The sequence below is a fragment of the Arvicola amphibius genome, chromosome 3 (assembly GCF_903992535.2).
Source record: "Arvicola amphibius chromosome 3, mArvAmp1.2, whole genome shotgun sequence".
Taxonomy (NCBI): Eukaryota; Metazoa; Chordata; class Mammalia; order Rodentia; family Cricetidae; genus Arvicola; species Arvicola amphibius.
The window spans coordinates 145,458,635-145,698,311 of record NC_052049.1 but is presented as its reverse complement, the minus strand read 5'-3'; the positions used below and the strand labels follow the sequence as shown (position 1 = coordinate 145,698,311).

Genomic DNA, 239,677 nt, shown 5'->3' with positions numbered 1-239,677 from the left:
GCTTGCATTACAACATGAGCTCTCAGACCTTTCTGTTCAGATTCAGGATTTACAGTTTACTATGGGAAAGGGCACGACTTTAGACAAACGGGCAAACTCTAAACTTAATCGTAAAATGGCTTATCCAGTCCTGACCCGGTCACGAGCCAGGCAAGTGGAAGAGGCTGCTGAGTCTCAGCCTGATACCACAGAAACCCCCCCAGGGCTAGAGCCAAGGCAAGAGGGCAATTATGAGCAAGATCAGATGGCCTCTGATTCGGAGTAAGAGCCTAAACAAAATAAATATAAAACTTTCCGGCCCATATATAAAAAATTAAAAATTAAACATATTAAAGATCTTCACTCTGCTGTTAAAAATTATGGGATGAATGCACCTTTTACTTTTTCTATATTGGAGGGATTGGCAGGAGAAGGATTTATGCTGCCCATAGAATGGAGCAGGGTGGTCCAATCAGTATTAAATAGAGGACAATACCTGACTTAAAAGTCTGAGTTTCTCGATAGGGCTAAAGCCCTTGCAAATAAAAATAAAAGAAACCCATTAAGTCAGACTGCCTCCTGGACAGCTGATAAAATTGCTGGTAAAGACAAGTTTACAGATAAAGACAAGCAAAAAGGACTGTCCACTGGGATACTTTCCCAGACGGCACAGGCTGCTTTGGCAGCTTGGAGGGCAGTTCCCTCCACTGGCGCCACTACCACCCCGCTCACTAAAATCATCCAGGGACCTCAGAAACCATATGCTCAGTTTATGGGTCGGCTCCAAGAAACAACAGAAAGAATCTTGGGGCCAGAGAAAATAAAAGAGACCTTGGTCAAACAGCTGGCCTTTGAGAATGCCAATACTGCATGTAAAGCTGCATTAAGGGGAAAAATGAGAAACATTGATGTTTCTGGTATGATTAAGGTGTGCAATGAGGTAGACAATTTTGGTCACCAGCTATCAAAGTCAATCAGCCTGGCCATCGACACAGTATTTCAGGGACAAAGGGGACACTCTCGCCCCGGAGGGAAGACATGTTTCACCTGTGGTCAACTGGGACACTTTGCGAGAGAATGCCCCTCTCGATCGATAGTTAAAAATAACCAAAATTGTCCTGAGGATAGAGGGGGTGGCCCTCCAGGACCCTGCCCCCGATGTAGGCGGGGCAAACATTGGGCAAGGGAATACAAATCCAAGACTGATAATATGGACAACTCCCTAACCCCTGTCTCAGCTACTGCGGTTCAGGGAAACGGGAGAGGGGCCCCGATCGGGGGCCCTTACTCACCAATTCTGTACCAGCCAGCTCATGCAAGGGGAACGACTCCAACGTCAAAACCCCTTTACAGGGCCACCCCAGGGAGCACAGGATTGGACTTGTGCCCCTCCTCCACCCGGATTATAACCCCTGAGGATGGGACCATGATTGTAGAGACTGGGCTGTATGGCCCTCCTCCTCCTGGCATGTTCTATCTCATTATAGGGCGAGCTTCATGCTCCCTAAAGGGGCTTTCTGTTACTCCCTCTGTGGTTGATGCTGATTATAAAGGAGAAATTAAATTGCTTGCCACTGCTACTAAAGGCCCCTTAACTCTTAGAGCTGGACATCGCATAGCACAAGCCCTGCCATTACCTATGATGGGACAATTCCCCTGCCAAGGAAACAAACGTGGTGCCTCGAGCCCCGGCTCTTCTGACATATATTGGGTACAACAGCTTTCTGATACCCGACCTATGATGACTTTATGGCTAGATAATAAACAATTCCAGGGTCTTTTAGACACAGGTGCGGATGCCACTGTACTATCATCCAGGTACTGGCCTAAAGCATGGCCTGTAGATTCCACTGCCACCCACTTACAAGGTATAGGACAAACCCAAAATACTTTAAAAAGTTCTAAGTTATTAACCTAAAAAGACAAAGAGGGTAATTCAGACACCATTCAGCCTTTTATAGTCCCAGGCCTCCCAGTTAACCTCTGGGAAAGGGACATCTTAAAACAAATGGGAGTTATTATGCTTAGTCCTAATAAAATTGTCACTAAACAGATGCTTAAAATGGGATTCCTCCCTGGTAAAGGATTAGAAAAGAAAAAACAAGGACTTACAGACCCTATTGCTACTGGCCAACACCAAGGTAGGTTAGGCTTAGGCGTGGACCTTTTTTCCTAAGGGCCACTGATCCTCCTGCACTCCAGGCTGATAAGATATCTTGGAGGTCTAATGACCCAGTCTGGATAGACCAGTGGTCCATGCTTCAAAAAAAGGTTCAGGCTGCCCTGCAGTTGGTGCAGGAACAATTAGAACAGGGACATCTTGAGCCCTCCACATCCCCATGGAACACCCCTATATTTGTCATTAAAAAAAAAATGGGGACTAGAGACTGTTACAGGACTTAAGAAAAGTTAATAAGACCATGCTACCCATGGGAGCTTTACAGCCTGGCCTGCCATCACCAGTTGCTATTCCCAAAGATTTTCACAAGATTGTTATCGACATAAAAAACTGCTTTTTTTCTATACCCCTTCACCCGGCAGATTGTAAGCGATTTGCGTTTTCCATCCCAATTACTAATCATGTTGGCCCAAACCCTTGGTTTCAGTGGCGAGTCTTACCACAGGGCATGGCCAACTCGCCCACCCTATGCCAGCGTTTTGTGGCACAATCTGTGGATCCCATAAGGTTACTTTACCCCTCTGTACCTCATCCACTACATGGATGACTTGTTAATAGCTACAGACAAGGCTGATATGACACAAAAAATAGCTCAGGATTTAATCTTGGCTTTACAATATAGGGGCTTTATTATATCCCCAAAAAAAATTCAGACTTGCTATCCCTTTTTATTTTGGGGGTTTCAATTGAAACCAACCTTAATTCGCACCTCAAAAATCCATATAAAAAAAACGAGTTTACGTTGCCTAAATGATTTTCAAAAACTTTTAGGTGATATTAATTGGTTACGCCCTTATTTGCGACTCACAACAGGAGATTTAAAACCTTTATTTAATATATTACAAGGAGATCCTGACCCTAGTTCCCCTAGGAGCCTTACATTAGAGGCAGAAGCCACACTTATAAGGGTAAAAAAAGCTATCTCCCAGCAAGGCTCAGGATATTTTGATCCTAAAAAAATCCTTTATCTATTGACATTTGCCACTGATTATATGCCATCAGGGCTCCTGTGGCAAGAGGAGCAGCCGCTTCTTTGGATACATGCGCCTGCTACCTCATCCAAGGTTTTGCCCTCCTATCCTTTTTTAGTAAATCAGGTTCTGTTCTCAGGTATCAAGACTGCGGTTCGATACTTTGGCCGTGACCCAGATGTTATTGTTACCCCATATTCGGGAGATCAGATAGCCTGGCTACAACAAAGACATGATAAATGGGCTGTGCTACTTGCTGGGTTTCGGGAAAAGTTTGATACCCACATGCCAGAAAACAGGCTTATCCAATTTCTTAATATTACACCTTTTACATTTTTAAAGAATACACGCTTGCAGCCCATTCCAAATGCCTTACTTGTGTTTATAGATGGCTCAAAAAATGAAAAAGCTTCATATGTTATTAATGATAAGGCCTACTCTATTGATACCCCATACAGATCTGCCCAGATGGTAAAATTATATACAGCTTTCACCATATTCCAATTGATCCGCCACCAAGAATTTAATTTGTTCTCTGATAGCCAATATGTTGTGAGGGCTATTCAGGTTCTCAAAATGGTTCCTACCATTCAGCCTTCAACACCTACGTTTCAATTGTTCTCCAAAATTCAAAGATTAATTAGAGACCGTTCATATTTGTTTTTTGTGGGCCATATTCGAGCACATTCTGGTTTGCCTGGACCTTTGACACGAGAAAATAAATTGGCGGACAAGAGCACTCGTTTAGTTGCCTCAGTCTCTGTACAGGATCCTGTACAGGAGGCTCAGGCTGCTCACTTACTCCATCATCTTAATGCCTCAACCTTGCGTCTTAGATTTGGTATAACTAAAAAACAAGCCAGACAAATTGTTAAAAATTACAAAAATTGTGTGACCTTTTTACCTAAACCTCATCTGGGAGTCAACCCTCGGGGCCTGATCCCAGGGAAACTATGGCAAATAGATGTTACTCATGTCCCCTCCTTTGGTAAACTTAAATATGTTCATGTTACTATTGATACTTATAGTGGCTTCCTGTATACATCTGCTCAGACGGGAAAAGCAACTAAACAGGTCATTGCTCACTTATTTCTTACATTTTCTGCTATGGGACATCCCCAAATGCTTAAGACTAACAATGGACCTGGCTATACTAGCCAAAAATTTAAACAATTCTGTGCCCAGTTAAATATAAAACATCGTACTGGTATTCCCTACAATCCACAAGGCCAGGACATTGTTAAACGTGCCAATCAGACTCTTAAGCATACCATCTCTAAGTTAATGACACAAGAGACTCTTTACCCCATAAAAGGCAATGCCAAGACAATATTGGCTCATGCTCTCTTTGTGCTCAATTTTCTAACTTTGGACAATCAAGGACAGTCCGCTGCGGACAGATTGTGACACCCTTCTATCCAATCTACTTATGCACAAGCCCTATGGAAGGACCCCCTATTGAGAGTCTGGGCTGGCCCTGACCCTGTGCTTATTTGGAAAAAAGGCATGTATTTATGATACCAAGGCTCAAAATGCCAGGTGGCTCCCTGAGCGTTTGATAAAATTGTATAATCCAACCAGGGAAAGTAAACCCTGAGAAAATTTCCTCTTGCTGGCAGAAATCTTGAAACCACCTTGTCTATGGCTCCTTCTAATTTGGACCAACCATATCGGAGTGACGACACCCCTATATCAACTTTTCAATTTTACCTGGCAGGTCATAAATTAAGCAGGTGACACTGCTAACTCCTCTTCCACCATAGCCGCAACTCCTGATTGGGGCCCTCTAGAGGTAGATCTCTGCAAACTGGCTCTGGGAGGCCATACAGATTGGGGAGTGGCCGATAAGTTTCTCCCTTTAACTCAGGCTCCAAAAGATTCATGTCATACCACGGAGCTTGGCTGTGCCAACAAACTTAGTAGGGCCTCCCTTGCCCTTACACCAATATATGTTTGCCCTGGGGCCTCCCACAGAAATCGCTCCCTGGCCTCCAAATGTGGATATAGCTCTGATTATTTCTGTGCCTCATGGGGCTGTGAAACTACTGGGGATACATATTGGAATCCCTCTTCTTCCTGGGATTATATTCAAGTAAAGAAAAAAGATCCAGCCCAAAAACTATCTGCTCAATGTGTATCTGACAGCCAATCTAGGGGCTGGTGTAACCCCTTGGTAATTTCCTTTACAGAAGCAGGAAAAAAATTTGACTGGGCCAGCTCTAGAGGGGTAGAATGGGGGCTCCGTCTCTATAAGGCCGAAAGGGATTTTGGGGTGACTTAAAGTTACTAAGAACGGTCCCCCAATCCTCCGTTACCGCAGTAGGCCCCTATAAGGCATTACATTCTCTGGCTAGTGGGCAACCTAGTCGTCCATCTCACAAACAACCCCCAACCAATGGTTCCTCTGTAACAGCCCCTCCTTTTCAACCCACCTTACCCCAAGGACTTCCCTCTTCTGCTGATCTTATTCTATCTATGGTCAATGCTTCTATAACTGCTTTACATGCCATTAATAATTCCCTATATGAGGAATGCTGGGTTTGCTTTTCACCAAAGCCCCCCTTTTATGAAGGTGTGGCTGCCTTTGGCTCCCCCATCTAACTAATGATACAGAGCATTTAAGGTGACATCCTGTCGACGGAAAAGGTATTACGATAGGCCAGGTCTCTGACATAGGACTATGCCTTAGCGGACCAGCTTTACGCTTTCCCCAACCATTACAGTATACCTGCAATCAGACATTTATTGTTAATATCTCTTTTTCTTATATTTCTGCACCTGAAGAATTTTATTTTGCTTGTGCCTCGGGCCTCACCACTTATATAATTACCAATAACTTTTTGATCAATAGAGATTATTGTGTGCTTGTGCGGCTGGTGCCTCGTCTGACGATACATGAGTCAGAGGATCTCCTCCACTTTTGGGAACAGGGCACTACTATGCCCCGAAACAAGAGAGAACCTATTACAGCCATCACTTTAGCTATCATTTTGGGATTAGGAGCCACAGGTACAGGAACAGGGATAGCCTCTCTTATCACCTCCCAACAGCGATATGCCCAACTCAGTTTGGCGGTAGACAGAGACATCCAGGAATTACAAAAGGGCCTGGAGAACCTAAAGGACTCATTAGTCTCTCTGTCAGAGGTGGTTCTACAGAATAGACGAGGCCTTGATCTTGTTTTTCTTAAAGAAGGGGGACTTTGTGTCGCCCTTAAAGAAGAATGTTGCTTTTATTCAGATAAAACAGGCCTAGTACAGGATAGCATACAAAAGATAAAAAACAGTTTAGAAGAAAAAAAAAAACAAAAAAAAACAGGAATCTTGGTATCAAAACTGGTTTTCTACCTCCCCCTGGTTATCCACACTCTTGCCCAGTTTGTTGGGCCCTCTTTTGGGACTATTATTGCTTTTATCCTTTGGCCCATGGGCCTTTTCAAAACTAACCCGCTTTATTAAGACCCAGGTTGACGAAATAACAAAAGATTCCGTTGCTGTTCATTATCATCGCCTAAATACTCGTGGCTCCACGGAGGACCTCAGAACTTCGGAGACAGAACGACCTGCAGCTGCTCTTCAATTTTCTACCCTTGTTACAGACCCCAAACCCGTTAGACCTTGGAATCCCTGGAAAAAAATTTTTGCCAAGCAGCACTCGTAATCTTATATTGGAGTAGGCACTTAGGAAGGAGTTTATACCATAGGTCAGACTAAAAGGTAAATACTGGGTTTGGAAGGTGCCCTTTCTTCTTGTCCAGAGATGGAGTCATTGGTGTCCAAATTACATCTTTTATACCTTTTGTTTTAGAAGCTCCTCGCAGTCTTTTCATTAATACCCACACAGAGGCCCAATGATGGAAATATTGTGGAGCCCTCCCCTGAACAGCACATCATACAGAGGCCGTACAGGCCGGCTCAACATGGCATGATGTCAGGGGATGAGGATTGCCCTCCACATAGCCTAAGACAGGGACCCTGCAGTCAAAGAGCTGCTTACTTTGGTCTTGCTAGATACCTTTTTGAGGAGTTTCAAGGACGGGCAACTGATGGCGGGACCGCCCCCAAACTAAGACAGGGCCCTGGGAACCCTATGACGGGTAATGGGGAGAAAAACCTGGTCCCCACTCGACCTAAGACAAGAGCCCTCATCACAGGCCATCATTAAGGGCCAAAAAATAATTAATACTACCCATAAGATACCCCTCTGTTCCCAGGAGAGGATAGGAGACTCGACTCGAGAAAAGGGTCCTCCTTGCCCCAGTCCCTTCTCCTATAGGTCTGACTATGTGGTTAGATTCTGACCAGTGCTCTCCACTTATTAGCTGCCTTCCTTAATAAAAGGAAGGGGGATTTGTCAGGGACCATTTTCCTAAGGATAGATTTGTCAGGGAACATCGTCCTGACAGGGATAGCAGAGGTCATTGTCCTAAGGATGTTTACAGAGAACCCACCCCTCATCCCACTATCTTGAGAGCTATCCATTAACGGAACCCACCCTTTACTCCAATGCTAATGGATCACATCTGTTAAGGGAACCCACCCCTTACTCCAATGTTAATGAATCACATGCTTCGGCTTACTCCAGGTGCTGGCTGATGACCTTCAGTTACCCCGACAGAGTCCCTGCCTACCCCTACCTCCACCCCATTCAAGGGTATATAAGCTGTAACTTTCACCCCAATAAACGGAGACCTTGACAATAGAATCTTGCTTGGTCTCCTTCCTCTTTTACAGCTCATGTCTTGCAGGTTAGCGCCCCTTCAGAGGACCCTAAATAGCTGACCCTGCCAAGCGGGGGTTACAGAAGGAGTTGGATAGGACAGAAGGCAAAAACGATAAAGACTCGAGATCTACACCTGAGCCAAAGAAACCCGAGGAGAGCCCAGCCTCTAAGTTCAGCTCTGCAAGCAAGTATGCTGCTCTCTCTGTGGATGGTGACGATGAGACTGAGGGAGACGACCACACTGAGTAGACCTCCACACGCTGTGCTTTCTTCTAGTCTCCATCCCGGAACACTCAAGGGCAAATCAAACCTCTATCCAGACAAGAAAAAAAAAAAAAACTCACCATCTCCTGGAGACCTTTCTTAACTTTTTTTAATGAAATGAAATTGTTTTGCATGCTGCTGCAGCCTTTTAAAGTATTGAAGTAACTGGAGAACCAATCACCATCGTAGCCTGAGAGATATGGCTACTGCTTTTGAATGGGGAAGTTGTAATGTGTTCTGAGGATACCAAGTGTGTGAGGATACTACCTGTGTGGCTAGTGCCTGGGGCTCCGTTCAGCAGGAATGTAGTGACAGACTCAGTCGCATAAGTTAGGCAGTAGAGAAAGGCACAAGGAAGCGTGCGATTTCTACCTTTTAATTCGTACCCTGTGATGGCACCTATGAATTCCCCAAACATCATCTGAATAAATTTTCCATCCTTGGAAAGGTAGATTTAGTCTCTCAAGTTATTTTAGTCTCCAGGAGGCTGCCAGCCCTTCTACTTTAATTCTGACTTAACTGGGGCCAGCCTAGAGGGAATTGTTTTTTGTTTGTTTGTTTGTTTACCCCCCAAGGGGGTAGTTGGGAATGAGTCTACAGGCCACTAACAAGTAGTATTGCTTGGGGACCAAAATAAATGGGAAGCTCAATCGTGGTTTGAAAAGCTTTGGTTGGGGGAGTGATCAGTTATTTTATACCAGGTAGTGCGGGAAATGGTGTGACCTCCAATAGACGCATGAATAGAACGGATCATTTCCTGGATGAGGAAGCACTTAGCGGTTGTGGGAAATTCCAGTCTTCTAAGATCTGTCCTTTCTAGAGGTTCAAATATATCCACATTCTTTTAAAACCTTATCACTCTGGTCATCTTGTGTTCTTGATGACACTTAGCTTTCCAAAAGCAATCTGTGTAAGTCGCACACCTGTTCCTACAGGCATTTTGTTGGCCACCGGGAGCTGTGGCCTGAGGACTCACTGCTTTTCTGAAGCAAACCAGTTCCGTGCCCGTCTGCCTGCTCCTGCTGCTGTCAGTGTTTCAGTTGATGGATGTGGTGGCATGGGGAGAGTTGAGTTAAAGGTCTTTAGCCTTGATGGGGTGTGAGGTTTCTGTACATTTCCTTCACTGGAACCCCATACTGGTGCTTGGGTTTCTAATGTGACCTAGACTGTGGCTTTCTGTTTATGGGGGTTGGTTTCTTGGCTTCCCTCAAGAATAAAGGATGATGCAAAGAACTGTTGAATAGGTTCTTGCTTCTCTTGCAACACAGTGGCTTGATGTCTGCTTTGTTCTGCACCTTTATGTAAGGATCAGCTCCAAAGAGGCCAAGCTTCCCTGTTGTAGGATGTCAGGATGCCTGTAAACAATGAGAACCTGGTCCTGCTGTGCAAGCCCTAGGCCTGCTGTGCGGGAGCTTTGGTTCAGTGTGCTGCAGCAGTGGCATAGCAGCTCACTTGATTGGCTAGTAGAGAGGAAGTGGGCTTTAGAGAGACCCACCGCTGAGTGGGTTTTCAACAGTTGGCTGTGGACAATGAGAAGGTTGTTTGCCCTCTTCACATCTGTTTCCCTTCCAGGTCCCACACTCTGCTCCTGTTAAAATAAAAACAGGGGTTGACTTATGTCCCGCTCCTGAATACATGTAAAATTTGTACAAAAATATCTTCTATGAAAATGATTTGTAATCTGTAGACATTATTACTTGGGAGATGTCTTGAGATGTAAAATCCCATCCTTTGGGTTGAGGGTTTTTTGTTTTTCTCCAATAAATCCAGTCTTTAAAGTTGAAAAAATAAAAATAAAAATAAAACCTCTTTAAACATAGTTACCATAAAAACATGTGGAATTGGATTTAAAAAAGGATCTAACAAGAAAGTAAGAGAAAGAGAAGGACACATCTGCTGTGTAGATGTTTCTTCCGGATGCACGTGACCATCGCCACCTTCAAAAGTCAAAGCAGCAGTATCAACTTGCTCAAGAGAGGGGCAGGGTCAGCAGAATCACCTAGCTCTAGAGTCCCCTTTGCTTCCTAAGATTAAAAATTGCTGTGCAGCGAGGAGCCTTCCTCTATAGTGTGGTTATGGCAAATGTCCCTGAATTTTGAAATAATCCCAATTAAACCCATTGGTTCAGTTAGCTCGGCTTGGGCAGAAGTGTTTCTTTCATCTTTCATTGCCCTCTCTGTGGTGGAGGAACAGAAGTAGGCTGTCAAGGAGCCTTCTTGTAACATGGTGCAGTAGACTAAGCACAGGTCCATCTAGCGGCGGTCTGGCAATACCATCTCCATAATCAGAGAATACATGTTCTGATTGTGAAGAATAAAGTAAGCTAATGTTTTAACTCTTAAAATGTAAAGCATGGAGTAGGCAAAGAGACTACACAGCAGAAGATAAGTTCTCCCCCACTGGGAAACATCCCGTCTAATTGGAAGGCTCCAATAATTACCATGATGAGTTGCTGTTCTTCCGTCAGGGGGATGATGGAATACTGTCAGAGCCCTTAGACGGGCATGTGTGTTACCCTAAGCGTTTAGCAAGTTTTTTTTTTTTTTTTAAGTCAAAACACTATTCTTTGTCAAGGAAAAAAAGATTTAAAGCCAAGGAAGCACTTGTTCGTGTCAATTCATCTATGGAAATCTATTAATCTTTTCATCTGTAACTTTGTAAGGTGTGGTTACTGTGAAACCTTTAGTATAAGAACATTCTAAGCTTTACATTCAACCGTCCGGCCCCTGTAGTTATGTTTGTGACAGAAAGGGCTAAATGTGCTGAAGATGTCATTTTCCTTAGACCTCTGAGGTCCTAGTGGACTGACATATTTTTCTTTGCCCGTTATTGGATGAGATGACCACTGGGAGAATTTCACGTGATCACGGGTAGGCTTTCACGTGATCCCGGGTGGGCTGTCACGTGATCAGGGGTGGTCTTTCACGTGATCAGGGGTGGTCTTTCACTTGATCAAGGCTAGTCTTTCACGTGATCAGGGGTGGGCTTTCACGTGATCACGGGTGGGCTTTCACGTGATCAGGGGTGGGCTTTCACGTGATCACGGGTAGGCTTTCCTGTGATCAGGGGTGGGCTGTCACGTGATCAGGGGTGGGCTTTCCCAATTCAGTCACCATAATTATTATCATTTTCTTCTTTGAAAAGCAACCGATGTGTCCTAGTTAACATTGTCTGTGACTTAATACCACCTGAGTCATCTGAGAATGGAGTCTCTATTCAGCAATTTCAGAGGTCAGGTTGGCCTGTGGCTACTTCTGCTGGGGATTGTCTTTTTGTTAACTGGTGTAGGGTGGCCAAACCCACTGTGGGTGGCACTCTTCCCCGGACAGATAGATGATGTCCTGTGCCATGTAAGAAAGGCAGCTAAGCATGAACCTGTGTGGAAGCCAGCTACCGAGCAGTTTCATCTATGGTCTCTGCTGCTTGCTCTTCCTTGGCTGTGAATGAGTTCTTTGATTAGGAATAGTGCTGTGCGGGATAGCAAAGAGATGTGGCTCCAAGCTCCTGCTTGAGTTCCTGTCCTGACTTCCTTAGGTGCTAAGCTATAATCTGTGGGGTCAAATAGACCCTCCCTCCCCTGAGCTGCGTCTGATCATGGTGTTTGTCACGACAGCAGAATGAGTATGTTTTTCCTTATGTTTGTGATCCAGTGAATCCACGTTGTCCTCCGTGCTCATTAGTTTCCATGGAGGACTGCAGAGAAGTGTTGGTGGTTTAGAGCACACACTGGTTTGGCCAGGGACTGAATGACTACAGGTGTGGGAGTGCCCAAGATTGCCTGTTAACGCCTGGGGATCTGATGCCCCCTTCTGGCTTCTTCAGGCACTACATTCACATGCATGCCTCCCTGCCCTTGCCCACACACCTATGTACACTTTAAAGTGGAATGAATACATTTAAAACCTCTTCCAGCTGGATTTGGTGAGCTCCCATTAGAACAGGCACACTGTCTCAGGAGGTGGACCAACCCCTCACGGTCCAGACTTCCTTGCTCCTCTTTTCCCTCCTTCTGCTCTTCAACTGGACCTTGGGGGCTCAGTCTGTTGCTCTGTTGAGGGACTTTGCCTCTATCTCCATCCGTCGCTAGACGAACATTCTATGGTGATATTTGAGAGAATCATCAGTGTGATAGTGGGGCAAGGCCAGTTCAGGCACCCTCTACTCTGCTGCCTAAGGACCTAGCTGGGGGCACTCCTGTGGACTCCTGGGATCCACTCTAGAGCCAAGTCTCTGGCCAGCCCTAAAATAGCTCCCTGAATGTAGATATCTTCCTCCCTGCTCCTATATCTGCCCTTCCTCCATCTCCACCCTCCCACTCCCCCAAGCTCTCTCCAGCCTTTCCTCTCCCTTCTCTCTCCCCGTCTCCCCTTACCCCACTCCCACCGTCTCTACACCCACCCCCATGCTCCAAAATTTTGCCCAGCCATTTTGTTTGCTTCCAATTGCCAAGAGCATCTATCTATCTATCTATCTATCTATCTATCTATCTATCTATCTATCATCTATCTCTATATATACACATATGTTTCTTTGGGTTCACCTTGTTGTTTGGCTTCTCTATATAGGCTTAAGGTCCTTTGTTTATGGCTAGAGTCCACTAAGGAGTGAGAACATACCATATTCCTCCTTTTGGATCTGGATTATCTCACTCAGGATAGTGTTTCTATTTCCATCCATTTGCATGCAAAATTCAAAACGTCATCATTTTTTTTTCTGCTGAGTAGTACTCTAATGTGTATATATTCCACACGTTCTTTATCTATTCTTCCATTGATAGGCATCTAGGTTGTTTCCAGGATCTGGCCATTACATATAATGCTGCCATGAGCATAGTTGAAGAAATGCTTTGGTAGTATGATTGGGCATCTCTTGGGTATATTCCCAAGAGTGTTATTCCTGGATCCTGAGGTCGATTGATTCCCAATTTCCTGAGAAGCCGCCACAGCTGATTTCCAAAGTGGGTGCACAAGTTTGCATTTCCACCAGCAACTGGATGAGTGTTCCCGTTACTCAACATCCTCTCCAGCATAGGCTATCATTGGTGTTTATAATTTAATTTAGGCATTCTGACAGGTGTAAGGTAATATCTCAAAGTTGTTTTGATTTGCATTTCCCTGATGAACCGAAGGAGGTTGAACATGACCTCAAGTGTCTTTTGGCCATTTGGCCCGGGACTGAATGAGTATGCGATCAAACTGGACTCTCTGAATGTGGCTGAAAATGGGGGCTGACTGAGAAGCCATTGATAAAGGCCCTGGGACTTGTTTCTACTGCATGTCCTGGCCTTTTGGGACTCTAGTCTATTTGCATGCAAAGCTTCCTAGGCCTGGATGTAGGGGCGGGGCTTGGACTTCTGACAGGGCAGGGTTCCCCGCCCTCTCTTAGGGAGGGAGGGGGAGGACGGAGGGTGATTAGGGCAAGGAATGGGAAGGGAATGGGAGGAGGGGAGGAAGTGTAAATTTTTGAATGGGAAAATAAAGAAAAAAATTACAAAAAATTAAAACCTCTTTAAACATAGTTACCATAAAAACATGTGGAATTGGATTTAAAAAAGAATCTAACAAGAAAGTAAGAGAGAGAGAAGGACACATCTGCTGTGTAGATGATTCTTCCGGATGCACGTGACCATCGCCACCTTCAAAAGTCAAAGCAGCAGTAACAACTTGCTCAAGAGAGGGGCAGGGTCAGCAGAATCACCTAGCTCTAGAGTCCCCTCTGCTTCCTAAGATTAAAAATTGCTGTGCAGCGAGGAGCCTTCCTCTAGAGTGTGGTTATGGCAAATGTCCCTGTATTTTGAAATAATCCCAATTAAACCCATTGGTTCAGTTAGCTCGGCTTGGGCAGAAGTGTTTCTTTCATCTTTCATTGCCCTCTCTGTGGTGGAGGAACAGAAGTAGAAGTAGGCTGTCAAGGAGCCTTCTTGTAACATGGTGCAGTAGACTAAGCACAGGTCCATCTAGCGGCGGTCTGGCAATACCATCTCCATAATCAGAGAATACATGTTCTGATTGTGAAGAATAAAGTAAGCTAATGTTTTAACTCTTAAAATGTAAAGCATGTAGTAGGCAAAGAGACTACAAAGCAGAAGATAAGTTCTCTCCCACCCGGAAACATCCCGTCTAATTGGAAGGCTCCAATAATTACCATGATGAGTTGCTGTTCTTCCTTCAGGGGGATGATGGAATACTGTCAGAGCCCTTAGAGGGGCATGTGTGTTACCCTAAGCGTTTGGCAATTTTTTTTAAAGTCAAAACACTATTCTTTGTCAAGGAAAAAAAGATTTAAAGCCAAGGAAGCACTTGTTCGTGTCAATTCATCTATGGAAATCTATTAATCTTTTCATCTGTAACTTTGTAAGGTGTGGTTACTGTGAAATCTTTAGTATAAGAACATTCTAAGCTTTACATTCAACCGTCCGGCCCCTGTAGTTATGTTTGTGACAGAAAGGGCTAAATGTGGTAGAAGATGTCATTTTCCTTAGACCTCTGAGGTCCTAGTGGACTGACATATTTTTCTTTGCCCGTTATTGGATGAGGTGACCACTGGGGGATTTTCACGTGATCACGGGTAGGCTTTCACGTGATCCCGGGTGGGCTGTCACGTGATCAGGGGTGGTCTTTCACGTGATCAGGGGTGGTCTTTCACGTGATCACGGGTGGGCTTTCACGTGATCAGGGGTGGTCTTTCACGTGATCAGGGGTGGGCTTTCACGTGATCACGGGTAGGCTTTCACGTGATCACACGTGGGCTTTCCCGTGATCATGGGAGGGCTTTCACGTGATCACGGGTGGGCTTTCACGTGATCACGGGTGGGACTTTCCCAATTCAGTTACCATAATTATTATCATTTTCTTCTTTAAAAAGCAACCGATGTGTCCTAGTTAACATTGTCTGTGACTTAATACCACCTGAGTCATCTGAGAATGGGAGTCTCTATTCAGGAATTTCAGAGGTCAGGTTGGCCTGTGGCTACTGTCTGCTGGGGATTGTCTTTTTGTTAACTGGTGTAGGATGGCCAAACCCACTGTGGGTGGCACTCTTCCCCGGACAGATAGATGTGTCTGTGCCATGTAAGAAAGGCAGCTAAGCATGAACCTGTGTGGAAGCCAGCTACCGAGCAGTTTCATCTATGGTCTCTGCTGCTTGCTCTTCCTTGGCTGTGAATGAGTCCTTTGATTAGGAATAGTGCTGTGCGGGATAGCAAAGAGATGTGGCTCCAAGCTCCTGCTTGAGTTCCTGTCCTGACTTCCTTCGGTGCTAAACAATAATCTGTGGGGTCAAATAGACCCTCCCTCCCCTGAGCTGCATCTGATCATGGTGTTTGTCACGACAGCAGAATGAGTATGTTTTTCCTTATGTATGTGATCCAGCGAATCCACGTTGTCCTCCGTGCTCATTCGTTTCCATGGAGGACTGCAGAGAAGTGTTGGTGGTTTAGAGCACACACTGGTTTGGCCAGGGACTGAATGACTACAGGTGTGGGAGGGCCCACGATTGCCTGTTAACGCCTGGGGATCTGATGCCCCCTTCTGGCTTCCTCAGGCACTACATTCACATGCATGCCTCCCTGCCCTTGCCCACATACCTATGTACACTTTAAAGTGGAATGAATACATTTAAAACCTCTTCCAGCTGGATTTGGAAAGCTCCCATTAGAACAGGCACACTGTCTCAGGAGGTGGACCAACCCCTCACGGTCCAGACTTCCTTGCTCCTCTTTTCCCTCCTTCTGCTCTTCAACTGGACCTTGGGGGCTCAGTCTGTTGCTCTGTTGAGGCACTTTGCCTCTATCTCCATTCGTCGCTGGACGAACATTCTATGGTGATATTTGAGATAATCATCAGTGTGATAGTGGGGCAAGGCCAGTTCAGGCACCCTCTACTCTGCTGCCTAAGGACCTAGCTGGGGGCACTCCTGTGGACTCCTGGGATCCACTCTAGAGCCAAGTCTCTGGCCAGCCCTAAAATAGCTCCCTGAATGTAGATATCTTCTTCCCTGCTCCTATATCTGCCCTTCCTCCATCTCCAACCTCCCACTCCTTCAAGCTCTCTCCAGCCATTCGTCTCCCTTCTCTCTCTCCCTGTCCCCTTCCCCAATCCCACCCTACCTACACCCACGCCCATGCTCGCAAATTTTGCCCAGCCACTTTGTTTGCTTCCAATTTCCAAGAGCATCTATCTATCTACCTACCTACCTATCTATCTATCTATCTATCTATCTATCTATCTATCTATCTATCTATCTATCTCTATATATACACATATATTTCTTTTGGTTCACCTTGTTGTTTGGCTTCTCTATATAGGCTTAAGGTCCTTTGTTTATGGCTAGAGTCCACTAATGAGTGAGAACATACCATATTCATCTTTTCTGGATCTGGATTATCTCACTCAGGATAGTATTTCTATTTCCATCCATTTGCATGCATAATTCAAAACGTCATTATTATTTTTTCTGCTGAGTAGTACTCTAATGTGTATATATTCCACACGTTCTTTATCTATTCTTCCATTGAGAGGCATCTAGGTTGTTTCCAGGATCTGGCCATTACATATAATGCTGCCATGAGCATAGTTGAAGAAATGCTTTGGTAGTATGATTGGGCATCTCTTGGGTATATTCCCAAGAGTGTTATTCCTGGATCCTGAGGTCGATTGATTTCCAATTTCCTGAGAAGCCGCCACGCTGATTTCCAAAGTGGGTGCACAAGTTTGCATTTCCACCAGCAATGGATGAGTGTTCCCGTTACTCAACATCCTCTCCAGCATAGGCTATCATTGGTGTTTATAATTTAATTTAGGCATTCTGACAGGTGTAAGGTAATATCTCAAAGTTGTTTTGATTTGCATTTCCCTGATGAACCGAAGGAGGTTGAACATGACCTCAAGTGTCTTTTGGCCATTTGGCCCGGGACTGAATGAGTATGCGATCAAACTGGACTCTCTGAATGTGGCTGAAAATGGGGGCTGACTGAGAAGCCATTGATAAAGGCCCTGGGACTTGTTTCTACTGCATGTCCTGGCCTTTTGGGACTCTAGTCTATTTGCATGCAAAGCTTCCTAGGCCTGGATGTAGGGGCGGGGCTTGGACTTCTGACAGGGCAGGGTTCCCCGCCCTCTCTTAGGGAGGGAGGGGGAGGCAGGAGGGTGATTAGGGCAAGGAATGGGAAGGGAATGGGAGGAGGGGAGGAAGTGTAAATTTTTGAATGGGAAAATAAAGAAAAAAATTACAAAAAATTAAAACCTCTTTAAACATAGTTACCATAAAAACATGTGGAATTGGATTTAAAAAAGAATCTAACAAGAAAGTAAGAGAAAGAGAAGGACACATCTGCTGTGTAGATGTTTCTTCCGGATGCACGTGACCATCGCCACCTTCAAAAGTCAAAGCAGCAGTAACAACTTGCTCAAGAGAGGGGCAGGGTCAGCAGAATCACCTAGCTCTAGAGTCCCCTCTGCTTCCTAAGATTAAAAATTGCTGTGCAGCGAGGAGCCTTCCTCTAGAGTGTGGTTATGGCAAATGTCCCTGTATTTTGAAATAATCCCAATTAAACCCATTGGTTCAGTTAGCTCGGCTTGGGCAGAAGTGTTTCTTTCATCTTTCATTGCCCTCTCTGTGGTGGAGGAACAGAAGTAGAAGTAGGCTGTCAAGGAGCCTTCTTGTAACATGGTGCAGTAGACTAAGCACAGGTCCATCTAGCGGCGGTCTATCAATACCATCTCCATAATCAGAGAATACATGTTCTGATTGCGAAGAATAAAGTAAGCTAATGTTTTAACTCTTAAAATGTAAAGCATGTAGTAGGCAAAGAGACTACAAAGCAGAAGATAAGTTCTCTCCCACCCGGAAACATCCCGTCTAATTGGAAGGCTCCAATAATTACCATGATGAGTTGCTGTTCTTCCTTCAGGGGGATGATGGAATACTGTCAGAGCCCTTAGAGGGGCATGTGTGTTACCCTAAGCGTTTGGCAATTTTTTTAAAGTCAAAACACTATTCTTTGTCAAGGAAAAAAAGATTTAAAGCCAAGGAAGCACTTGTTCGTGTCAATTCATCTATGGAAATCTATTAATCTTTTCATCTGTAACTTTGTAAGGTGTGGTTACTGTGAAATCTTTAGTATAAGAACATTCTAAGCTTTACATTCAACCGTCCGGCCCCTGTAGTTATGTTTGTGACAGAAAGGGCTAAATGTGTAGAAGATGTCATTTTCCTTAGACCTCTGAGGTCCTAGTGGACTGACATATTTTTCTTTGCCCGTTATTGGATGAGGTGACGACTGGGGGATTTTCACGTGATCACGGGTAGGCTTTCACGTGATCAGGGGTGGTCTTTCACGTGATCAGGGGTGGCCTTTCACGTGATCAGGGGTGGTCTTTCACGTGATCAGGGGTGGCCTTTCACGTGATCAGGGGTGGTCTTTCACGTGATCAGGGGTGGCCTTTCACGTGATCAGGGGTGGTCTTTCACGTGATCACGGGTAGGCTTTCACGTGATCACGGGTGGGCTTTCACGTGATCACGGGTGGGCTTTCACGTGATCACGGGTGGGCTTTCACGTGATCACGGGTGGACTTTCCCAATTCAGTTACCATAATTATTATCATTTTCTTCTTTAAAAAGCAACCGATGTGTCCTAGTTAACATTGTCTGTGACTTAATACCACCTGAGTCATCTGAGAATGGGGTCTCTATTCAGGAATTTCAGAGGTCAGGTTGGCCTGTGGCTACGTCTGCTGGGGATTGTCTTTTTGTTAAATTGTGTAGGATGGCCAAACCCACTGTGGGTGGCACTCTTCCCCGGACAGATAGATGTGTCTGTGCCATGTAAGAAAGGCAGCTAAGCATGAACCTGTGTGGAAGCCAGCTACCGAGCAGTTTCATCTATGGTCTCTGCTGCTTGCTCTTCCTTGGCTGTGAATGAGTCCTTTGATTAGGAATAGTGCTGTGCGGGATAGCAAAGAGATGTGGCTCCAAGCTCCTGCTTGAGTTCCTGTCCTGACTTCCTTCGGTGCTAAACAATAATCTGTGGGGTCAAATAGACCCTCCCTCCCCTGAGCTGCATCTGATCATGGTGTTTGTCACGACAGCAGAATGAGTATGTTTTTCCTTATGTATGTGATCCAGCGAATCCACGTTGTCCTCCGTGCTCATTCGTTTCCATGGAGGACTGCAGAGAAGTGTTGGTGGTTTAGAGCACACACTGGTTTGGCCAGGGACTGAATGACTACAGGTGTGGGAGGGCCCACAATTGCCTGTTAACGCCTGGGGATCTGATGCCCCCTTCTGGCTTCCTCAGGCACTACATTCACATGCATGCCTCCCTGCCCTTGCCCACACACCTATGTACACTTTAAAGTGGAATGAATACATTTAAAACCTCTTCCAGCTGGATTTGGTGAGCTCCCATTAGAACAGGCACACTGTCTCAGGAGGTGGACCAACCCCTCACGGTCCAGACTTCCTTGCTCCTCTTTTCCCTCCTTCTGCTCTTCAACTGGACCTTGGGGGCTCAGTCTGTTGCTCTGTTGAGGCACTTTGCCTCTATCTCCATTCGTCGCTGGACGAACATTCTATGGTGATATTTGAGATAATCATCAGTGTGATAGTGGGGCAAGGCCAGTTCAGGCACCCTCTACTCTGCTGCCTAAGGACCTAGCTGGGGGCACTCCTGTGGACTCCTGGGATCCACTCTAGAGCCAAGTCTCTGGCCAGCCCTAAAATAGCTCCCTGAATGTAGATATCTTCTTCCCTGCTCCTATATCTGCCCTTCCTCCATCTCCACCCTCCCACTCCCCCAAGCTCTCTCCAGCCATTCGTCTCCCTTCTCTCTCTCCCTGTCCCCTTCCCCAACCCCACCCTACCTACACCCACGCCCATGCTCGCAAATTTTGCCCAGCCACTTTGTTTGCTTCCAATTTCCAAGAGCATCTATCTATCTACCTACCTACCTGTCTATCTATCTATCTATCTATCTATCTATCTATCTATCTATCTATCTATCTATCTATCTCTATATATACACATATATTTCCTTGGGTTCACCTTGTTGTTTGGCTTCTCTATATAGGCTTAAGGTTTTTTGTTTATGGCTAGAGTCCACTAATGAGTGAGAACATACCATATTCATCTTTTCTGGATCTGGATTATCTCACTCAGGATAGTATTTCTATTTCCATCCATTTGCATGCATTCAAAACGTCATTATTTTTTTTCTGCTGAGTAGTACTCTAATGTGTATATATTCCACACGTTCTTTATCTATTCTTCCATTGAGAGGCATCTAGGTTGTTTCCAGGATCTGGCCATTACATATAATGCTGCCATGAGCATAGTTGAAGAAATGCTTTGGTAGTATGATTGCGCATCTCTTGGGTATATTCCCAAGAGTGTTATTCCTGGATCCTGAGGTCGATTGATTTCCAATTTCCTGAGAAGCCGCCACGCTGATTTCCAAAGTGGGTGCACAAGTTTGCATTTCCACCAGCAATGGATGAGTGTTCCCGTTACTCAACATCCTCTCCAGCATAGGCTATCATTGGTGTTTATAATTTAATTTAGGCATTCTGACAGGTGTAAGGTAATATCTCAAAGTTGTTTTGATTTGCATTTCCCTGATGAACCGAAGGAGGTTGAACATGACCTCAAGTGTCTTTTGGCCATTTGGCCCGGGACTGAATGAGTATGCGATCAAACTGGACTCTCTGAATGTGGCTGAAAATGGGGGCTGACTGAGAAGCCATTGATAAAGGCCCTGGGACTTGTTTCTACTGCATGTCCTGGCCTTTTGGGACTCTAGTCTATTTGCATGCAAAGCTTCCTAGGCCTGGATGTAGGGGCGGGGCTTGGACTTCTGACAGGGCAGGGTTCCCCGCCCTCTCTTAGGGAGGGAGGGGGAGGCAGGAGGGTGATTAGGGCAAGGAATGGGAAGGGAATGGGAGGAGGGGAGGAAGTGTAAATTTTTGAATGGGAAAATAAAGAAAAAAATTACAAAAAATTAAAACCTCTTTAAACATAGTTACCATAAAAACATGTGGAATTGGATTTAAAAAAGAATCTAACAAGAAAGTAAGAGAGAGAGAAGGACACATCTGCTGTGTAGATGATTCTTCCGGATGCACGTGACCATCGCCACCTTCAAAAGTCAAAGCAGCAGTAACAACTTGCTCAAGAGAGGGGCAGGGTCAGCAGAATCACCTAGCTCTAGAGTCCCCTCTGCTTCCTAAGATTAAAAATTGCTGTGCAGCGAGGAGCCTTCCTCTAGAGTGTGGTTATGGCAAATGTCCCTGTATTTTGAAATAATCCCAATTAAACCCATTGGTTCAGTTAGCTCGGCTTGGGCAGAAGTGTTTCTTTCATCTTTCATTGCCCTCTCTGTGGTGGAGGAACAGAAGTAGAAGTAGGCTGTCAAGGAGCCTTCTTGTAACATGGTGCAGTAGACTAAGCACAGGTCCATCTAGCGGCGGTCTGGCAATACCATCTCCATAATCAGAGAATACATGTTCTGATTGTGAAGAATAAAGTAAGCTAATGTTTTAACTCTTAAAATGTAAAGCATGTAGTAGGCAAAGAGACTACAAAGCAGAAGATAAGTTCTCTCCCAACCGGAAACATCCCGTCTAATTGGAAGGCTCCAATAATTACCATGATGAGTTGCTGTTCTTCCTTCAGGGGGATGATGGAATACTGTCAGAGCCCTTAGAGGGGCATGTGTGTTACCCTAAGCGTTTGGCAATTTTTTTAAAGTCAAAACACTATTCTTTGTCAAGGAAAAAAAGATTTAAAGCCAAGGAAGCACTTGTTCGTGTCAATTCATCTATGGAAATCTATTAATCTTTTCATCTGTAACTTTGTAAGGTGTGGTTACTGTGAAATCTTTAGTATAAGAACATTCTAAGCTTTACATTCAACCGTCCGGCCCCTGTAGTTATGTTTGTGACAGAAAGGGCTAAATGTGTAGAAGATGTCATTTTCCTTAGACCTCTGAGGTCCTAGTGGACTGACATATTTTTCTTTGCCCGTTATTGGATGAGGTGACGACTGGGGGATTTTCACGTGATCACGGGTAGGCTTTCACGTGATCAGGGGTGGTCTTTCACGTGATCAGGGGTGGCCTTTCAGGTGATCAGGGGTGGCCTTTCACGTGATCAGGGGTGGTCTTTCACGTGATCAGGGGTGGCCTTTCACGTGATCAGGGGTGGTCTTTCACGTGATCACGGGTGGGCTTTCACGTGATCACGGGTGGGCTTTCACGTGATCACGGGTGGGCTTTCACGTGATCACGGGTGTGCTTTCACGTGATCACGGGTGGACTTTCCCAATTCAGTTACCAGAATTATTATCATTTTCTTCTTTAAAAAGCAACCGATGTGTCCTAGTTAACATTGTCTGTGACTTAATACCACCTGAGTCATCTGAGAATGGGGTCTCTATTCAGGAATTTCAGAGGTCAGGTTGGCCTGTGGCTATGTCTGCTGGGGATTGTCTTTTTGTTAACTGGTGTAGGATGGCCAAACCCACTGTGGGTGGCACTCTTCCCCGGACAGATAGATGTGTCTGTGCCATGTAAGAAAGGCAGCTAAGCATGAACCTGTGTGGAAGCCAGCTACCGAGCAGTTTCATCTATGGTCTCTGCTGCTTGCTCTTCCTTGGCTGTGAATGAGTCCTTTGATTAGGAATAGTGCTGTGCGGGATAGCAAAGAGATGTGGCTCCAAGCTCCTGCTTGAGTTCCTGTCCTGACTTCCTTCGGTGCTAAACAATAATCTGTGGGGTCAAATAGACCCTCCCTCCCCTGAGCTGCATCTGATCATGGTGTTTGTCACGACAGCAGAATGAGTATGTTTTTCCTTATGTATGTGATCCAGCGAATCCACGTTGTCCTCCGTGCTCATTCGTTTCCATGGAGGACTGCAGAGAAGTGTTGGTGGTTTAGAGCACACACTGGTTTGGCCAGGGACTGAATGACTACAGGTGTGGGAGGGCCCACGATTGCCTGTTAACGCCTGGGGATCTGATGCCCCCTTCTGGCTTCCTCAGGCACTACATTCACATGCATGCCTCCCTGCCCTTGCCCACACACCTATGTACACTTTAAAGTGGAATGAATACATTTAAAACCTCTTCCAGCTGGATTTGGTGAGCTCCCATTAGAACAGGCACACTGTCTCAGGAGGTGGACCAAGCCCTCACGGTCCAGACTTCCTTGCTCCTCTTTTCCCTCCTTCTGCTCTTCAACTGGACCTTGGGGGCTCAGTCTGTTGCTCTGTTGAGGCACTTTGCCTCTATCTCCATTCGTCGCTGGACGAACATTCTATGGTGATATTTGAGATAATCATCAGTGTGATAGTGGGGCAAGGCCAGTTCAGGCACCCTCTACTCTGCTGCCTAAGGACCTAGCTGGGGGCACTCCTGTGGACTCCTGGGATCCACTCTAGAGCCAAGTCTCTGGCCAGCCCTAAAATAGCTCCCTGAATGTAGATATCTTCTTCCCTGCTCCTATATCTGCCCTTCCTCCATCTCCACCCTCCCACTCCCCCAAGCTCTCTCCAGCCATTCCTCTCCCTTCTCTCTCTCCCGGTCCCCTTCCCCAACCCCACCCTACCTACACCCACGCCCATGCTCGCAAATTTTGCCCAGCCACTTTGTTTGCTTCCAATTTCCAAGAGCATCTATCTATCTACCTACCTACCTATCTATCTATCTATCTATCTATCTATCTATCTATCTATCTCTATATATACACATATATTTCTTTGGGTTCACCTTGTTGTTTGGCTTCTCTATATAGGCTTAAGGTCCTTTGTTTATGGCTAGAGTCCACTAATGAGTGAGAACATACCATATTCATCTTTTCTGGATCTGGATTATCTCACTCAGGATAGTATTTCTATTTCCATCCATTTGCATGCATAATTCAAAACGTCATTATTTTTTTTCTGCTGAGTAGTACTCTAATGTGTATATATTCCACACGTTCTTTATCTATTCTTCCATTGAGAGGCATCTAGGTTGTTTCCAGGATCTGGCCATTACATATAATGCTGCCATGAGCATAGTTGAAGAAATGCTTTGGTAGTATGATTGCGCATCTCTTGGGTATATTCCCAAGAGTGTTATTCCTGGATCCTGAGGTCGATTGATTTCCAATTTCCTGAGAAGCCGCCACACTGATTTCCAAAGTGGGTGCACAAGTTTGCATTTCCACCAGCAATGGATGAGTGTTCCCGTTACTCAACATCCTCTCCAGCATAGGCTATCATTGGTGTTTATAATTTAATTTAGGCATTCTGACAGGTGTAAGGTAATATCTCAAAGTTGTTTTGATTTGCATTTCCCTGATGAACCGAAGGAGGTTGAACATGACCTCAAGTGTCTTTTGGCCATTTGGCCCGGGACTGAATGAGTATGCGATCAAACTGGACTCTCTGAATGTGGCTGAAAATGGGGGCTGACTGAGAAGCCATTGATAAAGGCCCTGGGACTTGTTTCTACTGCATGTCCTGGCCTTTTGGGACTCTAGTCTATTTGCATGCAAAGCTTCCTAGGCCTGGATGTAGGGGCGGGGCTTGGACTTCTGACAGGGCAGGGTTCCCCGCCCTCTCTTAGGGAGGGAGGGGGAGGCAGGAGGGTGATTAGGGCAAGGAATGGGAAGGGAATGGGAGGAGGGGAGGAAGTGTAAATTTTTGAATGGGAAAATACAGAAAAAAATTACAAAAAATTAAAACCTCTTTAAACATAGTTACCATAAAAACATGTGGAATTGGACTTAAAAAAGAATCTAACAAGAAAGTAAGAGAGAGAGAAGGACACATCTGCTGTGTGGATGATTCTTCCGGATGCACGTGACCATCGCCACCTTCAAAAGTCAAAGCAGCAGTAACAACTTGCTCAAGAGAGGGGCAGGGTCAGCAGAATCACCTAGCTCTAGAGTCCCCTCTGCTTCCTAAGATTAAAAATTGCTGTGCAGCGAGGAGCCTTCCTCTAGAGTGTGGTTATGGCAAATGTCCCTGTATTTTGAAATAATCCCAATTAAACCCATTGGTTCAGTTAGCTCGGCTTGGGCAGAAGTGTTTCTTTCATCTTTCATTGCCCTCTCTGTGGTGGAGGAACAGAAGTAGAAGTAGGCTGTCAAGGAGCCTTCTTGTAACATGGTGCAGTAGACTAAGCACAGGTCCATCTAGCGGCGGTCTGGCAATACCATCTCCATAATCAGAGAATACATGTTCTGATTGTGAAGAATAAAGTAAGCTAATGTTTTAACTCTTAAAATGTAAAGCATGTAGTAGGCAAAGAGACTACAAAGCAGAAGATAAGTTCTCTCCCACCCGGAAACATCCCGTCTAATTGGAAGGCTTCAATAATTACCATGATGAGTTGCTGTTCTTCCTTCAGGGGGATGATGGAATACTGTCAGAGCCCTTAGAGGGGCATGTGTGTTACCCTAAGCGTTTGGCAATTTTTTTAAAGTCAAAACACTATTCTTTGTCAAGGAAAACAAGATTTAAAGCCAAGGAAGCACTTGTTCGTGTCAATTCATCTATGGAAATCTATTAATCTTTTCATCTGTAACTTTGTAAGGTGTGGTTACTGTGAAATCTTTAGTATAAGAACATTCTAAGCTTTACATTCAACCGTCCGGCCCCTGTAGTTATGTTTGTGACAGAAAGGGCTAAATGTGTTGAAGATGTCATTTTCCTTAGACCTCTGAGGTCCTAGTGGACTGACATATTTTTCTTTGCCCGTTATTGGATGAGGTGACCACTGGGGGATTTTCAGGTGATCACGGGTAGGCTTTCACGTGATCCCGGGTGGGCTGTCACGTGATCAGGGGTGGTCTTTCACGTGATCAGGGGTGGTCTTTCACGTGATCAGGGGTGGTCTTTCACGTGATCATGGGTGGCCTTTCACGTGATCAGGAGTGGTCCTTCACGTGACCACGGGTAGGCTTTCACGTGATCACGGGTGGGCTTTCACGTGATCACGGGTGGGCTTTCACGTGATCATGGGTGGACTTTCCCAATTCAGTTACCAGAATTATTATCATTTTCTTCTTTAAAAAGCAACCGATGTGTCCTAGTTAACATTGTCTGTGACTTAATACCACCTGAGTCATCTGAGAATGGGGTCTCTATTCAGGAATTTCAGAAGTCAGATTGGCCTGTGGCTGCTGGGGATTGTCTTTTTGTTAACTGGTGTAGGATGGCCAAACCCACTGTGGGTGGCACTCTTCCCCGGACAGATAGATGTGTCTGTGCCATGTAAGAAAGGCAGCTAAGCATGAACCTGTGTGGAAGCCAGCTACCGAGCAGTTTCATCTATGGTCTCTGCTGCTTGCTCTTCCTTGGCTGTGAATGAGTCCTTTGATTAGGAATAGTGCTGTGCGGGATAGCAAAGAGATGTGGCTCCAAGCTCCTGCTTGAGTTCCTGTCCTGACTTCCTTCGGTGCTAAACAATAATCTGTGGGGTCAAATAGACCCTCCCTCCCCTGAGCTGCATCTGATCATGGTGTTTGTCACGACAGCAGAATGAGTATGTTTTTCCTTATGTATGTGATCCAGCGAATCCATGTTGTCCTCCGTGCTCATTCGTTTCCATGGAGGACTGCAGAGAAGTGTTGGTGGTTTAGAGCACACACTGGTTTGGCCAGGGACTGAATGACTACAGGTGTGGGAGGGCCCACGATTGCCTGTTAACGCCTGGGGATCTGATGCCCCCTTCTGGCTTCCTCAGGCACTACATTCACATGCATGCCTCCCTGCCCTTGCCCACACACCTATGTACACTTTAAAGTGGAATGAATACATTTAAAACCTCTTCCAGCTGGATTTGGTGAGCTCCCATTAGAACAGGCACACTGTCTCAGGAGGTGGACCAACCCCTCACGGTCCAGACTTCCTTGCTCCTCTTTTCCCTCCTTCTGCTCTTCAACTGGACCTTGGGGGCTCAGTCTGTTGCTCTGTTGAGGCACTTTGCCTCTATCTCCATTCGTCGCTGGACGAACTTTCTATGGTGATATTTGAGAGAATCATCAGTGTGATAGTGGGGCAAGGCCAGTTCAGGCACCCTCTACTCTGCTGCCTAAGGACCTAGCTGGGGGCACTCCTGTGGACTCCTGGGATCCACTCTAGAGCCAAGTCTCTGGCCAGCCCTAAAATAGCTCCCTGAATGTAGATATCTTCTTCCCTGCTCCTATATCTGCCCTTCCTCCATCTCCACCCTCCCACTCCTTCAAGCTCTCTCCAGCCATTCCTCTCCCTTCTCTCTCTCCCTGTCCCCTGCCCCAACCCCACCCTACCTACACCCACGCCCATGCTCGCAAATTTTGCCCAGCCACTTTGTTTGCTTCCAATTTCCAAGAGCATCTATCTATCTATCTATCTATCTATCTATCTATCTATCTATCTATCTATCTATCTATCTCTATATATACACATATATTTCTTTGGGTTCACCTTGTTGTTTGGCTTCTCTATATAGGCTTAAGGTCCTTTGTTTATGGCTAGAGTCCACTAATGAGTGAGAACATACCATATTCATCTTTTTTGGATCTGGATTATCTCACTCAGGATAGTATTTCTATTTCCATCCATTTGCATGCATAATTCAAAACGTCATTATTTTTTTTTCTGCTGAGTAGTACTCTAATGTGTATATATTCCACACGTTCTTTATCTATTCTTCCATTGAGAGGCATCTAGGTTGTTTCCAGGATCTGGCCATTACATATAATGCTGCCATGAGCATAGTTGAAGAAATGCTTTGGTAGTATGATTGGGCATCTCTTGGGTATATTCCCAAGAGTGTTATTCCTGGATCCTGAGGTCGATTGATTTCCAATTTCCTGAGAAGCCGCCACACTGATTTCCAAAGTGGGTGCACAAGTTTGCATTTCCACCAGCAATGGATGAGTGTTCCCGTTACTCAACATCCTCTCCAGCATAGGCTATCATTGGTGTTTATAATTTAATTTAGGCATTCTGACAGGTGTAAGGTAATATCTCAAAGTTGTTTTGATTTGCATTTCCCTGATGAACCGAAGGAGGTTGAACATGACCTCAAGTGTCTTTTGGCCATTTGGCCCGGGACTGAATGAGTATGCGATCAAACTGGACTCTCTGAATGTGGCTGAAAATGGGGGCTGACTGAGAAGCCATTGATAAAGGCCCTGGGACTTGTTTCTACTGCATGTCCTGGCCTTTTGGGACCCTAGTCTATTTGCATGCAAAGCTTCCTAGGCCTGGATGTAGGGGCGGGGCTTGGACTTCTGACAGGGCAGGGTTCCCCGCCCTCTCTTAGGGAGGGAGGGGGAGGCAGGAGGGTGATTAGGGCAAGGAATGGGAAGGGAATGGGAGGAGGGGAGGAAGTGTAAATTTTTGAATGGGATAATACAGAAAAAAATTACAAAATATTAAAACCTCTTTAAACATAGTTACCATAAAAACATGTGGAATTGGACTTAAAAAAGAATCTAACAAGAAAGTAAGAGAGAGAGAAGGACACATCTGCTGTGTGGATGATTCTTCCGGATGCACGTGACCATCGCCACCTTCAAAAGTCAAAGCAGCAGTAACAACTTGCTCAAGAGAGGGGCAGGGTCAGCAGAATCACCTAGCTCTAGAGTCCCCTCTGCTTCCTAAGATTAAAAATTGCTGTGCAGCGAGGAGCCTTCCTCTATAGTGTGATTATGGCAAATGTCCCTGTATTTTGAAATAATCCCAATTAAACCCATTGGTTCATTTAGCTCGGCTTGGGCAGAAGTGTTTCTTTCATCTTTCATTGCCCTCTCTGTGGTGGAGGAACAGAAGTAGAAGTAGGCTGTCAAGGAGCCTTCTTGTAACATGGTGCAGTAGACTAAGCACAGGTCCATCTAGGGGCGGTCTGGCAATACCATCTCCATAATCAGAGAATACATGTTCTGATTGTGAAGAATAAAGTAAGCTAATGTTTTAACTCTTAAAATGTAAAGCATGTAGTAGGCAAAGAGACTACAAAGCAGAAGATAAGTTCTCTCCCACCCGGAAACATCCCGTCTAATTGGAAGGCTCCAATAATTACCATGATGAGTTGCTGTTCTTCCTTCAGGGGGATGATGGAATACTGTCAGAGCCCTTAGAGGGGCATGTGTGTTACCCTAAGCGTTTGGCAATTTTTTTAAAGTCAAAACACTATTCTTTGTCAAGGAAAACAAGATTTAAAGCCAAGGAAGCACTTGTTCGTGTCAATTCATCTATGGAAATCTATTAAACTTTTCATCTGTAACTTTGTAAGGTGTGGTTACTGTGAAATCTTTAGTATAAGAACATTCTAAGCTTTACATTCAACCGTCCGGCCCCTGTAGTTATGTTTGTGACAGAAAGGGCTAAATGTGTTGAAGATGTCATTTTCCTTAGACCTCTGAGGTCCTAGTGGACTGACATATTTTTCTTTGCCCGTTATTGGATGAGGTGACGACTGGGGGATTTTCAGGTGATCACGGGTAGGCTTTCACGTGATCCCGGGTGGGCTGTCACGTGATCAGGGGTGGTCTTTCACGTGATCAGGGGTGGACTTTCACGTGATCAGGGGTGGCCTTTCACGTGATCAGGGGTGGTCTTTCACGTGATTAGGGGTGGCCTTTCACGTGATCAGGGGTGGTCTTTCACGTGATCACGGGTAGGCTTTCACGTGATCACTGGTGGGCTTTCACGTGATCACGGGTGGGTATGCACGTGATCATGGGTGGACTTTCCCAATTCAGTTACCATAATTATCATCGTTTTCTTCTTTAAAAAGCAACCGATGTGTCCTAGTTAACATTGTCTGTGACTTAATACCACCTGAGTCATCTGAGAATGGAGTCTCTATTCAGGAATTTCAGAGGTCAGGTTGGCCTGTGGCTACGTCTGCTGGTGATTGTCTTTTTGTTAACTGGTGTAGGATGGCCAAACCCACTGTGGGTGGCACTCTTCCCCGGACAGATATATGATCCTGTGCCATGCAAAAAAGCCAGCTAAGCATGAGCCTGTGTGGAAGCCAGCTACCGAGCAGTTTCATCTATGGTCTCTGCTGCTTGCTCTTCCTTGGCTGTGAATGAGTTCTTTGATTAGGAATAGTGCTGTGCGGGATAGCAAAGAGATGTGGCTCCAAGCTCCTGCTTGAGTCCTGTCCTGACTTCCTTCGGTGCTAAACAATAATCTGTGGGGTCAAATAGACCCTCCCTCCCCTGAGCTGCATCTGATCATGGTGTTTGTCACGACAGCAGAATGAGTATGTTTTTCCTTATGTATGTGATCCAGCGAATCCACATTGTCCTCCGTGCTCATTAGTTTCCATGGAGGACTGCAGAGAACTGTTGGTGGTTTAGAGCACACACTGGTTTGGCCAGGGACTGAATGACTACAGGTGTGGGAGGGCCCACAATTGCCTTTTAACGCCTGGGGATCTGATGCCCTCTTCTGGCTTCTTTAAGCACTACATTCACATGCATGCCTCCCTGCCCTTGTCCACACACCTATGTACACATTAAAGTGGAATGAGTACATTTAAAACCTCTTCCAGCTGGATTTGGTGAGCTCCCATTAGAACAGGCACACTGTCTCAGGAGGTGGACCAACCCCTCACGGTCCAGACTTCCTTGCTCCTCTTTTCCCTCCTTCTGCTTTTCAACTGGACGTTAGGGTCTCAGTGTTTTGCTCTGATGAGGGACTTTACGTCTATCTCCATCAGTTGGTGGATGAACATTCTATTGTGAAATTTGAGATAATCACCAGTGTGATAGTGGGGCCAGGCCAGTTCAGTTATCTTCAACTCTCCTGCCCAATGACATAGCTGTGGGCACCCCTGTCGACCCCTGTAATCCCTTCTAGAGCGAAGTCTCTTGTTATTGCACAAGTCCAGTGTATGCATTAGGGTCAAATCCCAGTGCCATTGTCCTTGGCTTCTTTTTCAGCCCTTCTTGTCAGCCACTTTCAGAGAGTCTGTTCATCACATGCTCCATCAGTTCCAGTCCAGCTGTCATTGGTGAGCTCTCATTAGATCAGCCCCACTGTCTCAGTGGGTAAATGCACCTCCTTCGGTCCTGCCTTCCTTGCTCATGTTCTCTCTCTTTCTACTCCTCCTTTGGACCTTGGGAGCTCAGTCCAGTGCTCTAATGTGGGTTTCTGTCTCTATCTCCATTCATCGTCAGATGAAGGTTCTATGGTGATATGCAAGGTATTTATCAGTGTGGGTAGGACTATTTTAGGTGCCCTCTCCTCAGCTGTCCAAGGAACAATCTGGGGACATCTTCTTGGACACCTGGGAACCCCTCTAGTGTCAAGTCTCTTGCCAACCCTAAAATGGCTCCCTTAATTAAGATATATACTTCGCTGGGGAGTAGAGCCAATTTAACAAGGCTGTTCTCTCATTTTCTATTACTGAGGATGGTTCTGTACTATGTTTCCATCCTCGTGTGTACCCTGGTTTAGCTAGTGAGTGGGCAGCTCTGCCTCTGCTTTCTATCTTGCCATAGGAGTACAGGGATTATACACGTGAGCCAGCACATTTAGTTTTCTGTCGGTTCTAAGAATCACACTCAGGTCATCAACCTTTCATGGCAAATGTTTTTGTCCACCGAGCCATCTTGCCCTACTTTTATTAACTTTCACACTATAACTCTCTAGTCTAGTTAGAGTTCCTCTCAGAAGGTTACTGAGGCTGAGGAGGTTAATAGATTCAGGTGGGATTGAAATAGCAGATTTTTTGTTCAGAGTTGTGTCAAGGCAAGTGGAAACTGGGCGTGATTTGTACATTGCTTTGCCATCTCTGCAGCTCATCAGCATCTGACACAATTAGGTGTCCATCAATGAGCCCTACTGCCCGACACTGACCTTGTCATTGAAACCACTGTGTTCTTAATGTCTCCTAGTTTGACACGACTGGACTCTGTAGAGTTGGTAAGTTGGACCGTGAGTTCCCTGATATTGGTGCATTAAACTGTCACTGTGCCAGTTCCTCTGACATCAGTGATAGCTGCGTTGTTTGTATCTTGTTTCATGTCACCTTAGTCATATTTCAGGTAACAGTTGCTGTTTATAATGAACGGCAGCAGAGAACAGATGGTAATGTAGCCATGGATCAGCGTGCCTTCATCTGGAAATTGTTCCCTTTTACTGTCAGATGAGAAATAAAAAAGAATTTCTGTAAGTAAGTTGTGGGTAGGAGTGAGCATGAAGAATTTGAGAAGTTCTTTTGTATTTAATCTGTAACTTTTCAAGATTAAAGTAAGATTATACATCTAAAATTTTCTTTTATATTTTAGGTCAAAAGAGTTTAGAACTTAAAAATGTAGTATGATTTAATCACGAGATATTGAAATGTTTCAAAATGTAAGTTTAGCTTCTTAAGATAGTCTTAGTTGTGAATTCAGATGCTAAAATACAGAAGCCAGAGTTTCTGCTTTCCCCCTTTGTCTTTCCTTAAACCAGTCTCTCTCTCTCCCTCCGTCTTTTCTTCCTCTTCCTCCTTCTTTCCCTATCGTGGTAACTGAATTCCTGGTATTCCAGATACTTCTCCCTTCTTAGGCAAAGCTAAGAACTTGACCTAGGAAGTTTCATCATTTATTTTGTCCTGGTTGCTTCCCTTTAAGAATCTGCCCAGCACTGAGAGGAGCAGTGCTGTTCTGGCTGTGGAGCAGAACTGAATTTGCTATTGGAATAATAAATGGTACTGAATGTTCTTGCAGCTTTTATGGGAGGCATTGCTCCGTCATCAGGGTCACATTACCTAGATGGAAGCAAAATGTGATGGGCAGAGGAGGATTTATCTAATCCCCTGCGAATGCATCCCTGAGTGATTTGATTGTTCTCAGTGTCTTTGAGCAGGAGGACATGGGCATGTATAAATAGCGGGGAATCTCTTTTATATTTGTATAAGTAAGAAATGAAAAATATTCTTTGCTTTGCAAATTTAGGCTTTTCCCCCCTTGAGTTATTCAGATAAGAGAAAGCAGTGTATTTTCAGAGATCCTTAACTCTCCCTCCCGCCCAGGGGACATTTGGATAGTGAACAAAAGCTCCAAATATCCAAGCACTGTGCCTTTCTGTAAATTCTTCTATGCATCATTTATTTTCTGTCTTAAAGTTATATATGTCAAGACTTGAAGTCTACTTGTGGGGAATCTTCAGAGATTTCCCTCAAATGAATTCCCATTTTGTCATAAATACAAGTTTTTTAAGAGACCCAATAATATATATATATATATATATATATATATATATATATATATATATATGTTTTCAAATGCATTGTATCTGGGCTGCAGAGAACTTCTCACTAGAATCACTAGAAGTGAGACTCATGGCATACTGTTCTTTTTGGGTTCTTTAGATGAACAACTGAGGCCCAGAGCAGATGAGTGACAGTCACATCTCAACCTTTCTTGTAACTGTACTTTTTAGCTGAGACCAGCAACCTGCAAATAATGACTCAGAGACTTATTATTAAATAGAAAAGCTTGGCCTTAGCTTAGGCTTTTCCCCAACTAGCTATTACAACTTCAACTAGCCTGTTTCTATTAATCTGTATTCTGCTGGATGTCTCAGTTACCTCTAGTCTGTACTGCATGTCCGTCTTCTTCAGTTTCTCCATGGCATCTCTTGCATGACCAGATTCCTTCCTCTGACTTCATCTCTCTCTGCCCCAAAGTCCCATCTAAGCCTCCTGCCTAGCTATTGGCTGTTCAGCTTTTCGACACACCAATTGCAACAATGCATCTTCACCCAGAGTACAAATATCCCACAATACTTACTTATGACACTGACCCACTAGCACCCGTCAGAGGAGTATCACTGAGAAACACTGCACTGTAGTGGTTAATATCACAGTACTACATAGCCTGAAAGACCTGAACTGTGCCAAGCCTATAATTGGCCTAGGGCATGACTTTGGGGGAAGCTGAATTTACTATTATTGAGCATTAGAATTTCCACTTTAAAATGTAGATAATGCTAGTGTTCAGCTCATGGTTTCTATGAAGACTGACTGAGAAGGCACTCAGAAATACTTTTCATACAGTAAGCAGTAGGTGCATGTTAGCTTGATTTTCATGTTCAGTATGATATCGTGATCACCATTGCTATTTCCAATGAAATCAGAATTCAGTGGGGGGATATTTCGAGGTAGCAGGTTTCTCATTTATAGCTAGGATACAGGTAAACAAAAGCAGTCCATGAGATTAAGCTGTGCATACCAGCAGGGCGAGTCCGAACAGTGTTGAAAGCGCAGCTGCAGCATTGTGTGAGAAGCCTTCACATTGCCAAGTGTTGATCTGTTCTTTGGAAAAGGTCATTGTGTAAGGAACTGCCTACCAGCGTTTTCCCTCACACAAGCGTCTATTCATGTCCATTTTCTTATTCTTACATCTGGAGTGCCAGCCTCTGATCAAAGCCCTCAGTTTCTTATCTCCCCAAGAGGCACTGGAGAAGTGAACCAAGCCTCACCTTGTTTTATGTAGATGTTTGCAAGTCCACAATGCCCCGGAATTCTAAAAAAGAAATTTTTAGGCTGCATTCCACGTCCCCTGGGTTCTCTCCAAGATATCTCACCCCAGCCTGAAGTTCTACAGCTCAGCTTCCTGAACTGCATCCTAAAAGCTGAGCTTTGAAAGTGTTCTGGCTGATATACTCTCCTGATGATTGTTTGCTAACAACTTTTTCCTTGGTTATGCAATATAACTTAATCTCAAGGCTATAAACTCTTCTTATATCTTGATATGATCTTGTCCACATCATTTATATTTTCCTACTTTGTATTTTAATACTAGACTTATGTTCAACTGCTCATTTAGCATTTTTTTTTCTTGGACATCTGAAAGATCTTGCTAACCTAACACATCGGAAATTAAACTCCAACATGCTCTTTCCTTAATTCACTTGTCGTGAGTTGTATATATAAAATTTTACTTCACCTTTGTCTTTATAACCTTTTGTATTGATGGGACAAAATGTTTGACAAAAGAACTTACGGAAGGCAGGCTTTCCTATAGCTCATCATGTGAGGATACAGTCCGTCATGGAGGGGAAGGCATGGCAGCAGGTACCTTGAGGCAGATGACCACATGCCATCTGTTGTCAGGAAGCAAAGAGAGAGAGAGAGAGAGAGAGAGAGAGAGAGAGAGAGAGAGAGAGAGAGAGAGAGAGAGATGGAGGGAGGGATGGAGGGAGGGAGGGACAGAGGGAGGGAGGGACAGAGGGAGGGAGGGAGGAGTGCTGATGCTCAGCTTCCTTTCCATTTTGATTCAGTCCAGGACCCACCCCAGCCCATGAGTTGGTGGTGCTGCCCACATTTTGGGTCTGTCATTTCACATCAATTAACTTGATATAGAAACTTCCCCTAACTACCCATTACTCTTAACACAGGTATCTAGCGTGGCATCTGGGATCGGGCTAGTGCTCAATCAATATTTATTGAACTAGCTGCATGCAACGACGGCAACTGAGAAGGCAGAAGGCAGGGGTGGTTTTCAGCAGGTCCTTCCTAATATGCGCAACCTCCTTACAGCCTAGAACTTTATCACTTCTGCGCCTGTGAAGAAAGAGCACGAAGAGGCGTTAAAGAATTGCCCTACGTTTTGAAACTGCAGAGGAGGTAGAAGTTTTGAATTTCTTGCACCTAGGGTTTGGCTTCAGACGATTAATGAGTCCTTTCTGCTGATTCAGTGATGCAGCAGAGGTGGATGCTCTGTAGACGGTATGAAGAAAGGATAAAGGCAAAGACGAAAACAATAGCAAGGACCAAGAAACTTCAGATCACCAAAGCTGTTGAGGCCTCCTGATTCTTCACCGCGGGGCAGCTGCTGATAAAACTTATGCAGAGAGGGGGAAGAAAATCCAGGTTTCGGGTCCCCATGCTTAATCTGTGGTGGGGACACCAATACTAGTAGTATAAATAAAAATACGTCACATTTCAACAGGCTGATACTACTAGATAGTGGATCAGTTAAGACAAAAAACTTATAAGAAAATGATATTTTCAGATACTTTTCTTCAATTTTTTAAAAAAATTTCTCTATTGTGTGAAACCCTGACCCTGTGTCAGGAAATCTGTTTCCCGTGGGAAGTGGTCTGTCTGTATGTCCTGAAGTTTGCTTGGGAAGCATGTGGAAAGGAGAACACAGGAATGGGCTGAGCTTGTTAGTCACCTCTGCTTAGGCACTATGTTTCCACTGGGAGCCTCCAGAAAAGATCACGGGGTTATTTTCACGTTGCTTTACTTCCAAGACAAGAGGCAACATTTTTAGGATAATATATTTTCTGCACTTTGCATATTTAGTTTAAGGAAGATGGCTTAAGAATTGAGGTGAAATAATTTTTTTCTCTGAAGAAAATATAAGGGAGTAAAATATGTGTGTATGTGTGTGTATGTGCATGTGCATGCACATGCAGTGTGTACAGTGTATGTACATGTGTGTATGTTTTCTCTATATGCTATGATTATATATCTCTTCCAAAACTGCCATTGAAATTTAATTGCTGTCTTAGCAGTGATGGAAGGTCGGGGACTTTAAGACGTGGTTGGCTTATAAGTACTGCCCTGTCACAAATGGGCTAACTCATCCCAGTGGAAGTGGGTTGAAGTGGTTTGAAGAGGTTTGACCTTCATGCCTTTCTTGTGCATGTCTCCTTCTGGTGTGTTATGGTATAGTAAGAAGGCTCTCACTAGATTTGGTATTTCCAGCCTTTTCCATCTGTGTCAGATAAGCATTTGTTGTTAGTAACATACCTAAGTCTGTGGCATTTTATTATAGCAGCAACAAATAGACTAAGACACTGAGATTCTGTGATAGATGAGACAGTTCTGCTTCCAGAGTTGACAGATATCACAATGCGATGGACCCTAAATAGATGTCACTTGTTGCCTCTCTTCCTAGCTCATTTTTTTAAATTATGGGGAGCATCAGAGAACGAGTCCTCCAAAGCATGCCTGCTCCCAGGTATTGGAATAGACTGGGTCTCAGCGTTATTGGGCATTGTTGTTGAGGTATTATTAACCCCAAACATTTATATAAGAAGAATTAGCCACTCTTCTTGAACAGATTAAATTACAGTGATTGTAGTGGGCTTATAGCTTGTAAGTATATTCACACTTTTATTCCAACATTATAATTTTTCACTTATGTACCTATTTTACATACACATTCATGAAGAAGTATGTGTATATTGAAAAAAGACATTTATGCAGTGGAAGAATGAGATCATTTTATTTTATTGGTATGTACATAGGGCTGGGAGACAATTCTCTGTGTATGCTGTACACCAATTACAACTTAAACATCCTCTGTACTCAGACTCAGGCAGAAACTCAGTTTTCAGTGTTTAATAGATACTTAGGTGCCGTGTAAGTCCTTGGTATCATAGAGGACACTGATTTACAACAAGGAATTTTCTCCATCTTTTCAAATGAGCACACTTATTCTTATGGATTACAACTCAATATTTTAAAGTATTCTTTGTATTAAAAAGACATATGGATAAATTGAACTACATGGGGCTGGACAACCTGCAAAAACATAAAATTAAAATTTTAGAGCTAATTATAGTTGGTTTTACAGGCATAAATTGTGTTGCCATAGCAAAAATATAAACATCTTTACTCTCAAAGAAGTCATTTTTTTTCCTAATGGGCATTCATTCAGTGAATACAGGAGCAAGAAATTAAAAATATAAGTGAATCTGTAGAGACTTTCCATATAGAGACATGTTGAATCATGCAACTTAATTTTAAAAGCTAAAGGTCCCTTAAACATAGTAATTAGTCAACAAGGCTGAAAATCTATGTTCAGGATATGAATACCACTGGGACCTGTGAAACACAGTTTTTATTAGTCTTAACAATAAAAGCCCCGAGTTAGATATCGAGGGTGAAAGCTGAAAGATCAGAGAAGCAGAGCAACCAGCTACGAGATGTCTTACTTCTATAAAATCTCAGACTGAATGGCAGGGATCCTGTCTCTATGAATCCTCAGACTGAATGGGGGAGATCCTGTCTTTATGCATCTTCAGACTGAAAGTTTCTGTCTCCACCCACCTTGTATTCTTGTCTCCACTTCCCCATCTTACTTCTACAAAATCTCAGACTGAATGGCAGGGATCCTGTCTCTATGAATCCTCAGACTGAATGGGGGAGATCCTGTTTTTATGCATCTTCAGACTGAAAGTTTCTGTCTCCACCCACCTTGTATTCTTGTCTCCACTTCCCATGTGCTGGGAACAAAGGCTTGAGTCACCACTGCAGGGCTCTGTTTCTTTTTTTAGACTGGTTCAATCTCCTGTAGCCCAGGGTTGCCTTGAATGTCTTATCTTCCTGCTTCCTCCTCCCAAGTGCTAGGATTAGAGGGGTGTGCCACCACTGCCTAGCCTCTATTTAGTTAATTAGTGGCTAGCTCCATTCTCTGATCTCCAGATAAACTTTATTTTGCTGTGGGATAATGCTCTTATACACTGTAAAGTTTTGTCACTTGTATTAGTTTAATAAAATGCTGATTGATCAGTAGCCAGGCAGGAAGTATAGATGGGGTGACCAGATTAAGAGAATTCTGGGAAGAGGAAAGGCAGAGAGTCAGTCACCAGCCAGACATAGAGGAAGTAAGATGAGGAAGACTTACTGAGAAATGGTACCAAGCCACATGATTAAACAAAGACAAGAATTATGGGTTAACTTTAAAGTTGTAAAAGCTAGTTAATAGTTGTGCAGTGGTGGCACATACCTTTAATCCCAGCAGTTGGGGGGCAGAGACAGGTGGATCTGTGTGAGTTTGAGGTCAGCCTGGTCTACAGAACAAGATCCAGGACAACCAGGACAGTTTCACAGAGAAACCCTGTCTTTAAAAAGAGCTAGTTAGTTATAAGCCTGAGCTAATAGGCCAAACAGGTTATAATTAATATAAGCCTCTGTGTGTTTCCTTGGGACTGAATGTCTGTAGGACTGGGCAGGTAGTGCAGGACAATTTTCTATATTCTGTCAATTATATTTTAAATAAACGCTGATTGGCCAGTAGCCAGGCAGGAGATATAGACGGGACAACCAGACAAGAAGTAGAGGCGGGTCAATGAGAACAGGAGAATTCCTCAGCAGTCCTGCCCAGACACCAAAGAAGGAAGATGTGACTATGCCACTAAAAACGGTACTGAGCCATGTGGCTAACACAGATAAGAATAATGGGTTAATATATGTTATGAGTTAATAAGAAGTCTGAGATAATGGGCCAATCAGTTTATAACTAATATAGACCTCTGTGTGATTCTTTGGGACCTAATGACTGTGGGAACCGGGCAGGACAGAAGCCTCAGACAACAGGTGGGACAGAAACTTCCATTTACCTTATTTGTTGGAACACAAGCAAAATATCATACAGCAGATCTGTATTCACTGACCTTGAATTTTGAACCATCTGTTATTGCATTTTACCTTATTGTTGTGTCCCAAGGCCACAGTATAATTTTTTTTTTGGTAAGATGGAAGTCTACATCTTTTTCATTTAACAAGTGCAAATGTGTTGATTTTGATCAATGCCAGGAGAGTGGAGTGACCTGGGCTTTAGGGTAGGCTTGAATCTGTAGATGGTTCACATAGTACAGCTCTGACTCTGAGACTATTCCTCCAACAAAATGCTTCTGCCTGGTCTTTCGAGTCTTCCTGAAATAAGCCTTAAACTATATCCCAAAAATAAACTACAATTTCCTATAATATCAAACATACTTGAAGAATTTGATGACGTCTGAATAAGCCCAATATTGAGTTTATTTTCTTAAAATTTGCACTGAGCATACTTTATTATATTCTTAACTTATCTTGTTTGAACTGCTATGGAACTTAAATATTCTCAAAATGATGATGTTATCCTAACAAGACTAGGATGACAGTTTAGTCTTTGAAAGACTTGGCTTAATCTGGTCCCTTGTCTTCAGTCCTTAACTGAACCTGCGCACATCAGAAAGATTATCCAGTGCCCACATGCACCACCACATACAATTTTCCTGCTCGTATTTGCCAGTGGTACCTTCCTTCTTTCAGAGAACCTTGGGAGTTTTGTCCTGAGAGAAAGTAAAATGAATAGAATGACCCATTAGTTTAATATTTTTTCCTTCACTATTTCTTGGGCTCTTGTGTTTGAAGAAACACAAGCAAATGTTCTCAAACTCCATTCATCATCAGAGGAAATCCATTCTTATGTGTGTTCAGCTTTTGCCTCAGCTTTTCCATTGGCGGTAGTCTCCCTTAGCGTTTAAAGCAGAAAATGATCAAAGCAGCATGGTATAGAGCATCAGTGTTTCATGAGGATGTATTAGATATTTGTGTTGTGTTCTACACAATAGCTATATTACTGATAGTGACTTTGAAAGTCTACTACATTAAAAAGGACTCCAATGATGGCGTCTCACACTTCTCCCCAGCTTCCAGCTCTTTCATTCTTTTTAAAATTATTTATTTATTTATTTATTTATTTATTTATTTATCATGTATACAATATTCTGTCTGTGTGTATGTCTGCAGGCCAGAAGAGGGCACCAGACCTCATTACAGATGGTTGTGAGCCAACATGTGGTTGCCGGGAATTGAACTCAGGACCTTTGGAAGAGCAGGCAATGCTCTTAACCACTGAGCCATCTCTCCAGCCCCCAGCTCTTTCATTCTTTCTGCCTCAGTTTTGATGGTCCCTGAACTTTGGCGGGGTGTAAGGGATAATGGGGAAGGGTATCTGGGGTAGAAAGGTGGGAAGATAGAAAACTGGGGCATAAGGAGGTAAAGGACTGTGGGTGAGGAGATTGGCTTCTAAGAAAACATAAGAAAAGGACATGAGGTTTCGAGGAGACATGTTGGGGCAAGTTGGAGGTGGGGAAAGGGGTGGATATACACTTATATGAAATTCTCAAGAATAAGGAAAATTGCATTCATACACACATGCACACATATATGCATGCATAAGCATATACAACCCATCCCAAATTGTGTAATAAAAGAAAACTAAAAACAGAATAAACCAAACAACAAAATACTTAGTCCTTTTGTCTTCATAACAGGGTAATCATCAATGTTGGTCTTGATTTCCTGTTTAAAATATTTCACTTATTTTGGGTGTTTTAAGACAGAGTTTCCCTGTAGCTTTGGAGCCTGTCCTAGAACTAGCTTTTATATACCAGGCTAGCCTCAAACTTACAGAGATCAGACTGTCTCTGCCTCCAGAGTGCTGGGCTTAAAGGTGTGTGCCACCACCACCCGGATAAATATTTCACTTTTAATTTTGAGTCAGAACAGCTTCTTTTGCTCATTAAAATAATGCAGTTTAGATCGAAAATTTCTCCTATAGATTCATGGTTTGAATTTGCTCCCCTCCTGGTGGCACTCTCCTGGAGACAGTAGGCCAGGTTCAGCTTTCAATAGTGATATTCCCTGCTGGTTCAAGGCTGTCATCCTGAAGCCGTGAGCCAAAGTAAACATTCTGTCCCTTCTGCTGCTTGTTTGTTATTTTGTCACCACAGCACAAAAGTAAGTCATTACAGACATTAGTCTTCTCAACATCAGGACAGCCCTCCCTTTCCAGCTGTCCCACAGTGCTTCACAGCTGCTGGAACAGCCCTATACTGCATCACCATGCCTCTGACATGGCAGCTGTATGAGAAGCAGTTGTCCTGGAATACTGAGCACCACTGGGTGCAGAGTACTTTCTGTGTATGTGTTTATGTGTGTTTGCTACAGAGGGACTCCCATACATACTTCCATAAACCTAATGTAGAAGCTCCTGGCATGCATGCCTTTGAAACGCATAAGCAGTCCTCATATTCCAAGTTAAATATTCAGGGGATGATGTATAATTTTTCTCAGCATAAATTTGAATTTTATGCATTTGTGCAAATTGCAGCAATTGTCCCAATCACTTTTAAATAATAGTGTTCTATACTATTTCAAAATCACAGCATTATTGAAATTTTAGGTTAGTTAAATGCTTGTTTTGGGGGTGCTATCCTGTGTGTCACTGAGTGTCAAAATATTCCTATTTTCTACCCACTGAATTCCAGGTATATAACTTTTCCTTTTTTGGTGACAAATCAAAATGTTTCCTGGTATTGCTAAATGTCCCATGATTAGAAGACTCTTGGATAATGAGTTGAGCCATCATAATTCATCCTATAGAAAATTCAATAGATATTCTGTTATACTTGGTGATTTATTCCTAAGAACCTATTCCATTCACAGAAGTACAAAATTGATTTATATTATTTTGCTTTCTAAAGTACTTATTGATAAGGAAATTGAAGTAGTAAAAATTCCCATTGCTTTTAAGCAATCTGATCACTAAGGTCCCTTTATTCTTTGAATTGAACACCGTCAAATTTTTCTGTTGAATATCAGTGTTCTTAACTTTTTCTATTGAATATCAGTGCACTTGCTTGATGCAAGCATTCCTCTTTATTGACAAGAATTAGTCAACATTTGAATGAGTGGTAAAATGGTGAGTGGGAACAGATTTTCTTATGGAATATGGACAGAAGTCTGTTAGGATTAATCTTACTTGTAAGAGTCATTTCTTTTGCATCATGATTGGCAGCTTGCGGTTTTGATTGCTAATCCACCAAGATAGTTTTCAGAAGAGAAACTGCAGCTAAGTGAAACATTGATAACGTGTCAGCCTGAAACTTCTTCTTTTTTTTTTTTGGTTTTTCGAGACAGGGTTTCTCTGTGGCTTTGGTGCCTGTCCTGGAACTAGCTCTTGTAGACCAGGCTGGCCTCGAACTCACAGAGATCCGCCTGCCTCTGCCTCCCGAGTGCTGGGATTAAAGGCGTGCGCCACCACCGCCCGGCCTGCCTGAAACTTCTTTACATGACTTTATCAGGATCTAGACCCAAAAGCTCAAGAGAGGAGTAAGAACAGAGCAGGGTCCACCTTCAGAGAGGACTTCGCTAGCCATCTTTCTTGACCTTTGCATTCCATTTATTATCCACGCTGGCACTATCCTTTCTGCAGAACTGGCAGTGTTTCCTTTAGGGCTTCTAGACTGAAGTGGAATAAAGAAAAGGGACTAGTTCTTTTGGCTGGATAGTTTTGCATGATTTTTGAGTGTAATTTTAAGGCAAATCATAATTATTGGTCTACTAATAGCATAGAGTATACTCTTTAAATGGAGGTAAGAAAAGGTGGATTTTTTGGGCTCTTTATACATGCTGCTGTGTTGAATTATCTCGGGTCAAGAAAAAAACCAGGCTAGCTAAAAGACCAAGTATATTTTTCTTTATTATAAGGGGCAAACTTATGGCATAGGAACAAGAAGTCCAAGCTCAACTGTGTAGCACAGGAATCACATACACACACACACACACACAGAGAGAGAGAGAGAGAGAGAGAGAGAGAGAGAGAGAGAGAGAGAGAGAGAGAGAGAGAGAGAGAGAGAGAGAGAGAGAGGGAGAGGGGGAGAGGGAGAGAGAGGGAGGGAGGGAGAGGGAGGGAGGGAGAGAGAGAGAGAGAGAGAGAGAGAGAGAGAGAGAGAGAGAGAGAGAGGGAGGGAGGGAGAGAGAACACCTTGGGCCCAAAAGTTATGCCTTAACCTGATCCCACCCCTTAAAGATTGTTGGCTGACAAAGATTCTTCATCATCTCCCCCTTTTGTCAAAATAAGAGTAATCTAAACCCAATACAAAACTATATACAATAGGAGCAGATATCAAGTATAAAATTACAACCAATATAAATAATATTAAGCAAGGAACACATGCTAGATGTTTAATAATCTGAACACACTGTGACTCATTTAGAGTTCTTTTATATCTGAATTTGTCCTTATTGTGTATCTGTAATCCTTTTTTTGGGATCAGGATGGCTTCTTAAAATGCTAAGCTGTGGCCTGAAAGGCTGTTTTGCCTTTTGGCTCTGCCTAGTCCAACATGGCGGGGTGGAGGCCTGTTTAGCATGAGCATTGCTCATAACCCTATTTTTAGGGACACAGCAAGTTCATGTTGCCATTAAGCAAGTTGTAGCGCTCTGCTCACACCATTTAAATGCTTGGTCTCCTGAAAGAGCAGAATTTGTGCCGGCAGTATGGCCCAGGAAGTCTGTTTTAAAACCGCATGGGTTTTTTTTTTTTTGTTTTGTTTTTTTGTGCTACCACTGAATCAGAAAGGCCTTTAGCAAGCAGAGCCCATCCGGAAAAAAAAAAGTGTGACTAGACTTTGCTTTTTAGTGTCTAGAATTCCTTTCCTAGCCCCACGTTGAGCACCAATTTGTTGTAGGAGGCCACTTGTGTATTCCCTGCTGCCCAGACTCCTGAAATAACCACATAGAAACTGTATTAATTAAATCACTGCTTGGCCCATTAGCTCTAGCTTCTTATTGGCTAACTCTTACATCTTAATTTAACCCATTTTTTTTATTAATCTGTGTATTGCCATGAGGGTGTGGCTTACTGGATAAAGCTTGGGCATCTGTCTCTGGTGGAGCTACATGGCTTTTTTTACTCCACCTTCTTTCTCCTAACATTTAGTTTAGTTTTTCCCACTTACCTGTATTCTGCTCTGCGCAGGCCTAAGGCAGTTTCTTTGTTAACCAATGGTATTCACAGCACACAGAGGAGAATCCCACATCAATGTTGTACTGTGGTTCTCTGAAATAGAGCTGGTAGAGTGAGTATATATGCTGTCTCAGCAGTTTCAATATGTCACTGGAATCTGGGGGGATTCAGAGAGCTATTGGTCTTCTCTCCACATTGGAATCTTGAAAATGTAGGTTCTAGTCCCAGCAAAGGAATGTCTCAGCAGAGGATAGATGAATTTGCCAGAGTGAGGACAAGCAGACAAAAAGCCAAAGCTTCCTTCTTCCATATCCTTTTATGTAGGGTGCCATTGAAGGTGTGGCCTAGATTTAGAGTCTGTCCACTTAAAAAAGCTTGCCTGAAGATCAGAGTGTAGAGCTAAGTCACTAGTAAGCCATAGAGGCCAGGCAGTGGTGGCACACACCTTTAATCCCAGTGCTCGGCAGGCAGACGCAGAGGCAGACAGATCTCTGTGAGTTCAAGTCCACCCTGGGTTACAGGAAACTGATCAAGTCTAAACAGATCCAGGTGGTGGTGGCTCACACCTTTAATCCCAGTACTTGGATGCCACATGCCTTAATTCGAGCACTAGGAAGGTGGAGACAGGAAAGGATGTGGCTGGGGCGAGAGGAATATAAGGCAGGAGGAGACAGGAGAACATTGCATTCAGTTGAGGATTCGTAGAGACAAGATCTTGCCACTTTGGTCTGAGCATTTGGAGAGGTAAGAATTCTCTAGTGACTCGCTGCTCTGCTTTTCTGATCTTTCACCCACCCCTCAATATCTGACTTCAGGTTTTTATTTAATAAGGCTAATTAGGATTGCATTGCAACTATGCCTGGTTTCTTGGGTTTTAGTTGATTTCTGTGGTTAAGATGAGTAACCAGGATGATTGATATTGAATAATTTCAAAATAATCCAATATTGATGTTATAAACATTTTATTTACTTTTACTAGTAGTTAAGAAAGTGATACCATAAAAATCAGGAGGGTTTTGTAGAACATTTTTAAATAGTATTTTTCCAACCCAAATATATTTAAATATATGCATATGAAATTACACATACCTTCAATCTATCAAAAGTAGTATTATAACAGTACATTAATAGAAATACAAACACCATTGCATTAGAATTACTGTAGTAACAGAATGGTGGATATGGTTTTCCAAGCAATTCACAACATGGTGTTATGGAGGAGGTGTGCAGGCAGTATGTTCCTTGGACCTCTGTCACTCCAGTGTATGGACTGAGTAGTTTCATTACAGTGAAGGGGAGCTATAGAGATACTGAACCACAAAGAGTTCTCTATTCATCTGCTCCAGTAGTTTTCAAACTTATGGCCCACAAGCAAAGAATGTGTGTTTTAACAGAACTGGGGACTAGCCTCCAAAACAGAACTTATTCAAATATTTTCTAATGAATTTGCTTCTATTCTGCTTTCTATTTGAAATAAATTTATTGGAATACTTTTCTTTCTTTCTTCCTTCCTTCCTTCCTTCTTTCCTTCCTTCCTTCCTTCCTTCCTTCCTTCCTTCCTTCCTTTTTTCTTTCCTTCCTTCTTTCCTTCCTTCTTTCTACCTTTAAAGCCTATTTATTTATTTCATTTTTTTCCATTCATCTTTTTTTAAAAATTTTACAAACTAATCCCAGTTCCCTCTCTCTCCCTCCTTCTGCTCCCCCCACCTTCTTATTGTGATGTTTTCTATGACAATGTTTTACTTACAATGAGATGAATCACTGTGATAGAGATGGTGTGGTTCATAGAATGCTTAGTATTTAACCCTTCACAGAAACAGGTGCCAGCCCCTGAGAATCATTTAATGAGATATTTGTAAATCCTAGCACACAAAGACATAAAAAAAGGAATTGCTGTTATGCACTGACAATGGTGACTTAGACGACAAGATGATAATGGTGCTATCGGTCAAGCTCCTAATACGTTATGATGGTGTTAATAATGACATGTTGGCAGTAGTAACAAAAATATAAACAAAAGCAGTTTATTTCTTAAACTACAAGCTTTGGATTATTTTCTCTTTTTGTAGAAGCTACTTCCTATTTTGCCTAGATAATATACACTTGATATTTCCCTTTGGCTTGTTATCGAAATTCCTTCTGAGGGTCTGAAAACTGCCGTGAGATAGACAAGATCGTGATGTTTAAGGTCTAGTCACTGTGTGTTGGGGCTACTTCGGAGGATACTCTGGCCTGTTTCTTTGAACATCTGCATAATGAAGCCTCTAATCTCGTCGTCTCTATATATTTTCATGCTGTAACATTTTCACTTTTGCAGTTCCTTCAGATACAATTATTAGCAGTGTCCATTGGAGCCTTCACCTATGTGAGTTCTGGACATTTTCTTCATCCCTGATAGCCTTCCAGGAAATATGTTTGTCTTGTTTCTGGAATTAAAAAAAACCCCACATTTCCAAAGATCAAACAAAGAAAGAATTCTTGGCCTACACCAATAAGGGGTCTTATTAACTGATAATTTTTCTATGTCTATAGCCTAAAAATATTTCCTTCATTTCTGCCACTCCCGAATTCCGAATGTGCCTTAAAGTAAATTGGATTCACTTGGAAACTTAGCATCCATTTCTTCTCTCAGTTATGAATTCACAAAGAGATCTGTCTCTCCTTTTAAAGTGGTTTCCCTGGCAACAGAACCACCCTGAAATGATCAGAGCGGTTTGTCATTTTTGAAGTTTGACTTTCTGACAAAGCTGCCTGACTCAGTGGGATGAGGAAAACATCACCTAAACACAAACACTTCCGAAACATGCCAGTGGTGAACCACACTGAGGTGAAAGTCCACTGAGGTGACGTCTCTGTAGATCACATGCCAGCCCCCATTGGCACCACCCTCCTCCACCAACTGGCAAAGGGAAATATCTCTTGAAGTAGCTATCTTTGTAGCAGAGAACAGATGGGGGTGATTCTTAAAGTGGATCGATTACCATAAAGATATATTCTGGGCAACTGTGGGTAGACAGAGAGTGGGAAGACAGCAGCAGGCACATGAAATGAACTCACCTTGTGATTGCTCAACCTTGCTTATCTGCAGGCTAAAATAAACACATGGGCCATCAAAGACAGATAATAGGAACACAAACACTTGTCTTCCAGCCACTCAGGGAAGAATGAGAACCACACGGGTCTTATTGAGTTCCTAGACTTTTAAATATGTTTTACTACCTTTACAATAGGATGAATAAGAGTATTTATTTAGTATATATCCCTGGCATCCCCCAACACTATGTTGATGTGTTATTTTCCAGTGATCAGCATTCATTTTTGGGTTTCCTTGTTTTCTTCAATCCTATTCCAGCTATTGCAACTAAAATACAATGGAGAGGATAAAAGAGTAACTGGCATGGAAAAAGGGGTACATTAACCCCTCTGATTTTTAATATAGTTCTCTTATATCCTTTAACAAAAGTGAGAAAAAGATTTATAGACCTTATTGAAAACTCTGAGATCCACAGTGACTCTCAAATGCACATATAGAATAACAGACGGATGCCCCAAGTAGGGGCTCATCGAAATTCTAAAGAGTTCACACTGTTGTTGCAAGATGAATGACAGACAAATGAGCAGTATTGTCCTGCTTGCTGACCTTCAGATGGAGCATGTCGGGAGGCCCTAGCAACATCTAGCATGGTAGTAGGCATCATACAGATTTACTTGACAAAACCAAAACAAAACATGTCCTAACAACAGGGTCTCTTAATTCTTATGCTCTGAGTGCCCATCGTCTGGAGTAGAAGAGAAGTATTTGAAAGAGGTTGTTGTTGTTGTTGTTTTGGTTTTTCTTATACAGGAACATTTACTTTTGTTAAAGTACAAGGGGATTATTTTCCTGTACTCGATACAGATAATATTTCTTTTTTATTGATTTTATTGAGATATACATTTTCTTTGCTCCCTTTTTCCTCTCCCTTCCCCCTTTCTCCCCTCCCCTTCAACCCTCTCCCATGGTTCTCATGCTCGCAATTTACTCAGGAGATCTTGTCTTTTTCTATTTCCCATGTAGATTGGATCCATGTATGTCTCTTTTAGGACTTCATTGTTGTCTAGGTTTTCTGGGATTGTGAATTGTAGGCTGGTTTTCTTTATTTTATGTCTAAAAACCACTTATGAGTGAGTACATATGATATTTGTCTTTCTGGGTCTGGGTTACCTCACTCAATATGATGTTTTATAGATCTATCCATTTACCTTCAAATTTTAAGATGTCATTATTTTTTAAAGCTGTGTAGTATTCCATTGTATAAATATACCACATTTTCCTTATTCATTCTTCAGTTGAGGGACATTTAGATTGTTTCCAGGTTCTGGTTACGACAAACAATGCTGCTATGAACATAGTTGAGCATGTCCTTGTAGTACAATTGAGCATTCTTTGGGTATATACACAAAAGTGGTATTGCTGGGTATTGAGGAAGGTTGTTTCCTAATTTTCTGAGATATTGCCACATTGATATCCAAAGGCACTGTACCAGTTTGTACTCCCACCAGCAATGCAGGAGTATTTCTTTTACCCCACATCCTCTCCAGCAGAAGTTGCCATCAGTGTTTTTGATCTTGGCCATTCTGACAGGTGTAAGATGGAATCTCAGAGTTGTTTTGATTTGCACTTCTCTGATGGCTAAGGATGTTGGGCATTTTATTAAGTGTCTTTCAGCCATTTTAGATTCCTCTGTTGAGAGTTCTCTGTTTAGGTCTGTACTCCATTTTTTGTTGGATTATTTGTTCTTTTGATGTCCAATTTTTGAGTTCTTTGTATATTTTGGAGATCAGACCTCTGTCTTATGTGGTGCTGGTGAAGGTCTTTGTCCATTCTGTAGGCTGCCATTTTGTCTTGGTGACCACGCCTTTGCTTTACAGAAGCTTTTCAGTTTCAGGAAGTTCCATTTATTAGTTGTTTCTCTCAGTGTCTGTGCCGCTGGGGTTATATTTAGGAAGTGGTCTCCTGTGCCAATGCATTCAGGTGTACTTCCCAATTTCTCTTCTGTGAGGTTCAGTATGGTTGGCTTTATGTTGAAGTCTTTGATGTACTTGGACTTGAGTTTTGTGCATGACAATAGATATGAATCTATTTTCATTCTTCTACACGTTGATATCCAGTTATGCCAGCACCATTTGTTAAATATGCTTTTTTCCATTTTATATTTTTTGCTTTGTTTTCAAAAATCAGGTATTTGTAGTTATGTGGATTAATATATGGGTCTTCGATTCAGTTCCATTGATCCTGCTGTCTGTTTTTATGTCAATACCAGGCTGTTTTCAATATTGTAGCTCTGTAGTAGAGTTTGAAGTGAGAAATTGTGATGCCTCCAGAAGTTCCTTTATTGTACAGGATTATTTTGCTATCCTGTTTTTTTTTGTTTCGTTTTTTTTTTTGCTTTTCCATATGAAGTTGAGAACTGTTCTTTTGAGTTCTGTGAAGCAGATCATATTTCTTAAGTTAGTTATAGAAATAACTAAAATGAAAAAGAGTTCTTTAAATATTTAACAAGAATAGATTATATAAGGCTTAACATTAAAACTATTATTTTGGAAAGTGAGTATAGTGACTATAGTGGTCACAAAGACATGAAATGCAGTTCCTCTTTGAGAAAGATCTTGCTGTTAAACCAATTCAATACAGGATATAGTTTGCAGTTTCTACCTAATGCTTCTTTTTTGCAGCCCGTACCAGGTAAATCATTGGCTATTTTGGCTAGGTACAATATACTTTTATTTGGCAGTGCTTCAAACTGACACATATTAGGAAATGTATCCATTGGGAGGATCTCAAGTTACCTGCTCAGTTAGTGCAGGTTGTGGTGGATCTGTCTTCCGATCATTTTTTTCTTTGGTCCACTCTGTTTCTGTCTCCTTGTGATCGTTAATCTTAACTGTCTAATTGATTGGATTAAAACCCCTTAGGATATTAGTGAAATACACCTTTGGGGTCCTGGAAATAGGCCTATAAAGGTATTTGAAGAAAGGATTAGATCATTAGGGCTATTGCCTAATGAATAGATTAATCCATTGGTTTGTTCTGTATATGATGGCATTATTAGAGATGGTGAAAAGTAGGGAATTCAGGGACTAGAACTTGCTCAGGTTAATTCCTTTGTGTTTCCTTTTTCCCATGAAATGGACAACTGTCTGCCATAACTTCTATCATCACAATGTTCTGTTGTGCCTGTGGGGGGCATGGACCAGAGGCTATGTTCTCTGAAATTTGGCACTAAGTCCATCCCTTAACTCTGCTGCTTAGGCCTTTGGGTTATAGTAATGCAAAAGTAAGTTATGTACCTCATCCTCTCACCTGTATCTATTGACTCCTCAAAAATAGCTGGCATCCTGAACATGTCTTGGGTTTGTTTCTTGCACACCTTTTTCTTGGGTAGTTCAAGAGATTAAGTGGTCCTCTGTGGGTTATTGGTGGGGTGGGTCAGAAGATTCATGCTACAGTGCATTCACATGAGAGGAAGATGTTTAATCAGTTCATAAACTGAGTGACTGCCCCACATACATGATTTTTAATAGTAGAATAAGTTATGAAAGTGTTAGAAGTGCCAAGATAATAAAGCAGAGACAGGCAAAGAACGCGCTGATGTTATGAGAAGACCGTCTTGGTAGGATACAAGGCCGCACAGTAGACAGCAGTTAGGAATCAAACCATTGTTGACCCATTTAAGATTAACTGTGGCTATAGAATTTATTTCTCTTTCACATTAAATGATTACGGTTCTGAGGTTTCTCGTGGTTTCTTCCTGCTCATCTATCCATCACCATTCTATTATCTATAGAGTGAAGCCCTGTCCTTAGGATCTAAAAAAAGCTGCTGGACTTCTAGTCAACACGGCCAAATTCAAGATGGTAGGATGCAGGGCGAGATAAAGTCAGGCATACCATGTCATTTTAAAGAAGTTTGCTTTTAATCATGTGTCAGTGGTTATAAATAGACCACAGGGCCCTACAAAACTCATCAGGGTGGTTGCAAGATATAACCTTTAAATGAGGCAGTGACATTCACATCTTAAAATAATTGTTTTCAAATTGCACTTGAAATCTAATCTACTGTTTTGTATGATGAATATATAAAAGTTAAAACATGATGTTTTAAATCAGAAAGTGGCAACAAGACATTCCTTGAAATTACAGAGAAATTATATGTGTGTTGAATGTCAAAGGACTGTAGTTCTGTCCCATGGGAGATCATTACTAATCATCTAAGATGTATGAAATGTTTTCCATGTACCAGGCACTATGGAACACTTTGTCTCAGCCATTGTATTTGACGGAGCTTATGACATCATTTTAATGAATGACCTATTACAGCACATAAAGAAGGTTTTGCAAAGTGAAAAAAATTGATCAGAGTCCCAAAACCCATGCCCTTCTAGACAACTTATGCCCTTCTGCCTTCCACTTACATTGAAGTGTTCATCGAGGGTCCACAGGTGAAATCTCACACAGGGAAACCTGGAGGTCAGGGCAGATGTGGAAGTCAGGGTGGACTGTGCGACTCAGCCAGCTCTTTTAACCATGAGAGAAAAATATACAAAGTCAAGGAGCAAAGAATTCTAAAGACGGAAGCAGACAGGTGGCATGTAAACATTGTCTCTAGGAGGAAGGGACCTAGCAGAGTCACTGGAGGAAAACCACAGAGGAAAATGTCAGTCAGGTTCAGGAGAAAGATTTCTGAAGAGGAAAAGGGTTAAAATCATCCACAGCACAGAGTTTTACAAAAGCAGGAAAAAGCCAATGGTTTGAGTAGTAGAAGGTTCTGTATTAATTATAGTTAGAGAGTGAAACATGCATGGCTACTATAATGCTGATAGCAGTTGGCAAGGGAGAGAATAAGAAGGGACCACTATGGACCAGGTGCATCTCCCAGGGCTTGCTTGCATCAGGACGCAGCCCCGTGGCGCCACTACCCTGCCCATCTATGTTATGGGTGGGAACAGTGAGCAGTGAGACCACTGCCCCGGGTCACACTGTTCTTCAGTGGCAGAGCTGACTGCTGAATTCCTGCTTATGACTCTAGGAAAATGAATGCATTTTTTTTTATTGTGATTGTCATTTCTCTGCTTGTCTTTCTTTTTTGATGTAGGATGTTGACCTCAGGGTCTAGTGAAGCATATAGACTATCACTCAGCTGTGCTCCAACTAAAGGGTTCTTTTTATTTTTTTGTAAAAGGATGGAAAAAGCCCATAGATTCCCCCCCCAAGATATCTTAATATTGGGTGCATTTTCATTGGAAATATTAAATGTATTTAACAATCACTTATCCTTCCCTTAAATAAAATGTCTTGAAGATAAATATATTTTGATCCATTTTCGTGTATCAGTCTTTCAAGGCCATGTAAGTATTTTTTTTAAAATAATTTAGGTGAAATTCTAAATTCTTTTGGAAAATATTACATTTTTATGAGTAAGCTTGTCTTAATAAAGACAATTCAAATGATACATTCTGGATCACAGTAAATGTCTCTGGAAATAAAGAAGGTATTCTATCTTTAGCACAAAACATTTCACCAACTCTCTACCACAACAGTGCTCTTTTGTGTTTTGAATTCCTTCATGCCTACAGAGTGCTTAACTGAATGTCATTGGAACATCTAGCACTTATTTACGCATATTTGAAAGTCCCCCCCCATCTCCTACACAGTCATGCTGATAGGAGAAACCCACCACGTGTATATAGCGGGCATGATACAGCAAGGGTAGCTATTGGAATCTGAGGTTCATAGATTGCTACTCTGCATCCCGAGCCCTTCTTGGACAACCAGATTAACACCATAATATACTTTCAAAAAACTGGTAAGAGCTTCTAAAAATCTTTGCACCATGAACATTGCAGATATATTTTTTAAATAAAATAATATGATCGAGTTAAAAGCAAGAAGCTAAGGTTTCTTTTTAAACTGTATTTATTAAATTTGGTAGTATTTAAAATCAGAGGATTTGAAGACAATTGGTTTTTCTTGTTGCCTTGCTAATTACTGGAATCATAAGTAAGGATAAAGTGTCTTTATACACAGACCTAAAAAGGCAAAGATATCAAAGCAAGAAAAATCAATAAAGATTGATTGGGAAATAAAGTGATATCAAAACAGTGATTTTTAAAGGAAAGTACTTTGGAATAACTTCAGTACCAATATTTTGAGTATGTCATGGACCTGTGCTGGCTTTTACTATGCTCTCAATGTTAAATTGCTAGCTGATTGGGAAGCTGTATTATATTGTATGGCAACAGTAACACTGGTATCCAAAGAGGAGCACTTACTGGATGAGGCTCACGTTAGGAGCTCCCTGTGTCTATTTCTGCTTAATTCTTACAGAAGTCCTAAGAATTAACTTACCTGGTTTGTTTTTGGATGAAGAAGCCATTTTCATCATGTTTTAATAATGACTTCGTTGTAACCCATGGGCCAGTGTAATGTGTAGAGGCTACCTTTTCTTCTCCCCTGGTGAGGTGGTTGCTCTTTCAGTCCTTTTGTATTTACAAAATACCTTTAAGCAGTGTTATTCTTTTAGCTTGGAAGTTGCATTTTTTATATGCTTCTTTTAGTACTTCATTATATACCTTGAAAACTACAAGTAAAACAATTTCTCATGTCATCTTGTTTTATGTCTTGCTATTTCACCTTTGAAATCTCATCTGTTTCTGATGTAGTTCACTTTCTGTCCCCTAACGTGACTGACTGAGAGACAAGGGAGTGCCAGAGGGGTGTTCAGTTACATCTTCAGCTCCTGATTTACACTAAAACCCATGTTTTCTGGTCCTTAACTGCTAACACACAACACTTGTGCTTCTTACTTTTCCTTCGGGAAAATACACACTATACAGTCACTCAGCAGCAAAGAACATCCACTAAGCACGGGTACCAGGCTGATAACCCAAAGTGTCAATCTCTTATTAACTACTGACCTTCCATGGGTCAGTTAAGTTCCATGAACTTTAGCACCTTTACTTATAAAATGATCATTAAAAAGTCTCAGACCTCATAGGATATCTGTGAGCATTTTGTGAGATAGCATTTAAGTGCCTAGCAAATACTCTACACACAGTGGCAATCTAATCAATACTATGTTCTCCATCTTTTTGGAATAAACAAATGAAGTTTAGCAAAAACCTCTAATTGATTCAAACAGCACATTTGTATGTTTGTCATTTATATAATTTCCTTTTTCCTGTCATTATTTTTTATACTCTGGAGTAGAAAAGCAAATTCTAATAATCACCATTTCCACTGGAATTTTGTTTTGCATGAAGACACGTGCATCTGTAAACAATTAGGCTGGTACATGTGAACTTGCTGGTGAATCAAGTCACACTAGGATGATTTTTGATTTTTGTTTTACTTAAACACAGTACTTCCCAAGGATCTTAAAGCCATGATTAGCCAGCATGTTCTCGAAGCCTCAGAAGCATTCTAGGAAACAAAAGTCAGGCAATCTTCTAGAAAATTTAAGTCCAACTCTGAACATCATTATTTCCAGTAGCACAGTTAATAAATTGGTGAAATCAGACATCAATATAGAGATTACATATTACCTTTGATTTATTCTTTATTTTTATTTATGTGCATGTGTGTTTTGCCTGTATATATGCCTGTGTATCATGTGTGTGCCTGGTACCTTCTGAGGCCAGAGAAGGGGGTCAGAGTCATAGGAACTGGTGTTACAGACATTTGTTAGCCACTATATGGGTGGTGGGAATTGAACCTGGCCTTCTGGGAGAGCAACTGGTGTGCCCTTAACCTCTTAGCCATCTCTCCAGCCCTACCTTAGATATTTTATTAAGATAAATATTATTTGCTAAGAACTTTGGTAATTGACCATGTTGCAATCCCTACACTGAAAGCTGTGTGTGATGACTTTGGAAATCTTACCAATGCCAATGAAATTTTATCCTTGGCTGAGCTCTTCTCAACTTTAAAGCTGTTCTTCAAAACAACATGCATTACCTTCATAGCTAGGACTAAACATGAAGCTACTAAGTGTAACATCTATGAATAGCCTATATAATTCTATGGGCCGATAGTTAAACTTTGACTAGCAGCAGTTTAAGAAAACTATTCATTTGAGTTTAATTCTCCTGGGTAGGAACCATGTTACAGACAAAATCTTCACTGACCCTGGTGCTGTAATTCATGTGTTGAGTGAGCATGTCTAAGATAAGCTTCAGAAATGGGGAACAAAAGAAAGACAGCCTGACCCCGGCTTTTGGCAGGCAGGTGCAAGTGCAAATCCTTGCACGTGTGCTGGTCAGCAAGGCCTTTAATCTTCCCTGCACTCACTTTTCTTTGTTGTCTCATTAACATAATTTTCTGGATGCCGCATGAGAAACACAGCAGATGAAACACTGAATACCAAGAGCAGCCTCATAAGGCTCACTAAGTGGCATGTCTATGTTTTATATGTAGAGTGAAATCTAGTCTCTGGTTGAGTGTTTGAGTTGGCCAGCATGTCAGAGCGCAGCTGCCATGAAGCTCTGATCTTGAGTAGGGAAGCTTTCCCTATCTTTCTTCATGGCTGGGCCCCTCACACACAACACTTTGGTGACAACTTCTCTCCTGTGTTCCTAAGACAGGTTATATTTTGTGTTGTGCCTTCAAAGTGAAAATAAGAGGGAAGACTACAGTGCTTAACACCTGTTACTGTGCAGACACTGAGGTTCTTGACACAGAAAGCTCTGAATCTACATGAGTGCACCACTACACACTTAACAAACGTGTTGGCTTTTGGAAGTGAGAAGCACTATTTTAGGTGCTAGGAACACACAGGGAACAAAACTGAGAAGTTTCCATTGTTCGTGTGATGATGTCCCAAGTGGGGAGCCAGATGCTAAAGGATTTGCTGTCTGCTATCGATGTAGGGTAACAAGCACTACCCAGAAGTCCAAGGTGAGAAGGGAGTATACAGCGGGAGGTTCCTCAGGACCTGTCATGTCAGGAAGAGTCACCCGTGTTGGACACTGATACTCTCATGACGTGACATAAAAATACCTGCTGTACAATCTGAGTTGCTGAAAGCTTAGAGAAAGGAGAACATCTGGGGGAAACTTGTGGAAAGAATTCCAGACTGAGCATGTAGGACCATAGGCACTCATCCTATTCCAATTACAAATCTCTTCTCTCCCTCCCCTATGTGTGTGTGTGTGTGTGTGTGTGTGTGTGTGTGTGTGTGCTTGTGTGTATGTGTGTGTGTGTGTATGTGTGTGTGCTTGTGTGTATGTGTGTGTGTGTGTGTGTGTGTGTGTAGGCTTCTGTGTGTATGTAGAACCTTAGGCACTCAGTCTACTCCAATTAAAAATCTCTCTTCTCTGTCCCCACACCTGTGTGTGTGTGTGTGTGTGTGTGTGTGTGGTGTGTAGGCTCCTGTGTGTAAGTGTGTTTATAAACATAATGGTACATATATGGACGTCAGAGGACAATATTGGTTGCCAGGAACAATACTGAGAAATTGATTTGGCAGGGAGACAGCTCATCACATCTTCCCTGTGGAGAAATGGTTCTGACCTTTGGGTGCCTCTTTTAAATTTGTCTGTGCATATGCCATATTTGTTTCATCTGAATATGTAATTACATCAAAACTTAGATCTTGGATTCTGATCAGTGCCTTGAAATTTCCTATACACTTTAGTTAAGGAAGGGCAGTATTAATTTTTTTATGTAGAGGAGACAGCAAAAGAGAAAGAGAAGCCATTGCAGTAATGATGAATGCAGACACAACCTAATTGCTCAATGTATGCAAAGTCAAAATTGTGTGTTATTGAGTTCTCCCAGGCTGTTGAGAAGACATTGGACTCTTCTTGAACCATTGCGTACCTGTAGATTGGGATAATACTTTTTGGGTCATTATAATCAACTGTCACCCCAGAAGGGAATAATCCATACTCTTGGCATTCTCATCACCAAAAAGGCAAATTCATCCAGGTTGGAATCAGAATAGCTGTGTCCTAATGTTGGTCTCCAGAAAGAAGACCAGAAAATGCAAAACCTAAGAGTGATTCTTCACCAGGTGTGATCTGAGAGCAGTTTCACATGCTCAGCTCAGCGCCTCACTCCTTCCTATCCTTTCCTTTACACACCTTGATGTCATGCGTGAAAGTGTCATCTTCCTGAGTCTATGCCTTTGTTTGTGATGCCACTTGTGAAGGCAGTTCCTCCCTAAGATGACACACCAGGTTGACAGTAGGGAGGTGTCTCTCACTGCATAGAACAGTGCATACCATAAATCAGATGTTTAAGAAGGTAAATAAATGGGAGTGCTCCTGTGGGCATGGGAGCAAGCACAGAGCCCGAGAACAGATAGATGGAGCCAGAATGGCTTTGGCAGGTGAATTTGTTCAGTTGTAGATGCCTTGGCAAACTTTCAGTGGGATAATCTGGTATTTTTCTCCAATTCAATTCATATATCAGGAAGAGAGATTACTAATTCTACATTATTTATTTTAAAAACAGTATCTCAAGAGTCTTTCATCTCAGAGGAAATGCAATAATATTTTCCTGGTGAGAAAGGGAAAGGATGTCTGCTTCAGCCATAAGCTGAAGAGAGTTTAGAATTGAGGGTGTCTGTTGTGAGCGTCAATACATCCCACTTTCTTTTGGAGAAAGATTGTCCAACGGAGTAGGTTTGGTCCTTGGTGGTAGAGAGATCTTAGAAGTTTAGATTCATAAAATAGTCCATGGAAAGAACCTAGATGCTTCTCCTTGACCAGAGGGAAAGTAACTATAATTGTAGGTGACCTTCTACTATCCTCCTCCCTCAAGTCAATTACAATATTAGGATCTAGAGTTTTCTTTCCCTTTGATCAGGGGCCAGCAAATGCTGGCCAAGTGAGAATGGTTTCTATAGAAAGTCTTCTAAATTCGTGTGCCCTTTGGAGCTATCTGTGTGACGAAGCAGACGGCTGACAAATGCTGCTGCAAGGCGTGGCTTTTAAGTTTTTATTTTGGGTAAAAATGATGACTCCTGGCACTGAAATAGTCTTAACAGCAGCAATTATTTTTAATAAGACAATAAAAGAAAATTATTAGAGAAGATTTGCTAAAGGTTGAAAATAACAAATTCACAGATTAACTGATCTCCTGTTAGCAAGTGCAAACGGAAGGCTTTGGATAGAGCTAAGGACTAAAACATTACCTTTTCAAAATTTGTGCCTTATTGCCTGCCTTGTCCTATGCTTGGGGGAAGACAATGGGGACAAGAAAGATCAAAGTGGGAAGAGCAGAGTGACATATAAGACAAGAGCATTGGTGACAAGTTCATTTAGAATAAATGGAAGTATTGACAAAGAATTAGACATTACTGACCCAGGGTCCATAGATGAGAATCAGAGATGAGTGTGTCTAAGACTTGGTGGTAGGCACTCTTTGAGCTTTTGTTTAATACATAAAACTATACATATGTGTTTCTTCATTCTTATTCCATGATTCATAAAGTTAAAATATCTTGATTCAAAGTCTTCGGTGATCTAGATTTGACCTGCTTTTCTTGTCTTTTGAGCCTCTATTTTCATGTTACTTATAAGATTAAAAAATCCCACAGTGCCAAGAGGAGTAATATACATGAAGTATTGCACGGCACAAATCTGTGAGCTTCCCAAGCTGAATCTAACTGTAATCCTCTATGGGGCAATTCTATACTTACCTACATTTCACAGGTGAGAGGTTCAGAACTGCTCTGAGGTCCCCTGGCCAGTAATGACTTGTGTGTCATGCTTGGTGACCATTCCTGGCACTCCCTTCTCTTGCTCCTCCAACAAGGGCTTCCCTAAAGCTCTTTTACCTGCTAAGTAAGTTCTCATAGATCTAAAAGAACACCGTTTCCTCGTTCTTAGTGTAGCCAAATCATTGTAATTCTTTCACTGCAAATATCTGTGATTTTGTGACATATGAGCTGTCAGTAGAATGTCACTGTGCTGGTTAGTTTTCGTCAACTTGGCAAAAACAAGAATCACCTGGGAAGTAACAAACTTCAGTTGGGGAAATGCCTCTATTATATTGTCCTGTAGTTAAGTCTGCACGGCATTTCCTTGATTGGGTATCGATATCACAGGGCTTAGTCCACTATGAGCAGTACCTGCCCTGAAAATGTGATCCTGGGAGGTTTGAGAAAGTTAGTTGAACATGAGCCTGAAAGCAAGCTGGTTATCAGTGTTTTCCTGTGGTGATGACCTTGAGTTCCCTCCGTGGTGGACTGTAATCAGGATGTGTGAGCCAAATAGACAGTTTCCTCCTCAAGTTGCTTTTGGTCATGGTGTTTATCAGAGCAACAGAGAGTGAAGTAGGACAGCAACCCACCAGCAAGAGGGCACGGCCAGACCATGAGGCTGGTTAAATATTCAGGTGTAGAGACTCCATTACGGAGCCCCTCGAACAGAAAGTACAGTTCAACATGTGCCCCCAGACAGGGTGGTGTGCAGCTATAGGTTACAAGAGCTATATGTTAGAAGTCCCTTTTAGAACCTTCTCCACTTTGCATCTTTGTGATTTATATACCAGATTTATACTCTCAGGAAGAATGGAAGGTTTTTGGCATCAGATACACATCACCTTTTGTGTATCCATAGGTGTAAAGGCCAGAAGATGTGTGTCTTTAGTGATGTAACTGCATATATATTCAGAATGTTAGCCCATTCTAGGTCAAAATATACTAATGTTATTTGCAATAGTCTTCCCGCTTCTTAGTAGAATCATTTTGAGTATAATTGTATTTGTACTCACAATTTTCATAAATTCAGCTTATGACAATGTTGAAAATGTTAACTGTACATGAAACAAATCCTTTATCTTTTTGCATAGCTTTCGGTGTATTCCCCGCTCCTTCCACACTACGTCTTTCACCCACCGCCTGTGCACAAACATAGTAAAGGTTTGTAGGAAAAAAATCCATGCTTAGAAAGTAGAAATACTCAAAGCTGATGACGATAGTCAATCGCATGGAAAACACTTGTGATTTGTTTATCAGTAATCAGGACAGTCACCGTCTTCCAGAAACAGTGGAAGGGAATTCTGTTTTGACAACTATTTAGTAACAAGCTCTATCTCAGAGCTACTTTTGTTTAACAGCAAAAATTGAGTCACTCAGATGCTCCTGTGTCTGACTGCTGACCACACACCGAGGACTCGTCACTGAGATGACTGACTTTCCGAAATGATCACTGTGTTTTCCAGTTCTTTATTTAGACACTGTGTTTGCATGTGTTTGTACCTCTGAATGTTCTCTGCAAGTGTGGCCAACTGATCCCTGAGACTGGCAGATGCCAGGTCCCTCCAACCAGCTTCTCATTGCTGTACAATCTGGCTTTTCCCTTCCTTCCACAGAATATATGATTGGACTGCATGCATGAAAGGAAAAGAGGGCAAACACATATAGGTGGCAATTTTTCACTTCCTCTGATCCCGTTTTAGCTGTCAGTGTGACCTCTTGTGAAGTTCCAAATGTAAAAATTGTCAAAACAAATTTTTTTGGAGATGAAAAATACCCAACTCAGTGAAGAATCTGCTTCATCTCTTTTTAGATTCCCCCTCCCAACCTGCGTCTGTGTGTGTGCGTGTGTGTGTGTGTGTGTGTGTGTTCGCATATGCATGTGGGTGTATGCGTGTGTGTGCATATGCATGTGCATGCATGTGTGTGTGTGTGAGGGAATGCGCGCGTGCGTATGCCTGTGTTGTTTTAGTAACAGACTCTCTTCCCACCTCAGTCTTTGATTTGCTCACTCCCTTATGTGATGAATCAATGCTTCCAGAACAGGGGCTTCTGAGTGACTGCGGGAACAATTACTTCCAAATGACCTCCTGTATCTTAGCGGGGAACATTGAGACCACACCCAAGGTAAAAGGAAACCTTTGCTTAATGCTTTCGGAAACTTTTAAAGGCACCGTGTTCCTGGTATATGCCAGAGGGTGTGAGGGTAAAGCTACCCGGGTGCCGATAAATTTGTCTGTGTATCGAGATGAGATGCTATCTCCAGTTAGAGAAACGGGCAACCGATAAAGACAAAACTGTTCATCGGGCAAAGAAAATGCTTGGCATAGAGTTAATGGTAGAATTCTTGTGATGCCTTTGCTTAGTAAGAGGCCAGTGGCCCTCTGTGCTGCCGGGGTCAATTTGGGGGTGGGAACCGGCAGAGAACTTTTAGAGAAATAGGAGAAACAAAAGCCCCCAGCCTGAAGCTGAGCAAAGGCGCACACAGCCTGTAAGGCAGTGGCGAGAGCCATTTCTCACGCGACAAGCCTGTGTGTGGTGAGATGGGGTCAGTCTTACCGATTTCGGGTATTTCAAGCCAAATTTAGGATACTATTTTAATCCATTTAGTTCTTATTTCTATTATTAAAATAGGTTCCCAGTGATCAGATGTTTAAATGGCATTGGCAGCTGAAAGTGTTAATTGGCAATTAAGAAGTGAATGCCATTAACTCGCATCTGCTTCTGCTTTGTTGGAAAATGATTTTTTTGTCACCATAGCGATTCATTTTGGGGCTCTGTTGGATCTGCCACGCAGTATGTAGTAAATGGTAAATGGCTTTTTTCCCCACCTGAACAAGGGATTCAGCAGTGTCTTTTCAAGTGAACCTTAGATTTCTGGTAAGATAGATACAGAAAATAGGCAAAGACGGTGAAAAGAGCCCCGTGCTAATTTTGCTGTACTTTCCTGACAGAGAATAACAAAGGGTCGCCCTTTCCTGCTGTTCTGGGCATGTGTATATGGACAGGAATTAATACCTGAATTAGTTCTATTCAGTAGCAACCCAGGGAGATAAGCCCATATACATACACATACACATACACATATACATCATATACATATACATCATATACATATACACACATACATACATACATATATGAGATTTATATATGTGATATATATGATTCAAATATATATATTTGAAACATCATGTATTTGTTCAACTAAATTAAGGAAGTGGAATTGTTTTCCTACATTGGTGAAAAAAATTGACTTAGGGTTCAGAGGTTCGTGTGGGGAGATAGAGTTGAAGGCAACTATCTAGCTTCTGTTTGGTTGCCTCCTTTCTCATTTCCTATAGTCTTGTTTAGAAACCTCTCTGTGGTTTATGTGATAAGAGCCCATCTTGTTCATTTGTACACCGGCTTCTTTTTTACTTGGTTCTTGTTTTATTCGCTAAAATTACAGCTCCAACTTTTAAGAAGTCTATAGGTTGTGAAGTAGCATTTGTAGAATTCTGCACTTTAGAGAACTAAGACAAGTTGAGCTGGACAGCTGTGTAAGGCAGTTAGAGAAGTAAGTTTTAATCACTAAATATGCTTTAGAAGCTATGGCTACTTGCTGTTTATTGTCTATGAATTTTGTGACCCTGGGATATTTATACTAAAATCTTTCATATAGAATGGTTTTTTTTCCTTTGGATAGACTTCAGGTAGACCAAGTTATTTCATGGGAAAATCAGCGTAGGTATAAACAACTGGAAGTCAGGCCACCATTTCTTGATTCTTATCAAATTACTGTTTCTCTAAATGAGAAGGTAGGATGATTGTTTGAATAAATATAGCTACTTAAGAAGCAATGTAAGAGAGGAAAAGTTTGTTCTGGCTTGTGGTTCACATGTGTCGTTCAGCACGGTCACAGAGGCATGACCGACAGGCATGCGAGGCAGCCTGCCAAAGAGTACTCTCATTCAGGAAGCAGAAAGAGATGGATGCTGCTGCTGGTCTGGCTTCTTTTAGCTTTCCTTTTGTTTGGAACCTGGTCCATTGGATGCTGCTGCCCACATTCAGGTGCATTCTTCCCCTACCAGCTAAGCCTTCCAGGAGGCACTCTCATTGCCCCACGAGCAGTGTCTTCTAAGAGATTTCAAAATGCTATCCAACTGATACCTCAGCTCAGCCACTGAATTTCCTCAGTGATACTCCCTACCAACCACTCTCCGTTCCGGGAGGTCACTGACAAGACATGGAAGCAGAGAAAGTCCATGGCATTGTGTGTTGTTGATTAGCTTAAGACATTTTCCTGGCCTTATAAGGAATCTATCCTTTCTTCCCGTTCAGGAAAACAGTGACTTATGGCTTTCTGAGGAAGAGCTACTGCCTGGGAACTCTGACCCAACTATGTTAGCGGCTAATGACAAATAATCCTTGGTTTTAATTTTATATTTTGTTCATATTATTTCCCCTCCCCAACTCCTTCCAGATAATTCCCCTTCCAACACACACACCTTTATATATTTTCTCTCCGAAAAAAGAAAAGGAAGGAAGGAGAAAAGAAAGAATAAAAACCCGCTTATTAGTGAGAAGAGGGCATAAAGTCACCCAGTAGCACTGTGCTCTTCCTTTCAGATCACCTTCTCAAGGGCAATGCCCAGACTTCCTAGTCATCCAGAATTCCTATACTATTATTTTTTTTGTGAGAACATGTCTTACTTTTTTAGAGTAAAATATAGAGTTTAAAAATGACCAAATCGAGCACATGCATGATTAAGACTGAAGAGTCAGATACTTGGGTAGTTCTTCTTTTAACCCATGTGTTTATCAAACAAGTGTCAGGAAGGATGCATGGCAGGAATTCAGATGGAGCTTGGCTTTCTACTGAAAATTAGAACATCCAGTTCACACAAATCATGGTTTCACATAAGGCAAGGTAGGGGTAGTTTTTCTCTAGGATGGTTAGATTGCCAACCTCCGCAAGTTATGATTGAATGGCTCTTTCCAGTCTTCCTCAAATGTCTTTAAATTTTCCCACTAAATTCTGATTTTTTTTAAAAAAATGTTGTATATATGTCTGTATGCCCATGTGGTTTGTACAAATGTGAGCATGGGTGCCTTGGAGTCTAAATGAGGGTGTTGGTTGCCCTGGAGCAGGAGTTCCAGGTGGTTATGAGCTGGGAATCCTAACTCAGATCCTCTCTGAAGTTAAACTCTGTCTTCAAACTACTTAAAACTATTTGATCCCTTAATTTAGTGAATGGATTCTCATTTATTGTAATTTTTAGGTAAAAAGTTTTATGCTCACTTCAAATCTTGCCAAGCTCTCATCGTTCACCTCCAATTATATATTTTCCTAAAAAAGATAACTCTAGAACTCAATACTTCCTATCATTATCACTATCATCCTGAACCCAAGTTTGGCCCACCATTTTCTTGTTCATGGGCTTCTACAAAGCCTGAAAGGAAGTCTTCATATCACTGAAGGAAATACTATATATTCTGTACATTTATTTATTATTGCTTGTCTCTCTCCACTGGTTAAATTCATGACAGTAATTATAATCGTTCATTGTGAAATTGCCAGTCCCTGAAGTTGCTTAGACTTTGTTGAATAAGCAAAAGATAAGGCAGTGTGCCCAAGTAAGGGCCAACTGTAGTAGAAGCATCACAGAAGGATCCAAGAGCATGAAGGAGAACAGATATGTGAGGTGGGGAGGGTACAAGGTGTGGTCTAGGTGTGGGACTCAGGGATCTGAAAACACAGGTCCATTAGCACCATGTGCATACCCTTTCCTATTTGTGAGTAGTCTGCTGACTGTTTCCTATTGACTATCATAGCCTTTCCTCCTGGGGCCACAGAGCAAGCCCTTTACTTTTAAGTAAATTCTGTATAAATGAATGAGAAGGCACATCCTTTAAGCAGGAGCTGATATTCTGATAGGCATCTTTCACTTTTCAGCATGAATATGGTGCCTTTTGGAATTTTCTTGCGTGTTTGTTGGTTGTGAGTCAGTAATCTGAGCCTATTATTTTAGGGCTAAGTGGATAGATGATACATTTGAAACGGAGCAGGTTCTGTGTTTAGAATGGCCTCTTTGTACACAGTAGGGACTCAGCGAGCTTGTGCTGAATAGCTTTCCAGGTTGCTGCTTTCTGCTGTTCCCCTCACCCAGGGCAGACTGCTTTTCTTACTATGGGAGTTTAAAAGGGGGTTCTCATGCACTATGAATCGTTTCATGTGGATTTTATTGGCATCAATTCAGAATGGCAGACAGCTTATCAAAGTGAATGAGATAAATATGGAACATGAAGAATAAAGCCAAGAACCCTTGACAAGGCTGAAAGTCTAATTTCTTACATATCTCATAGGTCTCTCCTGGAGATTCTGAAGCCAAACCTCTGATCTTCACATTTGTCCCCACTGTCAGAAGACTACCAACCCACATTCAGGTGGCTGACACTTCCAAATTCCTTGTTAAAATTCCTGAGGAATCACGTGATAAGAGTCCAGAAAGTGTAAATAGGGTAGGATTATTTTTCTTATTTTGAAAATTTGAATGACAATCTAAAATTTTCTATGATAATGACTTGGAAATTTCATCAATGTGTATTTTCTCTGTTTAAAATAAAATAATTATAAAATCTAAGGATGATTAAAAATATGTTTTGAGGGCTGATGGTTTAGCTCTACAGTGGAACATGAACTTAGCTTGAGCTACATGGGTTCCATCTCCAGGATTCCCATATGTATGCATATATATATATATATATATATCCAAACAAATGTATAAAACCTATGTCTCTTATAATGTGTCCCCAAGCATGTTGCCATGCCAGCCCCCCTAAATAAAGTCATGTGTCAAGAACTTACCATAGACAGAACCCTTTCCAGTTTCATGGTTCCAAGTTCTCTCTCTCTCTCTCTCTCTCTCTCTCTCTCTCTCTCTCTCTTCTTTCTCCCTCCCTCTCTTTGTATGTGGTGTGTGTGTGTGTGTGTGTGTGTATGTGAATGAGTATATCATCTCATTTAACCACATTCTAGAAACTTGATATTATCTTGTTTTGATTGTGGGCCTAACCTTTAAAGGCTGAACCATTTCTCTGTCTCAAAAGTTGATATACTCACCTCATTTTATAAATGAAGAAAATAATAATGACTTCAACCAGCAGAGAATCAGGCTAGGAATATATCCCAAAGGGATAATAATAGCTCACAGGACTAACTAGTTGTTGAGAAGACAATGAATGTAAAGGCAGGAAGTGTATGGCGAGTAGTCCTGAGGTAGTGGTAAATGCCATAAAAGAAGGTACATTAGAGTAAAAAAAATATGAAGAAAGCCACAGGAAGCCACATCAGACAAGTTTTACCCATGTCATTTAGACTACATCAGTGTCCAGAGCAGCCAAACAGTGTGGGCTGGGAATATACATTACCTCTTCAATTCCGCTGTACTTGGTCATTTTTGACTTCTGTCTCTATAGATGTAACACATACAAGTTAGCGTATGTTAAATTGACCACCATAGTTAAACTTATTAGTATCTAGTGACTTACCTTTTGTCTTTTGAACTAGTTTGAGCTTTATAGAAAAGTAGTGCTCAAAAGAACAATCATAAAACAGTTATTAAAATAAGAAAACTGGCATTGGGTCTTTTAAGCACCTTCTGGCCATGATTGTTATTTTAGAAAAAGAAATTTGATAGCTTGATAGAACTGTATTAATTTGGGTCTTGTAAATATATTTTGAATAGTCTTAGAAAAATGTATGGAAAATTGAAAATTCCCAGTTCTAAATGACAGTTCAAAATGAAATAATGTACCGAAAAAACCCACTTTATATTAAATTTGTCTACATTTTTGTGCATGGACATACACATCTTGTCAATGCTGGCATTGATCTAGGCCAGAGGTGGCCTAGACTGGGTGTCTTCCTCAACTGCTTTTCTGCCATATCTTTTGAGACAGGCTCTCTCACTGGTGTGGCTAGAGAGGCCGACTGACTGTTTAGCAAGCCCCTAAGCTGAAGTGGTGGTGTTATAGAACTGTGTACGCCACTTAGCATTTCCCTTGTGGGTGCTAAGGTCTGAAATCGAAGTCTTTCCACTCCTGTAGTTCTCGTATAACCCACTCACACAGCTCTCCAGCCCCTGAACCTTAAAAGCAGCCCCATTCACGAGCACCTTCCGATTAGCTTAGATTGTTTATACTGATAATTGATATACTTTGTGTTAATGTTACCTTTCCTTTCAAAGTTTAAAAATTTATTTTATTTTGGCATTTTTAAATGGGATTCTCCCCCAACGCATCACCATTGTTAGTAAAGGATATGCTGGTTTCCTGACAATTAACTAAAACCTTGTTCAATCGATGCAACAGCCACTTGGTGAATATCTTCACTGATCATCTTTCTTGGTCTGTCCATCCTGGTTCCATTCCTCTCTCCCTTCCTCATGATTTACTGGGAAGCAGTAAACTTTACTTGTTGATGTTAAGTTTGAACTCGAAGTCTTTTGAACTTGAGGCAGTACAAAGAGATGAGCTAGTCAAAGGAAGAATGTGTTTCAGGCCCTTTCTCTCAGGCAAGCTTGGTATTTTAATGTATTAAAAAAAACCTTTCAATGAGTGGGTTAAACTTTTTAGCATATTTTAGCAAAATGATGCATTTGTCACCCCCATGTCAACATTTTTATCTTCCTGTATTTGTTGCAGTTTGAGTACAGTGATCATATGACCTTCAGCTGTGAGAGCAAGCAGGAGAAAGACCAGAGGCTACTGGCTTCTGCCTCAGAGGGAAGTGGAAGGAATTTACAAGGAAAGAAACTGGATATGAACGACCCACTAGGAATGCAGAAAGGTGACCTCTTCAAAGCAGAATATGTTTTTATTGTGGATTCTGATGGGGAAGATGAAGCTACAAGCAGACAAAGTGAACAAGGCCCTCCAGGGGGAGTAGGCAACATAGCTACCCGGCCCAAGTCCTTGGCTATTTCTTCTAGTCTGGCCTCTGATGTGGTACGTCCCAAAGTGCGTGAGGCTGATCTCAAGACCTCATCACATCCCGAAATTCCTCATGCGATGGCCCCTCAGCAAAAGCATGGGCAGGTAGGTTTCATCTGAGTGCCATTTTCATTGTCTTTTGTTGTGAGTGACTGCAAACATATTCCTGTTTAAAAAAATATATGACTCTCAAAACTATATTAAAACCTCCAAATCCTAAGATCACAAATAATCACAGTGTAAATAAGCATTGAGAAGTTGATGAGACTGAAAATTATACTGCGAATCAGTTGGACAGAAATTATAACACATTTAGCAAGAGTACATTTGGGAAAATATCTTTTCCTTTTGAGCAGTTCTTGGAGAAAGCTGCCATTATAAAGAGTGTGTGGAGGATTGGGTACATGAAGAAGCACATTTCAAACATAAAATATCCAAGAATCTTTAAATATATCTTAGAAGTAAACATGATATTTTTAAGCAGATAAAAGAGTAATTAAAGGATAGGCCAGGAAACAGGTGTATGTAAAGGAACGTAATTTCACCGTGTGTGTCTTATGGAATGTATCTATCTGTATGATTATGGAGTATGCAAAAACAGAAGTGACTTTAATGAAGCTGAGGAGAATATCCTATTTTGAAATTTATCTAAGTGAAGAGCCATTAGTGTGGTAGGAGAAGCCCCTTCTGTGATGGGAAGAGAGTTTGAAGGAAGACATGGGAAGCTTCTGATGTTGACTGGCTACCGAGTGTAACTGAAAAGTCAGGCACCTTTGAAATGCAAGGTGTTGTTAGAAGGCCAGGGACACAGAGGCTGACTTTGAAGGAGCTGCAGAGAGAGGTCTCATTGCTTGGCAGTGGATAGTGAGCTGGTTCTGAGACCTCCTGTTTAGGTTCTATCAAACCAAACCCTTATAAGCATTATAAAGTGTCTGGAAAGACTTTTGTTGTTGTTGTTGGTCTTTTGTGATATTAGGATTTAGCAAGATGGTAGAGTAGGTCTTCCATGTTTGTGGTCACTCGTGTCTAGGCCTGCAGCCGTCCCTGATGCCTGATGCTGTAATTTTTATTACTTTCAAGCATCCAATCTTGTAGGATGTTGCTTGTTTGTTTCTGGCTGCTCAGTACCGAAATAATGTCACAGAAACCATGTTATTATTTTATTATCTTTACTCTGTCTCTTTAAAGACTTTGTTTTCTTTAAAACCATTTATTTCTTTTTATAACTCTCTATACTCTTTTTCTTTTCTCTTCCAAGCCTATGTATATTTATCCAGCACTGTGACTCATTTAGAGTTATTTTATATGTCTGACTCTGCCCTTATTGAGTATCTGTAATCCTTTTCTGACCAGGGCATAAAATGCTAAGTGCTTCTTAAAATCCTAAGCGGCATTACTAGGACTAAGGCTGCTTTACCTTTTGGCTCCACACAGTTCAACATGTTGGAGGAGGTCTGTTCATTGCCTCTGAGAGCCATTTTCTCCACTCCAGATCCAGGGTCGGGTTGCAGCAGGTCACAAACCCCATTTAAATGTTCCACAGCTGGAACTCCAGAAAGAGTCAGAGTTCGTGCTGAAGCAGGGCCCAGGAAGCCCACTGTACAGCTTCTTTTTTGCTACTGCTTAATCAGGAAAACCTCTCTTAAAGGAGCTGCAGCATGTCTCTAGCAAGCAAAACCCGTCCAGGAAAAAAAAATGCAGCTAAACTTTGTTTTTTAGTGTCTAGAATTCCTTTCAAAGCCCACTCAGGTTTTATGTGGATTTAGCTAGCACATGTTTGGAGTGCCAATTTGTTGTAAGAGGTTGCTTGTTTGTTTCCCAGCCACCTGGCAGCTCAAACCTGAAATAATCACACAGAAACTATATTATTTAAATCACTGCTTGATCCATTAGCTCTAGCTTCTTATTGGCTAACACTTATATCTTAATTTAATCCATTTCTAGTAATTTGTGTATCATCACACAGGTGTGGCTTACCGGGTAAAGTTCTGGCATCTGTCTCTGTTGGGGCTACATGACTTCTCCCTGACTCTGCCTCCTTTCTTCCAGCATTCAGTTTAGTTTTTCCCACCTAGCTCTACTCTAGCGTATCAGGCCAAGCCAGTTTCTTTATTAACCAAGGGTATTCACAGCATACAGAGTGGAATCCCACATCAATCCAGTATATTTCACTGCCTGTCAGTAGTGAAAAATGCTCATTGGGGTGTGGGAGGAGGGCCCACTTGTTTGTCCCAGTCACCCGGCTAGCTTACACCTGAAATAACCACACAGAAACTGTATTAATTAAATCACTGATTGGCCCATTAGCTCTAACTTCTTATTGGCTAACTCTTACATCTTAATTTAACCCATTTCTATTAATCTGTGTATCACCATGAGGTCATGGTCTACCAGCAAAGTTTTGATATGTTTGACTCTGATGGCAGCAGCTCCATGGTGTCTCCCTCTCCACCTTTCTTCTTTTAGCATTCTGTTCTGTCTTCTCCACCTACTTAAGTTCTGCCCTATTAATAGGTAAAGGCAGTTTCTTTATTCATTAATGAAGAAATGCAACACAGATGGAAGGACCTCCCACACCACTGGGATATTGCTATTTTGGATCTATGTCTAAAACATCACACACACACACACACACACACACACACACACACACATACACACACACACACACACACACACACACCTTTTATCCTCTTAAAATTTATAAGGTTATGTTTTGTTTCTTCTGATTGTATGTTTGTTTGTGTACTGTTGGTAGAGGTTTCTCTTTTGCCTGGTCCTGTAGCCATTCAGGCCCAAAGAATCACACTGAGGCCTACATAAATTATAAACTGGTTGGCTTATTAGCTCAGGCTTTCTCATTAACTAACTTTTACATCTTACATTAACCAATAATCCTTGATGTGTTACCCTGGTACCTTTTATCAGTGAGACATTCTCATCTTGCTTCCTCTGTGCCTGGGTGATGACTGCAGACTGAGCCTTTACTCTTTCCAGAATTCTCCTGTTCTGGTCACCCTAGCTATAATTCCTGCTTGGCTACTGGCCAATCAGCATTTCATTAAAGTGGCAAATCTTTACAGGGTATAAGATCATTGTCCCACAGCAGTGTACTATGCCTTTTGTCCATGGAAGCTAAGAGAGCTCTAGATCTTCTGAAACTGGGGTTATAGATGATTGTAAGCTGCCATGTGAATGTTGGAAATTGAACTCTTACCTTCTGCAGGAGCAGCCAATGCTATTAACCACTGAGCCTTCTCTTTAGCTCTAACATATTACTTTTCAAAAATTTATTCTCAGCGAGGTACTGTATTAAAGTACTGTAGTAATATACCTCAGGGTGTTCTCATAAGGCAGTAGACTTGGACATTGCTTTCTGGCCTCAGGAAAATTGATAGATAAACAAAAGGAGTGTCATGGATTTCTATTGTCATGGAAGACAGTTGAATGTGGCCACTTTGATAAGAATATGTAGCATGATAAAAATAAATTCTTTTTCTGTTAATAGATCTGTTTCCTTGAACTGATTATTTATTTTGCTTTTGTGTAATCAAATACAGAGAGGTCAAAGTACTGGGTGAATTTATACTTTGGAATACTTTTTATTCCTAGAAGATAGATGAAGTTACCTAAGTATAAAACCAAACTGTAGAAACCAGTTCATTAGTAGCTAAAGGTTATGGTTACAAACTATAGGGAGGTGCTGGATCCTGATGTCATGAAACTGATATCTATTTTTCTGTTTTGTTTCTTATGATGACACGAATCATGAAGTAAGTTAGCTGTTACTCACAGGTGTAAACGAACAAGAAAGGACCAGAGCAATAATTAAGACAGTAGAGGGAATTTGTAAATTTGACAACAAACCCATTACTGGGTTGCTAGATACTAAGATCATTAAGTTTATTTCAGTTAGAAATACAATCAATGAAGTAAATCTTTGATCTTTCTTATAAAGAAAGATGAATCCTTTTATAGCACTGCCTTTAAGTTAGCATTACTGGTGAGTCAGAAACAAGGTATCTCTAAATGGCTTCAACTCTTTACCCTGTCTTTACCTTTCCATAGCTTATCTCTTAATCTAGCCACATGTTACACTGTTTTTCTTCATCTCTTGTGAGCTACGACTCAGTACAAACAGCCCACTCATTCTTCACCAATCTCCTTGTTTCTCTACTGAATGATGTCTTCTGAGAACCCACATCTTTTTTTCCCTTTTGGATACTGCTTAGCTTTAGCTAGACCTCTTCCTGGAGTTGAGTTAATGATCTTTTGCTTTTGTGCTTTTCTTTGATGGTGGATTTAAGAAAAATCTCTACCATTATTCCTTTCTACTTTTAAAAATTATTTTTTTTTTGATTTTCTTTTTTCTTAGTTAGATTGTAAATAACACAAAATAAAGGCTTATCTCTTGTTAATCCCTTTAGAGGAGTACTTTGTATAAAAGTGGGCTTCACTACAGTATGGAAAAAACTAAATATTGTTTTAAGTTCACATTGTGTTTATCTCCGAAGTCCCTGTTCAGATACTAACCCCATGAAATTTTCCCAGTGCCCTCAGTGAGAGCAACTCTCCCCCTGTGCAAGTCTGATAGTTCTTTAACACACGATTTTAAAATAGACACAGTATAGCATGTTTGGTTATTATTTGGCACATGTATTACCCCCCTTAACAGTTTGTAAAGTCCTTAAAGCTGTAGCTCATGTTGATTTCATTTGTAGTAAACATTTTGTTCCATATTGACTTAATGTATTCTGAAAATACTAATATAAACTTTGTGGTTTAACATATACCAAATATGTTCTTTGAAGTGTGTCTTAGGGTTTCTATTGCTGTAAAGAGACACCATGACCATGATAACTCTTATAAAGGCAAATATCTAATTAGAGTGACTTACAGTTTCAGAGGTTAATTCATTATCCTTGTGGTGGATCATGGCAGCATGCAGGCAGACATGATCCCAGAGATGGAGCTGAGAATTCTATATCTTGATTCACAGGCAACAGGAAGTGAATCGAGTGCCACACTGTGAGTAGTTTGAGCATAAGGGTACTCAAATCCCACCCCTACAGTGACACAGTTTTTCCAATCAAACTAAACCATTTCTGACTCCAACAAAACCATTCCCTTTGGAAGTCATTTTCTTTCAAATCACCATATTCCACTGCCTGCCCCTCAAAGGTTTGTAACACATTATAATGCAAAAATGCATTCAGTCCAATTTCAAAAGCCCTCGTAGTCTATAGCAATCTTTAACTTATTTAAAACTCTAAAGTTATAAATCTCTTCTGAGATTCATGTAATCTCTTAACTGTAATCCCCTGTAAAATTAAAGTCAGAAAGCCGATCATATAGTTCCAACATTTAATGGCAGAGAATATACATTACCATTTCAAAATGTAGGGACGGGAGCATACTGATGAAATACTGGACCAAAGCAAGACTGAAAACCAGCAGGGTAAACTCCAGTCTGTATTTCCATGTCTGATGTTAAAATGTTCTTCAAATCTTCAACTCCTTTTATCTTTGTTGACTGAAGCACACTTCTCTTTCTTGGGCTAGTTCCACTGCCTGTTAGCAGCTATCCTTGGCAGGTATCCCAGGGCTTTGGAGTCTCCATCATCTTGGGGTCTCCAAGGCAATCTTGGCTGCACCTTCACAGTTTCACGCAATGACCTCTGTTGGCCTCCATTCACCCCTGACACATTCCTGGCCTCAGTGGCTTTCCTTAGTCATTAAGGGAAATTCTGTTACTCTTTTCTTATGTCCTTGACTCTAAAGCCAAACCAGGTGGCCAGCGGAAGCCAAGTTCTGCTGCTTCCTGGGACTAGAACATGTTTCCCTTGTTCAATTACATCTTCACCAGCATTCTGTTTTCCATGGTTTCCTTCAATGCCTAAGCTTGGCTCTCCTGAAACTGGAATTGTCGACCAGGTGTGCCTCAGACTCAGAGATCTGCCTGCCTCTTTTTCTGCGATTAAAGGTGTGCATCACCACACCCAGTTTGAAGCTTTTCTTTAATTCCTTTTTGCAAGTTGGAAACTTAGCTGGGTGGGATCTTTCCCTGATATAACTAATCCCTTTATTCCATTTCTTAATCTGTTTAGCTTATTGAAGGTAGGACTTCGCTCCTAGTGCTCCTCTTTTCAAATTGTACATTTTGTACTTTTACATTCTTAGCTTACTTCTTTTCACTACAAATCTTCATAAGAATGACCACTCAAAACCATGTTATAGAGTCAATACTAGGCTGTTTTAAGATTACCTCTGCCAATGGAATTAATCCAAAAGTGTTCACTTTAGTCTCAGGCAGACTTTTTTGAAAAGGTCAAAAACCAGCCACATTATTCACCAAAGTTTTACAAGAATAATCTCAAGACAACATACTAAAATAATTCTCCTCTGAAACTTCTTGAATCAGCCCCTCACAGTTCAAATCATTATCAGCACCATTGTCTTCCATGCTCCTACTAGGATGACCCATTAAGCAATGTTTAAAGCATTCCATGGCTTTCCTAACCCAAAGTACTAAAGTCCAAACTCCTAAACAAAAACATATTCAGGCCTGTAGCAAGGAGGCTGTTTGTTCATTCCCAGCTGTTCAGCCCTGAAATAATTACACAGAAGCTGTATTAATTAAATCACTGCTTGGCCGATTAGCTCTAGCTTCTTATTGGATAACTCTTACATATGAATTTAACCAATTTCTATTAATCTGTATATTGCCACATGCCTCTGGCTTACTAGCTAAAGTTCCAGCATCTGTCTCTGGCAGGGCTACATGGTATCTCTCTGTCTCTGCCCTTCTTTCTCCCAGCAGTCAGTTTAGTTTTCTCTGCCTAGCTAAGTTCTGCCCTGCTATAGATCTGAAGCAGTTTCTTCATTAATCAATGATATTAACAGCATATAGAGGGGGTTCTCACATCATAGGCCTATTACAGCAATACCCCAGTTCCTGACACCAACTGTCTTAGTTAGGGTATCTATTGCTGTGACGAGACACCATGACCATGGTAACTCTTATAAAGGAAAACATTTAATTGGGGTGGTAACTGACAGCTTCAGAGCTCCAGTTCATTATCATCATGGTGGAGCATGGGGGTATAGAGACAGGCAGTGCTGGAGAAGGGCCTGAGAGTTCTACATCTTGAACTGTAGGCAACAGGAAGGAAATTTAAGAGTCACACTGTGAGCAGTGTAAGCATAGCAGATCTCAAAGCCCACTTTTGCAGTCACACACTTCTAACAAGGCCACACCTTCATCAACAAATCCATACTTCCTAATAGTACCATTCCCTTTAGGGGTCATTTTCCTTTAAAACCCCAGAAATTGGAATGTTTAAGTGAATATATGTTTGCAAAAAATCAATAAATAAGTGTGAATAAAAAGCTATTGGAAATAAAATGAATAATTGAATAAAAAATCTTAACTAAAACTTACATAGGAGAGACATATATTCATGAAAAGTCTAAAAGAGCACGAGGCTTTATATGTTTGTTCAGATACAGCTTGGATATGAGAACTGTGGAGAGGATGTAGACAATAAGACCAAAAATTCTGGACAAAGTAAAACATTAAAGGTTATAATACAGAATTCTAGTTAATTTGGACATTATTGCATGCATTTGTTAGATCCAATAATGTGAAATATAACAATACTTTGGTCAGTGATAGGTGCACATGCACTTGTGGTCCTAACAAAATTATAGTGCAGGATGCTGTTGTGGAAGTCTAGATTCCAGTTGTGCTCCCTGTAATGACTGCACAATGATACGTGTGGAGGTCTGAGCTCTATTTGTACTTTTTATAATGTTTGCACAATGATGAAATCAGGTAATGACACATTTCTTAGAATGTATTCCTATCATAAGTGACAGCAAGTACTTGCATTTGATAAATCTTAATATTCCCAGGCTTCAGTTTTTATAAAGAACACCTTATTCATGAACACATTGTATCACAGTCATTTTTGTATGTTTTATTTCATTAGAACAGTTTGTTGTCAATGCTTTTTCTCCCTTCTGAGCCCCTAACACAATACCCAAACTAGTGAGAATATTTAGGAAATATCATCTAAATGATTAATTAAATGATCCTGGGAAATAATACATACTTACCTACATACCTATATACCTACATATCTACATACATACATACATACATACATACATACATATTCCATATAGATATATGGAAAAGACATTATCATATTAAAACTCCTGAGGAGTATTCACAGCTGAGTGAGAGCTACAATAGGACATGGCAGATAGCCCTGGGTCACTGTCTCATAATTACTGATGTTGCTGTTATTTTACTTCCTAAAACAAATCATTGGTAGCTTAGAGCCTGAGGAATTTGGATGCTGAAGACTAAAATAAGTTAGAGTGTTAAACTTCTTATTGGATTCTGCTAACTTTTGGAAGGATTAGCTTTGACCCCACCAACAAGTTTCTGCAATATGGTGTGTTTACATAAAGAAAGCTAGGAAGCAGTATGTACGTGATCACACCTAAGAGACTGCATGCAAAACAGAAAGCACAAAAGTAGTCTAACTATGCACAAGTAGATGACAGGTGATTAAAATCTTAACCCTGTAGGTGGCCTTTCATGGTGGGTGATAACACTTACCTATGTTCATTTTAGACCTCTGTTCTCCAGTGATCTTTCCTCTCCCACCTCACCATTTCTCTTTCTGCTTGAGTTTGCTCCTTTAGTATTCTCTCTCTCCTTCCGTGGCAAGGACGAGTGGGTACAATGAAGGGGAATTTTTCTGAGTTAGTGAGAGACCCCAGGCTCTGTCAAATGCTGGCAAAATCCCTATTACTCACAAATAGTGGTTATTTCCATCACATAGCTTGGTTTGTACTAGTGGGCATACACAAAGGAATTACTTATGTGAAAATCAGGTTGAGTTGGAAATTCCTCAGGAAATGCTGTAGGCATTGAGGATGGTCTTCTGCCTTGCTGATGTCAGAACTCAATTTTGTCCGTGTCTGGGGAGGCAAGGACTACATCAGACATTAGTGTCCTGAGCCTAGCGCAGAATAATCATAGTGTGGTATGAGTTGAGATTCCACAGAGGAGCACAAGCAGGCCCTGGAACAGCAGCGTTCCAAATAATTGCTTGCGGTAGATTTGCTATTATAGCACTGATTAGGTTCTCAGACAAGGGACTCAGTAAAACCCAGAAGATTGTTGTCATTTTCACCACCCACTACAGTGACACTTACTGTTCAAATCTGAAGAGATCAAGAGAATTTCTTTATGATTCTGTTAGGATGGGAGAGTTAGTAAAGCTACAAAAAGATATATACTTAAAGAGAATGCCAGTGCCCCTGTGATTTAGAGTATACATAAAGAATTCAACTTCTAAAATGTGTTAGGTTAAGGGTTGGTGGAGAATATTAACTTTGAAAGTTGCAGTGTGGAAGTGGAGAGAAGTCTAGCTGAGATGACTGAGCCTGAAAGAAATCCACAGTGCCTTATCTTACCCAGATGTTTTTTCAGAAAGGTGCAGGGTGTCGTCTCCACTTTCATGTGGTGCTACTGTACTTGGGCATTTTTGCAAATCAAATGCAGTGGTCCTATTATCTGAGAGGGTGGAGCCAAGTTTTCTTTTACAGTAGTTTTGCATAGACAATGGCCAGGACTGTAATGACAGTGGGATTAAGAAGGAAGATTTTCCAGAGCTTTGACTGTTGACAGAGGTTTGTGTCCCACCCTGTCCCACAACCATTTGTCCCAAAGAAATACACAGAGGTCTACTACATTAATTATAAACTGGTTGACCTATTAGCTCAGGCTTTCTTATTAACTAATTTTTACATCTTAACCATGTATTGTCTGTATTAACCATGTGGCTTGGTACTTTTATCAGTGAGGCCTTCTCCTTTTGCTTCCTCTGCGTCTGGGTAATGACTGCAGACTGAGTCTTTTCTCTTTTTAAATTCTTTTGTTCTCATGGTCCTGCCTATACTTCCTGCCTGGCTACTGGCCAATTAGTGTTTTATTAAAACAATACAATATAAGCGACGGTACAAGACCATTGTCCCACAGCAGTTGACAAGAGACCAAGCTTACTAGATTGTTAACAGGCCCACAAAAATATTCAGAGTGAGAAAAGTATTGTCAAAACAAAAAATGGAAAATAGCAGGAGTTAGGGAGATGAGACTGACTAGCAAGAGAAGGGCTATGTCCTGAAGAAAACACTTTTGGTTCACAGTAGCACTGATAAGGTCTTGAGCATAGATGTCCATTAATTAGATTTTAAAAGTTAAAACTGGTGCTGAGTTATATGAATTAAAGCTAGAATTAGGAATATCAGACAATATTATTTCATTGGTTCAGACAAGAAAGGCCAAGAATCATCCTGGTAACATTATATGTGTTCCTTAAAGAGAAACAAAGCAAAGCAAAACAAAACAAAACAAAACAAAACAACAGTTATTAGGTAGGAGGCCACCTTTCTATGATATAGTGATTGATGTGTTAGGGCAATGGGGTATTGTCTACAAGGTTGTGATGATTCTGGGGGAGGTTGTGGAGGACCAGCATCTGGCAGTGTCCACGTCTCAGAAAACAGAGCAGTCACTTTAGCTTTGATGTAGACACTCTCAGCTCTCTTTGATACTTTAGAGAAAGTGAATGGGTAAAGCCACAGTTAACTTTAGATTTGCTAAAATGAATCATAAGGCAGCTTTCTAATAACATGGTTGTTTAAAGAACTTAGGGCCTCAATGATACATGATAAAGTCATTAACTTCATCTATCTTATGATAATAGCACATTGCAAGCATCTTCTCCCACTTAGAGTTATGATACTACATCCAAAAGTAAGGACAGCCTTTTGAGAAGATTGTCCTGAGAATGAGTTTGGGAGAAGCATGTGGTCAAGGACTCAAGGAAATGAGAGCATTGGGAATAAGCCCAGTCAGCACTAGAGGAATGTTCAAATAATGTGGGAGAGAGAAGGAAATGGCTGAAAACACAGAGTGATTATTAATGGGGAATAAAGAAAGCAAATATCTTGTATATTTCAATGAAGATGTTTACTATTGCTGGTGTTAGCAAAGGGTTTAGAGGTGAAATGAATGGCTCATTCCAAGTTACTAAGAATTTGATGAGCAATTCTCCCTTCTTTCTTCATGATATTATTCATTTATGTCTTGGACTACTTTTTTTAGAAAAAGAATAAAAGTAATATGGACTCAGGAATTTAATCTTTTTAAAAAATTAATGATTAATCCTTTGTATCTGGAAAGTAAGTAAAATTATAGTGCTACACTTACATTCTAGTGTAAATTAGAATAATATTATAGTGCATTTGGAAATTACTGGTAGATATATTGTAAATATAGTGATAGGCCAACTAGAAAATAGAAGGAAAATTACATGTAGACCAACATAGTAAATATAATTAAGCATCAGTGTTTTAGAATTTTTTCACTAATTAACTCTTAAAACGTGTGACAAAATTCTGAATTATTATTAGGAAAAATATCCCATTGTGCGGTAGGCTGTTAGGGCCTTAGAAGACCTCACCTGGAGAAAGTCGCAGGGAGGCCTTTTTGCTTTTAATAGCATGTAAAAGAAAATTGAGCCTTTGTTCTTAACATGCTGGTAATTTGGTAAATAATTAAGATAAACTGATAGTTTGTTGCATATGTTGAAGCTCTTAGAGAACAGCATTACTAGAAAGATAGCTGGATTCTCAGGGCAGTCAGGAATAATTTACCCAAAATATCTAGCAAGTTCTAACAGCGTTTCCAAATAGGGTACAGTGTGCAGGGACATCCTGGAGACTTGAAATGTCCCCATTCTTCTTGTGAGGAAGAATCAGTCATGGAGATGGTTAGAGAAGACGCCACATAGTTAAAACACATACACATGTGCATTAACCCATGCATGCGAGCACATGCATGCATGCGCACACACACTCACACACCTTGGAAGAACAGGAACTTTGACAGAAAGATTTTTTAACATTAAATGCGACTCGAACTACAAATTACTGAAGAACTCAAAATAAAATGTTGTCATCTTTTAGTAACATAAGCATTGTGTTGCCCATTCAGTGATGCTTGCGTTTAAATATCCTCCCAACCATATGAATCAGTTGCATAAACACCAGCTAAGCAGTGTGCCAAGATAAACTGCCTGGGATGATTAAGCTTTCTCAGTTTGATTGAGTTCTGTTTGGTGTTCTTTTTTTGTTGATATTTTGATACTCTGGACTCTGTCAATGATTTCAAATATTTATGTGACAAAATAACTTGCTGATCTTCATACTTATAAAAGGAGTAGATGGGGTGTGTTTGCACAGAGGCTAACAAGTTTGGAATGAAATGTTTGAATTTGTTAGATTTAAGTGTTCTTAGGGCTCAATACTACATGTCATGAAGTTCATTATAGTGTGTATGTTAGAAATTTTATTCACATGGATCTGAAACAAAATTCTTATCTACAAACCAAAATGTGCCAATTTAAGTTTATAGGCATTTTCCTGCTATTTACTTAGTGCAATATATATGTATATATTAATATTCATTAATATTTTGGATGACTAATTTCTCAAGCTCACTAGTCATGCATACTTAATTTTATAGTCTGTTAAAATCAAATTAATAAATTTAAAGTCTCTGTTTATAAACTTTGGCGTGATTTTATCATTTGCCTTAAATTCTGAACTACTTAAGTGGTATAAGAATACATACAGGCTATTCCACAGGCTAGCTCTCCTTCTTAAGAAAAATTGTGTTTTAAAAATTTCCCCATTTTTTTGGTGTAGAATTGGAAGTTGCCTAGTTACAAATAGATTGTAAAATACTCTGGCTTCTTTTCATAAGAAAGAGAGACTATTGGTTCCAGAAAAGCCCAAAACATTGGCTAAGTGTTCACTAAATTACTGTTTTATGTTCATCCTGGCAAGTGATTGGGGGGAAATAAGCAAAGTGTCCTCTCTATTTTGGATATGGACTTCTCTCTCTCAATTTATTATTGTGTGTTTGTGTTGGGTGCTTCATCCTTTGAATTCTGGGCACCTTTTCAGATTCATAACATATAGTCCAAGTCTTTAGAATGTTAAGCAATTGAAATATATCACCATTTAGGATTCTAGTCATCATCAAGCTGTGGTTTATACTCTTTCAATGGCAGAAAATCTATTTGATTATCCAAAATAAAATTTGAAATTTGTAATGAAGGCAACTTCAGTCCTTTCAGATTGTACAACTCCAAATTTGCCCAATTATTTTAAATAACTTGGGTAAATTATTTTTTTACAACAGAATAATGAAAAAATTTATATTGATTTTTATTTGGAGGAATAAATGGGCTATAGGATGTACTACTTCATGATTTATTTCTTATTTGAAATTCAAAGCCATGTCTCATTAATAACCATAGACTCCTTCATTATTGATAAAAGCCTATAATGTCTCATCTCATGTAAACTAGTACAAGGGCTGTTGGCACAAGCACACAGTGAAAAGAGTATTTTGATAATTTCATAAGTAATGTCCTATTTCAATCTATTTTTCTCTCCTCTAGCTAACTTCTCCCACTACCTCTGAGCAGCTTGCTCATAAACCACCTGCTTTCTCCTTTGTTTCTCCAACTAATCAGAAAACGCCACCTGTCCCAGCTAACGTCAGCGGAGCCTGTGTGCTAGAGGAGTTTCACACTCGCAGGCTGGATGCCACAGGGGCCTCGGTTGAAGAAACAGCTACGTATTTTCACACTACTGCTCGCGATTCCCCCCTTTCTGCATGGAGAGATGCTTCCTCACTAGTATTTTCCCCTCCCACTCAACTGCCAGGTTCTAGTTTATGTGGCTCAAATGTTGCTGATCACACACGTGGGCTGGAATCTGAAGCACAGAAGAAAGCATCAACGTCGCATGTTCTTAATCCCAGGGAAGATCTGAGAACCTCCCCTTCAACTGCCTCGGGTGCTTCTCTGAAGTCACCTTCAGCTTCCTACATACCTGTCCGAATTGTCATGCATTCACTGTCTCCAAGTCCCAAACCATTTACCTCATCTCCCCATGGCTCTTTATCCACTGTCTCTAGCCGAATGTCATCCACTGGAAATCTCTCAAAGTCAGGGCTGAAGTCCTCAGTACCTTCTCGGCTCTCTCTCCTCACTGCTATCCTCAAATCAAACCCTTCTCACCAAAGGCCTTTATCCCCTGCGTCATGCCCAACCTTCTCCCGCAACTCCCTGGCCTCTTCCACACTCACACTTGATCAGAAAGTAAAACAATCTTCATCCACACCTAAGAAATCTCTCTCAAGTTGTTCCTTGATAGCTGGTTCAACAGAACAAGGAGAACACCAGGCGTCTGCAGAGAACCACCAATCCTACCACCTCCCTTGCTTTTCCAAATCTCCCCCACTTTCTCAGTCGTACCCCCTCTCTCCACCAACACCTGACAGTAGCATCTATGCTTCTAGGAATGTAGAGAAAGCACAAGGCATACTGAGGAGCAGCACAACACTACCCCAGTTACAGAGCGACACATTCGGTTTTGCTGATGTTCCCTCTATCACATCCAGCTTATCCCCGCTTTCTTCTTTGGAGGGCAGACAGGATGGTGACCTCAGGGGTCCAGAAAGGAGCGGAAATATTTGCAAATACCCTTCTACCTTCTTATCCTCTGCATCTCCTGCTAATGAAAGCACTGCACTTTCCTCTCTAGAGAAATGTTTCCACCCCTCCCCAGTCCTCTCGGAGCTGATAGACAGATCCCAAAGAGCCTGCTCTCAGCAACTAGCAGGTCAGGAACTGCGCCCTTCAGTTCTGCCCGCTCCTCCTATCTCCCGTGCTGGCTCTATGCCTCCCGCCAACTTGGGACTCTCCATTCTCCCTCCCGAGAGTTCACTCACCCAGGGACTCCAGCCTAGTTCTTCAGTACTGCACCCGAGTTGTGGCAGTGGCGCAAGAACTGGAACACCTGAAAGCACAGTGTCCAACCACAGCTCACTTGTTCCAACCTCATCACTTCCTGTCTCACTAACAAGAACCAAGGAGCTGAGCACACCTTGCGCGCTGTCCATGTCAACAGGCCCTGAGAATAAGAAGCCCAAGGTATTTTCTTTTTGCATGTTGCATGTTTATTTTGAAATATGGAAGAAACTTCTTTTTAAGGAAAAAAATCAATATTTGTTATATTCATCCTATGACTTTGACTTCAGGGAGACACACGCACACACATGCACACAATTATATATATATATATATATATATATATATATATATATATATATATATTATATTTTTTTCTGGGTATGGGTTACAGCTTTGGTTCCAATTAAAAACAGATAGCGTTGTACAATATGCTATGTTTCTGGTAACTCAATAAGAAGGCTCTCATTATCTACTGAAATACTTTGGACTGAGAGCATAGACATAATTAATATAATGTATATAGTATAGATCTAGGATCATGATAAGATCATTACCAGTTTGAAATTGTTCTATTTCCTCTGCCTTTGTTTATTCATTCAAAGAAAGGCTCCCCCCCCCCCCCCCCCCCCCCGCCTATCTTTCCCTCCTGCAAGGCTGATTTTCTTTTCATTGCTCCCCGTGCTTCAAGTTAAATAAAATTGGATCTTACTCTATACATTGAAGGCAAAAGGGAATAGAAACATTTTTATATGGAAAAGTATTTAATTTACTGCAAGTACTTAACATCTAACATTATCCAGCATAGAAAGAATGAACGAACTGAGCATGAAGAAACAGAAATAGAAGTAAAGTTCGTTTTGAAATGTTGGAAGTAGTCTGCTGGGTGAGGGTGTGAGATGGCATTTATTAGTACGAGAGAAGGAACATTTGAGGAGCGACTCCATGATTCAGGCCTGCTGGAGCATGCAGTTCTAGTCTAGGCCATGGCAGCTTCCCATCTAGCCTCAAAGGACACAGGAATGGATCCTGTTGCCCTCAGGATCTGATAGTTGTTGGGCAAGTAAGGTAAAACCGTGAAAGTACCTGTATTAGTAGTACATGGGACCTTTCAGTTCCATATACTTGAAGAATACAGTTTCTAGGTTTTTGAGTATCACAGAAAATGACTTCATTTCTTTTATTACTGGATAATGAACGCGAGGTTAAGGAAACAGATAAACTCACAAGATGTTGTTTCAACTGAAAAAGTACACATTAGACACGGTGTGCCTACCACTGTACTAGCTTTAAGAGTCTGTGATAATTTTAAAAAGAATTAATAGATAATTATCTTGAAAAAGTTGTTAACATTTGAATATAAATGCATGGTTGTGAAATTTGTATATCATGTACTAAAATTTGTCCATCTAATCATTTACTGAATTGGGTGACTTGCTGTTTTTTAAATTTAAGTTAAGGTCTCCCTACATAGACCACGAGCCCTTGAATTTGTAATTCCTGCTTCAGCCTCCCCAATGCAGACATCCACCCCCATGCTCTGCTGCTGAGAATCATTCTTCAGTGCTTTCTTGATGTTCTAGTTTGCTTTGTAATTGCTGTGATAAAATGCCATCACCAAAATCAGTGTGAAGAGGAAAAGGTTGACTTCACATTACAGCCTATAGTTCATCATGAAGGGAATCCAGGTAGGCACTGGGACAGGGAGCAAGGAGGAATGTGGCTTGCTGGCCTGATCCCTATAGTTGCTCAGTTTGATTTTTTTTTTGTTTTATTTTTTGAGACAGGTTTTGTCTGTGTTACAGTCTTGACTGTGTTGTAACTCACTCTGTAGGTCAGGTGGGCCTCAAACACAGAGTTCCTCTGCCTCTGTCTCCCTAGGTCTGGGATTAGAGGCATGTGCCACCATGCCCAGCTGCTCAGTTTTTTTAATATACAATCTAAGACTCCCTTTCTAGAAATGGTGCCACTCACAGTCATTAATAAAATAAAGTGCCACGCAGACTTACCCATGGGCCAGTGCGATGGAGGCATCTTCTCAGTTAAGATTTCTTCTTCTCAGATGACCCCAGCTTGTGTTGAGTTGACAAAAACTAACCAGGATACTTTCCATATACTTAAATTACTCATCCTTTCTGAAAGTTATTCCACTATAGAAACTTGTTCAAAGTGTTTCTATGTGCTCTAGTGTTCTTTGCTCACATTTTATCCTATAGTGGCTATAGACAGCATTTGATGAGGATAAGCCTGGAAAACTTTTGATAAATTAAAGGCCCATTTATCAAAGATCTACTTTTCCATGGTTTGCTTCCTTCTCTCAATCTTGGAGCATTTCAGTACTAGGTTTAGTTGTTGGACCTTCCTTAAATTAAGGAAATTGTAGTCATAGATGTGCTTATTGAAGTTGGTGACCATGAAAATGGCAAGAACTATTTACTTGTCAGTCAAAAATAGTAATTTATACCTTTGTTTGCAAAACATTTTAACACACAAATTTATAACTTCTGCCAGGAAGATGTTTCTGAGACATGCTCTTACGTTTCGTCTTAGTTTTTATTTCCTTCTTACTACTGCATTTCTCTAGTTTAAAGTTAGAAAGACAACTCACTTTTTATTAATAACTACCCTTCTTGGGAGTTATCGAATATAGAAATTCATCCAAACTGACACCAGTGAAGAAGAACTGCATTTAAATTTTGGTTTTGCATCTGACTGTTTTGTTTAAGCTGGTGAAATTACTTTACAGAAGGCAAGGGGAAATGAGGAAATGCTCTGACATAGCAAAGAATTTATTCTCTTTTACAAGTTATTTCTTGCCTCACTCCTCTAGGTTGGTACCAATCCAAGCAAAATGTTCTCTTTTGAAGTAAAAAAAAAAAATCTTCAAATTTATTTAAGCTTTATGCACCAAACCGATAGGGGTCCTCAAACACAGGTAGACAACAGACCGAAACAGAAATGCTTGAAGACTATCAGTTCAAAGTCTGGGCTGTACCTATTGCCCTTTGATATTAAAAGAAAATGTAATGGCTAGAGAATGCCGAGCTGAATTCAGATAGAAAACTTGTTTGAAGCTCCTTGTCATTGTCATACTTGTACTGCATTAATGTGGTGTAATTGACATGCTAATTTCAGATATAGTTTTAAAATAGTCTTTTTTATGTTCATTGCCCTGGACAGGTTGGACAACTCCCTGAAAGTTACCGAGACTATTCCCTGATCAACCGCTATATTTTTTGAGACACTTTTTCTCTTTGGGCAGAGGGGGGTACAATATTCACCCAAGATTGTGTTTGAGTGCCAAATATAATTGGTCGTCATTTTAAAAATACTTTGATTTTTCCCTCCTAGTGAGCGGCCATGGTATTTCACATAGAGTTAGAGAGACTATTGTATCAAAATGTCACATAATCTAGTACTCACTGAAAATGGTTACAGATTTCTTCCAAATGAGTGTTTCCAATGGTCTGGCTTAAAGCTATTTGGACTTAGCTTGTTTACAGGATCAGTCGGGAGCTTTTACTGCTTCATGAGACTTCATAGCCAGTGTCCTATTTATTAAACTCTCATTCCTTTAAGGCATACAAACATTTCCAATTTTGTTATACTGGAAACTTGGTGCAGCAGGCAGGATGTGATTTTCCCCATTTTTGTAGAACCAAATAAGATTTTAAATGTGAGTGATAGGAAACATGAGTAAAAAAACTCATCTGGGTGACCCATTCAATAAACATGTACTGTCCATTTAATATGCTTCCCTAAGCCATAAACATTATATTAAATTAAAGGAAATGCAGAATTATCTCCTCCAAGAAGGTATATATTCTGTGATAGAAAGCAAACAATCCATTTCCGAAATTGAAAGTCAAGTATCGTCTTAGAGGGTCAGGACTAAGGAAGAATATAGACTAGAAAGGGTCAGTACAAAAAGGGGCATTGTCTTGAATTTGTGTCAGGTGGTTGAAATTGTTTCTTTGAGAAGTTATCATGCAGGAAGTATGTAATGAGGAAAATCCCTGAGGCCAAAGAGTATGTGATTGATAGGTAGAAGGGACAGATTCAGATCAGATACTGGGATGTGTAGTGAGCAAGAGGATACTGATGTAAGAGGAAGAGGGACCGAAAGTGAGAGTCTATCTACTCTCAGGTCTCTCTGGTTTTTACTTTGAGGAAGATAAGAAGTTGTGGGAAGTTTTCTTTTTATTGAAGTTACTGAAGTTTTTTTTTTTGGGGGGGGGAATTCATAAAAGTATATTATTTACATTATTTTTACATCTTCTGTCCCCATTAAAGCTCTTTCTAAATTTTCTCCCACTCCCTGTCAAATTAATGACATTGTATTAAGTATCATATGTATGCTTGTATGTAGATGGGTTTAGGCCTGAATACTTGGTCTTAAATACCTATCAGAGAACTTATTCCTCAAGAAAACTGATTATTCCTCTCTCAATAACCATTGATTGGCCATAGTTCTTCATCTAGAGGTATAAGCTCTTGAAATTTCCTCCATCTATGTTGTCATACTTAATGGTGTTTAGACAACCATATTGCTGAGATTTCATGGGGATGACTTCCATGCCAAGACACTGTTTAACAGCAAGCATCCTCGTTCTTTGGCTCTTAACAATCTTTCCTCTCCCTCATCATCAATGTTCTCTGAACCTTAAGATGTAGGGGTTGCATTGCAGATGTAGCAATTGTGGTTGAGCACCCCCCTGGCCACTTATATTTTGTATTTCAACTAGTAGATCTCTGTAATCTTCCATCTGTTACAAAAAGAACCTTTTTGATGACTGGTGAGAGCTACAGTTATCTGTGGGTATAAGGATACATAGTTGAACACATTTAGAAATTATGTTGATTTAAGAAATGGCATTAGTAGGTTCTCTTCTAGGGTCTGTGACCCTAGGGTAGTTGGCAAGGTTTACAGTAGCAGGCATGGATTCTCTCTTTTGAATGAAGGCCTTGTGTCTGTAGATAGCAGCTGTTCATCCCCTAGATGAAAATGCCACTATTGCACCATTGGGAATATCTCCCTTGGCTGGTCAGTCATTAGCGGATTTGCAGTCCATAAAGCTGGGTGGGACTACTGATGGCTTTCCTCCATTCGCAGCTTCCATAGCATTTTCAGATGCTTTGAGAGTCAGTTCTCAAAGAGGAAGCTTCTGGTTACATGTTATCCTTTCAATCACTGAGTCTGTAGTGTCTTCACTACAGGTTTTTACTTTCAAGTTCTGGGAAGGTTTTGAATAGCTAAGTGGCACAATTCTGACTGGTGTATAAAGAATGGAATATACAGGATAAGCGATGAAGTAAAAAGGTCTTTGAAGATGATGGGAGCTGTCTAGGTAAGTCATTGGTCAAGCCCTAGAAGTCAAGGTGAATAGATTTTCTAAGTTGTGTAACTTTCACCAAACATCAGAACCCCCTATATGAAATGTTAAACTACTAGATTTTTGTAACCACTTGTTTTTTCTCATTTTCTGTAACTATTTTTTATTTAACATCCCCTAAAAACACAGGAAACTTATTGAGGATGTTCCTCTCACTTGTATAGCAAGCGCTTTACCCAATAAACCACCTCCCCCGCCCAGAAAAAAACTTTTTGAATGAAAATAAAATTAAAAATGAAAAAAGAAAACAAGGATTCAGGTTCAAGACTTCAAATATTACAGTTTGACATCAAGAGGAAAGACAAGGCTGAGCAGAGTGGCATACACTGTTAATTCCACTAATCACTTTGAAGGCAGAGGCAGGCAGACCTCAGATCTCTGTAACTTCCAGGCCTGGTCCATACAGAAATTTCTAGGCCAGTTGGTACTGCAGAATAAGACTATATCTCAAACAAAGAAACAAACAACAACAACATAAAACAAAGAGGAAGATGACTTCAGAACTTTAGCAAGTTAGAAGTGCCAGGGATACGTTTAGTTGGGCAAAAAGGGATTTTTCAATAACTGTTTGTCTAGGGCTGGAAAAACAGGTGAACTTGTGCTTTTCATGTCCTTTGAATTGTTTTGTAATCTTCAGTTAAAATTTTAATTTTATATAAAATTAAAATGGGTCCATCTCTCATGCCCAAAACTCACCTACACATAGACCTAGGACCTCAACATACAACCTGATACCTTGAATCCAATGGAGCAGAAAGCAGAGACTATACTTGAACTCATTAACACAAGAAAGGATTTTCTAAACAGGATTCTCACCATGTAAGCACTAAGGATAATAATTAATAAATGATACCTCATGAAACTAAAAATGTTTCTATACAGAAATGAAGGTCATCATCTTAGTGAAAGACGTAGCTTACAACATGGAAAAAATAATTATCAGCTACACATCTGCCAGAGGCTTAGTATCTGGAATATACAAAGAACTAAAAATAAAATGAAAAATCAATCAGCACAATAAAAAAGGCATGGAACAGAACAAAGCTTTCTTAAATGATGAAACACAATCTACTGAATCCTCAGACTGAAGGGGTTAAGATTCTTTCTCCACAAAACCTCAGTCTGAATGATTTGAGCTCCTGACTCCTCCTGCCTTATATTCCTCCATCTACCCATCCATATCCCTTTTTGGCTCCACCTCCCTAGTGCTGTGATTAAAGGTCTGTGATTCCAAAGTACTGGGATTAAAGTTTAGCACTCGTGAGGCAGAGGCAGGTGGATCTCTGTGAGTTTGAGGCCAGCCTGATTTATAAGAGCTAGTTCCAGTATAGGCTCCTGAAGAAACCCTGTCTTGAAAAACCAAAAAATTTTTTTCTTTAGTCTGAAATGCATACCAGCAAATACATATTGCACATTTGTTCTACACTAAGATGATACTAGGTATAAGATAAAATAAAAGGGGAAATAATATAAAACTCTCTCCTAAAAGACCTAGAAGACAAATAGGGATAGAGCAATATTTTAATGAAGTAAGTTTTATATATTTGGGATGTCCAAAACACAAAGGATAAATCAGATATGGGTAGACTTCCTGTGAAGAGAGGTCTCCAGACAAATCTTGTTAGTGACTACTTCTCTCAGTGCTCTGTTAGGCACAGGTCTTTATTGGTCTAGACACTTGTGACCCTGCATTTGGCAATCAGACTATTGAAACAAGGGATCCTAAAAAAATGGAATTTTCCCAGGAATAACATTCTGAGGGTAAGAAAAAACCAAAGCCTGGTGTCAAACAGAGGAATAATTTGTTTCTGGGAAAACTTGCAGGAGACATTAGAGCTCAAGCAATGAGGGGCAGGCTGCATGCATCTAGGCCAGGACTACTTATGTATATACTGCTTCTCTTTTACTTAAGTCTCAACCTTATGTCAAGGTGGACTCAGTACCCCTGGATGTCTTTGTTCCCTTCCTAATATGGCAGCATTGAATAAATCTTTCTCTGTTTTCACTATTAATTGTTTATTTAATTGGCTTATTGAGGATATGAAGCAAAGCCCACCATGCCAGGTCTGCCATGGTCCAGGGTTTGCACTTAACAGACCCAATAATACCATTTCTGCCTATTTGGCTATCAGAATCATTATAGATTGTGTTTCCCAGCACTCCAGAAGTAAGGGGGTGTGTAAATGGGTAAACTTCTGTGAGCTGGCTCTGAGATGGGGTTGATTTTTCATCTCAGATATTACATTACCAAGATAATAACTGTAGCAATTTTGGTGTGGCTCTGGAAAATCAAGAAGTGAGGATTTCATTTAGGCTCCCTTCAAGCTCATAGATCTAAAGAAGCTGGTCACTGTTGCAATTTACATTTACTCTAAGGGCCTCATGTTGCTGTTTGGTGGTTCTACTTCTAAAGGTAATTTTCATAAACTCCATCCTCAAGACATTTAACCTAGTATATCTTGAGATCTTGTGGGATTTAATGATTAGGATGATTAGCTTTTGTGGTAGAAGTATAGGCACTGGCCATGGAAAGTACAGTATTGGTTGGGAAATGGTTCTTGGGGATAATATGTGTCCTTGTTACCATTAAATTCACAACCAGCATGAGCAAGAAAAGATCTGCAAACAAGTATAAAATCCATTTTCCTTTCTAAACCTAATATTGCTTTACACAATGTGGTATATATTTAAGAACGATTTCTTTATGCTTAATTGAAAGTGAACTACAAATGGCAGATCTACAGTGGATATCATTGCTCTGTGGGAAAGATTTAGAAAGCTACTTAGAGCTGGCTTTTCATTTCTACCGTGAATCTGAAGGCAAATTATTTCCGTTAATGTTTGCTATAATTGTGTAGGCAGGCTTTATATTTGTGAGTGTGAGTATGTATGTATATAGTGAGTGTGTCAGAGTGAAAGTGGGTGGAGCTTGGGGTACAGCTTTGTGGAGTTAATTCTCTCCTTCAAACTTCACCTGGGTCTGGGGGATCAAACTCAGATCCTGTGAGGCTCGCCGTCACTTTAGCCACTAAACCACATCTCCGACCCTACTGATGATGATTCCTGTAATATAATTTAACTTATCTCAAATGATATTCTCTAGAATATTTATATCAAAGAAGGAAATCAGTGAGTTTTAAATAGCACCTGAAAGCCTTGGAATGCTGGGAAGAATTATGTTCCAAATTAGAATAAAACTCCATGTTTAAATCCAAAAATATCAAGGAAACTCAGAGAAAAATGCTGAGTATGAAAGCATCTTTTATGGCAACAATTACTTAGGTAGGATTTCTATTGTGAAGTGACACCGTGACCATGGCGACTCTTTTATTTTATTTTTTTATTGATTTTTATTGAGCTGTACTTTAAAAAAAGATTTATTTATTATGTATACAACATTCTGCCTCCATGTACGCCTGCATGCCAGAAGAGGGCGCCAGATCTCATTACAGACGGTTGCGAGCCACCATGTGGTTGCTGGGAATTGAACTCATGACCTCTGGAAGAGCAGTCAGTGCTCTTAACCACTGAGCCATCCCTCCAGCCCCTGAGCTGTACATTTTTCTCTGCTCCCCATGACAACTCTTATAAAAGAAAACATTTAATTTGGGTGGCTTTCAGAGGTTTAGTCCATTATCATCATGGTGAGAAGCAAGGCAGCACACAGGCACACATGGGGCTGGATAAGGAACTTAGAATTCTTACATCTTGACCCAAAGGTAACAGGAAACATTCTGTCTCACTGGGTATGACTTGAGCATATATAGGACCTCAAAGTCTGCCTCCACAGTGACACACTTCCTCCAACAAAGCCACACCTCCTAATAATTCCATTCCCTTCAGGGGCCATTTTCTTTCAAACCACCACAAGCATGATTTTTTCAGACTGAAAATCTGGGAAAGGCACATGGCTAAAAGGAGCACTGAATGCTGCAGAGTAGATACTCAATAGGCAATTGTTGAATGAATTCATTAATTGAACTCTATATCTAATAATATTGACAAGATGTTCTAGAGTCTACCACATTGGAAGAACTCAGTACTTAGAGATTTCCATCTTTGATGTATGTCTTGCATAACGATAAAGATAATACATCTAGCAAAAATGACTCATGAAAGAATATAAAAATTCATCTCCACAGTTTAAAATGAGAACACAATTCTCTAAGATGAAATTGAATAGAAATAATACTCAAGTCTTGGATGCATCATTTGACTGCAAATTTTCTTGATGAGTCTTCAGTTGCTGGGTTCTATAAATTTATGTAAATATTCATACAGAAATTGCATTTCATTTTAAGTCCTTACCCAGACACATTGCTGTCTAGAGGTGACAGCATTGCAGGATCAATGAAGATGCTAGGACGGTAAGTGACCTCAGATATCCTCTAGAAATTGTTTCGCATGCGTGGAGGGGGTGAAAGTACAGGGCGCAGGAGAGCTGGGAGGCTTACAGAAGATTGAAATGCAGTTGCTTCTTATAGCAAAGAGGTATCTGGAGAAGAGACAGTAGTAGCAGGTAAACAAGCAGAGTCTATTCCCTAATGAGAGAAGTGCTCAGATGCAGAGGTCTCTCTGTGTGTGTTGTTGAGTTTGGTTTTCTGTTTGTAGGAGAGGATGGATGTATGCATGAATAGACAGGAATCTGTGTGTGCATCTAAATAAGTGCATTTGTTTGCATGTGAGTGTGTGTAAGTGAGAGCTGTGATAGACAGGCTACAGTAGCTTCCTGACATCCTGGCCTCGGGTTGCTAATTTCACTATATCTAATATAACAGACAGAAAGAAAAAGAAGAAAACAAGAGAACAGGGAAAAGAGAGTGTTTCTGACTTTCAACTGTGCACTGCTGTTCTTCCTCTATGTCACTAAAGCATTTATTCTCCCCAGTCCCTTCTTAGGAAAATGGATGTGCTAGATTCAGCTCCGTCATACAAGTTTAACCAAGTTTATTATAATTACATCCATAAAATTCAAGTTCTTAATTGAAAAAATTTTTCATACGGTATGTTCTGATCACACTTTTCCCCATCTTCAACTCCTTGTAAATCCTCTTTACCTCCCTACCTACACAGCTCTACAGACCCTTTCTCTCTTTATTTTAAAAAAAACATATAGGCAAACAAGAAACCAACTAACAACCAACAAACCAAAAAACCCACAAGAAACAAAATCACAAAATTGGAAACCACAATATACAAGCAAAAGACCGATAAAACAAAAAATTTGCCTAAACAAAGAAATTTGAGACAAGCTACAAAAGTACCATTGGCATTGTTTTGTGTTGGTCATCTACTGATGGGCATGGGTCATTCTCTAAAGTTTGTTAAATATGCCTAGTGAGAGTCCATTGGAGAAAACACTCTTTAAAAGCAGATCTCAATTGCAGATAGCTTTTTGGTTAGGGTTGGGAGCCTGTGTTCCTTTCCCCATCTCAGCCCTGTAACCCTGTCTAGCTTGAACCTGTAAAGGCCCTGTACCTTCTTCCACAGGCTTTTGAGTTCCTATGTGTAGCAGTTCTGTTGTGTCTGGAATATGCTGTTTCCTTGGAGTCATCCACCCAATCTAACTCTTAGAATCTTTTCACTTGTTCCGTATAGTTTCCTGAACCTTAAGAGGAAGGATTTGATGAAAGTCTCCCACTTAGCACTGAGTATTCCAAAATCTCTGTTTCTGTATGTTGCCCAGTTATGGGTGTCTGTATTGGTTCCTATCTACCGCAAGAGACAGCATCTCTGACAATGACAGACCGAACCACTGAGCAGAATGTCACTAGAAGTCATTTTATTGCTGTTTCTTTAGCAAAGCAGTAGGTATTTGGTGTCCCTCTAGGACCATGGCTTATAGTCCAAAGTTTGTGGCCACCTGCGAAGTGTCAGACGTGGGCTCCATTTCTTGGCAATGGCCTTAAATCTAATCAGACAGTCATCGATTGTTCCCTCAATGTTTGTGCTATGATTGCCGGTCTTGTAGGCTGGTCACCATTTTAACTCACAGGGTTGGTAGTTGGGTTGTGATGGTTACTATTCTCCCTTAGTGGTGTGCTGAGTACTTTCTAGTACTATGAACACTTTTTAGTAAAGGTGAAGGCTCTAGTTAGGCATCAGATCCAATTTTCTGTATTCAAGGAGATGTGTAAGTGCTGTCATCAGCAATAGGATGTCATAAATCATCAATTTGAGGAGAGCAACCAATGGCTGTGGCATTAGCCTGGGATGTTTGGGGTTTCCCATAGGGTCCTTTTGGTCAATGACTCAACAAGATGTAACTCATTCCTGGCACTGGAGGTTTATCTTTGTGGTAAAGATATCTAGTTGGGGCAATGTCTCCATGTTATTTACTTACTCTACTTAGGTTTCTTTTTCATATAGATATATGCAGACGCCTTTCCCATAGTAGGTTTGCAGATGGCCTCTCAAATAGCCCTTAGTTGTAGATGGAAGTGGGGTACCAGTTAGTGCTAATTGCTCCTCCCATATTCCCTCACTCACTCCTTTCCTCCATTCCCCTTCCCAATTAATCCTCACACTATAGTCTTTTACCTCTCTTTATTTATATGCTCTATTTCCCATTAGATTTTTTTTGACTACCTCAGTTTTCATTGGTTAGCACTTTCTTTTGCTTTTCAAGGAGCTAAGACTTGGAGTGCTGTGCCATTTCCTTGATGGCTGTGAGCCACTGAAGAAGCTGCCTTGGGCAGGGAATTTGGTATAATAGGAGTCTTGAAATTAGCTAATCATCTCAAGACCCAGAATAATACCAAGCCAGGGCTTTTAATATTGGATTTTATCTTATCCAAATTTCTACAGCTTCATTGATCTTTAGCTCTCCCAAGCAACTCACATAGCTCTGTTTGACTTAAAACTCAGGATGGTTTTAATTTCCTTTGTTAATGTCGCTGCAATAGAAACCAGAAGTATTGATAGTATGAAAAATGAGATTAGGACCATGAGATTTGGTCTTATTTCAACTATGGTGTCAAATTTCTGATATTGCATAGTTATTGGCCAAACTGCTATGTTAAATACTGTTGTTAGTCAGGTATAGAGCTCTATCCAACAATTCCACCAATTGGGAGGGGGAAGCAGGATGATTGTGAATTTCGGGCCAGCTTGGGCTATATATGGAGGTCAAGCCTATCTTAGGCTATGTAGAGAGATCTTGCCTAAAAAATTCAACCTAAACCAACCTAAAACTGTTACTAAGTTTTGTGTAGTATAATCTTCATTTTAATGAGTGATGCAAATATGTATCAAGGGTGCAATTAAATTTATAGGCATATTTACCAATAATGGTTATATATTTGTCTAAGAATCCTACTCCTAAATTATTATAGAATTATAATTCTCTGATATAAGGCAGTTACTGGGAAATTTATATATACATTTGTAGGAATGGATAGTTTAAGTTATAACACTGAATAATATGTAATTGTTCAGGATCTGTAAGCTAACATGTTGTCGTGTGTTTCTTATCAATCTAACAAAATATTAATGTGATGGACTAATTTCTTTTAAAAAATGAGTTGTGGACAATAACCCCCCTTTCACTTGCTAATGTGTCGTTTAACTTGATAGAAGTACCTACAGTTATGCCATATTCTTCTTCCTTTTCATCTCCACTCTTGCTTTCTGGTTACCCATTCTAGCAATACAAGACCAAGTCAAGCTACAAGGCTTTTGCAGCAATCCCTACAAACACATTGCTCTTGGAACAGAAGGTCAGTGTTGGCTTTGAAACAGGGTGATTTTATGTTTCTAGTGTCTAGTATAGTTTTGTTATATGTATAAAATTTCTAATGGGAAAATGCATGTTTTACAAAAATAAAAGCTGGTCCTAGATTAAGATACTGGGACAAAAGCATCTTGGTCATGATGACTGACATCCTTTTCATCACGAGGGTTGAATATGATCTCAGTTGTCTTGTCCACTGTCAAGAAGACTTGGAGTTTTGATTCAGACTTCATTAGATCCTCCTTCTTTGGAAATTTCAAATCTGCTATGTTTGAGCATTTCTTCCTCTGTTTGCATAAATCAAAGTCAAGGTGAAATGAGATTAGGTGCACAACTACCTACCACAGTCATTGATTGGTCAAGATTTGATTAATATTAGCTTCCTTTATTATGTTATATACTTACCCAGATATAATATTCAAGTGTCTACTGTAGCAATATAGACTCTACCACCAGCTAAAGCTCTTCATCCATTCCTGTTAACCACTGGTTCTATCCCTACACCCTACTGAGTAACAGGGAGATTGGAGATCACCCCTAGTGACTTAAAAAAACCCATAGCTTCCGTATGAATCTAGGTAGCTTTGCTTTTAAACATCACCAATTATAAAATGACATAATGATATACATTTTAATACATTAACACATATCACATAGTGCCAACAAAACTACATGAAGGATTCACATCAGAATCAAAATGAAATTGTTTACCAAGTGTGGAAAATTATTGATGTCATATGTTATTTTTTGGTGGTTAGTTAGGATATTTAGCAGTTATTACATTAAGTCTATTTTCTTTTACATGGTTAATGATAGTGTTTCAAATACTGTTGCTGTAATTTGTCAAATGTTACTTGTTTGTCAGCCAGGTGGAATTCTGATATGCAGGTTTATGAATCTGCATTCTTAGTCTCTTAGCATGATCCAGAAAATGAAACATTTGTAAGATGTCTAAAAAATAGGAGCTATGAGCCAGATGGTGGTGTTGCACACCTTTAATTCCAGCACTTGGGAGGCAGAGGCAGGTAGATCTCTATGAGTTTGAAGCCAGACTGGTCCACAAAGTGAGTTCCAGTTCAGCCAGAGCTGTAATACAGAGAAACCCTGTCTTGAACCTCCTCAGCCCCCCCAAAACCCAAAATCCAAATAAAACACAACAACAACAACAACAACAACAACAAAACAACAGAAAACATCCCAAACCAAACCATACCAAAGCAACAACAACAACAACCACAGTAGGAACTATGTGGGAAATGCTTAGCATCATAAGGTCAATATTAAGTGGGTGACATTTCCTATAGCTTGTGTCTCTGTTAACAACTCCAAACCATCCACATGTGCTCGAAAGTCTGTGTTCTGTATGTACAAATGCATAGATCTGCATGGTCATTGCTGGAGAAACATCTGAGAGTTGGTCTCTAGCTCCTTTCCTGACTTTCTACCTTTTATAGCTTAACAAAAGTTAAAATAAGATTAAAGCCTTAGAAGTGCACGGGAAGCAGTTTTTCTCAGTTGCATCTTATGTCACTGTCTGGGGCTGTCATGGTGAGTCATGGGCAATGTTTATAGGGATATGGAACCTCTGGCAGTTTCAGATTTTAAAGAAATCTGAACACAAGTGTCTACCATCAAAGATCTGGGAGACATTGTCTCTTGTAGTGAAGCAAAGAAGACATGCGGCCTGCTGTTTCCTCTAACTGAGACACACTCCCTTGGAGAAGGAGGGGCTGTCTGCTCCTATGTTAGTAGCATTCTGTGCAGAAAACTGATAGTGAATGCTTCCTGGAACTCTGTGAGACACGGCTCCAAGTCATGCTTATTTTAGAACCTCTGACTTTCTAGCTTTCTTATCTCTGAATGAACTATTTTATAGAGGATATAATATCTGTTGGATATTAAAGAAAAAAATTCATTAACTTCCAGTTTTATCACAAACCTATATCACAAGGGCATGTGGGGATATTGATACATATTCAATCAGTGCAGTTCATATGAGACAGATCTTGTGATTTTTATTTTGAATATAAAATTATATAAGAAAATTAGTATTTTTACCTTGGTACAATAGGATGTACACGTTGTGATACATGATTTAAAATAATGCTTCTCGCCAGGCGGTGGTGGCGCACGCCTTTAATCCCAGCACTCGGGAGGCAGAGGCAGGCGGATCTCTGTGAGTTCGAGACCAGCCTGGTCTACAAGAGCTAGTTCCAGGACAGGCTCCAAAGCCACAGAGAAACCCTGTCTCGAAAAACCAAAAAAAAAAAAATAATGCTTCTCTAAGGAGGAGTACATTATTGTATAAACAGTAACGTAGTCATTGGGTCATGGTGAATTGTTCCAGACTATAGATACTTGGGCTTCTCAAAAGCCATAAATTAAATGAGAATGATTTTTTCTTTCCTTTCCTTTTTCCTTCTTTCTTTTTCTTTCCTTCCTTCCTTTCTTTCTTCCCTTCCTTCCTTCCTTCCTTCCTTCCTTCCTTCCTTCCTTCCTTCCTTCCTTCCTTCCTTCCTTTCTTTCTTTCTTTCTTTCTTTCTTTCTTTCTTTTCAAGACAGTGATTCTCTGTAGCTTGGAACCTGTCCTAGAACTAGCTCTTGTATACCAGGCTGGCCTTGAACTCACAGAGATCTGCCTGCCTCTGCCTCTCGAGTGCTGTGATTAAAGGCATGTGCCCAGACAATTATTTTTTATTTTCAGATCATTTTGAAAAATTGACACCAGTGATCACTAGGATTTATTTATACAATACCACCAATCATCCTCCCTTTAAACAAAAGGGTCTCCCGTGAACAACAACAAAACCTCCAGAATATACCCTCTACTATAGTGGTCACTGGTCCCTTCTGATTTTCATGTGCAAGGGATCTAATATCTTAACAAAGAATAAATAGAATGAGATAGTTTTCTCTGAGCCTTTCTCCAATATTGTCACGTTCAGAGATAGAGCCCACCAGATCATATACAAGCACCAAATAATTGCATCGCTGGAACAGGAGAAAAATGGAGCAGGAAAATTGTAATTTTACATATTTTTTAAATTAATTTTTCTTATTGTGTATTTTAAACCAGACAATTATTTTTAAATAATTAAAAAATCATTTTATTCATTTCCCCTTCCTTTTCTTTTCTTTTTTTTTCTTCTCCTTTGTGACTTTCCTTCTCATCAATGGAGACTTAACTCAGGGTCTCATGATTGTTAGACAGTGTCCCATCAAGGGACATCTTCCGTACAACAAACATTTCCTGTGAAGTTATGTTCATTTCCAACATCTAAGATGATAGTGCATTGCTTTTTTTAGTGTTGTAGTTAAGAAATAATTCTGATAATTTAGTTCTTTGAACTCAACTATTTATACAGCCTAACTTATTACGACATTGAAGTCAAAGAATTTAGTTCTGAATTGAGCAAGAAAATTAAAAATATAACATTTAAAAACTCATTTATCTTGGTTGGGGTGAAGCTTATAAGCCTCTTTTCCTCTCTGTGTTAGAACATTGACTGCCTTGAGCACACGCAGGTCTTGTGCATGAAATCGCAGATGCTGTGAGTTCATGAGAGTAACAGCTCTGTCACGTCCAGAAGACACTGTTCGCCATGGTCCTTTCTGACCTCTGGCTCTCACAATATTGCCTCTCCCTCCTCTGCAATCATCCCTGATCCCCAGAGACAGGGTGATATTATAGTTGTCCCTCCTTGGCTAAGCACTTTGAAGATATTTATTCTATTTGACCAGTTGTAAGTTTTTGTGTAAACTTCTATTCACTGCACAGCAAAATTTCGACAATGAGGGCAATTAGGCACTATGTACATTTAGCAGAATAATAATAGTAGGTGTCCCAGGGCCATGACTTCCCAAACATTGAGTTCTTGGCAAAATTTACAGCACCATGTATCAGTTTCTTCCCATTGAGTGGGGCTTAAATCCAATCAGAAAGTCATTGGTTACCCTCATAACAGTCATGCCAATATTGCTCCCTTGGGGGTATCCTCTCATATCAGAAGTTATGTTCTTATAGCTTTCAGAGTTTATAGCCACGCAAGACTGTTGATGATCTGCCCCTCTTGTAGCCTAGACACTACTGTCTAGTATTTTGAAAGCTATCTAACAGGGAAGAAACTTTCTTTTTAGTATCAACTTGATTTCATAATGTCCTGTGACCAGCAGGGTAGTATCTTCAGCAACAGGGTCTTACCTTCAAGTTCTGGAGGACGGCCAAGAGCAATTGACATTGCCTGAATTGTTTGCGTGGTCTCTGGCACTCCTCTGACTAAGAACCTTAGGGAATATCCTATACCCTGGCACCTTTTGATTTAAACCTATAACGTCTGGGGTGAATATTATTCTCTGTCCAGGATAATTTCAATTAAAGAATTTTCAAATATACATAGATATATATGCAACTTACAGAATGGAATATTTTCAATCATGGAAGTTTGTCTCAATTTCTTGTCATCACATAGAACACAACTGGAAGGCTGATCTGGGAGAATCATTACAACATTTGTTTGGGAGCTACACTGTGAGTTGCCTTGACAACAGAACACACATATATAACTCAAGTCTTACATGCTTCAGTAGCTAACCCTCTCTCAAGATAATTACAAGCACAGTAGATTTTTATGCCTAGCATATTGTGTAATTAGCAAATAGAATTATTTTTGGAAAATAAAGTTATTTTAAAAACAAGATTTTCAGCAAATTAGAACTCAGCCATTTTTTGTAGTGAGATGCTAAGCTATCAGTAAATTATGAGATTAGTTTCAGCTCCATTACTTCTGGATGAATCCCATTTTCATTCAGTTTTGAAAGGACACATTTTGTTGGCAGGCAACATAAGGTTTCTTAACTTGTCTCATCAAAACTTAAATTTATACCTGATTTCATTTCTAGCATTGTCCCCATAAGCATTTATGAAAGAAGTGTTTTTTAGCTCAATCTTCTACCATGGTTAAATAGAAAAAGATAAATGTGAGATACTATATTTTAATGAGGTAACTCCAACCTCTTTGGCTTAAGCAACTGTCAGTAATCATTTTCTCTCTGACAGACATGATCATGGGATACCATGCTCTATAGTCCTGGTTAAGAATGACATCTCTAGACAAGTGACTTTGTTATAGATATTAACTTTAGTCACAGTGTGTGCTATTGTCTATTTCAGAAAGTTTTTGAGATATTTCCAGTTTTTTAATCACTTAAGTCTGAGTACAATAAGGACAACTTTAAGGTAAAATTGTTTTAACATACTAATAGTCAAAATTAATAAATAATTTTTACTATGAAATTGCTTTAAGGAAACAAAAAGGATAGACTTATCTATATGATGTAAAATTATATGCAGTTTATTGTGTTATAAGAAAATAATGTTTTCTACAGAAAGATACTTTTTTTCTTTGAAGGAAGCTCATATTATCTATTCCTGACTTGCTAAGTATCCATAAGGATAGTGTCTTTGTCTAGTGTTAGATACAATTTTCTCAATAAATGCTATTACTATGTTCCATTTTCAAGATATTTAATTTATAAAAAATTGTGTCTTTGCCAGATTCCACAACAGTTCAATTTTATATAAATGAAGTAAAATTATAGAAGTAGTTGTTCAAATGTAAAGTTAAAAGATTTTACCATAGCAGAAGGGTACAAAATAGTTATTCTGAAGATCACAATGGATAAAAATAGAAAGGCAGAGATTTAGTTTATCCCATTTTCAAATCAATTTACCTTACATTGTTTAATATTTTAAAGGATGGGTTACTAATTGCAATGCGATTAATATAATTCTTTAGTCAATGTTTTTAAGAAGTCTGTGGTTCAAAAAATAATCTGATTGTTAATTTAGGATATGACCTGTACTACAGAGACATCTGTTGGTGGAGACCCAAAATAACCACAGAGAAACTGTATTATTTGCAATATTGCTTGGTCAATGACTCTAGTGTATTCCTAGCTATCTCTTACATCTTGAATTAACCCATTTCTATTAATCTGTGTGTTGCCATGTGGTTGTGGCCTACCAGTAAGGTTCTGTCCAGGATCTGGCAAATGTCTCCTGCCACAGCTACATGACTTCTCTTTTTCTCTGCCTACTTTCTCCTCTATCTGCTTGGAATTTTCACTTTGCCCTATTCTGCTAAACCACTGGCTGAAGCAGCTTTATTCATTAACCAATATAAGCAGCACATAGACAAAAGGACTTCCCACACCAGGCATCATTTGTTTTCCTGTTTTTGTTTTTCACACTGACGTGCATGACTTTAGTTTTTTATTTTTAATCAATTAATTTATTTTAAAATACTATCTTTTCTCATTTTATACACCAATACTAGATCCCACTCCCTCCCCTCTTCCTGTTCCCTCCACCTTCCTCTCCACCCCCTCCCATTTACTCCTCAGAGAAGGTAAGACATCCTATGGAGTCAGCAAAGTCTAGCACATTGCTTTGAGGCAGGACCAAGGTTTGTTTTTAAACCAATGAAAAGATGCCCAGGATTCAAATTTGTATTAACTGATTGTATTAAGTGGTTGTCATATATGTACACATTCCCTTTAGAGAACTTGTGAATCCCACTTATTTGTCTGTTGGTTTCATTTTTTAAGAAAATACATAATAATTATAAAATGTTCCCCCTTCTACCTATTTCCTCCCTCTAATCTCTCCCATGTGCTCTCCATTTCTCATTCAAATTTATGGTCTCTTCCTAAAATATTGTTTTACACACACAGACACTCACACAGACACACACACACACCCTGTTTAGTTCATATAATATGTTTATGAATACAATACAATATCTGTATGTTTTGACCTATAGCTCTTTCTCTAAGGTTGAGATCTTATGAGCTTTCCCTCTTCCATGTTTGGTACCATGCCTATTGGTACCGTCGTTTTTCAGACATTGTTTAGACAGCCATGTTGGTGAAATGTCACAGGTGTAGCTTCCTTGACATTTATAGAAGACGCACTCCCACAGAGAACTCCGGCTCTTACAATCCTACCCCTCTCTTCTACAAAGATCCTTGAGTCTTAGGTGCAGGAGCTGTGTTATAGATGTATCACTTGGGACTGGTTTCCACAACTCTGGGTTTTGATTGGTTGTGGGTTCTGTAGTGCTGTTTCTGTTGTCCTTAATGAGGGCCAAGAGCTACACTCATCTGTGGATATAAAGATAAATATTTAGAATGTAGATAGGGATTAAGCTAGTTTAATTAAGTGACAATCAGTCATAGATTCTCTTCCAATATCCGTAAGTTTACTAGCCATGGGTAGATGACTAGATTTCTAGTACCAGGCATTATTTTCCTCTTATTCAATTGGCCTTAAGTCAAATTAGAGAGCTGTTTGTTGCTACTAAGGTAGTAGTGCCACTGCTTTACCCTTAAGTTCATCACGCCATACTGGACAGTGTTGTGGTTTATAGATGCCACACTAGGTAGGACTATTGCTTGCTTCCCTTCTTTGGAAATTTGTATGGAGCTAAACCCTAGAGAAGAATATGCAGGATCTTTCTGAGTGGAAAGGTGGATGTAGTGTGGGAGGATCCTGTCTGTAGGAGGCAGGCTGGGAAGTCCAGGAGGAAGCTTAGAGATTGGTTGTTGTATAGGCAGTGTTTATAGGATTTGACTAAGGCACTTGGTGTAGCACAAGGGCTGGATCTTGGAAGCTGGGGAAGGTGCACAGAGGGAAGGATCAGGAGGATTCATCTGGCTAAACCTTGGGAAAGGATCTGTAGAGTTTGACTGGGGGGTAGGACAGAATAAGTCCCACATATTGTACTTTCACTCAATAGTTACAAAAGAACTTCTGCTGGAAGGGATTATTTTAGATTTGGTGACACTTATCAACTGGACAAGACAGTTGTGATAGTTTCTGTATTATAAACTTGAGGATGTGATGCTATCTTTATCACCTTCATAACTCAACAAAGAATTTGGTAATCAGGGAAGCCTCATAAAGTCCCCCAAAGCAGCACAATTAGGGTGTGTGATTGACCTGCAGCTTAGATTCTATCCAGTGTTTCTCAGGCTTGTTCTGATCCCTTCCCAGAAATAAGAGCAAGGATGTTCACTGAAATACTGAGTGAGAGGTAATGAGTTTGGATTCTTTTCTGTAATACTTTTTTGTTAGTCACTAGAATATATTTATATTCTCATAAAATGAGAATGACATAATATTTTCATTTTATGAGAAAATATTAAAGGGAATTGGAAGCAATTTAACTTTGAGAAGAATAAGCCAGGGCTCACAAACAGCCCTATTCCTTGTGATGCTGAGAGAGAGGAGGGGTATTATAGGGAGGGAAGCACTGGTTGGAGGGAAGGACCATTCTTTAGATGCTCTTACTGAAAGGAAAGTCAGGTGTGAATCCTCCTGCAAGGAAGCTTTAAGTTTGAGACTAGTGGCAAGTTTGTAAAACCTAAAAATGTGAACAAGACAATAAAAAAGAAAGCACAGCTACCTTCTGTGTGGGCGGAACAGATCAAATCTACTAAATCATACAGAACTAAAGACACCAAGAGAGAACTCCTCAGATTTTATCGTTCATAAACATGTCGCATGGCAAGAATATACTTTTATAGGGGGAGGTTCATTTTTCGAGACAGGGTTTCTTTATAGTTTTTGGAGCTTGTCCTAGAACTAGCTCTTGTAGACCAGGCTGGCCTGAACACACAGAGATCCACCTGCCTCTGCCTCTTGAGTGCTGAGATTAAAGGCGTCTGTCACCACTGCCAGGCTGGGAATATACTTTTAATTGTTCCAGTTCTTTAAACTGTGGTTGTATATTTCCCATGCTCTTTTGGCTTTTGCTAATGGAGGCTTAAATATATTTAATAAAATATTGTATCATGGAATAAAAGCAATATTTTATGGCTATTAGGAGTGAGTCAAGATGATACATTTGACAAACTACTCATTATAGTCAATTAACAAATAAATTTTAGTAAAATTTTAGAACATTTTGCCCCCCCCCCAAACTCTTCTATTTAACATAGAGTGGGCAATGAGACCATTCAGAGTCATAGGCTTTCTTGCCAATGCTCATTATCTTTTATAGCTTTAGGAGATCATTTTGACATTCATTGGGTATAGTTCAATATTTCAAGTAGCATAAGAATTATGTTAGCCTGTAGTAATTTTCCATATACCAAACTATTGACTTCATTTGGTTTTGGCTGAAAAAAAGTTATTTCATGAGTATTGATCACATGCTACAATCTTTGATGGCAAAGGAGTTGAATAGTAATATTTAACATACTTTTTTTTTATTAAAACACTCAGTTTAAATATCGTCTTCACAGTATTTTACTAAGGAAAACTACAATAATATTATTCTGATGCATTTATCTATTAATTATGTTTATTACTCAGTTTGTTTTTTAATCTAATCTAAATATCTTTATTGATCCCCTGACCCTAATGGAACAAAAGGCCTAGTAGACTAGAGATATAATTGAACAAAACTCTCATGATAGAATAGCCTCTTTTGGTGCGTGTGTGTGTTCTTTGTCTCCACCTTCTATAACTGGAAATACAGGGGATCACTCTGCTCACCCTGCATTTATGTGGGTTTTAGGGGTCTAAATCTGGTTCTCATGCATGAGTGGCAAGCACTTAACTGCTGAGCCATCATCTCATGATTCAGTTTTCTCTCTTTTTTTTTTAACTTGTGTCAATTTTATTGAAACCAATCAGACATTTTATACCTATATCATAAGTAGAATATTATGGAAATTGCCGGGATCAATACAGATGTAGTTGCTAGGACACAATAAAGTTTGCAAGCTACACAGGGTACACAAGATTAATTTCTAAGACCATCAGTATTCTTTTTTTGTTGTTTTTTTCGAGACGGGGTTTCCTTGTAGTTTCTAGAACCTGTCCTGGAACTAGCTCTTGTAGACCAGGCTGGCCTCGAACTCAGAGATCCGCCTGCCTCTGCCTCCTGAGTGCTGGGATTAAAGGCGTGCGCCACCACTGCCCGGCCCATCAGTATTCTTAAGATATGCAAAATGTATTCCTAACCAGCGAGTGAATAAATTTTGGACTGCAGTGATGTCAAAAAAAGACATTTGGATCTTCACAATGAAGAAAATTTTCTATGTGAACTGAGATTTAGAGCAAGTGAATACCACAAAATACAAAAGAGACAAAGATCAAGGAGCACAAGTGATTCTTTGTGGCTAAAGAGTGACAGGAAAAAGTGCTTGGAAAAACATTGCTGGGAAGGGGAACAGTGCCATAAAACAGCTTTCCTGCTGTGCTTAGCCTTCTATACAGAGTCTGGATAGAATTTCTTGTATCTCTTCTCTCTATAACTACTACAATAATGGTCATGTGTAGTCTAATACTCCAAATATATTCTATATTGTATGTGACTTGTCATCTGGTAAGTTGAGAGAACCTCCAGTGTCTAACTATAACCTTTCCTTTACATTGGCGTAGATGTGGTCCATTAGCCAGACAACCCCTCTTCTCAAAAGACCAGGTGCTGTTCCTACTTATGCCTTAGAAGAAGCTTTCAGTCCCAGTGGGATTATTTCAATAATTGAATCACATGCCTTTGTGGAATCAGGTGACACAGCATCCTCTTGATACTGCCTCCTTTACAGTCCTTCAGCAATGAAGGACTTCAGTGTAACTCTTCATTTTATTTTATGGCATCCTTCGCTGGACTGTGGCTATCTGTGATCATGTACATTATATGTAAAGCACTCTGGCCATATCTGTCCAGTAAGACATTGTGTACTCTTCTATTTTCTTAACGTAAAAGGGAGTTCTCTCTTACCTACAGAGTGAATAGCTGATGGGAAACACCATGTTGGGGAAATTAAACTGAGTTAAGTTTTTATAAAAATCTCTGTTCCCTCCTCACTATTTCTCATGACTAATCATAATTTTAGGAAAAAAGAAAAAGAATAATTACTGTAAAGGCGACTCTTGCCATAATTAGTTTTCCAAATTTTGCTCTGTGATACAGAGAAGCAAAGTTGGAAAACAAAAGTTTTCAGACAATAATTCCTATGGAAGGACTGCTGAGAGTGGGAGGAACAATCTTCTCCAAGGAAGAGCAAGCAACTAGTTATCCAGTACCAAATGGTCAGCCCTGAAAACACACAGACAAGTAACATGAGAAGACTGGGCAGGTTGAATTTAGAAGCAAATATATATATACATATATGCATGTAACAATAGTTAATGAAAAAAATGAGGCCTTGAGTTTGAAACAGAACAAGGGTGGGTGCTGGGAGGGTTTAAAGGGAGCACAGGGAAGATTCTAATTATACTAGGATCTCAAAATTTAAAAGTAACTTTTTAAATTAAGAAATGATGAAATTTATTTTTCATGACTATTTGTCTGAACTCAGTATGTTCCATGCTCAAATCTTAATTCTACCAGATGTGGTACCTACTAATGAAGATTGATAGTTTTAGATCTGTGTAATCCCTTAATCTTTTAAAACAAACAAACAAACAAACAAACAAACAAACAAACAAACAAGGTTCTTATGAACAGTGAGTCCTGTGGTTCCACGACTGATGAGAAACTTTGGAGTCAGGATATGAGAGCATCAGAATAACAGTGAAGATATAAGGACTGGGAATGCAGATGAGGAGACAGGGTAGCTTGCTATCTAAATGCTCTACAATCCATTCCAGTAGTGAACTGTCTTTTTTGTCTGTTTACAAACCTAATATGACACATATAGGTGCAAGTGATCATTTTTCTTTTGAAAGATACTGCCTAAAGAGATCAGACATTTGTTCTAATTACTTTGCTAATTATATTTTATAACCTTTTATAATTGCCTTCAAACTCATTCCACATATTTTTGAATGACTTTAATGATGATAAATTGTCAAACTTTGAAAGTGGATTAGGACCAGATATCTTGAAAAATTCCCTGTAGCAAAACACGTAGAGTTAGTGATAAAAATTTGCAAGATGAATAGGTATAAAGGGTTAAAGGAGATTATGAAGTAGGAAATGTTAAAGGAGAAGGGCAAAGTAGAGGAGAGAATTCTGAGAGACAGAAATAACACTAATGACTTTTTGAAAAAGTCATTTGAAAACTTCCTGCAGAGGCTTCTGTATGCATCCATAAAAGAATTGAAATGGAATCAAATCTTTTTATCAGGGCAACAGTACTGCTACAGACAGCAGAGGCTAACAAAATAAAAAACAATAGAAGTCTTGGTCATTGAGGTTCCAAAGACCTCCAAACCTTAAAGGCTATTGCCAGGGCTGTTGATTACTCTCCAGTGCTTGAAGATATGAAGATATGATCTTGTTGCTGAAGGCACCACACACTTGAGCATAAAGAAATTAAATTTTTACTAATATAGAAGCTTCATTTCTGCTGGACAACTTTCATAGTTCTGAAAGGTGCTATGCATATCAATGGAAGTGAAAAGTAATCATCAGTCTTATCCACCTGTGGACCTTGTGAGATACAATGATGACTGGCCAGATAAATTATGCTCATAGTGCAATAGGGGCACAAATGTCATAGGAGTAACCAACCACTTTCCAGTTGGATTTAAGACTTGCTCCACAACATGAGACCCATATCTGATACTATTACTGGGTCAAGAATTTTAGGCTAGAGAAATCATAGACCATAGAATAGAACTTATTACTATTATTGGGCTAGATAGACATAGTATTAAGTCAATTCCTAGTGATTTATCAGTATACCCATAAATTAATGGATCTCTCAACCCTCATCAGAGAAATTTCTATTTTCAATAGATGGCCAAGGTTTAGAGAATAAGAGGATTCAGAATGCACAGTCTTAAAAGGGACATATGCCCCTTCCTTCCTCCCTCTATGTCTTCTGCCTCCCTCCCTCCCTTCTGTTCTCCAAACCTCCCTCCCTCCCTCTCTTTCTCCCTCCTCCCTCCCTCCCTCCCTCCCTCCCTCCCTCCCTCCCTCCCTCCCCCCTTCCTTCTTTCCTTCTTTCCTTATAAGACTCAGACATCATTGTGAAAGAGGGTATGGAAGAACGTAGGAGCCAGAAGTTGTAGATGAATACAAAGAAGCAATATCTTTTGGAAATAGCAGTATAGATTGTACATATGACCTCATAGCAGTAGTGACAGCTTGAGCAAAACCTGCACAATCGTAAGGAGACCAATTCCCCGCATAGAAAGGGGAGCTGTGCACAGAGTCCCACTGCTAGCTGATGAGCTGTTGATAATTATCAACTGCTTTGAGGGAAAGGATAAATATTTTTTTCTGATGGTGTAGCCCCTAATAAATTGATTATGACATGCTCTAGTGGAAGGTCACACATCCAAGGATATTTGGGCAGAGTTAATTGACATTGATAGGACAAAATGACACAAAGGTGGTTGAGTAGAGAAGGGGGATATTCGTTGGAGGAGGTAGGGTGAACATGATAAAAAATCATTATTTAAAAATTTTAAAGAAGCAATCAATTATATAGAAACAGGTTCACCTGTGTGAAATTGTCATCTTCCTAGGCAATTTTCAACTGAACGCTGATATTTCCATGTGCTTCAACCCAGGAAAAAGTTTTATAACAAAAATGTAAGAGGCATCTTCAAGCTGTCAAACACTGTTTATTTGGATTCTGATGTTGTGTTGAAGGTGTTGAACTGACTGACTCACCATAACAATTGTCAAGCAGGCAAGAGCAGGGAAAGACCGGGCTGGGAAAGGCAGAAACAGAAAGTGAAGCACTGTTACAAAGCTAAGAATTTTTAAATACTATATTCTCTAGTACAAGATGATGGATGATGTACTGATATTTTGTTTAAATTTTAACATATAAAGTTTGCCTGAAGATCAGAGTGTAGAGCTAAGCCACCAGAGGCCAGGGAGCAGTGAGTGGCACACACCTTTAATCCCAAGACTCGGGTGAAAGAGGCAGAGGGATCTCTGTTAGTTCAAAACCATCCTGGGCTACACAAGATCGAATTTGTCTAAAAGAGAAACAGATCTCATAAAAAGTGATCCCAGCACTTGGGATCCCATGCCTTTAATCCCAGTACTAGGGAGGTGGAGACAGGAGCAATATGGCTGGGTAGAGAGAGGAATATAAAGCAGAAGGAGACAGGAGCTCAGTGCAGTCTGAGGTTTGGTGGAGACAGTTGTAGTCTGAGGATGAAGTCTGAAGTACAGTCTGAGGAGACAGTTTGAGGACAGGATTATGTCCTTTGGTCTGAACACCAATAGAAGTAAAAGGTCTCTCTAGTGACTGGCTGCTCTGCTTCTCTGATCTCTTAGCTTTTACCTGGAGCTGATTCTGGGTTTTTATTAGTAAGAATAATTAGAATTCGTGCTACAGGATGAGAAAAATTATTTGTAAAGAGAAATGACAATGATATTTGCTTAGGGCAGGAAAAATAGCTTTTAAATGTGATTTTAAAGGGGTTTGAAATTTGAATTCACAATATCTCCATGTTAAGAAATCAGTGAGCTCAAAATATAAAATTCATTGTATCACTGCTTCTGAAAATATAAGGGTTAGCCTACATTGGCACGGATGTCTTATAGATCACAAATAAACTCAGGATAAAATATTAAAATGATGCTTCTTGCTATAGATATAGCTCAATTGATATAGTACTTGCCTAGCTTGCACAAAGCCCTGGCTTCAATCTCTAGTGGCAGATAAACTAGGCAACATGGTGGCCCATGTCTCTAATCCTAGCACTTAGGGAGTAAAAGCAGGATGATCAGGAGTTCAAAATTATATTTGGCTACACAGCGAATCTGAAGTCATTCTAAAATACAGAGGCCCCATGCATCACAAAAAACCCAAAGACGATGGTGTGACGATATAGAATAGTAGGTAGGACTTGCAGTGGAGCCAATACTCAGGAGAAGAAAATTGTGTTTGGTTGGCTTCTAGGTTTTATTTATTTTCTTTCAAGTCTGACCACTTTTTACTCACTATGAAGTAGTTAAAATTTAGTCAAAATCTAAAACCTTGTTAATTAAAAAAAATCAGAGAAAAGCACATGAGGTCACACAGAAACTGGAATTGAAGGGGAGGGGGCAGTACTGGGAGCCTTCACAAAGGAGAGCCCCAAGTGCTGTTCCATAAACTCTGGGTACCACTTACACCAAACATAGTATACAATAGCTAAGTAGAGGCTTTGGCTGCTACTCAGTATCAGGGAGCAGAGTTTAAAGCCACTGACTAAAGGAACGGCTAATAGATGACTCAGGAAGCAAAAGTGCCTGCTACTAAGACTATCACCTCGTGTGAGAGTTCTCATCGGAACATCCATAGTAGGAGAGAATTAGTCCTCTGACTGCCACATATGCATCATGGCATACACTAAATAAACAAATACAATGTTAAAACATTTAAAACTAAAAGAAAATAGTATTTATAGAATCAAAGCAGAATTGTGAGTCCCTTTTACATATAACATTGCCACTAGCTCATAATTTTTAGGCATTCAAAGACCCAGAATAATGCCATCCATATTCAAAAGGAAAATATAAATTCATAGCAAAAACTCCAAGGCTTTGCAGATGTTGCAATTAACTTACATGGATTCAAGCTGTTGTTAAGATGAATAAAAGCCACATTCAATCAGTTAAAATTTAAAAATTGAGTAAATGTGAAATAGAAATATAGAACAAATGTAAAAAAAATAAAAGAGCCTCCAGACTTTATCATTACTACACCTTATATTAGAGACACTGATTTCAGGGGAGGAACTGGATGATGTAAAATGTATATTCATGTTCAAGAATAGTTTACCAAATGATTTTATTAGTTTTTTACTTAGAAATAGGAGACTTATATACAGGGCTTCTTTGTGAGGACATCACCACTGCATGGTATTCAATGAGAAACTTCATATGAGAACTGTTTTATTTATCACTAGGCACTAGATGAACCAGCCAGGACTGAAAGCAACTCCAAAGCCAGCGTGTTAGACCTTCCAGTGGAGGTAATGACTTCAGCTTGCCCTGCTTTGGTGTGCAATGCCCGAACTCAATGCTAACCCCGTTCCTGGTTTCAATTCTTCCAGTTGTATTTCCCTGCACAGCTCAGGCAGCAAACTGAAGAGGTCTGTGCTACCATTGATAAGGTCTTGAAGGACTCCTTGTCTATGGTAATGCTGTAGAGTAGAATGTGCTATTCAAACCTTTGCTTTGCTTTTCTTCATTTCCTTCTGTCTTGCCATGATGCCTCATAGGCTTGTTCTTTCCTTTCCTTTTCTTCTTTTCTTTTCCAGCATTCTTCTGACTCTCCTTCACGGCTCCCACAGAAAGTGTTGGGTTCCGAAACAATCAAAGTATGTATCTATTCATTACAGTTTGCTGCGCCATTCGATTTCCTGCATAGATGATTTCAAACTGCCATTCAAGGCTCAGTAGTGAGTTGAGAAACCAACACACTAGTTAGTAACCAGGCTACACACAGCAAAGTATAGCACTGACTTTTGCTTCTGTTTGTTTACATATATCAGTCTGCATAGAATTGACACGTAAAGTTATCTTTAGCTGTGGATCAATTTCAGATGGTGTGAATACCAATATTCCAGGATGCTGAAAGCTGGCATTTTGTGGATTTACATGTCAAGTTTGTAACTTATGCTGATCTTGGACTATAGCTTCAGTATTAATGTAATTTACATACACTTAAAAGTGTAGAATTGGGATATGAAGTTGATCAAAGTAATGTTTTATTAGCTTTCATATGGGTATTAGTTTTTCAGTTTTTTCCTTATTAGTGATTGAATTGATTTCAGTGTTCTGTGGTTAAAGAAGCAGAACTTTGGAGGCTTTAGTCTGTCAGAGTAGTTCTGTATATTTGTTTTCTTCTCATAATGTAGCGATTTTCATTTGCTAGGACTAAGTATATAGTTCCTTAGTTTTATTACCTTCCAATGCTTAATGTAGCTCTATTCATCCCAATTTCAAAATTCATTTTGTTTTTTATGGGTACCAATATTTCTTTTATCATTTTCAACTTTGTTTTTTTCTTTCAATGAGTACAAATGCTTTCTGCATGAACTGTGTGCCATGGGACATCTGAAACAAGTTTTGAGTGTATAGATGTTCATGACTTAAAAGAGTGGTCCTAACTTTTACTTGAAACATTATAGACAAATATCATGAATAACTAATGGAATTACTTATTGTTCTTGCTGTTATGATAATTAGAATTTCATAAGTAACCTGGACACCACTCCTTGTTGGATATTTTGGAAATAATTTCTGCTATTTGGTGTGTGTGTGTGTGTGTGTGTGTGTGTGTGTGTGTAGTATTGGAAGTTTCCCTTTCTTCAAGTATTTATTATGTGCCCAAAGACAAGCCAAGTGGAAATTCTAAGGAGCTCACTACAGTGGTAGAAGAAGAGATGGAATTTTACTGAGATCTGCACGTAGAATGGAGTTAGGAAGATCAGTGATAATATCTCCAGGCAAAGGCATAGTAATGTATGAATTTCCTGAGGCAACATGACTTGTTTCTGTGAAGACATTGAAAAAAATAATGTATTTGAAGTTTAGTGAACCAGCGATGCACAGTATAAAATTAGAGAATATGTTTGTCATGGTATGACATTTGGGTCTCAAGAAAAATAGAAGGGCATAAAAATGATCATTCTGGCTGTGGGGAAGAGTCGAGTCTTCTGAAGAGGTCAGGAGTACAGTTACTGATGGTAAACTGGAAAGGTGGGTTCAAAGGAGCTATAAATAAGCAAATGGGTTTGGGGCTTGAAACAATTCAGATATGAGCATTAAAGGAGAAGAGCCATAAAGGAGTCCTGCATCACTACCCAGGGCAGATGGCAGTGAAACAGATACAGCATAGTGTCAGGTAGAGTGGTAATTTAGATAGTGTTTGATTTTGAATTGTTTGGAGTCATTGAGTCTGCAACTAGTGGGAGAGTTGGCCACATGTACTGTGAGGCTGTACAGAATTTCAAGGAGCAACACATTTCAAACTGGTAGAGATAGAACCAGTCAAACATAGTGAAAAGGTTCTGTTAAGAGAAGAATCAGAATTCCACAGGAGTGGAACTGAACCAGTGACCTGGGCCAGAGCAGGCCTCAGGCAGTGAACTCCATGAGAGTAGGAGCAGATTCAGACCAGGGTCATTGGCAGAAACAGGACTGTGCCAGCAACCTAGGACAGAGCAGGCCTGAGGCAGTGAGCAAAACAGGAGCAAGACTGAACCAGCTACTTAGGTTACAGTGGGCTTGAGAGAGCCAGCTCCACAGAATCAGAGCAGATCCAGTAGAGAGACATTGGCAGACCAGGATTGAACCAGGAATCTGGGCCAGAGCAGACCTGAGACAGCAAACTCCACAGTAACAGGAACAGGGGAGCAACCACTGAGTGAGTGAGCCAGAGCCAGAGTCAGCTGTGGTTCTGGACATGAATCTGGGACCTCCAAGGAAGTAGACCTAAGCCAGGATCCCTGTGAGTCTGGGCGTGAGTCTAGGAGCTTCAAGGAACTAGGCCTGATCCAGGAGCTTTTCAGGTCTGGGTGTGAATCTGGGACCTCTGAGGGATTAGGCAGAAACCAGAGATCTCTGCTGGCCCAGGTGTGAGTTTGGGACCTCAGATGTGTAGGCCTGAGCCAGGACCTCTGTGGGTCCAGGCATTGGTCTGGGATGTCAAAGGGAATAGGCAGGAACCAGAAACCTCTGTGGGTCTGAGCATGAGTCTGGGACCTCTGAGGGAGTAAGCCTGAGCCAGGTCCTCTGTGGGTCTGGGCACACCTGAGCCTGGGAACTCTGAGGGAAAAGTTTGGAGCCAGAGTCCTTTACAGGACCAACCCCAAGCCAAGAACCTCTGAGGAATGAATCCAGACCAGGGACCTTTACAGAAACAAGTATAAGCTGACAAGCTAGGCTAGAGAGGCGTGAGACAGCAAACTCCAAGGGAGTGGAGCAAAGCTCAGGGGCACTGAGTGACCTCTAGGAACACAGAGTGACCAGTGGGGAAACTAGTACCATGGCATTAACTGTGCCACGAGGAACAACCATCTGAGCCTTGGATTCACTGGCACCTAGAAGATTAATCAATAGAATTGCAGACAACCCCAACCACACCTATTAGAGGAAAAGATGAGTAGAAAGGGTAAGAACACATGCAACACCACAAAGAACATCAGTAAAACCTAAAGACCCTACAACAGCAAGAGTTGAACCACCAAATATAGATGAAGCAGAAGAAAATGACCTAAAAATAACTTCAGAAGAATGTTTGAAACTCTTAATGAGGAAGTGAGAAATTCCCTCAAGGAAATGGAAGAAAAGACAAACAAAAAATTGGAAGACATCAACAAATCTCTAAAAGAGGAACCAACAAAAAACAATCAAACATATGAAAGAAACTCTTCAAGACATGAAAACTGAAAGAGCGACAATAAAGAAAACACAAGCTGAAGGAATTATAGAAAATGATCAAGAACAACAAACATAAGCATATACAACAGAATACATGAACTGGAGAAGAAAATCTCAAGCACTGAAGATACAGTAGAGGAAATAGACTCATCAGTCAAAGAAAACATTAAATCCAACAAACACTTAACCTGAAATGTCCAGGAAATATGGGACACCATGTAAAGGCCAAACCTAAGAATAATAGGTATAGAAGAAGGAAAAGTTCAATTCAAAAGCACAGAAAATATCAAAATTAACAAAGTCATAGAAGAAAACTTTCCCAACCTGATGAAAGATATGCCTATAAAGATACAAGAAGTTTGCAGAGCACCAAACAGACTGGATCAAAAAAAAAGTCCCCTCACCACATAATAATCAAAACACTAAACATACAGAATAAAGAAAGAATATTAAGATCTGCAAAGACAAAAGGCCAAGTAACATATAAAGGCAGACCTATCAAAATTACACCTGACTTTTCATTGAAGACAATGAAAGTCAGAAAGTTGTGGTCAAGCATTATGCAGACATTAAGAGACCAAGGATGCCAACCCAGATTGCTATACCAAGGAAAACTTTCAATCATCATAGAAGGACAAAAGAAGATATTCCATGACAAAACCAGTTTTAACCAATACCTAGCCACAAACCCAGCCCTACACAAAATACTAAAAGAAAAACTCCAACCCAAGGAAGTTGACTACATCAACAAAAACACATACAATTGATGGCCTCTTAGCAGCAAATTCCAAAGAAGGGAAAACACACAAATTAACATCACTAATAATGGAAACTAAATTAACAGGAATAGCAATCACTTGTCATTAATATCCCTTAATATAAATGGATTCAAATTACCTATAAAAAGGCACAGCCTAACAGATTGGATACAAAACCAGAATCCATCCTTTTTCTGCATACAAGAAACATACCTCAACCTCAAAGACAGACATTGTCTCAGAGTAAAGCATTGGAAAAAAATATTCCAATCAAATGGACCTAAGAAACAAGCGGTTATAGCTATCCTAATATCTAATGAAATAGACTTCAAACTAAAATCAATCAAAAGAGACAAAAAAGGACATTTCATATTAGTCACAGGAAAAATCCATCAAGAGGAAATCTAAATACTGAACATCTATGCCCCAAATACAAGGGCACCCTCATATGTAAAACAAACACTTCTAAAGCTTAAGTCATACATAAAACTCCATACACCAATAGTGGGAGACTTCAGCACTCCCTTTCACCACTGGTCAGGTCAGTTAGACAAAAAATAAAGAGAGAATTAAGGGAACTAACAGATGTTATGACTTAAATGGACTTAACAGACATCTATAGACTATTCCATTCAAACAAAAAGAATATACATTCTTCTCACCACCTCATGGAACCTTTTCAAAAATTGACCACATACTCAGTAACAAAACAAACCTCAACAAATACAAAAAATTTTGGAATAACCCCATGTATCTTATCAGATCACCATGGTTTAAAACTAGAAGTCAACAGCAATACTAATTCCAGAAATCCCACAAACACATGGAAATTAAACAGTGTTCACCTAAATCATCAATGGGTCAAGGAAGAAATAAAGAGAAATGAAAGACTTCCTAAAATTCAATGAAAATGACCACACAACATACCCAAATTTATGGGACACAATGAAAGCTGTGCTAAGAGGAAAGTTCATAACACTAAATGCCTACATAAAGAAGCTGGGAAAATCCCACACTAGTGAATTAACAGAACATTTGAAAACTTTAGAATAAAAAGAAACAACCCACCCAAGAGAACTAGATGGCATGAAATAATCAAATAGCTGAAATCAACAAAATAGAAACAAAGAAAACAATACAAAGAATCAATGAGACAAAGAGTTGGTTCTTTGAGAAAATCAACAAAACAGACAAACATTTATCCAAACTAACCAAAATGCAGAGAGAGAATATCCAAATTAACAAAATCAGAAATGAAAATGGGGACATAACAACAGACATGGAGGAAATACAGAGAATCATCAGGTCATATTTCGAAAACCTATACTCCACAAAACTGGAAAACTTAAAGGATATGGAAAACTTTTTGGATAAATATCACTTACCAAAATTAAATCAAGACCAGATAAGCAAATTAAACAGACCTGTAACTGCTGAAGAAATAGAAACAGTCATCAAAAGTCTCCCAACCAAAAAAAGCTCAGGCCAGATGGTTTCAGCTCATAATTCTACAAGATTTTCAAAGAAGAACTAATATCAATACTCCTCAAATTATTCCACACAATAGAAACAGAAGGAACACAGCCAAGCTCTTTTTATGAGACTACAATTACCATGATGCCCAAGAAAGAGAATTACAGACCAATCTCACTCATGAACATTGATCAAAAATACTAAATAAAATACTGGCAAATCTAATACAAGAACATATCAAAACCACCATCCACCATGATCAAGTCGGCTTCATCTCAGAGATGCAGGGATGGTTCAACATATGAAAATCTGTCAATGTAATCCACCATATAAACAAACTGAAATACAAAAACCACATGATCATCTCATTAGATGCCTAAAAACTTTAGACAAAATACAACATCCCTTCAAGATAAAGGTCTTGGAGAGAGCAGAGATACAATGACCTTACCTAAACTTAATAAAGTCAATATACAGCAAGCCGACAGCCAACATCAAACTAAATGGTGAGAAACTCCCAGTGATCCCACTGAAATCAGGAACAAGACAAGATTGTCCACTCTCTCTATATTTAATCAATACAGTTCTTAAGGTTCTAGCTAGACAATATTGTCTTAGAGCAATAAGACAACAAAAGGAGATCGAGGGGATACAAATTGGAAAAAGAAGTCAAACTCTCACTATTTGCTGATGATATGATAGTTTATTACATAAGTGACCCTAAAAATTCTATCAAGGAACTTCTACAACTCATAAACATTTTCAGTAATGTAGCAGGATATAAGATTAACTCAAAAAATCAGTAGCCCTCCAGTACACAGATGATAAAAGGGCTGAGAAAGAATTCAGAGAAACATCACCCTTCACAATAGCCAGAAATAGCATAAAATATCTCGGAGTAATTCTAGCCAAACAAGTGAAAGATTTGTATGACAAGAACTTTAAATCTTTGAAGAAAGAAATTGAAGAAGACACCAAAAAATGAAAAGATCTACCATGCTCCTAGGTAGGTAGAATCAACATAGTAAAAATGGCAATTCTACCAAAAGCATTCTACAGATTCAATTCAATGCCCATCAAAATCCCAGCAAAATTTTTCAGAGACCTTGAAAGAATGGTACTCAAATTCATATGACAAAGCAAAAACCCAGGATAGCTGAAACAATAAAAGAACTTTGGAGGCATCACAATCCCTGACTTCAAACTTTACTACAGAGCGACAGTACTGAAAACAGCCTGGTATTGGCATAAAAACAGACAGGAGGATTAATGGAACTGAATCGAAGACTCGGATATTAATCCATACACTTTTGAACACCTGATTTTTGACAAAGAAGCAAAAAATCCCAAATGGAAAAAAAAGCATATTTAACAAATAGTGGTGGCATAACTGGATATCAACATGTAGAAGAATGAAAATAGATCCATATCTATCACCATGCACAAAAATCAGGTCCAAATGTGTCAAAGACCTCAACATAAAGCCAGCCACACTGAACCTTATAGAAGAGAAATTGGGAAGTACACTTGAATGCACTGGCACAGGGAACCACTTCCTAAATATAACCCCAGCAGCAGAGATACTAAGAGAAACAATTAATAAATGGGACCTCTTGAAACTGAAAAGTTTCAGTAAAGCAAAGTACATGGTCAACAAGACAAAATGACAGCCTATAGAATGGGAAAATATCTTCACTAACCCCACATCAGACAGAGGTCTGATCTCCAAAATATACAAAGAACTCAAGAAATTGATCATCAAAAGAACAAATAATCCAATAAAAAATGTGGTACAGACCTAAACAGAGAACTCTCAACAGAGGAATCTAAAATGGCTGAAAGACACTTAAGGGAATGTTCAAGATCCTTAGTCATCAGAAAAATGCAAATCAAAACAAGTCTGAGATTCCATCTTACACCTGTACGAATGGCCAAGATCAAAAACAGTGATGGCAACTTATACTGGAGAGTTTGTTGGGTAAAGAGAACACTTCTGCATTGCTGGTGGGAATGCAAGCTGGTACAGCCACTTTGGATGTCAATGTGGTGATTTCTCAGAAAATTAGGCAACAACCTTCCTCAAGACCCAGTAATAAGGGAAGGGGAGGGAAGGGGGAGAAGGAGGGGCGGGAAGGGGGAGGAGGAGCGGAGGGAGGGGGAGGAGGAGGGAAGGAGATGGAAATTTTTAAATATAAAAAAAATAAACCATGAGAAAGAAAAAAACAACAACAACAACAAAAAAAGACCCAGTAATACCACTTTTGGGTATATATCCAAAGGATGCACAATCATGCCACAAAGACATGTGCTCAACTATATTCATAGCAGCATCGTTTGTCATAGCCAGAGCCTGGAAACAACCTAAATGCTCCTCATCTGAAGAATGGATAAGGAAAATGTGGTACATTTATACAATGGAGTACTACACAGCAGAAAAATAACAACATCTTGAATTTTGCAGGCAAATGGATGGAGCTAGAAAACATCATTTTGAGTGAGGTAACCCAGAGCCAGAAAGACAATTATCATATACTCATTCATAAGTGGTTTTTAAATATAAAGCAAAGAAAACAAGTCCACAAATCACAATCCCAGAGAACCTAGACAACAATGAGGACCACAAGAGTGACATACATAGTTCTAATCTACATGAGTAGTAGAAAAAGAGATCTCCTGAGTAAATTGGGAGCATGGGGACCTTGGAAGAGGCTTAAAAGGGAGGGGAGAGGCAGGTAGGGGAGCAGAGAAAATGCAGAACTCAATAAGTATCTATAAAACAATGAGGAGAATCAGAAAAGTGTGCTGTCATGAAAGCTGAGTGTTTAATAGACTAGAATTGTTTAATAGAACAAAAGTCAGGAAAAAATAAGTGTTTAATAGACTAGGATTGTTTAATAGACCAATAGGCAGGAAAAAATAAGTCTAGAAGATATTCTATAAGATTTGATTTATATATTTTGAAACTATATTGCTGATGAATTATTGGTAAATTATTCTCAAATCTAAAATTTTATGACTTTGTTAGAATGTAATTTTTTTGAACATAGAGATTTTCTTATGAAATAAAGTAACCTTATATTTATGTTTTTAAAATGTGGTTTCATATATATATATTTCTATTCTTTTATCTTTCATCTTTTCTGATACCTTTACCTAATTTTCTTCAGGCTCTCATAATTTTATATATTGCTTTCTATTCCATGCATGATTCTGTTTATTTGGGAATTTAAACCACATACAGTTATTGTAATATTTGTTGTATCAGTACTGACTTCCGTTAGTAGTAATTAATATTTTCAACGTACAGCTTTTTATCTTTATGGTATTTTGATTAATTTCTATTTTTGTTTTGGTAACTAGAAATTTATTCATTTAAAATTGAAAATCTTAGTTTGAAAATTTGTATTACATTTTCTTACTTTTGTGGTTGGATGCACACATTGAGGAGAGTGATTGTTGGGTTTATGTAAAGCTCATAAATGCCTTTTTCAACATTATATAACATAGTATTTTTCACTTTTTACTAGTTTTTAATCAAGCCAAGTACACAGATTCATACTATTTGTTCATAGATTTTGTTACTGTGTCTGAAATTTTATGTATATACCTTTGGATTTCTTTATTGAGATTTTTCATTTTCATATATTTAAATTCTCATTTTTATTGTTTTTTATAATTGTGTTTAAAATTGTTTCAGCCTAATCTATTTGTCCATATTTTGTGAACTTCATCTATGATTTAAAAAAAATCTTCATTTTGTTCTTTGAGCATAGTTCCTGGGCTGATAAAATGGCTCGGTGAGTAAAGACATTGTCCCCCAAGGCCGATAGCCCAAGTTCTACCTGCTGGGCTCATATGACAAGAGAGAACTGGCTCCTGCAAGTTGTCCTGTGACTTCCATGTGCATGTTAAGCACCCCCTACTCAATCAATATTGTAATTATAATTATAGTTGCACTAAATATAGGATGATGAGTCTTTTCTTTGATCTCTGTCTATCCAGATTTTCGTTCTCATAAAGTATTTTGTCATCATGAGATCTGTAACTCCTAGAGAGTGACTATTTTTAACTTGGCTCTGTCAACACTTTGAATATTGACTCTGTATATGACATCACATTTTCCTCTAGATGTCTAGGGTTGCCTTTCATCTTATGTATCTCTACTGCTGCTATCTCTGGCCTTTTATCTAGAGTTCTTAAACTTCTCCCCTTAATTCTGTAGATAATTTTTCTTTAGGCATGTCTGATACCTAGAATAGCAATAATAGCTCCCAGTATTAGGATTTGTCAATATTGTCAAGCTTTCCTTTTTATTTTCGGAGTAAGAGGAATGCAGATGCTCCCCATTTAAATGCTCTGCACAGTGGGGACCCTGAACCTCATCCTGCTTCCCTGCACCTCTGCTTCCAGCTCATTTCTAGTCATTGTTTTGGTTGTCATCACCAAGGAAGCACTCAGCAGAGGAATAGAGCTGTTAGGCGGTGTGACCATGTAATAAGCTGCTTCCTCCTCTGCAACCAGCACAAAGGAACATGGGGACACAGTTTACTCCCTAACTCTGCTCCTTTGCTTGCCTGATCCCTGATGTTGCAAACAAATTGTAAGACAACAGAGATAAAATATCTAAATGCCAATAGTCAAAAACTATAGAATAAAATAATACCTGCCATCATTTTGAAAAGGATAAAGAAATTGGTTAATAATGGGATAAAGAAAAACATTTGTTTGTTTTTGAGGATTGGAATGGCAAAAATCACGCTTTTTTTTGCTAGTGTTTTGCTGTGCTTGTGTTAGATGAATGTGAGGTGCTGGTTATACAAAAGAATAGAGATGCTGCAGGAAAAAAATCCATCTAGAATCAGATCTTGATTCAGAAAGGAATGTGTTATGGTCTAACTCCCTCCTCCAGAATTAATAAGTAGAAGTAATCATATTGTAATGTAGGGCTTTTTAAGTGTTACTAGATCATGGGGATTAAGTCTTAATTGACAGGATTATGAAAAAGACCAGAGAGAAGTTTCTTACCCCTTTCCCATGTGAGGAAACAAGAATTTTCAATCTGTGAGTGAGAAAACAGGACCTCACCACACAATGAGCTGATTTAAACCTGTTCATCCTCTAGAACTAAGAAATACCCGTTGTTTACAAGCTACCCAGTGCCTTGCGTTTTGTCGAAGACAGTCAGACGTTATTCATTGATAAGTAAAAGGGAATGGCTTGCAATGTAGTAGGACAGAAAATAGAAGACACAAGTTCAGATGTAGGATAGTTATGCTGAGGCTGAGAAAATAGAATTTCCTGAATGATATTCTTATTTCACAACTCACACCTTTCAGTGGAGTAAATTTAAGATCTTAAATGAACACCATATTCTTCCAGTTCCTTCTCTTAATTATTATTTCTTGCTCTCCTCTGCTTTTGTATCTACCTTTCTTAACTGACCAATGTGGGGGATACACAGAGATCAGTTCCTAGGTTTCTCATTCCTTTAGCACTGTCACCCAGCCTTTTCAGGTTCAAATCTGTGCCTGGAAAACCTTGCTCTAACCTCAGAAAGTAGACCTAAGAGAACAAATATTGGGGATCACCAACGCATATGGAGTGGGCACAGGTGACGTTGATGGGCCCTTATTTAACATGAAATCAAGTTCTGGTTGAGAGTTTCCACAAGAAACATTTTACGTTTCAAATGCAAATGTGGAGGTAAGCAAATCCGAGTGACTAGGTAGGGCTTCTGTTCCTGTGTTGCAAGTGAATTTGTCACATAAAGAGAGGGAGGCAGGAGAAATGGAAATATTAAACATAAGACTATAAAATAGATGTAAGCTAGGAGGTATTAGAACTAGCATACAATTAGTGAGGGTAAATCATTTAGAAATCCCACTGTAGTTTAACTGACAGAAGAGGTATTAGACATGAAGGTAAGGGTGAAGAGGTAAAGTTTTGGGGGAGGGGCATTTGAAGCTGTAGTTTCTGAGAGCTTTCATGTTATTCTTGGCAGTAAAATTGGGTTTGGTCTTCAAAGTAAACGAATGAAATGGGTGAATGTCTTTGAGTGTAAGGGGCTCAAAGAACAGACAGAACCTAAATTTCTAGTGACTTCTGAGACAGCCAAAAAACTCTAGAAGAAATGTGACGAGGAACTAACTATAGGACTCATTGTTAACATTATCAATAAATAAGAGGAAATTGACAAGAGTTTTGACAAGTGGTTTCTGTTAAGAGAATAATGAAGGGCTATTAATTTAATAAAGTAAATTTCAAAGATAAATGGAATTTTGAATAGATCTTTATGATTCATGGTTAGAAAGTCTCAGTAGAGAAAAAGATGCATCACTTTCTTAAATTTTGACCTCTTCATTATTCACTAATTATGGAGATGCTTAATTATTTTTATTTTCATGCAGACTCCTACAACTCATCCAAGAGCAGCTGGTCGAGAAACCAAATATGTAAGTATCTTTCTTATTATTCTTGCTACTTGTTCAATAGAGGCCTGTACATATTTTAAAGGGAAGTCAGCTCTATAGTAATTATAATGGAATTTATTCATTTTTCCATAAATGGGAAGGGGTAAGCTTCAATGATTGGTCCAGACATAGGAAATTAGATTGTGTCAGGTGTACAGCATCCAGTAACCTTATCAACCGAATTCCTTCTTAAATGAATTCTTGTTTAATCTGCTTAAGCTACACAAAACAGAACTGTACCACCTGCCTTTTGTACCTCCAGTTACTAAAGCTTAGATGACATTTTTTTTATACGTACTTCTTGAGTTTAAGAAATAGTCAACCCATGTGCTTGACACATTGAGGTTAGTCCATAGCCAAAGGAATCACCAGATTAAATGAATGATTAGTTTGTTGCTCCTCTGTGTTTAAATTATCAAGTCATTCAGTGTCTGTTTATGAGAAAAACTAAATCAGAGAGCTGGAGAGATGAAATCGCTTAGGGGATGAGCGTGCTGGCTGCTCTTACAGAGGATCCAGGTGTGTTTTCCAGCACCCACATGGTAAGTCACAACTTGGCTGTGACTCCAGGTCCAAAGGATTGGCTGCTTTTTTTTTTGCCTCTGTCAGGCTACAAGCACTCATGTGGGGCACATACATGCACCCAAACATAATATATAAATAAGTCTTAAAGAAGAACACTACACCAACAAATATGTAGGTATGTATTCACATGCTCAGCACTCGATGCGCACAGAGCCTTACCCACGTCCCTCAATCATGTCATAATTGTGGTTCACATCTGCTTCTGCACAAACATATTCTGGTATAAGTGAGACAGTTTCCCAGCAAGTATTGAACATTTAATCTGAAATAACCTATTACACTACTCCTTCTCTAGGACACGCTGTTTTTTTTCTAATCTGTATTTTCATCATTATCAAGGACAAATAGCTATTAAATGTGTGTTGTGTGCCACGCCATCACCACACTTCACACCTTTCTGCCTTCATTTGGATCTCTCTAAGGCAAACAATAAGCCCAGAGGAATTATCAAATTTTATCATGCTCAGGAAATGATGGTTATGGGATGTGTCAGGAACATGGTTCAGAGCATTTCCTGGAAGCGATTTCTGTCAGTTTCCATTACTATTGGAAGTCCTTTGGAGGAATGTCTGAAAGACTGGACACATTGGTAGGCTAGACCCTGGTGGCTAGACCCTGGTGGCAACTGCTGCTGCTTGGGTCACTTACTTTGTTTTATGATGCCTTCGTTTTCACCCATAATATAGGGGGTGGTGATAGCTTTCTCATGTGATGAATTGAAAGTTTAGATAGTCCTTATGTGAAAAACCCTTAAAGCAATATCAACACTACATCATAGGCCCTCTCTTAGTTTGTCCTCCGTTTTTGCTTTTATCCACACCTCCTCCCTTCTCTTGCACCTGTTTGCTGTTAGAAGACTGGAAGCCTCATGATTTGGATGCCTTGATTCTTTAGTGGGCAAAAAGAGAAAGCACTCTTTAGAAGTGTGTGTGTGTGTGTGTGTTAATTTGTATATATTCTTACCTGTGTATGTGTTTATACTACCTGCATTTGTGCGGGTATGGAGACCAGAGGTTGACATCATGAGTTTTCTCAATCACTTTCCATTTTATTTACCAAAGCAGAGCCTCCCACTTTCTTGAACTGGGAGTTTGACACTCTAGCTAATGTAGGTATCTGGCTGGGTCTAGGATTGCTAGTCTCTGTCTCCTGAGTTATCAGTAACTTGCCATGTCTAGTGAAGGTACAGGTAAGGCCTGGGGTCTCTGTCTCCCGAGTACTGAGGTTATAAGGGGCTCACCATGCCTGGTAAAGGTACGGATAAGGCCTAGGGTCTTAAGGTTTTCACAACGACTATTTTACCCAGGCTCTTAGAAAGTTCTTTATTTTTAAACCTCATCAAAGGAGGTTATTTTTCCACCCCCATAGCTTATAAGAACAGTTGAGTTATTTTAAGTTAACTGTGAATCATTTAGCAAATTCAGGAGTAGATTAGAACAAACATAACTTTGATTCTGCTAAGATTATTGACCTTAATTAAAGTTTTGTTTCTTGAGCAAGAAGCTCTGCTTTTGAGTTTCTCTTACAACATAAATTTAAATTGTGTGTGTCATCTCAAATGTGTCCGTGTCTTAGGAAGATATGTCTTTTGGAAGAGGACATTTTATAATGTCAGATATAACCAGGTGTTTGGTGTCAACTTAAAGATATCTCACACTTACCAACACACAACGATGGTTACTATAATTACTAGGAGACAGTTAATACATTTACTCTAAGAAGAAAATAATGATTTTTGGCCGGAAGTTCTGTTTAGCTTTAGGCTGTCCTCTTATGTCAACTATCTGTCTTAAATACAATATATTCTGACTTCTAAAAAATTAATGAGGTAATAATTCATTTTTGAAATTCTAATATAATGGATAAAACACGTGATATTTTATCTAAGTACAAATTGAATACTTTTAAGCTATTAATTTCTCATTTTAATTTTTTCCCATGTCCTATCAGAGGAACTATGAGAAGTCTCTAGACTAACATTTTAGTACTTCACTCTGTTTGTGAAATTAGGCATTTTCACAGAAATATATGTGCCAAGACTCCAGGTTTTATTAACCCGAGGAGAGTTTTAGATTTGGTTCAAAAGCAGGGGCCATAAAAGGCACCAGTCCGTGTACCACAGAGTGGGCAGGATAAGGGAAAGATTAAAGTCAAGAAGAGAACTGTGTTGTACTGAAGCTATCCTGAGCAAGTTAGCACCCAACACACCAAATCCCCAGTTTCAAATATAACCCAAGGATCTTTAGTAGTGGAAAACCTAGTTAGTGTTTCCAAACTCTGTTGTCTACTTTCCCACTTTTCTTCAGTGATTTGACAAATATTTATTGAATACCTACTATGTACAAGTCAATGAAGGGTTACTGGGGTAATCGGAGTGGATGTAATGGCAAGGTCCTCACTTCTGAGATGTAAACACCAACAAAGGACACTGACATAACCAAGATAGCAAGTGAGCTGTCTACTTTCTTACGGAGATGGGAGAAATGGCCAGAGACTTGAATGATCTTGAAAGAGACAGACAGAGTAGGGACTTCCTACTGTATCAGCATGTTAGTATTCTCATGGGTTTTCAATTGTCCTGGGATGATTATAATAGGTTAATTAAATAATAAGTGCCTCCTTCTTAAAAAGAGAAAAAGAAAATTGGTGGAGAACAAGAGGAGAAGAATTGAAAAAGAAAGAGAGGGGAGGGAAGAAGAAAAAAGGAAATAAGATAAAGGAATGGAGGGAGGGAAGGAAGGAGACCAGTAGACAATAATGTTCTTTCGGTCTTTATTAAACATCTTACTCTCGTTTACAGTCTGGATCAATGACACTTTCATTTGTTTGGACTAATTAAACTTTTAATATTGCTTCTCCCAAGGTATGCTTCAATTAAAGGCTATTTTTAAAGTAATTTAGCTGAGATAGTCTTAAGCACAAGAGAAATAAAATAGGGTTGACAACATTTTAAAATGTAGTGTTAGGTCTTTTGTATGGTCCATAGAACAGTTTATCAACAATATTTCATTAAACTTTTAAACAGATGCTAAATTCAGCAATAATAGCTAGCAGCAAATAAACTTTCATTCATTTAAATCATCCATGAGTCCCATGAGGTGAGTTTTGTTATTATAAAATTTCCGGTACCGCCCACTCTTCGTTTAGTGCTGGGAATTGAACTCGGGCACTTGCATATGGTAGACCACTCTCCACCACTGAGCTGCATCCCAGCCTTCATTCTGAGACAGTTGCTTTCCTCTGTGTGAAATACTAAATTTTATTTTAAAACACAATCTCAGTATTCATTAGTCTCTTGGATTTGGAAGAAAAACTTTCTCAGCATTTGCCTTTATTATTCTAATGAACTGTCACCTGCATAAATCTATTTCATTTGCGTAATTTAAAAATTACAGCATGCTGCTGGGTGGTGGTGGCACAAGCCTTTAATCCCGGCGGGGGGGGGGGGGGGGGGAGGGGGAGGGCAGAACCAGGTGGATTTCTGTGAGTTCAAGGCCAGCCCGATCTACAAGAGCTAGTTCCAGGACAGGATCCAAAGCTATAGAAAACCCTGTCTGGAAAAACCAAAATAAAAAACCAAGAAAAAGCCCCAGCATACATTCTTAGTAAAATTTATTATTAGAAAATGGAATATTTGTGCTTCTAATGAATTTTTCAGAAACCCTTGGTTTTGGAGTAACATTCTGTTTGATAGTAACTTATTTAATGAACTTTTCAAATTTCATGAATTACTTTTAAGTTCCATAAAAATGGTACAACCTTATTCAATATATGATAGTTTATAGGTAAAAATCTCATTTTAATGAGCTCAAGGAACAGAAAATGTCATTACAGTGGAAGACTATTGATTCCTAAATATCACAATATATTGAAAAATGTGTCAAACCTTACTAAGAATATTATACACAGATATTCAAATAAAGGTCATCTTCTCTCATTTATGCAGCTCACATATTTTTGTTGCTATGCTTGGAGGTGTTGCTATGCTTGGAGTGACTCAGGTGCTGCTTAGGACCAGGCATAGATTTTCGGGGAAAGAGACTCAAATCCCCCTCGAGATCCAGATCTGCTTCAAGCGATGAGGCCAGAGGTTGATGAGTTATGGAAGAGTTGTACACAACGGAGGTGGGAAACGCCACTCTACCGATGACTTTCATGTATTCCTCCAGTTCAATGAGCCTCCGCAGTTGTTATGGGTGAAAGGGCTGAGGGAGGAGTGGAAGTTCCCATCAGGCCGTGCTCCACTAGGATGGAGAGGACAGAATAAGTCCTATGTCTTATATTTATGAGAAGACAAAATTTTATGCAATTTTAAAGTTTCTCCAATATGGGTTCTGAGGGGATGGAGCTCCAGACAGCAACAAGGGGTCTGCTGGCACTTTATGATTTTGGTATTTGCCTTTGCAAAGTAAAATGGATTTCTCCAAAGCTGGCTAGTGTAGCTGGGGCCCTCTACAGTCATTTGTCTTCCAGGCAGTCACAGCTTCACTCTGTAGGCTTCACTGTTTTGGTACCTATATTGTATGGATCTTAGTTGTAAGAAAGGAATGGTTACACATCAATTTTCAACACGTAGAGGCTGAGGCAGGAAGGTCATGAGATCAAGCCCACTTTGGGCTGTAATGAGACCTTATAAAACAAAGAAACACACCCCGAAATAAAACCAACCAACAAAAATATAACTAACAGAATTTCCTTGATATTAAAAATGTAACTTTACTGAAAATGTGGTCTACCTTTGTATGGAAATTTTACTTATCTTTAATTGACAAATACTTTTATATTTATAGAAAACAATGTGATGTCTCATCTGTGCAATCATTATAAAAACCTTGATCAAATTAATCAACATACATACATACAAACACACATATATCCCTACCAAATCATATTTTTGTATGTGACAAGAATTTTAAAAATAGTCTTCAGTGGTTTTGGGGACCATGCTATTTGTAACTACAACCCTAGACAGCAGTTGATGACTCCCACACTCAGCCTGGATAAAGTTTCACTGTAGCTTGCCTTCAGCATCATCTTTATCTTCCCTCTGCTGGGCCCACCCCATCATCCCTAGCCTCCAGGCACGTCACTATTATCAAGGAAAATGTGAAATACTAACGAGTTGTAAAGATCTGATCCCCAGACAAAAGGAATCAAATGCAGGAACCAGTCACAAAGATAATATTAACAGGTTCTCTAAAAATTTTGGAAGTGAGTTATTTCCATTCCATACTCGAGAGATTTTTGTTACATTACTCTCTTAATATAAATATGTTTTGAGAAAAATCTGACTCGTTTTTAATTTTGGTGTCAGTAAACATAAATATCTACCATATTTTTATGTTTAAATAAAATATGGATTGAGCAAACAGACGATACTACCTAACCTTGAAGAATCATTGGTATCAGGAGGCAGGGCTTGTACTATTAAGGCAAGAAGAAAAACAGCACATACTCTACTGTGTGAGCTAAAATGCAGAGGATGTGTGCCGCATTGCTCAAAAGAACCATTTCTTGGTGTCATGCTTTTTCTATAATCTCACTAATATCCGTCATATTTATATTTTCAGGCAAATCTTTTATCAACATCCTCTACAGCATCTGAGAGTCAACTGGTATGTACTGTGTTCTAAGTTGTTTACCTGCTTTGAACATTCTTATTTCTCAAGACAACTTTAGCTAAAGAAACTGAGGAGATAATGAGCTTGCTCACATGTGTAACAAAATTTACTAATGTTTTAACAAAGTCGCACGATGACTGCTCTTTTCAACCAAAACTCCTACTAACTCTGAGCAGTGATTTTACAAAAGATTGAACTGAGTCAAAAGAAAATGCAACTTGAATTTACAGAGGAGATCACTTCTTGATAAGAGGGATCAAAAATATTTCAAGGAAATAAAAACAGATAGTGTGGGGTGGCTTCTGGATGTGTGGAGACGAAGGAGACAGTCTCCTTTGCAAACTGAAGGAACAACCAGAATCTTCAAGCACACACTACCCAGTTCCTCCAGGATAGAATCAATACTTACTGACACAGTGAGTGAAGCAGTAGCCATGGAAACAAATTACACTTACCATGTAATTTGCATTTACAAATTGCAATTACATTATAAAGTTAACTTGTTCCCACTTTAGATCTGGAAATATTACATGCTTTTAAATTTTAAAATAATTCCTATTTGTTTCTTTTTTTCATGGTTTATTTTTTTTATTTAAAAATTTCCATCTCCTCCCCTCCTCCTCTCCCTTCTCTCCCCTCCCTTCCACCCATACCCCCGCTCCCTCCCTTCCCCCATACCCCCCTCCCTCCCTCTCCAGGCCAAGGAGCCATCAGGGTTCCCTACTCTATGTTAAATCCAAGGTCCTCCCAACTCCCCCCAGGTCCAGGAAGGTGATCAACCAAGCTGATAAGGCTCCCACAGAGCCTCCATGCAGAAGAATCAAAGCCCTTGGGCAGCTGAGGAAAGGCCAGATCCTATTTTTTTCTTGAGAGCAATGTTTGGAAGTCAAGAGTGGTTTGACCATGCTCATGTGGAAATTCATTCACCACAGCATACAAAAGATATAGTTTAGATGTCAATTGATAAAATGCATGCCTGTGAATTTGTATGCTACATACACTATTAAAAATTCTATTTTAAGGGAATACATAAAAATATACACACATTTCAGTATCAGATTCATAAAATAAGGTATAGTACATAAAAGCTATAAACACAATAAAACCCACTTAAAATCTATCAAAATATCCCATGTGGCTGTGTTTGTGTTCTCTAAGAGAAATGAAAAATATTGCTTTGACTTAAAGAGGATGTCTTTGCATTTAATTTAGACCAATTTTTTTAAGGAGTACAAAGCATGTCTTAACTAAGTTTTAATTGAGATCTTTTCTGAGGTATAGTTATGCTTATGAAGATGTTACTATCAAGCAAATCACAAAGTATTGACCTGACATAATAATTCAGTCAAATCACTTTGATTTCACCTCATGAATTTATACTATACTTAAGATTGCCCAAAACATATTAAACCAGGAAAGAAATATATATATATCTTATTCTTTAGAGACATTATTTCTGATTATAATTCTTTCATTTCCATAAAAGTGTTGCCATCATATTCCATGATCAATGCTCTTCAGATTCAATTCAGAAAATGGGAGTACATAAAATCAATTTTGAAAAATAAAACCACTATATTCATATATATATATATGAGTTAATATTTATATATGTTTAAAATACATATTTATTGATGATATTACATATATATCATGTATGTGTGTCTAGCATACAATATTTATTAAAATAGTATACGTTAGAGTTAAATTATATAAATAAATTTATCAATTTGAAATAAAATAAGCAGTTACTGTGGCAATTATTTGACTCAACTATAGGCCAGACATATTGTAAGCTTATTTAAGTGAAAATATGTGACAAATTATCATCCTGGCACAAGTTTACTATCAATCTGAAGTTTACAGATTTGACTTCTGAATGATAAAGTAATTTCAGGTTTTAAAAACTTTTCCACTTGGCCTGTCTGCTTGTTATCATTACACGTCTGCATCTCCAAAGAGACATTACTTCAGCTATTAAAATATTTGCATTCTGGTTTGTGGTCTAGCCCAGTGGTGAACTCTAGCATCCATGATACTTATGTTCAATTCCTAGCTCATCCAAAAGCAAGCAGTGGTGTGAGTGAGTGTGTGTGTGTGTGTTCACTCACACACATTATGTATGCTGTTTCCATTGTTTTTTCTAGGAGCCAAATGATGTTATATTGAACTTGAGGAACTATTTTGGCTACTCTTGAGACTCACTTATTAGCTTTTCCTCTTTAACAACCAACACGATAGTTAGCAACTCAAAAGGAATCTCCCACTCTAAGTGGAAGCTGGAAGAAGTACTGTGCCAGTCTGAAGGGTTTTTTATGAGACTCATGTAACATTACAACCTGTTTTCGACATGGTCTTGTAGAAAATGGAGACACTTTGATTGCACTCCAAAGCTCTAGATTATCAAAATACGTGAGAAGTCATTTTATAGGCAGCGAAGTGGAGGCTGCAAGTGTTTAATTAGATCATCGAAGATAACAGCATTAATGTTTATCCTTGTTCCGTGTGGAATCATTGTTATTGATTTTTAATAGTTCAGGAGGCTTATGACACCTCTGTTGAGTAAATCGGGAGATAGGCCTCTGGAGAACTGTCTGAGATTTTACATTGTCTGTTAAACACGATGACTTAATGAAGATGTGCAGACAGAGTGAGGGCAGATTGCGCAGGGGCATCTGGGACGCTGGACAGTGCTTCCCGTAGCATATCAAAAGGAGCAAGGAGGAAACGGAAGCGTTGGCTCTCAGGTTGAAGCTTTCCTAATTCTGGAACTAGACCATCTTGGTATTAAAAAAGATGGGTATGTCCTCTTTTGTCTGCTTGGAAAACAGTTTGGTTGGACAAGATGGGTAAGATCTGTTTGTTTGTTTATTATTTATTTTTATTTTATGAGGGGAACCTGGGTTAGATGACAGCTGGTTTTTGCTCTTGGAATTCCGTGTCATTGCAAACCATTCCGTGCTGTTCAGGATGGGCTGCTGAATCTGCAGAGCAGACCATAAGAGGTTTAGAAAATAAATCACGTGGCCCGGTAGAAGTAAAAGCAAAAGCAGCTTACTGGAACAGAATAAAGAAGAGCCTTAAGCCGGCAGTTACTCTGTCTCTGGTTCCGAGTGCCAGCTGTTGTACTCTGCTTTACTGGGCATGACTCAGCTTTCTGAGGGCCCTTAAGTCCCTGTTGTTTAGAAAGGCTTTTGTGTAGAACTGATTCTTCTTTAAGCTCAAAGACAGTTTCTCCTTGACCAGCTTTCCTTGACCCAGCTTCCTTAGGAGCTCCAGCATTCATCATGTACGCCTCCTGAGCCGTGACTCATGCTATTGTCTTCTTTTCCATCAAAACGGTTCAATCTGTGTTGTGTCTATCCCACAAAAACAGTTCTTGAGCCACGGGATGTGCTTTATAATTATTGAAGCCCCATCTTTAGTTTTTTTTATTTTTACAGCTGTTATGGTAGTTGTCTAGGTTATTTACAGTTGGCATTCTATATAAATTCAACATTCTTTTATTTTCTTTTTCTTTACAAAATTCTGTCATGCTTCCCATCTTATTGGACCCCCATATGCGCGCCCCCCCCCCATGCACCTTGTGCCATCTCAGTGGTCTCATAGGGTACCAATGAACTGCTTTTTATTTTCAGGAGGTTTATCATATACTAGAAGATTTTGAGATTTGAGATATTTATTTGAGGGAAAATGAGCATAAATGTCGATTCAAGTACATAATATTGCTGAGGGGCAGCAGTCAGTTACCCAGTCACTGACTGAACGAGTGAATCATTACATAGATGAATTAGATAATGCTGCTTTTATCTACAATTGTATTTTGTAGATAATTTTGGGTTTTTACAAGATTTTTTGCTACAAAGTCTCTAAGGGGGAAAAATCAACTTCTGAATGGTGAGATGACAGAAGCAAACAGAAGCAAGTAACAATCAGGTCACTTTAAAACTGTTTTGATTCATCAAATCAGCTGAGGTTCGAGCAGCTTTACAGAGTTCCTGTGTGCTCCTCTCTTCTTTTTATACTGTTGTGTGGATCTTATGATTCAAAAACATGAGATAACAGACTTGAAAACCTTTTGTGGCTCTTGTTTTCCATCATATCTCCTTCTAATTTACTCCTGTAGCTACAGGCAACCTATCATCCCATTTGTTGAAGTTACTAATTTGGGAAAGATGTTGCTCTAAGAAGCCATCATTTTAAAATGTCGGCAACAAATTTGCTAGGTCATTGCTGGCAGTAAATCTCCAGAGGCAGTACCAACTTGCTGTCATACAATTATGATGATAAGTTTCCAAGGCTGAAAAAAAAAATCCAATTTTATGTGCCCTAGTAACAGTGTTCAAGTAAAAAAATGACATGCGATAGATTGTAAACACATGTAAATAGCAGTCTTAGACTAATGCCCCTCAGTACCCACCCACCCCAAATCATGATAGTGAGCTCCCATAACTCTGTTCTTCACACCTGAGACTTCTTGCAGAAGTCTAGCAGCGGAGTGAGATACGATCTCAGTTCCACCCCACTCCTCATTTGTGTTTCTCAGAAATGGTGAGATCACCGTGGTTTTTTTTCTTTTTTTAAATGGATGCATGTGTGTGTGCCATAACCTGAATGACTTTGACTTTGGGACTGACCTGCTGGGGTGACAGGAAATTAAGAAATCACAGGCACACACAAGGAAAACCTGGGACTAAAAGGGCCATACACTGTGACAGAGGCTCCCAAGTAGCAGCCTGGAATCCCCTGCATTTATTTACTCTCTCCAGCATGAAGGAGGAAGGGGCAGGGTTGCTAATCAGGGTAGGAAGCCCTGAGCGGAGCAGTCCCAGCTGCAGTCGACCTGAAGGAGGAAGCTGCAGTTGCTTATTTTCTGCACGTTGTTAGCAGCCATACTTGGACTATGGGAAGGGCTCGCCATTCCTCTGAGCCAGACCTGGGGAAGGACTTGCCATGGGTCTGAGGTAGGTATAAGGGTTCTTGACGTGGTTTATGCTCATGTCAATAATACACATTCACTCAGGACTTCATCCACTCCCAACATATGAGTAGCGAAGTACATGTATGTGGGAGGTGCATATATAGGTGTCTGTATATGCATACTGAGGCCAATGGAACACCATGGATGTGATTCTCAGGAATGCTACCAATTTCCTTTGAGACAAGGTTTCTCTCTGGCCTGGAGTTTACCAAGTAGGCTAGATTGGCTGGATAGCAAGCTCCAGGGATCCTCCTGTCTCCACACCTTTTGACTTGGATGCCAAGTCTGTAGGCCACCATGATGAGAATTTTATGTGGGTTCTGGGGAATCAAAGTCAGGTCTTCAGAGATCTTTGGCCTCATTAGAGCAAGACAACAAACACATACACAGATGTCAGATGGTGGCAAATGTTACAGGGTGGTAGAGATGAACATTTTATCTGGATGATCTGGAAACGCCTCTCTGATAAGGCGCTGTTTGAGCACACAATGGAAATGGGATCCACGTATAGGACAGAGCAAATGAAAACGCCTGGCACAGGGCCACAGTGGGCGAGTTATGGTAAGTCACCATCAGGGAGCCTGAGTGAGTGTGCAGGCATGAAGAGTGTAGTGTAGCAGCGGAGGACAAGGTGGAAAGGGAGAAGCTAGTTTAAGCCAGGGAAGAGCAGCAATTGCAAGCCCTTTGCAATGAAAAGAGCGAAGGAACCATTGAAAGATCAGTTGACGTGGTTTGATCTGGAAGTGAGTGGCATCATTTGGAAGTTGAATGGCACAATGTGAGTTACGCTACAGTTACTCCGTGGATTGCTTGACTTGGTTGTGCATTCTGAGGTAAGGGTTGTGTTGTATCCATTGCCATCGACCCTACAGTTTTTGTAGAGGTCTCATTTGACAGAATAGGTCCTAATAGCCTCAGGTGGAGATATTTTCAGAGTTCCCAAACAGCTGTTCTCTTTTGGAGGCACTTCAGAATATTTCCATCTAGAGTAAGTCATTTCTTAGTCAGCTATTCACATCAGCTAATTCTTTGCCTGGAGACTCTTTGTTCTTTCTGTGTTCTGGGCATTAACTGTGTGAAAAGGCCCTTTCAATTTTTCCACTTATTCCAGACACAAATTTACAGAATACCATTCTTTTGACATAACTGGTTATTCTATAGATTCTACGAGTGAGAAGAGGCCCTCTGTGGACGGGTTTGTTGGTGGACGGTACGGTCTTACAGTAACTCACTTTTTATGGACTCTTCTGATGTGATCCATCTCATTTCTTTATATTTGTTTGCAGAGACTTAGCAAATTAGATTTGCACAAATTAAGGAAATCCTTCAAGAGAACTCCTACTTGATGCACAAGGATAGTAGATTACTTTGAGCACAGAAAAAAGAGAGATGAGAAATTTATTAAAAAAAAAAAACAAAACAACCCGCACTTCTTCCCTGGGAGACAAAAGACCCTGATAAGCAAATGTCTCTGGAGTGTTGAAGCCAGACCCAGCAGAGCAGTTCATTTGATGGATGCTCTGGCCTAATGTCTCGTAGTTTTTACTTTGCACACAAATCATCTAGGGATCTTTTAAAGTGCCGATTCTAATTCCTATGTTAAGGATGACTTAACATGATCATTTGACATGAAGGAATGACATATTAGGAAGAACAGAAAGGAAGTAACTGTGGAAGTACCTCCTGTGTGCCCATATTAGCTTTTCATGCATCATGTATGTTAAAGGCTTTCTGAGGTATACATTGAAAATACGTTTGGATGATGGATTTGAATACATTGAAATAAGGCTGATGTGGTAGTAATCTGTGGTGTCATTTCTGAAGAGATAGGGACATTATGAATAGTTTGTGGGACTATCGACTGTGAAAAGACACAGTTTGATATATCAGATGGCCTTTCCAAGATTATATAGTCTAATACCTGCATTTCAGAATTGTATGGCCTGATACTCCCCTCGTCCTGCTATCATGTTTTGGGAGTGGATTGTTAATTGAATCTAGACAGTGAAAATTTTAGACATGTTGAGAGGTGGGTAAGTGTGTGTGTGTGTGTGTGTGTGTGTGTGTGTTTACAAAGAGAAGAATATATATATATATATACACATATATGTATATATATATGTGTGTGTGTACACATACATACATATATCTCAAAACTGGAAAACATGGGGTTTCATAATGTTCCAGGAAAATTTAGAAGATCTAGTGGAAATTAAAAGAAAAATAACAAGCCGGGTGGTGGTGGCGCACGCCTTTAACCCCAGCACTCGGGAGGCAAAGGCAGGCGGATCTCTGAGTTCGAGGCCAGCCTGGTCTATAAGAGCTAGATCCAGGACAGGCTCTAGAAACTACAGAGAAACCCTGTCTCGAAAACCCCTCCCCCCAAAAAGAAAAATAACATAGAATGTTGCAATGATGGTTCAAAAGTGGGTTGGTAGTAGAAATGAAGAGAGTAGATCAATTTAAATGGACTAAATAGGGAAAGGATTTCACTATCAGTTAGATGTTATAGAGAAGCAGGTGTTTAAAAAATTTTTAAGTTTCTTTCTCCTTTTTTCTCTGTCTCCAAGGCACAGGGGGAATGAAATCACAAATCTCATCACTGGACCAACTATCCTGGATTTAAATCTTGGTTCACATATTTACTGAAAGACTCTGACTCTCTGTCTTGAAAACTCTTACAATGTTTGTGAGAGAATTAACAATAAAGAATGGAGGCGACTCAGATACTTCAGGCTGACAAAGTCTGAGATTCAGGTCTTTCTTTCTTTCTTTCTTTCTTTCTTTCCTCTCCTTCCTTCCTTCCTTCCTTCCTTCCTTCCTTCCTTCCTTCCTTCCTTCCTTCCTTCCTTTCTTTCTCCAAAACATGGTTTCTCTGTATCTTTAGATCCTGTCCTGAAACTAGCTATTTTAGACTAGGCTGGTCTCGAACTCCCAGAGATCCTCCTGTCTCTGACTCCTGAGTGCTGGGATTAAAGGCATGCACCACCACCACCCAAGCTGAGATTCAGTTTTTAATAATAATGGAAAGTGGAAAAATTTACATCACAGAGGAAACAGGAAATAAGGCTCAGTAGTCATCTAGATGTCAAAAGCCACCATATTCAGGAAGGGCACGGAAAGTAAGGAATAGAAACGCAGACAGAGAAGCAACATAAGGCGTCGGTGATGAACTCTGATACGCAATTGCACTTAAGATTTCACACCTTGCAAGTGTCCTTCCTTTTTTATATTTTCTATTGTTTTAACATTTGTGTGTGTGTGTGTGCGTGCGTGTGTGTGTGTGGTATAAGTGTGTGTGTGCACACACTACAGAGAACAGAGGACAGCTAATGGGAGTCAGGTGTTAACTTCTATCATGTGGCTCTTGGGATTGTGTTCAGATTGTTTGGCTAAATAGCAACCTCCTTGACTCTCTGAACCATCTCACTGGCTCCAGAACAGTCTCTTTTCTGATCTCATCCTTGAAGGTGGTCACAAGTCAGAAGGATTCTATGCCAATATAATTCAAAACATATAGCAACATAGGAAAAAAGACAGCCATGTTTCTCTGGCTCAGAGATCCTCTATAATATAAAATTCTGCTAAGTGGTGTTCTCCTTTCTACATGCTGACACCTGGCTTAAACTCCTAAAGTTTCATGCTGGTTTGGGCACCTGTGAGGTTGTTTTGATTTCCTAGATTGATTTCATGAAGAAAATGAAGAAAGTATATACTGTTCACTTGAGGAATACTGTTCACACGCTTGTTAAATAACTGGGTACTACTGGCTCTTTTTTTTGTATCTGGAGATAAATCAGTTTCTTAAGTCAGAGCTATTTCTCAGCCTGGAGAAGGAAAACACTTTCTCAATCTGTATTTCCCCACTTGATGTATACATGGAAAACAAACTAGGGAAATAGCAACTGAAAAAAGCATTAGAGTGTGACATTTATTCAAGACTCAAAATACATCAAGCGCCTTATAGAGTAGAGATAGATGTAGTCTCTTAAGGCTTAACTTTATAGAGTAGAGAGATAGATGTAGTTTCTTAAGGCTTAACTTATGAGCACCAGGTTTGACTAGGCCAGTCTCATTTACTGTTTTCTAGGAGGAATGAGGTTGAGAAAAATAACTGTAATCATAGAGAAAAGCTCAAACAAAGACTGGCACAATTTCTTTTTATTGAATTTTTACTTGGCATGGTTTCAAAACATACCAATCATTTTGAGTTATTTGACAGTGTGACAAGATGTTACACTCTATGGTCATTTAGAAATTGCCCCAGGTGAAAGAACCCCATCTCATATTGTCATCCAGTACCATTTCATGAGTTCCCAGTGACTGATGTTAGTTAAGGCTATTCTGATACAAACTACATCAGATGGAATCTAGTGTGCAAGGAGAGGACAGTCCTAGGGAGCTAAGGGATAGGAAGCGTAGCTGGGCCCATGAATGCTTTGGCATACACTCCCAAGGCTCTTCTCTCTGGGGCTCAGCTTCAGAAAGCGTCTTCATTTCAGTAAAAGTGCATTTTAAGTTAAATTAGGGAATGGTATAGTTCTTGCGTTGACACAAAGTTATTGCAGACAAGACAGCTCTCTCTATCACATTCTATTTTTAGACCTAGTTCAGCCATGTATAATATGAGTGTGGCTTAGACACAATATGGGTGGACATCCCAAGGTCCTCTATACCTTTACGGTCCATTGCAGAACAGGAACTCAAAAAAACATTTTTCAAACAAAAGGTAGAGGAACACGTTTGGTGTCGTTTTGCAATTTTAAATCATGATAGGAGATCTTTATGACTTAGTTGCTACCGTAATCAGTGAACTAATTGATTATAATTTGTTAACAATTGTATTGATTTTTCAGTTTGGTTATACTGTTAAAACAATATAATTTCTAGGCTGCCTTATCCATTATTTTAAACCACTTCAAATTTCAAAAGAAAAAATTTTGTGACAGCATTTGGGTAGCAACAATAATTATACTTACTCATCTTAATAGTGTTTCTCTCCCCCTCTATTTTAAAAACATGTCTCCGTCATGTAGACTAAGCCTGGAGTAATTCGCCCAGTTCCTGTAAAATCCAAACTGTTACTGAGAAAGGAGGAAGAAGTCTATGAACCCAATCCCTTCAGTAAATACCTTGAAGACAACAGTGACCTGTTTTCTGAGCAGGTGAGTATACACATAAGACCGTATTTCCTATTACATATAATAAGTACCTGTATAAATTAACAATAGCGTATGTGCAAGAAAATATGTTTAATAGGTTCTATCACTGGTAATGGAGAAGATCATTTTGTATACAAATAGAAATTCTCTATTCAGCTATTTATCATTATTTTGAAACATCTCAAAGCTTTTCCTAAAAGAAAACACTGTCTACCCCATGAAGGTGCTATGTGGGAACCTGCAGCATTCATCTCAAGACCATACGAGCGTGTTGTGAATAGCCACATGCCACTGAGTTCTTCTTTCGGAGGCGGCTTATTTTTTTAGAATATATGATAGTTTAGATTTGTTAGAGTTGAAGAAAATACTATTGTCCAGATTCTTATTAACAGTAAATTTGAGGGGTGATGCAATTCTTCTAGTTCGAGGGTGCTAATTACTTTATAGGGCAAAAATCATGTCTCTGTTGTCTGTAGAGTACACATGCTCTATTTGCATTTTATGTCCTGAATGCTGGGGAAGGGAGAAAAAAAAAAACGGCCAGTGGCAACTTTCTATAATCAAAGGAAACTATGGCAATGTGTATGTACATATACTATAAAACTTCAGGGCCTAGAGAGATGGTTCAGGAGTTAAGAGCACTCATTGCTGATGATGAGGGCCCTGGATCATTTTCCAGCACCCACATGGTGGCTCCTAACTGTTTGTAAGTGTATTTGTCGGGATCTGATGCTTCCTTACAGCTTCCTGCAGTACTGCATGCACATGGTGCACCGACATGTAGCAAGTCAAACTCTTCTGTACTTAAAATAAAAGTAAGTTAAATCTTTAAAATCTATATAAACTTCATTTTCTCACCAAAGACAAATTATACATCTCTATTTGTCTTATTCAATGCAACAAATGGGCATGGGCTGTACATTTTTTTAAAATCTTAAATGTTAAGTAGATAAGCAAAATAAAATGAAAAATGCTGGATACAGCAGTACATGTAAATTAATCTCATATCATAATCTATAATGAGTAAATTAATAAAAGAACATAGGTATAATATCCTCTTTAAACATTTAATTTAAAAGTGATAGCTAGCAATATTCTTTTTAAAATTTATTTAATTTGATTAATTTATTTTACATACCAACCACAGTTTCCCACCCTCCTCTCCTCTCATTCCCTCCCCCACTTCTTCTCTACCCCCTCCCCATCCACTCCTCTTCTGTCTTGCTTCAGATGGGGTAAGGTCACCTATGTGCTTCAGATGGGGTAAGGTCACCTATGGGAGTCAACAAAGTATGATATATTAAGTGGAGGCAGGAATAAGATCCTCCCCCTTATATCAAGACTGGGCAAGGCATCCCACCATAAGGAATAAAGGTTCCAAAGACCCAGATCATGCATTAGGGACAGGTTCTAGTCCCACTGCTAGGGACCCTACAAAAGACCAACCTACAGAACTGTCACCCACAAGCTAGCAATATTTTTAAAATGTTAATTACATTTGCATTTGTAAGAGGTAAGGGATGTTTTGTGGGCCGTGTGTGAGCTCCTTGACCCTGGAAAGATGTTTTCTCTACAGCTTCTGTTTCTTAATATGTACAGAAAGTTGTGAGGATCAAGCCCTCTAATGGATCCAAGATTTAGGTTACTTTAAATGATTGATTAGCCTTGAATGGATCTTAAGCCTTTATGTAGCTGAGTCCTCATAGTTTTCTCATACACGACCCATGGTTTTATTCCAGGAATGAGGTGGAGATGGCTGAACTCTCTCTCTGTTCCAGTCCCCTGAGAGGCTGAGGTGGCAGGACCTCTTGATGCTTGAGTTTACGTCCTGACTGAACAGCTCAGTGAGATCTCATTTCAGAAATGAGAGGAAAATTAATATTAAAACATTTTCCAGTTTATTTATGATCACTTTGTGGAACTGTTCTGGTCTTATGAGTTTGAATCTTTAAGGAGGTTTAGAGACAGTCTATTTACATTTTAGGGAGAAAATTTATTGGTATGGAATTTATCATGGTTAATTCTATACATTACAAAATTAGAAATTTCTGTTAGCAAACCAAATTTAATTGTCAATAAAACATGTATAAAATACCTACTGCTTTTACAACATTAATATTTTTAAAGATTAATGTGACGTTTTGGGTTAGGAATTCATTGTATAAAGGTTTTTAGAATATAATGTAGTATTTATGTGGGAACAAACTACAGATGTTAAAATAAATTTCACATATTATTATCCATGCAATTATATTCCTCAAAATTTGCTTAACTGCTATAAAATAAAGATTTTTACTTTTTATCTAATCTTGAAACTTAATTTTCCTCAAGAAAGCTCCTTTGTAGCATATAAGGTTAATTTGTCTGTAATTATCCCCTTCATTGTCTTGTGGAATGATGAATTCCATTTATAGTGCAGGAGATTCTTGTCATTAAAAAGAATTGACGTTTTTCCTTTTTCACCATTTTTTTGTGGTTATGCAAGTCTAAAGCTTAATTTTTGTTACAATTTACACCTGTGTATTTCCAGATAATTGTATGAAAATATCTGGATTTTTTTCAAATATTTGTGGACTGCAGGCATAATTGTGTTTATGCTTTCTTTCACTAATTAATTCTCTCATATATCCTTGTTTGAGGGTAGGACATCGTACTTAGCAGGACACTACAGGATGGTAAGAACTAAAAGAAATCTAGCATTCTATTTACATGTGAATTCCAAAGCTCTCGGTCTCATTTGCGGGCTGTGTGGAACCCTGAAGCCAGTGCACAGCCAGGAAAGGCACATTTGCTCAATTGCCTTCTAGATGTTGAGCACAATGTAGAAATCCTTTGTGTCCAGAATCTACAATGAAACAGATTGCAAAGTTAGCTCACAGATGTGCGTAGTTAAGTCCACTTAAAAAATTGGTATCAAGGGCTCATGGTGCTCATTGCTCTTTCACCAGAACTTCATCCGAAGACGTTCGTGTTCAGCTCCACTCACTTCTGTTCTCACTCAATCTGCCATAGAACAAATCGAATGTTTCCAAACTTGGTTAATCTCATTCGCCCATGTAATAGAAAATTCCTTAGGCAGAGAGCCAGCCAAATTGAAGCAGCTCACATTCACTAATCTCTCTCGTACGGGGGCAGTTCCACATGACAGGAGATGTTGGATGGGATGGTTAAGTTCATAAATTTTCCTTAGCAGGTTCACTGCCATAAAATATGATTTCAAAATGCTGTTACAAAGTGTCAGATGCTAAAGGTGATGGGCCTAAGCAAAGATGTATTTATCGTAGCTCAAATGATACAGCTGGGCAGCCTATTGAACAGATTAGGAGCTGAAAAATTGTCTGCAAATAGCTTCTTCGGCTAAAAGCAAAGTTTGAGACTAATGCAAAATCTAGTAATTGAGACTTTTTAATTTAATGGTTTTTACATCAAAATGTCCTACGGCAGACAGTATCATTCTGCATTAAATGGATTAAACAAAACAAAACATAACATAACAAGTAAAACTCTTTAGAATGAAGCTTATGTTTTTTCTGAAATTAACTCCAAATCTATTAGTGTATCAACTTATGGTCCTTTTGAATTATTACAAAGCATCTTCACATTCTACCCTGAATATGTGGATTTATAGGGACTTACAATGATGACCATGTATCTTGAAGAGTACTCCCATTGATAACTAAAGGCAGAGTTAGAAATAATTACTGGCATTGATTGGTCTAGTGAGCATGCTGCAGGTGCAGAGATCTGAGAGAAAATGGTGTTAAGTTTGTTTTGATGATTTGTGAGCATGCAAAATAAACAATGACTCGCTGATGATGGAGCCAATCTACTTAGGTAAAGGTGTTTTCTCTGCCAAATATTTTCATTTTAATATTAAAAAACTTCATTCATTTTTTACAAAGAATTATGTGAAATATTTTTCTTCTTTATATTAATAATGCAATCCCTAACATTAGATATGTTATTCCCCTGGTGAAGTCTTGGAGAGCCAAACTTGAAGGTCTGGACTGAAACAAAGTACGACTCCTATTGTTTGACTTGACTTAGCCAAAGACACCTTCTTTTTCTTTATGAGAAAGGGTGTTTCCTAGCACATAAGCCCTTTTCATCTCATTTTCCTTCTGATGTGTTTCAGTGGAGAAGAGGATGTGTTTGGTTAAAATGATTATTTTGAACAGTGGTTTTCAACCTATCGGCCACAACCCCTTTGGGGTTGACTGATCTGTTCACAGGGGTCATGTATTAGATACGTGATTGTAATTCATCACAGTCTCAAAATTACAGTTATGAAGTAGTAATGAAAGTAATTTATGGTGGTGTGTCACCACAACATGAGGAACATGCACGAAAGGGTCACAGCATGAGGACAGTTGAGAACTACTGCTCTAGAGAATCTCTTCCTTAGCATTCACAGAAACATGAAAAGATCACTGTGAGGAAATCTCCTCTTTGTATTCATCTCATTCCTTTTCTCCTCCTGATATTGTTAAACATTCAACTTGTCTCCCTTCTGTCCCAATTTCCCTCTCTTTGATATTCCAATTTGATGATGATGTGAGCAACTTTCAGGTTTTCTATTTAATTATCCATCAAGTTATATATTAACTGTGACCTCCACCTGCCCTTTCTGGCTCCACCCAGGTGAAATAACAGGCAAATATCTTTGTCATGGATAAGGTGAACAATGCTTCCTTTTATAGAGAATGACAGAAATTACAACTTTTTCAAAAGTCATTTTCAATCAAGGTGGTTCAGTCTCTTCTGTTATAAATAACAGTCAAAGTATGATGAAATTTTGGCTTTTATTTTCAGGTAAGATGTTTACATGAACTGTTTTAGGTATAGAAATGACTAAACAACTGTTTCAAGAAGTGAAAAACAGAATCTTTATGTAATGTTACATTCATTTCGAAAGGTTAATCGATAAGGTTTGGCTTTTCTCAAATAGTGCTATCTTTGTTGAGTGTTTCTCCCCCCATCCCCTCCCTCTAGTCCTCTCTTCTTTACACTCTTCACTTTATATAATTTATCATGTAATAGATAATGTAAGAAACCAAAATTCTCACTTGTATTTATTAAAACATGTCCCTTTGAGATAGTGACATTTCTCCTCCAGTATATAATCAGATATGCTCACTTCATATTTAAACTTTCGTTACTCTTTTTGGGGGATCAAATTTCTCTTGACCTTGTTTTCACATCGAAACTGTAAAATCATAATCAAAGCATTGTAATTTTTGTTTCCAGCATTAATATTGCTAAGAGAGACTTCTTTTTTTTAAGATTCCATTTTATCTGATGTAGGTAGGGGTAAGAATCTTTAAGTGATTTTTTAAAGTAAATTCATTAAGAAGTCTGACTTGCGTACTTCTGTTGCCACAGTACAAGGCCTTATTAAGGAGTAATTGGTGGGGCGTAGCACCTGATAAACCCTCATTCACCAGGAGAAGACTATCTTTGTGAAAACTTTACATAGATGTGTCCTGAAACTTGTGTTACCCATCTTTATTCAAGGGCTTGGCCATTGCCATATTTAGAATATCTCATAGAAAGTGCGATCCAGTTTTAAAATAAGCGCCTTGTTAAAATAGATTTTCTAAATTCCATTTTGAGTTTGTTCCTAAAAGAATTAAACAATAAAACTTCAGAACAGAAGACAGTTGTATGAAATGGATGCTATTCACAGGTTAGATAGAGCGTTAGAGAACTTGTCTGGTCTTGTGGGAGGATGCATTCTTCCCTGTCTCTTCACAGGAATGTCTAGGTCACCTTGAACTGAGAGTCAAGGCAGCCTATGTCTAGCACGGCAGAAATTGTGATCACATGCCTTTGGTACAGTTATGTCTACTGGCTTAAGACAGGATATGGCCTATGCTTATCTCCATCTTTGTCTGCACAGTTTCTGACTCCAGCTTCCCTGTGAGATTTGTCAGATGACCATTGAAAGTGTGGGTAGTGCCAGAGGATCAGGGAGCTTGCTGTGAAGTTGTGTCTCCTAGTGATGTCAGAAGCTACACTCACCATGTCTTATCAGCATGACTTGAGTTCAAGCTGCAAAACACATTTTAAAAAGCCATGTGTATTAGCAGGGACTTGCAATCCCAGCAGGGACCGTGGGGACAGACATGCTTCCTGGGACTCCCTGGTTGGCTTGCCTAAACTAATGGTAAGTTCCTGGCCAATGAGATGCTCTGTCTCAGTAAAGCAGGTGGACAACTCCTAAGGATGGTACATGCATGTGCACACTTGTGCACCACACATACACACACTGAGACAGACAGACTTATACACACAACTTAGGTATCTGTGTGGGTTTAGGTTCACTTTATATTGTATTCTAGTGGTCTCTATACCTGGTTCTATGCCAATAAGATGCTGTTTTTTTTATAACTGTGGCAATAATATAATTTGTAATTAGCTGTCTGATGCTGCAAATATTGCTTTTTCTGCTTGGATTACTTTGGCTTCTCAAGAATTTTTATGCCTCCATGTGAATTTTGGATTCCCTTTTTTCTAAGTATGTAAAGATCATTTGGACTTTGATGCCTTTAATGTGTAGGTAACTTTTGGTATTATTTCTGTTTTTACAATATTAAATTTGCCAGGGCCTAAGTCTGTAATGGCCTTTGCCTTTTGTTTCTTTCAGTTCCTTTTTTCAGTGTTTTAACATTTTTATTCTATAGGCCTTTTGCCTCCCTGGTTAGGGTTATTCTGAGGTATTTTTTCTTTTTATTAGTTTTTTTCCCCATACACTATATTTTGACCATATTCTTTTCCCTCCTCCAACTCCTTTTAGACTCCCCGCCCCAACTCACCAAACTTTGTTCTTTCTCTCTCTCAAAAATAATTCTAACTAAAACAAACAAAAAGCAAAAAGAAGAAAATCAAAGTCAAAACAAGTAAGCAAACCAAAATCAGTAAGATAGAAAATGCCCAAACTAAACAAACTGAAAACAAAAAAACTCACAGGAAAACATGGGCAACAGCTCCTTTTCTCCATGTTTGATAATACAAATAAGTAGTGTCTTCAGCAATAACCAATAGCATCGACAATCGTCTACGATATTTACAGGGATTTATGGGACCCCTTTATACAATGAATGAACAGAATGTAACCTAGTTCTGGGACTGGAGGTTTTACTTGGTGGCATAAGATGTCTGGTTAGGTTATGGTGTCCCCCAGTGTTATCAGTTTAATATTCCTATCCATTTTTTTTTGTTTTGAAACTATTGTGAGTGGAGGTTCCCCTTTCCTGCCCTAATGTCTTTAGTGACATTTTTTTGGGTATTATTTGTTGATTTTTAAACCTGTCCAGAGTATATATTAGACCTTAGCGGATTCTGGTGGAGTCTTTAAGAAGTTTTAAGGACGACTAGATTATGTCATTTAGAAGTAGGAATAATAAAAATAATTTCTATTTTTACCTTTTTTGCTTTTCTTTTGTTTTATTGCTCCAGCTTAGAATTTAGGACTGCATTAAACAAGAGAAGAAAGACTTGCAAGCGTTCGTACTTCTGTATTTTAGAGACAGTGCTCTTACTTTTTTACCACTTAGTCTGATGATGGCTATAGGCTTGCTGTTCGTAGCTTTTATCATGTTGAAGTACGTTCCTTCTATTCCCAGCTTTTTCTTTTTTAAAAAAAAGTATTTATTTTTTAATTTTTTTTAATTTTGATTTTCGAGACAAGGTTTCTCTGTAGCTTTGGAGCCTGTCCTGGAACCTAGCTCTTGTAGACCAGGCTGGTCTCGAACTCACAGAGATCCGCCTGCCTCTGCCTCCCGAGTGCTGGGATTAAAGGCGTGTGCCACCACCGGCCGGCCCCCAGCTTTTTCTTTTAAATCATTAAGAGATTATGATTCTTGTCAAAGGATTTTTTTTAATCTAATGAAATGGTCCCATGGATTTATTCTTAAGTCTCTGTGCTGTATTTTACTTACTGTTTTGTGTGTTGAACCAACCTTGCATACCTGGAATGAATTTACTTTGGTCATGGTGTAAAAATCTTTTTAATATGCTCTTGAATTTGGTTTGTGAGAATTTTTATGTCTCTGTTCATCAGAGAAATTGGTTTATTATCTTTTTCCCATTGTGTCCTTTTCCAATTTTAGTATTAGGATAATGCTGATGTGTAGAATGAGTTAGGCAATATTCTTTTCCTTTTTACTTGGTGCATCTCTTTGGGGAGCATCGGTATTGACTCTTCTTCAAAGGCTTGGTAGAAGGTGGAAGTGAAGATCTCAGGACATTTTTTATTTTTGCCCCAGCCTCATTCATTGCTGTGGGTCTGTATGTTTACATCCTCCTTAATTAATATTGGTAGGGCACATGTGTCTGAGAATTTACCCATTTCATCTACCGTTTCTAGATTTTTATAATACAAGTGTTCAAAATACTCCCTGTTGATTCTCTGTATCACATTGCAATCCACAATACTCTTATTTTATTTCTAATCTCATTAATCATGTCAGATCACTTTTGGTTGTGGTTAGTTTTTGCTACTAGTTTGTGAATACTGTTAATTTTTCCAAAGAATCAACTATTTGACTGAATCTATATTTTAATTATTTTGATTTAATTAATGTATATTACTTACCCCCATTCTCTTTCCCTCCTTTTCCTTTTCCACCTCACCCAAATTCCCAGCCTCTTTAGCCAATGTTTTTTCACATAAATCTAAGTGAATAAACACATCAATGCAACCTGAGTTGTTCAGTGTTGCCTGCATGTCTGTTTCTAGAACTAACCAATTGATATTGAATAAATAATCAGAGGACTCAACCTTGGAGGAAGACTAATTCTCCTTCTAAAGGTGCAATATTGGTCCTTCTTTCTTTGCAGTAACCAAAAGTTGTCTTTATTTCATTAACTTCTGCTCTGATCAAGAATGTTTTTTCATTCTTAATGTATTTATGTAGTTTCAGTAATTTATCTTGACATTGATTTTTTAACTTTATTGAATTATGGTCTCATAAAATACATGATTTTTTCCCCAACTTATTTGTGTTTGGTAAGATTTGATTTGTGGTATAGAATTGCACTTTGATACTCTGATCTATCATGTTTCTTCAACAGAATTTTCATATTCAATGTTCTAGATATTTGAAACCCAAATACTTTGTATCTCAAATATTACCTCTGCCATGGGTCCTCAAAATGTACTTTGAAACAAACAAACAAACAAACAAATGGCTATTTTTTTGTATGCAAGTATGTCCTATTATTACCACCTTAGCATTAAGTTGAAGTCCATTTTTAGCTTTCTTGAATAGTAGCAAGGACAAACGTGAAAATACTGTTGCCTGGCTAGTGGTCCTACACATTTGGGGGGTGTTGTGGTTCCTGATAGCAGGTGTTGCTGTCTTCCTCCACACCTTCTCTTCTTTTCCTGTTAGTACTTGTGTTAGTACAAAGCAGCATGACAAAGGACAACTTAAGGAAGAGTTTATTTTGGCTTATGGCTCCAAAGGAATAAGAGTTCATTACTGGGAGGAGGGATGGCAGCAAGCTTTGGTCATGGAAACAGGAAGACAAGAGATTGTGTAACAGCAATCATGAAGCAGAAATCCAGAGTTAGTCAGAAACAAAGTGAAGCTAAGAAAATTCTCAAAACTGCCCCACCCCATGACATTTTTCTCTAGCAAAGCCCCACCTCCTGAACTTCCGTTCACAGTATCTCCTGGGAACCAAGTGTTCAAGCACATGAGCCACCATCTTCCTAACCATCCCCACCATGTAATACTGGACACCATTGTTCTGCTCTTTCTGTGAGTTTGACTTTTTTGTATTTTATGTGTTAAGATATGCAGTATTTATTCTCTTGTGACTGATTTATTTCACTTGAAATAATGTTATTTTTGCTTCATTCATGTTGTTGAGAATGGCAGAATTTCCTTTGTTACAAATGCTTAATATTTTATTGCCTTAGTTCATATATTCTTTATCTATTCCTCATTGACAGCTCCTGAGCTGCTACCATATCTTGGTTTTATGAATAAAGTTGCCATAAGTAAATGAAATGACTGTGACCCATGGGTTCTGGATGCTTTGGAGGGATATAGTTTTAAAATGTCTGTTTAAAAGTCATTGTAATTGTGGAAGAAGGAGACTGACTTCTTGTTGAGAAATCACCGAGTGTATCTCCTTTCAATTTTGAGGGATCACAGCAGCTTTCTAAATAAGTTACCTTCTTGTTTTCTCAATCTAAAAAATTCTCTAAATATGTGAATAGTATAAGACGTGAAATAAATCATAGAAATAGAAAAGCAAGAAACTCAGTATATAACCCTCTTTTGCTAATGCGATAAGGAACGGTTTATTTTCTCCTTCTGTTGATGAGTGTCTGCATCAACAATCTTCATACTGATCCATTTGCTTTGTGAAATTGTCAGACCCCACACACTTTAAATACTGTGACCCAAAGTCTATCTTGAAAGTTAGGTTGCACATCTCTATATGTATGTATAATTAGAAGTAGCTAAACATATGCTAAATTTTTCTTGATTCACAAGTTCATATATTTTTTGGTTCCCATCAGTTTTCAAAATAGATGTGTTAGTTTAAATATGTCTGCTTTTAAAATGCAAATGACTTCATCAAGACTGAGGTCTGTGAACCAGAAGTAATGCCTCACATTTATAGTTAGGAAGCCTTATTTGCTAGACAGATCTTCATAACGTGTAGCCAGTCAGAATCTCTTAGTATTGTGTATATAGTATTGTGAGTTTTGTGATGGTATCTGTAAAGTAGCGAATTTATTCTGGATAAAGGATTCATTCTTACAGAAGATACTATAACCGTCCTTGACTTTAACTGGCCGCTGCCTTAAATTAAAAGAGAAGACGGATTTTATGATTTTGATTTTGAACAGTTGCTGATATAATTTACTGCTCCAACAAAGACCTGGCGGATGCCTAGAGCATGGAGTTTGGGCTCCAGCACTCCACCACTGCCCTGGGTCACACACTTGGCCTGTGTTCTGTAGATAATGTTCAACATGAGGGGTCAGCATCATTGCAGAAACAGGGATTTTCACAATCACTTCCAAGCTACAGGGAAGGGATTGACTTTTAAAATGCTAGGAACAGGACAAACCAGTCTGAGATCTGCAGTCTCTAATGAGAAGTACCCAAAGTGCCTTAAAATGCCCCTTTATTGCCATGGAAGTGGCTTTTGAAGTTAAGAGTTTAATGGTTGAGGAGAAGGTGACCTTTTCCTAGAGTAGCCAGTGCCCCAGACAAGACTGTGACATTAATTTTCTGATGTCTCTGTCAATTAGGCTGAGCCAAATCAATTTGCTTACCACATATTTCTCTGCTAATTTTTCTTTAATGAACAGGATATTATTGCTCCGTACTCCCATGTCTTCTTGAAATTTTGCAGTGTACTGTATCAAAACCAATGAAAATAATTTGCTCCTTTTCAATAATCAAACTTAAATAAGGCTTAAAGTTTGGTGAATTTTTAAAAAGTAATTTTGTATTGAAGAGAACAATTATTGGAGAGCAAGAAGTGGCTTGAAACATTTTACCAGAAATAGCTACACCGCCTATTTTACTAATAGGAGCACATATGAATTTTGTCCTTTAGGAAGTAGAGCTTGAAGATTCATATGCTGAATAGTGAGGTGGAGGGGAATGACAATCCCTTCAGATCATTTAGAAAACTGATTTCTATACTGACAAACTGAGTACAAGATAATTCATTAGGGTAAGACAGGATGTGGATGAAACCTGAGAGGTTATTAATGTGCTTTAATAATAAACTGAAAAAGGAGTTTAAAAAAAGGGTCAAAATCTGGTCCACCAGCATCTTTATACACAAGTTTATTGGAAGATGATTGCTCCCATTTACCTGTGTTTTGTCAAGGCTGCTTTCACACGATTGTTGTAATGTCAAGTCTTGGAATACATAGGTGTGCAGAGCCTACAACATCCATGCACTGATCCCTTACAGTGTGCTGCTTCCACTTAAAGTAGGGAGGTTTGTGCTTTTTTCATTATCCTGTGTAGACTAAGTGCTAAAAGCTTGGAACTCAAAAGGGTATTCAAAGTGAAGCCTATTGGGATGCCAGGGCTGTCCGGGTGGGCACAGTATATTTTTCTTAATCCTGTTGCATCTAATTATATTTCATTAGAGTTACTCCTGTATTTGTCATTTTAATCTTTTAACTAAAATAATTCCGACAAAATAGATTCCCTTTTTTTACTGTCAAACAAAACTCTGCAATAATCTAGATGAAATTAATTACTACTGATACAAACATAAATAACAAGAAATACTATGTGCAATATAAACTTATCAACCATAAATAGAAATTTAAAATATTGAATTTGACAAGTAGACTAGTCTTTTAACTATATCAATCATTTGAAATATAGACATTTATCTACATCCTCTGCGAGTACACCTAGCCCTAAGTGTATAATTTTGTCTTGCATTGTAACCAATAATACAACATCACAATAAGATACTTACAGAGTCGAAAACTCAGGGCACGAAGGGCCTATGAAGACAGCATACTCAAGATGTATAACATTTAAAGGAATTATTGAGGTAAATAGAATTCTTTTTATAGGAATTTATTTACAGGAAAAACATAAACATGTGGACAATGTAATTTAGTAAGGGATAAATCTATTCTTCTTGCCACAATAAATACAATATAGAAATGTGGAATGATTAATGGAAATCTCTTGTAATCAAACATTAAGAAAACACATAGGAATAAACCTTAGAGATCTGTGGGAAAATGAGTAAAGAGGAATTTAACTATACTGAGTTTTATTATGTGTCTACATCAGAATATACACTTAAAACATTTTCATATTATCACATAAAATCTCTAAATCTGAAGCACACAAAAAGTGACATTCTTGAGCCTTAAGGGAAAACTAGCAGAAAGCACAGGCTAAAGTAAACAGCCTTATTAATAAAGGCACTGTTTATAGAAAAATATAGATCATGTTGAGTATATATTTTTTATTCTTTTTTATTACAATCCAAGTTCCTATTCCCTCTATCCTCCCATTCCCTTCGCACATGCTCCCACCCACCCCCATTCAGTCCTCAGAGAGGGTAAGGCACATTGCTTTGTGGAAGGTCAAAGGAAGATTGTAGTAAGAAGGTGCAGTTATATTAAGAACCACTGATAAGAATGATAATATAGAAGAATTGGACCAGGGAGATGGTGCAATGGGTATGGTACTGACGCCCAAGCATGAGGTCTTGAGTTCAGATCCCCAGAGGTAAGGTAATTGTGACAACATGGCCTGTAACCCCAAAACTGGGGCAAAGGGGCAGAGGGGAGACGGGTGACTCTTGTGGACTTGCTGCTCATCCAGTCTAGCCAGTAGGATGATGATGATGATAAAAGATAAGATGGAAATCCAATTGAGGAAGACATCATAAAGTCTACCTCTGACCTCTGTATGCACTTGCATACACACCTTCAGAATGGGCCATATTTCCTTAAGTAAGTCAACATTTTTTCCTAATGCTAAAGGATAAAACTCAAAAGGAAAATATAACCAGAGTATCTAAATGCTAAATTTAATATCCATATATAAAATTTTGATCACGTGAAAATATATTACTGACAAAACTTTTAAAATTAGTTTTTAGCTTATGACAGAGAAAAATGGCAGACACAAACACTGATGTTCTTAGTTGCATCTAATAAATAGATTTTGAATTATGTAATCTCACAACCAATGCCAAGCAAGACAAAAAGCTGTTCTTTAATATTGTAAATCTTTATGATAGGACAAATAGAACTTTCTACTAATTGTCAAAATTGAAATGAGACATGCAAATTTGTCAGACCACAAAAGTTTACGCATTAACAAACTGAGAATCCCCAAAAGTTTCATGACATCTGTTATATGAAATGTTTGCTTTGCAATGAATTTTTAACTAAGGAGAAAACTCAAAATAAAATTTCTATTTTTCTTCTTTATATTCACTTTTATTGATTTCTAAATAACAAATAAAAGTCATATATATTTTAGGTATCAAATTTGATGTTTTGATATTTTTATAGATTTTAAATTAGTCTCAATCATAGTACCATATCCATTACCCCACATATAACCCTTAATCCTTGTTGTTATTGCTATTTTGGGAAGAATGCTTTGGATTCATCTCTCAGCATTTTCAAATATAGTACAGAGTTGCCAGTTATAGAAATGTTGTATAATTTAGACCCCCCCTAACTCATTTAATTTGCTTAAGTGAGGCTATATGACCTCTGGCCAGCATCTTACATGTATCTAACTGCTGACTCTAGTCAGCCTACATTGTAGCAGTGCACCAGAACTTCTTGTTCCTCTCCAACTGTAGCTCAGTGCCCACCAATCAACATTTCTCATTACACATCCTGCCTTCTCCCCATCCTTTGTTAATAGACATTCTACTCTTTGTTTCTATGAAACAACTCTTCCAGAGTGCACAATATATTATTGATATAACTCATTGCCTGTTAGTATTTCGCTTTTTCCCTGAACAAAAACAACAACAAAAATCTGTTGTCTGAAGTTTCTGTCCTGCCCAGTCCTGCAGCCATTAAGTCCCAAACAAATCACAAAGAGGTCTACATTAATTATAAAATGATTGGCCTATTTGCCCAGGCTTCTTTTTAACTCTTATAACTTATATTAGCCCATAATTCTTGTCTGTGTTAGCCATGTGGCTTGGTGCTTTTTTCAGTGAGGCAGTCACATCTTGCTTTCTCTGTGTTTGAATGACAACTGCAGACTGACTCTTCCCAGAATTCTCCTGTTCTCATTGCCCCACCTCTACTTCCTGCCTGGTTGCCCTGCCTATACTTCCTGCCTGGCTATTGGTCAATCAGTGTTGATTTAAAATACAAGTGACAGGGTACAGACCATTGCCCCACAGCAAAAATTTGTGCCACAAATGACAGGACTCTGTTCTTAAAGGATAGATAGTGTTTCATGCTGTGTACATATTATGTTTTCTTCATCTATATATTTCATTTATGTATCAGTTGATGGTTATATATACAAAAAGTCATTGCATAGGCCTAAATACTTTTCTTTTTTAAAAATACTTTTCATTATAATTTTTCAGAATATTTATTTGAATTAATTTTTGTAGATGATATAAGGGTCCAGTTTCATTCTTTTACATGTGGCCATATTGTTTATACTTTGACATCTTTATCAAAGGTCATGATGGATTTAACTTTGGGCTCTCTACTTCATTTCGTTGGCTTTTTGCATCTCCTTTACACTGTTATCACAGTATTTGATTATTAAAGCTTTGTGATTTATTGTGAAACCAGACAATATTTTGGCATCCTAAAAGTGATGTTAGAGACTGTATCTGGGTTCATAAAATAGAGAAATGTCTTTTACATTCTTTTTAGATTGTTCTATGTTTTGATGTTTTAAATAATTATTGGTTACTTTATAATAATACCAAGGCATGTTCTTAAATAACAAAATAGAATACAATTAAAAAACAGTTTAATGTCTATCTAAGAAAACATACTGAAATCTTAGTACTTAAAACTGTTATTTATTAGACTACTCTAGAGGTTGTTAAAATAGTCTTTGAGAAAACAATGTATAATTGTCAATATGCTTAATGAAGAAAACAAAGAGAATAAAAGATAATTGATTATTCACTTTGGAAAATCTAACAATACCAAAGCAAAAACCGCAGAGACGTTTAAAGAAAACATTTGTTTAGAAAAAATGATCATTATCTGCTGCATATATAAAGCAAGAGAATGGAGTTAAAATTGAGACTAGATAGTTAAAAAGGAGGAAACTATATAAACAACAAACATGAAATTTACTTTTTGAAAGTTATATGAAATAACAAGCTGTTTTTAGGAGAGTAGTAAAATGGGAGAAAATATAAAATACAAAATTAAAAGTGAACGTGGAAATAGCTAACAGAGCAGAGGCCACTAGAAGTTCAATACTCTTCACCTTTTACTGTGGCGAATCCAAAGGAGATAATTTGTGACAGATATGTAAAAATTCAGAGCTATATTTCCTAGAGTAGTCCACCAAACCAGTTACCAAAAGAGAAACCAGGAAAGTGGCGGCGTAAGTTGCTCTCAGGAGCACAGACGACAGTGCTGTAGACAGTGGTCTACATCCTACGAATGGCCACTGAAGTATTTCATGTAGCCAGCAAAGCCTTGATCACCACCCAACAGGGAGTTCACAGAAAGGAAACTGTCCACATTCAGCTATGAGCAGCCATGTAAATATCTCCCTTTCACCCACACAGAATCCAGTAGTCCCTTAAGCTCCACCCAGCAGGTAGCATTCATTCTAGATATGTAAGGAGGGAATAGAGTGTCTCTCTGTAGAATTGTAAGGGTCACTTTCATCAAATAGAACCTCTTAGGGGATTCAAAAGAGGATGGAGAATTGAACACCATATCTAAATTTGCTCCCCATCAATATTTATTTATTTTTTAAAATTTACTCTGTGGATACTCTGTTTTTGTAACAGTGTTCACAAATTCAGGAAAACGAAGAGGACACAGGACAGCAGAATGTTAGAGGCTTAACATCATCTTGATGTGGTGAAACTGAATTGACAGAGGTAGAAACTAAATCCTGAGCTGGCTTTCTAGATATCCAAGCCTTGTTTCCATCCCTGCCTTAGAGCTCTCAACAGGCTAAAGATTTAGATGTGCCTGATGATAACCTCCCAGAGGAGATAAAAGAACAGCCGATAAAATAAGAAATAATAAAACCAGTTATTTCAGTGTCTACCCCTAAGCCCCTGTTTCTCAGTGGCTGGGATTCTTCCTTCCTTTTAGCTTAGAGAAAATTGGGTTTCAGACTGAAGAGACACCTGGCACAACACAAGGCATTTGGGCTTTCCAGGAAATGGCACAGCCCGAAGCCTTGTGCCTCATGTTGATACCCTTTCCTCTTTTCTCCTACTGTATCTCAGAATACTATAGCCCATCCTGTTTTATCTGCTGGTAATTGTTCTTTTGACCTTCAGCCTGGTGGTTTGGAAAGTTTCCAGTGAGCAATCTGACCAGCCCAAAGATGAAAACCCAAAAATTATTGAGATTTTCCATATTCTTGAGAATTTCATATTTTGGACAGTGAACTCAAATGTCAGTGTGTGAACTCAGTATCTCTAAGAAGCTCTGTGCCAGACTCAAATGACATTAGCAGCCATTAGATAGATATTCATATATGTGGAGAAAACCTTCAATGCTAAACACAGCACAGCAAAATTAGCCACAGCACTAAACCATAAATTAAGCAAATGAACACTAATATTTCCAGAAGCTAATGAAACAAAGAGCTTTGAAAAATTAGAACAAGGAACTATTTAGAGAATGGAGCAAAGTCTGGCAATTAATGGAGAATAAATCACATGATACAGTGTCACAGTCAAGCAGTCCTGGTTTCATTTGGTAACACAAGTCTCAGAGCTTGAAGAAGTGTCTCAGGTGTTAAAATTTCTTTCTATCAATCATCCTTTCATCTCCATCTACCTCCCGGATTGCCAAGGACCCAAATTAGCTTGGCCAAAATCAGCCTTCTCTGGTGTGTCCATAGTGATCAAACTATGCTTTTTTTTGCTTGACTATTTAGACAAGATGTAGACAACACCTGATCTCATAGAAGTGTGCAGATATACCCATTCCTTAGGCTAGAGATTGGCCAGATGGAGAAAGCATGCAGGCAAGTGTTTTCTATCAAACTACAAAGAGCTTGACCCTATTGTATTTCCGAACCTGGTGGCCACATGACTTCTCACAGATCTCGACAACTCCTGACATTCAGAGAACTGGTACTTTACCTTCCAGGAAATCTAATAGTCTGCAGACAACAGACAACTCAGCCACCCTTTTCCAGGCTTTCTCAACTATCAAAAACGGCATCACCCTCTTCTTTTACAGTTTTAAAGGCCTATCAGAGAATTAAAAATATATTGATTAAAATGAAGTAAATGAATATAAAAAATCATTATTTTGCTATAATTTGGGTTTACCTGTTAATCAAATGTCATTTTAATACAAGTGTATTAGTTTATACTAAATTTCTTCTAAGAACAAAAATACTAGTTTATTGCTTATGCAGCATAGAAGTAATATAGTACAACATTGAAGTTGCAAGAAATATCTTTTATTGTTGGATAATCAATTTATCTTCTGGAATGTAAGATTTCAGAAATATAAAACATTGCTATGTATCTATAAATATTAGCCTTTTGTTGATGCAGATTGGTGTGGGAGGTCCTTCTGCCATGTGTTGCTTTTATTTATTAATGAATAAAGAAACTGCTTGGGACCTATAGCAAGGCAGAACTTAGGTAGGCAGGGAATGATAGACAGAATGCTGGGAGAAAGGAGGCAGAGTCAGAGAGATGCCATGGAGCCATGGCCAGATCAGACATGCTAAAAATTTGCGGGTAAGCCACTGCCACTTGGTGATACACAGATTAATGGAGATGGGTTAAATTAATATGTAAGAGTTAGCCAATAAGAAGCTAGAGCTAATGAGCCAAGAAGTGTTTTCATTAATACAGTTTCTGTGTGGTTTATTTTGGTTCTGGGTGGCTAGATGAACAAGTGGCTCCCCTACAACAGCTGGTTTATTCTTCAGTATGGTCAGCATCTAGTTGCTCTTTCGAGTCAGAGTACAAATAATCATAGATTAAAAGGAATAAAGAAAAATAAGCCTTGTAAAGATTAATAATTCACAGAGAGTCTAGATTATGTATATTATTGTGTTATCTTTGAATTTTTTCCCTGTGAATGAGCAAAGTACAGAGAGACATTTTATTGTAAGGGCTGATAAGCTAAACCAGCATGTTTATTATAAAGGTATCATGACTTCCAAATTTGGGTCTAAGGATATGTTGTTTTGGAAAAGAGGTTCTTCCCTTGTTTCCACAGAGGATGAGAACCTGTGGATTGCTTCCAGACTGGTGTGGTTTGATGGAATAAGACCCCCTGAAAGGGTCATCTTTAACACCCCTCAAAAATTACTTTGCTCAATAAACAGCAGGAAGAAGTTTGGAGAGAACTGCGTCCATATTCCCAAATATTGTCAATAAATGTTTGTTTACATTTAAAGGGGGAGATGCTATAGAGTTGATACTTTGCATTGGTATGGATCTTGACTTACTGACATAAATTTAAGGTCAATTTCATTATATGTATATTTCTGCTCTTGATTAAGTTTTTGCAGCTCACTTAAAATGTAATATATAATTAAGTTGTGTTTGTGCAGCTCATTTAAAAGGTAATATACAATTAAGAAATATAAGTTAATGGATACTCATCTATAATAGGCAAGCTTGTAGACATGTTAGTTAGATTTTCTAGATGTACAAAGATGTATTTCAGATAGGTAGGTATTTTTCAAACCTTTCAAAGACTACAGAATAGGGCATTTAAAATGTTTTAATAACTTAAAACTTTTCATGACAATGAGATACATCTGCTCCTGGTAGCACCAATTACTTCAAGAGGAAGATGGGCATTGAAGAGTCTCCTTATGGATTTTGCTAGTAATTTGGGTAAGAAACTGCTTTTGCCCGGATTACTTAACTGGACATGCAGGGCCCACAGGGAAATTACTGCTGAATTTGCCTAAATGTGAGATGGTCCTTCAGGGTTCCTGCTATATGAAGGAGTCTGCCAGATGTTCCTCAGGACACAGAAGAAACTTGCTGACAAACTTCCAATATAGGTGGAACTGTCTTTGAAATTTCCTGCTTCATGGAAAAGTCTTCTAGATACTATGGGCCTGAAGGCTGAAGTTGGAAGCCCCAATGGTACAGAAGAACTTTGGTTGACTGTCCAGGTAGTGAGATGTCTCTGTCAATTCTAGAGTTTTGGAAGTTGCTTACAATGTACTTCCTATTTACTTAGGTAATATTATTTCCTTCTGGAGTGTCTGATGGAGTTGAAGAATAGACAGTAACAATATAGTTTTCCTTAGTTATGATAAAAGATAAAGTAGATATAAATATTGTAACTGTAATTCTTGTTTGATACCTGTTTTGTTATATGTAATTTTATTATATTAAAGTTAAAACCTTCCTTTTTATTTAAACAGAAATGAAATGGGGAGGTAATGTGAGAGTCCCTCTGTGTGCTGTGATTGCCATTAATGAATAAAGAAACTGCTTTGGACCTATGGCAAGCAGAACTTAGGCAGGGAAAGCCAGGCAGAATGCTGGGAGAAAGGAGGCAGAGTCAGAGAAATGCCATGGGGCTGTGGCCAGAGTCAGATGTGCCAAAACTTTACTGGTAAACCATTGCCATGTGGCGATACACAGATTAATGGAGATGGGTTAAATTAATATGTAAGAGTTAGCCAATAAGATGCTAGAGCTAATGGGCCTAGCAGTGATTTAATTAATACAGCTTCTGTGTGATTATTTCAGGTCTAAGCTAGCTGGGCAACTGGGAACCAGCAAGCAGGCCTTTCTCCAACAACAGATATTTATCATATACACATGTTGGCTCTTTCTAACTTTTTTTGATTCCTTGTTCCTTTGCCACAATTCATGTTCTTATTTACTTGCTCACTCCTTCAAGGTCTTCCATTCATCCCTTTTCTGTGTTAATAATAGTCCATGTTAATAGTACATCAATAGTAATGCCTTTTCTACAACCGGCTCTCCTGTTTGTGGAACTGTCAGACTAAGACAACAGGGCCCTAGAACTGGAGATGGTCTTCATTCCTTTCAGACTTATCTCTGACAGATCCTTTATTTCTTCTCAGCTCAGCTGGACAAATGAATACACCCCCAAGCTTCTGTGCCTCTGCTCATAAATTAATTCCTTCCTGTTGCTTCAGTAAATTCTAGACCAAATCAGCTGCATACCTGAGTTATTAACTTCAACTACTATATCCTCTTCACTGGGCCCAAGCAGCCCCCTGAGGATAGGTTCTGCTCTTTCCTGTCCATTTCTCCTCTCAGTACCTCCAGGAATAACAAACAGCATCTTCAGGAGATATGTTGCAAGCCCCTATTTTGCTTGCGGGAAAAACTGGAGGTGGGGTGGAAAAGACTATTTAAAAAGACAATATATTTACTATGATGACAAGTATCTTGTGAGGAAAGCCTTATAAGGAGTATTCTTTCTACTCATACGCATTCTAGCATACATCTCTCATAGGTAAGTTGTGGTGCACCTGACTGTCATACACTAATCTATCCTGTGCCTTTTCTTCCTAGGATGCAGCCATCCCTCACAGGCCTGTCTCTCTCCATCCTTTATATCAGTCTAAACACTACCCTCCTGATAAGTCCCTGCTGCATCCACAGACCTTGTCTCATGCTGACTGTCTTACCCCAGGACCCTTCAGTCATTTGTCCTCCTTCTCACTGAGGGATGAACAGGAGAAGTCCCCCACTCTCCTTAGTCAGGACACATACAATAAGGTGAGAATATGCTTCCCAAATGAGAATTGTTCTTTTCTATGAAACGTTGGCATGCTTAACTTCTAAAAGTTATATATAAGTCTGGATAAAAGCTCTAGATGCTTATCTTTTTAACATTTAACTGTATCAGAACTATTAAAAACATGTATTGAGTTATATTACTTTAAGTAGATAAAAACTTACTGGGAGAAGTAACAGACAAGTATTCTCTTTTTAAGTCTATCCCTGTTCTATGTTCCTCATTATTTCATGGTCTAACCCAGTGTAGACATGTAAAGTAAGTTTCTAGAACTTTATATAGTGGCTTGATTAATTTATGTTCTAGTCTTATTTCAATAACTTTAAAAGTTTAATTAATTACTGTGACTTGTTGAGGAAGCATAGCTACAGACATTGAGCAAAGAAATACTTATGATTATTTCAGGTGTCTGCAAAATAATAGTTTTATTATATAATGTGCCCATTTGCCTAATAATTTCTTATATATATACATATATATATATATTATAAAGTGTTCAGCACCTGGATATATGTATATATATACTAGTCTACTATATTTACTATAATATAATTATGATTGGCATTGGAGAACATTCATGTGGCCTGATAGAAGTACACAGCCCCACTGTGTGACCTTAGAGTAAGTACCTGTTCCATTTCAAGTGTTATCATAACAACCTGGTTATACAATATAGATTTGTCGGGCAGTGGTGGCACATGCTTTAATTCCAGCACTCGGGAGGCAGAGGCAGGCGGATCTCTGTGAATTCAAGACCAGCCTCGTCTATAAGAGATAGTTCTAGGACAGGCTCCAAAGCTACAGCAAAACCCTGTCTCGGAAAACCAAATATATATACATACATACACACATATGTGTATGTATGTATATATATATATATATATATATATATATATTTAGTTTAGTTTTTCCCCATCTAGTTCTGTTCCCCTGTATAAAAAATATACACACATACATATACACACATATATGTGTATATGTATGTATGTATAAAACAACCCTTGACCTTCAGTTAAATAAATAAGATGTCAGAATTTTATTTAAAAGAAGTTATCTAAAACCTCTCTTCCATGTCCAATAAAATGCATCCCTGCTATTAAAAATAAAAACAAAAGTATTTCCTAGGAGATGGCTGGACAAAATCCCTTGATCCTTGAGATTTTATTCACTTTTTAAAGAAATAATGTTTATAACTTATTACAAACACAGTCATCTGAAAAGTAGGCATGGTTGTATAAGGAAAAATTAGCTTTTCATATTTTATATCATCTTCGACTAATAAACAATCAGTCTTGAATTACATAGCTTTTATAGGACCAATTTCCTACTAACAACATTTAGGATGATATTACTATTGATTTTATGTGTGTCTTGCTCCTTGTATTTGATAAAAAGAAGTATATACTATGAAAGTAAGTTCTTAAAATGATTTTATTTGAAATGTCTATGAAAAATTATTTTGTTATGAAAGTTATTTGTGATAATATTTGATGTGGGATTCCCCTCTGTATGCTGTGAATATCATTGATTAATAAAGGAACTTCTTGGGGCCTATAGCATAGCTATAGGGGAACAGAACTAGGTGGGAAAAACTAAACTGAATGATGGGAGAAAAGAGTCTAAGTCAGAGAGAAACCATGTAGCCCTGCTGGAGACAGACACTGGAACTTTAGCCAGTAAGCCACAGCCACATGGCAACACACAGATTAATAGAAATGGGTTAAATTAAGATGTAAGTGTTAACCAATAAGATGCTAGAGCCAATGGGCCAAGCAGTGTTTTAAATAATATAGTTTCTGAGTGATTATTTTTGGAGTCTGGGCAGCTGGGAAATGAACAAGTGGCCTTCTCCAACAAATATTGTAGCTACTCTCTGCTTATAAATGATCATGCATGATAGATTATGGTCATATTTTATATTTTAGTTATATTAAACAGGTTCATCTTTTGATACCTTTGTGGTACTAACTGCAACTATCCAGCAGTATTAGATCTAGTTTAGCTTTGCTTATCAAGACTATGAAAAGCAACACACAAGAATCACAAGCATTCAAGTTTTGCAGACTTGCCCATAGTAGCCAGTTTATACTGGAAGGGCCACTTGACTCCCTCCCTCTGCTTCCCTTTCCTTTTTGTTCTTTGTTCTCTGTTGTGGGAGCTCCTTCCGCTCCTTCAGCCAATAACTGCTGAGATACCAGCCCATTGAGGCATGGTCTCTCCTTTAAAAAAGCGGCACCTGCCCTCTGCTTGCGCTCTGGCTTCCGGCTCCAGTTCCAGAGACTAGGCTCCCTTCCTGATTGCGCAGAGGTCTGCTGTCTTGGACGGTGATCTGTAAGTTTTCCCCTTTAAATAAATAACCATTCTATTAATCATAATTCCAAACTGGTGTGGGATCGTTTGTGATTTATGCCTTCAGTTCTCATAATGGGCAGTAGCCATTCTCTCCGTGTCCAGCTATGACTAAGTCATTCTTGAAAACATTCTAATTTTGCTCCTCCCACTGAACTGAAATTACTCTAACAAAGTTAAGTTGGTTGTTAGTGAAAGTTCTCCAGACCTCTGTCTCTTTTCACCTTTGTAGTGATTAATTGCTTTTCTTCTTTGTTGAGTATCTCTTGTTTGCTTGTTGCCTTTTCTTTATCTTCTCCACGACTGGCGATTGAACCAAGTATTTATCTATACTGGGAATTTTTCTACCACTTAGCTACACCTCAAGTCAATATTTTACTTTATTTTGAGAAAGTGTCTTGCTAAGTTGCTCAGTCTAGGCATTAACTTCTGGTCCTCCTATTTTTTGTCTGCCAAGCAGCTGGGAGTGTAATCTACAGGTCTGCTGTGCCCCATACCAGGCTAGGTTGTTGCACTTCAGATATCTGACCACTCACAATTTTTTAGTAATTATCCCAGTGTTGTGGGTATAAAACCCACATTTCCAGTTCTTACTTTGCATTGATAACAAGTTTTTAATCACATCAATAGAAATATAGCTTGAAAAACAAATTGGCATTTCACCCTCATTCATTTTATTGGAAACTAGTTTGTATTGATTCCTTACTTCTGTCATTAATAGCATAATTCTGAAGTCCTCAGACTGAAAGTTGGGCCCATCTATTACAATTCTTCTCCCTTTCATTTTGTCCTGGTAGCTGGTAAATTCCCAGGTTGAATGGGATCCTCTGGCTGTGCAGTATTATTTCCCACTCTTCTGCATTGCCAGGCTATTTTATTTGAAATCTAGGTATACCGTCAGCACCCCTTACATCCAGTTCTACACAGATTCCTCCCTTAGAAAATTATCTATTTTCTCCCTGATGGGTATGTATGAACATTTGCATATTTTGAATCAAACAAATCATGCCCCCTTTTTAGAGACGTTTCTTCACGCAGCCTTTAAAGTTTTTATTTCCCTGTTCAGTCTCTACAATCCTTGTCTATGTCAAGCACTTCATGTGCCATTATAGATTGACATGTTTCTTGTTTGAGCTTTGCTTGTTCATCTACAACATGTCACACTTTGACATGATGTTTTCCACCTTATAGGCATTACTACAAATGTGTGTTCATGTCTCAAAATGACCCCTTTTCCTCACTGCAAATCCCAAATGCTAGAGTAACCTCAGCATACCCTCACAGGATTTCAGTCAGCTACTTCTCTGCCTCTAGAGCACTTTGTTTCCTGGATACTGGAGCAGGCAACTCTAAGACTGTCTCACCCATCATCTTGGTTGCACCACGTGTCCTTCCTTTCTCTGTAATTCTGCTCTTGCCGCCAGAATCCACAAGTATCTGCACCCGTGACTGCACCTAGCTAAACTTTATTTGTATTTGAAGATGAAAAGGAATGCTATTTTGTCTGTACATGACATTTGTGCTGGAGTGAGTGCTGTGGCATGGAAGTGGAAGTCAGAGGACAACTTAGGGATTTGTTTCTCCCCTGCATTCTTTACGCATGCTCCAGGGATCAGACTCAGGTGTCCAAGCTTTAAAACAGCAGGTGCCTTTACTCACAGGCCAGCCCATCAACCCCTAAACTTCATTACAAGTGGCCTCAAATACTATTTGCACTTTATTTGTTTTTCTAGTTGTTTGTGGGCATGCCCTACAGAGGAAAACTCATGTAATTAATGCATCTTCTTATAACTGATCTTCACTTAAGTTAGGATCCCCTCTAGGCTTGTGTGAGTATGTTTAGAGATGGTTATCTGAGTGTAACACAAATCTAATTGCCCTTATAAATTAAAACTCAGAATCAGATATTAGAGGGTGAAAGCTGAAAGATGAGAGAAGCAGAGCAACCAGCAACTAGTACTTACCTCTACCTCACAGCGAATGGGGAAAGACCCTGTCTCCACGAATCCTCAGACTGAATGCCTTGAGCTCCCGTCTCTTCCCGCCTTATATTCCTCTCTCCGCCCACATAGCCCTCCTGTCTCCACCTCCCTAGTACTCGTATTAAAGGCATGGGATCCCAAGTATAGGTATCAAAGGTGTGAGATTTGTTTCTCTTTTAGACCGATTCAATTTTGTGTATCTCAGAGTGCCCTTGAATTTACAGAGATCTTTCTGCCTCTGTCTCCCTGGTGTCGAAAGTAAAGGTGTGTGTGCCCACTGCCTGGCTTCTATGGCTAACTAGTATGACTGGCTTTGCACTCTGATCTTCAGGCAAGCTTTATTTGTTACAGGACAAACAAAATATCACCACATCTGAGGATGGAGGACCCACCCTTAATATGGTCAGCATGGGTAGTGTATCCCCTAGGCTGGAGTCCAGGACTGAATAAAAAGGGAAAGGGACTGTCAGTCAAACTGCAGCATCCTTTTCCCCTGCTTCCTGGTCTGCATCACAGACTAAGTTGTTCTTATTATGACTTCCTTTCAATGATTCATACTGTTCTCAATGGGGACCCAAAATGAACCTTTGTCTCCATAAATGTGACTTGTCAGATATTTGGTCATAGCAATGCAAAAAGTCACTGGTGCACATGAGCTCCCAGTTGATGCTCTGCTTCCTCTCACATACTATGCTGGGGTGTTCCTTCTGGTGATCTGCCTGGTGTGGTTTATTGTACACCATTCCCATAATTCATGATTTTACTATTTAGAATGGGCCCTAAATCTAGTGTTGAGGGTCTTACATAAATAGGCAAATTAGCTGAGTTAGACTTTTCTTTGTTGTGTACTACAATGCTGTTGGCTGGGAATTTATTGTCAATGGATCAGTAATATATAAATTTTAAGAAACAGGAACACATATAACACAAGTTATTTATTGATAAGTTAACATAGGTGAATAGCTATAACTGTCTATTTATTTAGATTCCACAGAAGAGAATTCACATATGGGGAATTATTTTGGGAATGAATTCCAAACAGGTTGTAGAAATGGGAAACTGACATGAAGAAGGCATCCGGTGAAGGTTATATTGGCAAACAAGTTGTCATTGTGGAGGAACTCTAAAGAAAACAAACAAACAAAAATCAGGGAAGGGCACATCGCTTGGCACAATGCCTACTGAGAGATGGGGGCGGAAATATTGAGAAAAAGTGGTGGCTGTACCAAGGAAGAGGAATTTGGTTAAGAAACAACACTAATTCCTAGAGAGAGTGAGCGGCAGGCAAAGAAAGGCCCAGGTGAACAGCATGAGCTCATGTTAAAGAGGGAGAAGATGCTGTGCTCAGAATGGATGTATCTCTACTTACTCGTTCTTATACTTTGTTTATTTTCTTTTTTCCAAGACAGGGTGCCTCTGTAGCTTTGGAGCCTGTCCTGGAACTAGCTCTAGTAGACAAGGCCTGTCTCTGCCTCCTGAGTGTTGGGATTAAAGGCGTGCACCAACACTGCCTGGCTACTTTGTAACTACATTTGAAGTCTGAAATAAAATGAGATGAAATTTATGCCCTGGCAATGCTGAAGCATGCATGGGAAATTTGTATATGGCGGTTCTGTTGAACTTGTCCAAATTGGGTTTCATGGTCTAAGTTCATGAGGACAACTGACCAGGATTTTTCCTCAAGGGGGCACCAGATCTCATTACAGATGGTTGTGAGCTACCATGTGGTTGCTGGGAATTGAACTCAGGACCTTTGCAAGAACAGATAGTGCTCTTAAGTGCTGAGCTATTGAAGTCTAGGCTTCCTCATATCAGAACTCTGGCTATCAAAAATCAAGAGTGGGTTTGAGGATATGGCTCAGTGGTAGAATCTACAAAATCACCTCCAAATCTCAGGAACCAAAAAAAAAAAAAAAAAAAAATCTCATGGTCATTTCCTTTGTTTTAGGTGTATTATTCATACTATTGGTCCTGCTAAACAATGAGGGTGACAGGGATAGATGTGTCTGAGCATACGATGTAAAGCTACATCTTATCTGCCGTGATTTCCTCCAAGTTTGTTTCTCTTTTGCAATGGACTTTAATATTTTTACCTTTAAGGGCAGAAAGGTGTCATGTGTGACGTCTGGGCTTCTGTCTTGATTGAGGCTTTTTGTGGTAGGGTCTCTACTATCCTCCATGCCAGAAAATTCAGGCCATGAAGAAGATGACACTTAGTAGGGCCATTCATATGATTCCATGGCCTCTTCCCTGCTCTTCTCGGCCCTCCGTTGAAAACATGCAGGAAGTGGTTAAGCAGACAATTTATCATCCTGTATAACTCTTACTGTTTTCTCTCTCCATCTCCTGCCTTATCTCTCCTGCTTTCTATTCCCATAATCTCATAATATGTCTACCTAACTTTATCAGTCAGCCTGAAATTCTAATTCTTCTGGCCTACTTTAAGCTCCTCACGTCCATCACTCAGTTGTCTGCACTCTTTTTTCATATGCCAATTATTTTTCTTCCTTTAATTTTTGCACAGCGAAGGCAGCGTGGGGAGAAAGTTATACCTCATCCGTGTTTCTTTCAGGTCCTACAACTGTAGATAGCAACAAACCAGAAAGTTGTAGCCCCTGCGTGAAGCCCCTGCTGAGTGAGAGCTAAACTCGTCCAGTCTGCATGGGGCTCCTGATCTGCCCGCAGGGTGGCAGTTAGGATTTCCTCAGCAGTAAGGTGCCATTACTGGGAAAACTTGAATGGTTTACAAGCAGGGATAGGATCGACAGCTTTGAAGCCACAGGAGAAAAAAATCCACAGGAGAAAATCCACAGGCACTCTTGCAAGTATCTGCTCTTTCAAAACTACGTCTTACTTTTGTGTCTCGGTAATGACCATGCAACCATTTTACTTCACTTCCATTTCTAACAATACATCACCATTCCTTACAACCATGCTCAATTTTGTTTTATTGAGTTTGCTCATATCCCACCAAAGACATACAGATGCAGAGATTTCTAAGTATACATATATTCCCCTTAAGCAAACTGCTACTGTAATCTGTTATATGTACATTCTTGATGTGCCAGCTAGCTCTAGCTTTCCTACTCCTTTTAGCTTATTGTCTCTGGAGTAGCCTGCTTGGAAACAACAACCATGGAAACCCAAAGGAAGAAACAAAGACTGAATACCACAACTTTCACCTCAGGACCTTGGAGTCCTTCACACCCTTGATCATAACCACCCATACTCCTTTAGCCCCTCCCTACCCTCCCCAAGCTGAAGACAGTAGGATTTCTCAAATAGCTGGGAAAATACATGTTACTGTGTTGTTGATAATTTGTGTTCTAATCAGTTTGGGGCTTTGAAAAACATAAACTAACATGTGCATTTATTTTGAGAGAGTTTATATTTAGAAATGTTTGATCTGTTTTGTAACAAACCATTTCTCTCAGTAAATACCTATTTCAATAATGATAATGTCAGTTACTTCAGAGTCCCCTTTTGTTATCATGTATTCTGGTTTGATTAGTAATGGCAATTACTCTTAGTGAAATGTGGGTTAAAACTCAAGTGCAATGACTGCTTAAGATATATGTTGCTGAATTTCTTTTGGTGAGTCATTAAGTTATTTTATATCTATATTTGAAAAAGTGATTCAACCCCTTGGGTTTAAAATCTGATTGTTACCAGGATCAAGTGAAATTTTACTTGCACATTCCAATGTTAGTATTGAATTTAATTCACATTTTCAGAAATTACTTTATTAATATGAATTTGCTGCTGGAATGAAAGAAAACCCATCAATTTAACTGAGAAGACGTCTTTTCCCTTAGTGCAGCATATTTTTCCAATACTACATTTATTCACGTGTCTCTTGTCATTTGTTCACCCCCTTTTTTGGCCTCAGAAGCACCCCCCTGAGGACTTGAATTTTAAGTTCTCCTTATTGACATTTGGTAGTTCTCTTAGTGTTTTCTACACACACACACACACACACACACACACACACACAAATCCATTCTTACCACAAGGGAAACAAAGATGGCTTTTTCTGAGGCCAAATTGGAGTGACTGTTACCTGGAATCACAAACTTAAGCTACCCCAAATTTGATGGAAGCTGTTTCATGAAACTTTTATAGTAACAAAACACAGAAAGCCATAAATGAATCCATTTTTAGAAACATATTGGTGGAACTCTCAGAGAAGCAAATTACAGTCAGGTGGAGAAATCTAGCTATGTTGATAGCAGTCTTAGCATTTTGATTGGTGGAGAAAAGAGTTTTGCTAATACTGTCTAAAATTTATATCTGTTTATCACAATGCTTCCCGAGGTGGGCAAGAAATAGCCCTTTAGAAGCTCCAGACAGCCCAAGATGCATAGTAACTGGCTCCAGCCCTGCACCGTTCCAACCACTCCACAGTCATAAGCTTTAACCAGCCCTTCAGCCTTTGCAGCTACAGCCATTTTCCAGGGATTCTCCTTCACAATATAATTCAACCCACACAAATGCCATTGGCTACATCATTCTTTAAACTATAATTTCTCTCTTCTGGTTTATAATTTCAGAATATATGGCTTGGTTTTGAAGCGCTACCCTGACCCCTAAATGGAGACAACTGCATCAGAATTATTGGGAAAACTAGAAAACCACAAGTTCCCAACCCACATAGAATTTTTGCAAGTGGATTATAATATGAATATTACATGTGCATTATACAAAGTATGAGTTAAATGGAGCACCTGTGAAAGGAGATTTCTTCTGATATTTTAACAAAAAGTATTGATGAACAGTAGAGACTGGCTGGAAACCCCTATAATAATCCAAATCTTTACCTACTGGTGGTTCAAAGGCTTTGGACAGCTTTGAAACTATTTGACTCTTTAAGGTAAAATGTACATATTTAGATTTAGAGACACAAAACACAGTTAAGAGTCAAGAAGAACATTGAGATAAGCTTTGCTTCAAGATAATAAAATGAATGTCAAGGGAAATAATCAGGTTCAAAATCATGAAAACCTTGTCTAACTCATAATTTAATTCTCTTCCCAAACAAAGAGAATAGGTGGTATTTATTTTATACTGAAATCTAGGAGCCTTGTAGTCTAGAAGTAGACAAAACATAATTATTTATTTGTGTCACAAAGATTTATGGAATCTACAGTAGGCAAAAGCCCTGGCTGATCAGTGCTGCCCATTCCAGGGGAAGCAAGCAGAAAGAGGCAAGTATAGCTTAACTAGGAATTTGTTTTCTATGTAGGAAAAAAAAACAAACAAAAAACAAAGTAAGAAATTAAACAAGAAAAACAATTGAGGACAATCACCATGCAGATGCTCTGGCATCTGTGAGGTCTCAAACTCTTCTGAGGAATCAGGACTGACTAAGGAAGGGTGTGACCCAGGATGGGACATGAGATGAGAACAAATCAATGGCCTGACCCTTGCTGGGTGGGAGGGGGCAGCAGGAGGGGAGACAGCAACTCTGAGAACTAAAATGGTTCACCTGAGAAGATACCAGCAGGCTGGGTCTGGTGTGGAAGGAGCAGGTTCTCAGGAATCTTGGGAGTGGGGATCAAGAAGTCAGATTCGTAGATGGACTTCCACATTTGTCAGCTGTTTGAATGGGAAGGAGGGTCTGGGGAGAACATACCAAGCATGTTGTTTTGGTAAAGTTCTCCACCAGAGGGCAGAGACATTTCAGTATCATACGTGTCTCAGTGGTGGTTTGGCATGTATTGAAGAGGCTCTGAAATGTGATAAAAAACCTAATATTAGAAAAAAAAAACCAATTTGATATTTACTATACAGACTGGTACTTTATTTAAATTTCGAAGCAATTGTGAGGTGGGTTTCATTTTCCCTATATTTGAGGAAACAGGAACAGAAAGAATGGACACTTTGCATAATATTCTACATGGCAACAAAATCTGGTGCTGGATTAATTGCTCTTCAGAGATTCTCCGACAAACCTTGTCATTCAAACAGCTTCACTATCTCACGTTGCCATGACCTGCAGATCATAAGCTTCCATCTGCTCCAGCAAGGCACTTTGTTTGTTGTATTTAATTATTACATCCCAAGCAAAGTTTCCCCTCCCTCCCCTCTTCTTAGTCCTTCCCCCCGACTCTGCATTCACTTATTCTCTACTGTTTCTCTTCAGTGACAGGCAGGCCTCTCATGGATATCAGCCAATATTGGTATACAAGTTGCAGTGAGACTATGCACCTCTTCTTTTAAGGCTGAATGAGGCAATCCAATAGGAGGAAAGGGTCCCAAAAGCAGGCAACAGATTCAGTGACATCCCTTGCTCTCACTATTGGGAATCTCACATGAAGACCAAGTTACACAACTGTAGCATAACATGCAGAGGGACTAGGTCAGTCTCATGCAGGTTCAGTTTCTGTGACCTTCTATGAGTCTAGGTTAGTTATTTGGGTTTTCTCATGGTGCCTTAGACACCACTGGGTCCACAATCCTTCTTTCCCCTCGTCTGCAGGATTCCCTGAGCCCTGTCTAAAGTGTGGCTGTGCGGTTCTGTCTCTGTTTCCATTAGTTGTTGGGTGAACCCTCTCTGATGACATTTGGGCTAGGCACCAATCTATGATTATAACAGAACATCATTAGGAATCATTACATTGTCAGCCCCTTCTTTTCCATTCGTGTTTGGTTCCGTCCTAAGTTTCTGGGGTATCCTGCCTCTGGGTCCTGACTCTCGGAGTTGGGGATTCCCTTTCTGGGTATGGATTTCCAGCTGTGCCAGTCATTAATTAGCCTCTTCCACAATTTCTGCATCATCTTTACCCAGCACATCTTTTAGGCAGGACAAATTGTAGGTCAAAGGATTTGTGCCTGGGTTGATGTCCAAGGCCCTCCGCTGAAATCTTACTTGGTTATAGGAGATGGTTGATTCAGACTCCATATCCCCTATTGCTAGGAGTCTTAGCTGGGTCACCCTCATGGATTCCTGGGAGTTTCCACTGCTCTGGGTTTCTAGCTCATCCCTGAGATACCCCCAGATTCCAGTTGTCTCTCCCAGCACTCTCTCTCTCCATCTCTCACCCGATCTCTCTCGTTTCCATCCCCATTCCCCCTTCTAGGCCCCTCCCTCTCATCCACTGGCAATGCCCATTCTATTTTCCCTTCAAAATGCTCTTTAATGGCTCTAGGTCTGTGGGTTGTAGAATGATTTTTCTTTACTTTAAGGGTAATATTTACTTGTGATAGAATACATATGAAAAAAGCAGGATAGTTTGAAATACTCCCATACAGTAAGAGAACTTCTGGAGGTATCACTATGAAGGTGTACTACAGAGAAATACTAATAAAAATTGCCTGGTATTGGCATAAAAATAGACAGATTGATCAATGGAATCAAATCAAAGACTCAGAACTAATCCACACACCTATGGACACCTGATTTTTGAAAAAGAAGCCAGAAATATACAATGGACAAAAGAAAGCATCTTCAAAAAATGGTGCTGGCATAACTGATGTTCACATGTAGAAGAATGCGAATAGAACTATATCTAGCACCCTGCGCAAAAGTCAGTCCCAAGTGGATCAAAGACTTCAACATAAAATCAGATACACTGAACCTGATAGAAGAGAAAGCGCAGAATCATCTTGAATGCATCGGCACAGGAGACAGCTTCTTGAACAGAACACAAATGCTCAGGTACTAAGGTCAGCAATTAACAAATGGGACCTCATGAAACCGGAAAGCTTCTGTAAGGCAAAGGACATCATCAATGTGGTGGACAAACAGGCAACCCACAGAATGGGAAAATATTTTTACCTCAGAGAGAGGGCTAATATTCAAAATACATAAAGAACTCAACAAACTAAACATCAACAAAAACTAAACATCGACAAATAATCTAGTTAAAATGGGGTACAGATCTAAACAGAGAGTTCTCAAAAGAGGAGTCTCAAATGGCTGAGAGACAAATAAGGAAATGTTCAACATCCTCAGCCATTAGGGTTATGCAAATCAGAACAGCACTGAGATTCTGTCAGAAAGGCTAAGGTCAAAAACACAAGTGAAAGTTCATGCTGGGGAGGATGTGGAGCAAGGGGAACACGCCTCCACTGCTGGTGGGAGTGCCAACTTGTATAGCCACTTTGGAAATCCATACAGTTTCTCAGAAAATTGGTAATTGATCTATTTCAAGACCCAGCTATACTTCTCCCGGTCATATACTCAAAGGACACTCTTCCATATCACAAGGACACTTGTACAACTATATACATAGCCAATTTACTTGTAATAGCCTAGGTATCCCTCAACTGAAGAATGGATAAGACAAATGTGGTACATTTACACAATGGGCTATTATTCAGCTATTAAAAACAGTGACATCAGGAAATTTGCTAGCAAATGGATGGAAGTAGAAAAGACCTTCCTGAAAAACAATGCACCTTTTAACATAGGACCGGAACTCAACGGAGACCACTTTCCTGCCTTCAACAACAGAGAACTATGGGAGCAGATAGGATAAAGTGGCAATTTTCAATCATTGGTTGCAACTTTCTTGGGAGTTAAACTACCCTTTCCCAGGGGTTTCCTAAGATGATCAGAAAATTGATATTTGTAATACAAACACAATTCATAACATTAGCAAAATTACAGTTATGAAGTAGCAATGAGAATAATTTTATGATTTGGGGTCACCACAACTTGAGGAACTGTATTTAAGGGTCACAGCATCAGGAAAGTTGAGCTCCACTGTTGTACAGAGACACCCAGAGTTATGGCATGAGCTCTGGACAGGGTCTGGGGTTGTCATCAACCCCAAAATACTTCCTACACACTATCTCCAGACCCCAACCTCCAGTCTTCTTTGGGTAAGAGAATGTATCAGGGGAGGAAGAGGTGGGAAGATTCTTGAGCTCAGGACTTTAAGAACAACTTACACAAGAAGACTGAAAGAAAAAAAAGAAATAAATACACAAAACAAAAATAATATACTTTGGCAGTCACTTTATTGAAAAAGGTCATTTTGTAAGTTGGAGGCAAAACTGCCTCTAACTACCTCATTAATCATGCTTGCTTCACTCTGCCTGTATACACAAGTAGAGACCTGTCTGAGTGAATACACCAAGGTAATTTGTTTTTGATCAACATAGAGATAAATGGCCTTGCTCTCAATTTGAAAACTTTTCTGACAATTTTTGGAGATAATGGGAATTGGATGACTATTAGGATGCTTCAGAAGAGAAAAATCTTTGTGGTGGGTGGAATAGGACATTTTATCAAACTCAAAATGGGTTTTTAATGTTCAGAAGTTTTCAGGAAAGAGGAGCAGAGGCAGTGTTTCAGAATGGATGGACTCTTTCAATGCGCTCATTAAGAACACTCTGTTCAACTGGCTAAATCAGATGAATTGGACTTTTAACATTTAAAAAATGAATGTCAATGAGCAGATATTTTTAACAGATGCACTTGTGCAATTGATGTTATTACGTTAGGTTCTTTGCCAGAGGGCAGAGTGAGTATGTCAACATAGTAAAAAAGCCTTCATAACAGCTTGCCATGTGAAATGGGAGTGGCTGTTGTCATCCTGCCTGTTGACATCCTGAAAATGTTCTTAATTTAATTACAAAATCATTGACTTTTACATTTCTTCTGGGAAGCTGAGAATAATCTATTCTTTAATTCATATTTCTCTTTTTGGTTTAATTTTTGTGACAGAAACATCTGTCACTGAGACCATTTGTTGTGTAGCATTAGGCATGTAGTATATATCTAAAGTATTTCACTGTGGAATTTATTTTTGCTTTTATTCTTTTTCATTAAAAATAGTTTTTCCATACAATATATTCTGATTACAGTTTTGTTTCATCAAACTACTACCAGATCCTCCCCTCTTGCCTACCACCCAAATCCTTACCCTTTCTTTCTCTTTCTTTCATTAGAATAATTGCTATTTTGCAATAATTAGAATAAAAAGGCATCTAAAAATAATATAACAAAACAAACAAATAAATCAGAGTAGGACATAACAACAAAGAATGAACAACAACAACAAAGAAAAAAGAGGCAAGGATAAAGCTCACGAAAGACATATAGATGCAGGGGACACACTCGTTCACACACAGAGAGACATCCCATAATTATGCAAGAACAGAAACCATACTATATATAAAATGGAGTTGTAAATAAAAAAGTTTTGATCAAGAATTATGAAAGAATTGACTGTCAAAAATACCACTGAGTTTGTTTAGTGTTGGTCATTTCCTGCTGGGCATGAGGCTTGGCCTTGAGAGTGCTTTGTGTACTCTGTGAGACTCAATTGGAGAAAACTAATTTCTCATTTGTGAGCAGTTATCAGTTGGAGATAGATTCTGGCTTATGGATGGGGGCTGTGTCCACTTCCCTTTCAGTGTTGGGACCCCATCTCTCCATGACTTGTACAGACTCTGCATGCTGCCACAATCTCTTTGTGTTAATATGTGTATTGGTCCTGCATATTTAGAAGGCCTCGTTTCCTTGATTGTCATCTATTCCCTCTGGCTTTTACATTATTTTTGTGTCTTTTTCCATAAAGTTTCCTAAACCCTGAGGGGCGGGTTTTGATGGAAACATCCCATTTAGGACTGAGTGTTTCAAAGTCTCTCTCTCTCTACACATTGTCCACTTGTGGGTCTCTGTATTTGTTCCCATCTACTGCAGGAAGAAGCTTCTCTGATGATGGCTAAACAAGATACTGGTATAGCAGAATGTCATTAGAAGTCATTTTATTGCTATGATCCTTTAGAGGAATGTTTTTTAGTTTTCCCCTAGGTCCTTGGCTCTCTAGTCTCAAGTTGTTGGCCATCTGAGCAATGCCATGGATAGGTTCTATCTCATGTAGTAGACCTTAAACCTCATCAAATATTGGTTGGTACATCTCACAAGTTTTGTGCCATGATTGTAGTAGCATATCTTCTTTTCTCATCACACACACACACACACACACACACACACACACCACACTTCATACACACTTCATTTATTCATTTTATATCACAGCTGCAGCCTTCCCTGCATTCTCCCCTCACAGCCTCTCTTTCCTATTCCCCCACCCCAATCCTTTGCTCTTCCATCTCCATCCAGGAAAGGGAAGACCTCCTATGTGTACCAATAAAACATGGCATATCAAGTTGCAGTAAGACTAAGCATCTCCCCATGTATTAAAGCTGAGCAAGGTACCAAGTATGAGAAGTAGGGTCCAAAAAGCCAGTAAAAGAGTTGGAGACAACCACTGTTCCCACTGTTAGGAGTCCCATGAGAAGACCAACAACACAACTGTAATATAAATGCAGAGCGCCTGTGCCAGTCTCTTATAGGCAGGTTGCTCTTGTAGATCAAAGGTTTTATATCTGGATTGTGGTTTTCCTTTCTTCTTTGGTAGCAAACAAAAACATATAAAAAAGATCATCCACCAGGATCAAGTAGACTTTATTCCAGAGATTAAGAGATAGTTCAATAAACTTAAATCAATAAGCCTACTTGATCATGGTGGATGATCTTTTTGATGTTTTCTTGGGTTTGATTTGTAAGAATATTTTTTGAAAATTTTTGCATCGATATTCACCAGAAGCATTGTTCTACAATTCTCTTTCTTTGTTGGGTCTTTGTAGTTTGAGTATCAGGGTAACTATGGCCTCATAAAACGAATTGGGGCGAGCTTTCTTCCGTTTCTATTTTGTGGAATAATTTGATGAGTATTATCATTAACTCTGTAAAAGTCTGGTAGAATTCTGCTCTAACACTGTCTGGCCATGAACTTTCTTTCTTTTTTTTTTTCATGAACTTTCTTTTAGTTAAGAGATTCCATTACTGCTTCTGTTTCACTAAGGCTTATAGATCTGTTTAGATTGCCTATTTTTTGTTTGTTTATTTTTATTTTATTGATTTCAGACTTGAGTTTGATTATTTTTTGCCATCTAATATTTTCAGGTGTGATTTCTTCTTTTGTTTTAGAACTTTCAGCTGCATTGTTTAGTTACTAGTATAAGATCTCTCCAATTTTTTTTGTAGGAATTTAGTGCTATGAACTTTCTTCTTAGCACTGCCTTCATTGTATCCCATAAGCTTAGATATGTTGTATATTCATTTTTTATTCAATTCTAGAAAATTCTTTAATTTCTTTCTTAATTTCTGTCTTGACCCATTTTTTTATTCAGTAGTAAGTTGTTCTGTTTCCGTGAGTTTGTAAGCTTTCTGTTGCTTCTGCTGTTGAAATCCAATTTTAATCCTTAATGGTCAGTTGGGAGGCAGGATTTATTTTAATTCTCTTGTATCTATTGAGACTTGTTTTGTGTCCAAGTATGTGGTCAACTTTGAAGAAAGTTCCATGAGTTTCTGAGAAGATAGTATATTCCTCTGAGTTTGGATGAAATGTTTTATAAAAATATCTGATAGGTCTACTTGGTCTGCAATATCAGCTAACTCCAGCTTTTTCTTGTTGAGTGTTTGGATGACCTGGATGACCTGTCTATTAGCAAGAGTGTGGTATTGTGTGAGGATCAGTGTTATTTTAGTTGTAGAAGTGTTTCTTTTATGAGTTTGGGTGCCCTCAAGTTTGGTACATAGATGTTCAAAATTGCAACATCTTTTTGGTGGATTTTTCCTATGAGTATATAGTATCCCTCCCTGTCTCTTCTGATTAGTTTTAAATTGACATTTATTTTGCCAGATTTTTGATAAAATTTTCTTTAATATTAAAAAATGCTATTTGGAGAGAGATACTCGGCTGGAGGCAGGCAGGAGAGCATTTTTAGTGAGGCAAAGTCGACTTGAGAAAGATGAGGCTTTAAAACTCTCATAGATAACACACCATCCCTCCCTGGAATCCATTGCCTGTATTTGTACTGTGTGGGTGTGGAGCCATAGGCATATGGCAGCAGTTATACCTTACTCATAGGGGAAATGATGGGAGGCAGAGCTTGCACTTCATAGCATGTACCTGGACTTAATTCTTATGGCCACTAAGATCAGGTTCTTGATTGAAGGAGCCTAGAATAAGTTGTAAAGTTTTATTAGGATATTGAATAAATGTTCTTCATAAATGCATACTATTAGCAAGAAAAAAGTCTTAAATGGAGGGGGCAGAGAGAAAGAACAAATGTGCTTTCACGAAAAGGCCAGCTTTGGCCTAACTCATAAACAGATGGATCTAGGACATAAAAAGAAACTTGCCTACACATGAAATAGGAGCCCCATTCAGGCAATACTTTTGGTGGCATCAGTTTAGGTGAGCAGTTTCTCAATTCAGTGAGACCTGGATGGAGGCATTTCACTTCAGCAAGTCAACTGTCTTTGAATTATATGTATATATACATCTTATGCCCTTACTTCCTATATTTCTTTTAATATCCTTCTGCATTTCCCTTTTTAAAAACTAATACAAAGAAGTTATTAAGGAGCTTCCTTTTGGCAAATATTCTGTGGTTTTGTACACTTTATGTCGTATGGTCCTTATCTGAATGAAATTTTAACAGGTGTTAAAATTCTGTGTGATACCTTAGACAAATGTGGTATTATAAACATTTCTGGTTTTGATACAGGTACCTCATATACCCCAGGATGGCCTCAGACTTATTATGTGTCCAAGGGTGTCCTTGTCGTTCTGACTTAATTTTTGCCTTTCCTTCTTTAGCGTGGAGTTATTAGCATGAACCATTGGGCTTGCTGTATGTGGTGCTAGTTCCCACGGCCTCACCCATGCTAAGCAAACACTCTATCAGCTGAGCTAGTGTCCTCAGCCCATAATATTTCTATTGTAACTTTATGGATCTTACTCTTTGAGATTGATTAAACCTAATGCTAACGTGAAATTTTCCTGTAGGATGTCTGTAAGCAGTAAACACCCTACTTAACTTATGGTTTGAGTTTGAATGAAAGCTCACATGGTTGTTTTTTGATTTGAGAGAAAGCATAGAAATAGAAGAAGGTAGAAGAAGACAGATTTTTTTTCAAATGGGAAATTTTAGACTCTTTCAAATGGATTCAAGGCCAAAGTGCAGTGTCTGATGGCAAAATACACTTAAGGAAAGGTCTGTAGCGACAAGGGATACCTGGTGTCCTGACAGTTCAAAGGTGTATTATCTTTAGTAAGGTGTTGGCTAGAGTTTACATAAGTTTTAAATACAGTTTGAAGCAATGCATGGAGATATATGAATGGAGGAGTGGGTGTCTAATGCCAAGTCAGGGCTGGTACGTACTTTATTTAAGGCAACCCTTCAGTTATTGGTACTCACATTATCCTTAGCTTACCTTTCTATTACCCATTCATATACACTGTTTCTCTCCAGCACTGCTCCATTCATCCTCAATGCTGCTGCTGGAGAGGAGGCCTTAGCAGACACCCGGGTAAAACCTGATATGAGTCAATGAAGAGCGATAGGAGATAACCTGAATCTATCATTTCATATGATTCTTCCTAAATAAGACTATTGCAAATACCCATGACACCTCACTTTATAGGTGTTGACAAGGTGCCAAGCTCTGGGACTGATTTCCTGCAGTTTTCAGGGAATTTGTTGTCAGTTAAGAAAAATCTACATTGAGAGTAAGGAGAGAAAATAGGACTGGAAAGTTTCTGTAATTGAGACTTTTAATATAGATCCATTTACTTTATATTATAGGTCACCCTGGAATAAAACAGTAATATTTGTATGATACAGAGATAAAGAATAGGGAGAAGTCAGCTTAACAATATTTACTTTGTGAAGAAATAGATACTTGGTTTATGATTGTAGTAGAGCACTCGGGTATAAAAACGATTGAAAATAATATTTTATGTGTAATTCTAAGCGACTAATTGTGCCTTTAAAGGACAGACAAGAAGAGCAGCAAATATGCTTCCTATTCAATTGCAGTCACAATTTCTGGAATCCATTTTTAACCCTAGGATGATGTTGGCATATAGATTTTCTTTTGCTCAATTTTTATTATTGCCTGGAAACTCTATGCTAAGATAAAGAGAATAGTGCAGGTCATCCCCTGAGGAAGTGGTTATCTGCCTGAGAAGGAAACAACTCCAGGTAAAATGTGAGTAAACAAAAGGAAATGGAATTTATTTTCACACAGCCTAAGTATAGCATGGACAAAAGCATTCCATTGTGCTAGAAGCTGTCCCTTAGAGAACAGAGTATTGTCTTTGGAGAAAGGTAATGTCCTGAGTTTTACCTCATAGCTTGGAGCAGAAAGGCAAAGAATAAAACAACTCTATGTGGAGAGTTTTCATATCTGCTGCTGAGACCAGAACAGAAAACTTGTTTTCTTACTGTACTTCAAGAATTGAGATTGGAAAATGATAAAACTAATTATCAAAACTCATCAGTGAGAATTCTGTGGGCACATAAAACAATGAACATTTATTAAAATGATATGTGTCAACATGTCATCAACTGAGCAGACAACACCCATGGAGTACCCAGCAGAATTCTATAAAATTTGATAGTGTTTATTAAAGGCCCAAACAAGGAGACAGCGGGAGAACTAAAAACAGATATTAAGTCTTCAGGTCATGTTCTCAGAGGGATTCCTTCCCTTCATCTTATGACTGGAACTTCTAGCTCAGCCATGGCTCAGAACTGGACACTTTAAAAAGGAAAGAGCTTTCATCTAGAGATTGTGTCATTTATCAAGTAATAGGATATCGCTAAAGAATCATAGGAACAATAAATCGGCCAGATGCAAAAGAGACTTGAGAACATCTACTTAGGGCCTAGTGTTTTTTTTTAATTGACATATATTAATTTTACAAAGTAATAGCCTTCACAATAACTTTTTTATACATGCACATGATATACTTTAATTATTACCCCCTACTGCCTTCTCTTAAACCAGTTCTCTATCCCTATTCCTAGTATAGTTCCATTAGGGTCAGTATTTTATTTTAGTTGACAAATTATTTATAGTAGCTATTATTATTATTTTGGTAGTGATAGATAACAAACTCTCACAAATATTAAATGAGCACCTGCAGCCTGCGATAGACTTTAAGAAAGAGGAAACCGAGGCACAAAGAGAGGTCATATAGGGTATCAGTGGATAGACACATTTTTAAACCTTTGGGTACCACCAAAAGTTCATTTCTTTCAAATGCAAGAACTAGTTAAGCTACTTATGTTTCCTATCTTGACTTCTATGATTCTGCTACATCAAATGAAATGTTTAGGACATGTAGCTGGCTCTCTTTTCGAAGCAGTGGCATTTTCCTGAAGTACACAGAAGCCAGTCTTTCAGTGTAGACATATGATGTACTGATTTTCATAAAGACAAACCCAGAGCCCTGATATGTTGTCGCATTGCCCCCAGGGCTGGAATCATGAGTCATAATTGTTTGGATGCACAACTGCTAGGATATGGCAGGGCCTATCATCTAGCAGCCTGTAGTCTTTGGGGGAAAGGAAACGAACTCCCATTTTACACAGCTCGCCCATTTAGCAAATTGAAGAGGTTACTCATCGACTATGAAGTGGGGTCAGTGCTTGCAAATATCCGAGCAGCCATTCTCCTGTCATTTTCTCAATCACTCGTGTTCTGCATCCCACTGAATTTCCTCCCTGGTTTCCAATCATCGTAATTACGATTTCTGCTTAGTGAGTGGATCCGTGTGCACATTTCCTGTTCCTGGCTTCTAGCAGGTGACTTGGTTCATTGAGGAGTTTCCCTCATATCCCTCTAGACTGGCTCAGGTCTATTAGTAATAAACCCTGACAACACTCAGAAAATTATTTCCTAATACATTATTCTATTTTCAATTACCATTATAGTAATAATTAATATTTAATCATATAATATAGTGAACACAAACAATATCATATTAGTATATTAATTATATCATATTATAATGTATTATTGTATTACTAATTTTATAGATTGATTATGTAGTTGTTATATGATTAATCATTAATATACTAACATAGGAATTTAATAAAAATATTATAATAATATCATAGAATAATTGTATTATTTATATAGAATAATATAATTCACATCTATTTCTCCCACTAGACTGTAATCTCCAGGGTCAGGATAATATTCACTGCTGTGATCACAACATCTAGCCATATGGTTGGCATATTAGTAGGTATAAAATCTGAAAGATCCATGGCCAATAGTTTTATTATACAACTGTCATGTAAGTTAATTGATTGGGACATTTGAGTGCAGTCAAATGGAGGTGTGCCTGCGCAGTGCATGGTGCATACTTTTCATCGGAGGTTGCTGGTCATGGACTTCTCACTTGAAAGGCAGGAGCAGCAGCTGTCAGAAATGTAGTCTCATGGCTCTCTTGCCTCTTCCTGTGCACATATGAGAAATGTATGGAATGTTCTCTGCACCATGGAATGTTTGAAATCATAGACTAAAGCCCCAGATTTTTTGATTGGCCAGGCAAATCTCTAAAAACAGAGACACAATCAGATTTATGAGTTTAAGTATGATGGCAAATAGCCCCTGACCTCTGACCCTCTCATTGTAGGATTTTCCTACCTGTGTTGCCACGGGAACCTTTAGTGACTTCTATCAGAGGCAGGCTGCTTTGTAGACCCAGAAAATACAAACCTTGTGGCTAGACCTTTTAACAGTTCTGGAGAAACCAGCAATAAGGAGCTTTAGGGAGCATCTGTGGAGTTCACCAGTGACAAATGACGTCTCCTTTAGCACAGGAATAATTAAGAGTCCAGGGGAACTCACCTGTCGTTCTCTCTGCTGTGCTCCTTGTGTGAGGCCTCATGTGAGACATTTGAGAATGCAGTGAACTAATCCCAAGAATTCACAAGTTTGGAACTCTTTGGCTTTAGAAACAAGAAATTTTTCTCTCTACAATGTGATTTATTTTTTTAAATTTATTTTTACATATCAATTTGTTCTCTGTGCTGGGTGAGCTGTCTGCCAGGCACAAGCAGCTTACAGATGAATGGCCCGTAATTCAGGACTCTCAGGGACTTGCTGTCTCATTTCAACAGCCGTGTAATAAGGAAAGAGACTCTGTGGTTCTTGCTGCAGTAGAGTTTCACAGCTACTTTCTAGAGGTATTATTATGAAGGTCACATTCTACCTTGAGCTACTAAGTGTAGAGAAAGAGAAGGTGCAGGTTTCTCTAGATGCATGGTATGGAGAGGGTTTGTAAGAGATTGGGGATGCACTTGGAAAAGCAATCTTAAAAAGGAAATTATGAACACACTGTCTTCCCTTGATGAGTTCAAGGTGTTAAAACTTCCTGCAAAAAAAAAAAAAAAAAACCTCTTTAGGGTCTCTGGCAGTCAAAAGACTCTTCCACCTCCAGACAGGAGCTATTCCACGAGTATCACGGGCCTGAAATCTACGTAATTTGGACAGAATTACTACAGTTTGCAAAACGTTTTCCTCTGAGTTGTTGCATTCTCATTTCTCCATATGGCCTGGGAAGAATTCATCTCTTTGTCTTTTCGTGCAAGGTCATTTGGCCTCCCAGGGAAGCAGCAGCATGCTTGCGAAAGCCCACAGGCGGTCAACACTTTATAATGTCTTGTGCTAGTTTGCCGACAGTTGATCAAGTGTAGCGAAAGCAAATTAGTATGCTATTTAAATACGGCAGCAGTGAGTGTTCAAAGGTCGAATTCAGCTGCTCTCCTGAACCCAAGACCGAAGTTTCCACCTGAGATGGAAATACACGTGTCCCATCTCACCTGCATGTTCCCCTTCACACACTGTCCTACGTTCAATAATGCTGAGGTGGGAACAGTAGTTTGTCAGCTCTATTTTTATTTTTGAGGCAAAATAGTAATTTGGTTTTTCGTTTACGAACATTACTGCTACATGTGAAGCTTGGGTTGCCCTTGATCCCACCATGTGCATCTTCTCTCTGTGTTGCAATGATGAATTTCTTTTTTACTTGTTCCTGTTCTGACCCCTTAAGAGTTTTCTGCTGTGTTGTATCGCTCTCATCACTCAACATCTCTGTTCTTCCCAGATCGCTACACTCAGCAGAGGGTTTATTATTTATTCCTTCCTGATATTTCCCAGATAACCTACCCTAGTTAGCACATTCATTTCTTGCTTCTGTGAATCCTAGAAAGACACATTGACTCAACCGCGATCCTTTGTCTTTTCCTAGATAACATGTTCATCTGAAATTCCTTCTTCCTTTCCTCCACCTCCCTTTCTCCCTGCTGCCCCACTTCTAATGGATTTCTAAAATGTCTTCAGGCAGCCTTGATACTTGTGTCAACAGTGACAGTGGGTTCTGTTGAAGCTGATCTTTCCTACCGTGTGCCCCTTGCTTGCTCACAGTACCCAAAGGGCTTCTGATGGACACGACCCTCACATTTCTTCCAATTGCCCTGTCTCTAGACCCTGTCATTGTTCGCCATTTCTACTTCTGGCTCTTCTATACATTACTCTTGTCTTGGTGCTTTCACTTAACTGTGAAACAGGGTTAGACATGCGCTACCTAAATGAAGAGACTGCTGTAGCGGCTTGTGCTTCTAATCCTAGTACTCCAGAGGCTGAAATGGGAGGCTCAGAGTTGGATGAACGTGTGGCCTATGAAGTGAAGAGATTTCCTAAATCCAAAACAGAACAGAACAAAACAAAACATCAAAATACTTTGGTGTAGGAGTTCCTTCTGTTTGTGTGTTGCTTTCATTGGATAATTAAATAAAGAAACTGCCTTGGCCTGGTTGACAGGACAGAACTTAGGTAGGTGGAGTAGACAGAACTGAATGCTGGGAAAAAGGGCAGAGTGGCAGACACCATGGATCTCCTGCCTGAGATGGATGCTGGTTAGAATCTTGCTGGTAAGCCACAGTCATGTGGTGATACAGAGATTAAAAGAAATGGGTTAAATTAAGAGTAAAAATTAGCCAATAAGAAGTTAGAGCTAACGGGCCAGGCAGTATTTAAATGAATATAGTTTCTGTGTGATTATTTCGGGTGTAAGCTAGCCGGGCTGCCAGGAAGACAAGCAGCCTGCTTCTCCTGTTACAATACTTAATGAACAAACACATAAAAGTGACTTAGCACAAGTATAAAATGATTCGATATGACTAACTCATGAACTTTATAAGATGCCAGCAGACTTCAGCTGTCTTGAAGTAAATGGAAGAACAAATCTACTCTGCTGAAAGTTCATTCTCAGGCCAAATGAAGTAATTTAGGGCTTAATAATTATTTATGATCAGTTAGTTACTGTTCCCTTTTGTTCATTAGGGAATCACTACACAGGTTTTGAAAATTGAAGTGATAATGTATTTGATCTAAGTTAATGAGGGCCTCTGCTGGAAAGTAGGGAAGGAATATAAATGTAGGCGCCACCTCCTGCCTCGGTTGCCTCCGTTGCCTTTTTAATCTCATCAAAATGCTTTTTAGGGAATTCTGAAGTCTAAAGTTTTCAGGTTGATTCTTCTTGTAAGTATTAGGAAATTAGAAGAATAATGAAATGTATGATTTCAAAATCGTGGAAAGTCGTATAAACGCTGCATCACCTTGTCTAGGCATACTTAGGAGTCTGCTGTGTCCAGGGCCGATTACTCAGGCTGGAAGTTTGAACAGTACACGGGGACTGACCCTGAGTCAAGCTTAGTGTCCTGGACACCATGCAACCATGTGGCAGCAGATGTTTTCCGCTGCTTCCCAGACTGTGACTTAGGGCTGGGACTGACTCCATTCTCTTCAAGAGGTTGCACCGAGGAAAACTGACGTCGGGATGCGCAGAGGATCTGTAGCTGGGATAGAGTCAAGACCTAGAATTCAGTGAAGATAGAATTTTCTATAAAAGCAGGCTCAGTTCCTTAAAGCTACTGGAACTGAGAGGGGCCTGAGAAAGTGCCAGGGTGGCATGGGGCGGGGGTCGGGGGACACAACTCCTGAGCCTGTTCAGAAGCTTGGGCCAATCGCTCCCCGGGACTGCCTCACTTACAGGCTTTGAACTTTCTTTGAAGTTGCTGTCTCACTGTTAGTTCCAAGCAGGACCGTGTTGAAAGTGAAGGGGTGCAGGCATTTCTGTCACCCAGAGGTGCCTCTAACAGAAAGGAATGTGCCTGGCAAATGATTTCAGAATCTTAAATTTGGAGCAATAAAGGCGACACAAAAGAGGATGAATGAAGCTGCAAGTGGTAGTTTATGCCTCTAATTCCAGCACTTGGGAGGCTGAGGGAGATGGATTGCTATGAGGTCAAGGCTAGCCTGAGCTACAGAGTGAGTTCTGGACCACCCGAAGTGAGACTGTCTTAAACAAAAGAGGAATGGTGGGAAGTTGAACTTCAGCACAAGTTCTCTGTGTCACAGTCTGGCCTTTAGTGGTATGTTGAGGACTTTTCATCCACCTTAGTGGGTTTAATGGTATGCACAGCGCTGAGAAAATCTATGCAATAAAAAGAAACATTCCCACACATGGGAAGAACTCCCTTTTTGTTAAATGTTACTCTGTGGCATTACATTATAATAATATTAATCTGGTGAATTACATGATTTATGAAGTTTCTGTGTTTTGACACTATTGAAGTTCCCAACATTGTATAATATTTTACTGTCCCAGGAAATATATACTGTCTTGAGACATATGTATATTTATTGTGAGTCTAACATGAGTTGTTGTTTTTGCTTTTGAGTGATATTTATCAGGGGCTAGCTTATGAGGTCTGAAACATCAATTTCACTTAGCTTCTTTTCTAGGAAAAATAAGTAACCAATGACAGTGTTTGCTGTATTGCTGAGGCTTATTAGAGTTGACGTGTGACAGAAAAGTAAGTAAGATGTGGTCTTATGCAGAATACCCATCATCTGCCCAAATACTTCCTGTACATTTGAAATGACAGTTAAGTCCCAGTGCTTACAGCTGGTAAAATCTACTACTGTTTGCAGTGAACTATTAGATGTCATTATATAATTATATGTTGGAATGAAATCTAAACATCTGTTTCTCACCTTTGGTTCCTGATCACAAGCTGGGCATCTTTTCTGTGAAGCCGGATCATCCCATGGTGGCAATTCCTGAACATGACATTCTTGATTCTAAAGAGGTAATGTAAGATAGGTACAGAGATCTATGTCTCTAGAAGTAATTCTGGCAATATTAATAAAATCACAGCATTTTAGTTTTGAGATGATATGTAATTGAAACATTTATAAAACTTTCCTTTTCTCCCTCCAAACCATCCCTCATACTCCTCCTTGCTATTTTTAAATTCATATATGTGTGTATGTATTCCCAAACATAACTTTCACAATCTATATAATGTTGCTTGTATGTATGATTTTAGGAAGACCACTTAGTATCAGATAACCACCTGTGTGCTCTTCCCTGGGAAGACTATTTTTCTGACTTTTAGGTTTCCTTAGTTGTGGGCAGTTCTTGTTTGTTTATTTATTTTTAAAAATTATTTATTTTATTTTATGTGCATTAGAGTGAGGGTATCAGATTCCATGGAACTTAGTTACAGACAGGTTTGAGTTGCCATGTGGGGGGCTGGGAATTGAACCCAAGTCCTCTGGAAGGGCAGTCAGTGCTCTTAACCACGGAGCAATCACTCCAGACCCTGTCCGTAGTTCTTTATGTAGGGCTAGGGCTGCATTTGCATTCCCCTTTCCTCTTTTCTGTGTCTATTGATGTCATTCCCATTCAGCTCATGCTTGGTAGTCATGTTGGTGAGACTTCATAGGTGTAGCTTCTGACATTACTAGGAGACCCAGTCTCACAGCAAACTGTTCCATAGTCTTTCTGCTCCTTCTTTACCAGTGTTCCCTGAGCCTTAGGTGTGCTCGTGTTTGTACATGTGTCTATTAGAACTGGCTCCACAGCATTTTCAAGGTATATTTTTCACAATTCAGGATATACTATACATTTTTCATAAAGTAACATTTCTATTTTACAGTTTAGGGAAAAACCTGAAATCTGGATTATTGTTTTATGTTTAAACGACAGTTTATGTAATTTGATGAGGGTTCATATGCTTTTTATATTTATCTACTTATTTACTTTGAGATAGGGTCTCATGTAGCTCAGGATGGTCTTGAAGCTTTTAATCTATCCAAAAATGACCTTGAATTCTTAATCCTCTAATCTCTGCTGGGATTAGAGGTGTATGTCCTTATTCCTGATGACATTTATTTATTTATTGTTAGCATTTTCATTATTAATAAATGTCAACATCATCATTATTATATTTTGGGTAATAGTAATAATTAAACCAAGAGCCATATACATGATAGGCAATTGCTTTTATAGCCCCCCCCCCCCCTTTGGACAGATTTTGAAGCTATTATTGTGCAAAATCTTTTAGGCTTCTTGCAGGGACAATAGTGTAAAATGTAAAGGTATACTGTGAGTGGTCCATATTAGTGCCTTTAGGTACATTTCTGGCTGTCTTTAAAGTAATCCACTAAGGATGGTATTTTTGGTTCCTTGAGTATATACTTATAGAGACTTACATTACCTCTAACACATGCATACACTGCTGTACTAGAAAATGGTACAACTGGTCTTCCATGGGTATGGTACAATACCTGTCTCCATATGCTCTTGCAGGAACTGACAAGATTATACACAACAATTTATGGAAATCATAGTGTATGTTGTAAAGAAAAACCACATGCTTCGTTTGTCACAGAATATTCTTAAGTGCTTTTGTTATTCTCGTTTTACAGCAAGCAAATGAGGGCTGAGGGAAGTCAGTCTACTGGAATAGCTGGGAAATTTAGGCACAATTCAGTATTAAATCTCTACTGATTGCCTAGCAATTTGGTTTAAGTGCTCTCTCACTCTCTGTCCAGCATTTAAATGAAGAACATTAATTTAGACAAAGGACTTTATAATTTTTCTGTCTCTAAGTCTCCTCCTGTGCTATCTAGTTTCCGCTTCTCTTATATACATTGTGGAATATTTGCTAATTCCATTCATAAGAGTTGAAAAATCTGTATTTTGCTTGTTGTTTTGCATGGACTTGTGCTCTTATGATCCACTGGATGGTGACATTGCTATTGAGCAACAAACTTCCTTTATACGGTCAGGAGAGTAACCTTGTCATGTGTGTCACCACTTTTAGTATAATGATGACAAGTTACACGGAAATAAAAATTTGGACCAGAGTGTATGTACCCAAATAGAAGGATGGTTGAAGAAATTTTGTTCTTTTCTAATGAATATTTTTAAAAAACAAAATATTATTGCCTGTGTTTCAAACCATATGTTTGACTCAAATTCACTTATGCCACATCTATTCACTATCAGTGTTGCTATAAAATAAGGTTAAATTAGATGTTTATTTGAAAAACCAAAGCATCCAGTTCAGGTAGTAGTAATGAACTGAGAACTTATAAAATTTAGTTTTAAAACACTGGTTTAAATTTCCTAATAGCATAGGGTTGATAGAACTTTTTTTTATTGCATTGTGTATATGTTTATGAAACCTTGTTTTCCCCCTTTTTTGAAACAGATTTTGTTCTTACAATATATTCTGCTTACAGTTTCCCTTATTTCTCCCCATTCCTTCTCACTGCCCCTCCCATCTGGATTTACATTCTTTGTCTCGTTAGAAAATCAACTGGCATAAGGAAAAATAAGATAAATAAAAAACTAATTGGAATATGACAAAACAACCAAACAAGAAAAAAAACTCAACAAGAATCAAAAGAAATATATATAGCTGCAGAGACACAAATGATCACACACACACACACACACACACACACAGAAATCCCATAAAAAACACAAAGCTGGTAGTCATAATAAGGACATGTATGGTAGAGGAAAGAAAGAAAGAAAAGAAGGAAGGAAGGAAGAAAGAAAAAGAAAGAAAGAAAAGAAAAGAAAAGAAAGAAGGAAAGAGCAATCATCCCTGACTTAATTTAACATTATGAGACAAAGTACCTCCAAAGATGCTGTTGAGTTCATTACTGCTGGGCATGGTATCTATCCTTAAAGAGGTGTTTCTTTCCCCATTGAGACTCCCTTGGAGAAAAAGGTTTTTTTATTTGCAAGTGGCTATCAATTGGAGATAGCTTCTTCGTCAGGGATGGGGTGTGCATGTCTACTTTTCCTTTCAGCTTTAGGACTCTAGCTCATACTTCCTGCATACTGTCTGCCTGTGGTCTCTATTTGTCTCCATCTGCTTCAGGAGAAGCTTCTCTGAGAAGGATGGCGGATGCCATTAGGATTCATTTTATTGCTACATTCCTTTAACAGAACAGTAGTAATGTTTGGTTTCCCCCTAGTTCTGTGGTGTTGGGTTCTTGGCTTTCTCAGCAGCTTTGGGTATGGGTTCCATCTCATGGAATGGTTTTAACTCAAATCAGATATTGTTTTTTTTCCCCAACAAGCTTTGTGCTACTATTGGACCTGCACACCTAGAATCTTAGTCACTATTGTATAACTAGGGTTTCTCCTTTCTCCTTTGAGAATGTGTATAGTACCTTCTAGCATTGTGATTAGTAGTCTGTAGTGGTGAAGGCACTATAGGTAGGTAACAGGTACATGTTCAATGAGTTGTGTAGGTGCTGTCATAAGTAATAGGAACTTACTCTCTGTGGAGAGCCACCAATAACCTTGACAATAGCCTGGATTAATTGGGGATTTCAATGGGATCCATTATTTTTTTTTTTAATTTTGAGACTGGGTTTTACTGTGTTTCTCTCACAGACCTGAACTTACTATGTAGACTAGGTTAAACTCAGACTCAGAGAGATCCATATACCTTCACCTCTGGAGGGCTTGTAGTCCTGCTACAATTTGATTCTTTGAAATAGAAAGTATCATAACCCTGAAGACAAGACTTAAAACTAGGCCACTGGGTAAGATTTAAAGAACAATTTTGAGTTAGATATAGAATATATGGAAGCCCTCATAAAAGAAGATAACTGTTTACATTTGTGAAAGATAGACATAGCCCCTCTAAAGGAAACAAATAATGAATGAAGGTCACTGTCTGCTTTTAGTACGGCGGATGTCTTACTAGCATTGGCACATTGCGAAACAATTTAACAACATTCTAAAACTTCTTAAGCCATATATTTTTCCAAACCCTTGCCTTATTATTTACTTATCTATATAACATCGACAGATTAAAGAAAAACCTTCTGTTTTTTTTCCTCATTTTTTTATTAAAGATTTCCATCTCCTTCCCTCCTCCTCCCCCTTCCCTCCCCTCCCTTCCACCCATACCCCCACTCCACCCCTCTCCAAGACAAAGAGCCATCAGGGTTCCCTTCACTATTTTAAGTCCAAGGTCCTCCCAGCTCCCCCTAAGTCCAGGAAGGTGAGCAACCAAACTGACAAGGCTCACAGTGAGCCCGTCCATGCTGTAGAGTTCACGTTCATTGCCGTTGTCCTTGGTTTCTCAGTCCTCCTCCACCGTCAGCCACATTCAGAGAGTCCAGTTTGGTCCCCTGTTCCATCAGTTCCATTCCAACTGGACTTGATGGTCTCCCGTTAGATCTGTCCCACCGTCTCAAACCTTCTGTTTTTATAAAACAATTGTCATCTTATGACCATGTGCCTGGGAGATCATAACTTTCTAGCTATGTGCCCAGTGCAAACGAAGAATTATGTGTCATGCTTTGACTTTACTTTCTAGTCCTAAAGATGCTAATTTGCCTTTCTTACTGTCACATTCTCTCAACTTTTGACCCAGTCATGTTTTTTTTGTACCTAAGAGATTTTAAATTTAACTATCTAATTCATATCTTAGATTAAGATATTTGGGCTTACCTAATGCCTTTTGCTACATGATTTCTAAGGATCATCTTAAAGGAGCTAACCCCAAGAACAACTGCACTTACTTTGGAGCCCAGGTCTCAGCAGTGCTGGCCAAAGGACAGAATCATCAGCAGTGACTTGTGTGGCCAATGCTGACCTTCCCCTCACTCAGTCCTGGACCAGAGGAATGTAGGATCTCTGTCATACAAAGGCCTTGGCCAGCTTCAAAATTATTCATTGATTCCTTTTCATATCTATTGTTGTGCTTGTACAAATGTCTGTGTACCGGGTACATGTTGATGCTCATAGAGGCCAAAAGATAATTGAGTATTCTGGAATTGGAGTCACCTACCCTTGTGAGTTACCATGTGTGTGCTGGGAATAAAACCTGGGTCCTCTGGAAGAGCAACCAGTGCTCTTAACCATTGGGTCATCCCTTAGGCCCACCTCAGCCAGCTTTAAACTAAGTGTCCCCCAGTGATTGAAATGTATAAATGTGTAGCACTGCACGGTTAGTCTCTTCACCAGTGGCGTTGGCATGCCAACCAAATTAGCAATTTAATTTTGAATGCACAAAAACTAAAAGCAAGAAAATTGCTTTAAAGAGCTGTCTCCGTGGATGTTTTCAGTTACTAAAACTTTGGGTCACATTTTCTGGCTCAATAGTGCAATGTTATAATGTGAGCTTTAACTTGTGTGTGATACAATGATTCTGAGAGAGCTGCATCATGAGGTTCATGATTTAATGTGAGATGAAACACTTCATTTTTTTCTTGACAGTCTGCACAAAGTTTGGGAGTTACTTGGCCTGGATGTAATTTACAGTGCAGTGAGAGAACTTAGGGCATTTGATGCAATGTTTTACCCGTATTTTATCACACACACATACAGAGGCATATATACTCTTACACACAAATACTCACATATACACATAGAATTATACACTAACACAAAGTACACATACATCTACATATGGATACACAAATATGCACATACATATACATACATGCACATACCCACTCAAATATACACACATACACTCATGCACACACACATATACAGACATATACTCACATAAACTCATACATACTCAAGTACACACATGCACATGAATACTCACTAATATACATATACTTACATAATATACATATACACATATACACACATACACACATGCACAGAAACACGCAACCATGGCATTGTATGAATCCTCTGATAATCAGATTAGCTTTCTATATAATCAACTGTGTGTCATCTGTCTGAACAATTTTGAAAAAAATTCAATTTTGTTGATTTCTGTTGTCCATGGTAAAATAATAATTTCCAAATAGGAGCATAGTTAGCATTTTTCAAGAAGCATATATTCCCTGCCTGAGATAACAATGTCTGAGTGGAGTTTCAGAGGAGACCTTTGTATTCTACTAGAAATAATCATTTCTGCTTACATGTAGCACTTCTTGTGAATTCAGCATCAGATATACATACATGCATAAACATATATGTGTATTCTTTGATCCACATTCCACCCTGTTACTCGTTTCTCTCTTTCCAGGATTAATTGTGAAAACCACAGTGCAGAGCAGCACGTTAGCAACCACTTACTTGTCTTCTGCTGAAGGCTACCTAGGATTATTTCTTTTCAGCTTAAGAGTCAGAAGACCTCAAGTCAGATTTCCTTCTCAATGACACAGCAGCTAATTATTCACCAGTTCTCAGAAAACACATGCTCTGCAAATTCCTCTGCCAGTTGCATAACCATTTGTGTGTGAGGTGCTAGGGATAGAATTTAAGGCCTGAGCATACTGGGAAGCACCCTGCTATTGAGCTATAACCCTCAAAGTTCTGTTTTCTTGTTCCTCCTCTTGCAGATTTTGATAGAGATTAAGGATAGCCAGGGTTCTGTTTTTGATAGCAAGGAACATTGATTGATTTTTCTGCTGAGTGGCAAAGGCAAATGAACTTTGTGTGCTGATCTCACAGAGAATTTCAGAAGCTTTATGGATACCCAGGGTTCTTCTCATACAGGCAAGCACATCCCCTTTTTGCTCTAGATGAACAAAGAGGGGAAAAGTTACCACTTTCACATATGGTTTGATTCAGGGTAAATTAAAATCCTTAAGAGGATGGGCTCAATTTCTTCTTTCCCTCAGATAATTTCCCCAAACTCATATTTCTAAAAATCAAGCTTGGATAAATGTTGGAAAGATGAAATTTCAAGGGTAGACTTGAAACCTAGCTTATCTGATTGTTTTAAAAAGCACGCTTTTCATCTGCTCAGATAGCATTGGCGGAAAGAACTACAAATTGTCAGGCATTCCAATAGCAGAGTCACCGAAGGTCTTAGAAAAGAAAACAAATGAGATCTGTTTCTTTGAATTGCTTAGTTGGGAGAGTCTCTAAGATTTCAGTTCAATGATTTTCCAACAAAATCTACAAACAAATGGAAATTTAAAACACAAGCTTCGCCCTCCCTGTTGAACATAAGGGAATATTTTCTCCCCCCTCCTTTTTCTTACGGCATGCATTGTAGAAAATGTGTTAGCAGTACTGTTTATTCTTTGAACTGTCTAGAAATCCCTTTGAGGGAACGAGATGGGAGTTTTGTGAGACCACAGGAGGTCTTTTCCGAGGCTTTAACCAACTTTTTTCAAAGTGCAAACATCCAAGGAACTTGACATCTCTCTTTCCTGGCTCCCAGAGCAGAAAAACACCTTATGCTTAGCAGGTGCTCCCTTCAGAGGGGGTCTGGCTCTATGTTGTAACATTACTTCCTAAAGATGTTTAATTCTTTTTGAGTAAAAATAAAACACAGATGAGTTCCCAATTTATCAGATAAATCTAGGACAAGCTTTGGCTTACAAACATTACATCGATGCTTTACTTAAAGGAAAAGTGACTTATTTTATCTGGAGAGCATACACATATTGAACTATGTCTATGTGCCTGTCCAATAAGAGATTCCCAGGGTTTGCATTCTCTTAATGGATTAGCCAGGTGCAAATCACATTCTGCTGAGCCAATGCTGCCCAATACTAAATATGAGGTCACAGTATCTGTTTGTTTTAGAAAAGAATTGGAAGGCTTACAGAAAGAGAGATGGGGAAAGGGCACGGGAAGAGTTGGGGAGGGGAGAAGGTGAGGAGGAAATGATGCAAACAACAGGATTCCTAGGTGGAATTCTCAAGAAGAAATCTCAACAAAGGGTTGATTTTACCTACACAACAATAACAACAACAAATAAGGGAGTAAGGTCAAGCTTAATTATTTGGATCTCAGATCGTCTAGAGACCAGTAATTTTGAACCCACCCAGATTCACTATTGAGTTCTTAGTGTCCATAATATAATACTGGGTTTCTCTGCCATGCTACATATTGAAAGGACCTTAATTACTGAAGGCTATAATGCCACGTCTCTATATAAAGTGAATAGTTATAAATATGTGCAAAGGACTTAATCTCATGGGAGAAGATTATTGTCAGTGCGTGTGTGTGTGAGTGCGTGCGTACGCATGTGCATTTCTTGGAAGTGGTTTTGGATTCTGGATGTTCAAAGTCTAATTTTATATTTTCAATAACAATTATACAGATTGTTTTCCCTTTCTTTTGCAGGAAGATGTATGCATATTTACATTAAAGGAGAATAGGAACCTATGTACACAGCACTCTCTTTTGACAACATCCTTTCTGTGACACTGGTTTTAAGTTTCACAAGCTATGCTCATTTATTAACAAAGTCAGCTGTAGAGAGAAGTAATGGGTTAAGTTTCTCTTCAGAATTATGATGTTCCAGTGCATTAGGTTCTTTCTTATATATTTTTAAGGCCCAAATAAGTGTATTGTTCAGCTGGCAATAAAACATTGGTTCTGAGCTGCTAGAGTGTCAGTTTAAAAGATGTTTTATTGCTTTATTTAATTGTCTGCACCTTTCTTAAGTGTTTATTCTTGCCCCTCTTATGCTTAGTTTTTTAGCTATATGGAGATTGCAAAGGGATATAGAAATGTCAGAGTGCATCTAAAATGGTGACTCTACCTGTCCTAGTATCATCTGTCATTTCTAACCAGATACCAAATTGTAGTGCCTAACATGACCTTGCTCTCCCAGCAGCATCCAGGGATGATGACGAGCCTGGTGCTGAGCTGTTTGTACTGTGTCAACCTCTTTAATCATGTACAGAACAGCAGTATATTATATTTAGAAAGGAACTGAGAGGACACAGGGTGTATGATATTTTGTTTAAAGTAAACACATGTACACACCTTTCTGATGACAGAACATAAGCCACACTCAATATTTCCTTTGGCATGACTAAGACAGACTAACTTGTGGCCATAACCAACAATGAAAATACGTAGAAACACTGACTAAACTTAGGTTAAATGGACTGGAGAGATGGCTCCGCAATTAAGAGCACTGCCTGCTCTTCTAAAGATCCTGAGTTCAGTTCCCAACAACCACATGGTGGCTCACAACCATCCGTAATGAGATTTGGTGTCTACTTGAGTAAGAAACCTGGTTAAGAGTTCTCATCAGCTTAGACCATGAAACCCAACATGTACAAGTTCAACAGAACCGCCATATATAGGCTGCCCATTCATACTTTTTAAAAAAATAAAAACAAAGAAACTGTGACTAAACTAAGGTTGAATATGTACAGAAAAGTGTCTATTTAATCTTCTCAGACTTTATTTTCATTCTCTGTAAAATGGCATCAAGATATTATGTTATACAGTAGATCAGAATATATATGTATATATATGGTTTAGCTTGTAAATGTCCTAACATTTCATAAATGTGAGCTATATGATGAGTTAAAAACTATTTTTAATATTAACTACTACATGCTGTCACCTTGATGAAAATTTGATTGTTATTTTTGTTTGTTAGCAATATCAAAGATCTATAATTTAGTCATTTCCTTCCTTTCCTGGATTGATTGTTTCAGAGACTCTCAGACGGTGAGTGCTCTGCTTCTTAGCTCACGGTTAATGGTTGTCTGTTGCTGGACTCCACAGTGCTTCACAGAGCTACCCTTTGGCTCAGTGCTCTTCCTCCTTTCTCCTTCCACGCTGCTGAACACCGTTTACCCTAAGGATGCAGAGAACACACACTTTCCACAATGTTACTAGATTTTCTTTCTGCCTAACTTACTCCTTGAGCAGAATATGTTTCTTCATGGAGCCAGCTCCAAGCCACAGGTCTTTGGGGCCACAACTCCTGACCATGATGAAAGCCAGGACAAAACCAAAAACAAAAGAGTTGCTTATGAAAGAGCAACTGGCCTCCTTTATTCGCCACTGGCCATGTTGGATTGTCTCATTCTCAACCATGAGTTAATACCTGGAAATAGAAAATTCTAGTCATTTCCTCCTTTGTCATTGTATCACAGTGTTCTATCAGACTATGTTTTAGAAATTAATTTTCTTCCCATCTCATCTTTGATGCTTTCTTTTGTCCACTTGGACTCACTGCTGCAAATGCCCATCTTTATTAGTCAAGTTTATCTTATCTGTTCCAGACAGTCTCGCCGTATCAAATGGGAACAAACAGAAGTAAACAAATAGAGACATTTTTGCAATACCTCCTCTACTGCAGAGCAGTATTATAAAGCCATGAAAAGAAACATAGAAAGAAAGGCAAGAGGTTCTTTGCTCTCTCTCCTTTATCCCATGGTGCATTTTACAAAAGCTGGGCTTTAGTTGAATTTCTTTCCACTTTTCCTTCTTGTTTTAGATATTACATTTTAGAGAATGATGCAGTTAATGCAACAAAAACAGTAAAGGCAGCAGTTGGAGATCCTGAAGAGCTGTGGGCTGTACAATTGCACTCCTTAAACAGCACCTGCCCTCAAACTGTGCATGACTGTTATGGGATCTGAGCTGATCTGCCGAGCTCTCTGACTAGCACCTGATTCAGAATTCTATTTTCACTTCTGTTACTATATCTACACATTAATGTATAATTTTCAATGCATTTCCCTAGAAGTCCTCATCTTCATCAATCTATTGTTTATTTTGCAGTAACGAATTTGGACCGGAAGTGAAAGGAAGTCTGCTGAAGAGCTTCGGAATGCCGGTGCTAACCGGTGCTAGCTTCCACTCATGCTGTTTTCAGGATGATGCTCTGTTGCTGAGCTCAGTCCAGCAGAAGCACCTGAAAGGTCTGCTGCAACCACATAGCATCAGCACACTCACGAAACCCAGAGCAGGATGGTAGACGAGTAGCTTCTTGCATCGCCGTTCAAGCCTATAATGCCTTCTATAAAGTTGACAGCAATACTAATGCTCCCTTGTGTTTAGCAGCAAAATAAAGAGAAATTATACCTGGATACAAGAATGACTGTGACTGTTTTTCCCCCAATGGTAGTTTTGTTTAATGTATACATTATTAACTGAATCAAGTTTCATTATTGAGAGTGTATCTGTGAGTCAAAGGATGCTGATAGTTTAGGGTCCATCAGTGAAGCTGTAAACAAGAGAAAGGTGGTAATTACCATAATGCATTTCTACTTTCTAGGCTTCTGACATGCTGTATGGACTCTGTCCAAGGGACAGCCTAAGGTAATGGCCAATAATTTGCTGGGATGCCTTCAACAGCTACGTCCCTGCTTAATTCTGCATGAGTCCTGTGAAAGCCATCTCATAGGGAATGCTTCCTCAGAGCAAACCCACACTATGGTGGCAATCCTGAGAGCTCAGCAGGATCATAACTACTGCCAGCCCCATTGAGATGTTCCATTTGTTTCCCAGTTGCCACCACAGCCATTGTTCTTAGTTTCTTCTATTGATTTCCTTCTCCTAACTCCTTCAGGGAAGACCAAGACAACACCTACCAAGATCCTCAGCAATTCTCAGCAGCAAACGTCAGGTAGCAAAGGAACATGTGCAAAGTCTTTTCTGACTTGTTTTTGTATGTAGCTCATACTTCCTGAGAGCCAGATCTCCACTATTGCTTCTCCTTACCACTGCTTCATCAGCCCAGACACCCCACTCAAAAGAGAATGCTATGAAGGAGCAACCGCAATCCGAATGCTCCATTATCAGTCATCAGTTGGTACCTGGAAATATAGCTTCTTTTGGTTTCCTTTACTAGTATTGGAAGTGCATATCTCCTTGGTATAGATTTCTGCTCATCCATCTTTCCCAAACAGCTACATCATCTTCATGAACCACTTAATAGGTCTTACCATTCATGGTCTTGTAACCAGTTACCACAAGTTGTTAGGATGAATTTGACAATCTCACAGAGGATGATTTTTTGAAGCAAATAATATCATTACTTATGTTTTGTGTTTGCAAAAGTAAGCATATCCAAATAGTTTAATCAAGCTAGTAAATGGTAGGGGTAGAAAGCCAGATAATTTGATTCTAACATCAATACTTTTTTAATGTTTCATTCATTCATTTATTCATTTACATGTTCATCCAGTTTTTGAGTTGGTATATTCCTCAGATCACACAAAATTGTTTTTATTGGGACAAATTCCTTTTTATATTTAATTATTAATTGGTAACTCTTATTTATAGTATTTTCAATTTTCCCTTAAATGCAAATATCCTTGTATGTTTAATGTTTATGTATGTTTGAAGATGAAATTGGTTTGGGGCATTTAATATTTAGTATTTAATAAGTATAAATCATATTGTTTTATTGCTTCTCATATAGGTACACCCATTTTTTTCCTACTAGATATTCAATACCTGTAAAGGCAATTTTTAATTTGCAAAGGTTGTTTGAATTTGGTACCCTATTCATCTTGAATTTTCAAAGGCTTGTGTTAGTCATTTTATGTTGCTGTGACAAAAATAACTGACATTAGCAGTTTAAGAGGAGGAGTGAAATTTATTTTAGCTTATGTTTTCTGACATTTCAGGTCATAGCTCTATTGATTCTATGTCCATGGTGAGGTAAAATATCATGGTGACCGGAGTGTGCAGAACAGAGTGAGTCTGTTTACTTCATGGGGGATAGGAAGAAGAGAGAGAGAGGAACAGATAAGTTGTCATAAAGGCACAATGCCCAGTGTGCTAGGACTCGCCTACTAAAATGTTCAGAACCTCTCAAAATAGAACCATCAGCTGAGAATCAAACATTCAATACATATCCAGTACATGCATGTTTAATTCATTGTACTGTCAAGAAAATATTGTTACCTTTATTTTATTGGTAAAATCCTTGAACTTTTTTTTTTACTGAGCTATCAAATTTATGATCTCCAAGTGTATCATGAAGCCTTTTAATTCTTGTACTATTTCTAAAGACTCGCATGCATCTTAACATCATCTTCAAATGTGCTTGTTCAGCATCTCATCAAAGTTGAAAGTCTTACTACTGTGGAGGCAGGACGTTTTAGGGAGAACATGGAACATGGAGAATCAGTTGCTTTATAGGCTCAGGGATGTGAAATTTGCTGTCCAAAGGATGTTGAAGTACAGTGGATGTTTCTGAAGAGGAAAGGGGTAGGGACAAGTTAGTTTAGAACAGACAAATATTGAAGCTGTGACCCATCTCAATTTTGGTTTCGCAGAAAACAACTGTAAGACAACGTTTTAATACAATTAGTTTGTTTCAGAGGTGACTACCCTCAAATGATGCTAAGAGAGTGAGAAATCACCAAGTGCAGCGTTTGTTATAAAGCACTTACCAAGATGGCCAACTGGAGCACAGTTGACCAAGGAATTCGGGAATACAAAATTGAATGAATGATGGAGGAGTATCTATGTGTTAATTTCATTGGTTAATAAAGAAACTGCCTTGGCCCTTTAATAGGACAGAAAATTAGGTAGGTGGAGTAAACAGAACAGAATGCTGGGTAGAAGGCAGTGAAGCAGATGCTTCAGGCAGTTGCCATAAGCAGTCGCCATACTTCTCCTCTCCAAGACAGATGCAGATTAAGATCTCTCCTGGTAAACGACCACCTCGTGGTGCTATATAGATTACTAAATATGGGTTAAGCAAGATATGAGAATTAGCCAATAAGAGGCTAGTACTAATGGGCCAGCCAGTATTTAAATGAATACAGTTTCCGTGTAATTATTTTGGGTGTAAAGCTAGCTGGGTGGTGGGACACAGTTCCACCGCTCCTACTACAAATGAACATATGTTAGAACTAGTTCAACTTTGAGAAAAATAAAGGATGTCCCTCTTCTATAGCTTGAGTATCAACCCTCATTGGTCACTAATTCTGATTATGAGGCATTTAGATTATGAGGCATTTAAAAACAAACAAACAAATAAAACATTTAATTGTGCATATCCAGTAAGCCTCATTATTTTATTGTGAAATTTTTCTTTGGGAAAAATGAAATGTGTGGTTTGTTGAACTGTGGTGTTTGTTCTGGTTTCTGAAGTAAAGAACAAGAAATAAGAGACAGGTGAGTGCTTACGTAACAGAGACTATTCTCAGTTCAGTGTCCTGGGCAAGTAGAAAATTCTGCAAGTAGCAAATGTAACAACACTCTCCCTAGAGCTGGGCTTCTGTGGATTTCCACATTTGAAAGCATCTTCTATTGGAAATTAAATCCTTTAGTGAGTGGATAACTTCTTTAGAAAGAAAGCTTGTTTGGTTTAGATTAAGCCCATAGGATTTAGAATTATAACCTAGGAATTATAAAATATTTTTCAGTTGAAAAAATGTTACATTTGGAAGGTTTCCTTCAGTTTCTGTGATATTCTGTAAAATTAGCTATTATAGTTCCTTGAAGTTTTAGAAGCTCAATTTGCTTGAATGGAATGAAATTTTCTTTACTGCATATTTAATGAGTATTTGTTGATAGATTTTAAATGAAGGTTTTGAAATGTGTTTTTAAAAGGTTTTTTTTTTTTTTTTTTTTTTTCAATTTCTCAGCATCAATTAAGCACCAGCGCCTAGATTTTTCATTGACTGAACTCTGGAGGTAAATTAAAAAAATAATACTATACAAGAGTAAAGTATGTGAATATATGGTGTGGTGTGTCCTTGTGTTTATGTGTTGCTTTTATTGGTTAATGAATAAAGATCTGCTTTGAACCTTTGACAGGGAAGAACAAAACTAGGTGGGGCAAGCTAGGCTGTATGCTGGGATAAAAAAGGGCAGAGTCAGAGAAAAGCCATGGAGCCGCCATGGAGACAGATGTGCTAAAACTTTGCTGGTAGGCCACAGCCTTGTGGTGATGCACAGTTTAATGGAGATGGGTTAAATTAATATATAGGTGTTAGCTAATAAAAAGTTAGAGCAAATGGGTCAAGCAGTAATTTAATTAATATAGTTTCTGTGTGATTATTTCAGGGCTAAGTGGCCAGAAACAAACAAGCAGCCTCCATATATATATATATATATATATATATATATATATATATATATATATATATATATATATAATAAAATAAAGGCAAATTTTCTAGGGAGCCACAGATAGCAATTAAAAAATATTAGCAAACTATCACTCTAAGAACAATAAAAGCCAAGCTAGCAGGAGAAAGACACTCTTGTCATGTCAGAGCATGTCACTGGGACGTGTTGTGGAAGAGTTCATGCACTCTGAATAGACAATGAGATGATTCCTTCACAGGCTTGGGAAGTCTTTCCAAATTTAAGCTGAATTAAGTCATTGATGTAGGAGTCAAAAAGTATTTGTCCATTCTGCTTTTGGGTCTCAGTTGAATATTTGTTTAAATAAATATTATATTAGGAAAAATTGTGGAACAGTTAAATTAGCATTTTTGTTTTTTAATAAATATAGTTTATACAAAATTCTTTAAGCCACTTTTCATTAGAAGAAAATGTGTATTTTCTTCTCTAGGGTACTGCTGCGAGGACTCTGTGGCTGAAACCTTTGGTGTTGAAACAGTAGGGTCTTACTGCAGTTTCTTAATACCCTAAAAGCCCAGTGAACTGTTTACAGCCTCAGCAATAGAAGGTGGAGAACATCAATCCATGGAGCTTGATTTTCGCCAGAGTAGCCAGTTGGTGAACTCCAGGCTCAGTGAGATCCCATCTCAAATGATGAAGTGGAGAATGATTGAACCCAATGCTGATCTCAGGCCTCCATGCAGAAGCACCAATGTCAATGAACAACCACACATCTTGACATCATATCCTGGTTTCCTTGATACATTCAGTGTGTGGGTGTTCGTGCATGTGTGTGTGCGTGCTTGTGTGCGTGAGTGTGTATATATTCATGCTTGTACATGTATGTACTAACAGACAACAAATAAGTAAACAAACAATACATACTATTATATGTTAGGCCATGCTCTGGATTTTCTTAGTTTGATCCTAGATAATAAACACATTAACTAGGTCCAAAAGAATTTGGGAGAATCCTCAAACAAGTAGTCAGGTTTTGTCAATTATAACAGGTAATGCTTGAAGCCGGGGTGGGACAAAATAAAAAGAAAAAAAAATACCAATGCCAGTTTCCCAAGATTTCATCCTGCAGTAAACTAATAACATTTACCTAAGAGGGAGAAAATTGAAATAAGGCTTCCTCTAAAGTTTCTATCCTGTCGCTAGCCATAGATATTATCTCATTATTGCTGCAGTAATGCCAACACTTTCTGCCAGGGTGCACTACTATGGGACTTGTTCCTGTATGTCTTCCTAAGGAGTGCTCTTACAAGGGCCTTTCAGCTTTCTCTGCTACATGCCCTCTGTGCAGGTGTATCATTGCTAGTTATTAAGTGGAGATGAAAGCCAGAGCCTGTCTACCAGCTGAGACAGCCTCGAGCCTTTTATTTCTCAGGTTAATAGTTCAAGTCTCCACTTGTGCAATCAGCAGGAAATCTTAATGGCTACATCTTGACATTGTACTTTGGGTCCCCTAGACAAGGTCGGCGTGCAAGATGAAACAAGCCTTTGAGAGCTAAGTTCTCCCGGGCTGTCTGGACACTGTACCACTCAATCAATTCTCAAAGTAACAAAATCCGCTGCAAGGTGATGTGCTTTTTGAACTACGGTCAGAGCTCTGCCTTTCTGTGCTCTCTTTTGAGACATTCTGCTTTGGCACTCTGTCACTGTGTAGGAAGCTCGCCTGAGTAGACTTCAGGTATCCCTCAGGCTTCACTACATGCTAAGGCTTCATGGCCTCATACAGAGAACTTCTACCTCACACTGTCATCTGGAGTCAAGGGAGCCTAGTGTGAATTGCTCACCGTTTCAGAACATACTTGATAAGTTTTGATCAATAATATATAGAAAGTGCTGCCCCTAGTTAAGGGTGGTTTATATCTGTACCTTCTTGCTAAGAGAAATCCAGTGTTCTCTCTAAGGCATCCATGAATTTCTAAAGACTTAGGTATTTCTTTCTTTATTGATTTTATTGAGCTATACATCTTTCTTTGCTCCCCTCCCTGCCTCTCCCCTCCCCCTCAGCCCTCTCCCATGGTCCCCATGCTCCTAATTTACTCAGGATATTGCCCTTTACTACTTCCCATGTAGATTAGATCCATGTATGTCTCTCTTAGAGTTCTCATTGTAAAGACTTAGGTATTTCTTAGCCTTCCATAGAACAAAAAACCCCAGCATCCATGGAACCTTTCTCTTACTTTTAACTTGTCCCTATGATCTTAGAGTATTCCTTCTGTGGGCACAGTCTTTTACTTGAACACCTTCCCTTAAAATTCTCTGCAACAGGGTAGAGCATGGGTTTCACTAGAGATTTGTTTGAATGGTGAGAGTTGACAAGGTCATTTAGCTTTGTATCAACTGGGTGTTTCAGCTGAGTTACAGAGTTCCCTGTTCCTAGAGGAGAATAGCAGATTGGTGTTTGGGGATTCCATCTTGGGGACAAGGGACTTTCTTAGTTCTGCTCCATTTACAAATGGCGTCCTAATATTGATGCACCTGTTTTAATATCTGTTTCTAACATCTCCCTACCATTAAGTAGCATGTAGCTTTTCCTAAGTAAAAAGTTGACATTTCCATCAACAGTTTATAAGGGCTCTCTTTTGTCTGCATACGGTTTTGTTTTTATTACTTTTCTTACGGATTGCTGTTCTGATAATATAAATTTGATTTTCAGTGTAGCGTTGATTTTCATTCTTCTGTTGGCTAGAAAAGTTAAACAAATGTTTACACTATTTTTAAGGAGAATATGTTTAACCAGAAGTCATCATATTTAGTGAATTAAGCTAGTCACTGAAGAAGAAATAATTTTTTCTCTAATTCATGTATCCTATATTTTGTATAGTTACATAAATCCATGCATTTATATGACATGAAGATATATGTGAAACTGTTTGGAAGAACAAAGGGAGGAAGTAGGAGTGAGAAAAGCAGGGGAAAGGTCAGGGGGTAATGTTTAATGTTCTTACAGTACATTGTGTGTGTGTGTGTGTGTGTGTGTGTGTGTGTGTGTGTGTGTGTGTATGGAAATGAATCACCCCGAGTAAACATAAAAACAAAAAATAGCTTCTTTCCCAAGAATCTCCCCAGTGGAAATATTGTTACATTATCAGAAGATCAGATTGTAAACAGCAGTTAAAAGCCTGGCTCAGCCTTTCTCCTTTTGCCTGTTTTTACAGAAGGTGGAAATATCCTGAAAGGTAAGCAAACTCAAAGCAGCACTATTAAAATTAAAACAAAATTGATCTCCAAACCAAACCACAACTGATCGGGTCAGCTCTGAACTTGCTGACACAGGCGTCCTGTTTAAGGTAGCAATGACTGGTGGATACTGAATTTCCATTATAGGAGGCCTTTCTGCATCTTTGACCTGCTCAAACCTCTTCAGCTTTCAAATTCTCTTGGTCTCCACCAAGACCCAACTCCCCTTCTTTACCACATATTCCTTTATCTTTGCAACTTGGCTTTGAACCAAATCCTGGGTTTGACCTGATGGTTCTCTGAGGGTCAGATACCTTAGTGTTAAGAACTCTGACCCTGCATGGGTGCTTCTGCAGTCCTGGTGGTCTCATGCAGCAGGAACACTCTATACAAGAAACTCAGGGCAAGAGTTTAGACTGAAATCCACTGGAAAAGAACATTTGTGGCCAGGAATTGATTAACAGTCATGGTGAAGGTGACCCATGCTTTCCACTATCTCTTAAAAATAGAATAGTGTTACAGAAAACACCAGCAAGTGTTGACAGCTGAAAATATACTTGATTTTCCAGAAAAATGCTCATACTTTTAAAGTTTATATTGATTGCCCATAGAGAGTAAGATACACTGTAGAGGATTTACATGGAAAAAATGTGTAAGTCTTGCATGTAGGCTTCAAATCCTAATGTAATTTGTTATATAAAATATTTTTAGGCTTGTTAAAATACTACATGTAGTTTTATTCCCTAAGTAAGCATCTCATCTCTACATTTCTCAAAGGAAGAAAAGGAAGCTTCCTGCTCACAGAGAGTCAGAGTGAAGCCAAGAAATGTTTCTACCCTGAATGAGCTTCTGCTATGGAAGATGCCCAAGGGAGAGCATGTGCTCTTTTCTACAGAGAATTTCCTATTGCTATTGTTCCAGCCATACATAACCTGGGTGAAAATTCCTGGCAAACACTTTTCTGGGCATGTGGGATCAAACGGCCAACTGGTTAGTCTTCTTAGGCCTATGAACCTTTTCCTGGTTCACTGACAAAATCAAGGAACAAGGGAAGAGAAAGTGAAAATCAAAACAAAACAAAAAATAGACATATCAGTTTTTGACCCACCATACTTCCCAATAGATATAAAGTATGCATGCATCACACACACACGCACACAATTCATATAAAAATACACGTTTGCCTATCACTGTTATAGACAACTGTAAGCATTGATTTGTTGTTCTGGTTGGTGTCTTAAGAGTAGTCTGAATCTCCTGCACACACCCTTGAACACCAAGGTGGTGATTTGTGTAAACCCAGCACTTCAGGGGATGAGAAAACCTATTCCAGTTACAACAAACTTCTGACATCACTCTTCTCATTTGTTGACCTATCACGGCAAGATCTTCCCGTTCTGTTGGAAGACTCCTCTACAGTCATGAGAGCTAGAGTGTCTAGGTTCAGTTTCAGCATCTACCAGATTCCAAGGTCTCTTCTTCCATTATTATTATTATCAATGACATTCATATAAAAATTCCTGAGTCTATTTAGTGTCACTTATATGTACCTGTGCCTAGGAGCGTCATCTTTTCCATGCTGTTGCCTGAACCTTAGGTAGAAGGGGTGTGCTGTCGACTTACCTATTGGTGCCTGGTACCCTGTAGTCCCTTATTCTCAGCATGCAGGCCAGTGTGGATTTCTGTAATTGCTTCTGTCTGCTGCAAATAGAAGCTTTTCTGATGATGGGTGAGAGCTACACTTATAAGTGGCTAGAAGGCTGTTTAGAACACAGTTAAAATTATATTGGCTTTGAAAAATGGCAGAAGTAGATTCTCCTATCCAGTTTGTAATTTCTCCAACTCTGGGTATTCCAATAGGTTGAAGTACTAGGCATAAATTCCCTTTTATTATGTGGGCCTTAAGTCCAATTAGACTCTGGCTTTCCTCCAGAATAAAAAATCCACAGTAGTATCTCTAGGAGTATCTTACTGGGCCGATCACTGGAATGGTTCATGGACATTACAGTTGGGCAGGACTAGCGATTTCTTGTCTCCCTTTGGAGTTTTTCTAGAACCTTCAAATGCTGTGAGAGTCCTAAGGGAAGGGTCTTCCAGGTAGTGTCAGCAGGATTCCTCTGACCTAAGTGTGGGTGCCGTCAGTGAGGTAGGAGAGGCAATAGCCTCATTTGGTTTGCGAGTTACTTGGGCTCAACTCTCCACCTCCACTGTGAGCAACTATCTCGAGAGCAAGTTTTCTATGCTTGACTCTATGTCTTTGTTAGATACCATAAAACTTTTGCATGAAGCATCACCCCATTTGTCATACTTCCATCAATATATTAATATATGCGTGGACTTTTGTGGATTATAAAATGTTTTTCTGAAAATTTCAGGCTTGCTTCATGCTACTTATCCCTCCTCTATTCATGCCACGCTGCATTATCCTGATTTCCCTCTCCCTAGTTAGTGCTCCTGGATGTTTTTCCCACTTCTCTTTTTATCACACCTGTGCTCTATGATCTCTTCTTCCTCTAGAGCCCCCTCTCTTCCTCTTACCCCACGGTCCAGTCTTGTTTTTGTAGTTGCTTCAGGTTATAGGTTCACATATAAAATTTCAGAGCTACAACCCATAAGTAAGAGAGTACATGTGATATTTATATTTTATGGTCTGGGTTACCTCACTCAGCAAAATATTTTCCAGTTCCAATCATTTACCCACTAATTTCACTTTTCTGTAACATGATGGGGCCTGCTTGTCGGGGTTTATGTCCTGCCCAGTTTTCCACAGCCAGCAAGCCCCAAAGAAAATCACACAGAGATCTCTATAAGTTATAAAACTGATTGGCCCATTAGCTCAGGCTACTTATTAGCTCTTGTAGCTTATATCAACCCATTATTCTGATCTGTGTTAGCCATGTGGCTCAGTACCTTTTTCAGTGGGGCAGATCACATCCTGCTTCTTTGGTCATCTGGGCAAGAGTTGAAGGAATGGGCTTTCTCCTTCCCAGAATCCTCCTGTTCTCATCACCCTGCCCCTACTTCCTGTCTGGTTGACACACCTATACTTCCTGCCTGGCCAATCAGCATTTATTCAAAATATGATTGACAGAATGCAGACAATTCTCCCGCATTACTTTTCTTTGCAGTTGAATAGTATTTCATTGTGTGTGTACCACATTTTCATCATTCTGTACTTCACTTAGGAATTTACTCTTACTCTCTTTAAATTCATTGAGCTATGTCTTCATGTCCTTTCTAAACACCTTGAATTACTTAATTATATTTATGAATGCTCTTTTAAATTCTGTATTCTGAGGTTCATTTAAGTAATTTTCTTTATGAAACATTTCTGTAGGACTAAGCAAAGGGTGGTATTCCTTTGTGTTTTTATATTGTTTGTATTTTTGTGGTTTGAGCTAGACATACATAGATATGAGGATTGGCTCAGCTAAAGAAAGCCAGTCTAGCATTGTGAGGCCAGGGGTTCAATCCTCAGCATGGATAATCCAGACAAAGTGTTGCATGCTTATAATCCTAGCATTTCAAGTAGGAAGATTAGCAATTCAGGTCATCCTGGGCTACATAGGAAGTTTGAAGTTGGCCTCAGCTACCTAAGACCCTGCCTCAAATATAAAAATAATTCTGTACCTGCTCTCTTTGTGTATAATCAAGAATCTAATCTGATAAATAGGTCATTACATCCAAATTAGGCATGGGAATAGCTATATCCAATACAATAAGAAAATAACACTTCTCTCTGAATCCTATACCCATGCTGAATGAGAAACTATGAGTGTTCATATGCTCCTGTATGACTTTATGATTCTTTAAAATTACATTGTTTATTTATTATTCATTTGTTTATATGTAGATGCAATGGGGCTGTGCATGTTCCATGGCACAGATATACAAGTGAGAGGAATACTTTGAGGAATGGTTCTCTCTTTCTATCAAGTGTGCTCCAGGTATCTCTAACTCAAATCTTCAAGCTTTGCAGCAAGCCTCTTGACCTGCTGAGCCATCTCACTGTATTATGTATGTATGTGTGTATGTATGTATGTATGTATGTATGTATGTCTTTTCAAGAGGATTTCAAAAGGTTTATGTCAGTTGTGAACCATTGATGAGATACAGCACAACACAAATCTCTGGGAGCCACTGTAAATAAAAAAGAGATGGGCAGCATGCTGCTGCTCCAGAAAGCTCATGGTGGGCTGTGCAGCTTGATGCACTCATCCACAGCAGGTGGTTCAGGAAATTGGTTTCTGTCTCTCTTCCTTGAGGAATGCAAAGGAAAAAAATATATATCAAAGCATGCAACCACCACAACAGCTAAACCAAAACAATGAGCGACAGCAAAAGAGGTGAATAAGAACAAATGGCTACAAATCAGAGAATTAAAATGAAACACCACTTCTTCATCAATAATTACACTAAGAATAAAAATTAAGCTTTTTAATGAAATATAATAGAATGATGGACAATAAAAACAAACAAACACAAACAAAACCCCCGATAATCATAAGATCTATCTTTGTGTTCTATATTAAAGAATTGTTTTAGATTTAGATATGGTGAAGACATGGTGAAATATTCAATGTGAGTGATATCTCAAACTCATCAGGCATGGCAATGCCTGTATTAGACAAAGTTTAAAGGCTGTGATAATACATAGAGGAGGCATTACACTATATTTTATCATTATATCATGTTAAAGGGTAAATTCACCAGGATGGTTGATGATATATGTTCCTAATATCAAAACACGTAAATATAAGAAGCAAAGAATGATAGAATTGAAGAGAGAACTCAGCAGCACCATAATAACAGCAAGGTATTTTCATATCTAACTTTTAATAATGAGCAAAAACATAGAATGAAGATCCATAAAGGAAGAACACAGCAACACTACAAACAAATGGAATTAGCTGACACATACTGAGCCTTGAAACAACACAGTACAAGTTGTATGATTCTGAAGTACATACAGGACTTTCTCCAATATACTATCCATGGTAGATCATAGAAAAGTCAACAAATTTAAGGAGTTTGAGACTCTATCAAGTGTTTTTTTCTAATGTAAAAGAATAAATCTAGAAGTCAGTAGTAGATGAGAATTGGAAAATTCACAAGTAAGTGATAATTAAAAGCACAAACACTTGAGCAATATTAGATACAAGAAATTAAAAAATGACATGGGAAAATATCTATACACAAATAAAAAATACACATCAGAATTTATGAGAGCCTGCATAGTCACACAAAAAAGAAATGTTTAATAATAGATGTCAACATAGAAAGAGAAACATCTTGAGAGAATGGTCAGACAAGGGACTAAAACAAAAAAAAATGAACAAGGACATAACAAAGAGAAAGAAAAAGTAATATTAGAGAAGACAAAAATGAAATAACGAAGAACAAAAACATTAGAAAAAATCCACTAGTATAAGATTTGGAAAGATGAATTGCATTGTCAAAACATTAGCCTTACTATGAAAGGCAGAGGATTAAAATAAATACAACCCAAAGCAAAAGAGGGACATCACAGCTATAGCACCCATATATAAGATATCTTCACACTGGATAACCTAAGGAAAAATAATAAACTGTAACATACAAACCACAATGACCGACTAAATAACGGAGAAACAGAACATCTAAGCAAACCTGTAACTAGGAAGCAGATTGAATTGATACTCAAAAACCTCTCAAACACTGAGAGCCCAAGGTCAGATGGCTTCACTGATTATTTTACTGAATTTAAAAATGAGATTTCATGTAAAAATGGAAAAGGAACAAAGTCTTCCAAATTGGTATGAGATTGGCCTTTCCTTAATATCAAAGCTAGACTTTATTAAAATAAAGACTCAGGAACAATATCTCTGATGAGTGCATACAGAAAAATCTGCTACAAAACACTGTCAAGGAAATTCAACATCATGTTAAAGAAATCAGACATTGTGTCTACATTTAATTTATCTGTGGATGACAAAGATGTTCTAACATGTGAAATTGCACAATGTGACATATTGATTAACAGAAGATGCATAAAAATTATATAATCATCTTCTGTAGGTTCAGAAATGAAAAATATTCTGTGACCTTTCATGATTAAAAATATTTTATAAACCAATATAAAAAATTCTCCCCACATGATAAAAACTATACCCCAAACACCACAGTTTAGGCCATATTGAATGTTGAAAAATATCTAAAATTATTTTTTCTTAAATTGAGATAACATTAAAGATGCCTGCATCATTCTAGCAGTCCTAGCCAGAACAGTTTTGAAATAAAGAAATAAAAATATTATAATCAGAAATGAAACAAAATTATCTCAGTATATGACATAATACTGCACAAAATAAAATTATTTAAGTTCTATACATATTTTAAACTATAACGTAGGGTCATCAAGATGGCTCAGTGATAAAATCACCTGACATTAAGCATAAATAACTGTGTTGAATACCCTGGGTATCCACAAAGTAGAATTGACTCCTGCAAGTTTTATCTCTTTAAAATAAGTTAAACTTCACACACACACACACACACACACACACACACACACACACACACACACGCATTCTATCTTCTATCAATATATGTAATTTTAAAAATTAAAATTAGGAGTGAAAAATTTAGAACAAGAAAATTCATAAAAGCTACAGGTTAGCAAACCAATTTAATGTCAGCCATATTTATGTACTCACAAACATTTATCAGGACTCGAGTACTTTTTAATTACAAGTATTCTATTAAATGGGTACATTGCATTTGTTGAGTCATGTAAGCTGATCTCATCCTCCAGCTATTCCATTATAAAATTATTGTAATTAAGAATCTTACACAACTTTATTAACATATGTGCTGATAATTTTGTCATGTAGTAGATGATTTTTATTTTGGTTGAGTCCTTTTTGTTTTCTTCTTAAACTGTGGTCTTAGTGTGATGCATTAAAACACTGCCAGAAACAATACCATAAAGCTCCTCTGACCCATGTGTCATGTGGAGGGCCCCCTGGATATCAGGAGCTGGAAGACCATAAAAGATGGTCAGGCACTATTGAGTCAGGGTCTTTACAAAGTTGGGCAGGATTTGACAGTTGTACAAGACTCCGACAGCATGTACGGTGTCCATAAAGTGACAGAGGAACCTAGAGGATATAAGAGAAAGACAAAATTGACAATGAGTTCTCTCTGGGTTATTTGAAGGTCAATGTGTCAAGCTTTGCTTCAAGCAGGAGTTCCTAAGGTGATGGGAGAAATGGACAGAAAGCCAAATTATTTGCTAGGAAGCTTTGGGAAGATGTTAGAGCCCAAGGAGAAGTTCCCAGAAGGACTCCTAATAAAGGGACATTCATTAATTATAGATATTAATTAGGTTTAGTAATAGATTTCAATACATAATTAAAATGTGTAATAATCAAATATAGGCTTTTATTATCTACAACATCCCATTTTCAAGCCTATAATGATCACTATTCTATATTCAGGTGACTTTCCTTGTATATTTTTTCTATTTATTTATTTATTTATTTATTTATTTATTTATTTATTTATTTATTTTGAGACTGGGTTTCTCTGTAGCTTTGGAGCCTGTTCTGGACTAGCTCTTGTAAACCAGTCTGGCACCAAACTCAAAGGGATCCTCCTGCCTCTGTCTCCTGAGTGCTGGGATTAAAGGCATGTGCCACTACCACCTGGATTTTCCTTGTTTATTTTTACAGCAAAAAAATGTTATACAAGTGACTTCATTTATCTTGTTTGCCTATGTTTTTGTTGGTAGTGTTGTGAACCTCAGTTCTTGAAAAAAATGAATTCATCTTTCAAGGCCAAATTCAAATGCCTGTCCCATAGAGTGTAACTTGGTTCTTCCTTCACTTTTTCCTTTTTTGATCTTACTAAATCCTTTTCCATGACACATTCTGCTTTTCAATATCCAAATTACAGTTTAATATTGATTTGGAACAAAACAACTACAGAGCTTTGCATAAATGTATTCTTACAAATGTTGTGTCTGAATCAAGCAAACTGAAATCAGTCACACTCCCTAAAGGTAAAGAGTATCCAAAATTCTTTTGTAGTAGAAAGTCCTATTATTTGGGCTAAAGATATAGCTCTGTGGAAGAATACTTGCATTGTGCATGCAAGTAAATGAGTTGAGTCACAACAATAGAAAAAATAAAAAAGAACTTTTACAATGCAGTTTCTAACAGAAATGAAACTGTCAGTTCTCATTTTTAAGTGTCATATTGAAGAGTTAGGAAGTTAATTATTTGATTCTAAGTTCAATAGTGAAATACAAATTAAGTACAATTAAGTAATCATATTAGATGATAATTAAAATACTGTCTGTCTTTTTATTCCCATTGGTACTTTTCTAAAAATATTGCCTTAAAAATTTCTTATACATACATAGATCTAATCTACATGGGAAACAGAAAGAGACAAGATCTCCTGAGTAAACTGGGAGCATGGGGACCTTGGGAGAGGGATGAAGGGGAGGAGAGAAGCGGGGGGGGGGGGCAGAGAAAAATGTAGAGCTCAATAAAAATCAATAAAAATTTCTTATACAGAAAAGAAATAATACAACATATTTGAATATATGTAAAGATGGATAAAGTGTAATGAACTTCCTAGATAGCCATCATTCATGTGCAATATTTTAAATTCCAAATAAGTAAAGGTAATCAAGACCCTTTCAGGGCAGTGGGTGATTGTCCCCCCCCCCCATACTAAGCAAGGTGTTTCTCTAATCTAACAAAAGGTTATGCTAGGTTTGTGTAAGTCTTCCCCAAGAAGGAATTTTAGCAAGCTAAGTCCTTATTTACTTTTATATTCCATTGTTCATTGATGTTGTTGTCATTTTACAGGTAAAAAAATGAAAATGAGTTGTATGGACGTGAAGTATCATTACTAAGGCTACCCTGTTACAGAGATCTCTAGAGCCTAGAATTATTCACTCAAAGAAATGTCTTAGCTGGCTCTGGCATCAAAAGGGGCTTCCAAGGGGGTATAGTAAAAGCCCATAATCTATCAGTCATTTCACACATTTTTGTCATGTTGAGTAACTGATGTGGGTAGGGTCTGGGTTGCAGACCCATGATTTTCGAATGCTAAGTTTGTCCTGTAAGCCCAGAGGATAATAGTCAGAACCTCATAGTCCATGCCTGTTGGTTGTACCAGGAATGAGTTACCTTCTTTTGAGTTGTTTGTGAGTGGTGTGAGTGGTATCCCATAGATACCCAATCTATTACAATCATTACAGGCTTTTGCTATTGCTCTTAGTACCCTACAGAATTTGACAGAAAGACCCTATTTCTACAAGCACCAGAAACATGAATCATTTTTGTTACTATTTGATGTCTTAGTATAATTTAAAAATTCTGTACATCTAAATTCATAATTAAAATCAATATTCTGAAATTACTTATATTCTCAAATATGATTCCTTTGCTTAATGTTCTTATGCATGTTGGATGGTATTCTTTTAAAATGATATTTGGAAGACTTTAAGCTAGTCAAGAACAGGTAATAGAATAAGAAATAAGGTTACTAAGCATTAGAAGTTGCGGTCTAATGGAGTAGTTAAGACAACATCTAGTTGGTGAAAAATAATTAATAAACGTCAAAAATATACCTGATTAGGATGTATACCATCAGTCAAGTTAGTAATGGGTGAGGATCAGTGTGAAGGGATGATTCATGTGGCATCCACAGGAGAGGAAAAGTAGCCAAACAGAACTTGAGTGGCAGGTAGACCAATTCTGAGTGACCTTTACCACTATACATGACGATATTTACTAGATTAGTCATCCAAATTGCCAAGGCTAATGAAACGATCACTCGCAGAAAGTGCACACCCTCGGGGAAGAAACATAAGAATAACTGTGATGGGGGCAGTGAAAATTCCTTACAAATGTTAACCCCATGTTTGCTTGCCTGTAGTCCTTTTCTTTAGGATGAGTCATGGAGCTTTCCTTGGAAGAACCAGAGCTTCCCTAGGGTGAGCCATGAAGCTTTCAACAGTATGAGGCATGTAGCTTTCATCCTGAGCCACAGAACTTTCCCCAGGATGAGCCACAAAACTTTCACCAGGAGAGCTTTCCCAAAATGAGCCACAGTGCTTTTCCTAAGAAGAGCCATATTGTTGGGAAAGGTAACTCTCCTGAATTTACATCTGGTTGTCGTAAATTTTACATCTTAAGGAGGTCAGAGCTCTGTAGTAGGTCATAATGAAATAAGATGTTTTCCAAATCATTTTATCCTCCTTAGAAAATTAAAAATATAAGTGGAATAATGAATTAAAAGGGCAAAGAGATCTCGGAATACTGGAGAAGACTAGCTTTAAGGATTATGAGAAAAAAAGGAAAGATGTGAACAAAGAGAAAGATAAAAAAATCCCTGTGATAGCTGGGCAGTGGTGGTGCACACCTTTAATCCCAGCACTTGGAAGGCAGGGGTAGAAGTGTGTTTAAGGACTGACTCCATGCTACTGAGAAACACTTTCTTGAAAAACAAAACAAACAAAAATTCCTGCGATGATGCCTTTTGCTAGGCTGAAGGCTTCTAGGTCAGTAACTACATTATCTATCATCTATCTATCATCTATCTATCTATCTATCTATCTATCTATCTATCTATCTATCTATCTATCTATCTATCTATCATCTATCTATCTATCATCTATCTATCTATCTATCATCTATCTATCTATCTATCTATCTATCTATCTATCTATCTATCTATCTATCCATCCATCTATCACTCATCTATAAGCCTTCACTTAGTTCTCACACTTAGTCACTACATGGTTGAGTAAAGATGCAGCAGGTGACATATAGGTAGCTTTGTCTATGAGCCAAGTTCTGGTGACCCAGTACTTCACAGGTCAGAGATACCAATGATCCCATAGAACAAGCACAGGCTGATTTTCAGAATAAAGAGTCTATGTGTTCTGTGCTTCAAGCTGAAGCCAAATGACTAGATCACAGATTTAATGATGAACCTATCAGGTTACCTCAAACACAGGGCTTTGTATTTCAATTTTTCAAGAAGAATGAATTGCATGGAGTCTGAGTAAGGGGGGAGAAAGGGAAGGGTATTTATGAAGTACTGAATATGAAATTCCTAAGAGGGTATCTTTGTTGATATTATGCCAAGTTGTAAAGGATAAGTAGGTCTGCTCCAGTGAAATTTGTGAGGTGTGAGTGACTTTCTGGTCCCCAGACACACATGAAGTGTTTGTAGGGAAGAATAGTTATTTTGGAGCTATGGGAATTTTTAATGGCTGTAGAGCAATGAAATAGAAGCTTAAGTCATGTCTTATACTCCCCAGGAAACAGCCGAAGATAGTTTTTAAAATTAGATTCATTTACTTTTATTTATATGTGAACTGGTACTTTGCAGTGTGTATGCCTGGTGCCTATGCAGGCCCCAAGGTGCCCTGGAACTGGAGTTACAGATGGTTGTGAGCTATCATTTTGTTACTGGGAATTGAACACTGGTCCTCAAGAAGAACAGCATGTGCTCTTAACTACACACCCTTACCTCCAGCCCCAAGGTCAGATTTCATTGCAGGGAATTATATGGAAGTATTCTCAAAGAAAACAATCGCCAGAGACTGAAGGGCCATATTCTAGTTGTAACCAAGCTCACAGAAACAATCAGTAGTGAATTATGGAATGAAAGGACTTTTATTTACCTTCCATAGACCTTGAATAAAAGCTCAAGATGGTGGAATAATCAAAAGGCACTTACTTTCTTTTCAGAAAAGAATTTTAGTTGTGAGGTATCAGATGTTAATAACACAACAGCTAGGGAAAAGGTAACTAGCACTTGAAATAGAAATCTACACAGCACACAAACTATAAATTATGACTAAATAAGGCTAGAGTAAAAATGCATAACCAGGAAAAACAGAGATTTATAAATCACATTTATCAAACTGAAGGATAATTTTAAACAATGGGATGTTAATGATTTTGAGTTTAAAGTTAATACAGTTAACCAGTGTGGCTTAAATGTAAGTTGTTTTAGGGTAAGGTTAACAAAAGCAGAAATACCTATCTTGAAATTGTTCCAAGTGACAAAGAGAAAATGGTGAGCATTTAGTGTTAGTAGGTGGAGCTTTGAGCAGATCTTTCTTTGGATCACCAGCTCCCAAATGATGAAACAGAAACTTCTTATTATTTACCAAAGTTTGGTAGCTTGGACTTGTTCCCAACTAGTTCTTTTTTTTGGGGGGGGAGGGGAGGTTCGAGACAGGGTTTCTCTGTAGCTTTTTTAAAGCCTGTCCTGGAACTAGCTCTTGTAGACCAGGCTGGCCTCGAACTCACAGAGATCCGCCTGCCTCTGCCTCCCGAGTGCTGGGATTAAAGGCGTGCGCCACCACCGCCCGGCTCCAACTAGTTCTTAAAACTTAAATGAACCCATTTATATTCATCTGTGTTTTGCCACCTGGCTCGTTACCTCTTTTCTTTGCTGCACGTCGACTTCCTCCACATATTGTCAGTGTAATCTCCATCCCTCCTTTTTGTTAAAATAAAAAGGAAAAATATTAACTTTAACACAGCGAAACTATACAAAATAAGAACAACTATCTGGTAAGAATTACACTTACCACGTCTACTCCGTTTGTATTTGGCAACATCAGAGAAAGTACTGTATTACCTATCCAGCTTGGTGAGTCCAAACTTTTATGGCTTAGACATTTTCTATCATAAATGGTATTACCATCATAAAAACACCCTTTTAGACCTTAAAATTTTTCTTAAGTAAACAATTTAAGCTTTTATATCTCTCAACCTTTATAAATGTTATAGCCCTTTTTAAAGTTTCTCTTTTGAATTTGGTAAACCAATCAAAAGGCGCCTTAGCCAGGCGAGGAAGGACAGACGTCTTTACATTGTGTGATTAAATATCCTGCAGCAGAGCTTGGAATGAAGAAGATGAACTGGTTAAGATGATATAGAAATATTGTAACTGTTGGTTCATAGTTCACATGAAAAGGGTGCAGGGTGGTATCGAAAGATGGATGGAGGCAGTTTCTGACTTGGGAATCTGAATTCGGGAATTTAGCCAAGGTTATGGAACTTTCATTTCCTATTTTTTTTTTCTGTGTGGCCAGTAGGAAATTGTGCTTGGCAGTACTCTTGAGTTTTGGGGAAAATGTGTAACCATCTCTGCCTAGTTAAGCATGGCTGGAAATGATGCACATTACCTCTAAGATGAGGCACCAGAAAATCATCAGATATACTGTAAGCTTTTGCTCTCTTCTTTGGCAGCAAGCAGAGAGGCCATATGTGAAATTTTGAGCCCAGAATCAACGTGCTGAGAACAGTGAATTCTCTCCTGGAGGGCAGCTGCTTTGGGATGTTGCCCAGTCTAGAAAGGACCTTGTATGCACTAGGAATATATATGGCATACATTTAAAGTTTGTCACTGTTGTTCCTGAAAATTAGGACTAGCCTATCTAGATGTATTCCAGTAAATAGATAGAGTGTGCATGTCTCTCTCTGTGTGTATTTATGTGTCTGACACTCACGTGTTCAAGTATGTGATTGTGTGCATGTATGTGTTCATATAGGTGTGCATTTAAGCACATGTGAATGTAAATGTGTGTGTGTATGTACAGTTGCAAACAAAATGAGTGGGGGAATAAACAGACACCATATGAATTAGCATAGAAACACTGAGTTCAAGGGATAACTAAGATATTAAATGAACATATTTAGAATATAGTTAAGAAATATGTATGATGACTTTGAAGCAACTTCTGGACTAAGGTTATAGGTTTTGAAAGCAATCACAGCCAGTGCTGAATCTCATGGGAGGTGATTCCTAACCTAGGTAGCAGAATATTCAGTAAACACCCTCACAAAAGAAAAAAAATCAAATCACTGTCATTAACGATCTGTAATTCATTCCCCTCTTCATTGTTATGAAATTTTAAACTCAAATCAGGAATTGCATTTGAAAATTTATCCAAGGGAGCCTTCAGTCACATTCATGTAGAACAAACCAATATGGCATTTTCAATAATTATAAAGTGATTTCAATGACATTACTTTAGGAACAGAAAGTAGGATAGCTATTTGGTGGTCAAATTTTACATGACTAAGCCAGACTTTATTATGTTGCAGATGCTGTTGCATTGAGGGAGAGAAATGTATCAAAGTCAGTTATGAGTTCAGCCTCCTTTAGACTTAGCATCTAGCTCAGTTGTACATGTGTGTTCCCACCCAGTACTTAGCTCTTAGACACTTGAAACTCTGTATTCATCAGGAAAGTGTAAGGTCCTGAGGTTCACACCATTATGCAAATGAGATAGAAACAGAGAAGTTATTTGAACTTGCCCAGGTTAGTGTGGTCTGAAATGTTGATGTCTTTCATTTAACAACCTAAATGTATGTGAGTGGGGACGAAGCCCATACTGAACTGATATATTTATGTAACCTCTAAATAAGTTGAAAAGGTAGGAAAAGGTCAAAACCTCAATTGAATTCTAAACGGAATACCCTGCAGGATAAAACCAAAGCCCAAATTCAAACGTCAGTTTCCTTGATTCCAAGTCCCCATGCTTCCATTTTGTCAGTACAGCCTTGCATGATAAGGGTTTCCATCTATGTCATGTGAAATTCCTTCCGTCCTTCTGTCCTTCCTTCTTTCCTTCCTTCCTTCCTTCCTTCCTTCCTTCCTTCCTTCCTTCCTCTTCCTCTTTCTCTTTTCCCCACCCTCCCTCCCTCCCTCCCTCCCTCCCTCCCTCCCTCCGTCCCTCCCTCCCTCCCTTCCTCCCTTTCTCCTACCCTCTCTCCTCCCTCCCTCCCTTCTTTCTGTCTTTTTTTTTGTTTGGAATTTTGAATCATCTTAGAAAGATATTGGTCTTTGTGTTTTCTCTCTCTCTCTCTCTCTCTCTCTCTCTCTCTCTCTCTTTGTGTGTGTGTATGTGTGTGTGTATGTGTGTGTATGTGTGTGTATGTGTGTGTGTGTGTGTGTGTGAGAGAGAGAGAGAGAGAGAGAGAGAGAGAGAGAGAGAGAGATCATTACAATAGTATCCTTTATTTCTTGTTTTTAGCTAGAGTACTGCTAAAAGTAACTTACATTTCAAGCAGTGATGGTGTGTGTTATGGCGGGAAAGACTGACAATGTACCACCTCTTTAACCATATGCAGAAAGGTCCATTCTGGTAAAACAAGGAGCTCTGTTGCCCTGGCTAAAGCCATTAGCAACATCAGCCCACATACATCGGTCTCATCCAGTCTCTTATTTCATCTTGCTCATCTGTTCTGATTGAACACTGTCATTTTTTGAGTGGCTTGTTATCATCTTTATGAGTTAATGGCGAGTGAATACCCCGAGGATACCACTCATGAATACAAATTCTCTTTTATTCTACCTAGAGACATATAATGCTGCCGAATAATAATAACCCACCAGAGATTAGAATTTAAGATTCTATTCTGCTCAATGTATTTATTATCTGAAGGCGAATGATAGAAAAGGGAAGATAGAACAAGGAAACGATTTAGAGGAAGTGGCAGACACTGACTGCCTATTACCCATCTATTACCCAGAGCCTTTTAATCAGATACACTTTTAATTTATGGACTCTCAGTAAGCGAGCAAAATTATACTGCAATTCAAATTATCCATCACCATTAGAAATGGTTAGGACAGTGTTGCGGCATTATAGTTATTGTGTTTCTAGACTCATGGACAGGAAGTAGGCCACATGCACAATTTTAGAGGTAATTTATTACCATGGATAACCCTATATTTTTGAAAAGTAGCAAATGAATACCTAATTGACAAGGCTTATGGGACAGAGAGGAGTGAAGTTAACATTTATAAGATAGATGATGTGTTGATTAATTATGTACACTTGTGGGTGGTGACTTATTTTTTCCTCAAACAATGAATCCTATGTGTTATAATCAATCAAGAGATAAGAAGGCCTGAGCCTATACCACTGGATTTGATAGGCAAAAATGATGAGAGAGTGACTGACAAATAAATGAGATTTTGCCCCAATAATTGCTTTTCACCTGCCTGTATCATTTTCCACACTAATGGTGTAGAGTGTCAATTCTTTATGCTTCCTTGTTAATGTTGTTCCTCCACCAGGAGGAAATGGACATAGTTCTGTGTGTTCTTTTGCATTTCTCTATAATAAAAAAAATAGGAGATAATTCTCATGGCTTGTTTCCATGGCCACACTGGATGGTCCTTAAGTACAAGGAACAGGTTTCATTCATCTCTATAGCCTCAGATGGATCACCGTGCCTGACATACATTTGGGGTTCTGTTTCTCGGGAAGAGATGTGAGCTAACAGTTTATTATGTCATTTACCAGTGGATTCTAACCTGCAGCTATTCTGAAACCATTACATTAAGGTTTCTGGAATGAGATTGATTTTCTAAATGAAAAGACTTTAAGCATCTAGCAGTTCCGATGAAGTATGATTTCAATAATACCATCATCATTCCAGTGATAATTATGCAGGGTCAAAGCTGTTTGATGTAGACATTAAAACCAATGAGAAGTCAGGGATTGTTGACACTGTGTGCTAAGAAGAATTTTTCATGCATAGACATCATTGGGAATTTGATGATTCCATTCATGTATTTTTGTACATATGTTTCAAAAAGCTTATTAATTGAAAGAAGATATTTTATTTCATTTTAAGTCATTTTAATGAACTTTATCTAGAGATCTCAGTTTTTAATATTCTCAGTCTCTGGACCTTAGGATACATTAACTTTATATTCGCCTTTGTGAAACATGATTAAATAAAATCTTAGGTTCAGAAATTGGAGTTCAATGTGAAGATCCAAAAAGCACAAGAGCCAGTCACTGGCTCTTACCTTGACCACAGTCTGAAATGCCTATCCTGCCTCCTGGAATCTCAGAAAGGGACTGCATGTGAGCTGTCTCACCCCGTCTTATATTCCTCTCTAAAGCTGAGATTAAAGGCATGCACCACTGGGATTAAAGACATTCACAACCTGATTTCTATGGCAACTAGTGTGGCTACTGAAATTAAAGGTGTATGTTACCATAACTTTGCCTAGAAGGCTGATCAGTGGGACTGTTTTACTTTCAAATCTTCAGGCAGTCTTTATTAAAATACAGTTGAAATGCCACTACATTTCCCTGTTTTGTATAAAAAATAAAAAAAGGTTTTAGATAATATAAGAAAACTACATACAATAAGTGCAATGACTACATACAATATATACAGGCAATAAATACATCAACAAAGTCTAGTCCATTTGCATTTGACAAATTCAGAGAAAATATTTCAAATCTATCCTTTTTTTGTGAGTCCAAAATCTTATTCCTAATTAACTTTCTATCATAACTTGCTTTATGTGTCTGGTAAACTATAACTATAGCTATCTAATCTTCAACTCACTCAGAGACCTAAGAAAAAATAATATTAACTGAGTAAGCAGGAAGTGCAAGCAAGCGAATTCCAGAAAATGTGAGTAATGACAGAAACAGCTGGCTGCCTGGACAGTCATCCAAAGTTCCTCTGCAATTTTGGGACATCCATCTTTGGCTTATAGGTCTAGCATATCCGACAGACTTTTCTGTAAAGCAGGGTATTTTGTATTCTGCTTGTCTTCTTAAGACAGCAAACTGTCTGCTGTAGGAAGGAATTCCTACAGCCAGTAGCCTTTAAGTTAACTGTCCACTTGGGCATGGCCTCTTATGCTATTTATGCTGATGTAAAACATGTGTCTGGCCTATCTCTTCTGGCTGCAGCTTTTAGTTGCTGTTCCCCATTCCAGCAGAGCACTGTGACCTGTGAGTCTACCCCTAAATAAATAACCCTCTATTATACTCAATTCTGAGCTAGTGTGGGATGTCTTTTAAGCGTCCTTCTTTATCTGATGCCCCATGTGGATTCAGACTCCACACCTACCGGTTCACAGCCTAGAAAGTCTCCCAACCCTGCCCACTTGGTTTGCTTTTATCTAAGCATTTTGTAACCTCCCCCCTCCCCCCACAACCACAGTAGAACTATCTTCATGCGGCCACTGTTCCCCTTTCATGCAGAGGAACTGTGATCTGTGAGTCTACCCCTAAGAAATAACCCTTTATTATTCTCAATTCTGAGCTAGTGTGGGATATCTTTTTAGCATCCATCTTCACCAAAGAAAATTTAAGAATATGTCAAGTCCTTACTGGAGTGTTCCGTGGGGCTGGATCATTTCAGTCAGCAGTCTTAAAGTTGTTCTAGATGTAGAAGTCAGAGGAAACTGCAACAAATGTTATCTGAAATGTGAGGTCATCTGGGTCATTCATTTCCACTGGAGAATTTATAGGGGTCTTCCTTGATCAAACCTTATTTTTCTTAACCAAGAATGGGTCCACAGCCTCTGAGTTCCTGTGGAAAGAAAAACAAAACCTCTCCTCCAAAGTAACATATTTTGATTTCAATTTTGAAGTCAAGGCATTTTGATCAAACCTTATTTTTCTTTAAACCAGAATGAATCCACAGCCTCTTACTTCCTTTGGAAACAAAAGTAAAAATCCCTTCTCCAAAGTAACATATCTTTTGACTTAAATTTTGAAGTCAAGGCATTTTCAAAATATACAAGCTGGGTTAATCAAACAGCATTGATAATCAAATGTCTCTTAGCAGCTTTTGCTTCTTTTTCAGTAGTCAAACAATTCAAAGATAGCACAGTAATATAGAGTATCCAGATTCTCTGTGTATTTTTCCATCTAAACCTTGGTAAATGGAAGCTGGGAGCACTAGTTTTTCTCCTGAACCCAGGTGGATAGATTTGGGTCCAGCTCCTAGAGCTAGAATTCCCATATCAACTCTGACCTGGGCCAGTGGCTAAAATACCTCAGGCAAACAGCATTTTTGTGAATTCGTACCCCAAAAAGTTGATTGCCAAATGATGCATGAATAATAAAAACTGAATGATATGCAAAAATAATATGGATACCATCAAAATTAATAAAGATTAGGTTTGAAAAAGAGAAACCTCTTGAGACAGAGAAATGATGGCTCATTTGCACAGGTGACAACCATACAGGTGGTAGGGAAACCTCACAAGGGTTGGGGCAGGGTTCTGTTCTTGTCTTTGCAGGAAAACCTCTTCTTCAAAAAGTCAAGAGATTTGCATTTCCCTGATTGCTAAGGAGGTTGAGCATGCCCTTAAGTGTCTTTTGGCCATTTGAACTTCTTCTGTTGAGAATTCTCTGTTCAGTTCAGTGCCCCATTTTTTAATTGGGTTAATTAGCATTTTAAAGTCTAGTCTCTTGAGTTCCTTATATATTTTGGAGATCAGGCCTTTGTCTGTTGCGGGGTTGGTGAAGATCTTTTCCCAGTCAGTAGGCTGCCTTTTTGTCTTAGTGACAGTGTCCTTTGCTTTACAGAAGCTGCTCAGCTTCAGGAGGTCCCATTTATTCAATGTTGCCCTTAATGCCTGTGCTGCTGGGGCTATACGTAGGAAGCGGTCTCCTGTGCCCAAATGTTGTAGAGTACTTCCCACTTTCTCCTCTAACAGGTTCAGTGTGTTCAGATTGATATTGAGGTCTTTAATCCATTTGACCTTGAGTTTTGTGCATGGTGATAGACACGGATCTACTTTCATTCTTGTACAGGTTGACATCCACTTATGCCAGCACCATTTGTTGAAGATGCTTTCTTTCTTCCATTGTGTGCTTTTAGCTCCTTTATCAAAAATCAGGTGTTCATAGATTTGTGGGTTAAGATCTGGGTCTTCTATTCGATTCCATTGGTCGACTTCTCTCTTTTTATGCCAATACCAAGCTGTTTTCAATACTGTAGCTCTGTGCCATCTTACACCTGTCAGAATGGCTAAAATCAAAAACACCAATGATAGCCTTTGCTGGAGAGGATGTGGAGTAAGGGGTACACTCATCCATTGCTGGTGGGAATGCAAACTTGTGCAACCGCTTTGGAAAGCAGTGTGGAGGTTGTTCAGGAAATTTGGGATCAACCTACCCCAGGACCCAGCAATCCCACTATTGGGAATTTACCCAAGAGATGCCCAATCATATTACAAAAGCATTTGTTCAACTATGTTTATAGCAGCATTATTTGTAATAGCCAGAACCTGGAAACAACTTAGATGCCCTTCAGTGGAAGAATGGATGAAGAAAGTGTGGAATATATACATATTAGAGTACTACTCGGCGGTAAAAAACAATGACATCTTGAATTTTGCATGCAAATGGATGGAAATAGAAAACACCATCCTGAGCGAGGTAACCCAGGCCCAAAAAGATGAACATGGGATGTACTCACTCATAATTGGTTTCTAGCCATAAATAAAGGACATCGAGCCTATAATTCGTAAAAAATCCTAGAGAAGCTATATAAGAAGGTGAACCCAAAGAAAAACATATAGTTATCCTCCTGGATATTGGAAGTAGACAAGATTGCCGGACAAAAAATAGGAACATGGGGGTGGGGTGGGATGGGGGGATGGAGAGAGAAAAGTGTGAAGTGGAGGATGGGAAGAGCTTGGGGGAATAGGATGGTTGGGATATAGGAAGGGTGGATATGGGAACAAGGAATTATATATCTTCGTTAAGGGAGCCATTCTAGGGTTGGCAGAGACTTGACTCTAGAGGGGTTCCCAGGTGTCCAGGAAGACACACCCAGCTAGTTCCTTGGGCAGCTGAGGAGAGGGTGCCAGAAATGTCCAGATCCTATTGTCATACTCATGAATATCTTGCATATCACCATAGAACCTTCACCTGGCATTGGATGGAGAAAATAACAGAGCCCCACATAGGAGCACCAGACTGAGCTCTCAAGGTCCTGATGAGGAGCAAAAGGAGGGAGATCATGAGCAAGGAAGCCAGGACCGCGAGGAGTGCATGTACCCATTGAGATGGTGGGACAGATCTAATGGGAGACCACCAAGTCCAGTCGGAATGGTACTGATGGAACAGGGGACCAAACCGGACTCTTTGAATGTGGCTGACGGTGGAGGAGGACTGAGAAACCAAGGACAATGGCAATGAACATGAACTCTACAGCATGGACGGGCTCACTGTGAGCCTTGTCAGTTTGGTTGCTCACCTTCCTGGACTTAGGGGGAGCTGGGAGGACCTTGGACTTAACATAGTGAAGGGAACCCTGATGGCTCTTTGGCCTGGAGAAGGAGGGAGTGGGGGTATGGGTGGAAGGGAGGGGAGGGAAGGGGGAGGAGGAGGGGAGGAGATGGAAATCTTGAATAAAAAAATGAGAAAAATAAAAAAAAAGAAAAAAAAAAGTCAAGAGACCTTGGACATTCAGATTCCTAAAAAGAAAAGATAGCTATATAGAAAGAACCACCAAGCAAAGAGAAATCTGACTTCTGGTACCATATTCTATATAGGATAAATTTTCATTACTTTAACATATATGTATCTATTTCTAAGTATAATAAAAGTGTAATTTTTTTAAAAATCAAAGCAGGCTTTGGAGTTGGACAATGGCTATCTGTCTCTAAATACAAGCAAGTTGTTAATAGTAATAAAAAAAATCAGAGTTTCTGTCTCATATCAGGAGCCATCTGATATGGGACAGAAAGAAGAAAGTATTTAGGAAAGATTTTACTTTTCCCCATAAATATTCTTGTCTCTATCATACCTTTTCTTGAATATAATATCTATATGAATAATGTTTAAGTTTTCCACAATGAACAATAAATTTTCCTGCAGTAATCCTTGAAGTTCCAGGAAGAAGATGGGACCCCACAACAATGATTCCACCTGGCTGTTATAACATCATGATGCTGATAGCACTACTTTATGATTGATTTGGTACCAGCTGCTCAAGATGGTTCTAACTGGGTTATCTGATATGGTACACCTTCTTACAACATTCTGGCCATAACTTCAAATAAGAACTTCAGAAAAACCCTGTTGATGACTCAGAGACTATTTGCAATTATAGCAGACAGTAATCTTGAAACTTAACCATCATTTTAGTTTTACAGGGTCCCATAAAAAAATCATCGCACATTGGGTGCCAAATGAAGTACAATTAAATAAAAGCTCAGGATTAGAAATTGGGGTTCCCTCTGAAGATCCGAAAAGCAAAACATGCAGCCACTGGCTCGAACCTCAGCCTCAGTCTGATATGATAGTCCTGCCTCCTACTCAGAAGGGGACTGCCTGTGAGCTGTCTTGATCTATCTTATATTCCTCTCTAGAGCTGAGATTAAGGGCATGCACCAGTGGGATTAAAGGCATGCACAACCTGATTTCTCTGGCAGTTAGTGTGGCTACTGGGATTAAAGGTGTGTGTAAACCTGCTCTGTAAGGCTGACCAGTGGGACTATTTTACTTTCAGATTTCCAGGCAGACTTTGTTTATTAAAATGTAGTTGAAGTGCCATTGTGCTTTTGCACATTGATCTTTTGCAAGTGCAGAACTTTCTGCCTGGTTCCAGCACATTTGCCTGTGCTGTTTTATTTAATCTTCAAAGATGCTCTATTAGTTTGACATTATACTTCCCACTTTGGTGTTTGAGGCTGTCAAATCTATAAGGATATCATTAACTTGATCAATGTCCCCTGGCTGGTAAGGAGAGAATGAATTCAAGGCTGAGAACCATTCTATTATATCACGTCTCTCTAAAATAGGTTTATGAGGAATGTTGGAATTTTCATATAATTCGAAGAAAGAATTATAAAGCATTTTAGAAGAGCTTGTGTGGTATTAAAATATAATTCTTTGCAGTTGACTCTTATAAACACACTTGCTGTCTAAATATCTTCATGACCAAGTCATATGTCTCTGAAAACAGGTAACACCATTCATTTCTACAGCTTTCAGTATCAACAGTATGCTTAGAGCTCCCAAATCTACACTCTGGTAAAGATGGAAGTTTCTCATTACACATCTCCATCTGGATAACCCAGCAGAAGGTCAGCCTTGGTACATCGCAAACTGAGTTCCTTTTTGCCTTAAATTGCTTTTTACAAGCTCCTGCCATCTACTATATAGTCATTCATGCAAGAAAACTAAACCTCACCCTAGGTAACCACCATTCTCTTTCCATCAGGTCTGAGTTACTGTCACAATCCTCAGCTTCTTACTGTGTCTCTTTATTCTAGGATCACTTCTCAAAGGAAGGTTCTCATTATTTTTCACATCAAGTACTGCAATATTTTCCCAGCTCGTCTTTTAATCTTTAGTTTAACCATTTCAGAACCTGCCCTCTATTTTGATGACATGGCAATCTATTTAAAAACAGCATTCTACCATTTAAGCTACTGCATACCAACAATAAGCAGACCTTGGGAGGTCGAAGTAGAGGGATTGTGAATTTCTGGACCTGAGATACATAAGCAAATTCTTATCCAAAATAAACAAATAAATAAAGATTTTTGTTTCCTTTTTTTGAGAGTATATTATAATTACACCATGTTTTCCGCTGATTTCTCCCATATGTTCCTTCTTGTTCTCTTTCAAATTCATAGGTTTTTAAAATTATGTTGCATGCATATATGTATTGGTAAACACATATATATCCATGAATATAATTTGCTTAGTATATACAATGATTCTTATATTTATGTTTTCAGATCTGGTTATTTATTTGTTGTTTAGTTTGGGAATTTTAATTTAAATACTCCATTTCTCCCTTCCATTTTCTCCCTCCAAAACCTCCCATATAACACTCCCCACTATTCTTCAAATACATGGCCTCTTTTTTGTTGTTATTGTATGTATATACATATTTGTATATGCACATATATTCTTAAGTATAACTGGTTGAGCCCATGTGATGTTAGTTGTGTGTATGTTTTCAGGGATGACTGTTTGGCACTGGACAATCAATTTGTGTGATCTTCCCTGGGGAAGACCATCTCCCATGCTTCCAACTTTATTCAGTTGCCAGTAGTTCTTCGTGTAGGGTTGAAGCTTTGTGGGCTTCTCTCTGTGGAGTTCGTCATGTTCATTGATGTCAGCCTTATTCAGCTCAGGTTTAGCTGTTCATATTGGTAAGATTTTATGGGGATAGCTCCTGATATTACTAGGAGACATGATCTCACAGAAAAGTCCTTGATTTTCTGTCTCTTGCAATCTTTCTGCCCCCGCTTCCACAATGTTCTCTGCATCTTAGGTGTGAAAACATTTTATGAGTGTATCCACTGGGACTGACTTCATAATTCTGCATTCTGATAGGTTGTGGTTTTGTGGAGTGCTCTCCATCTCCTGCAAAGAGAAGTTTCCTTGATGAGGGATATAAAGACAAATATTTATAGATTGTGCTTAGGTATTATGCTGGTTTTAATATATCAGGGAATGTAGATTCTTCTCCAATAACCATGATTTCACTAGCACTGAGTAATTGATTAGGTTTACAGTTCTAGGCATGGTATGCTTCTTGGTGAGTGGGTCTTACGACTAATTAGACTGCAATTGATTATTTCCAGGTGTATGTTCAACTACTGTATCTATAAGGTTATTTTGACATTTTTGTTCATTGACATGTTCCATAGGCATTATAGCTGGGTAGCTGTTGGCTTCTTCCCGCCTTTGGAAGCTGCATGGTGCTTTCTGACACCATAAAAGGGCACATTCAGATCAAGGGTTTCTGTGTCATGTTCTGAAGTATATTGTATCTTCAGAAACAGGGATTTAACTTCTACATCTGGATAACCAAGGGCAGCAGCAATAGACTGTGTGTTTGGAGAGTCTCTTAGCTCTGTCCAACAATTTAAAAGAGGGTTTCTCTGTCTGGTGTTGAGGTATTTGTTAGGTGGTCTTTGGTTCTTGGAAGGATCACTTGCCAAGAGCTTATTGTTTTATTAATTTTTTTTATTGAGCTCTACATTTTTCTCTTCTCCCCTCCCTGCCTCTCCCCTCTGCCCTTCAACCCTTCCCTAAGGTCCCCATGCTTCTAATTTACTCAGGAGATCTTGTCCTTTTCTACTTCCCATGTAGATTAGATCTATGTAAGTCTCTCTTAGTGTCCTCATTGTTATCTAAATTCTCTGGGATTGTGGTTTGTAGGCTGGTTTTCTTTACTTTATTTTTAAAAACCACCTATGAGTGAGTACATGTAATAATTGTCTTTCTGTGTCTGGATTTTTTAAATGACATTTTAAGCTTATTCTTGTTAGAAATTTGTGATAGTTTCCTGTCTCCTGAACTCTTTCTTTTGGGGTAGAGGGATTGTATATATGGATGAAATTGTTAAAGAAAAATAGGAATATTCATAAAAGATGATTTTTTTGGTTACAAATAACTAAACTTCCTGCTGCTAAATAAAAAGAAAAATGAACGTTTCATCAGAATATTATCATTTATAGAATTAAGGAAAAGCTGTAAGTGTATAAGTCATGATTAGGTTTGGGAGTGTTGTAACTGAATGATCAACTCTGCTATCTATGCAGTCATTGTCCTATGGGATCTGGGTGACCAGAGAGAATGCCTAGTTTACCCTGAGGTAGGAAACTTCTGAGGTGTGGTGAAGGTAAAGACCTGAGGCTAACAGTTTCCTAGAACATCAGGATAGAAATGGAGTAGAAAAAGCCTCCAGGGAAACTACGTGCTGTTACATAAAACATGATAGCAAGAACAAAACAGAGCAAACTGTTTTTACTTTCAAAGCTCCCACTTCTTAGGACATATATGTTGCTCAGGGTACAGTTATGTGGCCAACCAGCTTTGCAGCTGTGCTGTGTGTTATACTTCTTTTCTTTAGTTTACAAATTGTAGACTAAACAGCCTACTTGCTTTTCAACCTCATGTGTAATATCACTTACTGTTTTTTTTTTTTTTATATCCACCAGAAGGGATAGACAGAACACTCCCTTCGCCCTTGTGCAAACCTTTTAAATGCCCAGCAATAGAAGCTAAGGGGAGGGGGCTCACTGAAATGGGTTCTTTACATGTTTGCTTCTTGGCTACACTGGGCTTGTCTTTAAGGATTAGTATCATTAATCCTTGTACAGCATTATGTGGCATGGCATCTGGAGCATGCTTGAAATTAACCTTTTTTTTTTAATATTTATTGGGAGTTAGCCCCAGGGCTCTTTGAACACTAGGCACACACTCTACTTGATGAGCTACATCCTTAATGCCCAACATTTTTTTGAGGAAAACCGAGTGACTAATATTTACCTTCTTCAAAGTATTAGAACACTTGAAGTGTTGCATATGTTTAGTTTGAGATAGCAAACCTATTTCTTCTTTTCAAGTGCTTCTTGTGAAATGAAGTATTAATTAAACATTTTCTTAGCTCTAGAATAAATTTCACTGTTTTCTCCATTACTTCATTTCCAATATATTGAAATTCAAGTTGTGAAGTGAAACATCTGACTCATTCATGGAGACTTGCTCTGCAGAGAGCTTTCCATTGGCCTTTTCTCTTCTGTTTTGTCTTTGCTACGTCATTTGCCTTTATGCTTTTCCCTTCATTTTAATTTCATTTTGACTTTTTTGAGGGATTTGTGATTATAGAATTTGAGTGACAGCTCCATAGACCACAAGGAAACAAAAGTTAGCAATACTGTCTCTTTGGGAGATCAGTCAACAAGAGTAGAATCCAGGAAGGAGGTGAAGCAAGGTTTCAGGGAATCCCTCTTCTTTCCAGGCTCAGAAGATATCATATGGCTCTATTAGAAGTTTCTGTGTTGATGACCTAGCTTGTCTAAAAATACAGTTTCACAAATCAAAATGCCACATGCTGCCGCATACATGGGGGAAGAAGAGGTTGAAAAAAAAAAAAAACAAGAGGAAAGTGGTACCCAAAGTATCCATGAAACTGTAACGAGATACGAGGAGGCTATGAACAAGATTGCTAAAAGCTCAGTTCTCAGCCAGTATCCTGAATTGTACTTAATTGATCTTTTTTTTTTTTTGCATCTTAGGGGTCTATGAAGTTTTTAATATTTTTCTATTGTCCTCAGCATTTTATAATTAGACATTGAATCTGTATTAATGGTCATAATTCGGCAGGAGAATATCCTTTCATGCCTTGAACATTTTTATAACACAACCAATCATTGACAGGTCACTGTTCTTTCCGAAGTCTCTCCCTGTGCCAGCTGCTTCCATCATAGTCTCTCCCGCTCAAAGAGCACTAGCTTGGAAAAAGATATGGAACATGCACTTTCTGATGCCATGGATGGAGGCCTGGCTTCAGACAAGATTCTCAGACAGAACACATGGAGCAAAGAGATGTTCTTGGGGCCTCAGTGTTTAGTTGATGGGTCCGTTTGTGTTGATAGATCCCTTCACTTGCAAGTCTCTAGATGTCTTTCCAATCCAACCAGTCTTCATCAACTCAGGAGCCATCCTAGATCTCTTGTCAAGATAAAGGTGAAGCCCAGCATGCTGAAGTGAGTTCACATTTCCTGTCTTCCCTTACTGAAAATACTTCCAATCAGTTGAAAGCGTTTACCTAATAAACCAATACTGATAGAATGTAAGCCCCTTAGGTCTGTTATTTTATCAGGTCCACCTTTCTGTTCTATCACTCTGTCTGTCTCATAACACTTTGTTCCACATAAAAAAAACCCATCAATTCCTGACACAGACACAGATAAGGACAGGCAGTTCTTCTTGCATATACACAGCATTTCATCAGTCATTTTCACGATGAGGCCACTTGTCGGAGGTCTATCTGCTGGAACTTCACAGAAGCCCAAAATGAAAATACGCATGTTTCAGATTCCTTCTTTCTACTGTAGGATGCTTAGCACTGTCCCTATCCACTGCCCACTAAACAAAGGCAGCAGCCTCTCCACAGCCAGGACAGTGATAATGTTCTCAGACATTCCCTAACTCCTACAAATGAAATCACCCTCTGCTGAAAACTACTAGCTTAAGGGAATCAAACTGTAGTCGAACATGCATTTCTGAAAAATCTTCATAACATTGGTCTAGGTAAACATTTAACAGCATATTCTATGTTTTATTCATATGTAGGATTATACATACATATATATACACATATATATATATATGTATATATATATATATGTATATATATATGGCATGAATGTAGAATGGAGACAGTCTGGGGAGATGAAAGTGACCAATGAAAAGGGGAGAGGAGAATACATAGGGTACCAGTATCAAGAAATCTGGTATGGTGTAAACTAAAAATCTTCAGGGCCTAATTTGACCCCACCCATTTTCAAGCATATTTTACAGGTCACTCCTACTGTCTGGGCCAAGACCAACCTATAGAGGGGTCTCCAGATAATTCCATCACTGGAGAATAAGGATAATCAAGGCACATGATATTCATATATACAATTGTCATAATGAAACCCATTAATGTTGTAGAGAGCCGGCCACTTTTTTGTCCTGGCCGCCCGGCTAGCTTACACCTGAAATAACCACACAGAAACTGTATTATTTAAAACACTGCTTGGCCATTAGCTCTAACTTCTTGGCTAACTCTTACATATTAGTTTAACCTATCTCCATTAATCTGTGTATCACCACACGACAGTGGCTTACTGGAGATTCTAACTGGCAGCCATCTCTGGGGAAGGATCCATGGCTTATCTCTGACTTTGCCCTTCTTCCCAGCATTCAGTTCTGTCTTTTCCGCCTACCTAAGTTCTGCCCTATCAGGCCCAAAGCAGTTTCTTTATTCATTAACCAATGAAAGCAACACATGAACAGAAGAACCTCCTATACCACATTAATAAAAATTTTATGGATTAAATATTATGGGAGAATTTAATTCTTTGTTAAAATAAAAGGAAAATAAATAGGAAAGACACGAATAAATGTTTCTTGAAAGAATACAAATAAATGACCAATAAATACAGAAAACAGGGTTAAAGTTATTAATTATTATGTAAATAAAAGGTATAATCACGAGTGGTTGTGGCAGTTTGAATGTAATTTGCTCCTATAATCTCACAGGGATTAACACTTTTAGGAGGTATGGATATGTTGGAAAATGTATTGCCTTGTTGGAGGAAGCATGCCACTTTTGGGGGCTGGCTTTGAGGGTTCCAATGCTCAAGATACTACCCAGTCTCTCAGTTGATTGTCTATTGCTTGCAAGATGTAGGACTCTCAGCTATTTCTCCAGTATCACATCTACCTGCCTGCTGCTATGCTTCCTGACATGATGATAATGGACTGTACTTCTGAAACTCTAAGGGAGCCACCCCAACTAAATGCTTTCTTTATAAGAGTTGCCATGGTCATGAAGTCTTTTCACAGCAGTAGAAACCCTAACTAAGACAGAAGTTGGTACCAGGGACTAGGGTATTGCTGTGGTAGGCCTGATCATGTTTTTGTTTGGAGAAACATGGACTTTGGGACTGTGTATTATAAAAGCGGTTGAACATTTTAAGTGCTGCTTAATGGACCGTACTGGTAGGAACTTGGAAGGCAGTGGTTTTGAGTGTGATTTGAGGAACTGTGGGGTGCTCACTCAAGAAGTTGCAGAGGAAAAAAGTTTTAGTATACTGCTGAGAGATTGTTATTGTGATATTTTGGTGAAGAAAGTAGCTGCTTTTTGCTCTTTTCTGTAGTGAGAGGCTGCAGGCAGGCCTGCTTTTCATCCCGCCCGTCTCCCGCAAAGCTAGCTTAGCCCCGGAAATAACAACACACAAATTGTATTCATTTAAACACTGCCTGGCCCAATGGTTTCAGCCTCTTATTAGCTAATTCTCACATATCTTGCTTTAACCCATATCTAATAATCTATGTAGCACCACGAGGTGGTGGCTTACTGGGAGGATACTAGCATACGTCCATCTTGGGCCAGAGCTTCATCGTATCTGACCCAGAGAGGAGAGGCATAGCTATTGCCTGAGGCGTCTGCCTCACTCCCAGCATCCTGTTCTGTCTACTCCACCCACCTAAATCCTGCGCTATCAAAAAGCCAAGGCAGTTTCTTTATTAACCAATGAGAGTCCTCCATCACTTGTCCAAAGAGTCTGCCTGAGAGTTTCTAATTCCATTAGAAGAAGAAATCTCAAAACAGCCTACCATAGACTCTGCCATGTGGTTACTAGTGTGCATGCTTAAAACATTTATAATAAGGAGTAAGCTGAGTAGGGCAAATTACAAAATGTAAATTTTGAGGAGCAAAAGAACATCAGGAAGTGGAATGGAGCTAAATTCTGTGTTCAAGGAGATAAATGGATTAAGAAATGGAATAAAGAGAGGGGTGAGATCAGGGCAAACTCCCACCTAAGTTTCCAACTTGTAGGAAGAAACTAAAAAAAAGCTAAGAATCACGGGTGGTGGGGCACACCTTTTATCCCAGCACTGAGAATTCAGAGGCTAGAAGGTCTCTGAGTCTGAGGCCAGCCTGATCTACAGATCAAATTTCAGGACAGCCAAGCTTGGCAGCAAAGGACAAAATGTTGGTGAAGATGTAATTGAATAGGGGCCATGCTACAGCATTATTAAGTAGCAGAACTTGGTAGTTCCAGTCATGTGGTTCTGGTTTAGAGTTAAAAATAGAAAATAGTGAAAGAAGTGTGTTTCAGTCAACAAAATTGAATGGAGTTGGAGATCTAAAGAGTGTTTTGACATCATTTATGAAGATTCAGAGTTTGGAGTTTCCCCAGCTAATTTTTGGTTTTGCGTTGTTCCAATATTTCCTCACTATGCTCCCCTTTCTACGTCTGGAATTGTAATGTATATACTGTGCCATTATATGTCTGAAGTATGTGATCTGTATTTTGTTTTTAATTACAGTTAAGAGATTGCATGAATCTCAGAAGAGACTTTGAATGCTGGCTTTTAAACATAGTTGATACTGCAGACTATGGAGACTTTTGAAGTTGGACTAAATGTGTTTTGCATTATGATATTGTTAGAAGATTATATGGGCCAGGGAGTAGAATGTGGCAGTTTGAATGTAATTGGCTTCCATAATCTCATAAAGAGTGGCACTATAAGGAGGTGTGGCTTTGATGGAGTATGTATGGCCTTTTTTTTTTTTTTTTTTTTTTTTTTTTTTTTTTTTTTGGTTTTTCGAGACAGGGTTTCTCTGTGGCTTTGGAGCCTGTCCTGGAACTAGCTCTTGTAGACCAGGCTGGTCTCGAACTCACAGAGATCCGCCTGCCTCTGCCTCCCGAGTGCTGGGATTAAAGGCGTGCGCCACCACCGCCCGGCTATGTATGGCCTTTTAGGAGAAAGTGTGTCACTTTGGAGTAGGCTTTGAAGTTTCCTATGCTTAGGATACTGTGCAGTGTCTAAGTTGATTTTCTACTATTTTCAAGATGTTTTTGATTCTCAGCTGTTTCTCCACTACCACATTTTATTGCCTGCCTCATGCTCCATACCATGATGTAATGGACTGAACCTCTGAAACTTTAAGCGAGCCATTCCAATTCAACATTTTCTTTATAAGAGTGGCTATGGTCATTGTGTCTTTTTTACAGCAATAGAAATCCTAATTAAGGTAGTGATCAACTCATATCTGCTAGGATGGTTACAATCAAAAGAAAAAATTAGCAAATATTCATGTTGGTATGGAGAAAAGGGAAATTGTATGCTGTTGGTAGTAGTGCAAACAAAATGGAGACCCTTCAACATAAAAATAAAACATAACTGTTAGATTATCTGCCTTGTATTGAGATGTGTGTGTGTGTGTGTGTGTGTGTGTGTGTGTGTGTGTGGTATGTATACAAAGATTGTGGGTATATTCACAAAAGAAATTAAATTGGTATGCTGAAGAGATTCCAATATTTAGAATTAGCAAGTGTAAAGATGAGGAACACTGAGAGAATTAATTCCTCATTCCAAACTTCTGTTCTGCGGTAGAAGTAATAGTTGCATATTTGTCTTCTTCTTTTTTTGAGGCATGTTCTCATATGTCCCAGATTATGTAGCTCATGATGGTCTTGAACTCCTGATGCAAGAGCCTCATCTCCTGAGTTCTAAGTATCACCACACTTGGGTGATTGGATTCTAGTGATAGTACCAAGGCGCTCATACATGGTAGGAAAGTTTGGTGACTCAGCATAAGGCAAAGGGTGGAATCACCAGCTACTGGTCAAGAAGTAGGATGGGAGATAAACCAGTGATACCAAGATGGTGAAGAATCTTTTAAACATTTAGGAAGAATTACACTTGTTTTGACCCAGAGAGTTGACTACCTAAAGGAAGTGACAATGAGGAAAAGGATGAGGAGAATAATAGGCAGAGCAAGGTCTGGAAATATGCAGGTGAAGGGTCTAAGTTATGAGCTAGCAGAGAAGAAGAACCCTTGTTTTATAGGGAAATAACTGAGAGATATATAAGTAAATAGTGATTCCCAAGCCCTAGAACCAGTAAATTGCTTGGGGACGCAAGTCCATGTTTCTGCCTGCTAAGGGAGATCCTTTTCAACAGTCCACTTGGCCACTCTTGCTGAATCATTACCTGCTGGTTATTTATCCCACATCCAAAGGCAGTTACTGTAGTTAATGAATAAATAAAGCCTGGCAAGATCTGTTGCAAACACATAACTTCACAGAATACCAGACATCTCAACCTCTGAGTGTCCCCTACAGCTCCCTCCCCTGCAGTTGCTTAGCAGACAGACCTGACATTTCTTGGCTGCAAATGCTTCTCAGAATGTGCAGTTTCTCACTAATGCTAGGTAGAGGGCAGAAGTAAGGTCAAACTCAGAGTACTCTTGCTGAATAGGACTTTGGCAAGCCTAAAAATTAAAATGCTTTTGGTAGGTAAATGAGGTGCAGATTGGAAATAAAGCCACTGCATGAGTGTATAATTCACTGGAGCTGCTGTCAATGGGATATATCTTAGCAAGTGACACTGGGAGAGCTTGGATTTAGTCACTATTCGAGTAGGTAAAATGACTAATTGTATTTTTTACTTTTCTGCACGTCGCTATACTTTGGGACATGCATATACTAGAGGTTTTCTTAGATTTAGACACCTAGAATTTCTGAGGGACAAGTAATATCCCACGTAGCATTTATACTTAAGATTTTAGATGGATTGCTTTTCTAATGATCATACTTTGTAACATTGT

The 239,677-nt window shown here is 39.1% G+C and overlaps 1 protein-coding gene across 1 annotated transcript; it reads left to right on the top strand.

Moving 5' to 3' along the window:
• The first annotated feature begins 61,403 nt into the window (after nt 1–61,403).
• Nucleotides 61,404–183,808, top strand: LOC119809421 (muscular LMNA interacting protein). Its single transcript, XM_042054727.1, has 13 exons — nt 61,404–61,499; nt 65,721–65,876; nt 68,061–68,453; nt 81,899–83,437; nt 96,294–96,365; nt 112,257–112,322; nt 112,404–112,487; nt 112,611–112,670; nt 124,376–124,420; nt 130,594–130,638; nt 140,662–140,790; nt 161,995–162,201; nt 183,701–183,808. The coding sequence occupies exons 1-13, from the start codon at nt 61,404–61,406 to the stop codon at nt 183,806–183,808; spliced, it is 3,000 nt and encodes a 999-aa protein (XP_041910661.1).
• The last annotated feature ends 55,869 nt before the right edge of the window (nt 183,809–239,677 follow it).

What these genes read in the sequence shown, in the direction of transcription:
- LOC119809421 (XM_042054727.1), top strand. Translation starts at nt 61,404, where the DNA reads ATGCTTCCAGAACAGGGGCTTCTGAGTGACTGCGGGAACAATTACTTC. An exon ending in CAGCATCTGAGAGTCAACTG is followed by an intron (nt 130,639 to 140,661) that starts GTATGTACTGTG and finishes TCCGTCATGTAG; the next exon opens with ACTAAGCCTGGAGTAATTCG. An exon ending in GTCAGGACACATACAATAAG is followed by an intron (nt 162,202 to 183,700) that starts GTGAGAATATGC and finishes ATTTGAGTGCAG; the next exon opens with TCAAATGGAGGTGTGCCTGC.